Source organism: Bombina bombina, chromosome 4 (genome assembly GCF_027579735.1).
Source record: "Bombina bombina isolate aBomBom1 chromosome 4, aBomBom1.pri, whole genome shotgun sequence".
NCBI lineage: Eukaryota > Metazoa > Chordata > Amphibia > Anura > Bombinatoridae > Bombina > Bombina bombina.
This window is the reverse complement of record NC_069502.1, coordinates 17355463-17609050: the sequence shown is the minus strand read 5'-3', so window position 1 is coordinate 17609050 and position 253588 is coordinate 17355463. Positions and strand designations below refer to the sequence as shown.

The window sequence follows — 253588 nt, the reverse complement described above, 5'->3', positions numbered from 1 at the left end:
AGGTGAGTTACCTGTATGACCAATCATTGGCCAGCACAGGTAGAACTACAAGTTAACTATTAGTTAACCTGAATCACAGCAAAAATGTTAACTGCCACAATGTAACTCTGTTAAAACATTACTACATAAAGACACATTTTAAAATAATGAATGATATTAAACAAATCTAGAACTGGCATTAATGTGATGTATCAATACTCGTAATGGATAATTTGGTCAAAAAAAGTATAAAGATAAGCACAGCATGTATTACAGTGAACGGAGTACAATAAAGCGCACAACAGTATACATAAGATAAATGCAAGTAATATTACACTTTATGACACTGTAAAAACAATACCATGCTAAAGCCTCTCCTTAAAGAAGGAAACATAAAAGTGGGGACATTGTTGTTTGCTATTTGCAACTTTAATCTTGTGATATCCGCTATTTGTGGGACCCTAGTTTAGGGTAGTATCACAAGTAATATACACCTTACATATTCAGAAATTGGAAGCCACCAAGCAGCTTGTCATTTAGTTCTTTTACTGCCCAAAGTCCCCAAGCTAAAATTAAAACCCACCCAATAAACCCTTAAAAAAACCTAACACTAACCCCCGAAGATCCACTTACAGTTTTCGAAGACCAGACATCCATCCTCATCCAAGCGGCAGAAGTCCCCATCGAAGATGGCAGAAGCCTTCATCCAAGCGGGGAGAAGTTTTCATCCAAGTGGGCAAAAGTCTTCATCCATACGGCATCTTCTATCTTCATCCATTCAGCGAGGAGCGGCTCCATCTTCAAGACATCTGGCGGGGAGCATCCTCTTCTTACGACAAATCTTGAAAAAGGAAGTTTCCCTTTAAATGACGTCATCCAAGATGGTGTCCCTTACATTCCAATTGGCTGATAGAATTCTATCAGCCAATAGGAATTAAGGGGGGAAAATCCTATTGGCTTTTGCAATCGGCCAATAGGATTGATCTTGCATTCTATTGGCTATTCCAAGTGAAACATACCTGGGGTGCTAAGTCTCAGTGGGGGTGGTCACAGCCAGCTTGGTGTTTACAGCACACCATTAGGTGTGCGGTTTCTCCTCATCCTGGTCTGTGTGGGTAAGCATGAATAGGGTCTTACTTGAGGGGACCTGGTTCATTCCTCTACCCCCACCCCTGCTAGAGTATGATTCACTCAAATAGCCAGTGCCCCCTTGTAGCCTGTTCTGGTGAAAGAATGGATAGTATGACTCTGTCATGAAAAGGTCTCAACTCATGTCCATCTGATTATAATCTCTGTAATAGAGATGGACAGCAAATGTTGTATTATTTACAGTACATATACTCGTATTTGTTTTTAATGTAAAAGAAAACGATTGCATTTAATTTAACTGGAATTGGATTTAGTGTGGTATGACAATACCTAGACCCCTATATGGTATGAAATAGAAGAACATGTTCCAATACCCACTCCTCTAGCCAGATGATATATTTTAGGGGTAGTCAATAGAATTTTGACTCTGTAGGTTTTATTATTTTTCTAGTGATAAGATATAGTTAGGTGTGTTTCCTTTTAGTTTCTTTCTAGTTCTCCTTATTCTCACAGCACTCATTATTTATTTTTTGGTTTTGCTTATATACAAAAAAAATCCTCTTTTTTGAGTATAGGATATGGCAAAAGTTGATCTCAAGTTTCTTTTAATTTTGTCAGAACAACTCATACATAGTAAACTTACTGTTATCATGTGAGATGTTTAATAACATTTAATTAACCGTGTATATTTATGTGATTGGAGAATAACAATCTGACACATTAGGGGCTACCAGTTAATGAGTGTTATACAACAAGGCATGTCTTCACACATGAAGAAAGATAGCTGTGATGACATAGATAGCTATTTGGGATCATATAACTACTTGTCAAACCATTTGATATCTAAAGCTATGTACAGACTGGGCAGAATGTGAAACCACTTTGCAGTATCAAAATATATGTCTGGCTGGTGTTACAGTGCATCACCCTTCACTTAGTATTTGGAGTTAGACGAGCTGGTGACATTATTTACACGAACAACCGTAAATGATGTCACTTCCAGTTTTACAAACCGAACACATGATATAGCTGACATTATGTGACATGCAATAAGAGCACAGAACACAGGATCACATCTAGAGGTCAACTAATAGAGCTGCAAAGCACAACCTTTGATTATTTAAAGGTCTTTCCACTATTGAAGGAGTTTCGTAAGACCAGAAATTGGGAGACGTCCGGTTTGTTGGAACACATATATGCATTCCAACCACGATTGTACACAATATGAAAGTATATAATTCAACATGAAGGAGAGTTTTCCACTGTACTGTATAAACTTGATATGAAGCACTTGAACTTATTATATATGTAGTGACTACAAAAAAAAAAATAATTGAAAATGATATTATCATATAGCAATTCACTCAGTAACCAGAAGTAGCAGTACTTCCGGTAGCAGTGGAACACATGGCGTGCGTTCCACTGAATTACACAGGAACTCTATTGTTTGACACAGATGGTTTGTATTTGTTTGTAATTTTGATTGTTTAACACTATATAAGATTGTGATGTGACACTTTTGCTTTATTCTGTTGAAGGGTCTGTGTGAACCCCGAAACATCAATAAACAACGGTTTATGACCCACCATTAACAAGACACACACATATACATACATATACACATATACATACATACACACACATATACATACATAAACACACACAAATATATATATACACACACACACACACACATATACATACATAAACACACACAAATATATATATACACACACAGACACATATACATACACACACATATACATACATAAACACACACAAATATATATATACACACACACACATATACATACATAAACACACACACACACATATACACACACACACACACATATACACACACACACACACACACATATACACACACACACACACAAATATATATATACACACACACACATATATATATACACACACACATATACATACACACACACTGTAACTGCAGCTTATGTCAGTGTGACTGTGTGATATAAACTTTAGGACAGCAAGTAAGAATGAAATGTTTTTTTAAAAAAATGGTCTGAAAACGTCTCAGTAACTTAAGACGGTTGCTGGTTTAACAGTCGCTACTAGAATTAGAAGGGTAAATTAGCAGAAGTGGTTCTCTGCTTACTTTTAGAGAGAGGCTGCCCAGATTTAATTGTGGCGGTGACTGGCAGCTCAATACACACAATAAATCAGAGATTCAGTACAACACATGGAAGGTCACAGTCCTTACCTTTATAATCCGGCAGGGCAGCCCAGCAATAAAGCACACATTTCTGATAGAGAGGCGCTGCAGCAATCTCTGTGCACACTTTGATCAACAGCCTGTTTAGCTTTATTTGCCGAGGTGACAAATACAATAGCCTCGCTAACGGCTCCCACCATGCAGCAATCCCTTTATCTGTACATACACACAATTTGGAAGGAAGTCCCTGACTGCGCCTTAGATAGTATAGGAATGAGGAATTACTCTGTCAGCATTGTTTTGCCGCGCTTAGCAAATGCACCATGAAGTGGAAGGCTACAGTTCTTTTAGAGAGGTGCTGCAGCAGCTGCGCTGTTCAATGTCTTGATTTATTTCCTGGGGTGACTATCCATGTTTAGTGTGTGGCGAATTTGCTGAGCTGACAGAGTAATTCCTAGTAGTCAGCAGTGACTGTGGGCCCCCTAAGACGATGGACCTGGTCGCAATGGTGACCTTTGCACCCTCTATTGTTACGCCCCTGATGTCACACACCACAGTTATAAATAATGTGTTAGGGTTCTTCTTGAGTGCTTAATAAGTAACACTTCTTTCAGTCTCTCCGATTTTGTGAATGTTGTTACATTGATACTTAGCACCATTTTACCACAATGTATCTTATATAAGGCCAGATGAAATAAAAGTTGTATGGTAATAGACCCTAAAAGATACTATTAGTGGTGCCATCAATATCCCTCTATTTCTTAAGCATATGAAAAGACAAATAACATAAACAGGAGCCAGCAGGAGTCTGTAAACGTGTGTATACATCTGAAACTGTAGGGCTTGGTTAGCAGTCTGAAAATCTGCACAATGTACTTAAAAAATAAGCAAAACTATACATTTTTACAAAAACACTACCAGATGGGCTATATAAATGGGTCATCTACAAAACATTTCTGCAAGAAAAATCTAGGGTACAATGTTACTTTAACACTGTCAGGCTCAGTTCATTATCTACAAAATATAGTTGTGAATAATGTAAGGTTATGGTCCACAATTGCTGAGATTAATTTAAATTTAGATGTGTAGCAAAAAGATACTGGGTAGCGACATAAATATACTTCAGGAGTAAATGCTGCACCCTTGTATCACCAGGCTGTAATTGTTATAAGGAATAGTATGGGAGTAATCCCTATTGCTGCCTCGTGCATTAAAGGCACTGGAGGAAATTGCAGCAGGGAAGCTGATATACAATCCTGCAAATATACTCAGCAAACAATAGTACGAATATAAGTATGTTGTAAATACATACTAGTGAGGCAATAAATGGTCAGAGTACTAGAGTAAGATGTATAAGAGAATATGCCTTTAAACGTCAGAGCAAGCCTTCAACAGGTATATATATTGAATAGGATTCTGTAAACTCAGCTACATTGTTTGTATATAATACAATTGAGTAATAGTTAGAAAGTAGTACCCATAAACTGTCAGGATGACACTAAAGACAGAGTAAACAGTTCCAGTAGATGTGGGAGTTAGCGGAGCATTGAGATAAACACACTCTAAAGCAGGTAGTTGTGAAAAGAGCACTGTGCACAAGCTTACCGGTACCGGGTTGCAAGGGTGAGCGGTTTCAGAGAGGCAGCTGAGGACGGAGCCAGGAAGGAGATGGAGAACCGGAGAAGCTGGCGTGTGACGCCACCGCAGTCAAGCAAGTGGAGGAGGAGCAGAGCAACAACCGTGAAAGCCGCGGTAAACTCAAAACAAAAGTGGCAGACAAGTTAGGTTTTTTTTCCACCAAAAATTGGATAGGAGATTGGAGTAGAAAATCCCTGAAGCAGTAAAAGGAAGTCCTTTAGGAGGTGAACAGCGTTGACTTAGAGAGGAACTTCTGTATAGAATCCGGGTAGGAGAATACAGTGAACAGTGTTCACTTAGAGAGGAACTTCTGTATAGAATCCGGGTAGGAGAATATAGTGAACAACGTTCACATAGAGAGGTTCAGAGGTATGAAGTAAGTAGAACAACAGTACTAAGCAAAGATACAGGTGTCAGGTGGGAGTTCTATAGGGAGGAGAGCTTGATGAACTAGCAAACGTTAAAGAGACAGTAGTATAATGTTACTTGACATAAGGAAGAGCTGAGTATCCCTGACAAACACCAGTGGAGATGGTGAATACCACAAAAACAATCTCCATTCAGAAATAGACTCATGTCAATATATTACAGTTCCATTGTTAATAACATCTAATATAAAACAGGTAAGAAGACTAATAATACAATATATATTGTTGTTCTATATGACTTCACAAATACTTGGTATATGCTATACATGTTAAAGAGCATACATATAAATACACTTTAAAACTAGGGAAAGGGTAATAAAGGGATTAACTTTAATTTTAGGGATTTATTTTAAACAATAATAAGATTTTGAGTAGACTGTCACTTTATGGTAAACAAGAGAACATTTACTAACACTACACTGTACATACAATTAACGCTATGACATTTGTTTTTATATTACTAATTTATATCATATTATTTTCCTTAATGTTAACAGAGGCCTAGATTTGGAGTTTGGCGGCAGCCGTGAAAACCAGCGTTAGAGGCTCCTAACGCTGGTTTTAGGCTACCGCCGGTATTTGGAGTCACTCAAAATAGGGTCTAACGCTCACTTTCCAGCCGCGACTTTTCCATACCGCAGATCCCCTTACGTAAATTGCGTATCCTATCTTTTTAATGGGATTTTTATAACTCCGGTATTTAGAGTCGTTTCTGAAGTGAGCGTTAGACATCTAACGACAAAACTCCAGCCGCAGGAAAAAAGTCAGTAGTTAAGAGCTTTCTGGGCTAACGCCGGTTTATAAAGCTCTTAACTACTGTGCTCTAAAGTACACTAACACCCATAAACTACCTATGTACCCCTAAACCGAGGTCCCCCCACATCGCCGACACTCGAAAAAAATTTTTTAACCCCTAATCTGCCGACCGCCACCTACGTTATACTTATGTACCCCTAATCTGCTGCCCCTAACACCGCCGACCCCTGTATTATATTTATTAACCCCTAACCTGCCCCCCTCAACGTCGCCTCCACCTGCCTACACTTATTAACCCCTAATCTGCCGACCGGACCTGAGCGCTACTATAATAAAGTTATTAACCCCTAATCCGCCTCACTAACTCTATCATAAATAGTATTAACCCCTAATCTGCCCTCCCTAACATCGCCGACACCTAACTTCAATTATTAACCCCTAATCTGCTGACCGAATCTCGCCGCTATTCTAATAAATGTATTAACCCCTAAAGCTAAGTCTAACCCTAATACTAACACCCCCCTAAATTAAATATAATTTAAATCTAACGAAATTAATTAACTCTTATTAAATAAATTATTCCTATTTAAAGCTAAATACTTACCTGTAAAATAAATCCTAATATAGCTACAATATAAATTATAATTATATTACAGCTATTTTAGGATTTATATTTATTTTACAGGTAACTTTGTATTTATTTTAACCAGGTACAATAGCTATTAAATAGTTAAGAACTATTTAATAGCTAAAATAGTTAAAATAATTACAAATTTACCTGTAAAATAAATCCTAACCTAAGTTACAAACATAAGAAAAATATTACAACAATTTTAAACTAATTACACCTACTCTAAGCCCCCTAATAAAATAACAAAGCCCCCCAAAATAAAAAAATGCCCTACCCTATTCTAAATTACTAAAGTTCAAAGCTCTTTTACCTTACCAGCCCTGAACAGGGCCCTTTGCGGGGCATGCCCCAAGAAATACAGCTCTTTTGCCTGTAAAAAAAAAACATACAATACCCAAGCCCCCCAACATTACAACCCACCACCCACATACCCCTAATCTAACCCAAACCCCCCTTAAATAAACCTAACACTAAGCCCCTGAAGATCATCCTACCTTGTCTTCACCATACCAGGTTCACCGATCTGTCCAGAAGAGCTCCTCCGATGTCCTGATCCAAGCCCAAGCGGGGGGCTGAAGAGGTCCATGATCCGGCTGAAGTCTTCATCCAAGCGGGGCAGAAGAGGTCTTCCATCCGAATGACGGTTCCTTTAAATGACGTCATCCAAGATGGCGTCCCTCGAATTCCGATTGGCTGATAGGATTCTATCAGCCAATCGGAATTAAGGTAGGAATATTCTGATTGGCTGATGGAATCAGCCAATCAGAATCAAGTTCAATCCGATTGGCTGATCCGATCAGCCAATCAGATTGAGCTCGCATTCTATTGGCTGTTCCGATCAGCCAATAGAATGCAAGCTCAATCTGATTGGCTGATCGGATCAGCCAATCGGATTGAACTTGATTCTGATTGGCTGATTCCATCAGCCAATCAGAATATTCCTACCTTAATTCCGATTGGCTGATAGAATCCTATCAGCCAATCGGAATTCGAGGGACGCCATCTTGGATGACGTCATTTAAAGGAACCGTCATTCGTCGTTCAGTCGTCGGCCAGGATGGATGTTCCGCGGTGGAGGTCTTCAGGATGCTGCCGCTTCGCTCCGGATGGATGCCTCTTGGATGAAGACTTCAATCGGATGGAAGACCTCTTCTGCCCCGCTTGGATGAAGACTTCAGCCGGATCATGGACCTCTTCAGCCCCCCGCTTGGGCTTGGATCAGGACATCGGAGGAGCTCTTCTGGACCGATCGGTGAACCTGGTATGGTGAAGACAAGGTAGGATGATCTTCAGGGGCTTAGTGTTAGGTTTATTTAAGGGGGGTTTGGGTTAGATTAGGGATATGTGGGTGGTGGGTTGTAATGTTGGGGGGCTTGGGTATTGTATGTTTTTTTTTACAGGCAAAAGAGCTGTATTTCTTGGGGCATGCTCCGCAAAGGGCACTGTTCAGGGCTGGTAAGGTAAAAGAGCTTTGAACTTTAGTAATTTAGAATAGGGTAGGGCATTTTTTTTATTTTGGGGGGCTTTGTTATTTTATTAGGGGGCTTAGAGTAGGTGTAATTAGTTTAAAATTGTTGTAATATTTTTCTTATGTTTGTAAATATTTTTTTATTGTTTGTAACTTAGTTCTTTTCTATTTTTTGTACTTTAGCTAGTTTATTTAATTGTATTTATTTGTAGCAATTGTATTTAATTAATTTATTGATAGTGTAGTGTTAGGTTAATTGTAGGTAATTGTAGGTAGTTTATTTAATTAATTTATTGATAGTCTAGTGTTAGGTTTATTTGTAACTTAGGTTAGGATTTCTTTTACAGGTAAATTTGTAATTATTTTAACTATTTTAGCTATTAAATAGTTCTTAACTATTTAATAGCTATTGTACCTTGTTAAAATAAATACAAAGTTACCTGTAAAATAAATATAAATCCTAAAATAGCTATAATATAATTATAATTTATATTGTAGCTATATTAGGATTTATTTTACAGGTAAGTATTTAGCTTTAAATAGGAATAATTTATTTAATAAGAGTTAATTAATTTCGTTAGATTTAAATTATATTTAACTTAGGGGGGTGTTAGTGTTAGGGTTAGACTTAGCTTTAGGGGTTAATACATTTATTAGAATAGCGGTGAGCTCCAGTCGGCAGATTAGGGGTTAATGTTTGAAGTTAGGTGTCGGCGATGTTAGGGAGGGCAGATTAGGGGTTAATACTGTTTAAGATAGGGTTAGTGAGGCGGATTAGGGGTTAATAACTTTATTATAGTAGCGCTCAGGTCCGCTCGGCAGATTAGGGGTTAATAAGTGTAGGCAGGTGGAGGCGACGTTGTGGGGGGCAGATTAGGGGTTAATAAATATAATATAGGGGTCGGCGATGTTAGGGCAGCAGATTAGGGGTACATAGGGATAATGTAAGTAGCGGCGGTTTACGGAGCGGCAGATTAGGGGTTAATAATAATATGCAGGGGTCAGCGATAGCGGGGGCGGCAGATTAGGGGTTAATAAGTGTAAGGTTAGGGGTGTTTAGACTCGGGGTACATGTTAGAGTGTTAAGTGCAGACGTAGGAAGGGTTACCGCATAGCAAACAATGGGGCTGCGTTAGGAGCTGAACGCGGCTTTTTTGCAGGTGTTTGGTTTTTTTTCAGCTCAAACAGCCCCATTGTTTCCTATGGGGGAATCGTGCACGAGCACGTTTTTGAGGCTGGCCGCGTCCGTAAGCAACTCTGGTATCGAGAGTTGAAGCTGCGTTAAAAATGCTCTACGCTCCTTTTTTGGAGCCTAACGCAGCCTTTATGTGGACTCTCAATACCAGAGTTATTTTTATGGTGCGGCCAGAAAAAAGCCGGCGTTAGTTTTTCGGGTCGTTACCGACAAAACTCCAAATCTAGGCCTTAATTTCCCCACTTCTGCTGTGGCTGAACAGGGATATACCATGGGTGTAGCTGAAATTTCTCCTCCAAATCTTGTGGGTTCTGAAAACATTTCCATACTGCAAATTTCGCTGTTTTTAATAAAAGACTTAAAAGGTGGTGAGATTGTGTCCAAATTTTCAAAACACTTATTACCTTAATAGAAAAACACATGTGTATGAAAATAATGGTGATTATAATATGCTATAAACTAAAAGCAGAGTAATCTGATTTGTATTGACTGCAATTTTTAATTTTCAGTGTGCACCCTGTTCCCTGCTAACTTCACTCTACCCAGTGAAGTTTCCCTTTTTAGAGAGCTCTATTAATCTGTATGGGAGACATCTTGCAACTCGCATGGACACAGCCTTTTTATAGAACTCCATTAGAACAGCCCCGATGAGTGGGGTCTTGACAAAACATGTTTGACCCAGCAATGTTTTTAGAATCTGGACGGGCAGACATCACTGAATGCCAACAGCATGCGCTATTGGCATTTGACATTGCAAAAGCAGTTCTGGTGAACTGCTTGTGCAATGCCACCCCTTGCAGATTCACAGCCAATTGGCCACTAGCAGGGGGTTTCAATAAACCTGATTGTATAAGATCGGCCGGATTGATGTCCGCAGCCTCAGAGGCAGTGGACGAGTTAAGGAGCAGTGGTCTTAAGACTTCAAAACTTCTGTTTCGGGTGAGCCTGAAGGCTTGCCTGGAAACAAGTGCATCAGAGGTCATTCGGCCCTTGATAAATCCGCCCCCTGGATATGTAAACACATGTACACATAACAGCAGGAGGTACCAGCATCAGGATGTTTGGGCTGATTGCAATCTCCCACTCTGAGTCTAGGGGGGTTTGAAAAAGGCAATGCTGGTTTAAGCTGACACCTTATAACAGAACAAAACACAGAAACGCAAACTCTGTATCAGGACAGTCCAGTTCTCAGAGTCTCTGGGAATTAGGGAAAAAGGGGTAACCCTGAATCCGGGGTTAAAGTACTCCAAATGTCCTCCGGCACCCGCCTCCCAAAACACAGAATCCCGTTAAAGTCCAGGGTCCATAGTCAGTGGGCAGGAGTTTGGCCTGCAGTCCTCTCCAAATACAAAAGTAATGGAGGCTTCCATTACAGTAATATCCAATCAAATCACCTACCATATCCTTTAACGTGTATCCCTATTATCAGCTGCCCTATTGATCACATTAGTATCGCTGGACAATGTATTTAGCTCTCTCTTTTCTAAAACAGGTTATTATAAAATCAACTCCTTCTGGCAGCTTATTATTTGGCAATGACAATGTTACAAAGCTGAGTTTATAACTTTCTATCCTTGGTGTCACTAGATCCCTCCCTCTGTCTGGCAGCTTATTATTTGGCAATGACAATGCTACAAAGCTGAGTTTATAACTTTCTATCCTTGGTGTCACTAGATCCCTCCCTCTGTCTGCTCTGCGAGCTGCTTCCCAGGATACAGAAAGGTCCCACAAGAAGGACGACCCAAGTGCTGCTATGATTGTGTCCCATGTCCAGAAGGAGAGATCACTAACGTAACTGGTAAATAATCTTCTGAGTATGATCATTAGTTATTATACACAAATAGCACTTTGAAACTGCTGAGCCCATTCAATTGCACTAAACCAGGGGTTTTCAAAGTTTTAGGCAGTGGGCCTCCCCTCTGATTAACTTTGAAAGATAGCGCCCCAACTCCCATAACAGATGTTACTTCATTTTTATTATTAAAGTAAATTGCAAACTGTATTTTTAGTTTTAATGTAAATGATTTCCATCTGAACCAGGGTTCACACACAGCTTTAAAGAGTGAATTCATTTGCAATTGATTTTCTCCTGTGTTAAATGCAAGTTACATATCAGGACAAAAATCACAATGACCTAGGCATGTGCATTCCTCTCATTTGTGAGGAAACTAATGCCATATATGGTGGCTGCCAGCATCATTGGGTTCTTTACTGGCCAGATGTCGTCTTGTGAAAGTGAAATACACTTAGATCTGGATTTGCACAGAACTTAGTGAGTTTCACAAGAAGAAATCCTGCTCTGGAAAGAGCAGATTGATGCTGGTGGTCACCATATACGGCATTAGTTAGATAACAAATAGTCCAAATGCACAAGCCTACAATGCAGTGACTGAGCGATTAAGACTTTGGTACCTTTCTTCCACCTACATCCCATCCTTTGTCTTATCCCATCATGACATGGCAAGTGCCATTAATGGGCTAGAACACAATTAAGAGATTTCACTATAGTACTAATTGCACTAGAAGTAAACTTTTGGGGTGTGTCGGGATGCGCTGGTATTATGAGCTTAAATTAAAAGAGTTATTGTACTCGCAATAACGTATTCCCCATTAGAAGTCAATGTAGAGAAAAAAGTAGAAAAAAAAATAAAGTTATGACGGAATGCACACTGTAGTTATACAGGAAAACAGACTAAAGTTATGCAGTGATGCAAAATGAAGTTATACAGAAAAACTGACTAAAGTTATACAGGAATGTACACTGTAGTTATATAGGTAAACAGACTAAAGTTATACAGGAATGTACACTGTAGTTATACAGGGAAACAGACTAAAGTTATACAGGAATGCACACTGTAGTTATACAGGAAAACAGACTAAAGTTATACAAGGAAACAGACTAAAGTAATACAGGAATGTACACTGTAGTTATACAGGTAAACAGACTAAAGTTATACAGGAATGCTCACTGTAGTTATACAGGAAAACAGAATAAAGTTATGCAGTGATGCAAAATGTAGTTATACAGAAAAACTGACTAAAGTTATACAGGAATTTACACTGTAGTTATATAGGTAAACAGACTAAAGTTATACAGGAATGTACACTGTAGTTATACAGGGAAACAGACTAAAGTTATACAGGAATGCACACTGTAGTTATACAGGAAAACTGACTAAAGCTATACAAGGAAATAGACTAAAGTAATACAGGAATGTACACTGTAGTTATACAGGTAAACAGACTAAAGTTATACAGGAATGCACACTGTAGTTATACAGGAAAACAGACTAAAGTTATGCAGTGATGCAAAATGTAGTTATACAGAAAAACTGACTAAAGTTATACAGGAATGTACATTGTAGTTATATAGGTAAACAGACTAAAGTTATACAGGAATGTACACTGTAGTTATACAGGGAAACAGACTAAAGTTATACAGGAATGTACACTGTAGTTATACAGGAAAACAGACTAAAGTTATACAAGAAAACAGACTAAAGTTATGCAGTAATGCACACTATAGTTATACAGAAAAATTGACTAAAGTTGTGCAGGAATGTACACTGTAGTTATATAGGTAAACAGACTAAAGTTATACAGTAATGTACACTGTAGGTATACAGGAAAACAGACTAAAAGTATATAGAAATGTACACTGTAGTTATACAGAAAAACAGACTAAAGTTATACAAGAATGTACACTGTAGTTATACAGGGAAAAAGACTAAAGTTATACAGGAATGCACACTGTAGTTATACAGGGAAACAGACTAAAGTTATACAAGAATGCACACTGTAGTTATACAGGAAAACAGACTAAAGTTATACTGAAATGTACACTGTAGTTATACAGGAAAACAAACTAAAGCTATACAGGAATGTACACTGTAGTTATACAGAAAAACAGACTAAAGTTATACAGGAATGCACACTGTAGTTAAACAGGAAAACAGACTAAATTTATACTGGAATGTACACTGTAGTTATACAGGAAAACAGACTAAAGTTATACAGGAATGCACACTGTAGTTATACAGGAAAACAGACTAAAGTTAGACAGGAATGCACACTGTAGTTATGCAGGAAAACATACTATAAGTTATACAGGAAAGCACACTATAGTTATATAGGAAAACAGACTAAAGTCATACAGGAAAGCACACTGTAGTTATATAAAAACAGACAAAAGTTACAAAGAAATGCACACTGTAGTTACACAGAGAAACAGACTAAAGTGATACAGGAAAAAAGACTAAAGTTATACAGGAATGCACACTGTAGTTATATAGGATAACAGACTAAAGTTATACAGGAATGCACACTGTAGTTATATAGGATAACAGACTAAAGTTATACAGGAATGCACACTGTACTTATACAGGAAAACAGACTAAAGTTATACAGGAATGCACACTGTAGTTTTACAGGAAAACAGACTAAAAGTATACAGGAATGCACACTGTAGTTATACAGGAAAACAGACTAAAGGTATACAGGAATGCACACTGTAGTTATACAGGAAAATAGACTAATGTTATACAGGAATGGACACTGTAGTTATACAGGAAAACAGACTAAAGGTATTCAGGAATGCACACTGTAGTTACACAGGAAAACAGACAAAAGTTATACAGGAATGCACACTGTAGTTATACAGGGAAACAGACTAAAGTTATGCAGTAATGCACACTATAGTTATACAGAAAAATTGACTAAAGTTGTGCAGGAATGTACACTGTAGTTATATAGGTAAACAGACTAAAGTTATACAGGAATGTACACTGTAGTTATACAGGAAAACAGACTAAAAGTATATAGACATGTACATTGTAGTTATACAGAAAAACAGACTAAAGTTATACAGGAATGTACACTGTAGTTATACAGGGAAACAGACTAAAGTTATACAGGAATGCACACTGTAGTTATATAGGATAACAGACTAAAGTTATACTGAAATGTACACTGTAGTTATACAGGAAAACAAACTAAAGTTATACAGGAATGCACACTGTAGTTATACAGGAAAACAGACTAAAGTTATACTGAAATGTACACTGTAGTTATACAGGAAAACAAACTAAAGTTATACAGGAATGCACACTGTAGTTATACATGTGAACAGACCAAAGTTATACAAGGATGTACACTGTAGTTATACAGGGAAACAGACTAAAGTTATACAGGAATGCACACTGTAGTTATATAGGATAACAGACTAAAGTTATACTGAAATGTACACTGTAGTTATACAGGAAAACAAACTAAAGTTATACAGGAATGCACACTGTAGTTATACAGGAAAACAGACTAAAGTTATACTGAAATGTACACTGTAGTTATACAGGAAAACAGACTAAAGTTATACAGGAATGCACACTGTAGTTATACAGGGAAACAGACTAAAGTTATACAGGAATGCACACTGTAGTTATACAGGAAAACAGACTAAAGTTATACAGGAATGCACACTGTAGTTATATAGGATAACAGACTAAAGTTATACTGAAATGTACACTGTAGTTATACAGGAAAACAAACTAAAGTTATACAGGAATGCACACTGTAGTTATACAGGAAAACAGACTAAAGTTATACTGAAATGTACACTGTAGTTATACAGGAAAACAGACTAAAGTTATACAGGAATGCACACTGTAGTTATACAGGGAAACAGACTAAAGTTATACAGGAATGCACACTGTAGTTATACAGGAAAACAGACAAAAGTTATTCAGGAATGTACATTGTAGTTATACAGGAAAACAGACTAAAGTTATACTGAAATGTACACTGTAGTTATACAGGAAAACAAACTAAAGCTATACAGGAATGTACACTGTAGTTATACAGAAAAACAGACTAAAGTTATACAGGAATGCACACTGTAGTTATACAGGAAAACAGACTAAATTTATACAGGAATGTACACTGTAGTTATACAGGAAAACAGACTAAAGTTATACAGGAATGCACACTGTAGTTATACAGGAAAACAGACTAAAGTTTTACAAGAATGCACACTGTAGTTATACAGGAAAACAAACTAAAGCTATACAGGAATGCACACTGTAGTTATATAGGATAACCGACTAAAGTTATACAGGAATGCACACTGTAGTTATATAGGATAACAGACTAAAGTTATACAGGAATGCACAATGTAGTTATACAGGAAAACAGACTAAAGTTATAAAGGAATGCACACTGTAATTATACAGGAAAACAGACTAAAGTTATTCAGGAATGTACATTGTAGTTATACAGGAAAACAGACTAAAGTTATACAGGAATGCACACTATAGTTATATAGGATAACAGACTAAAGTTATTCAGGAATGCACACTGTAGTTATACAGGAAAACAGAATAAAGTTATACTGGAATGCACACGGTAGTTATACAGGAAAACAGACAAAAGTTATACAGGAAAACAGACTAAAGTTATACAGGAAAGCACACTATAGTTATATAGGAAAACAGACTAAAGTTATACAGGAAAGCACACTGTAGTTATAGAAAAACAGACAAAAGTTACACAGAAATGCACACTGTAGTTACACAGGGAAACAGACTAAAGTGATACAGTAAAAAAGACTAAAGTTATACAAGAATGCACACTGTAGTTATACAGGACAACAGACTAAAGTTATACAGGAATGAACACTGTAGTTATATAGGATAACAGACTAAAGTTATACAGGAATGCACACTGTAGTTATATAGGATAACAGACTAAAGTTATACAGGTATGCACACTGTAGTTATACATGAAAACAGACTAATGTTATACAGGAATGCACACTGTAGTTATACAGGAAAACAGACTAAAGTTATTCAGGAATGCACACTGTAGTTAAACAGGATAACAGACTAAAGTTATACAGTAATGCACACTGTAGTTATACAAAAAACAGACTAAAGTTATACAGGAATGCACTCTGTAGTTATACAAAAAAACAGACTAAAGTTATACAGGAATGCACACTGTAGTTATATAGGATAACAGACTAAAGTTATACAGGAATGCACACTGTAGTTATATAGGATAACAGACTAAAGTTATACAGGAATGCACACTGTAGTTATACAGGAAAACAGACTAAAGTTATACAGGAATGCACACTGTAGTTATATAGGATAACAGACTAAAGTTATACAGGAATGCACAGTGTAGTTATACAGGAAAACAGACTAATGTTATACAGGAATGCACACTGTAGTTATACAGGAAAACAGACTAAAGTTATTCAGGAATGCACACTGTAGTTATACAGGAAAACAGACTAAAGTTATACAGGAATGCAAACTGTAGTTATACAAAAAACAGACTAAAGTTATACAGGAATGCACACTGTAGTTATATAGGATAACAGACTAAAGTTATACAGGAATGCACACTGTAGTTATACAGGAAAACAGACTAAAGTTATACAGGAATGCACACTGTAGTTATAAAGGAAAACAGACTAAAGTTATACAGGAATGCCCACTGTAGTTATAAAGAAAACAGACTAAAGTTATACATGAATGCACACTGTAGTTATACAGGAAAACAGACTAAAGTTATACAGGAATGCACACTGTAGTTATTCAGGAAACAGACTAAAGTTATTTATTTATAAAATATTTTACCAGGAAGGATACATTGAGATTTATCTCGTTTTCAACTATATACAGGAATGCACACTGTAGTTATACAGGAAAACAGACTAAAGTTTTACAGTAATGCACACTGTAGTTATATAGGATTTGGAGACACTTAAGAATTCAACGAACTCAGTTGTGGCCACAACTTTTTTACTATACGCTTTTGCAACAACAGTATACAATATCCAAAGGTTCAATTTATGCACATACAAGAGAGTATGCACCGGAGTTTTTGATAAAACATCAAATAGCAAAAAACTCAAGTAGCCTTTTTTTGAGAATTAACATGTTTTTATAGATTTAAGCAATTGGTGGTTATTGAAACCATTTTTATTTGTGCAATTTGTTTGTGTAATAGGTGAATTGTTATATGTGAATTTTTATATATAAAACATATACTTTTTTAATATATATAAGTTTTGGTGTCATCACTATAGAATACATAAGAGTGTTTAAATATCTAAAGGTACACCTCATCACAAGGTTCATAAAGGCATACACACAGAACATAATATAGTTCACTATCACAGAGATATCTAGTCACAACTATCACAGAGATATCTAGTCACAACATATTGATAGGTAGCATTGAATTGCCATTAATAAATCATTTATAAAATATAGATAATATATATAATTATCACTAATATTTAGTCCTACTCACAGCTATAACCATTAGCGCTCCCCACCCCCCACATACACACCTTGAATATCTCTGATATTGGGAGAATATCAGAATTGGGGCAGCATTGTGAGCTTAAAAGGTCTGACAATAGCACACACCACACACACTTTCAGCACAGTAGTTATATAGGATAACAGACTAAAGTTATACAGGAAAGCACACTATAGTTATACAGTAAAACAGACTAAAGTTATACAGGAATGCACACTGTAGTTATATAGGATAACAGACTAAAGTTATTCAGGAATGCACACTGTAGTTATACAGGAAACCAGACTAAATTTATACAGGAATGCACAATGTAGTTATACAGGATAACAGAAAAAAGCTATTCAGGAATGCACACTGTAGTTATACAGGAAACCAGACTAAAGTTACACAGTAATTCACACTGTAGTTATACAGGAAAACAGACTAAAGTTATACAGGAGTGCACACTGTAGTTATATAGAATAACAGACTAAAGTTACACAGTAATGCACACTGTAGTTATACAGGAAAACAGACTAAAGTTATACAGGAATGCACACTGTAGTTATACTGGAAAACAGACTAAAGTTACACAGTAATTCACACTGTAGTTATACAGGAAAACAGACTAAAGTTATACAGGAGTGCACACTGTAGTTATATAGAATAACAGACTAAAGTTACACAGTAATGCACACTGTAGTTATACAGGAAAACAGACTAAAGTTATACAGGAATGCACACTGTAGTTATACAAAAAACAGACTAAAGTTATACAGGAATGCACACTGTAGTTATATAGGATAACAGACTAAAGTTATACAGGAATGCACACTGTAGTTATTTAGGATAAAAGACTAAAGTTATAGAGGAATGGACACTGCAGTTATACAGGATAACAGACTAAAGCTATTCAGGAATGCACACTGTAGTTATACAGGAAAACAGACTAAAGTTATACAGGAATGCACACTGTAGTTATATAGGATAACAGACTAAAGTTATACAGGTATGCACACTGTAGTTATACAGGAAAACAGACTAAAGTTATACAGGAATGTACACTGTAGTTATACAGGTAAAAAGACTAAAGTTATACAGGAATGCACACTTTAGTTATACAGGAAACAGACTAATGTTATACAGGAATGCACACTGTAGTTATATAGGATAACAGACTAAAGTTATACAGGAATGCACACTGTAGTTATTTAGGATAAAAGACTAAAGTTACATACACAACATACACACCTTGAATATCTCTGATATTGGGAGAATATCAGAATTGGGGCAGCATTGTGAGCTTAAAAGGTCTGACAATAGCACACGCCACACACACTTTCAGCACAGTAGTTATATTAGATAACAGACTAAAGTTATACAGGAAAGCACACTATAGTTATACAGGAATACAGACTAAAGATATACAGGAATGCACACTGTAGTTATATAGAATAACAGACTAAAGTTATACAGGAATGCACACTGTAGTTATATAGGATAACAGACTAAAGTTATACAGGAATGCACACTGTAGTTATTTAGGATAAAAAACTAAAGTTATAGAGGAATGCACACTGTAGTTATACAGGATAACAGACTAAAGCTATTCAGGAATGCACACTGTAGTTATACAGGATAACAGACTAAAGTTATACAGGTATGCACACTGTAGTTATACAGGAAAACAGACTAAAGTTATATAGGAATGCACACTATAGTTATACAGGTAAAAAGACTAAAGTTATACAGGAATGCAAACTTTAGTTATATAGGATAACAGACTAAAGCTATACAGGTATGCACACTGTAGTTATATAAGATAACAGACTAAAGCTATACAGGTATGCACACTTTAGTTATATAAGATAACAGACTAAAGCTATAGAGGAATGCACACTGTAGTTATACAGGGAAACATACTAAAGCTATACAGGAATGCATACTGTAGTTATACAGGGAAACAGACTAAAGTGATTCAGAAATGTACACTGTAGTTATAAAGGAAAACAGACTAAAGGTATACAAGAATGCACACTGTAGTTATACAGGAAAACAGACTAAAGTTATACAGGAATGCACACTGTAGTTATACAGGAAAACAGACTAAAGTTATACAGGAATGCACACTGTAGTTATACAGGGAAACAGACTAATGTTATACTGAAATGTACACTGTAGTTATACAGGATAACAGACTAAAGCTATACAGGAATGCACACTGTAGTTATATAAGATAACAGACTAAAGCTATAGAGGAATGCACACTGTAGTTATACAGGAAAACAGACTAAAGGTATACAAGAATGCACACTGTAGTTATACAGGAAAACAGACTAAAGGTATACAAGAATGCACACTGTAGTTATATAGGATAACAGACTAAAGCTATACAGGAATGCACACTGTAGTTATATAGGATAACAGACTAAAGCTATACAGGAATGCACACTGTAGTTATACAGGAAAATAGACTAAAGGTATACAGGAATGCACACTGTAGTTATATAGGATAACAGACTAAAGTTATACAGGTATGCACACTGTAGTTATACAGGAAAACAGACTAAAGTTATACAGGAATGCACACTGTAGTTATATAGGAAAACAGACTAAAGTTATAGAGGAATGCACACTGTAGTTATATAGGATAACAGACTAAAGCTATACAGGAATGCACACTGTAGTTATACAGGAAAACAGACTAAAGTTATACAGGAATGCACACTGTAGTTATACAGGATTACAGACTAAAGCTATTCAGGAATGCACACTGTAGTTATACAGGAAAACAGACTAAAGGTATACAGGAATGCACACTGTAGTTATATAGGATAACAGACTAAAGTTATACAGGTATGCACACTGTAGTTATACAGGAAAACAGACTAAAGTTATACAGGAATGCACACTGTAGTTATATAGGATAACAGACTAAAGTTATACAGGAATGCACACTGTAGTTATTTAGGATAAAAGACTAAAGTTACATACACAACATACACACCTTGAATATCTCTGATATTGGGAGAATATCAGAATTGGGGCAGCATTGTGAGCTTAAAAGGTCTGACAATAGCACACGCCACACACACTTTCAGCACAGTAGTTATATTAGATAACAGACTAAAGTTATACAGGAAAGCACACTATAGTTATATAGGAAAACAGACTAAAGTTACACAGTAATGCACACTGTAGTTATACAGGAAAACAGACTAAAGTTATACAGGAATGCACACTGTAGTTATACAGGAAAACAGACTAAAGTTATACAGGAATGCACACTGTAGTTATATAGAATAACAGACTAAAGTTACACAGTAATGCACACTGTAGTTATAAAGGAAAACAGACTAAAGTTATACAGGAATGCACACTGTAGTTATACAGGAAAACAGACTAAAGTTATACAGGAATGCACACTGTAGTTATACAGGAAAACAGACTAAAGTTTTACAGGAATGCACACTGTAGTTATATAGGATAACAGACTAAAGTTATACAGGAATGCACACTGTAGTTATTTAGGATAAAAGACTAAAGTTATAGAGGAATGCACACTGTAGTTATACAGGATAACAGACTAAAGCTATTCAGGAATGCACACTGTAGTTATACAGGAAAACAGATTAAAGTTATACAGGAATGCACACTGTAGTTATATAGGATAGCAGACTAAAGTTATACAGGTATGCACACTGTAGTTATACAGGAAAACAGACTAAAGTTATACAGGAATGCACACTGTAGTTATACAGGAAAACAGACTAAAGTTATACAGGAATGCACACTGTAGTTATACAGGGAAACAGACTAATGTTATACTGAAATGTACACTGTAGTTATACAGGAAAACAGACTAAAGTTATACAAGAATGCACACTGTAGTTATACAGGAAAACAGACTAAAGGTATACAAGAATGCACACTGTAGTTATACAGGAAAACAGACTAAAGGTATACAAGAATGCACACTGTAGTTATACAGGAAAACAGACTAAAGTTATACAGGAACGCACTCTGTAGTTATATAGGATTACAGACTAAAGTTATAGAGGAATGCACACTGTAGTTATATAGGATAACAGACTAAAGCTATACAGGAATGCACACTGTAGTTATATAGGATAACAGACTAAAGTTATACAGGAATGCACACTGTAGTTATATAGGATAACAGACTAAAGTTCTACAGGTATGCACACTGTAGTTATACAGGAAAACAGACTAAAGTTATACAGGAATGCACACTGTAGTTATACAGGAAAACAGACTAAAGTTATACAGGAATGCACACTGTAGTTATACAGGGAAACAGACTAATGTTATACTGAAATGTACACTGTAGTTATACAGGAAAACAGACTAAAGTTATACAAGAATGCACACTGTAGTTATACAGGAAAACAGACTAAAGGTATACAAGAATGCACACTGTAGTTATACAGGAAAACAGACTAAAGGTATACAAGAATGCACACTGTAGTTATACAGGAAAACAGACTAAAGTTATACAGGAATGCACACTGTAGTTATATAGGATTACAGACTAAAGTTATAGAGGAATGCACACTGTAGATATATAGGATAACAGACTAAAGCTATACAGGAATGCACACTGTAGTTATATAGGATAACAGACTAAAGTTATACAGGAATGCACACTGTAGTTATACAGGGAAACATATTAAAGCTATACAGGAATGCACACTGTAGTTATACAGGAAAACAAACTAAAGCTATACAGGAATGTACACAATAGTTATACAGGAAAACAGACTAAAGTTATACAGGAATGCACACTGTAGTTATATAGGATAACAGACTAAAGTTATACAGGTATGCACACTGTAGTTATACAGGAAAACAGACTAATGTTATACAGGAATGCACACTGTAGTTATACAGGAAAACAGACTAAAGTTATTCAGGAATGCACACTGTAGTTATACAGGATAACAGACTAAAGTTATACAGTAATGCACACTGTAGTTATACAAAAAACAGACTAAAGTTATGCAGGAATGCACACTGTAATTATACAAAAAAACAGACTAAAGTTATACAGGAATGCACACTGTAGTTATATAGGATAACAGACTAAAGTTATACAGGAATGCACACTGTAGTTATATAGGATAACAGACTAAAGTTATACAGGAATGCACACTGTAGTTATACAGGAAAACAGACTAAAGTTATACAGGAATGCACACTGTAGTTATATAGGATAACAGACTAAAGTTATACAGGAATGCACAGTGTAGTTATACAGGAAAACAGACTAATGTTATACAGGAATGCACACTGTAGTTATACAGGAAAACAGACTAAAGTTATTCAGGAATGCACACTGTAGTTATAAAGAAAACAGACTAAAGTTATACATGAATGCACACTGTAGTTATACAGGAAAACAGACTAAAGTTATACAGGAATGCACACTGTAGTTATACAGGAAACAGACTAAAGTTATTTATTTATTTATTTATTTATAAAATATTTTACCAGGAAGAATACATTGAGATTTATCTCGTTTTCAAGTATATACAGGAATGCACACTGTAGTTATACAGGAAAACAGACTAAAGTTTTACAGTAATGCACACTGTAGTTATATAAGATTTGGAGACACTTAAGAATTCAACGAACTCAGTTGTGGCCACAACTTTTTTACTATACGCTTTTGCAACAACAGTATACAATATCCAAAGGTTCAATTTATGCACATACAAGAGAGTATGCACAGGAGTTTTTGATAAAACATCAAATAGCAAAAAACTCAAGTAGCCTTTTTTTGAGAATTAACATGTTTTTATAGATTTAAGCAATTGGTGGTTATTGAAACCATTTTTATTTGTGCAATTTGTTTGTGTAATAGGTGAATTGTTATATGTGAATTTTTATATATAAAACATATACTTTTTTAATATATATAAGTTTTGGTGTCATCACTATAGAATACATAAGAGTGTTTAAATATCTAAAGGTACACCTCATCACAAGGTTCATAAAGGCATACACACAGAACATAATATAGTTCACTATCACAGAGATATCTAGTCACAACTATCACAGAGATATCTAGTCACAACATATTGATAGGTAGCATTGAATTGCCATTAATAAATCATTTATAAAATATAGATAATATATATAATTATCACTAATATTTAGTCCTACTCACAGCTATAACCATTAGCGCTCCCCACCCCCCACATACACACCTTGAATATCTCTGATATTGGGAGAATATCAGAATTGGGGCAGCATTGTGAGCTTAAAAGGTCTGACAATAGCACACACCACACACACTTTCAGCACAGTAGTTATATAGGATAACAGACTAAAGTTATAAAGGAAAGCACACTATAGTTATATAGGAAAACAGACTAAAGTTACACAGTAATGCACACTGTAGTTATACAGGAAAACAGACTAAAGTTATACAGGAATGCACACTGTAGTTATATAGAATAACAGACTAAAGTTACACAGTAACGCACACTGTAGTTATAAAGGAAAACAGACTAAAGTTATACAGGAATGCACACTGTAGTTATACAGTAAAACAGACTAAAGTTATACAGGAATGCACACTGTAGTTATTTAGGATAAAAGACTAAAGTTATAGAGGAATGCACAATGTAGTTATACAGGAAAACAGACTAATGTTATACAGGAATGCACACTGTAGTTATATAGGATAACACACTAAAGCTATTCAGGAATGCACACTGTAGTTATACAGGAAATCAGACTAAATTTATACAGGAATGCACAATGTAGTTATACAGGATAACAGACTAAAGCTATTCAGGAATGCACACTGTAGTTATACAGGAAACCAGACTAAAGTTATACAGGAATGCACACTGTAGTTATATAGGATAACAGACTAAAGTTATACAGGTATGCACACTGTAGTTATACAGGAAAACAGACTAAAGTTACACAGTAATTCACACTGTAGTTATACAGGAAAACAGACTAAAGTTATACAGGAGTGCACACTGTAGTTATATAGAATAACACACTAAAGTTACACAGTAATGCACACTGTAGTTATACAGGAAAACAGACTAAAGTTATACAGGAATGCACACTGTAGTTATACAAAAAACAGACTAAAGTTATACAGGAATGCACACTGTAGTTATATAGGATAACAGACTAAAGTTATACAGGAATGCACACTGTAGTTATTTAGGATAAAAGACTAAAGTTATAGAGGAATGGACACTGCAGTTATACAGGATAACAGACTAAAGCTATTCAGGAATGCACACTGTAGTTATACAGGAAAACAGACTAAAGTTATACAGGAATGCACACTGTAGTTATATAGGATAACAGACTAAAGTTATACAGGTATGCACACTGTAGTTATACAGGAAAACAGACTAAAGTTATACAGGAATGTACACTGTAGTTATACAGGTAAAAAGACTAAAGTTATACAGGAATGCACACTTTAGTTATATAGGATAACAGACTAAAGCTATACAGGTATGCACACTGTATTGGGGCAGCATTGTGAGCTTAAAAGTTCTGACAATAGCACACACCACACACACTTTCAGCACAGTAGTTATATAGGTTAACAGACTAAAGTTATACAGGAAAGCACACTATAGTTATATAGGAAAACAGACTAAAGTTACACAGTAATGCACACTGTAGTTATACAGGAAAACAGACTAAAGTTATACAGGAATGCACACTGTAGTTATATAGAATAACAGACTAAAGTTACACAGTAATGCACACTGTAGTTATAAAGGAAAACAGACTAAAGTTATACAGGAATGCACACTGTAGTTATACAGTAAAACAGACTAAAGTTATACAGGAATGCACACTGTAGTTATTTAGGATAAAAGACTAAAGTTATAGAGGAATGCACAATGTAGTTATACAGGAAAACAGACTAATGTTATACAGGAATGCACACTGTAGTTATATAGGATAACAGACTAAAGCTATTCAGGAATGCACACTGTAGTTATACAGGAAACCAGACTAAATTTATACAGGAATGCACAATGTAGTTATACAGGATAACAGACTAAAGCTATTCAGGAATGCACACTGTAGTTATACAGGAAACCAGACTAAAGTTATACAGGAATGCACACTGTAGTTATACAGGATTACAGACTAAAGCTATTCAGGAATGCACATTGTAGTTATACAGGAAAACAGACTAAAGGTATACAGGAATGCACACTGTAGTTATATAGGATAACAGACTAAAGTTATACAGGTATGCACACTGTAGTTATACAGGAAAACAGACTAAAGTTATACAGGAATGCACACTGTAGTTATATAGGATAACAGACTAAAGTTATACAGGAATGCACACTGTAGTTATTTAGGATAAAAGACTAAAGTTACATACACAACATACACACCTTGAATATCTCTGATATTGGGAGAATATCAGAATTGGGGCAGCATTGTGAGCTTAAAAGGTCTGACAATAGCACACGCCACACACACTTTCAGCACACTAGTTATATAGGATAACAGACTAAAGTTATACAGGAAAGCACACTATAGTTATATAGGAAAACAGACTAAAGTTACGCAGTAATGCACACTGTAGTTATACAGGAAAACAGACTAAAGTTATACAGGAATGCACACTGTAGTTATATAGAATAACAGACTAAAGTTACACAGTAATGCACACTGTAGTTATAAAGGAAAACAGTCTAAAGTTATACAGGAATGCACACTGTAGTTATACAGTAAAACAGACTAAAGTTATACAGGAATGCACACTGTAGTTATTTAGGATAAAAGACTAAAGTTATAGAGGAATGCACAATGTAGTTATACAGGAAAACAGACTAATGTTATACAGGAATGCACACTGTAGTTATATAGGATAACAGACTAAAGCTATTCAGGAATGCACACTGTAGTTATACAGGAAACCAGACTAAATTTATACAGGAATGCACAATGTAGTTATACAGGATAACAGACTAAAGCTATTCAGGAATGCACACTGTAGTTATACAGGAAACCAGACTAAAGTTATACAGGAATGCACACTGTAGTTATACAGGATTACAGACTAAAGCTATTCAGGAATGCACACTGTAGTTATACAGGAAAACAGACTAAAGGTATACAGGAATGCACACTGTAGTTATATAGGATAACAGACTAAAGTTATACAGGTATGCACACTGTAGTTATACAGGATAACAGACTAAAGTTATACAGGAATGCACACTGTAGTTATTTAGGATAAAAGACTAAAGTTACATACACAACATACACACCTTGAATATCTCTGATATTGGGAGAATATCAGAATTGGGGCAGCATTGTGAGCTTAAAAGGTCTGACAATAGCACACGCCACACACACTTTCAGCACACTAGTTATATAGGATAACAGACTAAAGTTATACAGGAAAGCACACTATAGTTATATAGGAAAACAGACTAAAGTTACACAGTAATGCACACTGTAGTTATACAGGAAAACAGACTAAAGTTATACAGGAATGCACACTGTAGTTATACAGGAAAACAGACTAAAGTTATACAGGAATGCACACTGTAGTTATATAGAATAACAGACTAAAGTTACACAGTAATGCACACTGTAGTTATAAAGGAAAACAGACTAAAGTTATACAGGAATGCACACTGTAGTTATAAAGGAAAACAGACTAAAGTTATACAGGAATGCTCACTGTAGTTATACAGGAAAACAGACTAAAGTTATACAGGAATGCACACTGTAGTTATACAGGAAAACAGACTAAAGTTATACAGGAATGCACACTGTAGTTATACAGGAAAACAGACTAAAGTTTTACAGGAATGCACACTGTAGTTATATAGGATAACAGACTAAAGTTATACAGGAATGCACACTGTAGTTATTTAGGATAAAAGACTTAAGTTATAGAGGAATGCACACTGTAGTTATACAGGATAACAGACTAAAGCTATTCAGGAATGCACACTGTAGTTATACAGGAAAACAGATTAAAGTTATACAGGAATACACACTGTAGTTATATAGGATAACAGACTAAAGTTATACAGGTATGCACACTGTAGTTATACAGGAAAACAGACTAAAGTTATACAGGAATGTACACTGTAGTTATACAGGTAAAAAGACTAAAGTTATACAGGAATGCACACTTTAGTTATACAGGAAACAGACTAATGTTATACAGGAATGCACACTGTAGTTATATAGGATAACAGACTAAAGTTATACAGGAATGCACACTGTAGTTATTTAGGATAAAAGACTAAAGTTACATACACAACATACACACCTTGAATATCTCTGATATTGGGAGAATATCAGAATTGGGGCAGCATTGTGAGCTTAAAAGGTCTGACAATAGCACACGCCACACACACTTTCAGCACAGTAGTTATATTAGATAACAGACTAAAGTTATACAGGAAAGCACACTATAGTTATACAGGAAAACAGACTAAAGTTATACAGGAATGCACACTGTAGTTATATAGAATAACAGACTAAAGTTATACAGGAATGCACACTGTAGTTATATAGGATAACAGACTAAAGTTATACAGGAATGCACACTGTAGTTATTTAGGATAAAAAACTAAAGTTATAGAGGAATGCACACTGTAGTTATACAGGATAACAGACTAAAGCTATTCAGGAATGCACACTGTAGTTATACAGGATAACAGACTAAAGTTATACAGGTATGCACACTGTAGTTATACAGGAAAACAGACTAAAGTTATATAGGAATGCACACTATAGTTATATAGGATAACAGACTAAAGTTATACAGGAATGCACAGTGTAGTTATACAGGAAAACAGACTAATGTTATACAGGAATGCACACTGTAGTTATACAGGAAAACAGACTAAAGTTATTCAGGAATGCACACTGTAGTTATACAGGAAAACAGACTAAAGTTATACAGGAATGCAAACTGTAGTTATACAAAAAACAGACTAAAGTTATACAGGAATGCACACTGTAGTTATATAGGATAACAGACTAAAGTTATACAGGAATGCACACTCTAGTTATACAGGAAAACAGACTAAAGTTATACAGGAATGCACACTGTAGTTATAAAGGAAAACAGACTAAAGTTATACAGGAATGCACACTGTAGTTATAAAGAAAACAGACTAAAGTTATACATGAATGCACACTGTAGTTATACAGGAAAACAGACTAAAGTTATACAGGAATGCACACTGTAGTTATACAGGAAACAGACTAAAGTTATTTATTTATTTATTTATTTATAAAATATTTTACCAGGAAGGATACATTGAGATTTATCTCGTTTTCAACTATATACAGGAATACACACTGTAGTTATACAGGAAAACAGACTAAAGTTTTACAGTAATGCACACTGTAGTTATATAGGATTTGGAGACACTTAAGAATTCAACGAACTCAGTTGTGGCCACAACTTTTTTACTATACGCTTTTGCAACAACAGTATACAATATCCAAAGGTTCAATTTATGCACATACAAGAGAGTATGCACCGGAGTTTTTGATAAAACATCAAATAGCAAAAAACTCAAGTAGCCTTTTTTTGAGAATTAACATGTTTTTATAGATTTAAGCAATTGGTGGTTATTGAAACCATTTTTATTTGTGCAATTTGTTTGTGTAATAGGTGAATTGTTATATGTGAATTTTTATATATAAAACATATACTTTTTTAATATATATAAGTTTTTGTGTCATCACTATAGAATACATAAGAGTGTTTAAATATCTAAAGGTACACCTCATCACAAGGTTCATAAAGGCATACACACAGAACATAATATAGTTCACTATCACAGAGATATCTAGTCACAACTATCACAGAGATATCTAGTCACAACATATTGATAGGTAGCATTGAATTGCCATTAATAAATCATTTATAAAATATAGATAATATATATAATTATCACTAATATTTAGTCCTACTCACAGCTATAACCATTAGCGCTCCCCACCCCCCACATACACACCTTGAATATCTCTGATATTGGGAGAATATCAGAATTGGGGCAGCATTGTGAGCTTAAAAGGTCTGACAATAGCACACACCACACACAATTTCAGCACAGTAGTTATATAGGATAACAGACTAAAGTTATACAGGAAAGCACACTATAGTTATACAGTAAAACAGACTAAAGTTATACAGGAATGCACACTGTAGTTATATAGGATAACAGACTAAAGTTATTCAGGAATGCACACTGTAGTTATACAGGAAACCAGACTAAATTTATACAGGAATGCACAATGTAGTTATACAGGATAACAGAAAAAAGCTATTCAGGAATGCACACTGTAGTTATACAGGAAACCAGACTAAAGTTATACAGGAATGCACACTGTAGTTATATAGGATAACAGACTAAAGTTATACAGGTATGCACACTGTAGTTATACTGGAAAACAGACTAAAGTTACACAGTTATTCACACTGTAGTTATACAGGAAAACAGACTAAAGTTATACAGGAGTGCACACTGTAGTTATATAGAATAACAGACTAAAGTTACACAGTAATGCACACTGTAGTTATACAGGAAAACAGACTAAAGTTATACAGGAATGCACACTGTAGTTATACAAAAAACAGACTAAAGTTATACAGGAATGCACACTGTAGTTATATAGGATAACAGACTAAAGTTATACAGGAATGCACACTGTAGTTATTTAGGATAAAAGACTAAAGTTATAGAGGAATGGACACTGCAGTTATACAGGATAACAGACTAAAGCTATTCAGGAATGCACACTGTAGTTATACAGGAAAACAGACTAAAGTTATACAGGAATGCACACTGTAGTTATATAGGATAACAGACTAAAGTTATACAGGTATGCACACTGTAGTTATACAGGAAAACAGACTAAAGTTATACAGGAATGTACACTGTAGTTATACAGGTAAAAAGACTAAAGTTATACAGGAATGCACACTTTAGTTATACAGGAAACAGACTAATGTTATACAGGAATGCACACTGTAGTTATATAGGATAACAGACTAAAGTTATACAGGAATGCACACTGTAGTTATTTAGGATAAAAGACTAAAGTTACATACACAACATACACACCTTGAATATCTCTGATATTGGGAGAATATCAGAATTGGGGCAGCATTGTGAGCTTAAAAGGTCTGACAATAGCACACGCCACACACACTTTCAGCACAGTAGTTATATTAGATAACAGACTAAAGTTATACAGGAAAGCACACTATAGTTATACAGGAAAACAGACTAAAGTTATACAGGAATGCACACTGTAGTTATATAGAATAACAGACTAAAGTTATACAGGAATGCACACTGTAGTTATATAGGATAACAGACTAAAGTTATACAGGAATGCACACTGTAGTTATTTAGGATAAAAAACTAAAGTTATAGAGGAATGCACACTGTAGTTATACAGGATAACAGACTAAAGCTATTCAGGAATGCACACTGTAGTTATACAGGATAACAGACTAAAGTTATACAGGTATGCACACTGTAGTTATACAGGAAAACAGACTAAAGTTATATAGGAATGCACACTATAGTTATACAGGTAAAAAGACTAAAGTTATACAGGAATGCAAACTTTAGTTATATAGGATAACAGACTAAAGCTATACAGGTATGCACACTGTAGTTATATAAGATAACAGACTAAAGCTATACAGGTATGCACACTTTAGTTATATAAGATAACAGACTAAAGCTATAGAGGAATGCACACTGTAGTTATACAGGGAAACATACTAAAGCTATACAGGAATGCATACTGTAGTTATACAGGGAAACAGACTAAAGTGATTCAGAAATGTACACTGTAGTTATACAGGAAAACAGACTAAAGGTATACAAGAATGCACACTGTAGTTATACAGGAAAACAGACTAAAGTTATACAGGAATGCACACTGTAGTTATACAGGAAAACAGACTAAAGTTATACAGGAATGCACACTGTAGTTATACAGGGAAACAGACTAATGTTATACTGAAATGTACACTGTAGTTATACAGGATAACAGACTAAAGCTATACAGGAATGCACACTGTAGTTATATAAGATAACAGACTAAAGCTATAGAGGAATGCACACTGTAGTTATACAGGAAAACAGACTAAAGGTATACAAGAATGCACACTGTAGTTATACAGGAAAACAGACTAAAGGTATACAAGAATGCACACTGTAGTTATATAGGATAACAGACTAAAGCAATACAGGAATGCACACTGTAGTTATATAGGATAACAGACTAAAGCTATACAGGAATGCACACTGTAGTTATACAGGAAAATAGACTAAAGGTATACAGGAATGCACACTGTAGTTATATAGGATAACAGACTAAAGTTATACAGGTATGCACACTGTAGTTATACAGGAAAACAGACTAAAGTTATACAGGAATGCACACTGTAGTTATATAGGAAAACAGACTAAAGTTATAGAGGAATGCACACTGTAGTTATATAGGATAACAGACTAAAGCTATAGAGGAATGCACACTGTAGTTATACAGGGAAACATACTAAAGCTATACAGGAATGCATACTGTAGTTATACAGGGAAACAGACTAAAGTGATTCAGAAATGTACACTGTAGTTATACAGGAAAACAGACTAAAGGTATACAAGAATGCACACTGTAGTTATACAGGAAAACAGACTAAAGTTATACAGGAATGCACACTGTAGTTATACAGGAAAACAGACTAAAGTTATACAGGAATGCACACTGTAGTTATACAGGGAAACAGACTAATGTTATACTGAAATGTACACTGTAGTTATACAGGATAACAGACTAAAGCTATACAGGAATGCACACTGTAGTTATATAAGATAACAGACTAAAGCTATAGAGGAATGCACACTGTAGTTATACAGGAAAACAGACTAAAGGTATACAAGAATGCACACTGTAGTTATACAGGAAAACAGACTAAAGGTATACAAGAATGCACACTGTAGTTATATAGGATAACAGACTAAAGCAATACAGGAATGCACACTGTAGTTATATAGGATAACAGACTAAAGCTATACAGGAATGCACACTGTAGTTATACAGGAAAATAGACTAAAGGTATACAGGAATGCACACTGTAGTTATATAGGATAACAGACTAAAGTTATACAGGTATGCACACTGTAGTTATACAGGAAAACAGACTAAAGTTATACAGGAATGCACACTGTAGTTATATAGGAAAACAGACTAAAGTTATAGAGGAATGCACACTGTAGTTATATAGGATAACAGACTAAAGCTATACAGGAATGCACACTGTAGTTATACAGGAAAATAGACTAAAGTTATACAGGAATGCACACTGTAGTTATACAGGATTACAGACTAAAGCTATTCAGGAATGCACACTGTAGTTATACAGGAAAACAGACTAAAGGTATACAGGAATGCACACTGTAGTTATATAGGATAACAGACTAAAGTTATACAGGTATGCACACTGTAGTTATACAGGAAAACAGACTAAAGTTATACAGGAATGCACACTGTAGTTATATAGGATAACTGACTAAAGTTATACAGGAATGCACACTGTAGTTATTTAGGATAAAAGACTAAAGTTACATACACAACATACACACCTTGAATATCTCTGATATTGGGAGAATATCAGAATTGGGGCAGCATTGTGAGCTTAAAAGGTCTGACAATAGCACACGCCACACACACTTTCAGCACAGTAGTTATATTAGATAACAGACTAAAGTTATACAGGAAAGCACACTATAGTTATATAGGAAAACAGACTAAAGTTACACAGTAATGCACACTGTAGTTATACAGGAAAACAGACTAAAGTTATACAGGAATGCACACTGTAGTTATACAGGAAAACAGACTAAAGTTATACAGGAATGCACACTGTAGTTATATAGAATAACAGACTAAAGTTACACAGTAATGCACACTGTAGTTATAAAGGAAAACAGACTAAAGTTATACAGGAATGCACACTGTAGTTATACAGGAAAACAGACTAAAGTTATACAGGAATGCACACTGTAGTTATACAGGAAAACAGACTAAAGTTTTACAGGAATGCACACTGTAGTTATATAGGATAACAGACTAAAGTTATACAGGAATGCACACTGTAGTTATTTAGGATAAAAGACTAAAGTTATAGAGGAATGCACACTGTAGTTATACAGGATAACAGACTAAAGCTATTCAGGAATGCACACTGTAGTTATACAGGAAAACAGATTAAAGTTATACAGGAATGCACACTGTAGTTATATAGGATAGCAGACTAAAGTTATACAGGTATGCACACTGTAGTTATACAGGAAAACAGACTAAAGTTATACAGGAATGCACACTGTAGTTATACAGGAAAACAGGCTAAAGTTATACAGGAATGCACACTGTAGTTATACAGGGAAACAGACTAATGTTATACTGAAATGTACACTGTAGTTATACAGGAAAACAGACTAAAGTTATACAAGAATGCACACTGTAGTTATACAGGAAAACAGACTAAAGGTATACAAGAATGCACACTGTAGTTATACAGGAAAACAGACTAAAGGTATACAAGCATGCACACTGTAGTTATACAGGAAAACAGACTAAAGTTATACAGGAACGCACTCTGTAGTTATATAGGATTACAGACTAAAGTTATAGAGGAATGCACACTGTAGTTATATAGGATAACAGACTAAAGCTATACAGGAATGCACACTGTAGTTATATAGGATAACAGACTAAAGTTATACAGGAATGCACACTGTAGTTATATAGGATAACAGACTAAAGTTATACAGGTATGCACACTGTAGTTATACAGGAAAACAGACTAAAGTTATACAGGAATGCACACTGTAGTTATACAGGAAAACAGACTAAAGTTATACAGGAATGCACACTGTAGTTATACAGGGAAACAGACTAATGTTATACTGAAATGTACACTGTAGTTATACAGGAAAACAGACTAAAGTTATACAAGAATGCACACTGTAGTTATACAGGAAAACAGACTAAAGGTATACAAGAATGCACACTGTAGTTATACAGGAAAACAGACTAAAGGTATACAAGAATGCACACTGTAGTTATACAGGAAAACAGACTAAAGTTATACAGGAACGCACACTGTAGTTATATAGGATTACAGACTAAAGTTATAGAGGAATGCACACTGTAGATATATAGGATAACAGACTAAAGCTATACAGGAATGCACACTGTAGTTATATAGGATAACAGACTAAAGTTATACAGGAATGCACACTGTAGTTATACAGGGAAACATATTAAAGCTATACAGGAATGCACACTGTAGTTATACAGGAAAACAAACTAAAGCTATACAGGAATGTACACAATAGTTATACAGGAAAACAGACTAAAGTTATACAGGAATGCACACTGTAGTTATATAGGATAACAGACTAAAGTTATACAGGTATGCACACTGTAGTTATACAGGAAAACAGACTAATTTATACAGGAATGCACACTGTAGTTATACAGGAAAACAGACTAAAGTTATTCAGGAATGCACACTGTAGTTATACAGGATAACAGACTAAAGTTATACAGTAATGCACACTGTAGTTATACAAAAAACAGACTAAAGTTATGCAGGAATGCACACTGTAGTTATACAAAAAAACAGACTAAAGTTATACAGGAATGCACACTGTAGTTATATAGGATAACAGACTAAAGTTATACAGGAATGCACACTGTAGTTATATAGGATAACAGACTAAAGTTATACAGGAATGCACACTGTAGTTATACAGGAAAACAGACTAAAGTTATACAGGAATGCACACTGTAGTTATATAGGATAACAGACTAAAGTTATACAGGAATGCACAGTGTAGTTATACAGGAAAACAGACTAATGTTATACAGGAATGCACACTGTAGTTATACAGGAAAACAGACTAAAGTTATTCAGGAATGCACACTGTAGTTATAAAGAAAACAGACTAAAGTTATACATGAATGCACACTGTAGTTATACAGGAAAACAGATTAAAGTTATACAGGAATGCACACTGTAGTTATACAGGAAACAGACTAAAGTTATTTATTTATTTATTTATTTATAAAATATTTTACCAGGAAGGATACATTGAGATTTATCTCGTTTTCAAGTATATACAGGAATGCACACTGTAGTTATACAGGAAAACAGACTAAAGTTTTACAGTAATGCACACTGTAGTTATATAGGATTTGGAGACACTTAAGAATTCAACGAACTCAGTTGTGGCCACAACTTTTTTACTATACGCTTTTGCAACAACAGTATACAATATCCAAAGGTTCAATTTATGCACATACAAGAGAGTATGCACCGGAGTTTTTGATAAAACATCAAATAGCAAAAAACTCAAGTAGCCTTTTTTTGAGAATTAACATGTTTTTATAGATTTAAGCAATTGGTGGTTATTGAAACCATTTTTATTTGTGCAATTTGTTTGTGTAATAGGTGAATTGTTATATGTGAATTTTTATATATAAAACATATACTTTTTTAATATATATAAGTTTTGGTGTCATCACTATAGAATACATAAGAGTGTTTAAATATCTAAAGGTACACCTCATCACAAGGTTCATAAAGGCATACACACAGAACATAATATAGTTCACTATCACAGAGATATCTAGTCACAACTATCACAGAGATATCTAGTCACAACATATTGATAGGTAGCATTGAATTGCCATTAATAAATCATTTATAAAATATAGATAATATATATAATTATCACTAATATTTAGTCCTACTCACAGCTATAACCATTAGCGCTCCCCACCCCCCACATACACACCTTGAATATCTCTGATATTGGGAGAATATCAGAATTGGGGCAGCATTGTGAGCTTAAAAGGTCTGACAATAGCACACACCACACACACTTTCAGCACAGTAGTTATATAGGATAACAGACTAAAGTTATACAGGAAAGCACACTATAGTTATATAGGAAAACAGACTAAAGTTACACAGTAATGCACACTGTAGTTATACAGGAAAACAGACTAAAGTTATACAGGAATGCACACTGTAGTTATATAGAATAACAGACTAAAGTTACACAGTAACGCACACTGTAGTTATAAAGGAAAACAGACTAAAGTTATACAGGAATGCACACTGTAGTTATACAGTAAAACAGACTAAAGTTATACAGGAATGCACACTGTAGTTATTTAGGATAAAAGACTAAAGTTATAGAGGAATGCACAATGTAGTTATACAGGAAAACAGACTAATGTTATACAGGAATGCACACTGTAGTTATATAGGATAACAGACTAAAGCTATTCAGGAATGCACACTGTAGTTATACAGGAAACCAGACTAAATTTATACAGGAATGCACAATGTATTTATACAGGATAACAGACTAAAGCTATTCAGGAATGCACACTGTAGTTATACAGGAAACCAGACTAAAGTTATACAGGAATGCACACTGTAGTTATATAGGATAACAGACTAAAGTTATACAGGTATGCACACTGTAGTTATACAGGAAAACAGACTAAAGTTACACAGTAATTCACACTGTAGTTATACAGGAAAACAGACTAAAGTTATACAGGAATGCACACTGTAGTTATACAGGAAAACAGACTAAAGTTATACAGGAGTGCACACTGTAGTTATATAGAATAACACACTAAAGTTACACAGTAATGCACACTGTAGTTATACAGGAAAACAGACTAAAGTTATACAGGTATGCACACTGTAGTTATACAGGAAAACAGACTAATGTTATACAGGAGTGCACACTGTAGTTATACAGGAAAACAGACTAAAGTTATTCAGGAATGCACACTGTAGTTATACAGGATAACAGACTAAAGTTATACAGTAATGCACACTGTAGTTATACAAAAAACAGACTAAAGTTATGCAGGAATGCACACTGTAGTTATACAAAAAAACAGACTAAAGTTATACAGGAATGCACACTGTAGTTATATAGGATAACAGACTAAAGTTATACAGGAATGCACACTGTAGTTATATAGGATAACAGACTAAAGTTATACAGGAATGCACACTGTAGTTATACAGGAAAACAGACTAAAGTTATACAGGAATGCACACTGTAGTTATATAGGATAACAGACTAAAGTTATACAGGAATGCACAGTGTAGTTATACAGGAAAACAGACTAATGTTATACAGGAATGCACACTGTAGTTATACAGGAAAACAGACTAAAGTTATTCAGGAATGCACACTGTAGTTATAAAGAAAACAGACTAAAGTTATACATGAATGCACACTGTAGTTATACAGGAAAACAGATTAAAGTTATACAGGAATGCACACTGTAGTTATACAGGAAACAGACTAAAGTTATTTATTTATTTATTTATTTATAAAATATTTTACCAGGAAGGATACATTGAGATTTATCTCGTTTTCAAGTATATACAGGAATGCACACTGTAGTTATACAGGAAAACAGACTAAAGTTTTACAGTAATGCACACTGTAGTTATATAGGATTTGGAGACACTTAAGAATTCAACGAACTCAGTTGTGGCCACAACTTTTTTACTATACGCTTTTGCAACAACAGTATACAATATCCAAAGGTTCAATTTATGCACATACAAGAGAGTATGCACCGGAGTTTTTGATAAAACATCAAATAGCAAAAAACTCAAGTAGCCTTTTTTTGAGAATTAACATGTTTTTATAGATTTAAGCAATTGGTGGTTATTGAAACCATTTTTATTTGTGCAATTTGTTTGTGTAATAGGTGAATTGTTATATGTGAATTTTTATATATAAAACATATACTTTTTTAATATATATAAGTTTTGGTGTCATCACTATAGAATACATAAGAGTGTTTAAATATCTAAAGGTACACCTCATCACAAGGTTCATAAAGGCATACACACAGAACATAATATAGTTCACTATCACAGAGATATCTAGTCACAACTATCACAGAGATATCTAGTCACAACATATTGATAGGTAGCATTGAATTGCCATTAATAAATCATTTATAAAATATAGATAATATATATAATTATCACTAATATTTAGTCCTACTCACAGCTATAACCATTAGCGCTCCCCACCCCCCACATACACACCTTGAATATCTCTGATATTGGGAGAATATCAGAATTGGGGCAGCATTGTGAGCTTAAAAGGTCTGACAATAGCACACACCACACACACTTTCAGCACAGTAGTTATATAGGATAACAGACTAAAGTTATACAGGAAAGCACACTATAGTTATATAGGAAAACAGACTAAAGTTACACAGTAATGCACACTGTAGTTATACAGGAAAACAGACTAAAGTTATACAGGAATGCACACTGTAGTTATATAGAATAACAGACTAAAGTTACACAGTAACGCACACTGTAGTTATAAAGGAAAACAGACTAAAGTTATACAGGAATGCACACTGTAGTTATACAGTAAAACAGACTAAAGTTATACAGGAATGCACACTGTAGTTATTTAGGATAAAAGACTAAAGTTATAGAGGAATGCACAATGTAGTTATACAGGAAAACAGACTAATGTTATACAGGAATGCACACTGTAGTTATATAGGATAACAGACTAAAGCTATTCAGGAATGCACACTGTAGTTATACAGGAAACCAGACTAAATTTATACAGGAATGCACAATGTATTTATACAGGATAACAGACTAAAGCTATTCAGGAATGCACACTGTAGTTATACAGGAAACCAGACTAAAGTTATACAGGAATGCACACTGTAGTTATATAGGATAACAGACTAAAGTTATACAGGTATGCACACTGTAGTTATACAGGAAAACAGACTAAAGTTACACAGTAATTCACACTGTAGTTATACAGGAAAACAGACTAAAGTTATACAGGAATGCACACTGTAGTTATACAGGAAAACAGACTAAAGTTATACAGGAGTGCACACTGTAGTTATATAGAATAACACACTAAAGTTACACAGTAATGCACACTGTAGTTATACAGGAAAACAGACTAAAGTTATACAGGTATGCACACTGTAGTTATACAGGAAAACAGACTAATGTTATACAGGAGTGCACACTGTAGTTATACAGGAAAACAGACTAAAGTTATTCAGGAATGCACACTGTAGTTATACAGGATAACAGACTAAAGTTATACAGTAATGCACACTGTAGTTATACAAAAAACAGACTAAAGTTATGCAGGAATGCACACTGTAGTTATACAAAAAAACAGACTAAAGTTATACAGGAATGCACACTGTAGTTATATAGGATAACAGACTAAAGTTATACAGGAATGCACACTGTAGTTATATAGGATAACAGACTAAAGTTATACAGGAATGCACACTGTAGTTATACAGGAAAACAGACTAAAGTTATACAGGAATGCACACTGTAGTTATATAGGATAACAGACTAAAGTTATACAGGAATGCACAGTGTAGTTATACAGGAAAACAGACTAATGTTATACAGGAATGCACACTGTAGTTATACAGGAAAACAGACTAAAGTTATTCAGGAATGCACACTGTAGTTATAAAGAAAACAGACTAAAGTTATACATGAATGCACACTGTAGTTATACAGGAAAACAGACTAAAGTTATACAGGAATGCACACTGTAGTTATACAGGAAACAGACTAAAGTTATTTATTTATTTATTTATAAAATATTTTACCAGGAAGGATACATTGAGATTTATCTCGTTTTCAAGTATATACAGGAATGCACACTGTAGTTATACAGGAAAACAGACTAAAGTTTTACAGTAATGCACACTGTAGTTATATAGGATTTGGAGACACTTAAGAATTCAACGAACTCAGTTGTGGCCACAACTTTTTTACTATACGCTTTTGCAACAACAGTATACAATATCCAAAGGTTCAATTTATGCACATACAAGAGAGTATGCACCGGAGTTTTTGATAAAACATCAAATAGCAAAAAACTCAAGTAGCCTTTTTTTGAGAATTAACATGTTTTTATAGATTTAAGCAATTGGTGGTTATTGAAACCATTTTTATTTGTGCAATTTGTTTGTGTAATAGGTGAATTGTTATATGTGAATTTTTATATATAAAACATATACTTTTTTAATATATATAAGTTTTGGTGTCATCACTATAGAATACATAAGAGTGTTTAAATATCTAAAGGTACACCTCATCACAAGGTTCATAAAGGCATACACACAGAACATAATATAGTTCACTATCACAGAGATATCTAGTCACAACTATCACAGAGATATCTAGTCACAACATATTGATAGGTAGCATTGAATTGCCATTAATAAATCATTTATAAAATATAGATAATATATATAATTATCACTAATATTTAGTCCTACTCACAGCTATAACCATTAGCGCTCCCCACCCCCCACATACACACCTTGAATATCTCTGATATTGGGAGAATATCAGAATTGGGGCAGCATTGTGAGCTTAAAAGGTCTGACAATAGCACACACCACACACACTTTCAGCACAGTAGTTATATAGGATAACAGACTAAAGTTATACAGGAAAGCACACTATAGTTATATAGGAAAACAGACTAAAGTTACACAGTAATGCACACTGTAGTTATACAGGAAAACAGACTAAAGTTATACAGGAATGCACACTGTAGTTATATAGAATAACAGACTAAAGTTACACAGTAACGCACACTGTAGTTATAAAGGAAAACAGACTAAAGTTATACAGGAATGCACACTGTAGTTATACAGTAAAACAGACTAAAGTTATACAGGAATGCACACTGTAGTTATTTAGGATAAAAGACTAAAGTTATAGAGGAATGCACAATGTAGTTATACAGGAAAACAGACTAATGTTATACAGGAATGCACACTGTAGTTATATAGGATAACAGACTAAAGCTATTCAGGAATGCACACTGTAGTTATACAGGAAACCAGACTAAATTTATACAGGAATGCACAATGTAGTTATACAGGATAACAGACTAAAGCTATTCAGGAATGCACACTGTAGTTATACAGGAAACCAGACTAAAGTTATACAGGAATGCACACTGTAGTTATATAGGATAACAGACTAAAGTTATACAGGTATGCACACTGTAGTTATACAGGAAAACAGACTAAAGTTACACAGTAATTCACACTGTAGTTATACAGGAAAACAGACTAAAGTTATACAGGAATGCACACTGTAGTTATACAGGAAAACAGACTAAAGTTATACAGGAGTGCACACTGTAGTTTTATAGAATAACACACTAAAGTTACACAGTAATGCACACTGTAGTTATACAGGAAAACAGACTAAAGTTATACAGGAATGCACACTGTAGTTATACAAAAAACAGACTAAAGTTATACAGGAATGCACACTGTAGTTATATAGGATAACAGACTAAAGTTATACAGGAATGCACACTGTAGTTATTTAGGATAAAAGACTAAAGTTATAGAGGAATGGACACTGCAGTTATACAGGATAACAGACTAAAGCTATTCAGGAATGCACACTGTAGTTATACAGGAAAACAGACTAAAGTTATACAGGAATGCACACTGTAGTTATATAGGATAACAGACTAAAGTTATACAGGTATGCACACTGTAGTTATACAGGAAAACAGACTAAAGTTATACAGGAATGTACACTGTAGTTATACAGGTAAAAAGACTAAAGTTATACAGGAATGCACACTTTAGTTATATAGGATAACAGACTAAAGCTATACAGGTATGCACACTGTATTGGGGCAGCATTGTGAGCTTAAAAGTTCTGACAATAGCACACACCACACACACTTTCAGCACAGTAGTTATATAGGATAACAGACTAAAGTTATACAGGAAAGCACACTATAGTTATATAGGAAAACAGACTAAAGTTACACAGTAATGCACACTGTAGTTATACAGGAAAACAGACTAAAGTTATACAGGAATGCACACTGTAGTTATATAGAATAACAGACTAAAGTTACACAGTAATGCACACTGTAGTTATAAAGGAAAACAGACTAAAGTTATACAGGAATGCACACTGTAGTTATACAGTAAAACAGACTAAAGTTATACAGGAATGCACACTGTAGTTATTTAGGATAAAAGACTAAAGTTATAGAGGAATGCACAATGTAGTTATACAGGAAAACAGACTAATGTTATACAGGAATGCACACTGTAGTTATATAGGATAACAGACTAAAGCTATTCAGGAATGCACACTGTAGTTATACAGGAAACCAGACTAAATTTATACAGGAATGCACAATGTAGTTATACAGGATAACAGACTAAAGCTATTCAGGAATGCACACTGTAGTTATACAGGAAACCAGACTAAAGTTATACAGGAATGCACACTGTAGTTATACAGGATTACAGACTAAAGCTATTCAGGAATGCACACTGTAGTTATACAGTAAAACAGACTAAAGGTATACAGGAATGCACACTGTAGTTATATAGGATAACAGACTAAAGTTATACAGGTATGCACACTGTAGTTATACAGGAAAACAGACTAAAGTTATACAGGAATGCACACTGTAGTTATATAGGATAACAGACTAAAGTTATACAGGAATGCACACTGTAGTTATTTAGGATAAAAGACTAAAGTTACATACACAACATACACACCTTGAATATCTCTGATATTGGGAGAATATCAGAATTGGGGCAGCATTGTGAGCTTAAAAGGTCTGACAATAGCACACGCCACACACACTTTCAGCACACTAGTTATATAGGATAACAGACTAAAGTTATACAGGAAAGCACACTATAGTTATATAGGAAAACAGACTAAAGTTACACAGTAATGCACACTGTAGTTATACAGGAAAACAGACTAAAGTTATACAGGAATGCACACTGTAGTTATACAGGAAAACAGACTAAAGTTATACAGGAATGCACACTGTAGTTATATAGAATAACAGACTAAAGTTACACAGTAATGCACACTGTAGTTATAAAGGAAAACAGTCTAAAGTTATACAGGAATGCACACTGTAGTTATACAGTAAAACAGACTAAAGTTATACAGGAATGCACACTGTAGTTATTTAGGATAAAAGACTAAAGTTATAGAGGAATGCACAATGTAGTTATACAGGAAAACAGACTAATGTTATACAGGAATGCACACTGTAGTTATATAGGATAACAGACTAAAGCTATTCAGGAATGCACACTGTAGTTATACAGGAAACCAGACTAAATTTATACAGGAATGCACAATGTAGTTATACAGGATAACAGACTAAAGCTATTCAGGAATGCACACTGTAGTTATACAGGAAACCAGACTAAAGTTATACAGGAATGCACACTGTAGTTATACAGGATTACAGACTAAAGCTATTCAGGAATGCACACTGTAGTTATACAGGAAAACAGACTAAAGGTATACAGGAATGCACACTGTAGTTATATAGGAAAACAGACTAAAGTTATACAGGAATGCACACTAGTTATATAGGATAACAGACTAAAGTTATACAGGAATGCACACTGTAGTTATTTAGGATAAAAGACTAAAGTTACATACACAACATACACACCTTGAATATCTCTGATATTGGGAGAATATCAGAATTGGGGCAGCATTGTGAGCTTAAAAGGTCTGACAATAGCACACGCCACACACACTTTCAGCACACTAGTTATATAGGATAACAGACTAAAGTTATACAGGAATGCACACTGTAGTTATACAGGAAACCAGACTAAAGCTATTCAGGAATGCACACTGTAGTTATACAGGAAACCAGACTAAATTTATACAGGAATGCACAATGTAGTTATACAGGATAACAGACTAAAGCTATTCAGGAATGCACACTGTAGTTATACAGGAAACCAGACTAAAGTTATACAGGAATGCACACTGTAGTTATACAGGATTACAGACTAAAGCTATTCAGGAATGCACACTGTAGTTATACAGGAAAACAGACTAAAGGTATACAGGAATGCACACTGTAGTTATATAGGAAAACAGACTAAAGTTATACAGGAATGCACACTAGTTATATAGGATAACAGACTAAAGTTATACAGGAATGCACACTGTAGTTATTTAGGATAAAAGACTAAAGTTACATACACAACATACACACCTTGAATATCTCTGATATTGGGAGAATATCAGAATTGGGGCAGCATTGTGAGCTTAAAAGGTCTGACAATAGCACACGCCACACACACTTTCAGCACACTAGTTATATAGGATAACAGACTAAAGTTATACAGGAAAGCACACTATAGTTATATAGGAAAACAGACTAAAGTTACACAGTAATGCACACTGTAGTTATACAGGAAAACAGACTAAAGTTATACAGGAATGCACACTGTAGTTATACAGGAAAACAGACTAAAGTTATACAGGAATGCACACTGTAGTTATATAGAATAACAGACTAAAGTTACACAGTAATGCACACTGTAGTTATAAAGGAAAACAGACTAAAGTTATACAGGAATGCACACTGTAGTTATAAAGGAAAACAGACTAAAGTTATACAGGAATGCACACTGTAGTTATACAGGAAAACAGACTAAAGTTATACAGGAATGCACACTGTAGTTATTCAGGAAAACAGACTAAAGTTATACAGGAATGCACACTGTAGTTATACAGGAAAACAGACTAAAGTTTTACAGGAATGCACACTGTAGTTATATAGGATAACAGACTAAAGTTATACAGGAATGCACACTGTAGTTATTTAGGATAAAAGACTTAAGTTATAGAGGAATGCACACTGTAGTTATACAGGATAACAGACTAAAGCTATTCAGGAATGCACACTGTAGTTATACAGGAAAACAGATTAAAGTTATACAGGAATACACACTGTAGTTATATAGGATAACAGACTAAAGTTATACAGGTATGCACACTGTAGTTATACAGGAAAACAGACTAAAGTTATACAGGAATTTACACTGTAGTTATACAGGTAAAAAGACTAAAGTTATACAGGAATGCACACTTTAGTTATACAGGAAACAGACTAATGTTATACAGGAATGCACACTGTAGTTATATAGGATAACAGACTAAAGTTATACAGGAATGCACACTGTAGTTATTTAGGATAAAAGACTAAAGTTACATACACAACATACACACCTTGAATATCTCTGATATTGGGAGAATATCAGAATTGGGGCAGCATTGTGAGCTTAAAAGGTCTGACAATAGCACACGCCACACACACTTTCAGCACAGTAGTTATATTAGATAACAGACTAAAGTTATACAGGAAAGCACACTATAGTTATACAGGAAAACAGACTAAAGTTATACAGGAATGCACACTGTAGTTATATAGAATAACAGACTAAAGTTATACAGGAATGCACACTGTAGTTATATAGGATAACAGACTAAAGTTATACAGGAATGCACACTGTAGTTATTTAGGATAAAAAACTAAAGTTATAGAGGAATGCACACTGTAGTTATACAGGATAACAGACTAAAGCTATTCAGGAATGCACACTGTAGTTATACAGGATAACAGACTAAAGTTATACAGGTATGCACACTGTAGTTATACAGGAAAACAGACTAAAGTTATATAGGAATGCACACTATAGTTATACAGGTAAAAAGACTAAAGTTATACAGGAATGCAAACTTTAGTTATATAGGATAACAGACTAAAGCTATACAGGTATGCACACTGTAGTTATATAAGATAACAGACTAAAGCTATACAGGTATGCACACTTTAGTTATATAAGATAACAGACTAAAGCTATAGAGGAATGCACACTGTAGTTATACAGGGAAACATACTAAAGCTATACAGGAATGCATACTGTAGTTATACAGGGAAACAGACTAAAGTGATTCAGAAATGTACACTGTAGTTATACAGGAAAACAGACTAAAGGTATACAAGAATGCACACTGTAGTTATACAGGAAAACAGACTAAAGTTATACAGGAATGCACACTGTAGTTATACAGGAAAACAGACTAAAGTTATACAGGAATGCACACTGTAGTTATACAGGGAAACAGACTAATGTTATACTGAAATGTACACTGTAGTTATACAGGATAACAGACTAAAGCTATACAGGAATGCACACTGTAGTTATATAAGATAACAGACTAAAGCTATAGAGGAATGCACACTGTAGTTATACAGGAAAACAGACTAAAGGTATACAAGAATGCACACTGTAGTTATACAGGAAAACAGACTAAAGGTATACAAGAATGCACACTGTAGTTATATAGGATAACAGACTAAAGCAATACAGGAATGCACACTGTAGTTATATAGGATAACAGACTAAAGCTATACAGGAATGCACACTGTAGTTATACAGGAAAATAGACTAAAGTTATACAGGAATGCACACTGTAGTTATATAGGATAACAGACTAAAGTTATACAGGTATGCACACTGTAGTTATACAGGAAAACAGACTAAAGTTATACAGGAATGCACACTGTAGTTATATAGGAAAACAGACTAAAGTTATAGAGGAATGCACACTGTAGTTATATAGGATAACAGACTAAAGCTATACAGGAATGCACACTGTAGTTATACAGGAAAATAGACTAAAGTTATACAGGAATGCACACTGTAGTTATACAGGATTACAGACTAAAGCTATTCAGGAATGCACACTGTAGTTATACAGGAAAACAGACTAAAGGTATACAGGAATGCACACTGTAGTTATATAGGATAACAGACTAAAGTTATACAGGTATGCACACTGTAGTTATACAGGAAAACAGACTAAAGTTATACAGGAATGCACACTGTAGTTATATAGGATAACAGACTAAAGTTATACAGGAATGCACACTGTAGTTATTTAGGATAAAAGACTAAAGTTACATACACAACATACACACCTTGAATATCTCTGATATTGGGAGAATATCAGAATTTGGGCAGCATTGTGAGCTTAAAAGGTCTGACAATAGCACACGCCACACACACTTTCAGCACAGTAGTTATATTAGATAACAGACTAAAGTTATACAGGAAAGCACACTATAGTTATATAGGAAAACAGACTAAAGTTACACAGTAATGCACACTGTAGTTATACAGGAAAACAGACTAAAGTTATACAGGAATGCACACTGTAGTTATACAGGAAAACAGACTAAAGTTATACAGGAATGCACACTGTAGTTATATAGAATAACAGACTAAAGTTACACAGTAATGCACACTGTAGTTATAAAGGAAAACAGACTAAAGTTATACAGGAATGCACACTGTAGTTATACAGGAAAACAGACTAAAGTTATACAGGAATGCACACTGTAGTTATACAGGAAAACAGACTAAAGTTTTACAGGAATGCACACTGTAGTTATATAGGATAACAGACTAAAGTTATACAGGAATGCACACTGTAGTTATTTAGGATAAAATACTAAAGTTATAGAGGAATGCACACTGTAGTTATACAGGATAACAGACTAAAGCTATTCAGGAATGCACACTGTAGTTATACAGGAAAACAGATTAAAGTTATACAGGAATGCACACTGTAGTTATATAGGATAGCAGACTAAAGTTATACAGGTATGCACACTGTAGTTATACAGGAAAACAGGCTAAAGTTATACAGGAATGCACACTGTAGTTATACAGGAAAACAGGCTAAAGTTATACAGGAATGCACACTGTAGTTATACAGGGAAACAGACTAATGTTATACTGAAATGTACACTGTAGTTATACAGGAAAACAGACTAAAGTTATACAAGAATGCACACTGTAGTTATACAGGAAAACAGACTAAAGGTATACAAGAATGCACACTGTAGTTATACAGGAAAACAGACTAAAGGTATACAAGAATGCACACTGTAGTTATACAGGAAAACAGACTAAAGTTATACAGGAACGCACTCTGTAGTTATATAGGATTACAGACTAAAGTTATAGAGGAATGCACACTGTAGTTATATAGGATAACAGACTAAAGCTATACAGGAATGCACACTGTAGTTATATAGGATAACAGACTAAAGTTATACAGGAATGCACACTGTAGTTATATAGGATAACAGACTAAAGTTATACAGGTATGCACACTGTAGTTATACAGGAAAACAGACTAAAGTTATACAGGAATGCACACTGTAGTTATACAGGAAAACAGACTAAAGTTATACAGGAATGCACACTGTAGTTATACAGGGAAACAGACTAATGTTATACTGAAATGTACACTGTAGTTATACAGGAAAACAGACTAAAGTTATACAAGAATGCACACTGTAGTTATACAGGAAAACAGACTAAAGGTATACAAGAATGCACACTGTAGTTATACAGGAAAACAGACTAAAGGTATACAAGAATGCACACTGTAGTTATACAGGAAAACAGACTAAAGTTATACAGGAATGCACACTGTAGTTATATAGGATTACAGACTAAAGTTATAGAGGAATGCACACTGTAGATATATAGGATAACAGACTAAAGCTATACAGGAATGCACACTGTAGTTATATAGGATAACAGACTAAAGTTATACAGGAATGCACACTGTAGTTATACAGGGAAACATATTAAAGCTATACAGGAATGCACACTGTAGTTATACAGGAAAACAAACTAAAGCTATACAGGAATGTACACAATAGTTATACAGGAAAACAGACTAAAGTTATACAGGAATGCACACTGTAGTTATATAGGATAACAGACTAAAGTTATACAGGTATGCACACTGTAGTTATACAGGAAAACAGACTAATGTTATACAGGAATGCACACTGTAGTTATACAGGAAAACAGACTAAAGTTATTCAGGAATGCACACTGTAGTTATACAGGATAACAGACTAAAGTTATACAGTAATGCACACTGTAGTTATACAAAAAACAGACTAAAGTTATGCAGGAATGCACACTGTAGTTATACAAAAAAACAGACTAAAGTTATACAGGAATGCACACTGTAGTTATATAGGATAACAGACTAAAGTTATACAGGAATGCACACTGTAGTTATATAGGATAACAGACTAAAGTTATACAGGAATGCACACTGTAGTTATACAGGAAAACAGACTAAAGTTATACAGGAATGCACACTGTAGTTATATAGGAAAACAGACTAAAGTTATACAGGAATGCACACTGTAGTTATACAGGAAAACAGACTAATGTTATACAGGAATGCACACTGTAGTTATACAGGAAAACAGACTAAAGTTATTCAGGAATGCACACTGTAGTTATAAAGAAAACAGACTAAAGTTATACATGAATGCACACTGTAGTTATACAGGAAAACAGACTAAAGTTATACAGGAATGCACACTGTAGTTATACAGGAAACAGACTAAAGTTATTTATTTATTTATTTATTTATAAAATATTTTACCAGGAAGGATACATTGAGATTTATCTCGTTTTCAAGTATATACAGGAATGCACACTGTAGTTATACAGGAAAACAGACTAAAGTTTTACAGTAATGCACACTGTAGTTATATAGGATTTGGAGACACTTAAGAATTCAACGAACTCAGTTGTGGCCACAACTTTTTTACTATACGCTTTTGCAACAACAGTATACAATATCCAAAGGTTCAATTTATGCACATACAAGAGAGTATGCACCGGAGTTTTTGATAAAACATCAAATAGCAAAAAACTCAAGTAGCCTTTTTTTGAGAATTAACATGTTTTTATAGATTTAAGCAATTGGTGGTTATTGAAACCATTTTTATTTGTGCAATTTGTTTGTGTAATAGGTGAATTGTTATATGTGAATTTTTATATATAAAACATATACTTTTTTAATATATATAAGTTTTGGTGTCATCACTATAGAATACATAAGAGTGTTTAAATATCTAAAGGTACACCTCATCACAAGGTTCATAAAGGCATACACACAGAACATAATATAGTTCACTATCACAGAGATATCTAGTCACAACTATCACAGAGATATCTAGTCACAACATATTGATAGGTAGCATTGAATTGCCATTAATAAATCATTTATAAAATATAGATAATATATATAATTATCACTAATATTTAGTCCTACTCACAGCTATAACCATTAGCGCTCCCCACCCCCCACATACACACCTTGAATATCTCTGATATTGGGAGAATATCAGAATTGGGGCAGCATTGTGAGCTTAAAAGGTCTGACAATAGCACACACCACACACACTTTCAGCACAGTAGTTATATAGGATAACAGACTAAAGCTATACAGGAATGCACACTGTAGTTATATAGGATAACAGACTAAAGTTATACAGGAATGCACACTGTAGTTATATAGGATAACAGACTAAAGTTATACAGGTATGCACACTGTAGTTATACAGGAAAACAGACTAATGTTATACAGGAATGCACACTGTAGTTATATAGGATAACAGACTAAAGCTATTCAGGAATGCACACTGTAGTTATACAGGAAACCAGACTAATGTTATACAGGAATGCACAATGTAGTTATACAGGATAACAGACTAAAGCTATTCAGGAATGCACACTGTAGTTATACAGGAAAACAGACTAAAGTTATACAGGAATGCACACTGTAGTTATATAGGATAACAGACTAAAGTTATACAGGTATGCACACTGTAGTTATACAGGAAAACAGACTAAAGTTACACAGTAATTCACACTGTAGTTATACAGGAAAACAGACTAAAGTTATACAGGAATGCACACTGTAGTTATACAGGAAAACAGACTAAAGTATACAGGAGTGCACACTGTAGTTATATAGAATAACACACTAAAGTTACACAGTAATGCACACTGTAGTTATACAGGAAAACAGGACTAAAGTTATACAGGAAAGGCACACTGTAGTTATACAAAAAACAGACTAAAGTTATACAGGAATGCAACACTGTAGTTATATAGGATAACAGACTAAAGTTATACAGGAATGCACACTGTAGTTATTTAGGATAAAAGACTAAAGTTATAGAGGAATGGACACTGCAGTTATACAGGATAACAGACTAAAGCTATTCAGGAATACACACTGTAGTTATACAGGAAAACAGACTAAAGTTATACAGGAATGCACACTGTAGTTATATAGGATAACAGACTAAAGTTATACAGGTATGCACACTGTAGTTATACAGGAAAACAGACTAAAGTTATACAGGAATGTACACTGTAGTTATACAGGTAAAAAGACTAAAGTTATACAGGAATGCACACTTTAGTTATATAGGATAACAGACTAAAGCTATACAGGTATGCACACTGTATTGGGGCAGCATTGTGAGCTTAAAAGTTCTGACAATAGCACACACCACACACACTTTCAGCACAGTAGTTATATAGGATAACAGACTAAAGTTATACAGGAAAGCACACTATAGTTATATAGGAAAACAGACTAAAGTTATACAGGAATGCACACTGTAGTTATATAGGATAACAGACTAAAGTTATACAGGAATGCACACTGTAGTTATATAGGATAACAGACTAAAGTTATACAGGAATGCACACTGTAGTTATACAGGAAAACAGACTAAAGTTATACAGGAATGCACACTGTAGTTATATAGGATAACAGACTAAAGTTATACAGGAATGCACAGTGTAGTTATACAGGAAAACAGACTAATGTTATACAGGAATGCACACTGTAGTTATACAGGAAAACAGACTAAAGTTATTCAGGAATGCACACTGTAGTTATAAAGAAAACAGACTAAAGTTATACATGAATGCACACTGTAGTTATACAGGAAAACAGACTAAAGTTATACAGGAATGCACACTGTAGTTATACAGGAAACAGACTAAAGTTATTTATTTATTTATTTATTTATAAAATATTTTACCAGGAAGGATACATTGAGATTTATCTCGTTTTCAAGTATATACAGGAATGCACACTGTAGTTATACAGGAAAACAGACTAAAGTTTTACAGTAATGCACACTGTAGTTATATAGGATTTGGAGACACTTAAGAATTCAACGAACTCAGTTGTGGCCACAACTTTTTTACTATACGCTTTTGCAACAACAGTATACAATATCCAAAGGTTCAATTTATGCACATACAAGAGAGTATGCACCGGAGTTTTTGATAAAACATCAAATAGCAAAAAACTCAAGTAGCCTTTTTTTGAGAATTAACATGTTTTTATAGATTTAAGCAATTGGTGGTTATTGAAACCATTTTTATTTGTGCAATTTGTTTGTGTAATAGGTGAATTGTTATATGTGAATTTTTATATATAAAACATATACTTTTTTAATATATATAAGTTTTGGTGTCATCACTATAGAATACATAAGAGTGTTTAAATATCTAAAGGTACACCTCATCACAAGGTTCATAAAGGCATACACACAGAACATAATATAGTTCACTATCACAGAGATATCTAGTCACAACTATCACAGAGATATCTAGTCACAACATATTGATAGGTAGCATTGAATTGCCATTAATAAATCATTTATAAAATATAGATAATATATATAATTATCACTAATATTTAGTCCTACTCACAGCTATAACCATTAGCGCTCCCCACCCCCCACATACACACCTTGAATATCTCTGATATTGGGAGAATATCAGAATTGGGGCAGCATTGTGAGCTTAAAAGGTCTGACAATAGCACACACCACACACACTTTCAGCACAGTAGTTATATAGGATAACAGACTAAAGTTATACAGGAAAGCACACTATAGTTATATAGGAAAACAGACTAAAGTTACACAGTAATGCACACTGTAGTTATACAGGAAAACAGACTAAAGTTATACAGGAATGCACACTGTAGTTATATAGAATAACAGACTAAAGTTACACAGTAACGCACACTGTAGTTATAAAGGAAAACAGACTAAAGTTATACAGGAATGCACACTGTAGTTATACAGTAAAACAGACTAAAGTTATACAGGAATGCACACTGTAGTTATTTAGGATAAAAGACTAAAGTTATAGAGGAATGCACAATGTAGTTATACAGGAAAACAGACTAATGTTATACAGGAATGCACACTGTAGTTATATAGGATAACAGACTAAAGCTATTCAGGAATGCACACTGTAGTTATACAGGAAACCAGACTAAATTTATACAGGAATGCACAATGTAGTTATACAGGATAACAGACTAAAGCTATTCAGGAATGCACACTGTAGTTATACAGGAAACCAGACTAAAGTTATACAGGAATGCACACTGTAGTTATATAGGATAACAGACTAAAGTTATACAGGTATGCACACTGTAGTTATACAGGAAAACAGACTAAAGTTACACAGTAATTCACACTGTAGTTATACAGGAAAACAGACTAAAGTTATACAGGAATGCACACTGTAGTTATACAGGAAAACAGACTAAAGTTATACAGGAGTGCACACTGTAGTTATATAGAATAACACACTAAAGTTACACAGTAATGCACACTGTAGTTATACAGGAAAACAGACTAAAGTTATACAGGAATGCACACTGTAGTTATACAAAAAACAGACTAAAGTTATACAGGAATGCACACTGTAGTTATATAGGATAACAGACTAAAGTTATACAGGAATGCACACTGTAGTTATTTAGGATAAAAGACTAAAGTTATAGAGGAATGGACACTGCAGTTATACAGGATAACAGACTAAAGCTATTCAGGAATACACACTGTAGTTATACAGGAAAACAGACTAAAGTTATACAGGAATGCACACTGTAGTTATATAGGATAACAGACTAAAGTTATACAGGTATGCACACTGTAGTTATACAGGAAAACAGACTAAAGTTATACAGGAATGTACACTGTAGTTATACAGGTAAAAAGACTAAAGTTATACAGGAATGCACACTTTAGTTATATAGGATAACAGACTAAAGCTATACAGGTATGCACACTGTATTGGGGCAGCATTGTGAGCTTAAAAGTTCTGACAATAGCACACACCACACACACTTTCAGCACAGTAGTTATATAGGATAACAGACTAAAGTTATACAGGAAAGCACACTATAGTTATATAGGAAAACAGACTAAAGTTACACAGTAATGCACACTGTAGTTATACAGGAAAACAGACTAAAGTTATACAGGAATGCACACTGTAGTTATATAGAATAACAGACTAAAGTTACACAGTAATGCACACTGTAGTTATAAAGGAAAACAGACTAAAGTTATACAGGAATGCACACTGTAGTTATACAGTAAAACAGACTAAAGTTATACAGGAATGCACACTGTAGTTATTTAGGATAAAAGACTAAAGTTATAGAGGAATGCACAATGTAGTTATACAGGAAAACAGACTAATGTTATACAGGAATGCACACTGTAGTTATATAGGATAACAGACTAAAGCTATTCAGGAATGCACACTGTAGTTATACAGGAAACCAGACTAAATTTATACAGGAATGCACAATGTAGTTATACAGGATAACAGACTAAAGCTATACAGGAATGCACACTGTAGTTATACAGGAAACCAGACTAAAGTTATACAGGAATGCACACTGTAGTTATACAGGATTACAGACTAAAGCTATTCAGGAATGCACACTGTAGTTATACAGGAAAACAGACTAAAGGTATACAGGAATGCACACTGTAGTTATATAGGATAACAGACTAAAGTTATACAGGTATGCACACTGTAGTTATACAGGAAAACAGACTAAAGTTATACAGGAATGCACACTGTAGTTATATAGGAAAACAGACTAAAGTTATACAGTAATGCACACTGTAGTTATTTAGGATAAAAGACTAAAGTTACATACACAACATACACACCTTGAATATCTCTGATATTGGGAGAATATCAGAATTGGGGCAGCATTGTGAGCTTAAAAGGTCTGACAATAGCACACGCCACACACACTTTCAGCACACTAGTTATATAGGATAACAGACTAAAGTTATACAGGAAAGCACACTATAGTTATATAGGAAAACAGACTAAAGTTACACAGTAATGCACACTGTAGTTATACAGGAAAACAGACTAAAGTTATACAGGAATGCACACTGTAGTTATACAGGAAAACAGACTAAAGTTATACAGGAATGCACACTGTAGTTATATAGAATAACAGACTAAAGTTACACAGTAATGCACACTGTAGTTATAAAGGAAAACAGACTAAAGTTATACAGGAATGCACACTGTAGTTATAAAGGAAAACAGACTAAAGTTATACAGGAATGCACACTGTAGTTATACAGGAAAACAGACTAAAGTTATACAGGAATGCACACTGTAGTTATACAGGAAAACAGACTAAAGTTATACAGGAATGCACACTGTAGTTATACAGGAAAACAGACTAAAGTTTTACAGGAATGCACACTGTAGTTATATAGGATAACAGACTAAAGTTATACAGGAATGCACACTGTAGTTATTTAGGATAAAAGACTTAAGTTATAGAGGAATGCACACTGTAGTTATACAGGATAACAGACTAAAGCTATTCAGGAATGCACACTGTAGTTATACAGGAAAACAGATTAAAGTTATACAGGAATACACACTGTAGTTATATAGGATAACAGACTAAAGTTATACAGGTATGCACACTGTAGTTATACAGGAAAACAGACTAAAGTTATACAGGAATGCACACTGTAGTTATATAGGATAACAGACTAAAGTTATACAGGAATGCACACTGTAGTTATTTAGGATAAAAGACTAAAGTTACATACACAACATACACACCTTGAATATCTCTGATATTGGGAGAATATCAGAATTGGGGCAGCATTGTGAGCTTAAAAGGTCTGACAATAGCACACGCCACACACACTTTCAGCACAGTAGTTATATTAGATAACAGACTAAAGTTATACAGGAAAGCACACTATAGTTATACAGGAAAACAGACTAAAGTTATACAGGAATGCACACTGTAGTTATATAGAATAACAGACTAAAGTTATACAGGAATGCACACTGTAGTTATATAGGATAACAGACTAAAGTTATACAGGAATGCACACTGTAGTTATTTAGGATAAAAAACTAAAGTTATAGAGGAATGCACACTGTAGTTATACAGGATAACAGACTAAAGCTATTCAGGAATGCACACTGTAGTTATACAGGAAAACAGACTAAAGTTATACAGGAATGCACACTGTAGTTATATAGGATAACAGACTAAAGTTATACAGGTATGCACACTGTAGTTATACAGGAAAACAGACTAAAGTTATATAGGAATGCACACTATAGTTATACAGGTAAAAAGACTAAAGTTATAAAGGAATGCACACTTTAGTTATATAGGATAACAGACTAAAGCTTTACAGGTATGCACACTGTAGTTATATAAGATAACAGACTAAAGCTATACAGGTATGCACACTTTAGTTATATAAGATAACAGACTAAAGCTATAGAGGAATGCACACTGTAGTTATACAGGGAAACATACTAAAGCTATACAGGAATGCACACTGTAGTTATACAGGGAAACAGACTAAAGTGATTCAGAAATGTACACTATAGTTATACAGGAAAACAGACTAAAGGTATACAAGAATGCACACTGTAGTTATACAGGAAAACAGACTAAAGTTATACAGGAATGCACACTGTAGTTATACAGGAAAACAGACTAAAGTTATACAGGAATGCACACTGTAGTTATACAGGGAAACAGACTAATGTTATACTGAAATGTACACTGTAGTTATACAGGAAAACAGACTAAAGTTATACAAGAATGCACACTGTAGTTATACAGGAAAACAGACTAAAGGTATACAAGAATGCACACTGTAGTTATACAGGAAAACAGACTAAAGGTATACAAGAATGCACACTGTAGTTATACAGGAAAACAGACTAAAGTTATACAGGAACGCACACTGTAGTTATATAGGATTACAGACTAAAGTTATAGAGGAATGCACACTGTAGTTATATAGGATAACAGACTAAAGCTATACAGGAATGCACACTGTAGTTATACAGGAAAATAGACTAAAGTTATACAGGAATGCACACTGTAGTTATATAGGATAACAGACTAAAGTTATAGAGGAATGCACACTGTAGTTATATAGGATAACAGACTAAAGCTATATAGGAATGCACACTGTAGTTATATAAGATAACAGACTAAAGCTATAGAGGAATGCACACTGTAGTTATACAGGGAAACATACTAAAGCTATACAGGAATGCACACTGTAGTTATACAGGGAAACAGACTAAAGTGATTCAGAAATGTACACTGTAGTTATACAGGAAAACAGACTAAAGGTATACAAGAATGCACACTGTAGTTATATAGGATAACAGACTAAATTTATAAAGGAATGCACACTGTAGTTATATAGGATAACAGACTAAAGCTATACAGGAATGCACACTGTAGTTATATAGGATAACAGACTAAAGCTATTCAGGAATGCACACTGTAGTTAAACAGGAAAACAGACTAAAGGTATACAGGAATGCACACTGTAGTTATATAGGATAACAGACTAAAGTTATACAGGAATGCACACTGTAGTTATATAGGATAACAGACTAAAGTTATACAGGAATGCACACTGTAGTTATATAGGATAACAGACTAAAGTTATAGAGGAATGCACACTGTAGTTATATAGGATAACAGACTAAAGCTATATAGGAATGCACACTGTAGTTATGTAAGATAACAGACTAAAGCTATAGAGGAATGCACACTGTAGTTATACAGGGAAACATACTAAAGCTATACAGGAATGCACACTGTAGTTATACAGGGAAACAGACTAAAGTGATTCAGAAATGTACACTGTAGTTATACAGGAAAACAGACTAAAGGTATACAAGAATGCACACTGTAGTTATATAGGATAACAGACTAAATTTATAAAGGAATGCACACTGTAGTTATATAGGATAACAGACTAAAGCTATATAGGAATGCACACTGTAGTTATATAGGATAACAGACTAAAGCTATTCAGGAATGCACACTGTAGTTAAACAGGAAAACAGACTAAAGGTATACAGGAATGCACACTGTAGTTATATAGGATAACAGACTAAAGTTATACAGGTATGCACACTGTAGTTATATAGGATAACAGACTAAAGCTATTCAGGAATGCACACTGTAGTTAAACAGGAAAACAGACTAAAGGTATACAGGAATGCACACTGTAGTTATATAGGATAACAGACTAAAGTTATACAGGAATGCACACTGTAGTTATATAGAATAACAGACTAAAGTTACACAGTAATGCACACTGTAGTTATAAAGGAAAACAGACTAAAGTTATACAGGAATGCACACTGTAGTTATACAGTAAAACAGACTAAAGTTATACAGGAATGCACACTGTAGTTATTTAGGATAAAAGACTAAAGTTATAGAGGAATGCACAATGTAGTTATACAGGAAAACAGACTAATGTTATACAGGAATGCACACTGTAGTTATATAGGATAACAGACTAAAGCTATTCAGGAATGCACACTGTAGTTATACAGGAAACCAGACTAAATTTATACAGGAATGCACAATGTAGTTATACAGGATAACAGACTAAAGCTATTCAGGAATGCACACTGTAGTTATACAGGAAAACAGACTAAAGTTATACAGGAATGCACACTGTAGTTATACAGGATTACAGACTAAAGCTATTCAGGAATGCACACTGTAGTTATACAGGAAAACAGACTAAAGTTATACAGGAATGCACACTGTAGTTATATAGGATAACAGACTAAAGTTATACAGGTATGCACACTGTAGTTATACAGGAAAACAGACTAAAGTTATACAGGAATGCACACTGTAGTTATATAGGATAACAGACTAAAGTTATACAGGAATGCACACTGTAGTTATTTAGGATAAAAGACTAAAGTTACATACACAACATACACACCTTGAATATCTCTGATATTGGGAGAATATCAGAATTGGGGCAGCATTGTGAGCTTAAAAGGTCTGACAATAGCACACGCCACACACACTTTCAGCACACTAGTTATATAGGATAACAGACTAAAGTTATACAGGAAAGCACACTATAGTTATATAGGATAACAGACTAAAGTTACACAGTAATGCACACTGTAGTTATACAGGAAAACAGACTAAAGTTATACAGGAATGCACACTGTAGTTATACAGGAAAACAGACTAAAGTTATACAGGAATGCACACTGTAGTTATATAGGATAACAGACTAAAGTTACACAGTAATGCACACTGTAGTTATAAAGGAAAACAGACTAAAGTTATACAGGAATGCACACTGTAGTTATACAGGAAAACAGACTAAAGTTATACAGGAATGCACACTGTAGTTATACAGGAAAACAGACTAAAGTTATACAGGAATGCACACTGTAGTTATACAGGAAAACAGACTAAAGTTATACAGGAATGCACACTGTAGTTATATAGGATAACAGACTAAAGTTATACAGGAATGCACACTGTAGTTATTTAGGATAAAAGACTTAAGTTATAGAGGAATGCACACTGTAGTTATACAGGATAACAGACTAAAGCTATTCAGGAATGCACACTGTAGTTATACAGGAAAACAGATTAAAGTTATACAGGAATACACACTGTAGTTATATAGGATAACAGACTAAAGTTATACAGGTATGCACACTGTAGTTATACAGGAAAACAGACTAAAGTTATACAGGAATGCACACTGTAGTTATATAGGATAACAGACTAAAGTTATACAGGAATGCACACTGTAGTTATTTAGGATACAAGACTAAAGTTACATACACAACATACACACCTTGAATATCTCTGATATTGGGAGAATATCAGAATTGGGGCAGCATTGTGAGCTTAAAAGGTCTGACAATAGCACACGCCACACACACTTTCAGCACAGTAGTTATATTAGATAACAGACTAAAGTTATACAGGAAAGCACACTATAGTTATACAGGAAAACAGACTAAAGTTATACAGGAATGCACACTGTAGTTATATAGAATAACAGACTAAAGTTATACAGGAATGCACACTGTAGTTATATAGGATAACAGACTAAAGTTATACAGGAATGCACACTGTAGTTATTTAGGATAAAAAACTAAAGTTATAGAGGAATGCACACTGTAGTTATACAGGATAACAGACTAAAGCTATTCAGGAATGCACACTGTAGTTATACAGGAAAACAGACTAAAGTTATACAGGAATGCACACTGTAGTTATATAGGATAACAGACTAAAGTTATACAGGTATGCACACTGTAGTTATACAGGAAAACAGACTAAAGTTATATAGGAATGCACACTATAGTTATACAGGTAAAAAGACTAAAGTTATAAAGGAATGCACACTTTAGTTATATAGGATAACAGACTAAAGCTTTACAGGTATGCACACTGTAGTTATATAAGATAACAGACTAAAGCTATACAGGTATGCACACTGTAGTTATATAAGATAACAGACTAAAGCTATAGAGGAATGCACACTGTAGTTATACAGGGAAACATACTAAAGCTATACAGGAATGCACACTGTAGTTATACAGGGAAACAGACTAAAGTGATTCAGAAATGTACACTGTAGTTATACAGGAAAACAGACTAAAGGTATACATGAATGCACACTGTAGTTATACAGGAAAACAGACTAAAGTTATACAGGAATGCACACTGTAGTTATACAGGAAAACAGACTAAAGTTATACAGGAATGCACACTGTAGTTATACAGGGAAACAGACTAATGTTATACTGAAATGTACACTGTAGTTATACAGGAAAACAGACTAAAGTTATACAAGAATGCACACTGTAGTTATACAGGAAAACAGACTAAAGGTATACAAGAATGCACACTGTAGTTATACAGGAAAACAGACTAAAGGTATACAAGAATGCACACTGTAGTTATACAGGAAAATAGACTAAAGTTATACAGGAATGCACACTGTAGTTATATAGGATAACAGACTAAAGTTATAGAGGAATGCACACTGTAGTTATATAGGATAACAGAATAAAGCTATATAGGAATGCACACTGTAGTTATATAAGATAACAGACTAAAGCTATAGAGGAATGCACACTGTAGTTATACAGGGAAACATACTAAAGCTATACAGGAATGCACACTGTAGTTATACAGGGAAACAGACTAAAGTGATTCAGAAATGTACACTGTAGTTATACAGGAAAATAGACTAAAGGTATACAAGAAAGCACACTGTAGTTATATAGGATAACAGACTAAATTTATAAAGGAATGCACACTGTAGTTATATAGGATAACAGACTAAAGCTATACAGGAATGCACACTGTAGTTATACAGGATAACAGACTAAAGCTATTCAGGAATGCACACTGTAGTTAAACAGGAAAACAGACTAAAGGTATACAGGAATGCACACTGTAGTTATATAGGATAACAGACTAAAGTTATACAGGTATGCACACTGTAGTTATACAGGAAAACAGACTAAAGTTATACAGGAATGCACACTGTAGTTATATAGGATAACAGACTAAAGTTATAGAGGAATGCACACTGTAGTTATATAGGATAACAGACTAAAGCTATACAGGAATGCACACTGTAGTTATACAGGATTACAGACTAAAGCTATTCAGGAATGCACACTGTAGTTATACAGGAAAACAGACTAAAGGTATACAGGAATGCACACTGAAGTTATATAGGATAACAGACTAAAGTTATAAAGGTATGCACACTGTAGTTATACAGGAAAACAGACTAAAGTTATACAGGAATGCACACTGTAGTTATATAGGATAACAGACTAAAGTTATACAAGAATGCACACTGTAGTTATACAGGAAAACAGACTAAAGGTATACAAGAATGCACACTGTAGTTATACAGGAAAACAGACTAAAGGTATACAAGAATGCACACTGTAGTTATACAGGAAAACAGACTAAAGTTATACAGGAACGCACACTGTAGTTATATAGGATTACAGACTAAAGTTATAGAGGAATGCACACTGTAGTTATATAGGATAACAGACTAAAGCTATACAGGAATGCACACTGTAGTTATACAGGAAAATAGACTAAAGTTATACAGGAATGCACACTGTAGTTATATAGGATAACAGACTAAAGTTATAGAGGAATGCACACTGTAGTTATATAGGATAACAGACTAAAGCTATATAGGAATGCACACTGTAGTTATATAAGATAACAGACTAAAGCTATAGAGGAATGCACACTGTAGTTATACAGGGAAACATACTAAAGCTATACAGGAATGCACACTGTAGTTATACAGGGAAACAGACTAAAGTGATTCAGAAATGTACACTGTAGTTATACAGGAAAACAGACTAAAGGTATACAAGAATGCACACTGTAGTTATATAGGATAACAGACTAAATTTATAAAGGAATGCACACTGTAGTTATATAGGATAACAGACTAAAGCTATACAGGAATGCACACTGTAGTTATATAGGATAACAGACTAAAGCTATTCAGGAATGCACACTGTAGTTAAACAGGAAAACAGACTAAAGGTATACAGGAATGCACACTGTAGTTATATAGGATAACAGACTAAAGTTATACAGGAATGCACACTGTAGTTATATAGGATAACAGACTAAAGTTATACAGGAATGCACACTGTAGTTATATAGGATAACAGACTAAAGTTATAGAGGAATGCACACTGTAGTTATATAGGATAACAGACTAAAGCTATATAGGAATGCACACTGTAGTTATGTAAGATAACAGACTAAAGCTATAGAGGAATGCACACTGTAGTTATACAGGGAAACATACTAAAGCTATACAGGAATGCACACTGTAGTTATACAGGGAAACAGACTAAAGTGATTCAGAAATGTACACTGTAGTTATACAGGAAAACAGACTAAAGGTATACAAGAATGCACACTGTAGTTATATAGGATAACAGACTAAATTTATAAAGGAATGCACACTGTAGTTATATAGGATAACAGACTAAAGCTATATAGGAATGCACACTGTAGTTATATAGGATAACAGACTAAAGCTATTCAGGAATGCACACTGTAGTTAAACAGGAAAACAGACTAAAGGTATACAGGAATGCACACTGTAGTTATATAGGATAACAGACTAAAGTTATACAGGTATGCACACTGTAGTTATATAGGATAACAGACTAAAGCTATTCAGGAATGCACACTGTAGTTAAACAGGAAAACAGACTAAAGGTATACAGGAATGCACACTGTAGTTATATAGGATAACAGACTAAAGTTATACAGGAATGCACACTGTAGTTATATAGAATAACAGACTAAAGTTACACAGTAATGCACACTGTAGTTATAAAGGAAAACAGACTAAAGTTATACAGGAATGCACACTGTAGTTATACAGTAAAACAGACTAAAGTTATACAGGAATGCACACTGTAGTTATTTAGGATAAAAGACTAAAGTTATAGAGGAATGCACAATGTAGTTATACAGGAAAACAGACTAATGTTATACAGGAATGCACACTGTAGTTATATAGGATAACAGACTAAAGCTATTCAGGAATGCACACTGTAGTTATACAGGAAACCAGACTAAATTTATACAGGAATGCACAATGTAGTTATACAGGATAACAGACTAAAGCTATTCAGGAATGCACACTGTAGTTATACAGGAAACCAGACTAAAGTTATACAGGAATGCACACTGTAGTTATACAGGATTACAGACTAAAGCTATTCAGGAATGCACACTGTAGTTATACAGGAAAACAGACTAAAGGTATACAGGAATGCACACTGTAGTTATATAGGATAACAGACTAAAGTTATACAGGTATGCACACTGTAGTTATACAGGAAAACAGACTAAAGTTATACAGGAATGCACACTGTAGTTATATAGGATAACAGACTAAAGTTATACAGGAATGCACACTGTAGTTATTTAGGATAAAAGACTAAAGTTACATACACAACATACACACCTTGAATATCTCTGATATTGGGAGAATATCAGAATTGGGGCAGCATTGTGAGCTTAAAAGGTCTGACAATAGCACACGCCACACACACTTTCAGCACACTAGTTATATAGGATAACAGACTAAAGTTATACAGGAAAGCACACTATAGTTATATAGGAAAACAGACTAAAGTTACACAGTAATGCACACTGTAGTTATACAGGAAAACAGACTAAAGTTATACAGGAATGCACACTGTAGTTATACAGGAAAACAGACTAAAGTTATACAGGAATGCACACTGTAGTTATATAGAATAACAGACTAAAGTTACACAGTAATGCACACTGTAGTTATAAAGGAAAACAGACTAAAGTTATACAGGAATGCACACTGTAGTTATACAGGAAAACAGACTAAAGTTATACAGGAATGCACACTGTAGTTATACAGGAAAACAGACTAAAGTTATACAGGAATGCACACTGTAGTTATACAGGAAAACAGACTAAAGTTATACAGGAATGCACACTGTAGTTATATAGGATAACAGACTAAAGTTATACAGGAATGCACACTGTAGTTATTTAGGATAAAAGACTTAAGTTATAGAGGAATGCACACTGTAGTTATACAGGATAACAGACTAAAGCTATTCAGGAATGCACACTGTAGTTATACAGGAAAACAGATTAAAGTTATACAGGAATACACACTGTAGTTATATAGGATAACAGACTAAAGTTATACAGGAATGCACACTGTAGTTATACAGGAAAACAGACTAAAGTTATACAGGAATGCACACTGTAGTTATATAGGATAACAGACTAAAGTTATACAGGAATGCACACTGTAGTTATTTAGGATACAAGACTAAAGTTACATACACAACATACACACCTTGAATATCTCTGATATTGGGAGAATATCAGAATTGGGGCAGCATTGTGAGCTTAAAAGGTCTGACAATAGCACACGCCACACACACTTTCAGCACAGTAGTTATATTAGATAACAGACTAAAGTTATACAGGAAAGCACACTATAGTTATATAGGAAAACAGACTAAAGTTATACAGGAATGCACACTGTAGTTATATAGAATAACAGACTAAAGTTATACAGGAATGCACACTGTAGTTATATAGGATAACAGACTAAAGTTATACAGGAATGCACACTGTAGTTATTTAGGATAAAAAACTAAAGTTATAGAGGAATGCACACTGTAGTTATACAGGATAACAGACTAAAGCTATTCAGGAATGCACACTGTAGTTATACAGGAAAACAGACTAAAGTTATACAGGAATGCACACTGTAGTTATATAGGATAACAGACTAAAGTTATACAGGTATGCACACTGTAGTTATACAGGAAAACAGACTAAAGTTATATAGGAATGCACACTATAGTTATACAGGTAAAAAGACTAAAGTTATAAAGGAATGCACACTTTAGTTATATAGGATAACAGACTAAAGCTTTACAGGTATGCACACTGTAGTTATATAAGATAACAGACTAAAGCTATACAGGTATGCACACTGTAGTTATATAAGATAACAGACTAAAGCTATAGAGGAATGCACACTGTAGTTATACAGGGAAACATACTAAAGCTATACAGGAATGCACACTGTAGTTATACAGGGAAACAGACTAAAGTGATTCAGAAATGTACACTGTAGTTATACAGGAAAACAGACTAAAGGTATACATGAATGCACACTGTAGTTATACAGGAAAACAGACTAAAGTTATACAGGAATGCACACTGTAGTTATACAGGAAAACAGACTAAAGTTATACAGGAATGCACACTGTAGTTATACAGGGAAACAGACTAATGTTATACTGAAATGTACACTGTAGTTATACAGGAAAACAGACTAAAGTTATACAAGAATGCACACTGTAGTTATACAGGAAAACAGACTAAAGGTATACAAGAATGCACACTGTAGTTATACAGGAAAACAGACTAAAGGTATACAAGAATGCACACTGTAGTTATACAGGAAAATAGACTAAAGTTATACAGGAATGCACACTGTAGTTATATAGGATAACAGACTAAAGTTATAGAGGAATGCACACTGTAGTTATATAGGATAACAGAATAAAGCTATATAGGAATGCACACTGTAGTTATATAAGATAACAGACTAAAGCTATAGAGGAATGCACACTGTAGTTATACAGGGAAACATACTAAAGCTATACAGGAATGCACACTGTAGTTATACAGGGAAACAGACTAAAGTGATTCAGAAATGTACACTGTAGTTATACAGGAAAATAGACTAAAGGTATACAAGAAAGCACACTGTAGTTATATAGGATAACAGACTAAATTTATAAAGGAATGCACACTGTAGTTATATAGGATAACAGACTAAAGCTATACAGGAATGCACACTGTAGTTATACAGGATAACAGACTAAAGCTATTCAGGAATGCACACTGTAGTTAAACAGGAAAACAGACTAAAGGTATACAGGAATGCACACTGTAGTTATATAGGATAACAGACTAAAGTTATACAGGTATGCACACTGTAGTTATACAGGAAAACAGACTAAAGTTATACAGGAATGCACACTGTAGTTATATAGGATAACAGACTAAAGTTATAGAGGAATGCACACTGTAGTTATATAGGATAACAGACTAAAGCTATACAGGAATGCACACTGTAGTTATACAGGATTACAGACTAAAGCTATTCAGGAATGCACACTGTAGTTATACAGGAAAACAGACTAAAGGTATACAGGAATGCACACTGAAGTTATATAGGATAACAGACTAAAGTTATAAAGGTATGCACACTGTAGTTATACAGGAAAACAGACTAAAGTTATACAGGAATGCACACTGTAGTTATATAGGATAACAGACTAAAGTTATACAGGAATGCACACTGTAGTTATTTAGGATAAAAGACTAAAGTTACATACACAACATACACACCTTGAATATCTCTGATATTGGGAGAATATTAGAATTGGGGCAGCATTGTGAGCTTAAAAGGTCTGACAATAGCACACGCCACACACACTTTCAGCACACTATAGTTATATAGGATAACAGACTAAAGTTATACAGGAAAGCACACTATAGTTATATAGGAAAACAGACTAAAGTTACACAGTAATGCACACTGTAGTTATACAGGAAAACAGACTAAAGTTATACAGGAATGCACACTGTAGTTATACAGGAAAACAGACTAAAGTTATACAGGAATGCACACTGTAGTTATATAGGATAACAGACTAAAGTTATACAGGAATGCACACTGTAGTTATACAGGAAAACAGACTAAAGTTTTACAGGAATGCACACTGTAGTTATTTAGGATAAAAGACTAAAGTTATAGAGGAATGCACACTGTAGTTATACAGGATAACAGACTAAAGCTATTCAGGAATGCACACTGTAGTTATACAGGAAAACAGATTAAAGTTATACATAAATGCACACTGTAGTTATATAGGATAACAGACTAAAGTTATACAGGTATGCACACTGTAGTTATACAGGAAAACAGACTAAAGTTATACAGGAATGCACACTGTAATTATATAGGATAACAGACTAAAGTTATACAGGAATGCACACTGTAGTTATTTAGGATAAAAGACTAAAGTTACATACACAACATACACACCTTTAATATCTCTGATATTGGGAGAATATCAGAATTGGGGCAGCATTGTGAGCTTAAAAGGTCTGACAATAGCACACGCCACACACACTTTCAGCACAGTAGTTATATTAGATAACAGACTAAAGTTATACAGGAAAGCACACTATAGTTATACAGGAAAACAGACTAAAGATGCAGGAATGCACACTGTAGTTATATAGAATAACAGACTAAAGTTATACAGGAATGCACACTGTAGTTATATAGGATAACAGACTAAAGTTATACAGGAATGCACACTGTAGTTATTTAGGATAAAAACTAAAGTTATAGAGGAATGCACACTGTAGTTATACAGGATAACAGACTAAAGCTATTCAGGAATACACAGTGTAGTTATACAGGAAAACAGACTAAAGTTATACAGGTATGCACACTGTAGTTATACAGGAAAACAGACTAAAGTTATATAGGAATGCACACTATAGTTATACAGGTAAAAAGACTAAAGTTATACAGGAATGCACACTTTAGTTATATAGTATAATAGACTAAAGCTATATAGGTATGCACACTTTAGTTATATAAGATAACAGACTAAAGCTATACAGGTATGCACACTGTAGTTATATAAGATAACAGACTAAAGCTATAGAGGAATGCACACTGTAGTTATACAGGGAAACATACTAAAGCTATACAGGAATGCACACTGTAGTTATATAGGATTACAGACTAAAGTTATACAGGAATGCACACTGTAGTTATATAGGATAACAGACTAAAGCTATAGAGGAATGCACACTGTAGTTATACAGGGAAACAGACTAAAGTTATACAGGAACGCACACTGTAGTTATATAGGATTACAGACTAAAGTTATAGAGGAATGCACACTGTAGTTATATAGGATAACAGACTAAAGCTATACAGGAATGCACCTATAATACATTTATTAACCCCTATCCTGCCCCCCACTACACCGCCGCCACTGTAATAAAATTATTAACCCCTAAACCTAAGTCTAACACTAACACTAACACCCCCCTAACTTAAATATTAATTCAATAAATCTAAATAAAATTTCTATTATGAACTAAATTAATCCTATTTAAAACGAAATACTTACCTTTAAAATAAACCCTAATATAGCTACAATATAAATAATAATTACATTGTAGCTATCTTAGGATTTATTTTTATTTTACAGGCATCTTTCAATTTATGTTAACTAGATACAATAGCTATTAAATAGTTATTAACTATTTAATAGCTTACCTAGCTAAAATAAAGAGAAATGTACCTGTAAACTAAAAACTAACCTAAGTTACAATTACACCTAACACTACACTATACTTAAATAAATTATTCCTATTTAAAACTAAATACTTACCTGTAAAATAAACCCTAAGATAGCTACAATATAATTAATAATTACATTGTAGCTATCTTACGATTTATATTTATTTTACAGGTAACTTTGTATTTATTTTAGCTAGTTAGAATAGTTATTAAATAGTTATTAACTATTTAATAACTACCTAGCTAAAAGAAATACAAAATTACCTGTAAAATAAATCCTAACCTAAGTTACAATTAAACCTAACACTACACTATCATTAAATAAATTAAATAAATTAACTACAAATAACTACAATTAAATTCAATTAAATAAACTAACTAAGTTACAAAAAATAAAAAAAATAAGTAACAAACATTTTAAAAATATTACAAAAATTTTAAGCTACTTACACCTAATCTAAGCCCCCTAATAAAATAACAAACCCCCCCAAAATAAAAAAATGCCCTACCCTATTCTACATTAAAAAAGTTCAAAGCTCTTTTACCTTACCAGCCCTTAAAAGGGCCCTTTGTGGGGGCATGCCCCAAAGAATTCAGCTCTTTTGCCTGTAAAAGAAAAATACAACCCCCCCAACATTAAAACCCACCACCCACATACCCCTAATCTAACCCAAACCCCCCTTAAAATAACCTAACACTAATCCCCTGAAGATCATCCTACCTTGAGTCGTCTTCACTCAACCAAGCAGCGATGGAACCGAAGAGGACATCCGGAGCGGCAGAAGTGATCATCCAAGGGGCGCTGAAGAAATCTTCCATCCGATGTAGTGATCCTCCAAGCGGCGCTGAAGAAATCTTCCATCCGGGCGATGTCATCTTCCAAGAGGCGCTGAAGAAGTCTTCTATCCGGGCGATTTCATCTTCCAAGCCGGGTCTTGAATCTTCATCCCGCCGACGCGGAACATCCTTCTTTCCCGACGGACTACTGACGAATGAAGGCTCCTTTAAGGGACGTCATCCAAGATGACGTCCCTTCAATTCCGATTGGCTGATAGGATTCTATCAGCCAATCGGAATTAAGGTAGGAAAAATCTGATTGGCTGATTGAATCAGCCAATCAGATTCAAGTTCAATCCGATTGGCTGATCCAATCAGCCAATCAGATTGAGCTTGCATTCTATTGGCTGATTTGAAGGATGTTCCGCGTCGGCGGGATGAAGATTGAAGACCCCGCTTGGAAGATGACATCGCCCGGATGGAAGATTTCTTCAGCGCCGCTTGGAGGATCACTTCATCGGATCGAAGATTTCTTCAGCGCCCCTTGGATGATCACTTCTGCCGCTCCGGATGTCCTCTTCGGTTCCATCGCTGCTCGGTTGAGTGAAGACGACTCAAGGTAGGATGATCTTCAGGGGATTAGTGTTAGGTTATTTTAAGGGGGGTTTGGGTTAGATTAGGGGTATGTGGGTGGTGGGTTTTAATGTTGGGGGGGTTGTATTTTTCTTTTACAGGCAAAAGAGCTGAATTCTTTGGGGCATGCCCCCACAAAAGGCCCTTTTAAGGGCTGGTAAGGTAAAAGAGCTTTGAACTTTTTTTATCTAGAATAGGGTAGGGCATTTTTTTATTTTGGGGGGGTTTGTTATTTTATTAGAAGGCTTAGATTAGGTGTAAGTAGCTTAAAATTGTTGTAATATTTTTTTAAATGTTTGTAACTTATTTTTTTTATTTTTTGTAACTTAGCTTTTTTTATTTTTTGTACTTTAGTTAGTTTATGTAATTGTATTTAATTGTAGTTATTTGTAGTTAATTTATTTAATTAATGTAATGATAGTGTAGTGTTAGGTTTAATTGTAACTTAGGTTAGGATTTATTTTACAGGTAATTTTGTATTTCTTTTAGCTAGGTAGTTATTAAATAGTTAATAACTATTTAATAACTATTCTAACTAGCTAAAATATATACAAAGTTACCTGTAAAATATATATAAATCCTAAGATAGCTACAATGTAATTATTAATTATATTGTAGCTATCTTAGGGTTTATTTTACAGGTAAGTATTTAGTTTTAAATAGGAATAATTTATTAAAGTATAGTGTAGTGTTAGGTGTAATTGTAACTTAGGTTAGTTTTTAGTTTACAGGTACATTTCTCTTTATTTTAGCTAGGTAAGCTATTAAATAGTTAATAACTATTTAATAGCTATTGTACCTAGTTAAAATAAATTGAAAGGTACCTGTAAAATAAAAATAAATCCTAAAATAGCTACAATATAATTATTATTTATATTGTAGCTATATTAGGGTTTATTTTACAGGTAAGTATTTAGCTTTAAATAGGAATCATTTATTTAATAAGAGTTAATTAATTTCGTTAGATGTAAATTATATTTAACTTAGGGGGGTGTTAGTGTTAGGGTTAGACTTAGCTTTAGGGGTTAATACATTTATTAGAATAGCGGTGAGCTCCAGTCGGCAGATTAGGGGTTAATGTTTGAAGTTAGGTGTCGGCGATGTTAGGGAGGGCAGATTAGGGGTTAATACTATTTATTATAGGGTTAGTATAGGATTAGGGGTTAATAACTTTATTATAATAGCGGTGTGGTCCGGTCGGCAGATTAGGGGTTAATAAGTGTAGGCAGGTGGAGGCGACGTTGTGGGGGGCAGATTTGGGGTTAATAAATATAGAATAGGGGTCGGCGGTGTTAGGGGCAGCAGATTAGGGGTACATAAGGATAACGTAAGTAGCGGCGCTTTGCGGTCGGCAGATTAGGGGTTAATTATTGTAGGTAGCTGGCGGCGACGTTGTGGGAGGCAGGTTAGGGGTTAATAAATATAATATAGGGGTCGGCGTTGTTAGGGGCAGCAGATTAGGGGTACATAAGTATAACGTAGCTGGCGGTCGGAAGATTAGGGGTTAAAAAAATTTAATCGAGTGGCGGCGATGTGGGGGGACCTCGGTTTAGGGGTACATAGGTAGTTTATGGGTGTTAGTGTACTTTAGAGCACAGTAGTTAAGAGCTTTATGAACCGGCGTTAGCCCAGAAAGCTCTTAACTACTGACTTTTTTCTGCGGCTGGAGTTTTGTCGTTAGATTTCTAACGCTCACTTCAGACACGACTCTAAATACCGTAGTTAGAAAGATCCCATTAAAAAGATAGGATACGCAAATGACGTAAGGGGATCTGCGGTATGGAAAAGTCGCGGCTGAAAAGTGAGAGTTAGACCCTTTTTTGACTGACTCCAAATACCAGCGGTAGCCTAAAACCAGCATTAGGAGCTTCTAACGCTGGTTTTCAAGGCTACCACCAAACTCCAAATCTAGGCCTTAGTTAATAATAGAAATATTATTTAAGGTTAGTGTTAGACTTAGGTTTAGGGGTTAATAATTTTAATACAGTGGCGGCGGTGTAGTGGGGGGCAGGATAGGGGTTAATTACTTTATTATAGAGGGCGACGGTATAGGGGGGGCAGGATAGGGGTTACTAGGTATATTGTAGGTGGCAGCGGTGTCCGGGAGCGGCGGTTTAGGGTTTAATACATTTATAAGACTTGCAGCGGGGTCTAGGAGCGGCGGTTTAGGGGTTAGTAACTTTATTTAGTTGCGGGGGGCTCCGGGGGCGCCGGTATAGGGGGTAGAACAGTGTAGTTTAGTGTGAGTGCTTAGTGACAGGCTAGCAAGAAAGCTGTCAAACAGCCAAAGAGCAGCGAGATCGGATGAGTGATAACTCTCACAGTCCGCTGCTCATCGCCCCGTACTTGGTGCGCGGCTTTTTGACAGCTTTACTTGATAACTTAGGCAAATTTTTTCAGGTCCGCGGTGGCGATGTGAGGCGAGCTTAGGCGGGCGTATTGGGCCGGCGAAGGCAGGAAAGTTGACACGTTGATAACTACCCCCCTTTGTATCCAAATGGTCTTAACAAAGATATTGATATTGTAGCGTTTCTCTAAGCATAAAATTAAACTTCATATTCCAGTTACAGACATTTCCTATTAAATATGAACTGGTTGTTAATTATAGTTCGTATAAAACTTCATATCATTCACATTCACTTTCTACAGGACAATAGAGATTTTACTTAAGATCTTTTAACTATCCTAAGCTTTGTTCTTCTAGAATAATCTTTCCAACAATAATCTTTGAAATAATTTTCAATAATCAAATTTCTGGTTGCAAAGTATATGAATAATAAACCTCTAAGGCCCCTTTGTTAAAAGGTATTATACAAAATAAGCAAATAAAAAAGCATATAATTAAATGTGGTGTACAGAAATAAATAATCCAGCAATTCTAAAATCGGAAATCAACTAAAAATTCTCTTAAGCAGAAATCCACCTATCGATATACATGTCAAAACACCAGCAATAAGATCAATAGTATATTAAACTATACTGTTTCCTCTCACTCTTACACTTATTATAAACTATTGCACGGAAAATTAAAATCGACTAAAACAAACAGGATATATAGGTTTATGCACTTTTTTAGAGTTATTAACTAAATCATGTTTCTTGAGTTCACACCTCCCTTTTATAAATTAAAATGTTGTAGTAAAATCAATAACTAGAGGAACTCTTTTTCTCCTTGAACTGGGGTATTATTTAAACATCCAGTACACAAATTATGATGGTACAATAATGACAAGGGGATGTGGAGGTTTATGCACTACAAGCAAATAGAAAACTTCATCATTTTAGCCATTTTTTATCAGTAAGTTAATTATGTGTCTAAGATAATATAATATTTTTATTCTGCCACTTACTTTTGTTTTCAAATGTTTAAGTTAGACATGTCAATAATGTTACATTATAACGAATACGGGTCCACTTGTAAAAGTATTCAATCTGATTGGTTGCCAAAATCCATTGTGACAACCAATCAGGGAGCAGCCAGCCTCACACACCCACTCCAAGCAAAGAGGGAGAATATAAATATTTTAAGCAAAGCCCGATTCAACACCGCCTCTGATGAAGAAGTCACTCTAGACTTTGAAATGCGTCAGGCTACCGGGTGTTGAATCTGGCTGCTCCATATACGTTTGTGCACTTCTCGGTACTGCTGGGGTGTCCCGCGAGCACTTAGTTTCCGGCTGTGCGATTACTGACAATTGTTTTACACGTTGCTTTGATACCTCATATATGATTGAGAGCAGACTTGTGAGTACCACATTTTACTCTAATAAATATACCTCTGCTTTTACGGTATTATACTATGTCCGGTCTCCTCTTTTATCTCTAACTTTGTACACCGGAGCCTCAAGTGAAAGGTGAACGTACCGTGTTAGTAAGAGGAAGCAGGATAACGCTGAACTACGCTGAGGACAGGAGAAAGGACTTTGCTGAATCCAAGGAAACTCCAAGGAAACTACTCCTATACCTGGCCTTCTACACGCCTACCACTTACCTCATACGATTGGGGGCACAGAAGTAAGTGAACTGTGAGACCTTTTAAGGATACAGCACTAGAAGAACCTCTGAAATAATCTTGTCTGAATATTGTCATAACACTATATAGACTGTGCGAATATCACTCTGTATATGTGGGTTTTTTTTTATCAGTATTTTCATTTCATTCGATTTGTGAATATACTTGCTCATATATATATATATATATATAAATAAGGCTAGAGATCACCAGTACGTGTATACAGAAAATCTGCCATACTTTCTCTGTACGCTATAGCCACCTGTATCCTTTCTGTGGTGCACTTTACATAGAATTTATTTTATACCCTACCATATCAGGGATTAGCTCTGTGGATTTAACTTAATCTTTTCTCTATATATGTATATTTAGATACATTCCGGTTCAGAATTTTTGCTTCTAATACTGCTGAATACCGCATAGATTGTATACACTTTTAATTGAAATTCGATATATGAATTTCCCATGTGTATAGGCTATATTTTAAACACATCCATGGTTATCACTATTTTCACTATTCTTATTCAATAGGTCTTATATATTCCTATATTCCTCAATAGAACAGGGATTAGCGCTGTAGAATATACTTAATCTTCTCCACATATATATATATATATATATATATATATACAGTATATATACACAAGTGAGGATAAAGTGGCACACACCAATGTAACAGCTACCCGGTGCACTGCAACACAAGTATTGCATAGAAGTAATGTTCCCAAATACACACACGGCCTGGTGTGTCAGGTATCCGGAAAAAGCAGGCAACACAGGGAGATCAAACAACCAGCCTTTTATTCCAATTCAAAAGGATAACAGCAGGGCCTTAACCCATAACGTTTCGGTCTACACTTAGACCTTTATCAAATGGAGCCCATGTGAGAGATACAGAACCTAATAATTTACCCAACATATATGCACAAAGAAATGACAAATATTTACATAAACCGCGGCAAACTATGTACTAGCGATCCGCCCGGTGCAGTGAAAGTCCCAAGAGTGTCAACTTCAACATGATGACGTCACACGTAACGGAAACCAGAACGAGGCCATATCAGGGAGTCATGGCAACGGTAAACATGAGACCGTATGCCATGTAACAGAGCAAGGCAGAGTGCTAGAGGATGTGTACACAGAAGAGTGTGCACATCGGTAAGGCAGGGGACCAATGAGTGAATATAAACAGATGAAATAGACAACAAAAAAGGAAAGAAACAGCGCAATTGACAATATCACAAAAGTAAATAAGCAGCATACAGAATAAACATCATATACAAATGCCACAATGAACAAGTAGTCAATTACATTTGTAGCTACACAACCAATCTATACTATATAAGTATCAATGGAAGACTACTAGTATAAATTCAAAATATAAAGTGCCATACACTTTAAACAGTAAATACTCCTAATTGTGATCATAGGAACAATGATCAAACAGAATAAGGGACATAAAAGGAAATTTGCACACAGAGTCCCTATGCAAAGATTTTACATAGGTAGAAGATGTATATGGACAGTCATTTGTAGCAACATCCAAAATCAATCGTGGAATTTAAACCCTTAGGAGCCATGGTGTTGAGATTAAATATCCACCTTGCTTCGAGGTGTAATAGGGTCAATGCTCTGTCTCCACCACGCCGTAGTCATGGTACATGGTCAATAAGAATCACCCTCAGTGAGGACAATGAATGTCCTGCTTGTGCAAAATGTCTTGCAACTGGTTGCTTGGATTCACCCGATTTGATGGCCTGACGTATGGCTGTTTTATGATTGGCTAGTCTTTCCTTAAAAGTAGTGACTGTTTTGCCAATATAGTACAGAGAGCACGGACAAATTATGGCATAAATCACAAACTCTGATGTACACGTCAATCTGTGATTGATCTTGTATTTTCTGTTCGTGTGAGGATGATGGAAGCTGTTCACAGTCACCATATGATTACAAGTGACGCAATTGCCACATCTGTAGCATCCCAATTTGGCCTTTGGTAGCCATGTCCGTTGTTCGTAGCAGTGCACCGGGTCGTTCAAGACCAGGAGGTCTTGCAGATTCTTGGACCTCTTATAAACCATACGTGGGGATGGGAGGTCATAGAATGGTAGGCTAGTATCTTTAGCCACAATTTTCCAGTTATCTCTGATGGCGTTAGATATCACTTCCTAAAGCGGAGTGTATGTAGTAACAAAGTTCAGTCTTGGATCTTCTTCCTTTTCCTTGTTCCGCTGCATAAGACCATCACGGGTTTGGCGCTTGGCAACCAGAAGCTGTTTTTCAATCAATTGTGAGGGGTAACCACATTGGAGAAACTTCTGAGCCATTTCAGACAGTTGTACCTTTTTGTGATGTTCATCAGTGTTGTTCCGAACTACTCTCAGGAGCTGTGAGGAGCTGACACCATTTTTCTGAGTATGGGGATGAAAGCTGTTGTAGTGTAATATGGAGTTTTTGTCAGTGTCTTTATGAAATAAGGTGGTATGTAGAATATCACTAGCCATTGAGTCAGTTTTGTAGATCTCTAGATTGAGAAAATGATTTTTTTCAAGATTCCATTAAATTTTAAATTTAATTGTCGAGTCTAACTCGTTATGGGCTTTAAACCATTCAATCAGTGATGCAGAGGTGCCCCTCCAAACAAGGAACACGTCGTCTATGTAGCGATGGTATAATCTGATGGAGCTGTGCTTGGATTGAATACATGATATTTTTCAAATTGAGCCATGTATAGATTGGCATACGCAGGCGCCATGCTTGACCCCATGGCCGTACCTAGTATTTGCAAAAATTTTTTATTTTCAAAGCAAAATTTTTTTTTCAAAGCACAGCCCCAACAGATTCATAAAAAATTCAATAGGTGGGCCTGAATAATGCTCACTATTAATCAGACACTCTTGGATCATTTGTTTGCCATGGTTGTGTGGAATCACGGTGTAAAGGCTAACCACGTCCATAGTCACCAATAAATCAAGTTGTTTATCCACTTCCAAAGATTTAAGGAGGTTGATAAGCTCAAAGGAGTCTCTTAGATAGGAATCCGTAGCCTGGACAACAGGCTGGAGAAAAAAGTCTATATATTCAGTTAAAGGCTATAGCAAAGAACCCCTGGCAGAAACAATTGGTCTGCCTGGGGGGTTATTAAGGGACTTATGGATTTTAGGGAACAGATACAAAATCGGACAAATAGGTTTGTCTACAGTCAAAAATAACCAAGTGTCTTCATCAATTATGTTGGCAGTCTGTGCTAAGCATAGTAAGTCATCTATGGAAAGTTTTGATGGAAGTATGGGTGTTAGGTAGTTCAAATGTGCTATGTCCTCGAAATTGTTTCCTGGTGAAATCACCTTTGTCCTTAAAGAAATCCTTAAGCTTTAATTGTCGTTGGAATCTACCAAAATTGACATGAACATCAAACAAAGTGCTATGAGAACGTGGCAAAAATGAAAGACCTTAATTGAGGACACTATTTTCCTCAGGGCTCAAAGGGCGTGTACTCAAATTGAATACTATTGTTTCAGTTTTTTGTTGGTGACTTTCTTTCTTGTGCCGGTGTCGGTGTCTGGGGCCTGTGATAAAGGGGGTTTCTGGGAAGATCTAGTGCTAACGCCTGCTTGTTGACTGGTGGAAGGAGTGGCGTGTCCCCTTCAGAGGAATCACCACCACTGCTGTCCACAGTGGTAAAGTTAACCCTTCTGTTTTTATTTAAATTTCTTCTGCGGCCAAAAGGAGCACTATTGTCTTTGCCGTATAGCCACCTATAGACACGTTTATCTCTGTAAACGTTTTCTACAGTGGAGAATTTTTAGTTTTTAAATGTCAGGAGGTCTTATTTGTATTTGCTAACTTGAGTTTGTAAATTAGATAACCAATCCATTTCTTTGTCTGCTGTAAGTATATTAATCAGTGTGTCTTTTACAGTGGCAATTTCCTGTTTAACTGTAAGTTTTAATCTAGAGACCTCTTCAATGACCAAGAGCATCAGGTTGTTAAGGATCCCACACCACCGTCTGCAAAACTCAATGTTGGTGCGCCCTAGAGTAGGGATGTTTTTTACCCTGAACCCCCTGGGTATGTATTTTAATTTGTGGTATTTTGACAAATAAACTGCGTGAAGATAGAAATCTATTTCTTTCTTTTCTAAATGCAACAGCTTATCGAAAATATTGGTAGGTGTCTCACCTCTGGTTTCCCGCAGCTCCTGGATATCAGCGTCACAGCGGATGCGAGCAGCATCTTCTTCTGTAAATGCAAAATCTTCTATGTCTCCAAATGGATCATCCCTGATGCTGTCCTGAGATGATAAGGAGGATTCCATGAATTAACTGAATAAATGCAGGCAAAAAAATGAGTGTGAAAGTCACAAGTGAAATATATACAAGCAGGGTATATGTAGAAACAGTCACAGATGAGGTAACCACAGAAAATAGCAAAGCCCCTACTCAAGGGGATAATATCAATTTTGTATGCAAATGGGTGCTCACTTTCAGAGGAGAAGATATTCACAAGTGAGGATAAAGTGGCACACACCAAAGTAACAGCTACCCGGTGCACTGCAACACAAGTATTGCATAGAAGTAATGTTCCCAAATACACACACGGCCTGGTGTGTCAGGTATCTGGAAAAAGCAGGCAACACAGGGAGTTCAAACAACCAGCCTTTTATTCCAATTCAAAAGGATAACAGCAGGGCCTTAACCCATAACGTTTCGGTCTACACTTAGACCTTTATCAAATGGAGCCCATGTGAGAGATACAGAACCTAATATACATATATATATATATATACAAAACAAGGAAGGGGGCTGCACTCTAAGGGGCCCATTTAAAAAGCTCCGTACGGAGCTTGTGGGCCCGTGTTTATGGCGAGTCTTCAGACTCAACAGAAACAGCAGTTATGAAGCAGCGGTCTAAAGACCGCTGCTCCATAACCCTGTCCACCTGCTCTGAGCAGGCGGATAGGAATCGCCAGAAATCAACCTGATCAAGTACAATTGGTTTGATTGACACGATTGGCCGCGAGTCTGCAGGGGGCGGCGTTCACATTCAGGGAGGTCTTGCGGATCTGATCCGCAAGACCTTTCTTAAATAGGGGCCTCAGACTGGACTGGGTACAAATCCCATGTTAGTTAGTTAGTTGCCACATCTGGCCAAATGGGACAAGGCCAGGTACCATGTCAAGATCTCTTCCAAAACCTGAGTCCCTAAACAGCCACACAATGCAAGTTCTCAGTCCAACAAACTGGGAACAAGTGAAGGGTGTACAGGCTTATGTAATCACCCTAGACATATACAAAACACGGAAGGGGACTGCACTCTCAGACTGGACAGGGTACACATTCCATGACCCTGCAACATGCACAGCCCTGGGTGCGCAATAGCACTCTCAGGAAGCTGCATTGCCCCAGAGTCACAGGCAGTTAACCCCAGACAGGTCTGGGTGCAAGGCCCATAGGGAAAATTAAAAAACAAATAAATACAGCACACAGAGAAAGTCCGGCACTCACTTACAAGCTCTCAGCTAAGATAAAAAGCAAAAATGGAAGAGATAGTTATCACATCTGGCCAAATGGGACAAGCCCAGGTACCACGTCAAGGTCTCTTCCAAAACCTGAGTCCCTAAACAGCCACACAATGCAAGCTCTCAATCCAACAAACTGGGAACGAGTTAAGGGTGCACAGGCTGATGTAATCACCCTAGACATATACAAAACACGGAAGGGGACTGCACTCTCAGACCGGACAGGGTACACATCCCATGACCCTGAAACATGCACAGCCCTGGGTGCACAATATCACTCTCAGGAAGCTGCACTGTCCCCAGAGTCACAGGCAGGTAACCCCAGACAGGTCTGGGTGCAAGGCCCGTAGGGAAAAGTACAAAACAAATAAATACAGCACACAGATAAGTCCAGCACTCACTTAAAAGCTCTCAGCTACGATTAAAAGCAAACATCTTAGTTAGTTACTGCATCTGGCCAAATGGGACAAGCCCAGGTACCACGTCAAGGTATCTTCCAAAACCTGAGTCCCTAAACAGCCACACAATACAAGCTCTAAATCCAACAAACTGGGAACAATTGCAATATCCCTAAGTTTCTCTTATGGGGATTTATATATGCATAGATATTCCTATTTATGCAGTTCTCAATTGGTGATGATACTGATACCTCATAGGAATAGCAGGTATATATTTGATAAAAATGAAGTGAGATTGGTGTCACAAGTAAATAGATATTACCTACTTGGATACCGTTATTCACAGGAGAAATGTAAGGTGAATTCTCTGCTTGTTAGGAATGTATTTGTTAACCTCTACAACTTCACAATAAGTAATATCACTCTATTGTTTTAGCAGATTATGAGTCTTTGTTAAGTCAGAGGCAGGTTAATCAGTATGGACGTCAATTAGGAAGCCTTATAACAAACAGTTCATGCAGCCTTATTATTAACAGTTCTTGTTATACAACTTTCTTTGGTAAAGTATACTTGCGGTTTCTCAGGGGAAATGTAAGATGGTATGTCCGGATCCGTTACTGAGTTGTTGTAGAGAATCAGGAGCGGCGTCTTTAGACCATACACGCTGTTAGCTGATGCCTTGCAGGGAGCGTGTTGCGTCCAGTGTGTTTGCACGCTGTCTGAGTGGGGATGACGTCAGCGTGCTGGGAGTGTAACTGTTTGCAGAGACGGATAGATCCCAGGCAGCATTAAACGTTCTGTTAAACTAATATAAGGTTAGTTTCGAGTGAGTGATAGAAGGAGATGAATATTATATACAGTAGGCAGTATACACTGAGAGATTGATAGTTAAACCCAAGTTAGAGGTATTCTTGATAAATCCAAACTTAGGTGATAGGTATCTGAGGAAAAAGAACAAGCAACATTCAAATACCACACACTTGCAATAATCAAGCAATTGGATTATGCTTGAGTCCCTCCTTAAATAGAGGTTCCGGTTAGTAACAGAGCTTTCTCTTAAAGGGGCAGATAATATGACAACAAGTGAAGGGTGCACAGGCTTATGTAATCACCATAGACATATACAAAACACGGAAGGGGACAAAACTCTCAGACTGGACTGGCTACATATCCCATGACCCTGCAACATGTACAGCCCTGGGTGCACAATAGCACTCTCAGGAAGCTGCACTGTCCCCTGAGTCACAGGCAGTTAACCCTTAGACAGATCTGGGTGTAAGTCCTATAGGTAAAATTACAACACAAATAAATACAGCACACAGAGAAATTTCTTCACTCGCAAGTTCTCAGCTAAGATTAAAAGCAAAAATGGAAGAGTTAGTTACCACATCTGGCCAAATGGGACAAGCCTATGCACCACGTCAAGGTCTCTTCCAAAATCTGAGTCACTAAACAGCCACACAATGCAAGCTCTCAATCCAACAAACTGGGAACAAGTGAAGGGTACACAAGCTGTTTAGGGACTCAGGTTTTGGAAGAGACCTTGACGTGGTACCTGGGCTTGTCCCATTTGGCCAGATGCAGTAACTAACTCTTCCATTTTTGCTTTTAATCTTAGCTGAGAGCTTGTAAGTGAGTGCTGGACTTTCTCTGTTTGCTGTATTTATTTGTTTTTTAATTTTCCCTATGGGCCTTGCACCCAGACATGTCTGGGGTTAAGTGCCTGTGACTCTGGGAACAGTGCAGCTTCCTGAGAGTAATATTGTGCACCCAGGACTGTGCATGTTGCAGGGTCATGGGATGTGTACCTAGCCCGGTCTGAGAGTGTAGTCCTCTTCCATGTTTTGTATATGTCTAGGGTGATTACATAAGCCTGTGCACCCTTTACTTGTTCCCAGTTTGTTGGATTGAGAGCTTGCATTGTGTGGCTGTTTAGGGACTCAGGTTTTGGAAAAGTCCTTGACGTGGTACTTGGGCTTGTCCCATTTGGCCAGATTAGGCAACTAACTCTTCCATTTTTGCGTTTAAGCTTAGCTGAGAGCTTGTAAGTAAGTGCTGGACTTTCTCTGTGTGCTATATATATATATATATATATATATATATGAAGCAGGAGACAGCACTCTCTGGTCTTAATAATCAAGTAAATTTATTTAGTGACGTTTGAGGGAATGCTCCCCATCATCAGACCTGATGAAGGGGAGCATTCCATGAAACGTCACTAAATACATTTTCTTGATTATTAAGACCAGAGAGTGCTGTCTCCTGCTTGCCATATCTTACTTTTATTCTAGTACCCTGGCATGAAACGCGTTACACATATGTTAAATTCCAATGTTCTTCACAAAGATTTTTTTATTTCTTATTATTAAATATCTGTTTCTATATATATCTGATAATGTTAATGTAAAATAGATATCTATACGTAGATAATAGATATACAGGTATCGATGTGTATATATATATATATATATATATATATATATAATATTTAAAATAAAATGTTCCTGTATTTAAATAGCATCGGAATGTTAAATATGTATAGTATAACGTTTTTGGACTTGGAATTGTGTGTGTATATGTATAAGTAAGAAGAAAGAAGAAACTGGGTCCTCAATGCCAATGCAATCCAAAGTTTTAATCAGGTAGGAGACATACAATGGAAAGGAAAGCTCCCTGCTATCTGACGCATTTTGTGAATGTGTACATGCGCTTCATCAGGGATGTCTATTTAAATAAATATATATACAACTCCAATTCCAAAAAAGTTGGGATGATATGCAAAATGCAAAAAACTAACAAAAAGAGTCATTGGAAAATCCAATTCACCCTGTACTATATTGAATACACAATATTAACACATTATTTAATGTGTTACTTTGTTAATTTAATGTATTTTTTTTTTTTTTAAATAGACACTCATTTAAAACCTAATGACTGCTACATACTCCTAAAAAGTTGGGACAGTTGATTGTTTACCACTGTGCAACATCACCTTTTCTTTTAATAACACTTATTAAGCTTTTGGACACTGAAGACACCAGTTGGTAAAGTTTAGCAAGCGGAATTTTCCCCTATTCATCCATTATGCATGTCTTCAGCTGCGCAAGTGTACTGGGCCTTTGTTGCCTTATTTTGCACTTCATAATGCGCCAAACGTTCTTAATCGGCGATAGGTCAGGAATACAGGCTGGCCATACTAGCACCCGCACTCTCTGCTTATGCAACCATGCACTTGTAATCAAGGCAGAGAGGCATTTTTATTACTGTGCGAGTGGACGTGATCCGATATTGCGGATTATGTCCGCTGCACATCGATAATTGCCGACAGCATACACTGCCTGCATTTATCATTGCACCAGAAGTTCTGGTGAACTGCTGGTGCAATACCGCCCCCTGCAGATTCACGGCCAATCAGCTGCTAGCAGGGGGTGTCAATCAACCCAATCGTATTGGATCGGGTTGATTTTCAGCGATGCCTATCCACGGCCTCAGAGCAGGCGGACAGGTTATGGAGCAACGGTCTTTAGACCGCTGCTTCATAACTTGTGTTTCTGGCAAGCTTGAAGGCTCGCCAGAAACACGGGGCATCAAGCTCCATACGGACCTTGATAAATATGCCCCAGACTGTGGTTTGGAATTGTTCTGCAGGAAAATTCAGGGATGTCCCTGGAAAAGACAATGTCTGAATTGCAGCATATGTTGTTTCAAAATGCATACATATTTTTCTGAATTTATGGTGCCCTCACAGATGTGCAAGTTACCCATGCCATGACAGACACTGGTTTTTGGAGCTGACGCTGATAACAGCTTGGATAGTCCTTTATCTCTTTGGAACACGACGGCTGTTTTTTAAAAAACTATTTGAAATTTTGACTCCTCGGACCACAAAACACTTTTCCACTGTGCTATTGTCCATCTCGGATGAGGCCGAGCCCAGATAAGTCATTGGCACTTCTGGACAGTGTTGATGTTATGGCTTCTGCTTTGCATAGTAAAGCATTAACTTGCATCTGTAGATGCAGCCATGAAAATGTTGTTGACGAATAAAGGTTTATGAAAGTATTCCAAGCCCATGTCAGAATATCCATTATAGACTCATGACAGTTTTTGAGACAGTGACGTTTGAGGGATCGGAGATCACACGCATTCAGAAGTGGTTTTCAGTCCTACCCTTTACGCAGCGAGATTTGACCTGATTCCTTGAATCTTTTAATTATATTGTACACTGTAGAAGGTGAAATGCCCAAAATCCTACCTATTGTCTTTGGGCAAGGTTGTTCTCAAAGTATTGGATTATTCACTGACTCATCTGTTGGCAGATTGGTGAGCCTCGACCCAGCCTTGCTCTTGAAGGACTAGGCCTTTTTTGGAGGTTCCTTATTTACTATGATTACATGATTACCTCACCTTTTTAAAATCCTCTTCTTATTTCAACTTGTAACATCGCTATTATTCCTAAATTTCCCCTGCCCCCCACTTTTTTAATCAGTCATCAGATTTGAAATGAGGGTATATTTTCATAAAATAAATCAAATTCACAAAGTAAAGCATCAAATAATGTGTTCATAATATGTTTCCAATATAGTACAGGGTGAATTAAATTTTAAACTTACTCTTTGGTATCTATTTATCAACCCGTCAGCTTACTTGCATTCAACGACACCAATACTCTCGCCTAAGATCGCCTAACATTGATGCCACTGATCTGAATACGTTCTCCAAAATTACCAAAAAAGCTGTCAAAAAGCTGCGCACCAAGTACGGGGCGATGAGCAGCGGACTGTTGTTAACTAACAGTCATTGATCTTGCTGCTCTTCGGCTTTTTCCCAGCTTTATTGGTACCCTGTCACTAAACACCCACACTATACTACACTGTTTTACCCCTATCCCGCTGCTCCCGGAGCCCACCGCAACTCTAATAAATGTATTAACCCCTAAACCGCTGCTCATGGACCCCGCCGCAACTAAATAAAGTGTTTAATCCCTAAACTGCTGCCCCCGGAGCCCACCGCCACCTACATTATACTTATTAACCCCTAATCGTCCGCCCCCTACACCACCGCCACCTACATTATGGTTGTGTGGGTGGTGGGTTTTAATGTTGGGGGGGTTGTAATTTTTTTTTATAGGTAAAAGAGCTGATTACTTTGGGGCAATGCCCAGCAAAAGGCCCTTATAAGGGCTATTTGTAATTTAGTGTAGGGTATGGCTTTTTTATTTTGGGGGGCTTTTTTATTTTGTTAGGGGGATTAGATTAGGTGTAATTAGTTTAAAAATCATGTAATTTGTTTATTATTTTCTGTAATTAATGTTTGTTTTTTTCTGTACTTTAGATAATTTTATTTAATTGTATTTAATTGTATTTAGTTTAGGGAATTAATTTAATTATAGTGTAGTGTTAGGTGTTATTGTAACTTAGATTAGGTTTTATTTTACAGGCCAATTTGTATTTATTTTAGCTAGGTAGTTAGTAAATAGTTAATAACTATTTAATAACTATTATACCTAGTTAAAATAAATACAAACTTTCCTGTAAAATAAAAATAAACCCTAAGCTAGCTACAATGTAACTATTAGTTACATTGTAGCTATCTTAGGGTTTATTTTACAGGTAAGTATTTAGTTTTAAATAGGAATATTTTTTTTAATGATAGGAATATTTATTTAGATTTATTTAAATTATATTTAAGTTAGGGGGCGTTAGGGTTATGGATAGACTTAGGTTTAGGGGTTAATAAATTTAATATAGTGGCGGCGACGTTGGTGGCGGCAGATTAGGGGTTAATTAGTATAATGTAGGTGGTTGTGTAGGAGGGGGCAGATTATGGGTTAATAAGTATAATGTAGGTGGCGGCGGTGTAGGGGGGCAGATTAGGGGTTAATAAGTATAATGAAGGTGGCGGCGGCGTAGGGGGTCAGCAGATTAGGGGTGTTTAGACTCGGGGTACATGTTAGAGTGGAAGGTGTAAACATTATCGTAGGAATCAATGGGATATCGGGCAGCAGCGAACATGAGCTTCCGCTGCTTTCAGACTCCCATTGATTCCTATGGTATCCGCCGCCTCCAGGGCCGTTATAGTGGTGAGCGTACCTGGTAGAAATTTGATAACTAGCAAAAGTAATCAGATTGTGCCAAATTTGCATTCGGAACATCTGTAATGAGGTAAGCATCAATCTGTGTCAGACTGAGTCCGACGGATCGTATGTTACATCACAAAATTCTACTTTTGCCTGTTTGTAGGGTTTGATAACTAAGGGGAATCAGGCTCACCACAAATACGCTGCGGAATTCCAGCGTATTTGCGGTTGACGGCTTGATAAATAGATGCCTTTATGTTTTTTTTTTTTTGCATTTTCCATACCGTCACAACTTTTCTGGAATTGGGGTTGTATATATAAATAAATAAAACCCCAATTCCAAAAAAAGTTATACTATACATATGTAACATTCCGATGTTCTTTACATACAGGAAACTGTTATTTTTATTTGTAATACATATTCCTGTATATATATATATATATATACAGGGAGTGCAGAATTATTAGGCAAGTTGTATTTTTGAGGATTAATTTTATTATTGAACAACAACCATGTTCTCAATGAACCCAAAAAACTCATTAATATCAAAGCTGAATAGTTTTGGAAGTAGTTTTTAGTTTGTTTTTAGTTATAGCTATTTTAGGGGGATATCTGTGTGTGCAGGTGACTATTACTGTGCATAATTATTAGGCAACTTAACAAAAAACAAATATATACCCATTTCAATTATTTATTTTTACCAGTGAAACCAATATAACATCTCAACATTCACAAATATACATTTCTGACATTCAAAAACAAAACAAAAACAAATCAGTGACCAATATAGCCACCTTTCTTTGCAAGGACACTCAAAAGCCTGCCATCCATGGATTCTGTCAGTGTTTTGATCTGTTCACCATCAACATTGCGTGCAGCAGCAACCACAGCCTCCCAGACACTGTTCAGAGAGGTGTACTGTTTTCCCTCCTTGTAAATCTCACATTTGATGATGGACCACAGGTTCTCAATGGGGTTCAGATCAGGTGAACAAGGAGGCCATGTCATTAGATTTTCTTCTTTTATACCCTTTCTTGCAAGCCACGCTGTGGAGTACTTGGACACGTGTGATGGAGCATTGTCCTGCATGAAAATCATGTTTTTCTTGAAGGATGCAGACTTCTTCCTGTACCACTGCTTGAAGAAGGTGTCTTCCAGAAACTGGCAGTAGGACTGGGAGTTGAGCTTGACTCCATCCTCAAACCGAAAGGCCCCACAAGCTCATCTTTGATGATACCAGCCCAAACCAGTACTCCACCTCCACCTTGCTGGCGTCTGAGTCGGACTGGAGCTCTCTGCCCTTTACCAATCCAGCCATGGGCCCATCCATCTGGCCCATCAAGACTCACTCTCATTTCATCAGTCCATAAAACCTTAGTCTTGAGATATTTCTTGGCCCAGTCTTGACGTTTCAGATTGTGTGTCTTGTTCAGTGGTGGTCGTCTTTCAGCCTTTCTTACCTTGGCCATGTCTCTGAGTATTGCACACTTTGTGCTTTTGGGCACTCCAGTGATGTTGCAGCTCTGAAATATGGCCAAACTGGTGGCAAGTGGCATCTTGACAGCTGCACGCTTGACTTTTCTCAGTTCATGGACAGTTATTTTGCGCCTTGGTTTTTCCACACGCTTCTTGCGACCCTGTTGACTATTTTGAATGAAACGCTTGATTGTTCGATGATCACGCTTCAGAAGCTTTGCAATTTTAAGAGTGCTGCATCCCTCTGCAAGATATCTCACTATTTTTGACTTTTCTGAGCCTGTCAAGTCCTTCTTTTGACCCATTTTGCCAAAGGAAAGGAAGTTGCCTAATAATTATGCACACCTGATATAGGGTGTTGATGTCATTAGACCACACCCCTTCTCATTACAGAGATGCACATCACCTAATATGCTTAATTGGTAGTAGGCTTTCGAGCCTATACAGCTTGGAGTGAGACAACATGCATAAAGAGGATGATGTGGTCAAAATACTCATTCGCCACATTTCCGGCCTAGCGTACCTGGTTTTCAATCCACTGCCCTGGAGGTGGCGGATGCCTTAGGAATCAATCAGAGTCTGAAAGCAGCGAAAGCTCATGTTTGCTGCTGCCCAATATCCCATTGATTTCTATGGTAGTGTCTACACCTAACACCCTAACATGTACCCCGAGTATAAACACCCCTAATCTGCCCCCCACACCTCCGCCACCTACATTAAATTTATTAACCCCTAAACCGCCGCTCCCGGAGCCCGCCACAACTAAATAAAGTGTTTAACCCCTAAACCGCCCACCGCCACCTAAATTATACATATTAACCTCTAATCTGCTACCCCCTATACCGCCGTTACCTACATAAAGTTATTAACCCCTTATTAACCCCTAATCTGCCCCCCCTACACCGCCGCCACTATAATAAACATATTAACCCCAAAACCTAAGTCTAACCCTAAACCTAACACCCACTAACTTAAATATAATTTAAATAAATCTAAATAAAATTACTATCATTAACTAAATTATTCCTATTTAAAACTAAATACTTACCTTAGAAAATGAACCCTAAACTAGCGACAATATAACTAATAATTACATTGTATCTAGTTTAGGGTTTATTTTTATTTTACAGGCAACTTTTGTTATTAACTATTTAATAGCTACCTAGTTAAAATAAATACAAAAATACATGTAATATAAAACCTAACCTAAGTTACAATTACACCTAACACTACACTATAATTAAATAAATTCCCTAAATTAACTAGAAATAAATACAATTAAATACAATTAAATAAAATTAACTAAAGTACAAAAAGAAAACTAAATTACAGAAAATAATAAAATAATTACAAGAATTTTAAAATAATTACACCTAATCTAAACCCCCTAATAAAATAAAAAAGCCCCCCAAAATAATAAAAAGCCCTACCTTATACTAAATTACAAATAGCCCTTAAAAGGGCTTTTTGCAGGGCATTGCCCCAAAGTAATCAGCTCTTTTACCTGTAAAAAAATTACAATACCCCCGCAACATTAAAACCCACCACCCACACACCCAACCTTACTATAAAACCCACCCAATCCCCCCTTAAAAAAACCTAACACTAACCCCCTGAAGATCACCCTACCTTGAGACGTCTTCACCAAACTGGGCCAAAGTCCTCAATGAAGCCGGGCAGAAGTGGTCCTCCAGACGGGCAGAAGTCTGCATCCAGACGGCATCTTCTATCTTCATTCATCCGGAACGGAGCGGGTCCATCTTCAAGACATCCGACACAGAGCATCCTTCCCGGCCGATGACTACCCGACGAATGAATATTCCTTTAAATTACGTCATCCAAGATGGCGTCCCTTGAATTCTATCAGCCAATCGGAATTAAGGTAGGAAAAATCCTATTGGCTGATGCAATCAGCCAATAGGATTGAGCTCACATTCTATTGGCTGTTCCAATCAGCCAATAGAATGGGAGCTCAATCCTATTGGCAGATTGGATCAGCCAATAGGATTGACCTACAATCCTATTGGCTGATTGCATCAGCCAATAGGATTTTTCCTACCTTAATTCCGATTGGCTGATAGAATTCTATCAGCCAATCGGAATTCAAGGGACGCCATCTTGGATGACGTCATTTAAAGGAATATTCATTTGTCGGGTAGTCGTCGGCCTGGAAGGATGCTCCGCGTCGGATGTCTTGAAGATGGACCCGCTCCATTCCAGATGAATGAAGATAGAAGATGCCGTCTGGATGAAGACTTCTGCCCGTCTGGAGGACCACTTCTGCCCGGCTTCGTTGAGGACGGTTTGGTGAAGACGTCTCAAGGTAGGGTGATCTTCAGGGGGTTAGTGTTAGGTTTTTTTAAGGGGGGATTGGGTGGGTTTTAGAGTAGGGTTGGGTGTGTGGGTGGTGGGTTTTAATGTTGGGGGGTATTGTAATTTTTTTACAGCTAAAAGAGCTGATTACTTTGGGGCAATGCCCTGCAAAAGGCCCTTTTATAGGGTAGGGCTTTTTATTATTTTGGGGGGATTAGATTAGGTGTAATTAGTTTAAAATTCTTGTAATTATTTTATTATTTTCTGTAATTTAGTGTTTGGTTTTTTTTTGTACTTTAGTTAAAGGGACAGTAAACCTGAAAAATAATGTTATATAATTCTGCAGGAAGGGGAGTGTGTCCCCGAAACGTCACGATTATTAAAGTTATTTTGAAGAAAAAAGACCAGTGAGTGCCTTCCTTTACCGTGTATATTTATCTGCTGGCACCCTGGCATCAAGTTTGGAAAGTGAGAGTGCTCTCTATCTACATATATATATATATATATATATATATATATATATATATATATATATAAACACAGTTCGATATGAATCCACCCTCCTGAAATCAGCCACCTGGTAGGTCCATGAAGAATAATAGCCTAGCAAAACAGCAACACACCAGGATTTTCAGCAAGCAAAAGGTAAAATTAATTGAGGTTTCGGAGATATGTCTCCCCTTCTTCAGAACATAAAGAGCACACAAGTGCAGTGCTTAAATAGACAAACAAATAAATCACAGTACCTCCCACATCTTGTTGCAAAAAAAAAAAAAAAGCCAAACATTACATCATATCTGGCATTGACATAAAGTTATCTACCTTTGAACCGGAAGCGTTAATCCTCCACTTCCGGTTTTATCTCATTTAATAAATGTGACTCAATCGTATACATAGGTGTAAGTTATAAGGGATGTGACCTATAATATGTAGAACACTCATAGTACATATAATCAAGTGCACAAAAACAAATTGCAAAATATAGTCATGGAGACATAAAAAAATAAAGTGTTATTAAGATATTGCTTCATATCCAGTTTTCAAACAGTGGAACCAAAGTTAAAAACGCCATCTTGGTAAAGGCTCCAATTACAAGTGTATTTAAACCTCATTTGCGGGAATCAACTAGTGTATTTCAACGTCACTACTTGTTTAAACATATCTCCTAACTGTGACCGCTTTTCAAACTAAGTGATACAAATAAATTTTGACCGGTTTCGCCACCCACTCTGATACATCTGAGGAGATATCCGCCGGACATTGCGTCACTTCCGGTATTCAACCAGAACCAGATGTGATCTTAGTCCCACTGTGTACAGCAGAGAGCCCAAGCGATTACAAAAACTGAGAAGTTGACAATATATTCAAACGTTCACAATGTTGTAGGTATATCACATCCGGTTCCAGTTGAATACTGGAAGTGACGCGATGTGGTGGTGCTGCTATCCTCTTTTTTGAACTGAATTCTATATATTATAAGTCACATACCTTATAACTTACACCTATGTATACGATTGAGCCACATTAATTATAGGTGATGAAACCCGAAGTGGAGGATTAACGCTTCCGGTTCAAAGGTAGATAACTGTATGTCAATGCTGGACATGATGTAATGTTTGGCGGTTTTCTTGCAACAGGAAGTGGGAGGTACTGTGATTTATTTGTTTAACTATTTAAGCACTGCACTTGTGTGTTGTTTATGTTCTGAAGAAGGGGAGATATATCCCCGAAACGTCAATAAATTTGACCTTTTTGCTTCATGAAAATCCTGGTGTGTTGTTGTTTTGATAATGCTATATATATAAACATATTTAATAAAAAAAGTAAAAAAAGAAATGTGAAGAACATTGGAATTTAACATAAGCGTAAAGTGTTTTGTGTATGGATACAAATATATATACAGTGGGGCAAAAATGTATTTAGTCAGCCACCAATTGTGCAAGTTCTCCCACTTAAGAAGATGAGAGAGGCCTGTAATTTTCATCATAGGTATACCTCAACTATGAGAGACACAATGTGGAAAAAAATCCAGACAATAACATTGTCTGATTTGGAAAGAATTTATTTGCAAATTATGGTGGAAAATAAGTATTTGGTCAATATCAAAAGTTCATCTCAATACTTTGCAATATATCCTTTGTTAGCAATGACAGAGGTCAAACATTTTCTGTAAGTCTTCACAAGGTTGTCACACACTGTTGCTGGTATGTTGGCCCATTCCTGCATGCAGATCTCCTCTAGAGCAGTGATGTTTTGGGGCTGTCGCTGGGCAACATGGACTTTCAATTCCCTCCAAAGGTTTTCTATGGGGTTGAGATCTAGAGACTGGCTAGGCCACTCCAGGACCTTAAAATTCTTCTTACGAAGCCACTCCTTCGTTGCCCGGGCGGTGTGTTTGGGATCATTGTCATGCTGAAAGACCCACCCACGTTTCATCTTCAATGCCCTTGCTGATGGAAGGAGGTTTGCACTCAAAATCACGATACATGGCCCCATTCATTCTTTCATGTACACGGATCAGTCGTCTTGTTCCCTTTGCAGAGAAACAACCCCAAAGCATGATGTTGCCACCCCCATGCTTCACAGTAGGTATGGTGTTCTTTGGTTGCAACTCAGCATTCTCTCTCCTCCAAACACGACGAGTTGTGTTTCTACCAAACAGTTCTACTTAGGTTTCATCTGACCATATGACATTCTCCCAATCTGCTTCTGGATCATCCAAATGCTCTCTAGCATACTTCAGATGGGCCCGGACATGTACTGGCTTAAGCAGGGGGACACATCTGGCACTGCAGGATCTGAGTCCCTGGCGGCGTAGTGTTTAACTGATGGTAGCCTTTGTTACGTTGGTCCCAGCTCTCTGCAGGTCATTCACTAGGTCCCCCCGTGTGGTTCTGGGATGTTTGTTCACCGTTCTAGTGATCATTTTGACCCCACGGAGTGAGATCTTGCGTGGAGCCCCAGATCGAGGGAGATTATCAGTGGTCTTGTATGGCTTCCAGTTTCTAATTATTGCTCCCACAGCTGATTTCTTCACAGCAAGCTGCTTGCCTATTGCAGATTCAGTCTTCCCAGCCTGGTGCAGGTCTAAAATTTTGTTTCTGGTGTCCTTCGACAGCTCTTTGGTCTTCACCATAGTGGAGTTTGGAGTGTGACTGTTTGAGGTTGTGGACAGGTGTCTTTTATACTGATAACAAGTTCAAACAGGTGCCATTAATACAGGTAATGAGTGGAGGACAGAGGAGCATCTTAAAGAAGAAAATACAGGTCTGTCAGAGCCAGAAATCTTGCTTGTTTGTAGGTGACCAAATACTTATTTTTCACCATAATTTGCAAATAAATTCTTTCCAAATCAGACAATGTGATTGTCTGTATTTGTTTCCACATTTTGTCTCTCATAGTTGAGGTAAACCTATTTTGCACCACTGTATGTGTGTATATTTATTTTATGTGAAGAACATTGTAATGCAAAGAAATCATTATATTAGATCTCACTGCTCATGTGCTTGTCTACATCCGTTTAACTGTAAGATTTCGGTATGCATTTCTTCTGCACCCTGTACTATTTTTGTTACTTGTCCATATCCAGTGTATAATATATATGTGTATCTATCTATCTATCTATCTATCTATCTATCTATCTATCTATCTATCTATCTATCCATCTATATATTTATATACAAACCCAATTCAGAAAACGTTGTGACAGTATGTAAGATGCATAAAAAAAAAAAAAAAAGTCATTTGAAAATTTTAAGAGTCACATTTTACTTTGTGAATTTAATGTGTTTTTAAAAATATACACTCATTTCTAATCTGATGACTGCAACACACTCCAAAATAGTTGAAAAACTGATAATAAAGTACACCTTAACAGCGCTCGCATTCCTGGAAACTTGTGTAAAAGGGCAAAATAGTTCAAGACTATCACTGGTAGGAACAAAGAGCTTGACTGAAGTAAAAATTAACCTTTAATAGAAATGTTAATAACAACCACATATGGACAAACATTTAAAATTACATCTGAATTATTTATGTAGAATATAACGGCTAGATTTAGAGTTGGGCGGTAGCCGTGAAAACCAGCGTTAGAGGCTCCTAACGCTGGTTTTTACCGCCCTCTGGTATTTGGAGTCAGTCAGGAAAGGGTCTAACGCTCACTTTACAGCCGCAACTTTTCCATACCGCAGATCCCCTTACGTCAATTGCGTATCCTATCTTTTCAATGGGATCTTTCTAACGACAGTATTTAGAGTCGTGGCTGAAGTGAGCCTTAGAAATCTAACGACCAAACTCCAGCCGCAAAAAAAAGTCAGTAGTTAAGAGCTTTCTGGGCTAACGCCAGTTCATAAAGCTCTTAACTAATGTGCTCTAAAGTACACTAACACCCATAAACTACCTATGTACCCCTAAACCGAGGTCCCCCCACATCGCCGCCACTCTATTAAAATTTTTTAACCCCTAATCTGCCGACCGCACACCGCTGCCACCTACGTTATCCCTATGAACCCCTAATCTGCTGCCCCTAACACCGCCGACCCCTATATTATATTTATTAACCCCTAATCTGCCCCCCTCAACGTCGCCTCCACCTGCCTACACTTATTAACTGCTAATCTGCCGAGCGGACCGCACCGCTACTATAATAAAGTTATTAACCCCTAATCCGCCTCACTCCCGCCTCAATAACCCTATAATAAATAGTATTAACCCCAAATCTGCCCTCCCTAACATCGCCGACACCTAACTTCAAGTATTAACCCCTAATCTGCCGATCGGAGCTCACCGCTACTCTAATAAATGTTTTAACCCCTAAAGCTAATTCTAACCCTAACACTAACACCCCCCTAAGTTAAATATAATTTTATTCTAACGAAATAAATGAACTCTTATTAAATAAATTATTCCTATTTAAAGCTAAATACTTACCTGTAAAATAAACCCTAATATAGCTACAATATAAATTATAATTATATTGTAGCTATTTTAGGATTAATATTTATTTTACAGGCAACTTTGTATTTATTTTAACCAGGTACAATAGCTATTAAATAGTTAATAACTATTTAATAGTTACCTAGTTAAAATAATTACAAAATTACCTGTAAAATAAATCCTAACCTAAGTTACAATTAAACCTAACACTACACTATCAATAAATTAATTAAATAAAATACCTACAATTATCTACAATTAAACCTAACACTACACTATCAATAAATTAATTAAATAAAATACCTACAAATAAATACAATTAAATAAACTAACTAAAGTACAAAAAATAAAAAAGAACTAAGTTACAAAAAATAAAAAAATATTTACAAACATTAGAAAAATATTACAACAATTTTAAGCTAATTACACCTACTCTAAGCCCCCTAATAAAATAACAAAGACCCCCAAAATAAAAAAATTGCCCTACCCTATTCTAAATTTAAAAAGTTCAAAGCTCTTTTACCTTAACAGCCCTTAAAAGGGCCCTTTGCGGGGCATGCCCCAAAGAATTCAGCTCTTTTGCCTGTAAAAAAAAACATACAATACCCCCCCCAACATTACAACCCACCACCCACATACCCCTAATCTAACCCAAACCCCCCTTAAATAAACCTAACACTAAGCCCCTGAAGATCTCCCTACCTTGTCTTCACCTCACCGGCTCCCGATCTGTCCAGAAGAGCCTCCGATGTCTTGATCCAAGCCCAAGCGGGGGGCTGAAGAGTGACGTCCATCCTCGGGCTGAAGTCTGGATCCAAGCGGCGGCTGAAGAAATCCATCATCGGGCTGAAGTCGGAAGTCCATCATCGTGATGAAGTCTTCTATCAAGCAGCATCTTCAATCTTCTTTCTTCCGGAGCGGAGCGGAGCCATATTCTTCCCAGCCGACGTGGATCCATCCTCTACTAACGACGCCTACTAGCCGAATGACGGTTCCTTTAAATGAAGTCATCCAAGATGGCATCCGTCGAATCCTATCAGCCAATCGGAATTCGACGGATGCCATCTTGGATGACTTCATTTAAAGGAACCGTCATTCGGCTAGTAGGCGTCGTTAGTAGAGGATGGATCCACGTCGGCTGGGAAGAATATGGCTCCGCTCCGCTCCGGAAGAAAGAAGATTGAAGATTCTGCTTGATAAAAGACTTCATCACGATGATGGACTTCCGACTTCAGCCCGATGATGGATTTCTTCAGCCGCCGCTTGGATCCAGACTTCAGCCCGATGATGGACGTCACTCTTCAGCCCCCCGCTTGGGCTTGGATCAAGACATCGGAGGCTCTTCTGGACAGATCGGGACCCGGTGAGGTGAAGACAAGGTAGGAAGATCTTCAGGGGCTTAGTGTTAGGTTTATTTAAGGGGTTTTGGGTTAGATTAGGGGTATGTGGGTGGTGGGTTGTAATGTTGGGGGGGTATTGTATGTTTTTTTTTACAGGCAAAAGAGCTGAATTCTTTGGGGCATGCCCCACAAAAGGTCCTTTTAAGGGCTGGTAAGGTAAAAGAGCTTTTCTATTTTAATTTTAGAATAGGGTAGGGCATTTTTTATTTGGGGGTCTTTGTTATTTTATTAGGGGGCTTAGAGTAGGTGTAATTAGTTTAAAATTGTTGTAATATTTTTCTAATGTTTGTAAATATTTTTTTATTTTTTGTAACTTAGTTCTTTTTTATTTTTTGTACTTTAGTTAGTTTATTTAATTGTATTTATTTGTAGGTATTTTATTTAATTAATTTATTGATAGTGTAGTGTTAGGTTTAATTGTAGATAATTGTAGGTATTTTATTTAATTAATTTATTGATAGTGTAGTGTTAGGTTTAATTGTAACTTAGGTTAGGATTTATTTTACAGGTAATTTTGTAATTATTTTAACTAGGTAACTATTAAATAGTTATTAACTATTTAATAGCTATTGTACCTGTTTAAAATAAATACAAATTTGCCTGTAAAATAAATATTAATCCTAAAATAGCTACAATATGATTATAATTTATATTGTAGCTATATTAGGATTTAGTTTACAGGTAAGTATTTAGCTTTAAATAGGAATAATTTATTTAATAAGAGTTAATTTATTTTGTTAGATAAAAATTATATTTAACTTAGGGGGGTGTTAGGGTTAGGGTTAGACTTAGCTTTAGAGGTTAATACATTTATTAGAATAGCGGTGAGCTCTGATCGGCAGATTAGGGGTTAATACTTAAAGTTAGGTGTCGACGATGTTAGGGAGGGCAGATTAGAGGTTAATACTATTTATTATAGGGTTATTGAGGCGGGAGTGAGGCGGATTAGGGGTTAATAACTTTATTATAGTAGCAGTGCGGTCCGCTCGGCAGATTAGGGGTTAATAAGTGTAGGCAGGTGGAGGCGACGTTGTGGGGGGCAGATTAGGGGTTAATAAATATAATATAGGGGTCGGCGGTGTTAGGGGCAGCAGATTAGGGGTACATAGCTATAAAGTATCTTGCGGTGGTGTACGGAGCAGCAGATTAGGGGTTAATAATAATATGCAGGGGTCAGCGATAGCGGGGGCGGCAGATTAGGGGTTAATAAGTGTAAGGTTAGGGGTGTTTAGACTCAGGGTTCATGTTAGGGTGTTAGGTGCAGACTTAGGAAGTGTTTCCGCATAGCAAACAATGGGGCTGCATTAGGAGCTGAACGCTGCTTTTTTGCAGGTGTTAGTTTTTTTTTCAGCTCAAACAGCCCCATTGTTTTCTATGGGGGAATGGTGCACAAGCACGTTTTTGAAGCTGGCCGCGTCCGTAAGCAACGCTGGTATCTAGATTTGCAGTGGCGGTAAATATGCTATACGCTCCCTTTTTGGAGCCTAACGCAGCCATTCTGTGAACTCTAAATACCAGCGGTATTTAAAAGGTGCGGGAGAAAAAAAGCATGCGTAGCTAACGCACCCCTTTTGCCGCAGAACTCTAAATCTACACAAGTTTGCAGGAATGCGAGTGCTGTTAAGGTGTACTTCAGTGTTTCACTGATTTTAGTTGGTTCATATCTGTGTACACAGCACCACTATTGAAATACAAATATTTTTTCAGCAAAAATATAAAGCTGTTTTATCAATAAAAATAATTCCTGGTCTTATAACTTAGTAGTGCCTTAGTACCCCATTCCTTTTTTTCAGATATACTCCAAAATAGTAAGGACAGTCGACTGTTTACTACTGTGTAACATCACCTTTTCTTTTAATAACACTTAAAGGGACATTCTAGGCCAAAAAAAACATTCATGATTCAGATAGGGCATGTGATTTTAAACAATTTTCCAATTTACTTTTATCACCAATTTTGCTTTGTTCTCTTTGTATTCTTAGTTGAAAGCTTAACCTAGGAGGTTCATATGCTAATTACTTAGACCTTGAAGGCCACCTCTTTTCAGAATGCATTTTAACAGTTTTTCACCACTAGAGGGTGTTAGTTCATGTATTTCATATAGATAACACTGTGCTTGTGCACGTGAAGTAATCTGGGAGCAGGCACTGATTGGCTAGACTGCAAGTCTGTCAAAAGAACTGAAATAAAGGGGCAGTTTGCAGAGGCTTAGATACAAGATAATCACAGAGGTTAAAACTATATTAATATAACTGTGTTGGTTATGCAAAACTGAGGAATGGGTAATAAAGGGACAGACTACACCAGAATTGTTATTGTTTTAAAAGATAGATAATCACTTTATTACCAATTCCCCAGTTTTGCATAACCAACACAATCTATACTATCTAAGCCTCTGCAGACTGCCCATTATCTCAGTTATATTAATATACTTTTTACCTCTGTGATTACCTTGTATCTAAGCTTCTGCAGACTGCCCCTTATCTCAGTTATATTAAAATACTTTTTACCTCTGTGATTATCCTGTATCTAAGCTTCTGCAGACTGCCCCTTATCTCAGTTATATTAATATACTTTTTACCTCTGTGATTAACTTGTATCTATACTATCTAAGCCTCTGCAGACTGCCCCTTATCTCAGATATATTAATATACTTTTTACCTCTGTGATTACCTTGTATCTAACCCTCTGCAGACTGCCCCTTATCTCAGTTATATTAATATACTTTTTACCTCTGTGATTAACTTGTATCTATACTATCTAAGCCTCTGCAGACTGCTCCTTATCTCAGTTACATTAATATACCTTTTACCTCTGTGATTACCTTGTATCTAAGCCTCTGCAGACTGCTCCTTATCTCAATTATATTAATACACTTTTTACCTCTGTGATTACCCTGTATCTAAGCCTCTGCAGACTGCTCCTTATCTCAGTTATATTAATACACTTTTTACCTCTGTGATTACCCTGTATCTAAGCCTCTGCAGACTGCTCCTTATCTCAGTTATATTAATACACTTTTTACCTCTGTGAATACCTTGGGGCCTATCTATCAAGCTCCGAAAGGAAGACTCGCCACAAACAGCAGTTATGAAGCAGCGGTCACAGGAATCGCAACAATTCAACCCGATTGAGTACGATTGGGTTGATTGACACCCCCTGCTGGAGGCCCATTGGCTGCAAGTCTGCAGGGGGCGGCGTTGCACCAGCAGCTTTTGTGAGCTGCTGGTGCAATCTTAAATGCGGAGAGCGTATTGCTCTCCGCATGCAGCGATGTCTTGCGGACCTGATCCGCACTCTCGGATCAGGTCCGCAAGACATTTCTTAAATATGCCTCCTTGTATCTAAGCCTCTGCAGACTGCTCCTTATCTCAGTTATATTAATATACTTTTCACCTCTGTGATTACCCTGTATCTAAGCCTCTGCAGACTGCTCCTTATCTCAGTTATATTAATATACTGTTTACCTCTGTGGTTACCTTGTATCTAAACCTCTGCAGACTGCTCCTTATCTCAGTTATATTAAAATACTTTTTACCTCTGTGATTACCCTGTACCTAAGCCTTTGCAGACTGCTCCTTATCTCAGTTATATTAATATACTTTTTACCTCTGTGATTATCTTGTATCTAAGCCCCTGCAGACTGCTCCTTATCTCAGTTATATTAATACACTTTTTACCTCTGTGATTATCCTGTATCTAAGCCTCTGTAGACTGCCCCTTATCTCAGTTATATTAATATACTTTTTACCTCTGTGGTTACCTTGTATCTAAACCTCTGCAGACTGCTCCTTATCTCAGTTATTTTAAAATACTTTTTACCTCTGTGATTACCCTGTACCTAAGCCTTTGCAGACTGCTCCTTATCTCAGTTATATTAATACACTTTTTAACTCTGTGATTACCTTGTATCTAAGCCTCTGCAGACTGCCCCTTATCTCAGTTATATTAATACACTTTTTACCTCTGTGATTACCTTGTATCTAAACCTCTGCAGACTGCCCCTTATCTCAGTTATATTAATATACGTTTTACCTCTGTGATTGCCTTGTATCTAAGCCTTTGCACACTGCCTCTTATCTCAGTTATATTAATATACTTTGTACCTCTGTGATTACCTTGTATCTAAGCCTTTGCACACTGCCCCTTATCTCAGTTATATTAATATACTTTTTACCTCTGTGATTACCTTGTATCTAAGCCTCTGCAGACTGCCCACTTATCTCAGTTATATTAATATACTTTTTACCTCTGTGATTACCTTGTATCTAAGCCTCTGCAGACTGCCCCTTATCTCAGTTATATTAATATTCTTTTTACCTCTGTGATTATCTTGTATCTAAGTCTCTGCAGACTGCCCCTTATCTCAGTTATATTAATATACTTTTTACCTCTGTGATTACCTTGTATCTAAGCCTCTGCAGACTGCTCCTTATCTCCGTTATATTAATATACTTTTTACCTCTGTGATTACCTTGTATCTAAGCCTCTGCAGACTGCTCCTAATCTCAGTTATATTAATATACTTTTTACCTCTGTGATTACCCTGTATTTAAGCCTCTGCAGACTGCCCCTTTTCTCATTTATATTAATATACTTTTTACCTCTGTGATTACCTTGTATCTAAGCCTCTGCAGACTGCCCCTTATCTCAGTTATATTAATATACTGTTTACCTCTGTGATTACCCTGTATCTAAACCTCTGCAGGTTGCCCACTTATCTCAGTTATATTAATATACTTTTTACCTCTGTGATTACCCTGTATCTAAGCCTTTGCACACTGCTCCTTATCTCGGTTATATTAATATACTTTTTACCTCTGTGATTATCTTGTATCTAAGCCTCTGCAGACTGCTCCTTATCTCAGTTATATTAAAATACTTTTTACCTCTGTGATTACCCTGTATATAAGCCTCTGCAGACTGCTCCTTATCTCAGTTATATTAAAATACTTTTTACCTCTGTGATTACCCTGTATCTAAGCCTCTGCAGACTGCTCCTTATCTGAGTTATATTAATATATAGTTTAACTCTGTGATTTCCTTGTATCAAACCCTCTGCAGACTGCCCCCTTATTTCAGTTCTTTTGACAGACTTGCATTTTAGCCAATCAGTGCTTTCTCCTAGATAACTCCATGTGCATGAGCACAGTGTTATCTATATGAAATACATGAACTAATACCCTATAGTGGTGAAAAACTGTCACAATGCCTTCAGATAAGAGGCGGCATTCAAGGTCTAAGAAATTTGCATATAAACCTCCTAGCTTTACCTTTCAACTAAGCATACTAAGAGAACAAAGCAAAACTGATGATAAAAGTTGGAAAGTTGTTTAAAATGACATGCCCTATCTGAATCATGAAAGTTATTTTGGACTGTCCCTTTAAGCGTTTGGGCACTGAAGACACCAGTTGGTTATGTTTAGCAAGCTGAATTTTCCCCCATTCATCCATCATGCATATCTTCACCTGTGCAACTGTACGGGACCTTTGTTGCCTTATTTTGAGCTTTAGAATGTGTTACGCATTCTCAATCAGAGACAGGTCAGGATAGCAGGAAGACCATAATTGTGCCCTTACGCTTATGCAATTATGCGCTTATAATCCGGGCAGAATGTGGTTTGGTTTTGTCCTGTTAGAAAATGAAGGGAAGTCCCTGGAAAAGACAACATCTGGATGGCATAATATGTTGTTTCAAAATGTATACTCATCTTTGTGCCCTCAAAGATGTGCAAGTTACCCATGCCATGTGCACTGACATACTCATCTTTGTGCCCTCACAGATGTGCAAGTTACCCATGCCATGTGCACTGACATACTCATCTTTGTGCCCTCACAGATGTGCAAGTTACCCATGCCATGTGCACTGACATACTCATCTTTGTGCCCTCACAGATGTGCAAGTTACCCATGCCATGTGCACTGACATACTTATCTTTGTGCCCTCACAGATGTGCAAGTTACCCATGCCATGTGCAGTGACATACTCATCTTTGTGCCCTCACAGATGTGCAAGTTACCCATGCCATGTTCACTGACATACTCATCTTTTTGCCCTCACAGATGTGCAAGTTACCAATGCCATGTTCAGTGACATACTCATCTTTTTGCCCTCACAGATGTGCAAGTTACCCATGCCATGTGCACTGACATACTCATCTTTGTGCCCTCACAGATGTGCAAGTTACTCATGCCATGTGCAGTGACATACTCATCTTTGTGCCCTCACAGATGTGCAAGATACCCATGCCATGTGCACTGACATACTCATCGTTGTGCCCTCACAGATGTGCAAGTTACCCATGCCATGTGCACTGACATACTCATCTTTGTGCCCTCACAGATGTGCAAGTTACCCATGCCATGTGCACTAACATACTCATCTTTGTGCCCTCACAGATGTGTAAGTTACCCATGCCATGTGCACTGACATACTCATCTTTGTGCCCTCACAGATGTGTAAGTTACCCATGCCATGTGCACTGACATACTCATCTTTGTGCCCTCACAGATGTGCAAGTTACTCATGCCATGTGCAGTGACATACTCATCTTTGTGCCCTCACAGATGTGCAAGTTACCCATGCCATGTGCACTGACATACTTCCATACCATGATAGACGCTGGCTTTTGGACCTGACGCTGATAGCAGCTTGGATGGTCATTTTCCTTTTTGGCCTGGAGAACACAACGGCTGTTTTTTCCAAAAACAATTTGAAATGTTGACTCATTGGACCAGAAAACAGGATTCCACTGTGCTACTGTCCATCTCAGATGGGACTGAGCGGCTCTTCTGGAAAGTGTTTATGTATGGCTTCTGCTTTGCATAGTAAAGCATTAACTTGCATCTGTTTATGCAGCGGTGAATAGTCTTGACTGACAAAGGTCTACCAATGTATTCCCGAGCCCATGTCAGGATATTCATTATAGACTCATGATGGTTTTTGAAATAGTGACGTCTGAGGGATCGGAGATCACGCACATTCAGAAGTGGTTTTCTGCCTTGCCCTTTGCGCCCTGAGATTTGACCTGATTCCTTGAATCTTTTAATTATATTGTGCACTGTAGAAGGTGAAATGCCCAAAATCCTACCTATTGTCTTTGGATAATGTTGTTCTCAAAGTGTTGGATTATTCGCTGATGCCTCTGTTGGCAGATTGGTGAGTCTCGACCCATCCTTGCTCTTGAAGGCCCTTCATGATTACACGATTGCCTCACCTGTTTCACATCACCTTTTTATTTCAGCTGTCATTTCGCTATTAGTCCGAAACTGCCCCTGTCCCCACTTTTTTGCAACTTGTTGCAGTCATCAGATTTGAAATGAGTGTATTTTTAAAAAAATACATTACATTTACAAAGTAAAACATCACATTGAATAATGTGTTTTCAATATAGTGTAGGGCGAATTGAATTTTCTAATGACTTTTTCTGTTAGTTTTTTTGCATTTTTCATAGTGCCCCAAATTTTTCTGATTCAGGGCTGTATGTAAATTTATTAGAGCGCTTTGCATTCAGATACATGGCCATATACTCTTATAAATATTTTTTTTACTATTTCTATGACTACATTTAATCAGATAGTGGTTATATTAGTGCAGCAGTTTCATTTTGTGTATTTATGATGTGTTTGGTGCAACTCTTTTGTTTAACTCACTACCCCTTATATAAGGTTATTAGTCATATTTACCTGAGGAGAGTAAATCACGACTGTGCTTTGGCATTCACGTTTACTTTCAACTTGTAAGATCCCTGGGAGATAATTCAGAGCTATATGACACCAATAGCTTAAACTAGTGGCTGCTGGAAGTGTTGAATGATAGTGACATGTTGAGGTGTCGTTTAATGTGTACATAGATCCATATATGATTAACTCATGAACCACACATTAATATAGTCAGTTTATGTACCTAACAATAAAATGTCCGCTGCTAAAGAAAAGTTATGCTGTATTGTTAAGTACTTGCAATTGAGAAGGCGACACATAGTAGCTTATACAAAATATAAATGAACTGATGCACACCACAATGTCCAAAAAGTAAAGAAAAATGTTCTCACCCCACTCATAGCCTGTAAGCAAAATGTATTCCTACACCTCTTGTATCTTGTGTGCACTGTGCAAACCAAGCACAATTCAGACTATTACACCACCACAAATATTCTTTTTAAATGATCTTGACATTTTGAAGAAAGCATAAAGGCTACAGAGGTAGAGAAACCAATAGAAAATCAAGCACATGTGTTACACCTCAGACTACATAAGAAAAAAGTCATTTAGACGTGGTTAACTTTCAGCCAAAACCCCAAGATACAACACTAATTACAAAGAACAAACATTCTCATCCCTGAATTCTGAATAAAGACTGCATTCTGTGAAGCAAGATCTACAAGAAATTAATCTATGACCTTATTAAATCAGCTGACCTAGGGTGCATTGCAGAAACCTGGCTTGATGGAAATGCAGGCACAATTCTTGAAGATCAGTAGCACCAAATTATTCAACAATCCATTGCCCAAGGCAGATCAGAAAAGGGGGAAGTGGGGTCAGGTCCTTGTCAGTCTGATAACCTACATCTTATTAATGTGTGGCTGCCAGGAATGCAACAGGCATGGGGCTTAATCTAAAGTTCTCATGATCTATCACTCACTTGGAGATAGAAAGCATTTTTTGTATGAATTCATTTCTTAAAGCTGGCTTCTTCATTAGTTTTAGAACAGCACAGATGGCTCATACTGGGAAATTTGAATGCATGGGTGGATAATAAGTCCTTGTAGTTTAGACAAGACCTAATACTTTTCATAATGCATTCACTTGGTTTTAGCCAAGCTGTCCCTTCGACTTTTCACAAGAGTGGTCATGCAGTAGACTAGACCAATCACTCAAAAACCCCTGCTCCTGTAGAGGCAACAATATGAATTTGAAGAATACCCAGGACTCCCATACCCCAATACACACAAAGTGTAGAATAAAGTTAAACTGTTAGAACACACAAATGCTTACCAAATAGTAATCACACTGAAAAAAGTCAGATTTCCTCACTCAATAAATCACAAAAGCAAAAACTATACCAGCCCAGCTTTTTCACACAGTTGAAAAATTGTCCAATCCAACTTGCCTAAATACTGCCTTAGAGGCCTATTTACCAAAGGTCTTGCGGACCTGATCTGACAGTGCGTATCAGTTCCGCAAGACCTCGCTGAATGCGGAGAGCAATACGCTCTCCGTATTCAGCATTTGACCAGCAGCTCACAAGAGCTGCTGGTGCAACGCCGCCCCCTGCAGATTCATGGCCAATCAGCCGCCAGCAGGGGGGTGTCAATCAACCTGATTGTACTCGATCTGGTTGAATTGTGGCGATTCCAGTCCGCCTGCTCAGAGCAAGCGGACAGGGTTATGGAGCAGCGGTCTTTAGACCACTGCTTCATAACTGCTGTTTCTGGCAAGTCTGAAGACTCATCAGAAACACGGGCCCACAAGCTCCATATGGAGCTTGATAAATGGGCCTCTTAATCTTTACTCATTCAAAATATGAGGAGTTTGCAGTCTTCTTTGCCAACAAGCTAGCAGTTATCATTTCTAACATCTTCAACTAACACTCTCACAGGACTTAGAAGACCCCAAAACAATTCCTCAACACACTGGACAAGCTATGATTACATTGATGAAAACATCATATAAAAAGCTGTGTTCCACAACCTGCAATCTGGATACTAGCCCAACACACCTTTTGATAGGATGCATGGACCTAATTGCACCAGTCTTCACCAAAATTACTCAGTGCTTTCTGCAGATAGGGACCTTTCTAACATCATTAAAACAAACAGTTCTCTGTCCACTCTTAAAAAAACCCTCTCTGGATCCCAACTGCATTGAGAATTATAGGCCTATCTGAAACATTCCGTTCCAAGGGAAAGTCATTGAGAAAGTTGTTGCAACTCAACTAGAAGAATACAATATTTGTGACTCATTCCAATCAGGTTCCAAGAGAAGGCAAAGTATTGAAACTGCACTGGTACAGGTACTAAAATATTTTTTGATTATAAAAGACATGGGACAGGGTTCCATCAGGTTTCCATCTTATCTCCCATATTGTTTGCACTGTATGTGCTTTCAGCGGGATATAGCATAAGGCAACAGGGCCTCAACTACCACTGTTATGTATATGACAGAGAAATATACATCTCCTTCAAGCAAAACTCAAATTGTCCTTTAGAAACAATCACAAAATGTATTGCTAATCTCTCGGAATCGATGAATGCCAGACAAAACACAAGTACTTGTGAGGGGTTGAGATAGTATGATAACTAAGCTGCACAGAGATCAACAAATTGGTCTAGCATGTGGAGTATCAAAACTATACAACTCAAATCTAACTAGAAATCTTGTGTTATGCTTGACAGTGATCTTTCCCTGAAACATCATATATATCAGCCACAGCACAAGCCTCAATCTTTTGTTTAAAGAATGTAGACAGTATCAATCACCTGATTCCTACAGAAGATCTTTCCACAATCATCCATGCTTTGGTATTATTATTATTATTATTGGATATTTGTAGAGTGCCAACAGATTCCGCAGCGCTATAAACAAAACAATTATAGGGATCAAATGGGTAGAGAGCCCTGCCAAGAGTTGCACTTTTGTAGTCAGCTCTTAAGAAGGTGATCTACAACCAGTTGGACTCTTAGACTTACATGCTAAGGGGGTTCAGGGGATAGCAATGGAGGAGAGGAACTGGTATAAAGATAGGTTAGCATAGGTTGTATGCATCCCTGAACAGTAGAGTCTTTAGGGAGCACTTGAAGCTTTTAAGACTAGAAGAGAGTCTTGTGGAGTGAGGCAGAATGGGAGCCAGTCTGGAGAAGTCCTGTAAACAGGAGTGTGATGAGGTGACAAGAGAGGAGGAGAGTAGGAGGTCATCATGAGCAGAGCAAAGGGGACGGGAGGGAGAGTATCTGGAGATAAGGTCTGAGATATAGGGGGGAGCAGTGCAGTTGAGGGCTTTGTATGTCAGAATGAGAATTTTGTGTTTGATCCTAGAGGCAAGAGGAAGCCAGTGAAGGGATTGGCAGAGAGGTGCAGCAGATGAAGAGCGACGTGTAAGGAAGATGAGTCTGGCAGAGGCATTCATTATGGATTGTAAAGGAGCTAGGCGGCAGCTGTTCTCAGAGAGAACAGAGTTGCAGTAATCGAGGTGGGAAAGAATGAGAGAGTGGATTAAAATCTTAGTTGTGTCTTGTGTAAGGAACTGTTTAATTTTAGAGATGTTTTTAAGGTGGAAGCAGCAGGCTTTAGTCAATGACTGAATGTGAGGAGATATCACATTTTGACTATTGCAATGCACTTTATAATGGTCTTCCATAAAAACTACTCCATCGAATTCAGTTGGTACAAAACACTTCAGCAAGGCTGCAAACTGGCTAGCTAAAATTTTGCCATGATACACCCATCTCCCACTCTCTGCACTGGCTGCCAATAAAATGGTGCATACTATTCAAGATATTCCTGCTATGCTACAAAGCTATGATCAAGGACCAAGCTATTTAAAGAATTTCTTGTGCCCTATGTCCCATCTTGCATTTTTATAACAGCACATGCCCAGAAGCTAAATATGCCAAGAGTTTAAAAAAAATGTGGTTTGTGAGGTTTTAAAATGTGAAAAATTGGTGCTAAATTCACAAACCCTCTGGAACCCCTTCCTAGTATGTTGGGATTCCCCCTTGGTAATCCCTAAGAAACTCGAAATAGAAATAGAAGGAAGGATACTGGTGCTAGTAACTAACTGGGGGACGTGTAATAATATAAGGAGTGATATGCAATAAAAGTAAAATGTATTCACAAATAAAGAATTTGAATAAAAACCCAAATGTGCAAAATAACTACTATAAATACGTTTACTAAGTAATAAGAATATACAAAATAAAATGATGTCGACACAAGCTAAAAAACAATACAAAATAGGATGTCCAGTATATCTATACACCATTTATGTGGGATAAAAAAGTCAGATATATAGTAAGAGCACTAATCATGCTATCATCTGTTATAAATGTAGAATACAGTCAAGTCTCATAGTAAGTGGGAGGCTCGATAGCCTATGGCTGGCTAATTATGCCAAAGAGTTTTAGAAGTATCTCTCAAACAACGGCTCTTGAGATGCCGGAGCTTACCTTTATTTTACAGTGATAAGTTTGTTTGTTTCTTCGTCTGCTCCTGCAGCGCTTGTTCCCAGTATTACGATACCACTCAAGACTCAGATTAGACACCATGTTCTCCTAACAACTGCATCTGACATCTGTAGAGGCAGGTTTAGGGTATCACATGATCTTCCACTTGATCCATGATATCGGTGCTTCTTATTCCCAGGCTTATTCAGCCTCTGGATAAATAGTTGATTTTTTCCTTAGGTCCTCTTACTAGATTGACGGCTCCAACACAGTTAACGCGTTTCACCCTTGATAACGAGCTTTTTCAAGATGTGTTGGGGCTTCCAATAGTCTTCATTTATATCCTTTCCTTTGTTTTGATTGGTTAATTCTTTCAGGTGATTTTGTCTTAAAGTGGTATACTCCATTATCTAAGGTAAACACCTATGGTATTTTTCTCTCAATACAAACACCTTGTTTTATACCTTACACATTGGAGATCAGATAAAAATGTGACAATATATATATGCATATTTTATATAGCTGGCAGGGTACAGGGGGGTACAAAGAAAAGGATATAAAAGAAGCATATGAAGGGATTAAAGAGGTTGATAGAGAAGACTTCTAACAAGAACAAGGAAAGCAAGGAAGATAAAATAAATGATAATAACCAGAATATAAGGGTACTTTTATCACCAATTATAGTGTACAACACAAAAATGGAAAGAATTATACAAAAACATTGTCACATCATTAGGGAGGACCCAATTATAGGCGATAAAATAACTATCAACCAACAGTTCATATATAAGAGACCCAATAATCTAAAAAGCATTCTAGCACCAAGTGAATTTAAGATGAAAGAAAGAGCAAGTAAACAACTTGATCTACAGGATAAATCATTAAAAGTTTTTTTCCCCATGCTTCTGCTGCAGATCCAGTCATTATAGTAAGGAGGTAAAGAATTTCTCCTCAAGTCAGACAGGTGAAACCTTTGACATTATAGATACCATCAAATGTACAGACAGGGGTGTAATCTATCTTAAAGAATGCAGCTGTAAAAAACAGAATTTAGGAGAAACCTAAAGAACTTTAAGAGAAAGGATCAGAGAACACCTTTGCCTCATTGAAAAGGGCAATAAAGATACACATTTATATAAACACTTCACTTGGGTGCATAATATAAAACTCAAAGATTTTTCTTGCAATTGAATAGTACAGGTTAAACCAGACTGGAGAGGGGGCAATTTAGAAACATAATTGCTAAGAGCAGAGGCTGAATTTATTTATAAAATGAAAACCTTGTATCCCCAGGGATTAAACTCAGAACTTGTTGTTACCCCATATCAGGGGCACTTTCACTGTGGGCATAGTCCTTCCTTTTTATTTGCTTCCCAGGATGTCATTATTCTTAGGAAAGCTGACAGTCAGATTAAAAGTAATTAATAGCTCCTGCTATAGATTGAGTTTTTATGTTTGAGCATACTCTGATAGAGTAACCTTCTGATATCTTGGTACCTTAGAACACAAGCAATTTCTACTTACTACACTGGTCCTACTGTTTGTATCTGTGGAGATTACCTCCCCACTAACCTATCCTGGGTTATATCTAATTTTAACTGTGTGTGCGTTTGTACATAGTCTGCCTGGATTTGATATATTATTTAATAAAGTTATCTAGTATGTATGAATGACACGCAAATGTGATATATTGAATTTGTTCCTTATCATTTATTAACAAGGGTGAGGATCTGTTTCTTGTTGCATTTATGTAAAAATGGTTACATTTGAGTCTTTTTCTCTTGTGTTCAGCAGCTAAGCCAATTATTTATCTACTAAATAGCTGACTGAATAATATTCCTTGATAAAAATTCACTAATCCATTGACCCTTGTTGTGCCAAGTTACTCCGTTTATGTTTTATTAAACACTGAATGTATAAAAACATTGGATAAAATCATTAGAATACCTGGCAGGTATATAAAATATGCATGTATATATTGTCACATTTTTATCTGATTTCCAATGTGTAAGGTATAAAACAAGGTGTTTGCTATGAGAAAAAAAACATAATTTATGTAAGAACTTACCTGATAAATTCATTTCTTTCATATTAGCAAGAGTCCATGAGCTAGTGACGTATGGGATATACATTCCTACCAGGAGGGGCAAAGTTTCCCAAACCTTAAAATGTGTATAAATACACCCTCACCGCACCCACAATTCAGTTTAACGAATAGCCAAGAAGTGGGGTGATAAGAAAAAAGTGTGAAAGCATATAAAATAAGGAATTGGAATAATTGTGCTTTATACAAAAAAATCATAACCACCACAAAAAAGGGCGGGCCTCATGGACTCTTGCTAATATGAAAGAAATGAATTTATCAGGTAAGTTCTTACATAAATTATGTTTTCTTTCATGTAATTAGCAAGAGTCCATGAGCTAGTGACGTATGGGATAATGACTACCCAAGATGTGGATCTTTCCACACAAGAGTCACTAGAGAGGGAGGGATAAAATAAAGACAGCCAATTACTGCTGAAAATAATCCACACCCAAAATAAAGTTTAATGAAAAACATAAGCAGAAGATTCAAACTGAAACCGCTGCCTGAAGTACTTTTCTACCAAAAACTGCTTCAGAAGAAGAAAATACATCAAAATGGTAGAAATTGGTAAAAGTATGCAAAGAGGACCAAATTGCCGCTTTGCAAATCTGATCAACCGAAGCTTCATTCCTAAACGCCCAGGAAGTAGAAACTGACCTAGTAGAATGAGCTGTAATCCTCTGAGGCGGAGTTTTACCCGACTCAACATAGGCAAGATGAATTAAAGATTTCAACCAGGATGCCAAAGAAATGGCAGAAGTTTTCTGGCCTTTCTAGAACCGGAAAAGATAGCAAATAAACTAGAAGTCTTTCGGAAAGACTTAGTAGCTTCAACATAATATTTCAAAGCTCTAACAATATCCAAAGAATGCAACGATTTCTCCTTAGAATTCTTAGGATTAGGACATAATGAAGGAACCACAATGTCTCTACTAATGTTGTTGGAATTCACAACTTAGGTAAAAATTCAAAAGAAGTTCGCAACACCGCCTTATCCTGATGAAAATTCAGAAAAGGAGACTCACAAGAAAGAGCAGATCATTCAGAAACTCTTCTGGCAGAAGAGATGGCCAAAAGGAACAAAACTTTCCAAGAAAGTAATTTAATGTCCAATGAATGCATAGGTTCAAATGGAGGAGCTTGAAGAGCCCCCAGAACCAAATTCAAACTCCAAGGAGGAGAAATTGACTTAATGACAGGCTTTATACGAACCAAAGCTTGTACAAAACAATGAATATCAGGAAGAATAGCAATCTTTCTGTGAAAAAGAACAGAAAGAGCAGAGATTTGTCCTTTCAAGGAACTTGCGGACAAACCCTTATCTAAACCATCCTGAAGAAACTGTAATATTCTCGGTATTCTAAAAGAATGCCAAGAAAAATGATGAGAAAGACACCAAGAAATATAAGTCTTCCACACTCTATAATATATCTCTCTGGATACAGATTTACGAGCCTGAAACATAGTATTACTCACAGAGTCAGAGAAACCTCTTTGACCAAGAATCAAGCGTTCAATCTCCATACCTTTAAATTTAAGGATTTCAGATCCTGATGGAAAAAAGGACCTTGAGACAGAAGGTCTGGTCTTAACGGAAGAGTCCACGGTTGGCAAGAGGCCATCCGGACAAGATCCGCATACCAAAACCTGTGAGGCCATGCCGGAGCTACCAGCAGAACAAACGAGCATTCCTTCAGAATCTTGGAGATTACTCTTGGAAGAAGAACTAGAGGCGGAAAGATATAGGCAGGATGATACTTCCAAGGAAGTGATAATGCATCCACTGCCTCCGCCTGAGGATCCCGGGATCTGGACAGATACCTGGGAAGTTTCTTGTTTAGATGAGAAGCCATCAGATCTATTTCTGGAAGTTCCCACATTTGAATAATCTGAAGAAATACCTCTGGGTGAAGAGACCATTCGCCCGGATGCAACGTTTGGCGACTGAGATAATCCGCTTTCCAATTGTCCATACCTGGGATATGAACCGCAGAGATTAGACAGGAGCTGGATTCCGCCCAAACCAAAATTTGAGATACTTCTTTCATAGCCAGAGGACTGTGAGTCCCTCCTTGATGATTGATGTATGCCACAGTTGTGACATTGTCTATCTGAAAACAAATGAACAACTCTCTCTTCAGAAGAGGCCAAGACTGAAGAGCTCTGAAAATTGCACGGAGTTCCAAAATATTGATCGGAAATCTCACCTCCTGAGATTCCCAAACCCCTTGTGCCGTCAGATACCCCCACACAGCTCCCCAACCTGTAAGACTTGCATCTGTTGAGATTATAGTCCAGGTCGGAAGAACAAGAAGCCCCCTGAACTAAACGATGGTGATCTGTCCACCATGTCAGAGAGTGTCGTAAAATCGATTTAAAGATATTAATTGAGATATCTTTGAGTAATCCCTGCACCATTGGTTCAGCATACAGAGGTCGCATGTGAAAACGAGCAAAGGAGATCGCATCTGATGCGGCAGTCCTAAGACCCAACATTTCCATGCATAAGGCTACCAAAGGGAATGATTGTGACTGAAGGTTTTGACAAGCTGATATCAATGTTAAACTTCTCTTGTCTGACAAGGACAGAGTCATAGACACTGAATCTATCTAGAAACCTAAAAAGGTTACCCTTGTCTGAGGAATCAATGAATTGATTGGTAAATTGATCCTCCAACCATGAACTTGAAGAAACAACACAAGTCGATTCGTATGAGATTCTTCGAAAATGAGAAGACTGAGCAAGTACCAAGATATCATCCAAATAAGGAAATACCAAAACCCTGTTCTCTGATTACAGAAAGAAGGGCACCGAGAACCTTTGAAAAAAATTCTTGGAACTGAGGCTAGGCCAAACGGTAGAGCCAAAAAACTGGTAATGCTTGTCTAAAAAGAGAATCTCAGACACTAAAAGTGATCTGGATGAATCGGAATATGCAGATACACATCCTGTAAATCTATTGTAGACATATAATGCCCTTGCTAAACAAAAGGCAGGATAGTCCTACAGTAACCATCTTGAATGTTGGTATCCTAACATAACGATTCAATAATGATAGATCCGGAACTGGTCTGAAGGAATTGACCTTCTTTGGTACAATGAAGAGATAAAATAAAACCCCAGCCCCTGTTCCAGAACTGGAACTGGCATAAATACTCCAGCCAACTCTAGATCTGAAACACATTTCAGAAATGCTGAGCCTTTGCTGTGTTAACTGGGACACGGGAAAGAAAAAAATCTCTTAGCAGGAGGCCTTAACTTGAAGCCAATTCTGTACCTTTCTGAAACAATGTTCTGAAACCAGAGATTGAGAACGGAATTGATCCAAATTTCTTTGAAGAAAACGTAATCTGCCCCATACCAGCTGAGCTGGAATAAGGGCCGCACCTTCATAGGTACTTAGGAGCTGGCTATAGGTTTCTATAAGGCTTGGATATATTCCAAACTGGAAATAGTTTCCAAACTGATACCGCTCCTGAGGATGAAGGATCAGGCTTTTGTTCCTTGTTGTGAGGAAAGGAATGAAAATGATTATTTACCCTGGAAAGAAAGGGAAAGCAAAGTTGACTTAGAAGACATATCAGCATTCCAAGTTTAATCCATAAAGCTTTTCTAGCTAAAATAGCTAGAGACATATACCTGACATCAACTCTAATGATATCAAAAGATGGTATCACCAATAAAATTATTAGCATGTTATAGAATAATAAAAATGCTATAAAATTATGATCTGTTACTTGTTGCGCTAAATCTTCTAACCAAAAAGTTGAAGCTGCAGCAACATCCGCTAAAAATATAGCAGGTCTAAGAAGATTACCTGAACACAAGTAAGCTTTTCTTAGAAAGGATTCAATTTTCCTATCTAACGGATCCTTAAATGAAGTACTATCTGCCGTAGGAATAGTAGTACATTAGCAGGAGTAGAAACAGCCCCATAACCTTAGGGATTTTTGTCCCAAAAAACTCTAATTTGTCAGATGGCACAGGATATAATTGCTTAAACGTCTAGAAGGAGTAAAAAAATTACCCAAATTATTCCATTCCCTGGAAATTACTTCAGAAATAGCATCAGGGAGATTAAACACTTCTGGAATAACTATAGGAGATGTAAAAACCTTATTTAAACGTTTAGATTTAGAATCAAGAGGACCAGAATCCTCTATTTCTAATGCAATTAATACTTCTTTAAATAAAGAACGAATAAATTCCATCTTGAACAAATACAAAGATTTATCAGCATCAACCTCTGAGACAGAAACCTCTGAACCAGAACTATTATCAGTATCAGAATGATGATGTTCATTTAAAAATTCATCTGAAAAAAGAGAAGTTTTAAAAGACTTTTATGTAAACTAGAAGGAGAAATAACAGACATAGCCTTCTTAATGGATTTTAAAAAATAAAATCTCTTATGTTTATCAGGAACACTCTGAAAATTAAATGTTGACGGAACAGCAACAGGTAATGTAACAGTACTAAAGGAAATTTTATCTGCATTAATAAGTTTGTCATGACATGCAATACAAACAACAGCTGGAGAAACAGATACCAAAAATTATAGCAGATACACTTAGCTTGGTAGCTCCAGCACTAGACAGCGATTTTCCTGTAGTATCTTCTGACTCAGATGCAACGTGAGACATCTTGCAATATGTAAGAGAAAAAACAACATATAAAGCAAAATTGATCAAATTCCTTAAATGACAGTTTCAGGAATGGGAAAAAATGCCAAAGAACAAGCTTCTAGCAACCAGAAGCAATGAAAAAATAAGACTAAAATAATGTGGAGACAAAAGCGACGCCCTTATTTTTTAGCGCCAAATAAGACGCCCACATTATTTGGCGCCTAAATGCTTTTGGCGCCAAAAATGACGCCACATCCGGAACGCCGACATTTTTGGCGCAAAATAACGTCAAAAAATGACGCAACTTCCGGCGACACGTATGACGCCGGAAACGGAAAAGAATTTTTGCGCCAAAAAAGTCTGCGCCAAGAATGACGCAATAAAATGAAGCATTGTCAGCCCCCGCGAGCCTAACAGCCCACAGGGAAAAAAGAGTCAAATTTTTGAAGGTAAGAAAAAAAGATTAATTCAAATGCATTATCCCAAATATGAAACTGACTGTCTGAAAAATAAGGAATGTTGAACATTCTGAGTCAAGGCAAATAAATGTTTGAATACATATATTTAGAACTTTATAAACAAAGTGCCCAACCATAGCTTAGAGTGTCACAGAAAATAAGATTTACTTACCCCAGGACACTCATCTACATGTTTGTAGAAAGCCAAACCAGTACTGAAACGAGAATCAGCAGAGGTAATGGTATATATAAGAGTATATCGTCGATCTGAAAAGGGAGGTAAGAGATGAATCTCTACGACCGATAACAGAGAACCTATGAAATAGACCCCGTAGAAGGAGATCACTGCATTCAAATAGGCAATACTCTCCTCACATCCCTCTGACATTCACTGCACGCTGAGAGGAAAACCGGGCTCCAACTTGCTGCAGAGCGCATATCAACGTAGAATCTAGCACAAACTTACTTCACCACCTCCATCGGAGGCAAAGTTTGTAAAACTGAATTGTGGGTGTGGTGAGGGGTGTATTTATAGGCATTTTAAGGTTTGGGAAACTTTGCCCCTCCTGGTAGGAATGTATATCCCATACGTCACTAGCTCATGGACTCTTGCTAATTACATGAAAGAAATACCATAGGTGTTCACCTTAGTTAATGGAGTATAACCATTTAAGACAAAATCAACTATAAGAATTAACCAATCAAAACAGAGGAAAGGATATAAATAAAGTCTATTGGAAGCCCCAACAGATCTTGAAAAAGCCTGTTATCAAATGTGAAATGCATTAACTGTGTTGGAGCCATCTATCTAGTAAGAGGACCGAAGGAAAAAATCAAACATTTGTCCAGAGGCTGAATATGTCTGGGAATAAGAAGCACCACTATCATGGATCAAGTGGAAGATCTCCTAAACCCGCCTCTACAGACCTCAGATGCCGTTTTTAGGAGAACACACAGTCTTGAGCTGTATCATAATACTAGGTACAAGCGCCGCGAGTGGACGAAAAAACAAACAAACTTATCACTGTAAAAAACAGCAGGGGGGAGTGTCTAACCAGCACCAATATGGCCGCAAAATCAGCTCGGTGAAGATGATAGAGAAAACTGCTGTCTATCTAAGAATCCTGGCAGCATCCACAACTGAACTATATAGAACTGGAATCTCTGATTCTAAACTTATTTGATCTGTAAATATTAGCTCCATCCAAGCCTTGAGAGCTTTGATTCGGCCCGCTGAATGCACAGAAGGTGGCCTAATGTGAGGATCTATATCCCCCCCCAGTGACCCGGGTTAAGCTAAGATACATTACTTACCATAACGCACTACATGTTGCAAATATACGGTACCTGTCTTCTACTATGATGGAGTTGGCTGTGTCTCTCCTGCAAGATCTGTGCTCCCATCTATACCAACATCACGCAAGCTGCGTCGACATACTGAAATCTACATTAAACATCCCGCTGATATGACTCACACTAGTGGTGGCATAGAAGGTCTACTTATATGGGATGACGCTGTAGGACCCCAGCGTATGCTCCAGTTTGAAACAAGAACTTTGCAGTTATGCAATATGCAGACCAGAGAGCAGTAGAAATAGAAACCCTCCAACCTGACTATCCCACTGACCCTGTAATACAATGTACGAGGTCTCAGAATGTCTTAGGCATGCAATCAACTGGAAATTCAAAATTCAAGCATCAGTGATTTCTACCAATACTCTCTCAATGCCCTAATGTTCAGCTACATAATGGTATCTAGGTGGCATGGGATCTATGATCACCCTAGTAGCTCACGATGGAACCTTTACACTGAATTAACCCAAGCCGCTTTACCCTATTTCTTAACCCTAAGATCCGGAGTGGCGTGATTGCCTAATGGATCTAGATCGATGACTGGATTGACTTTACAGAGACTATGATGATATACCACCCTAACCTCAACATCAAGGGGGGTAGTTATCAAGCCGTCAACCTCAAATACGCTGGAATTCCGCAGCGTATTTGTGGCGAGGCTGATTCGCCTTAGTTATCAAAGGCTCGAGACCGGCAAAAGTAGAATTTTGTGACGTAAGCTTCGATCCGCCAGACTCAGTCCGACACAGATCGATTCTTGCGTCACTCCAGATGTTCCGCACACAAGTGCAGCACAATCTCACTACTTTTGCTAGTTATCAAATGACTAGCAGGTACGCTTGGCACTTTTACGGCCCAGCGTACCTAGTTTTCAAACCGCCACCCCTGGAGGCGGCGGATCCCATAGGAATCAATGGGAGTCTGACCATAGCGAAAGTACAAGTTCGCTGCTGACAGACATCCCATTGATTTCTATGGGAGCTGTCTACACCTAACATCCTAACATGTACCCCGAGTCTAAACACCACTAATCTGCCCCCCTACACCGCCGCAACTAAATAAAATTATTACCCCCTAAACCGCCGCTCCCGGAGCCCACCGCAAGCTACTCTATACATATTAACCCCTAAACCGCCGCTCCCGGAGCCCACCGCAACTATAATAAATGTATTAACCCCTAAACCGCTCCCTGAACCCGCCGCAACCTATATTAAATGTATTAACCCCTATCCTGCCCCCCCTACACCGTCGCCACCTATAATAAATTTATTACCCCTAATCTGCCCCCCTACACCGTCACCACCTATAATAAATTTATTAACCCCTAATCTGCCCCCCCTACACCGTCGCCACCTATAATAAATTTATTAACCCCTAATCTGCCCCCCACTACGCCGCCGCCACTGTAATAAAATTATTAACCCCTAAACCTAAGTCTAACACTAACCCTAACGCCCCCCTAACTTAAATATTAATTAAATAAATCTAAATAATATTTTTATTATTAACTAAATTAATCCTATTTAAAACTAAATACTTACCTTTAAAATAAACCCTAATATAGCTACAATATAAATAATAATTATATTCTAGCTATTTTAGGATTTATTTTTATTTTACAGGCAACTTTCAATTTATTTTAACTAGGTACAATAGCTATTAAATAGTTATTAACTATTTCATAGTTACCTAGCTAAAATAAACTGAAATTTACCTGTAAAATAAATCCTAACCTAAGTTACAATTACACCTAACACTACACTATACTTTAATAAATTATTCCTATTTAAAACTAAATACTTACCTGTAAAATAAACCCTAATATAGCTACAATATAAAAAATAATTATATTGTAGCTATCTTAGGATTTATATTTATTTTACAGGTAACTTTGTATTTATTTTAGCTAGGTAGAATAGTTATTGAATAGTTATTAACTATTTAATAACTACCTAGATAAAATAAATACAAAATTACCTGTAAAATAAATCCTAACCTAAGTTACAATTAAACCTAATACTACACTATCATTAAATTAATTAAATAAACTGCCTACAAATAACTACAATTAAATACAATTACATAAACTAACTAAAGTACAAAAAATAAAAAAAGCTAAGTTACAAAAAATAAAAAAATAAGTTACAAACATTTTAAAAATATTACAACAATTTTAAGCTACTTACACCTAATCTAAGCCCCCTAATAAAATAACAAACCCCCCAAAATAAAAAAATGCCCTACCCTATTCTAAATTAAATAAAGTTCAAAGCTCTTTTACCTTACCAGCCCTTAAAAGGGCCATTTGTGGGGGCATGCCCCAAAGAAAACAGCTCTTTTGCCTGTAAAAGAAAAATACAACCCCCCCAACATTAAAACCCACCACCCACATACCCCTAATCTAACCCAAACCCCCCTTACAAAAACCTAACACTAATCCCCTGAAGATCATCCTACCTTGAGTCGTCTTCACTCAGCCGAGCAGCGATGGAACCGAAGTGGACATCCGGAGCGGAAGAAGTTAATCCTCCAAGCGGCGCTGAAGAAATCTTCCATCCAATGAAGTCATCATCCAGGCGGTGCTGAAGAAGTCTTCGATCCGGGCGATGTCATCTTCCAAGAGGCGCTGAAGAGGTCTTCTATCCGGGCGATGTCATCTTCGAAGCCGGGTCTTGAATCTTCCTTCTGCCGACGCGGAACCTCCTTCTTCACCGACGGACTAAGACGAATGAAGGCTCCTTTAAGGGACGTCATCCAAGATGGTGTCCCCTCAATTCCGATTGGCTGATAGGATTCTATCAGCCAATCGGAATTAAGGTAGGAAAAATCTGATTGGCTGATGGAATCAGCCAATCAGATTGAGCTCGCATTCTATTGGCTGATCGGAACAGCCAATAGAATGCGAGCTCAATCTGATTGGCTGATTCCATCAGCCAATCAGATTTTTCCTATCTTATTTCTGATTGGCTGATAGAATCCTATCAGCCAATCGGAATTGAGGGGATGCCATCTTGGATGACGTCCCTTAAAGGAGCCTTCATTCGTCGTAGTCCGTCGGTGAAGAAGGAGGTTCCGCGTCAGCGGAAGGAAGATTCAAGACCCGGCTTGGAAGATGACATCGCCCGGATAGAAGACCTCTTCAGCGCCTCTTGGAAGATGACATCTCCCGGATCGAAGACTTCTTCAGCGCCGCCTGGATGATGACTTCATCGGATGGAAGATTTCTTCAGCGCCGCTTGGAGGATTAACTTCTTCCGCTCCGGATGTCCACTTCGGTTCCATCGCTGCTCAGCTGAATGAAGACGACTCAAGGTAGGATGATCTTCAGGGGATTAGTGTTAGGTTTTTGAAAGGGGGGTTTGGGTTAGATTAGGGGTATGTGGGTGGTGGGTTTTAATGTTGGGGGGGGGTTGTATTTTTCTTTTACAGGCAAAAGAGCTGAACTTTTTGGGGCATGCCCCCACAAATGGCCCTTTTAAGGGCTGGTAAGGTAAAAGAGCTTTGAACTTTATTTAATTTAGAATAGGGTAGGGCATTTTTTTTTTATTTTGGGGGGTTTGTTATTTTATTAGGGGACTTAGATTAGGTGTAAGTAGCTTAAAATTGTTGTAATATTTTTAAAATGTTTGTAACTTATTTTTTTATTTTTTGTAACTTAGCTTTTTTTATTTTTTGTACTTTAGTTAGTTTATTTAATTGTATTTAACTGTAGTTATTTGTAGGTATTTATTTAATTAATTTAATGATAGTGTAGTGTTAGGTTTAATTGTAACTTAGGTTAGGATTTATTTTACAGGTAATTTTGTATTTCTTTTAGCTAGGTAGTTATTAAATAGTTAATAACTATTTAATAACTATTCTAACTATCTAAAAGAAATACAAAGTTACCTGTAAAATAAATATAAATCCTAAGATAGCTACAATATAATTATTATTTATATTGTAGCTATCTTAGGGTTTATTTTACAGGTAAGCATTTAGTTTTAAATAGGAATAATTTATTAAAGTATAGTGTAGTGTTAGGTGTAATTATAACTTAGGTTAGGATTTATTTTACAGGTAAATTTCAGTTTATTTTAGCTAGGTAAGCTATTAAATAGTTAATAACTATTTAATAGCTATTGTACCTAGTTAAAATAAATTGAAAGTTGCCTGTAAAATACAAATAAATCCTAAGATAGCTAGAATATAATTATTATTTATATTGTAGCTATATTAGGGTTTATTTTAAAGGTAAGTATTTAGTTTTAAATAGGATTAATTTAGTTAATAATATAAATATTATTTAGATTTATTTAATTAATATTTAAGTTAGGGGGGTGTTAGGGTTAGACTTAGGTTTAGGGGTTAATAATTTTATTACAGTGGCGGCGGCGTAGTGGGGGGCAGGATAAGGGTTAATAAATTTAATATAGGTGGAAACGGTGTAGGGGGGGAAGATTAGGGGTTAATAAATTTAATATAGGTTACGGCGAGTTCAGGGAGTGGCGGTTTAGGGGTTAAACTATTTATTTAGTTGCGGCGAGGTGCGGGATCAGCAGGATAGGGGTTAATAACTTTATTATAGAGGGCGACGGTGTAGGAGGGGCAGGATAGGGGTTACTAGGTATAATGTAGGTGGCAGCGGTGTCCGGGAGCGGCGGTTTAGGGGTTAATACATTTATCAGAGTTGCGGCAGGGTCTAGGAGTGGCGGTTTAGGGGTTAATACATTTATAAGACTTGCGGCAGGGTCTAGGAGCGGCGGTTTAGGGGTTAATACATTTATAAGAGTTGTGGCAGGGTCTAGGAGCGGCGGTTTAGGGGTTAGCAACTTTATTGAGTGGCGGGAGGCTCCGGGGGCGCCGGTATAGGGATAGAACAGTGTAATTTAGTGTGAGTGCTTAGTGACAGGCTAGCAATAAAGCTGGGAAAAAGCCGAAGAGCAGCGAGATCGGATGAGTGATAACTCTCACAGTCCGCTGCTCATCGCCCCGCAGCTTTTTGACAGCTTTATTTGATAACTTAGGCGAACGTATTCAAGGTCCGCGGCGGCGAAGGTAGGCGAGCTTAGGCAGGCGTATTGGGCCGGCGAAGGCAGAAAAGTAGACGGCTTGATAACTACCCCCCTAAGACTTTTCTAGCTTGAAAACTTAAAGATTGCATGCTGAGTTACTTAGCCTTTAGCTTCTAGATTTTTTTGATGCCCAAGATGTTGACTCTACAGCCAGAAGAGTGTGGACTCATGGATCTAGACATTCTAATACTAGTTTTAATCTCAATCATGCTTCGGTTAAGCAGAATTAGCTCATAGAGTTTACATATATGTGCCATGTTAACCCTATCTAGTTTAGCAGATAGTTTTGTTCAGCTCATGTTTCCCATGTTTGTATAAATGTACTCTAAAAATCATTTATAGTCATAGGGGGATTTCTATCAAGCCGTCAACCGCAAATATGCCGGAATTCCGCAGCGTAATTGTTGCGAGTTTGATCCGACCTAGTTATCAAAGCTTACAGACCAGCAAATGTTGAAATTTGTGACATAACATACGATCTGCCAGTCTCAATCTGACAGAGATCGATGCTTACGTCATTACAGATGTTCCAAATACATATTTGGCTTTATTTGACACTTTTTCCCATTTATCAAATAGAGGTACGCTTGCGACTTTTCTGAGCCAGCGTACCTGGTTTTCAATCCGTCACTCCGGGGGGCCGCAGATGCCATAGAAATCAATGGGAGTCTGAAAGCACTGAAAGCTTATGTTCAATGCTGTCAGCTATCCCATTGATTTATATGGTAGAAAACAAGTGACGTTTACACCTAACACCCTAACATAAACCCTGAGTCTAAACACCCCTAATCTGCCACCCCCGACATCTCCGGAACCTAAATAAAATGTATTAACCCTTATTCCGCCACTCCCCGACACCACTGCATCTAAATAAACTTATTAACCCCTGCATCCCACATCACTAACACTAACTAAGCCTATGAGCCTCCGTGTTTTGCATGTATATGTGTGTGTGTGTGTGTGTGTGTGTATGTCAGAAATCTTTTGCTAACATATTTACTTGTCCCTAAGTTCCTTTTTTTGTTCTAAACAATGTTGTCTGTCATATATCTATGTCTATTTATACCTCTATATGTATATAGTGTAAATGTATTATTATTCTGTTGTCTGTCACATCTCTATGTTTGTTTATACCTCTATATGTATATAGTGTAAATGTATTATTAGTCTGTTGTCTGTCATATCTCTGTGTTTATTTATACCTCTATATGTATATAGTGTAAATGTATTATTATTCTGTTGTCTGTCATATCTCTGTGTTTATTTATACCTCTATATGTATATAGTGTAAATGTATTATTAGTCTGTTGTCTGTCATATCTCTGTGTTTATTTATACCTCTATATGTATATAGTGTAACTGTATTATTAGTCTGTTGTCTGTCATATCTGTGTTTATTTATACCTCTATAAGTATATAGTGTAAATGTATTATTATTCTGTTGTCTGTCATATCTCTGTGTTTATTTATACCTCTATAAGTATATAGTGTAAATGTATTATTATTCTGTTGTCTGTCATATCTCTGTGTTTATTTATACCTCTATATGTATATAGTGTAAATGTATTATTATTCTGTTGTCTGTCATATCTCTGTGTTTATTTATACCTCTATATGTATATAGTGTAACTGTATTATTATTCTGTTGTCTGTCATATCTCTGTGTTTATTTATACCACTATATGTATATAGTGTAAATGTATTAGTCTGTTGTCTGTCATATCTCTGTGTTTATTTATACCTCTATATGTATATAGTGTAACTGTATTATTAGTCTTGTCTGTCATATCTCTGTGTTTATTTATACCTCTATATGTATATAGTGTAAATGTATTATTATTCTGTTGTCTGTCATATCTCTGTGTTTATTTATACCTCTATATGTATATAGTGTAAATGTATTATTAGTCTGTTGTCTGTCATATCTCTGTGTTTATTTATACCTCTATATGTATATAGTGTAAATGTATTATTAGTCTTGTCTGTCATATCTCTGTGTTTATTTATACCTCTATATGTATATAGTGTAAATGTATTATTATTCTGTTGTCTGTCATATCTCTGTGTTTATTTATACCTCTATATGTAAATAGTGTAAATGTATTATTATTCTGTTGTCTGTCATATCTCTGTTTTTATTTATACCTCTATATGTATATAGTGTAAATGTATTATTATTCTGTTGTCTGTCATATCTCTGTGTTTATTTATACCTCTATATGTATATAGTGTAAATGTATTATTATTCTGTTGTCTGTCATATCTCTGTGTTTATTTATACCTCTATATGTATATAGTGTAACAGTATTATTATTCTGTTGTCTGTCATATCTCTGTGTTTATTTATACCTCTATATGTATATAGTGTAACAGTATTATTATTCTGTTGTCTGTCATATCTCTGTGTTTATTTATACCTCTATATGTATATAGTGTAAATGTATTATTATTCTGTTGTCTGTCATATCTCTGTGTTTATTTATACCTCTATATGTATATAGTATAAATGTATTATTATTCTGTTGTCTGTCATATCTCTGTGTTTATTTATACCTCTATATGTATATAGTGTAAATGTATTATTAGTCTGTTGTCTGTCATATCTCTGTGTTTATTTATACGTCTATATGTATATAGTGTAAATGTATTATTAGTCTGTTGTCTTTCATATCTCTGTGTTTATTTATACCTCTATATGTATATAGTGTAACTGTATTATTAGTCTGTTGTCTGTCATATCTCTGTGTTTATTTATACCTCTATATGTATATAGTGGAACTGTATTATTAGTCTGTTGTCTGTCATATCTCTGTGTTTATTTATACCTCTATATGTATATAGTGTAAATGTATTATTAGTCTATTGTCTGTCATATCTCTGTGTTTATTTATAACTCTATATGTAAATAGTGTAAATGTATTATTATTCTGTTGTCTGTCACATCTCTGTGTTTATTTATACCTCTATATGTATATAATGTAACTGTATTATTAGTCTGTTGTCTGTCATATCTCTGTGTTTATTTATACCTCTATATGTATATAGTGTAAATGTATTATTATTCTGTCTGTCATATCATTGTGTTTATTTATACCTCTATATGTATATAGTGTAAATGTATTATTAGTCTGTTGTCTGTCATATCTCTGTGTTTATTTATACTACTATATGTATATAGTGTAACTGTATTATTAGTCTGTTGTCTGTCATATCTCTGTGTTTATTTATACCTCTATATGTATATAGTGTAAATGTATTATTATTCTGTTGTCTGTCATATCTCTGTGTTTATTTATACCTCTATATGTATATAGTGTAAATGTATTATTATTCTGTTGTCTGTCATATCTCTGTGTTTATTTATACCTCTATATGTATATAGTGTAACTGTATTATTATTCTGTTGTCTGTCATATCTCTGTGTATATTTATACCTCTATATGTATATAGTGTAACTGTATTATTATTCTGTTGTCTGTCATATCTCTGTGTTTATTTATACCTCTATATGTATATAGTGTAAATGTATTATTAGTCTGTTGTCTGTCATATCGCTGTGTTTATTTATACCTCTATATGTATATAGTGTAACTGTATTATTAGTCTGTTGTCTGTCATATCTCTGTGTTTATTTATACCTCTATATGTATATAATGTAACTGTATTATTAGTCTATTGTCTGTCATATCTCTGTGTTTAATTATACCTCTATATGTATATAGTGTAACTGTATTATTATTCTGTTGTCTGTCATATCTCTGTGTATATTTATACCTCTATATGTATATAGTGTAACTGTATTATTATTCTGTTGTCTGTCATATCTCTGTGTTTATTTATACCTCTATATGTATATAGTGTAAATGTATTATTAGTCTGTTGTCTGTCATATCGCTGTGTTTATTTATACCTCTATATGTATATAGTGTAACTGTATTATTAGTCTGTTGTCTGTCATATCTCTGTGTTTATTTATACCTCTATATGTATATAATGTAACTGTATTATTAGTCTATTGTCTGTCATATCTCTGTGTTTAATTATACCTCTATATGTATATAGTGTAAATGTATTATTATTCTGTTGTCTGTCTTATCTCTGTGTTTATTTATACCACTATATGTATATAGTGTAAATGTATTATTATTATTATGTTGTCTGTCATATCTCTGTGTTTATTTATACCTCTATATGTATATAGTGTAACTGTATTATTAGTCTGTTGTCTGTCATATCTCTGTGTTTATTTATACCTCTATATGTATATAATGTAACTGTATTATTAGTCTATTGTCTGTCATATCTCTGTGTTTAATTATACCTCTATATGTATATAGTGTAAATGTATTATTATTCTGTTGTCTGTCATATCTCTGTGTTTATTTATACCTCTATATGTATATAGTGTAAATGTATTATTATTATTCTGTTGTCTGTCATATCTCTGTGTTTATTTATACCTCTATATGTATATAGTGTAAATGTATTATTAGTCTGTTGTCTGTCATATCTCTGTGTTTATTTATACCTCTATATGTATATAGTGTAAATGTATTATTAGTCTGTTGTCTGTCATATCTCTGTGTTTTTTTATACCTCTATATGTATATAGTGCAACTGTATTATTATTCTGTTGTCTGTCATATCTCTGTGTTTATTTATACCTCTATATGTATATAGTGTAACTGTATTATTATTCTGTTGTCTGCCCTATCTCTGTGTTTATTTATACCTCTATATGTATATAGTGTAAATGTATTATTATTCTGTTGTCTGTCATATCTCTGTTTATTTATACCTCTATATGTATATAGTGTAACTGTATTATTAGTCTGTTGTCTGTCATATCTCTGTGTTTATTTATACCTCTATATGTATATAGTGTAAATGTATTATTAGTCTGTTGTCTGTCATATCTCTGTGTTTATTTATACCTCTATATGTATATAGTGTAAATGTATTATTATTCTGTTGTCTGTCATATCTCTGTGTTTATTTATACCTCTATATGTATATAGTGTAAATGTATTATTAGTCTGTTGTCTGTCATATCTCTGTGTTTATTTATACCTCTATATGTATATAGTGTAACTGTATTATTAGTCTGTTGTCTGTCATATCTCTGTGTTTATTTATACCTCTATATGTATATAGTGTAACTGTATTATTATTCTGTTGTCTGTCATATCTCTGTGTGTATTTATACCTCTATATGTATATAGTGTAACTGTATTATTAGTCTGTTGTCTGTCATATCTCTGTGTTTATTTATACCTCTATATGTATATAGTGTAAATGTATTATTAGTCTGTTGTCTGTCATATCTCTGTGTTTATTTATACCTCTATGTGTATATAGTGTAACTGTATTATTATTCTGTTGTCTGTCATATCTCTGTGTTTATTTATACATCTATATGTATATAGTGTAACTGTATTATTAGTCTGTTGTCTGTCATATCTCTGTGTTTATTTATACCTCTATATGTATATAGTGTAAATGTATTATTAGTCTGTTGTCTGTCATATCTCAGTGTTTATTTATACTACTATATGTATATAGTGTAAATGTATTATTAGTCTGTTGTCTGTCATATCTCAGTGTTTATTTATACTACTATATGTATATAGTGTAAATGTATTATTAGTCTGTTGTCTGTCATATCTCTGTGTTTATTTATACCTCTATATGTATATAGTGTAACTGTATTATTAATCTGTTGTCTGTCATATCTCTGTGTTTATTTATACCTCTATATGTATATAGTGTAAATGTATTATTATTCTGTTGTCTTTCATATCTCTGTGTTTATTTATACCTCTATATGTATATAGTGTAAATGTATTATTAGTCTGTTGTCTGTCATATCTCTGTGTTTATTTATACCTCTATATGTATATAGTGTAACTGTATTATTAGTCTGTTGTCTGTCATATCTCTGTGTTTATTTATACCTCTATATGTATATAATGTAACTGTATTATTAGTCTATTGTCTGTCATATCTCTGTGTTTAATTATACCTCTATATGTATATAGTGTAAATGTATTATTATTCTGTTGTCTGTCTTATCTCTGTGTTTATTTATACCACTATATGTATATAGTGTAAATGTATTATTATTATTCTGTTGTCTGTCATATCTCTGTGTTTATTTATACCTCTATATGTATATAGTGTAAATGTATTATTATTATTCTGTTGTCTGTCATATCTCTGTGTTTATTTATACCTCTATATGTATATAGTGTAAATGTATTATTATTATTCTGTTGTCTGTCATATCTCTGTGTTTATTTATACCTCTATATGTATATAGTGTAAATGTATTATTAGTCTGTTGTCTGTCATATCTCTGTGTTTATTTATACCTCTATATGTATATAGTGTAAATGTATTATTAGTCTGTTGTCTGTCATATCTCTGTGTTTATTTATACCTCTATATGTATATAGTGCAACTGTATTATTATTCTGTTGTCTGTCATATCTCTGTGTTTATTTATACCTCTATATGTATATAGTGTAAATGTATTATTAGTCTGTTGTCTGTCATATCTCTGTGTTTATTTATACCTCTATATGTATATAGTGTAAATGTATTATTATTCTGTTTTCTGTCATATCTCTGTGTTTATTTATACCTCTATATGTATATAGTGTAACTGTATTATTATTCTGTTGTCTGTCATATCCCTGTGTTTATTTATACCTCTATATGTATATAGTGTAACTGTATTATTATTCTGTTGTCTGTCATATCTCTGTTTATTTATACCTCTATATGTATATAGTGTAACTGTATTATTATTCTGTTGTCTGTCATATCTCTGTGTTTATTTATACCTCTATATGTATATAGTGTAACTGTATTATTATTCTGTTGTCTGTCATATCTCTGTGTTTATTTATACCTCTATATGTATAAAGTGTAAATGTATTATTAGTCTGTTGTCTGTCATATCTCTGTGTTTATTTATACCTCTATATGTATATAGTGTAACTGTATTATTAGTCTGTTGTCTGTCATATCTCTGTGTTTATTTATACCTCTATATGTATATAGTGTAACTGTATTATTATTCTGTTGTCTGTCATATCTCTGTGTTTATTTATACCTCTATATGTATATAGTGTAAATGTATTATTAGTCTGTTGTCTGTCATATCTCTGTGTTTATTTATACCTCTATATGTAAATATTGTAAATGTATTATTATTCTGAGCAGGAATACGTGCAAATATAACGTAATCAGAGTATCATTTGTATTTATTTGCAATCAATGGATATTTTAAAGGGATAGGAAGTAAAAATGTAAGTTGCATTATTCAGATAGAGCATGTAATTTTAAACTTTAAAATTCACTTCTATTTTCAAATGTGTTTTGTTCTTTGGTATCTTTTGTTGGAAAATAATATGCATATATCCTACATCCTATAGCTGCTAATTGGTGCCTGCACACATTTGTCTCTTGTGATTGGCTAAATTGATGTGTTCAGCTAGCTGCCAGTAGTGCAATGTTGTTCCTTCAACAAAGGATAACAAGAGAATGATGAACATTTGATAAATTTGATAATAGAAGAAAATTTGAAAGTTGTTTAAAATTGTATGTTCTATCCAAATCATATAATAATATTTTGGGGTTTCCTGTGTCCTGTCCCTTTAAGAGCTGGGCCAGGCTTCTCTCTGCACCTGTGTAGCCACTCCTAATTGCAATCTATTTTTAAAAGCCACCCCTACACAGGTGTTATAAAATGGGCTGGCATATAAGATGGCATTTCTTACTGAAAAAGAAATTCAAGAGAAGGAAGAAATACACTGAAAATAGCATGACAGTAAAGAGGTGATTTTAATTTCTGCTGTATCTGAATCATGACAGATGAAAGTCAGGTGGGCTATCCCTTTGAGCTATCAGTTTAAGATTATATTGAATCAAACATCAATTTGAAATTTAAAATCCTTGTCTAAAATATTAATCTGTGTGTCCTAATATCAGCATAAATGTTTATCTTTAATACTAATTTCACATATACATACTTTCAAAGTATAATGCACAATGTAACAAAGGGCACTTGATCTGGATTAAAAAATATATATTATTCCCAGAGAAAATATATATCTAAGTCTCCCATTAGATGGTGCTATTGTATAAGACAAAAAACACTCCAAAAAAACCCCAGTGAAACCTTAACACTGTATATAAATAACTAACTTAAAAAAACCGGTATTTTGAGTGCGCCTAAAGTAATTCTCAAATAGATATTACTTAGTCTTAATTTGTATGGTTTATACGGTATATCTTTATCTGGATATATCCAACGTATGGATTATAAATCTGATATTAATTGTTCTAAGGGATATCTATTTATTGGGGATTTTTTATATCTTAACCCCTTAATGACCACAGCACTTTTCCATTTTCTGTCCGTTTGGGACCAAGGCTATTTTTACATTTCTGCGGTGTTTGTGTTTAGCTGTAATTTTCCTCTTACTCATTTACTGTACCCACACATATTATATACCGTTTTTCTCGCCATTAAATGGACTTTCTAAAGATACCATTATTTTCATCATATCTTATCATTTACTATAAAAAAAAATATAAAATATGAGGAAAAAATTGAAAAAAACACACTTTTTCTAACTATGACCCCCAAAATCTGTTACACATCTACAACTACCAAAAAACACCCATGCTAAATAGTTTCTAAATTTTGTCCTGAGTTTAGAAATACCCAATGTTTACATGTTCTTTGCTTTTTTTGTAAGTTATAGGGCCATAAATACAATTAGCACTTTGCTATTTCCAAACCATTATTTTTCAAAATTAGCGCTAGTTACATTAGAACACTAATATCTTTCAGGAATCTCTGAATATCCATTGACATGTATATATTTTTTTTTAGTAGACATCCCAAAGTATTCATCTAGGCCCATTTTGGTATATTTCATGCCACCATTTCACCGCCAAATGCGATTAAATACAAAAAATCGTTCACTTTTTTACTAATTTTTTCACAAACTTTTGGTTTCTCACTGAAATTATTTACAAACAGCTTGTGTAATTATGGCTTAAATGGTTGTAAATTCTTCTCTGGGATCCCCTTTGTTCAGAAATAGCAGACATATATGGCTTTGGCGTTGCTTTTTAGTAATTAGAAGGCTGCTAAATGCCACTGCGCACTACACGTGTATTATGCCCAGCAGTGAAGGGGTTAATTATGGAGCATGTAGGGAGCCTTTAGGGATAATTTTAGCTTTAGTGTAGTGTAGTAGACAACCCCTAGTATTGATCTAGGCCAATTTTGGTATATTTCATGCCACCATTTCACCGCCAAATGCGATCAAATTAAAAAAAACGTTAAATTTTTCACAATTTTAGGTTTCTCACTGAAATCATTTACAAACAGCTTGTGCAATTATGGCACAAATGGTTGTAAATGCTTCTCTGGGATCCCCTTTGTTCAGAAATAGCAGACATATATGGCTTTGGCGTTGCTTTTTGGTAATTAGAAGGCCGCCAAATGCCGCTGCATTTCACACGTGTATTATGGCTAGCAGTGAAGGGGTTAATTATGTAGCTTGTAGGGAGCTTGCAGGGTTAATTTTAGCTTTAGTGTAGAGCTCAGCCTCCCACCTGAAACATGAGACCCCCTGATCCCTCCCAAACAGCTCTCTTCCCTCCCCCACCCCACAATTGTCCCCGCCATCTTAAGTACTGGCAGAAAGTCTGCCAGTACTAAAATAAAAGCTATATTTGGGCTTTTTTGTGTTTTTTTAGCATATTTACATATGCTGCTGTGTAGGATCCCCCCTTAGCTCCCAGCCTCACTGATCCCCCACCAAACAGCTCTCTAACCCTCCCCCTCTGCCTTAATGGGCGCCATCTTGGGTACTGGCAGCTGTCTGCCAGTACCCAGTGTAGTAAAAAAAATGTGCCTTTTTATTTTTTTAAATGATCTTTTCTGTAGTGTAGCTTCCCCCCCCCCAAGATCAACCCCCCACCCCTTCCAGGTCCCTTAGCTGTTTATTTACAGCTTTAAAAACTTTATTTGGTTTTACTTTTCCCAGTTTATTTTCTGTAGTGCAGCGGTTCCCTCCCGCTCCGTGCACGCGCCCGCCCACCGCCCCCCGTGCACGCGCGCGCTCCCGTGCGCGCTCCCGCCCCTCCCGCCCCCGATCCCGCCCCCCTCCACTCCATTCGGCACATCGATGGCCGACCACCCGCCTCCCAGACTTGCTCCCACCCACCAACGATACCGGCCACCGATGTCCGGTGCAGAGAGGGCCACAGAGTGGCTCTCTCTGCATCGGATGGCCAAGGGGGGTTATTGCAGGATGCCTCGATGTCGAGGCATCACTGCAATAACCGGAAAGCAGCTGGAAGCGTGCAGGATCGCTTCCAGCTGCTTTCCAGACCAAGGACGTACGCCACACGTCCTCGGTCATTAACTGTCTTTTTTTTGAGGACGTGTGGCGTACGTCCTTGGTCATTAAGGGGTTAAAGGGACACTGAACCCAAAAATTCTCTTTCGTGATTCAGATAGAGCATGCAATTTTAAGCAACTTTCTAATTTACTCCTATTTTCAATGCTTCTTTGTTCTCTTGCTATCTTTATATAAAAAAAGAAGGCATCTAAGCTTTTTTCTTGGTTCAGAATTTTGGACAGCAGTTTTTGATTGGTGGATGAATTTATCCACCAATTAGCAAGGACAATCTAGGTTGTTCACCAAAAATGGGCCGGCATCTAAACTTACATTCTTGCATTTCAAATAAAGATTCCAAGAGAATGAAGAAAAATTGATAATAGGAGTAAATTAGAAAGTTGCTTAAAATTTCATGCTCTATCTGAATCACAAAAGAAAAAATTTGGGTTCAGTGTCCCTTTAAGTGACATTTGCTAGCGTATTGAAAAAGAAGAAATCACAGAAGTCCAAAAATATAAAATAACAATTTTACTGATTAGTTAAAATGACATACAATTGAATGAGTAAATATAGTTGATAGCGTTGTTTATAATTAGTTTAATTTCCTTAAAAAGACTTTATAAATGTTCAATTTCTGGTAGTTTAAATTGATTAATTATTATATTCAGACTAAAGAATAGGGTTAAACGGATCTGTTTAATTTACTGCAAATTTCTTTAAAAAATAAAATGGATTAATTCTTTCTTAAAAGGCTATTGTTAAAGCTGCCTAAATATATGATACCTATATATATTCCTGTTTGTAGTATCTCTCTGTTGCAATGTAGGAGACAGAAGGATATTTTTGGTATACAAATAGAGATAGAAGGATATTTTTGGTATACAAATAGATACAAACTTGATACAATTATATTCTAGTTCTATAACAGAAATAAAGATACGTTATTTAACTGCTAGGAACAAATGATATTAGAGCCAATGCACTGAAACACACTATGTAGACTGCTAATAAATAAACCATTCAGTTTAGTGTGATAATAGTATTGTGTATTACAGATGCATAAGGATTTTCGCTGATTTAATGTGTTTCAAAGATCTTTCAAGTTATCCACTTAATTGGCAGTATGATGCAGGAATGAATATTTAAAAGTATGATGCAGGAATGATGATTTAAAAGTATGATGCAGGAATGATGATTTAAAAGTATGATGCAGGAATGATGATTTAAAAGTATGATGCAGGAATGATGATTTAAAAGTATGATGCAGGAATGAATATATAAAAGTATGATGCAGGAATGAATATATAAAAGTATGATGCAGGAATGAATATTTAAAAGTATGATGCAGGAATGAATATATAAAAGTATGTTGCAGGAATGAATATTTAAAAGTATGATGCAGGAATGAATATTTAAAAGTATGATGCAGGAATGAATATTTAAAAGTATGATGCAGGAATGAATATTTAAAAGTATGATGCAGGAATGATGATTTAAAAGTATGATGCAGGAATGAAGATTTAAAAGTATGATGCAGGAATGAATATTTAAAAGTATGATGCAGGAATGATGATTTAAAAGTATGATGCAGGAATGATGATTTAAAAGTATGATGCAGGAATAAATATTTAAAAGTATGATGCAGGAATGAATATATAAAAGTATGATGCAGGAATGAATATATAAAAGTATGATGCAGGAATGAATATATAAAAGTATGATGCAGGAATGAATATATAAAAGTATGATGCAGGAATAAATATTTAAAAGTATGATGCAGGAATGATGATTTAAAAGTATGATGCAGGAATAAATATATAAAAGTATGATGCAGGAATAAATATATAAAAGTATGATGCAGGAATGAATATATAAAAGTATGATGCAGGAATGAATATATAAAAGTATGATGCAGGAATGAATATATAAAAGTATGATGCAGGAATGAATATATAAAAGTATGATGCAGGAATGAATATATAAAAGTATGATGCAGGAATGAATATATAAAAGTATGATGCAGGAATGAATATATAAAAGTATGATGCAGGAATGAATATATAAAAGTATGATGCAGGAATGAATATATAAAAGTATGATGCAGGAATGAATATTTAAAAGTATGATGCAGGAAGGATGATTTAAACATTTAAAACAAAAAGTCAAAGTTATTTGTCCGGGGCTTAATAATTTGTTGTTATCTTCAGGTAAAGTAGATGGATTGAAGCAGAAGAATTGTTTTCTATACCGGTATAGATTTTGTGTGGCTTTAGTTCTATGATCCAAAGGTGTTATTGATGTGCTTTACCTTTGGCTGTTCTCGTTGAATTGTCTTTGTAGCCTTTTCAATAAGGCAATCTGTGATGCAGTGGTGTGCAAACCTAGGTAGTCCTGGGAGCCAAACGCATATTCCTCCTTCTATTTTTCTTTCTGCGGTATCCAAGCCAAGTTCCCCTCGCAATCCAAATGATTAGAGAGCACTACTATTGCGTGCAGTTTTGTTAAGCTTTATATTGTTAGCATGAAGGGAACTTCTGTTGAGCAGAGGAAAGGTGTAAGATTTAATTGGAGTACTCGGTGCTTAACAAAACTGCACACAATAGTAGTGCTCTCTAATAATTTGCATTTACAAGGAATCGGTGCCCTAACCACAACTTCAAGTACAACATTGCAGAAACCACTAAAGGTAATGTAGCCTGATGAGAACCAAACCATACAAGAAGCCAAAGGTAAAGCACATCAATAACACCTTTGGATCATAGAACTAAAGCCACACAAAATCTATACCGGTATAGAAAACAATTCTTCTGCTTCAATCCATCTACTTTACCTGAAGATAACAACAAACCATTATTTAGCCCCGGACAAATAACTTTGACTTTTTGTTTTAAATATTTAAATCATCCTTCCTGCATCATACTTTTAAATCATCATTCCTGCATCATACTTTTAAATATTCATTCCTGCATCATACTTTTATATATTCATTCCTGCATCATACTTTTAAATCATCATTCCTGCATCATACTTTTAAATATTCATTCCTGCATCATACTTTTATATATTCATTCCTGCATCATACTTTTATATATTCATTCCTGCATCATACTTTTAAATATTCATTCCTGCATCATACTTTTAAATATTCATTCCTGCATCATACTTTTAAATCATCATTCCTGCATCATACTTTTAAATATTCATTCCTGCATCATACTTTTATATATTCATTCCTGCATCATACTTTTAAATCATCATTCCTGCATCATACTTTTAAATATTCATTCCTGCATCATACTTTTAAATCATCATTCCTGCATCATACTTTTAAATATTCATTCCTGCATCATACTTTTATATATTCATTCCTGCATCATACTTTTAAATCATCATTCCTGCATCTTACTTTTAAATCATCCTTCCTGCATCATACTTTTAAATATTCATTCCTGCATCATACTTTTAAATATTCATTCCTGCATCATACTTTTAAATATTCATTCCTGCATCATACTTTTATATATTCATTCCTGCATCATACTTTTAAATCATCATTCCTGCATCTTACTTTTAAATATTCATTCCTGCATCATACTTTTATATATTCATTCCTGCATCATACTTTTAAATATTCATTCCTGCATCATACTTTTAAATCATCATTCCTGCATCATACTTTTAAATCATCATTCCTGCATCATACTTTTAAATATTCATTCCTGCATCATACTTTTATATATTCATTCCTGCATCATACTTTTAAATCATCATTCCTGCATCATACTTTTAAATCATCATTCCTGCATCATACTTTTAAATCATCATTCCTGCATCATACTTTTAAATCATCATTCCTGCATCATACTTTTAAATCATCATTCCTGCATCATACTTTTAAATCATCATTCCTGCATCATACTTTTAAATATTCATTCCTGCATCATACTTTTAAATATTCATTCCTGCATCATACTTTTATATATTCATTCCTGCATCATACTTTTAAATATTCATTCCTGCATCATACTTTTAAATATTCATTCCTGCATCATACTTTTATATATTCATTCCTGCATCATACTTTTATATATTCATTCCTGCATCATACTTTTATATATTCATTCCTGCATCATACTTTTATATATTCATTCCTGCATCATACTTTTAAATATTCATTCCTGCATCATACTTTTAAATATTTATTCCTGCATCATACTTTTAAATATTCATTCCTGCATCATACTTTTAAATATTCATTCCTGCATCATACTTTTAAATATTCATTCCTGCATCATACTTTTATATATTCATTCCTGCATCATACTTTTATATATTCATTCCTGCATCATACTGCCAATTAAGCAGATAGCTTGAAATATCTTTGAAACACATTAAATCAGCGAAACTCCTTATGCATCTGTCATACACAATACTATTATCAAACTAAACTGAATGGTTTAATTATTAGCAGTCTACATAGTGTGTTTCAGTGCTTAAATGTCACTTAAGATATACAAAATCCCCAACAAATAGATATCCCTTAGAACAATTAATATCAGATTTACAATCCATACCTTGGATATATCCAGATAAAGCTAATATAAACCGTTCAAATTAAGACTAAGTAAAATCTATTTGAGAATTACTTTAGGTGCACTCAAAATTTCTTTTTTTTTCAACAAAGGGCACTTACAAGTTCTGATAAGTGATCACTGACACAGGTATCGAGCAATTTGATTCGTTAGTGATAGTTTATAATGTGTATTTGAATTAGATTAGTTGATGTCATAAATCATGTGATTATGCATATTCCAATCTAATGTGGTTAAATAATTCACTAGCATGTGGGTTGTTTAGGAGTTTGCGTCATAATTGGTGCGAAAAGTGTTGAGTCAAATATACAAACACGGTGCACATAGATTTTTCCAACAAATAAAAAGGAAGTTAGCTATATTATGTTGTGTATTTATTTCATTTTTATCTCTATATCTATTAGTGCAACAAGTTTGGGGCAACACTTTGCACCAAATTTGTAGAAATAATATTGTCCCCTTGCTTTGTAATGAGAGACAAAGTTGAAGTATAATCCATAAGTAGTAATGTATTCATTTGTATCCCTATATCTACTAGTGCACCAAATGTGGAGCAATAATATTGTTTGATTTATAAAGGGTATACAATTTTAATAAAGTTTCTATTTTACTTTTATTATGTAATATACTTCATTCTCTTGCAGCATTGAACATAAGCTTTCTGTGTTTTCCAACTCCCATTGAGTTCTATGGCATCCGTGACCTCAAGGGTGGCAGATTAAAAACTAGGTACGCTGCATCGGAATAGACGCGAGCGTAAATATCAAATTTTTTATAACTTAGTGAGAGCATCAAATAGTGTCGATTAGGAGGGTGAATTAACTAAATTCTGCTTGAACACCACGGATTTCAACTCGCATTCGTCTGCGTCGGATTGAGATTGTGGTATCGTATTTTACATCAGAAATTTCAACATTTGCCGATCTTGACGCTTTGATAACTATGGCGGATCAATCTCACGAAAAATATGACGCGGAATTCAAGTGTATTTTCAGTTGAAAATAAGCCCCATAGACCTGAGAGAAGCTTTAATTTTGCAAAAAGATATTTATATGTCTTAATAATTGCAAATCCCTGACAATGTTGCAGTATTAGCCACACATGCCATATTCTGTGAAATCCCCCACAGAGCCAACTATTAGACTGGGCTTGAAACCATATAGCTTATTTTTAGCTTTTTTCTAACAAAAGGCTCTCTACTTATGTTTAATTTTATCATACTTACAAAGATAGGATATTTTTGAACTCCAGAGCTCGCAGTTTAAGGCTAATTAAGTGTATGGAAACATGGTGTTATATTTTATCATCTTGCACATTGCCTGATAGTGCCTTACATAAATTTAAGACTATTTAAATACCTATATTCCTACTGAAACATATTTAGCTTATTTATATAACAATAAATTGAGCGGTGCTTACCCGCTGAAACTATATCTTGAATTTATCAGTGTATATTTCAATATTATAATTAAGATCTTATTTTCATATCTATAACGTGTCATTATACCCAAAAGGGTCTTTATAATGACTAACATGACCTAATTGTAGTACCTGCATCAAATGGATCACATGTGACCAGCTAATTAGTCACTCATGTAAACTTTTAAAATTATAAAATGGAGGTTTGAAAAGCTCATATTTCATCATTTATTTTGTTCCTGAGTTATACTACTATATTGTGTTCTATGTATAGTTTGTCACTTATGTCATGAGACATTTATTGTATGTGTACACTCATGCAAAACCTAAATAAAAAAGATTATTTAAATGAAAAAATAAATAAATACAGGTAAGCTCCGGCATGTCAAGAGCCATTGTTTGAGAGATACTTCTAAAACTCTGTGGCATAATTAGCCAGCCATAGGCTATTGAGCCACCCACTTACTACAAGACTTGACTGTATTCTACATGTATAACAGATGATAGCACTATATAAGATGTTATTATTAATATTATTATTATTAATAATAATTGTGACAGACCCTTCTGTCAGTACTGAAAGAGTTAACTTTGTTCAGCTTTAAGAAGCTATTTTCTAAATACAAGGTTGCTGGCATCAGCTATTGTGTGTTGTAATTAAGTTTAAGTGATAAACAATCACATTGTTTAATCCCATCCAGAGAGCAGACGCTCAAGTGTGTCTTGTGTTTAAATTGTTTATCTGCTTAAGTAATGTAATTCTATTGTATCATGTCAAAGGGCGTTTCCCCTCTATCTAATGTACAATATTCTTTCAACCCCCCATCAGGGGTCAGACCTGCATAAATACTGGGCATACAGCCTTCAATAAATTGCATTCTGTTTTTACCTTCAATGTGGAGCCTGGTCTCATGTTTGAGGGGGGAATTAGATGGGTTGTGAGTTGCTGATCTCACATTCAGGGCATCTTCCATCTGGTATTGACCCTTGGTATCCTGTTGGTACCGTAATAATAATAATAATAATAATAATAATAATAATAATAATAATAATAATAATAATAATAAATGTAACACAAATTAAATCAAGATTTTTAAAATACATAACCACTGGTTGTTTTAATTTATATAAGGCATTACTTTACATGTTTTTTATTTTTTTTAATTCTGCAGATATGGATAGTTGCATCAGATGCCCTGATGACCAGTGGTCTAACCCTAGAAGAGATAAATGTGTCTCAAGGATCATAGAGTTCCTCTCGCATCATGATCCCCTTGGTATAGTTTTTGCTGTATCTGCTATTTCACTCACCGCTGTGACTGTAACCGTATTTGTGATATTTATTAGACACAAGGAAACTCCAGTCGTAAGAGCCAACAACCAGAACCTCAGCTATGTGCTACTCATCTCCCTCATGATGTCATTTCTCTGCTCCTTCCTATTCATTGGACGTCCCACAAAGATTTCCTGTCTTCTTCGACAAGCAGCTTTTGGAAATATTTTCACTGTTGCTGTGTCTTGTGTGTTGGCAAAAACTGCCATTGTTATCTTTGCCTTTAGGGCAACAAAACCCGATAGTAGAATGAGGAGGGGGTTTGGTAAGAATATCTCAAGCTCCCTGATACTTATCTGCTCCTTTGGGGAGGTTTTCATATGTGTTGTATGGGTCATATACTCTGCTCCATTTCCTGAATTTAATACCCAGGTAGAGATTGCCAAGACAATACTACAATGTAATGAAGGGTCTATAACGGCATTCTACTTTAGTATTGGTTACATGGGGCTGTTGGCTTTATTTAGTTTTAGTGTAGCATTTTTAGCCAGAAAACTGCCGGACACTTACAATGAAGCTCAGTACATTACCTTCAGCATGCTGGTGTTCTGCTGTGTTTGGGTCACATTTATCCCAGCCTACCTCAGCACCAAAGGCAAATACATGGTGGCTGTAGAGATATTTGCTATCCTGGCATCTGGTGCTGGACTCCTGTGTTGTATCTTTATGCCCAAATGTTATATTATACTAATGAGACCTGATCTAAATGTGAGGGTCAGTATAAAGGTGGAAAGAAAAGGCAAAAGATTAATATCAAGTTAATATTTCCAGAAAATTTAACCAGCTAGAATGTTTATATACATTTTTATATACAGATGTATGTCTATATACAGACAGATAGCTCAGCATGCTAGGGCACTGTGGCTGAGCACTGTAGCAACCTAAGGGTTGCAGGTTCGATCCTCGGCGAGGTCCACTCAGCCTTTCATCCTTCCAAGGTTGATAAAATGAGCAGCGCCTTGAGACCCTTACGGGTGATTAGCCACGCTTTACAAGTACCAAATACATATACATATAGCTAGTATATATACAAAAAGTTAGTAAATAGAATTTGTTGTTACCAGGTTTTTTTTTTATTTATTAACATAAGCTCATTTTTTCAATGTTGAAAATCTCTTAGCACTCAAGCACCTGTTTAAATTCTAGAAAGTGGTTATTCCACCACTTATGAAAATTCCTTCTTTTATTCAAATTCTGCCTGTATTTTTCTCATTCATTCTTTCTATGACCTTAGCAATCAACGTACTCCTCTAAATGTAACTACAGGTAAATCTGTACTCAATCTGGGATGGGATCACCTGCTTACCAATAGAACTGAAGTTAAAGGGACACTAAACACTGGGATGGGATCACCTGCTTACTAATAGAACTGAAGTTAAAGGGACACTGAACACTGGGATGGGATCATCTGCTTACTAATAGAACTGAAGTTAAAGGGACACTGAACACTGGGATGGGATCACCTGCTTACTAATAGAACTGAAGTTAAAGGGACATTGAACACAATTTGTTTCTTTCATTATTCAGATAGAGCAGCAATTATAAGCAACTTTCTAATTTACTCCTGTTATGAATTTTTCTTCTTTCGCTTTGTATCTTCATTCGAAAATGTAAGCTTACGAGCTGGCACATCTTTGGTTCAGCACCTGGGTACAGCTTGCTGATTGGTGGCTAAATGTACCTGTGATGTAAGTCACCAAGATCTGAGGACCTGCTACAGAACATTCTTTGGGCAGGGGGTACATGGGCTTAAGGATACCCAGAGACTGCATGGAAATGTGTACTTTTATATGCTGGACACCATAACTCTGTCTAATGTCCATGCCACCCTGGGTACAGGGTGTGAGTGCCCCTTGTGGGAGCAATTGTGACTTTATAAACCAAGGACTTAAAAGTTAATAAGAGCTGTTATTATATTCTGTAATAAGATGTATTTTATTTACGTTTCTAATCTGATTGTGCCTCAGGAGTCTGTCTGGGTAAACTGATTGTGCCTCAGGAGTCTGTCTGGGTAAACTGATTGTGCCTCAGGAGTCTGTCTGGGTAAACTGATTGTGCCTCAGGAGTCTGTCTGGGTAAACTGATTGTGCCTCAGGAGTCTGTCTGGGTAAACTGATTGTGCCTCAGGAGTCTGTCTGGGTAAACTGATTGTGTCTCAGGAGTCTGTCTGGGTAAACTGATTGTGTCTCAGGAGTCTGTCTGGGTAAACTGATTGTGTCTCAGGAGTCTGTCTGGGTAAACTGATTGTGTCTCAGGAGTCTGTCTGGGTAAACTGATTGTGCCTCAGGAGTCTGTCTGGGTAAACTGATTGTGCCTCAGGAGTCTGTCTGGGTAAACTGATTGTGCCTCAGGAGTCTGTCTGGGTAAACTGATTGTGCCTCAGGAGTCTGTCTGGGTAAACTGATTGTGCCTCAGGAGTCTGTCTGGGTAAACTGATTGTGCCTCAGGAGTCTGTCTGGGTAAACTGATTGTGCCTCAGGAGTCTGTCTGGGTAAACTGATTGTGCCTCAGGAGTCTGTCTGGGTAAACTGATTGTGTGTGATTATATTAACTAGACTGCCAACATCAGATTGTCTGAGTAAACTTTCCTCCCAAGTTAATTAACTTGATATGTTAATCTGTTTTACCTGTGAGTAAACAATTGTTAGAGGTTTGGTGTATTGTTTATATGTTTGCTTTACTGTTTACCTGTGAATAGACCATTGTTAGAGGTTTGATGTACTGTTCATATGTTTGCTTTACTGTTTTACCTGTGAATAGACAATTGTTAGAGGTTTGCTGTATTGTTCATATGTTTGCTTTACTGTTTTACCTGTGAATAGACAATTGTTAGAGGTTTGGTGTATTGTTCATATGTTTGCTTTACTGTTTTACCTGTGAATAGACAATTGTTAGAGGTTTGGTGTATTGTTCATATGTTTGCTTTACTGTTTACCTGTGAATAGACAATTGTTAGAGGTGTGATGTATTGTTCATATGTTTGCTTTACTGTTTTACCTGTGAACAGACAATTGTTAGAGGTTTGATGTATTGTTCATATGTTTGCTTTACTGTTTTACCTGTGAATAGACAATTGTTAGAGGTTTGCTGTATTGTTCATATGTTTGCTTTACTGTTTACCTGTGAATAGACAATTGTTAGAGGTTTGATGTATTGTTCATATGTTTGCTTTACTGTTTTACCTGTGAATAGACAATTGTTAGAGGTTTGATGTACTGTTCATATGTTTGCTTTACTGTTTTACCTGTGAACAGACAATTGTTAGAGGTTTGATGTATTGTTCATATGTTTGCTTTACTGTTTTACCTATGGATAGACAATTGTTAGAGGTTTGATGTATTGTTCATATGTTTGCTTTACTGTTTAACCTGTGAATAGACCATTGTTAGAGGTTTGATGTATTGTTCATATGTTTGCTTTACTGTTTTACCTATGGATAGACAATTGTTAGAGGTTTGACGTATTGTTCATATGTTTGCTTTACTGTTTACCTGTGAATAGACAATTGTTAGAGGTTTGATGTATTGTTCATATGTTTGCGTTACTGTTTTACCTGTGAACAGACAATTGTTAGAGGTTTGATGTACTGTTCATATGTTTGCTTTACTGTTTTACCTGTGAACAGACAATTGTTAGAGGTTTGATGTATTGTTCATATGTTTGCTTTACTGTTTTACCTGTGAATAGACAATTGTTAGAGGTTTGATGTATTGTTCATATGTTTGCTTTACTGTTTTACTTGTGAATAGACAATTGTTAGAGGTTTGATGTATTGTTCATATGTTTGCGTTACTGTTTTACCTGTGAACAGACAATTGTTAGAGGTTTGATGTACTGTTCATATGTTTGCGTTACTGTTTTACCTGTGAACAGACAATTGTTAGAGGTTTGATGTACTGTTCATATGTTTGCTTTACTGTTTTACCTGTGAACAGACAATTGTTAGAGGTTTGATGTATTGTTCATATGTTTGCTTTACTGTTTTACCTGTGAATAGACAATTGTTAGAGGTTTGATGTATTGTTCATATGTTTGCTTTACTGTTTTACCTGTGAATAGACAATTGTTAGAGGTTTGATGTATTGTTCATATGTTTGCGTTACTGTTTTACCTGTGAACAGACAATTGTTAGAGGTTTGATCTATTGTTCATATGTTTGCTTTACTGTTTTACCTGTGAATAGACAATTGTTAGAGGTTTGCTGTATTGTTCATATGTTTGCTTTACTGTTTTACCTATGAATAGACAATTGTTAGAGGTTTGCTGTATTGTTCATATGTTTGCTGTACTGTTTTACCTGTGAATAGACAATTGTTAGAGGTTTGATGAATTGTTCATATGTTTGCTTTACTGTTTACCTGTGAATAGACAATTGTTAGAGGTTTGCTGTATTGTTCATATGTTTGCTTTACTGTTTTACCTGTGAATAGACAATTGTTAGAGGTTTGCTGTATTGTTCATATGTTTGCTTTACTGTTTACCTGTGAATAGACAATTGTTAGAGGTTTGATGTACTGTTCATATGTTTGCTTTACTGTTTTACCTGTGAACAGACAATTGTTAGAGGTTTGCTGTATTGTTCATATGTTTGCTTTACTGTTTACCTGTGAATAGACAATTGTTAGAGGTTTGCTGTATTGTTCATATGTTTGCTTTACTGTTTTACCTGTGAATAGACAATTGTTAGAGGTTTGATGTACTGTTCATATGTTTGCTTTACTGTTTTACCTGTGAATAGACAATTGTTAGAGGTTCGCTGTATTGTTCATATGTTTGCTTTACTGTTTTACCTGTGAATAGACAATTGTTAGAGGTTTGACGTATTGTTCATATGTTTGCTTTACTGTTTTACCTGTGAATAGACAATTGTTAGAGGTTTGATGTACTGTTCATATGTTTGCTTTACTGTTTTACCTGTGAATAGACAATTGTTAGAGGTTTGCTGTATTGTTCCTATGTTTGCTGCACTGTTTTACCTGTGAATAGACCATTGTTAGAGGTTTGATATATTGTTTATATGTTTGCTTTACTGTTTACCTGTGAACAGACAATTGTTAGAGGTTTGATGTATTGTTCATATGTTTGCTTTACTGTTTTACCTGTGAATAGACAATTGTTAGAGGTTTGCTGTATTGTTCATATGTTTGCTTTACTGTTTTACCTGTGAACAGACCATTGTTAGAGGGTTGATGTATTGTTCATATGTTTGCTTTACTGTTTACCTGTGAATAGACAATTGTTAGAGGGTTGATGTATTGTTCATATGTTTGCTTTACTGTTTACCTGTGAATAGACAATTGTTAGAGGTTTGATGTATTGTTCATATGTTTGCTTTACTGTTTTACCTGTGAACAGACAATTGTTAGAGGTTTGATGTATTGTTCATATGTTTGCTTTACTGTTTTACCTGTGAATAGACCATTGTTAGAGGTTTGATGTACTGTTCATATGTTTGCTTTACTGTTTACCTGTGAATAGACAATAGTTAGAGGTTTGATGTACTGTTCATATGTTTGCTTTACTGTTTACCTGTGAGTAGACAATTGTTAGAGGTGTGATGTATTGTTCATATGTTTGCTTTACTGTTTACCTGTGAATAGACAATTGTTAGAGGTTTGATGAATTGTTCATATGTTTGCTTTACTGTTTTACCTGTGAATAGACAATTGTTAGAGGTTTGATGTATTGTTCATATGTTTGCTTTACTGTTTTACCTGTGAATAGACAATTGTTAGAGGTTTGCTGTATTGTTCCTAAGTTTGCTGTACTGTTTTACCTGTGAATAGACAATTGTTAGAGGTTTGATGTATAGTTCATATGTTTGCTTTACTGTTTACCTGTGAATAGACCATTGTTAGAGGTTTGATGTATTGTTCATATGTTTGCTTTATTGTTTTACCTGTGAATAGACAATTGTTAGAGGTTTGCTGTATTGTTCATATGTTTGCTGTACTGTTTTACCTGTGAGTAGACAATTGTTAGAGGTTTGATGTATTGTTCATATGTTTGCTTTACTGTTTTACCTGTGAGTAGACAATTGTTAGAGGTTTGATGTATTGTTTATATGTTTGCTTTACTGTTTACCTGTGAATAGACAATTGCTAGAGGTTTGGTGTATTGTTCATATGTTTGCTTTACTGTTTTACCTGTGAATAGACAATTGTTAGAGGTTTGATGTATTGTTCATATGTTTGCTTTACTGTTTTACCTGTGAATAGACAATTGATAGAGGTTTGATGTATTGTTCATATGTTTGCTGTACTGTTTTACCTGTGAGTAGACAATTGTTAGAGGTTTGATGTATTGTTCATATGTTTGCTTTACTGTTTTACCTGTAAATAGACAATTATTAGAGGTTTGATGTATTGTTTATATGTTTGCTTTACTGTTTACCTGTGAATAGACAATTGTTAGAGGTTTGCTGTATTGTTCATATGTTTGCTTTACTGTTTTACCTGTGAATAGACAATTGTTAGAGGTTTGATGTATTGTTCATATGTTTGCTTTACTGTTTTACCTGTGAATAGACAATTGATAGAGGTTTGATGTATTGTTCATATGTTTGCTTTACTGTTTTACCTGTGAATAGACAATTGTTAGAGGTTTGATGTATTGTTCATATGTTTGCTTTACTGTTTTACCTGTGAACAGACAATTGTTAGAGGTTTGATGTATTGTTCATATGTTTGCTTTACTGTTTTACCTGTGAATAGACCATTGTTAGAGGTTTGATGTACTGTTCATATGTTTGCTTTACTGTTTACCTGTGAATAGACAATAGTTAGAGGTTTGATGTACTGTTCATATGTTTGCTTTACTGTTTACCTGTGAGTAGACAATTGTTAGAGGTGTGATGTATTGTTCATATGTTTGCTTTACTGTTTTACCTGTGAGTAGACAATTGTTAGAGGTTTGATGTACTGTTCATATGTTTGCTTTACTGTTTACCTGTGAATAGACAATTGTTAGAGGTTTGATGAATTGTTCATATGTTTGCTTTACTGTTTTACCTGTGAATAGACAATTGTTAGAGGTTTGATGTATTGTTCATATGTTTGCTTTACTGTTTTACCTGTGAATAGACAATTGTTAGAGGTTTGCTGTATTGTTCCTACGTTTGCTGTACTGTTTTACCTGTGAATAGACAATTGTTAGAGGTTTGATGTATAGTTCATATGTTTGCTTTACTGTTTACCTGTGAATAGACCATTGTTAGAGGTTTGATGTATTGTTCATATGTTTGCTTTACTGTTTTACCTGTGAATAGACAATTGTTAGAGGTTTGCTGTATTGTTCATATGTTTGCTGTACTGTTTTACCTGTGAGTAGACAATTGTTAGAGGTTTGATGTATTGTTCATATGTTTGCTTTACTGTTTTACCTGTAAATAGACAATTATTAGAGGTTTGATGTATTGTTTATATGTTTGCTTTACTGTTTACCTGTGAATAGACAATTGCTAGAGGTTTGGTGTATTGTTCATATGTTTGCTTTACTGTTTTACCTGTGAATAGACAATTGTTAGAGGTTTGATGTATTGTTCATATGTTTGCTTTACCGTTTTACCTGTGAATAGACAATTGATAGAGGTTTGATGTATTGTTCATATGTTTGCTGTACTGTTTTACCTGTGAGTAGACAATTGTTCGAGGTTTGATGTATTGTTCATATGTTTGCTTTACTGTTTTACCTGTAAATAGACAATTATTAGAGGTTTGATGTATTGTTTATATGTTTGCTTTACTGTTTACCTGTGAATAGACAATTGTTAGAGGTTTGATGAATTGTTCATATGTTTGCTTTACTGTTTTACCTGTGAATAGACAATTGTTAGAGGTTTGATGTATTGTTCATATGTTTGCTTTACTGTTTTACCTGTGAATAGACAATTGTTAGAGGTTTGCTGTATTGTTCCTACGTTTGCTGTACTGTTTTACCTGTGAATAGACAATTGTTAGAGGTTTGATGTATAGTTCATATGTTTGCTTTACTGTTTACCTGTGAATAGACAATTGTTAGAGGTTTGATGTATTGTTCATATGTTTGCTTTACTGTTTACCTGTGAATAGACACTTGTTAGAGGTTTGACGTATTGTTTATATGTTTGCTTTACTGTTTTTACCTGTGAGTAGACCATTGTTAGAGGTTTGATGTATTGTTCATATGTTTGCTTTACTGTTTTACCTGTGAATAGACAATTGTTAGAGGTTTGCTGTATTGTTCATATGTTTGCTGTACTGTTTTACCTGTGAGTAGACAATTGTTAGAGGTTTGATGTATTGTTCATATGTTTGCTTTACTGTTTTACCTGTGAATAGACAATTGTTAGAGGTTTGACGTATTGTTCATATGTTTGATTTACTGTTTTACCTGTGAATAGACAATTGTTAGAGGTTTGCTGTATTGTTCCTATGTTTGCTGTACTGTTTTACCTGTGAATAGACCATTGTTAGAGGTTTGATATATTGTTTATATGTTTGCTTTACTGTTTACCTGTGAATAGACAATTGTTAGAGGTTTGATGTATTGTTCATATGTTTGCTTTACTGTTTACCTGTGAATAGACAATTGTTAGAGGTTTGATGTATTGTTCATATGTTTGCTTTACTGTTTACCTGTGAATAGACACTTGTTAGAGGTTTGACGTATTGTTTATATGTTTGCTTTACTGTTTTTACCTGTGAGTAGACCATTGTTAGAGGTTTGATGTATTGTTCATATGTTTGCTTTACTGTTTTACCTGTGAATAGACAATTGTTAGAGGTTTGCTGTATTGTTCATATGTTTGCTGTACTGTTTTACCTGTGAGTAGACAATTGTTAGAGGTTTGATGTATTGTTCATATGTTTGCTTTACTGTTTTACCTGTGAATAGACAATTGTTAGAGGTTTGACGTATTGTTCATATGTTTGATTTACTGTTTTACCTGTGAATAGACAATTGTTAGAGGTTTGCTGTATTGTTCCTATGTTTGCTGTACTGTTTTACCTGTGAATAGACCATTGTTAGAGGTTTGATATATTGTTTATATGTTTGCTTTACTGTTTTACCTGTGAACAGACAATTGTTAGAGGTTTGATGTATTGTTCATATGTTTGCTTTACTGTTTTACCTGTGAATAGACAATTGTTAGAGGTTTGATGTACTGTTCATATGTTTGCTTTACTGTTTACCTGTGAATAGACAATTGTTAGAGGTTTGATGAATTGTTCATATGTTTGCTTTACTGTTTTACCTGTGAATAGACAATTGTTAGAGGTTTGATGTATTGTTCATATGTTTGCTTTACTGTTTTACCTGTGAATAGACAATTGTTAGAGGTTTGCTGTATTGTTCCTACGTTTGCTGTACTGTTTTACCTGTGAATAGACAATTGTTAGAGGTTTGATGTATAGTTCATATGTTTGCTTTACTGTTTACCTGTGAATAGACAATTGTTAGAGGTTTGATGTATTGTTCATATGTTTGCTTTACTGTTTACCTGTGAATAGACACTTGTTAGAGGTTTGACGTATTGTTTATATGTTTGCTTTACTGTTTTTACCTGTGAGTAGACCATTGTTAGAGGTTTGATGTATTGTTCATATGTTTGCTTTACTGTTTTACCTGTGAATAGACAATTGTTAGAGGTTTGCTGTATTGTTCATATGTTTGCTTTACTGTTTTACCTGTGAATAGACAATTGATAGAGGTTTGATGTATTGTTCATATGTTTGCTGTACTGTTTTACCTGTGAGTAGACAATTGTTAGAGGTTTGATGTATTGTTCATATGTTTGCTTTACTGTTTTACCTGTAAATAGACAATTATTAGAGGTTTGATGTATTGTTTATATGTTTGCTTTACTGTTTTACCTGTGAATAGACAATTGTTAGAGGTTTGCTGTATTGTTCATATGTTTGCTTTACTGTTTTACCTGTGAATAGACAATTGATAGAGGTTTGATGTATTGTTCATATGTTTGCTTTACTGTTTTACCTGTGAATAGACAATTGTTAGAGGTTTGCTGTATTGTTTATATGTTTGCTTTACTGTTTTACCTGTGAATAGACCATTGTTAGAGGTTTGATATATTGTTTATATGTTTGCTTTACTGTTTAACCTGTGAATAGACAATTGTTAGAGGTTTGCTGTATTGTTCATATGTTTGCTTTACTGTTTTACCTGTGAATAGACAATTGATAGAGGTTTGATGTATTGTTCATATGTTTGCTTTACTGTTTTACCTGTGAATAGACAATTGTTAGAGGTTTGCTGTATTGTTCATATGTTTGCTGTACTGTTTTACCTGTGAATAGACAATTGTTAGAGGTTTGCTGTATTGTTCATATGTTTGCTGTACTGTTTTACCTGTGAATAGACAATTGTTAGAGGTTTGATGTATTGTTCATATGTTTGCTTTACTGTTTTACCTGTGAGTAGACAATTGTTAGAGGTTTGCTGTATTGTTCATATGTTTGCTTTACTGTTTTACCTGTGAATAGGCAATTGTTAGAGGTTTGATGTATTGTTCATATGTTTGCTTTACTGTTTTACCTATGAATAGACAATTGTTAGAGGTTTGATGTATTGTTCATATGTTTGCTTTACTGTTTACCTGTGAATAGACAATTGTTAGAGGTTTGATGTATTGTTCATATGTTTGCTTTACTGTTTACCTGTGAATAGACAATTGTTAGAGGTTTGCTGTATTGTTCATATGTTTGCTTTACTGTTTTACCTGTGAATAGACAATTGTTAGAGGTTTGATGTATTGTTCATATGTTTGCTGTACTGTTTTACCTGTGAATAGACAATTGTTAGAGGTTTGACGTATTGTTCATATGTTTGCTTTACTGTTTTACCTGTGAATAGACCATTGTTAGAGGTTTGCTGTATTGTTCATATGTTTGCTTTACTGTTTTACTTGTGAATAGACAATTGTTAGAGGTTTGATGTATTGTTCATATGTTTGCTTTACTGTTTACCTGTGAATAGACAATTGTTAGAGGTTTGATGTATTGTTCATATGTTTGCTGTACTGTTTTACCTGTGAATAGACAATTGTTAGAGGTTTGACGTATTGTTCATATGTTTGCTTTACTGTTTTACCTGTGAATAGACAATTGTTAGAGGTTTGATGTATTGTTCCTATGTTTGCTTTACTGTTTTACCTATGGATAGACAATTGTTAGAGGTTTGATGTATTGTTCATATGTTTGCTTTACTGTTTAACCTGTGAATAGACCATTGTTAGAGGTTTGATGTATTGTTTATATGTTTGCTTTACTGTTTTACCTGTGAATAGACAATTGTTAGAGGTTTGGTGTATTGTTCATATGTTTGCTGTACTGTTTACCTGTGAATAGACAATTGTTAGAGGTTTGATGTATTGTTCATATGTTTGCTTTACTGTTTTACCTGTGAATAGACAATTGTTAGAGGTTTGATGTATTGTTTATATGTTTGCTGTACTGTTTATCTGTGAATAGACAATTGTTAGAGGTTTGCTGTATTGTTCATATGTTTGCTGTACTGTTTTACCTGTGAATAGACAATTGTTAGAGGTTTGATGTACTGTTCATATGTTTGCTTTACTGTTTACCTTTGAATAGACAATTGTTAGAGGTTTGATGTATTGTTTATATGTTTGCTTTACTGTTTTACCTGTGAATAGACAATTGTTAGAGGTTTGCTGTATTGTTCATATGTTTGCTTTACTGTTTTACCTGTGAATAGACAATTGTTAGAGGTTTGCTGTATTGTTCATATGTTTGCTTTACTGTTTTACCTGTGAACAGACAATTGTTAGAGGTTTGCTGTATTGTTCATATGTTTGCTTTACTGTTTACCTGTGAATAGACCATTGTTAGAGGTTTGCTGTATTGTTCATATGTTTGCTTTACTGTTTTACCTATGAATAGACAATTGTTAGAGGTTTGATGTATTGTTCATATGTTTGCTGTACTGTTTTACCTGTGAATAGACAATTGTTAGAGGTTTGCTGTATTGTTCATATGTTTGCTGTACTGTTTTACCTGTGAATAGACAATTGTTAGAGGTTTGCTGTATTGTTCATATGTTTGCTGTACTGTTTTACCTGTGAATAGACAATTGTTAGAGGTTTGCTGTATTGTTCATATGTTTGCTGTACTGTTTTACCTGTGAATAGACAATTGTTAGAGGTTTGCTGTATTGTTCATATGTTTGCTGTACTGTTTTACCTGTGAATAGACAATTGTTAGAGGTTTGCTGTATTGTTCATATGTTTGCTGTACTGTTTTACCTGTGAATAGTAAATTGTTAGAGGTTTGCTGTATTGTTCATATGTTTGCTGTACTGTTTTACCTGTGAATAGACCATTGTTAGAGGTTTGCTGTATTGTTCATATGTTTGCTTTACTGTTTACCTGTGAATAGACCATTGTTAGAGGTTTGCTGTATTGTTCATATGTTTCCTGTACTGTTTTACCTGTGAATAGACAATTGTTAGAGGTTTGATGTATTGTTCATATGTTTGCTTTACTGTTTACCTGTGAATAGACAATTGTTAGAGGTTTGATGTATTGTTCATATGTTTGCTTTACTGTTTACCTGTGAATAGACAATTGTTAGAGGTTTGATGTATTGTTCATATGTTTGCTTTACTGTTTTACCTGTGAATAGACAATTGTTAGAGGTTTGATGTATTGTTTATATGTTTGCTTTACTGTTTTACCTGTGAATAGACCATTGTTAGAGGTTTGATATATTGTTTATATGTTTGCTTTACTGTTTATCTGTGAATAGACCATTGTTAGAGGTTTGATGTACTGTTCATATGTTTGCTTTACTGTTTTACCTGTGAGTAGCCAATTGTTAGAGGTTTGCTGTATTGTTCATATGTTTGCTGTACTGTTTTACCTGTGAATAGACAATTGTTAGAGGTTTGCTGTATTGTTCATATGTTTGCTTTACTGTTTACCTGAGAATAGACAATTGTTAGAGGTTTGCTGTATTGTTCATATGTTTGCTTTACTGTTTACCTGTGAATAGACCATTGTTAGAGGTTTGATGTATTGTTCATATGTTTGCGTTACTGTTTACCTGTGAATAGACAATTGTTAGAGGTTTGATGTATTGTTCATATGTTTGCTTTACTGTTTTACCTGTGAATAGACAATTGTTAGAGGTTTGATGTATTGTTCATATGTTTGCTTTACTGTTTTACCTGTGAATAGACCATTGTTAGAGGTTTGATATATTGTTTATATGTTTGCTTTACTGTTTATCTGTGAATAGACCATTGTTAGAGGTTTGATGTATTGTTCATATGTTTGCTTTACTGTTTTACCTGTGAATAGACAATTGTTAGAGGTTTGATGTATTGTTCATATGTTTGCTTTACTGTTTTACCTGTGAATAGACCATTGTTAGAGGTTTGATATATTGTTTATATGTTTGCTTTACTGTTTATCTGTGAATAGACCATTGTTAGAGGTTTGATGTATTGTTCATATGTTTGCTTTACTGTTTACCTGTGAATAGACAATTGTTAGAGGTTTGATGTATTGTTTATATGTTTGCTGTACTGTTTATCTGTGAATAGACAATTGTTAGAGGTTTGCTGTATTGTTCATATGTTTGCTGTACTGTTTTACCTGTGAATAGACAATTGTTAGAGGTTTGATGTACTGTTCATATGTTTGCTTTACTGTTTACCTGTGAATAGACAATTGTTAGAGGTTTGATGTATTGTTTATATGTTTGCTTTACTGTTTTACCTGTGAATAGACAATTGTTAGAGGTTTGCTGTATTGTTCATATGTTTGCTTTACTGTTTTACCTGTGAATAGACAATTGTTAGAGGTTTGCTGTATTGTTCATATGTTTGCTTTACTGTTTTACCTGTGAACAGACAATTGTTAGAGGTTTGCTGTATTGTTCATATGTTTGCTTTACTGTTTACCTGTGAATAGACCATTGTTAGAGGTTTGCTGTATTGTTCATATGTTTGCTTTACTGTTTTACCTATGAATAGACAATTGTTAGAGGTTTGATGTATTGTTCATATGTTTGCTGTACTGTTTTACCTGTGAATAGACAATTGTTAGAGGTTTGCTGTATTGTTCATATGTTTGCTGTACTGTTTTACCTGTGAATAGACAATTGTTAGAGGTTTGCTGTATTGTTCATATGTTTGCTGTACTGTTTTACCTGTGAATAGACAATTGTTAGAGGTTTGCTGTATTGTTCATATGTTTGCTGTACTGTTTTACCTGTGAATAGACAATTGTTAGAGGTTTGCTGTATTGTTCATATGTTTGCTGTACTGTTTTACCTGTGAATAGACAATTGTTAGAGGTTTGCTGTATTGTTCATATGTTTGCTGTACTGTTTTACCTGTGAATAGTAAATTGTTAGAGGTTTGCTGTATTGTTCATATGTTTGCTGTACTGTTTTACCTGTGAATAGACCATTGTTAGAGGTTTGCTGTATTGTTCATATGTTTGCTTTACTTTTTACCTGTGAATAGACCATTGTTAGAGGTTTGCTGTATTGTTCATATGTTTGCTGTACTGTTTTACCTGTGAATAGACAATTGTTAGAGGTTTGATGTATTGTTCATATGTTTGCTTTACTGTTTACCTGTGATTAGACAATTGTTAGAGGTTTGGTGTATTGTTCATATGTTTGCTGTACTGTTTTACCTGTGAATAGACAATTGTTAGAGGTTTGATGTATTGTTCATATGTTTGCTTTACTGTTTACCTGTGAATAGACAATTGTTAGAGGTTTGATGTATTGTTCATATGTTTGCTTTACTGTTTTACCTGTGAATAGACAATTGTTAGAGGTTTGATGTATTGTTTATATGTTTGCTTTACTGTTTTACCTGTGAATAGACCATTGTTAGAGGTTTGATATATTGTTTATATGTTTGCTTTACTGTTTATCTGTGAATAGACCATTGTTAGAGGTTTGATGTACTGTTCATATGTTTGCTTTACTGTTTTACATGTGAGTAGCCAATTGTTAGAGGTTTTCTGTATTGTTCATATGTTTGCTTTACTGTTTACCTGTGAATAGACAATTGTTAGAGGTTTGATGTATTGTTTATATGTTTGCCTTACTGTTTTACCTGTGAATAGACCATTGTTAGAGGTTTGATATATTGTTTATATGTTTGCTTTACTGTTTATCTGTGAATAGACCATTGTTAGAGGTTTGATGTGCTGTTCATATGTTTGCTTTACTGTTTACCTGTGAATAGACAATTGTTAGAGGTTTGATGTATTGTTCATATGTTTGCTTTACTGTTTTACCTGTGAGTAGCCAATTGTTAGAGGTTTGCTGTATTGTTCATATGTTTGCTGTACTGTTTTACCTGTGAATAGACAATTGTTAGAGGTTTGCTGTATTGTTCATATGTTTGCTTTACTGTTTACCTGAGAATAGACAATTGTTAGAGGTTTGCTGTATTGTTCATATGTTTGCTTTACTGTTTTACCTGTGAATAGACAATTGTTAGAGGTTTGCTGTATTGTTCATATGTTTGCTTTACTGTTTACCTGTGAATAGACCATTGTTAGAGGTTTGATGTATTGTTCATATGTTTGCGTTACTGTTTACCTGTGAATAGACAATTGTTAGAGGTTTGATGTATTGTTCATATGTTTGCTTTACTGTTTTACCTGTGAATAGACAATTGTTAGAGGTTTGATGTATTGTTCATATGTTTGCTTTACTGTTTTACCTGTGAATAGACCATTGTTAGAGGTTTGATATATTGTTTATATGTTTGCTTTACTGTTTATCTGTGAATAGACCATTGTTAGAGGTTTGATGTATTGTTCATATGTTTGCTTTACTGTTTTACCTGTGAATAGACCATTGTTAGAGGTTTGATATATTGTTTATATGTTTGCTTTACTGTTTATCTGTGAATAGACCATTGTTAGAGGTTTGATGTATTGTTCATATGTTTGCTGTACTGTTTTACCTGTGAACAGACAATTGTTAGAGGTTTGCTGTATTGTTCATATGTTTGCTTTACTGTTTTACCTGTGAATAGACAATTGTTAGAGGTTTGCTGTATTGTTCATATGTTTGCTTTACTGTTTTACCTGTGAATAGACCATTGTTAGAGGTTTGATGTATTGTTTATATGTTTGCTTTACTGTTTTACCTCTGAATAGACCATTGTTAGAGGTTTGCTGTATTGTTCATATGTTTGCTGTACTGTTTTACCTGTGAATAGACAATTGTTAGAGGTTTGCTGTACTGTTCCTACGTTTGCTGTACTGTTTTACCTGTGAATAGACCATTGTTAGAGGTTTGATGTACTGTTCATATGTTTGCTTTACTGTTTTACCTGTGAGTAGCCAATTGTTAGAGGTTTGCTGTATTGTTCATATGTTTGCTTTACTGTTTACCTGTGAATAGACAATTGTTAGAGGTTTGATGTATTGTTTATATGTTTGCTTTACTGTTTTACCTGTGAATAGACCATTGTTAGAGGTTTGCTGTATTGTTCATATGTTTGCTTTACTGTTTACCTGTGAATAGACAATTGTTAGAGGTTTGATGTATTGTTTATATGTTTGCTTTACTGTTTTACCTGTGAATAGACCATTGTTAGAGGTTTGATGTATTGTTCATATGTTTGCTTTACTGTTTTACCTGTGAATAGACAATTGTTAGAGGTTTGCTGTATTGTTCATATGTTTGCTTTACTGTTTTACCTGTGAGTAGACAATTGTTAGAGGTGTGATGTATTGTTTATATGTTTGCTTTACTGTTTTACCTGTGAATAGACAATTGTTAGAGGTTTGATGTATTGTTCATATGTTTGCTTTACTGTTTACCTGTGAATAGACAATTGTTAGAGGTTTGATGTATTGTTCATATGTTTGCTTTACTGTTTTACCTGTGAGTAGCCAATTGTTAGAGGTTTGCTGTATTGTTCATATGTTTGCTGTACTGTTTTACCTGTGAATAGACAATTGTTAGAGGTTTGCTGTATTGTTAATATGTTTGCTTTACTGTTTTACCTGTGAGTAGACAATTGTTAGAGGTTTGGTGTATTGTTCATGTTTGCTTTACTGTTTTACCTGTGAGTAGACAATTGTTAAAGGTTTGATGTATTGTTCATATGTTTGCTTTACTGTTTACCTGTGAGTAGACAATTGTTAGAGGTTTGATGTATTGTTCATATGTTTGCTGTACTGTTTTACCTGTGAATAGACAATTGTTAGAGGTTTGATGTATTGTTCATATGTTTGCTTTACTGTTTACCTGTGAATAGACAATTGTTAGAGGTTTGATGTATTGTTCATATGTTTGCTGTACTGTTTTACCTGTGAATAGACAATTGTTAGAGGTTTGATGTATTGTTCATATGTTTGCTTTACTGTTTTACCTGTGAATAGACAATTGTTAGAGGTTTGATGTATTGTTCATATGTTTGCTGTACTGTTTACCTGTGAATAGACAATAGTTAGAGGTTTGACGTATTGTTCATATGTTTGCTTTACTGTTTTACCTGTGAATAGGCAATTGTTAGAGGTTTGACGTATTGTTCATATGTTTGCTTTACTGTTTAACCTGTGAATAGACCATTGTTAGAGGTTTGACGTATTGTTCATATGTTTGCTTTACTGTTTTACCTGTGAATAGACCATTGTTAGAGGTTTGATGTATTGTTCTTATGTTTGCTTTACTGTTTACCTGTGAGTAGACAATTGTTAGAGGTTTGATGTATTGTTCATATGTTTGCTTTACTGTTTTACCTGTGAATAGACAATTGTTAGAGGTTTGCTGTATTGTTCATATGTTTGCTTTACTGTTTTACCTGTGAATAGGCAATTGTTAGAGGTATGATGTATTGTTGATATGTTTGCTTTACTGTTTTACCTGCGAATAGACAATTGTTAGAGGTTTGACGTATTGTTTATATGTTTGCTTTACTGTTTACCTGTGAGTAGACAATTGTTAGAGGTTTGATATATTGTTTATATGTTTGCTTTACTGTTTAACCTGTGAGTAGACAATTGTTAGAGGTTTGCTGTATTGTTCATATGTTTGCTGTACTGTTTTACCTGTGAATAGACAATTGTTAGAGGTTTGCTGTATTGTTCATATGTTTGCTTTACTGTTTTACCTGTGAATAGACAATTGTTAGAGGTTTGCTGTATTGTTCATATGTTTGCTTTACTGTTTTACCTGTGAATAGACAATTGTTAGAGGTTTGACGCATTGTTCATATGTTTGCTTTACTGTTTTACCTTTGAATAGACAATTGTTAGAGGTTTGACGTATTGTTCATATGTTTGCTTAACTGTTTACCTGTAAATAGACAATTGTTAGAGGTTTGATGTATTGTTCATATGTTTGCTTTACTGTTTCACCTGTGAATAGACAATTGTTAGAGGTTTGATGTATTGTTCATATGTTTGCTTTACTGTTTCACCTGTGAACAGACAATTGTTAGAGGTTTGATGTATTGTTCATATGTTTGCTGTACTGTTTTACCTGTGAACAGACCATTGTTAGAGGGTTGATGTACTGTTCATATGTTTGCTTTACTGTTTACCTGTGAATAGACAATTGTTAGAGGTTTGATGTATTGTTCATATGTTTGCTTTACTGTTTACCTGTGAATAGACAATTGTTAGAGGTTTGATGTATTGTTCATATGTTTGCTTTACTGTTTAACCAATGTCCTCTGTAACCTGAAGCTCTGTGACTCTGGAATGCCAGGGTGTATAAATATGTGTGCTGCTTCTAAATAAAGTGTTCATTTTGTATTCAGACCCCTGAGTGTTGCCTCAGTTCTGTTCACCTATATAACTTTAGACTGCGGTCAAAGGGAGATACCAGGAGCTATTGCTCTGGATAAAGGGATGTCCAGGACAAGTGTTCTGATGGAGGTACTCATTCAGGGTACCAGACAGTCCATCACAGTACCCACCAATCAACAAGCACTATCCAGGGAATTGAAGCAAATATGGTCCGGCTCCTAAGCTCACATTCCTGTTTTTAAAAATAAAGATACCAAGACAACAAAGAAAAAATGTATAATAAAAGTAAATTAGAAAGTTGATTAAAATTGCTGCTCTATCTGAATCATGAAAGAAAAATATGTGGGTTCAGTGTCCCTTTAAATTCTTACTACACCCCATTCTAGATATCTCTGTTACTTTTTTTGTATTTTAATATATCATCTTTTATTGAAATTCTTTAAAGATTACAGACTTGTATTTACTTTCCATACATTAGTGTTTAGATGTTAACTTTTGCCTGTTCCTATCATACATAACTGATGATAACTTTTAATGAACATAACAACAATAAATTAGTTTGTACTCCCTTGTCTTCAGTGTATTTTTTATGCCTCTAACAATTAAACATGTCTGATATCTTGTCCATATGTTAGAGAGTCCTTCACGCTGCCTTTCTGTGTGATAAATTGCCTCTGATTTCCATTCATGATGTCTTCCTAGTAACATAGTAACATAACATAGTAGATGAGGTTGAAAAAAGACCGAAGTCCATCGAGTTCAACCTATACAATTCTAAATATATACAAAAAGTTCCAGTTAAGTTTAAATAATACCACTAAATGGTGACCCATTTAATACTAGCAATCATATCCATGAATTTTGTTTATAGACAGAAATGTATCCAAATAATTTTGAAATGTATCTAGAGTGTTGGCATTCACTACCTCCTTTTGAGTTCCACAATTTTATTTCTCTTACAGTGAAAAAACGTTTTCGTTGCAGGAGATTAAATCTACTTTCCTCCAACCTTAAATTGTGACCTCTGGTCACAATTAATTTTCTTGGAATAAACAGAGCTTCTGCCATCTCTTTATATGGGCCTTGAATATATTTATATAAAGTAATCATGTCACCTCTTAAGCGCCTTTTTTCTAAAGAAAACAGACCCAGTTTGGCTAGCCTCTCCTCATAGGTTAAATTCTCCAATCCTTTTATTAGCTTTGTGGCCCTTCTCTGAAATTTTTCTAGTTCTGCAATATCTTTTTTTGCGATCAGTCCCCAGAACGGCACTCCATACTCAAGGTGAGGTCTTACCTAAAACCATGCTGATTAGAACTCATAATCTTGTTTACACGAATATGCTCATCAATATAATCCCTTCAAATACCTTCCCCAATATTGATGTCAGACTAACTGGTCTATAGCTTCCTGGATCCTCCCTACTTTCCTTTTTGAAGAGTGGTACCACATCAGCTTTATGCCAGTCCTTGGGTACCATGCCTGAGGATAATGAGTCTTGAAAAATTAAGAGTAGAGGTTTGTCTATAACAGTGCTAAGTTCCCTTAACACCCTTGGGTGTATTCCATCTGGGCCTGGAGTTTTATTTACCTTAATATTATCCAATTTGTTCCTGATATCCTCTAAACATAACCCAGTTAATGGTATGGGCTGGCATGTTCTATTTTGTTCCAAAGTATAATGGTTCCTCTCTTGTGCATACTGAAGAAAAAAACTGGTTTAGTACCTCAGCCTTCTCCCTGTCATTATTTATCATGCTACCCTCCCCGCATTTTAATGTACCTATATTGTCTTTCTTAGATTTTTTGCTATTTATGTACTTAAAGAATCTTTTAGGGGTTGATTTAGAATCCTTTGCAATTAATTTTTCAGTTCTAGTACTGTTATCATAACATATATAAAAAAGCTCTATACGCATATTTCCACCTGTTTTATGCAATTCTAAGGTTTCATTCCAGGATGGAAAATTGATATCAGAGATTTTTCAGTAACTGCGAGAAAGAGCAAATAGGCAGGAAGAGGGATAGATTTATAAATTGAGACCCTCGGGACCTTCCCTACTGTTCTGTCCGTCTTCCCCATTTCCTCTATTGCCACCCCTTGCTTGTGTTGCCTGAAGGGATTCCTTCCAGATACATTTTATGTCTAGTAGGGTGTTCAATTTCTGTCTCTTGAGGTAGCTTTATTCCTCTAAAGTCAGTAGACTTTTGTTTTCCACAATTGTGGGGTTGGGATGTCTGGGGTCTTTCATTTGTGAGCAATTAATGATTTAGCTCCATTTAGGCCTATTTGTAGTAGCATTAATCTTAGTTTGCAAGGAAATTTTGGCAGGTCATTAAGCAAGGCAATTTTGGGGGTTAGTGTACAATTGTTTTTCAGGATGGTTTTAAAGTGTGTTTCCCATAATTGTTTCAGTTTATTGCAGTCCTACCACATGTGTGTATAGTTGCTTCTGTTTTCACATCCTCTCCAGCATCTATCACTAGCCCCTGGATATATGGAATGTAAGGTACCATCTCATAATTACTTTAAAGTTAAGCTCCAACATGTGTAGTGATGTGGAAGATTTTTTGGTGTGTTTGAGAATTATTTTCCAGTCATCTAAATCTATAGGGGATCCTATGTCATCATGCCATCTAGCTGTATACTTGGGTAGTTGTGTGGCTTGTTTAATTTGTATCAGTTACCTAGATGTTGAAAGAGTATGTGGAACTATCTAATTTTTAGCACATAATTAGGGTTAGACTTCTTAAGTAATCTACTTTGTATGGGGATGTGAGGATTAAGTGGGACAATTAAAAATATATTTACCCAGTCAGTATAGTTGCTATTAGAAACTTCCCCAATTTAAATTCTGTCTTTAAGCCTTCCATTTAAAATAAAGTCTTTTAGTTGGGTTTTGCGAAACCCCACTCTGTCACTCGATGTTCCTTGTCTAAACTTCCTATTAGTTCTGCATTAGTGGGTATAGGGAAGAGTGGGGATCTAACACCTGTGATGTGTGGTCTTCATGAGACTTTTGTATCCCAGGAGTCAAAGACGGGCTTGTATATGTCTAAGTTTTGGCAATGTGGTGGCCTCAGATTTTTTGGTGCCCAGCGCAACGCTCCCACCCTAGGCACTTGCAAGATATGAGAGTCTAAGTCCACCCAAGCTTTAGTATTTTGTGCAGCGTGCCAATCTCAAACCCTCTGTAATGAAACCATTTCCAGGTAATCTTTTATACATGGTACTTTGAGTTCTCCAGTTGTGGATGATCTGTACATATTTTCTTTGTTTATCCTAGGTCTACTCTGTCCCCAGATTAATGCGTTAATGTGTTTTTGCACTCTATCCAGATACCATTTTGGTAGTGGCAGAGGGAGTGTTTATAAAATGTACAGGATTCTAGGAAGAGTGATCATTTTAATGCACTGGATTCTTCCCCACCAAGAGATTGGTTGGTTGAACATGTGTGTAAGTCCTGTTGTATAGAGTGTAAGAGCGTGATATAATTGTTTTTGAATAATGTAGTGTTATTCGGTGAAAAATTGTTACCCAAATATTTTAGTGTTTTCATTTGTAATTTGAGGGGACAAATATTAGATAATGTTTGAAACATTTGTTGTGGCAGCGTAATGTTAAGAATTTCTGATTTTTGTGTATTTACTAAGAAGTTTAAGAATTGGACAAATGTTGTGATTTCTGTCATTATTGCTGGGACTGATTGGAATGGGGAGGTAACTGTAAAGAGCACATCGTCCGCATATGGGGTGATTTTAAAGTTGTGCAGTCAGTAGTTTGTCAAGAAATGGTCACGCTCTGTTACTTTCATAGAAGTATGTTTTTCTAAGAGAGTGTGCTTTCCTTTGTGCTTCTTTAGTCAATATAGAGTGTAGTTCAGGCCTAACTTTCGGTAAGATGTGCGAGCGTACTCTGCTCCTTAGTTGAGTTTTTGTGTTGTAGCTCTAGGACTGTGCTTGATACATTCACCCCTGATAACTGCCATGTGGGCTTCCTATAGACAGCCAGGGGAGATATCTGTTAGGTAGTTATGTTATGTTCCATTCTCCATATAAATGGTGTATGTGGTTTGTCTGGCCAGTCTAATTGTAAGGACATTTCAGAATGGTCTGACCAAACTTTTGGCTGGATGTCTGTTTCTTTTAACTGAGAGAGGTGGTTCCGATCGATAAATAAGTAATCAATGTGAGTGTATACTGACCATGGGTGTGAATAGACAGTATAATTTTGCTGAGTTGGGTGTTGTATGCGCAATGTGTCTATTAGTCCCAATTGTTTTATACATTTGAGCCCTGCATTAGGGGGTCTTGTATGGGTTTGAGGGGATCCTGTAGATGTATCTAAGGTTTGGTCTATCGTAACATTCAGATATCCCACATAAGTAGAAGTCCTTTTTTGTGTTCCGTCACTAGTGTAAGAAGAAGTTTAAAAAATTGGCATTGTCTGCTATTTGGTGCATTTACATTTACTAGGGTAATCAGTCTGTTGAATAATAGGCCATTGATAAAAAGGATTCTCCCTTCTGTGTCTTTTATTTTGTTTAAGAGTTGAAATTGGAGATGTTTGTGTAGGAATATACCCACCCCATTCTTTTCAATGCTATGAGAGTTTAGGTAACCTAACAGGAAGTCTCTGGATTTTAACTTGGGCTCCTTCTCAGCTATAAAAAATGAGTCTCTTGTAGAAAAACTATTGAGTCTCTATGTTTTACCAGACTTCGGAGAACTATGGAATGTTTAATGGGTGAATTGAGTCCCTTTACATTTTGGGACAATTAACTCTGAATGGATGTTACCTATGAACTTAACCATATTTAAGGGTTAACACACCGCAATACTTTGCTAAACCTCTATAAGAGTATGTGATATATATGCTGCTGGATATTTCTCAGATTTCATATTGACTCATCTTTCATGGTTGCTATCCATTTTTAATTGTGTGTTTTTCACCCATTTTAATTGATTTACCAATAAAGATTATTGTTTTTATTTTGGATTTCTAATGCCTCACTTCTCCTATTTTTGAAGGGAATGAGTGCTTGTAGGTGTATCCTGTCCAGTTTTCTGCCGAAACTATCAATATTACATTTCTTAAGGTCTGCATATATCTGAAGTGAGTCTTCACCAAAGATCAGTGGAGATTGTTTCCTAGCCGCTTAAAGAATCTTTTATTTGTCTGTAAATTTATGACAGCGAAGGATTATGTCTTTGGGTGGCGTGGTGGTCGCTGGCGTGGGCCTTAGGGCCTTATGAGCCCAAGAGATATATAAATAGATTCTGAAGGAAAGATGGTAACTGTGTAGCGAGTATTCTTTCTGGCACACCACCGATTCTCAGATTTTGGTGACGGAACATGTTATCTAAGTCCTCCACTTGGGATTGTAATTGGACTATGGTTGTGTTTTGTTGCTGTAAGGCCTGAGTCATAGAGCTAGAATCATGAGCGTGATCTTCTACTTGCTCCTCTAGTTATAATACTCTATTTCTCAGCTCTGCGACGTCCCTTTTAACCTCCGCTAGGCCATCTTGGATGATTTTGCTGACATGTGACATAAAATATGTATGTGATAAACAATATGGTGAATGAGAGGGCGCTAAAAGCTTGGTATACTTAACACACCTAATTGTTTAAGATTTATATCAAAAGTAAGAATTCATCAAAGACAGTAAATTTTATCAATCATTTACTAGTGGGAATATTCCCTATTTGGTGCAATACATAAATTCATAAAAACAATGTATGAAAACAATTTCAGACACATAAAATATTTGACACGATATCTTTAACTTATACTTTTGGAATACCACCCTAATAAAAAATATATATATAATATGCGCTTAAAAAATAGATTGATTAAATGCTTAAAACCTTAAAATCAATTTATTCCAGAATATAATGGACAGTCTCTGTAGTCCTTAATAAATCTTCAACAGATGAAATCCCTTTTGGTTTTATGGTATATTACATACGAGACTCGTCTCCGTGATTATAATTAATATACTGGGTAAAAACGACAAATTGTTTCTTATTTTGGATACTTTGTATCTTTTCTTTGTTATATATGTAGCTTTAACTCATAGATAGTTGCAGCGGCTGTAACCAAATGCCGCTGTATTACGTCCAAGATACTGTGGTCCTTTATCACAACACGCTCCTTGCGTGTGGGCCGCTTTGTACGCTTTGTATGCTGCCGGTCACCTCCCCACGGAGGGAGTGGTGAATCCTGTGCCAGAGATTAGGAGCTGCAGCATACAAAGCGGCCCACACGCAAGGAGCGTGTTGTGATAAAGGACCACAGTATCTTGGACGTAATACAGCGGCATTTGGTTACAGCCGCTGCAACTATCTGTGAGTTAAAGCTACATATATAACAAAGAAAAGATACAAAGTATCCAAAATAAGAAACAATTTGTCGTTTTTACCCAGTATATTGATTATAATCACGGAGACGAGTCTCGTATGTAATATACCATAAAACCAAAAGGGATTTCATCTGTTGAAGATTTATTAAGGACTACAGAGACTGTCCATTATATTCTGGAATAAATTGATTTTAAGGTTTTAAGCATTTAATCAATCTATTTTTTAAGCGCATATTATATATATATTTTTTATTAGGGTGGTATTCCAAAAGTATAAGTTAAAGATATCGTGTCAAATATTTTATGTGTCTGAAATTTTCATACATTGTTTTTATGAATTTATGTATTGCACCAAATAGGGAATATTCCCACTAGTAAATGATTGATAAAATTTACCGTCTTTGATGAATTCTTACTTTTGATATAAATCTTAAACAATTAGGTGTGTTAAGTATACCAAGCTTTTAGCGCCCTCTCATTCACCATATTGTTTGTTCCATTTCTATCTTGGGGAGATAGTGGAGAGTGGCATAGGTATCCTTTTTAGATTTTAGCGCTGAAATTCCTGTGCTATTTTGTACATAAAATATGTGAACAAAGTTTAGGCGGCCATTCCAAACCCTCCGTCAGGTGCTTCTGTCGGGCTCACAATGGTGACGTCACATGGATTCAGCAAACATGCAAGTAATGGACAAAATGTCTAGACGTTTTGTCCATTACTTGCATGTTTGCTGAATAGAGAAATAAAAGTTTCCTGCTTTCAATTTTACTGCTGTGCTGCTGGATTTTTTACGTTTTGGATAAAATATGTGAAGTCTGCTTTTGTGGGTAAGGCTTCTAAATCTGCCTTAGTGATAGGTGTAAGGCCTTGCTGGTATTTAAATACATTTTTTATAAGTGGAGTGTATTCGTTCTTCCAATGTGTGTTATCAGTTTAGCCTGTAAATATTAGCCCTCTTCAGGAAAGAAGAAACTATTGTGAGCTGTGTCGTCTTATAGTGGGGCCTTTTTATGTTGTTAGTGCCACGTGGAGTGATCTATTTGTTCGGTCCTAGCTGTCTGTTTTTGGGTGCTATCCACTTTTGTACTGGAGGTCACTGTATAATTCTCCCTTGTTTGTATATAAGGGATGTGCTATATTCCCGGTGTGTATGTGGCTGGAGCTGTTTTATCTCCTCTTACCAGAGCCGGAGTGTTGCAGTTGTCTTTGTGTCTCCTCCCGTGATCATAATCGGTTGTTATTGTGCTTATCTTTATTAAATATAAGGCCTGGTAGTCGACCGGGTATTTCTGTCCTCTCTGCCAATGTTCCGGTAGCCACCTGGGGAGCGCTGCACCACACGGCTCTTGAAGGTGATCCGTGCAGGCTGCGTAGGCCTGATTTTGCTATATTTGCTTTGCGGGTGAGTATAGGCTCCTGTTAGGGAATTGGAGCTCTTGCAAATGTTCTCCTGAATTTTTAGCCGATCTGAGCTTCTTGCGACAGAGCTCTAAACTTTTGCGGCCATACTCATCTGTGGCCAGCTCTGCCCCCCATTTCTGTTACTTTTTTTTTTTTTTTATTGAAGTCATATGCAAATACAACAAGGGAAATGTGTCCCAAAACAATGACAGATTAAAGGGAATACATTACCATCACAGTGATATTGCCAACTCGATTAATACAAGTTGTGTCTGCCTGCACTACAATTCTAAGATTAATAAGAAGGACACAAAGGTAATTGTTAGTAAAAGTGGTAAGGCCTAAGTTGAATAAAGCGATGGAGTTGCCAAAAGGCCAACTGAGGCTGAGTAAGTATGGAAGAGGGATATTAGAAACCCTTTTGTCTATGGCATTAGTAGGGGATTTGGACTCTTAATAATGAGACTTCAGTTTTGCAGTATAATATCATAATAGAACATAAATGGACCCCACCCTGTCACATATAATATAGCTTAGAATATCCATTTAGATAAAATTAAAACAAGGGGGGGGGGAATAGTTATATGGGTATTTTTTGGGGGGGAGGGAAATGCAGCGGGCAAGAGCCGCTCGAAGTAAGGCAAAGGGGAAGATGGGAGGGATGGGAGGGCGGAGCCAGTCAGGGTATCAACTTAGTATGCAATTTCTGGAATCTGGGCATTCAAGTATAATATAAGGAGGATTGTCTCTAGGGAACACTATAATTAATGATGCGAGAACTGCAAAATGTCTTAAGATCTGTCATCATAGAGGTAATAAAGGGAAAAATAGCATATATACATTTAATAACAAGTAGTTATCAATATTTATATATAAACATAAAGCCTCATGGCAACTGATAAAATGGGCATCTGCATATCAAACATGTCAAATAATTCGTAAAACTATATAGTGGTGAAATAAGTATAAGACCAGTTAACAAGTATTCACAGCTACTACCAAAGAATCTTGCAGGGACAGTACTGTAGTTACTAGTAGTGTAGACCACCTTATAATGGAGATAGCGCTTCACTTACTCATTTATATTACTCTTGGGCATAGTGGTAAAGACCTGGGGTAACTAGAGCGTATACAATGTATTATATAAACTTGTTTCAGAATAGCTCCTTATAGGCCATGTATCGAATCAAGCTTGCTGTACAGTTGAACAAGACAGTAGGGTCTCTGGAGGTTAATGGAGCTATAAATAACGTGGAATACTCTGGTGCCCAACTAACAAATATATAGTAACGATGCGTGTCCCCAAACCAAATGTAAATAGTGAATACACTGCACCTAAAAGTTGAAAGAATCTGATAAGTTAGGGCGTAAAATACTGATTCACAAATAAGAGAGTCAGGCTATGGGCCAAAGTGATGTAACAATAGTCAGGCTTATAACCCTAAAGTTTAGTTAATATCATACTTATAAGATTAAAAAAAAAAAACACAAAAAAAACATCTTCATATGCAGCTACACTTCTGAGAACATTATACAGCATACTGAGGTAGGAGTAATGATAAGAGAGCAGCATATGAATGACACATTTGTACTGGTGGGTTTGTTAAAGTACAGGGATTATGTCTAATGACTCTAGTGTAGGGATCTACTTGCATATGTCTGAACATGTTCCCCCCAATAGCAAAAATTAAAGGAAGATATAAGCACAGTAAGGGGTTAAGACATATCACTAAGCAACAGTAAAATTAGAGCACAGACAGAAAACCTGTTGTCGAATGAGCACAGTCTCATGTATGTTAGTGCCTGGTTTCTCAACAGCTGGGCCGTGGCCCAGTACCGGGCCGTGATGGCCCTGCTGGTGGGCCCCGACCTGTCATGCCCCCACTGCACACTCTTACCCCACTGCACACCAGGGGCAGACTGATACGAATCGAGGCCACAGGAACACTGTCTCACACTGACCAAAATGTATTCAATTTTATGCAAATGAACATGGTAGCCTCCCTTCCCTGCCCTGCCCCCAACAGGCGCCTTAACCTCCAGAGCCAGGACCTCCAACATTAAGGTCCAGAGAAAGGGCACCCAACCTCCAGGGCCAGACCCCACACTCCATGGCCCTCACAGCAACAGACCCCCCGCCAGGGTCCCTACTAAACCCACACTTTATTGCATAGTTACTGATAGGGCAACTGAAAACTCCAGCTTAAGGAATGCACCAGGATCCGTGGAGATGCCATTTGTGGGCCCCCCAACTTGCCTGTCCCTCGGCCCAGGTCCTATTTGCCTGGCTGATCAGCCTGCCCCTACTGCTCAATATATATACATGTCTAGCTAAAATTTACCGGGCCTTGAGGTCACTTTGGTTGAGAACCAGTTAGTGTACTCTAGGGATGTGCTTCTAATGTAAATGATACTCTAAATGGGGCTTAGGAGGGTCTTCCGCTGCTTAGGTGTTTCCTTCTTAAATAGAAATATTATAGTCTAAGAGAAATTTACACAGCGTAGGTTTAATAAAATAAAAATAAGAAAATAGTAACATCCAATAACACAGGTTGAAAGTTAAGTAGGAAACCAGTCACAGTACGAAATTATCAGTATATGAATGACTGACTGTTGATAAGGGACTATGACCGGTATAATATGTTAGGCATCAGTGTCAAGCTATACGGCTCTCATTAAGATGACCTAACATAAAGGACCTGAAGTTTTCGCCCCATGCCGGGTTTTGTAGTAGTCACAGGGATGTCTCTTAGCCCTAAAGCTTGCAGATGAGTATCCAAGTGTCCTCTGGCTGATCTCGTTATTATCATTTGGAGATCTTGCAGTCGCCACTGGATAGCTGTGTTACTAACCAACCCCAGAACGGTACCATAGTTTCTGCCTCAAATCTAACACACATGGGAATAAAATAGCACCTTTATGCAGGATACACAGTAATAGGCTGAGTCCCTTGACAAAGCAGACGAGCGCATTGTGCAAATTATGGGCTTTCTCACGGCCTTCCATACGGTAATCGGTCGTTCTGAACTCCACTGGAGAGAGCAGATGTCTCTGCTTAAGCCCGAGTGTCTCTGTGTCAAGTTGTAGGTGGCGTATGGCCTCTGTATATGTGTGAGGCTTGTGAAGCTGTGTGGAGGTCCCTACTGCATCCGGCAATGTCTTCCCTGCTAGCTCCGTCTCCATTAAGTCAGATGAACTGACCTGCATGCCAGGGCACCTCGAGGGCTCCTGCCTGAAGTGCTGTGATGCTAGAGGACAAGCTGTCGGGAGCTCCAGGCTTTCTTTCAGTTCCGGCATAGAGGCTAGTGAAGTGGATTCCCCTTTAAGTATGCCCCTCAGGTCTTCGAATCTGCTGCTCATTAAACTGCCAAAAGCTTCCAACTGAACCAGTATGATTGCGTGGAGCTCTTCCATATTTCGTAGGTAGGCGCTTCCCCCTAACCAAAGTCCGGTATACTGCAAGATATAGACTAGAGCGCCATGAGGGTAATAAAATGGCCGTTCCCTGCTAGCTGCTGCAAGGGCACTCACTATCCATCCGAAGAGAGTTCTCTATATTCACATTGCAGGGTGTCTGTGGAACACTCCTAAAACATATTCCCTGACTTAGAAACAAATTGAGCAGCTCTGAGTGGTCAAAGATTAATAGATTATCGGATCAGGTCCGGAGCTGTTGTAAAATGCGACCACTCAGATGCAGAGCTTGCTCCGCCCCCCCCCCATTTCTGTTACTTTTGACTGAGCATTTAGTAGTTTAACTGTTTTACCTGTTTACAATGACATTTCTCATTTTATCTTACACTCACTCATCAAGGCATGTCAGTTCTAACCTGTGCATCAATGATAAAATGGGTTCTTTCCTTATACACAAGAAAACAAACATTTTCAATTATTTATAATATTAAAGAATCAATACTGAAAATTATTTCTAAATGGCCTTACTTTCGGCTAGATCACGAGTTTAGCGTTAGAGTAAAAAAGCAGCGTTAAGTTGTCCTAACGCTGCTTTTTACCGCCCGCTGGTATTACAAGTCTGGCAGGTACAGGTGTACTGCTCACTTTTCTTTACTTTAAATAACCTATGTTCATTACTACAGCCTATCACTGACTCTCACATGTTTGTTTTTTTTGTAATTTAGTTTAGTTGATTTAATTGTAGATAATTGTAGGTATTTATTTAATTAATTTATTGATAGTGTAGTGTTAGGTTTAATTGTAACTTAGGTTAGGATTTATTTTACAGGTAATTTTGTAATTATTTTAACTAGGTAACTATTAAATAGTTAATAACTATTTAATAGCTTTTGTACCTGGTTAAAATAAATACAAAGTTGCCTGTAAAATAAATATAAATCCTAAAATAGCTACAATGTAATTATTATTTATATTGTAGCTATATTAGGGTTTATTTTACAGGTAAGTATTTAGTTTTATATAGGATTCATTTATTTAATAAGAGTTAATTTATTTCGTTAGATTTAAATTATATTTAACTTAGGGGGGTGTTAGGGTTAGACTTAGCTTTAGGGGTTAATACATTTATTATAGTAGCGGTGAGGTCCGGTCGGCAGATTAGGGGTTAATACTTGAAGTTAGGTGTCAGCGATGTTAGGGAGGGCAGAATAGGGGTTAATACTATTTATTATAGGGTTCTTGAGGCGGGAGTGAGGTGGTTTAGGGTTAATACATTTATTATAGTGGCGGCGAGGTCCGGTCGGCAGATTAGGGGTTAATAAGTGTAGGTAGGTAGCGGCGACGTTGTGGGGGGCAGATTAGGGGTTAATAAATATAATATAGGTGTCGGCGGTGTTAGGGGCAGCAGATTAGGGGTACATAGGGATAATGTAGGTTGCGGCGGTGTCCGGAGCAGCAGATTAGGGGTTAAAAGTGTAATGCAGGGGTCAGCGATAGCGGGGGCGGCAGATTAGAGGTTAAAAAGTGTAAGATTAGGGGTGTTTCGACTCGGGGTTCATGTTAGGGTGTAAGGTGCAGACTTAGGAAGTGTTTCCCCATAGGAAACAATGGGGCTGCGTTAGGAGCTGAACGCTGCTTTTTTGCAATATACATTTGATAGATACGAATTTTATCGATCAAAAGATGCAATATACATTTGATAGATACGAATTACATCGATCAAAAGATGCAATATACATTTTATAGATACGAATTACATCGATCAATAGATTCAATATACATTTGATAGATACGATTGATAGTTAGATAGATTTGATAGATAAATAGATAGATTTGAAAGATATATAATTTCCCTGACAGAGTACAACAATAAGACAACCATGCGGTTTGGGACCCATGGTGTGTTAAGTAGTACTATTCTTAGCAGTTTACTACTACCTGTTACTCTATCGGGGGAGGTCTATATGGCCTGCATTTTTGGAACAGGGAGATGGAAGAAGATGATTGGTCTGTCCTCCTACTTCAAATTTGTCAAAAACACAAGTGGCTGTCTGAAAACAGTCCGGACATGAGATAGATAGATAGGATAGATATACATAGATTGATAGTTAGATAGAATCGATAGAAGATAAATAGATAGATTTGATAGATATATAATTACCCTGAAAAAGTATAATCATAAAACATGCGGTCTGGGATCCATTTTTCTACCTTAATGCCGATTGGCTGATAGAATCCTATCAGCCAATCGGAATTCGAGGGACGCCATCTTGGATGACGTCCCTTAAAGGAACCGTCATTCGTCGGGAAGTCGTCGGTGAAGATGGATGTTCCGCGTGGGCATTTTTTTATTTTGGGGGTCTTTGTTATTTTATTAGGGGGCTTAGAGTAGGTGTAATTAGTTTAAAATTGTTGTAATATTTTTCTGATGTTTGTAAATATTTTTTTATTTTTTGTAACTTAGTTCTTTTTTATTTTTTGTACTTTAGTTAGTTTATTTCATTGTATTTATTTGTAGATATTGTATTTAATTATTTTATTGATAGTGTAGTGTTAGGTTTAATTGTAGGTAATTGTAGGTATTTTATTTAATTAATTTATTGATAGTGTAGTGTTAGGTTTAATTGTAACTTAGGTTAGGATTTATTTTACAGGTAATTTTGTAATTATTTTAACTATTTTAGCTATTAAATAGTTCTTAACTATTTAATAGCTATTGTACCTGGTTAAAATAAATACAAAGTTACCTGTAAAATAAATATAAATCCTAAAATAGCTCTAATATAATTATAATTTATATTGTAGCTATATTAGGGTTTATTTTACAGGTAAGTATTTAGCTTTAAATAGGAATAATTTATTTAATAAGAGTTAATTTATTTCGTTAGATTTAAATTATATTTAACTTAGGGGGGTGTTAGGGTTAGGGTTAGACTTAGCTTTAGGGGTTAATCCATTTATTACAGTAGCGGCGAGATTCGGTCGGCAGATTAGGGGTTAATAATTGAAGTTAGGTGTCGGCGATGTTAGGGAGGGCAGATTAGGGGTTAATACTATTTATTATAGGGTTATTGAGGCGGGAGTGAGGCGGATTAGGGGTTAATAACTTTATTATAGTAGCGGTGAGATTTGCTCGGCAGATTAAGGGTTAATAGGTGTAGGCAGGTGGAGGCGACGTTGAGGGGGGCAGATTAGGGGCTAATAAATATAATATAGGGGTCGGCGGTGTTAGGGGCAGCAGATTAGGGGTACATAAGGATAACGTAGGTGGCGGTTGGCAGATTAGGGGTTAATTATTGTAGGTAGCTGGCGGCGACGTTGTGGGGGGCAGGTTAGGGGTTAATAAATATAATATAGGGGTCGGCGGTGTTAGGGGCAGCAGATTAGGGGTACATTAGTATAACGTAGGTGGCGATCAGCAGATTAGGGGTTAAAAAAATGTAATCGAGTGGTGGCGATGTGGGGGGACCTCGGTTTAGGGGTACATAGGTAGTTTATGGATGTTAGTGTACTGTAGAGCACAGTAGTTAAGAGCTTTATAAACTGGCGTTAGCCCAGAAAGCTCTTAACTACTGACTTTTTCTGCGGCTGGAGTTTTGTCGTTAGATTTCTAACGCTCACTTCAGCCACGACTCTAAATACCAGAGTTACCCCGACAAAGTATAACAACCAAACTTGCGGTCTAGTACTATTCTTAGCACTTTCATCCCTGTAACTCCCCCTATCGGGGGAGGTCTATATGGCCTGCATGATTACCCTACCAAAATATAAACAATAAGACATGCAGTCTGGGACCCATGGTAACTAGGTTGTGTTAAGTAGTACTATTCTTAGCACTTTAATCCCTGTTACTCCCCCTGTCGGGGGAGGTCTATATGGCCTGCATGATTACCCTGACAAAGTATAACAACCAAACATGCGGTCTGGGACCCATGGTGGTACTGGTATAACCAGGTTTTCTTAAGTAGTACTATTCTTAGCAGTTTAATCCCTGTGATTGGTCTGTCCTCCTACTTCAAATTTGTCAAAACACAAGTGGCTGTCTCAAAACAGTCCGGACACGAGATAGATAGATTTGATAGATAGATATACATAGATTGATAGTTAGATAGAATCAATAGAAGATAAATAGATAGATTTGTTAGATATATAAATACCCTGACAAAGTATAATAATTAAACATGCGGTCTGGGACCCATGGTAACTAGGTTGTGTTAAGTAGTACTATTCTTTGCACTTTAATCCCTGTTACTCCCCCTATCGGGGGAGGTCTATATGGCCTGCCTGATTATCCTGACAAAATATAACAACAAGGCATGCGGTCTGGGACCCATGTTAACTAGGTTGTGTTAAGTAGTACTATTCTTAGCACTTTAATCCCTGTAACTCCCCCTATTGGGGGAGGTCTATACGGCCTGCCTGATTACCCTCACCAAATATAACCACAAGACATGTTGTCTGGGACCCATGGTAACTAGGTTGTGTTAAGTAGTACTGTTCTTATTAGTTTAATACCTGTTACAACCCCTAATGGTGGAAGGTCTATATGGCCTGCATGATTAGCTGGACCAAATAAAACAACAAGACATGCGGTCTTGACTGGGACCCATGGCTAACTCGGTTGTGTAAAGTAGTACTATTCTTAGCACTTTCATCCCTGTTACTCCCACCTTTCGGGGGAGGTCTACATGGCCATCATGATTAGCCTAACAAAGTACAACAATAAAACCTGTGCTCTTGGAACCATGTTAAGTAGGTTTATTTCGGTAGTACTGTTCTTATTAGTTTAATACCTGTTACAACCCCTAATGGTGGGAGGTCTATATGTCCTGAATGATTAGCCGCACCAAATAAAACAACAAGACATGCGGTCTTGGACTGGGACCCATGGCTAACTAGGTTGTGTAAAGTAGTACTATTCTTAGCACTTTCATCCCTGTTACTCTCACCATCGGGGGAGGTCTATATGGCCTGCATGATTACCCTCACCAAAATATAACAACAAGACGTGCAGTCAGGGAACCATGGTAAGGTTACTTCCTTTTGTACAATCAAGTATACCAGTTGCAGACAGAGGTTCTGACCCTGCATAATGGCTGCACCTCTCCCTAATCTGTTACAGAGTATGTGGGCATGTATGCAAAGAGCTGGCCTGCCTAAAAGGAGCAGCAAGGCAGTACAGGTCGTTCTCCTTCAGCCATTTTATACGATGGCCCACGACCCTCAACAGCCACAACAGCATGAAACACCACATTTGCCATCCTTTTGCACAATAGAGTACAGGTATGGCATTGATTTGAGGAACCCAGAGATAATTTAGAGGAACCGGGAATATTGAACAAAAAACGTGCTTGGACACCCAGTACAGGTCGTTCTCCTTCCGCCTTTGTAGACGAGGGTCCAGGACCCTCCACAGACACAACAGCAGGAAACACCACCTATGCCATCCTTTTGAACAATAGAGTGCAGGTATGGCATCGATTTTAGGAACCCGTAGATAATTTTTAGGAACCGGGAAATTGGACATCCAGTACACTTCGTTCTCCTTCAGCCTTTTTATACGAGGGTCCCGAACCCTCAACAGAAACAACAGCAGGAAACACCACATATGCCATCATTTTGAACAATCCAGTACAGGTATGGCATCCATTTTAGGAACCCGGAAATAATTTTTAGGAACCGGGAAATTTAAAAAGAAACATGATTGGACACCCAGTACACTTCGTTCTCCTTCAGCCTTTTTATACGAGGTTCCCGGACCCTCAACAGAAACAACAGCAGGAAACACCACATATGCCATCCTTTTGAACAATCCAGTACAGGTATGGCATCCATTTTAGGAACCCGGAAATAATTTTTAGGAACCGGGAGATGGAAAAAGAAGCTTGGACAACCAGTACACTTCGTTCTCCTTCAGCCTTTTTAGAAAAGGGTCCAGGAAACTCAACAGAAACAACAGCAGGAAACACCACCTATGCCATCCTTTTGAACAATAGAGTACAGGTATGGCATCGATTTTAGGAACCCGGAGATAATTTTTAGGAACCGGGAAATTTAAAAAGAAACATGATTGGACACCCAGTACACTTCGTTCTCCTTCAGCCTTTTTATACGAGGGTCCCGGACTCTCAACAGAAACAACAGCAGGAAAGAGCACATATGCCATCCTTTTGAACAATAGAGTACAGGTATGGCATTGATTTTAGAAACCCGGAGATAATTTTTAGGAACCGGGAAATTGAACAAAAAAATGATTGGACACCCAGTACACGTCGTTCTCCTTCAGCCTTTTTATAAGAGGGTCCAGGACCCTCAACAGAAACAACAGCAGGAAAGAGGACATATGCCATCCTTTTAAACAATAGAGTACAGGTATGGCATTGATTTTAGAAACCCGGAGATAATTTTTAGGAACCGGGAAATTGAACAAAAAAAATGATTGGACACCCAGTACACGTCATTCTCCTTCAGCCTTTTTATAAGAGGGTCCAGGACCCTCAACAGAAACAACAGCAGGAAAGAGGACATATGCCATCCTTTTGAACAATAGAGTACAGGTATGGCATTGATTTTAGAAACCCGGAGATAATTTTTAGGAACCGGGAAATTGAACAAAAAAAATGATTGGACACACCCAGTACACGTCATTCTCCTTTAGCCTTTTTATAAGAGGGTCCAGGACACTCAACAGAAACAACAGCAGGAAAGAGCACATATGCCATCCTTTTGAACAATAGAGTACAGGTATGGCATTGATTTTAGAAACCCGGAGATAATTTTTAAGAACCGGGAAATTGAACAAAATAAATGATTGGACACCCAGTACGCGTCATTCTCCTTCAGCCTTTTTATAAGAGGGTCCAGGACCCTCAACAGAAACAACAGCAGAAAAGAGGACATATGCCATCCTTTTGAACAATAGAGTACAGGTACGGCATTGATTTTAGAAACCCAGAGATAATTTTTAGGAACCGGGAAATTGAACAAAAAAAATGATTGGACACCCAGTACACTTCGTTCTCCCTCAGCATTTTTATAAGAGGGTCCAGGACCCTCAACAAAAACAACAGCACGAAACACCACATATGCCATCCTTTTGAACAATAGAGTACAGGTATGGCATTGATTTGAGGAACCCGGAGATAATTTTTAGGAACTGGTAAATTGAACAAAAAAAATGATTGGACACCCAGTACACTTCGTTGTCCTTCAGCCTTTTTATAAGAGGGTCCAGGACCCTCAACAGAAACAACAGCAGGAAACACCACATATGCCATCCTTTTGAACAATAGAGTACAGGTATGGCATCCATTTTAGAAACCCGGAGATAATTTTTAGCAACCGGGAGATGGAAATAAATGCTTGGACAACCAGTACACTTTGTTCTCCTTCAGCCTTTTTAGACGAGGGTCCCGGACCCTCAACAGAAACAACCACATATGCCATCCTTTTTCACAATAGATTACAGATATGGCATTGATTTGAGGAACCCGGAGATAATTTAGAGGAACCGGGAATATTGAACAAAAAATGCGCTTGGACACCCAGTACAGGTCATTCTCCTTTACCCTTTTTATACGATGGCCCACGACCCTCAACAAGCACAACAGCATGAAACACCACATATGCCATCCTTTTGCACAATCGAGTACAGGTATGGCATTGATTTGAGGAACCCGGAGATAATTTAGAGGAACCGGGAATATTGAACAAAAAATGTGCTTGGACACCCAGTACAGGTCGTTCTCCTTCAGCCTTTTTATACGATGGCCCACGACCCTCAACAGACACAACAGCATGAAACACCACATATGCCATCCTTTTGCACAATCAAGTACAGGTATGGCATTGATTTGAGGAACCCGGAGATAATTTAGAGGAACCGGGAATATTGAACAAAAAATGTGCTTGGACACCCAGTACAGGGCTGTAGCAGCGGCCAGAAAAATTGATGTTTGTAAAACAGTTAGAAAGTGCCCTAAAACCTTGTGGCTTGAACACTAGTTGTTGGCGGATAAGTCACGCAAGTCATCCTGCATTATAAGAAAAAAAAAGCCAGCGTGTGTACCATTTGTAGCCCAAGGCAGCTCATCTCATCATCAGGCCTTTTTTACTCAAATGTATCGCCCAATGTCAGTCCCTTCGGGATCCATCCCTCATTCATTTTAATAAAGGTGCGATAATCAAGACTTTTTTGACCTAGGCGATTTCTCTTCTCAGTGACAAAACCTCCTGCTGCACTGAAGGTCCTTTCTGACAGGACACTTTAAGCAGGGCAGGCAAGAAGTTAAATTGCAAATTGGGATAGCTCAGGCCACAGGTCAAGCCTGCACACCCAGTAGTCAAGGGGTCCATCGCTCCTCAGAGTGTCGAGATCCGCAGTTAATGCTAGGTAGTCTGCTACCTGTCGGTTGAGTCTTTCTCTGAGGCTGGATCCCGAAAGGCTCTGGCGATGCATAGGAGTTAAAAAAGTCTGCATATCCTCCATCAACAAATGTCAGGAAAGCATCCTGTCCTTGCCACCGTGGTCGTGGGAGGAGGAGGATTACTTTCATCTCTTCCCCTGTTAGATTTCTGTTGTGCTGTGACATCACCCTTATACGCTGTGTAAAGCATAGTTTTTAATTTATTTTTTAAATGCTCCATCCTTTCTGACTTGCGGGAATTTGGTAACATTTCAGGCACTTTATGCTTATACCGGGGGTCTAGTAGCGTGGACACCCAGTACAGGTCGTTCTCCTTCAGCTTTTTTATACGAGGGTCCATCAATAGGCACGACAGCATGAAAGACCCCATTTGCACAAGGTTGGATGCCGAGCTAATCATGTCCCGTTCCTCGTCCTCACTGATGTCACTGAGGTATCTTATTCCCCCCAGCCACGTACAACACCATGGGTACCAGAGAGGTGACAACAACGAGCATCCTGGGATGCCTGTTGTGCTTGGTCTTCCTCCTCCTCCTCCTCCTCAAAGCCACATTCCTCCTCTGACTCCTCTTCCTCACAATCCTCTTCCTGCGTTGCCGCAGATCCAGCAAGCGATGCTGATAAGGCTGTTTCTGGTGGTGATGGACACCACAACTCTTCCTCTTACTCTTCACGCTCATCTACGGCCTGATCCAGCTCTCTTCGCAGGGCACGCTCCAGAAAGAAAACAAATGGTATGATGTCGCTGATGGTGCCTTCGGTGCGAATGACAAGGTTTGTCACCTCCTCAAAAGGACGCATGAGCCTACAGGCATTGCGCATGAGCGTCCAGTAATTTGGCAAAAAAATCCCCAGCTCCCCAGAGGCTGTCCTAGCACTTCGGTCATACAAATACTCATTAACAGCTTTTTCTTGTTGGAGCAGGCGGTCGAACATTAGGAGTGTTGAATTCCACCGTGTCGGGCTGTCGCAAATCAAGCGCCTCACTGGCAGGTTGTTTCGACGCTGGATATCGGACAAGTGCACCATGGCCGTATAGGAATGCCTGAAATGGCCACACACCTTCCTGGCCTGCTTCAGGATGTCCTGTAAGCCTGGGTACTTATGCACAAAGCGTTGTACAATCAGATTACACACATGTGCCATGCATGGCACATGTGTCAACTTGCCCAATTTCAATGCCGCCACCAAATTACTTCCATTGTCAGAAACAACCTTGCCGATCTCCAGTTGGTGCGGAGTCAGCCACTGATCCACCTGTGCGTTCAGGGTGGACAGCAGTGCTGGTGCGGTGTGACTCTCCGCTTTCAGGCAAGTCAACCCCAAGACGGCGTGACACTGCCGTATCCAGGATGTTGAATAGTACCTGGGGAGCTGGGGGGGTGCCGTTGATGTGGAGCAAGACGTAGAAGCAGAAGAGGACTCAGCCGAGGAAGAGGTTATGGAAGAGGATGGAGTAGGAGGAGTAGAGGAGGTAGCAGCAGGCCTGTCTGCAAGTCGTGGCGATGTCACCAACTCCTCTGCAGAGCCACACATTCCATGCTTGTCACACGTCAGCAGGTTTACCCAATGCGCAGTGTAGGTGATATACCTGCTGTGACAGACCCTTCTGTCAGGACTGAATGAGTTAACTGTGTTTAGCTTTAAGAAGCTAATTTCTAAAGACAGGTTTGCTGGCATCAGCTATAATTAAGTTAGTGATAAACATTCCATTGTTTAATCACCTCCAGAGTCAGACTGTTGGTGATAAGGACTCCATTGTGTCTTATGTTTAACTTGTTATCTGCCTAAGTAAAGTAATGTATTCTATTGTATCATGTCAAAGGGCGTGTTCCCTCCATGTAATGTACAACAGCTTTTCAACCCCCATCTGGGGGGTCAGACCTGCATAAATACTAGGCATAGCTTTTAATAAATGACATTCTGTTTTAAACCTGAAAACTGGTTGGGTTGTGAATTGCTGATTCCCTATGCAGGACATTGTTCATCTTGTGTTAACCCTTGGTATCCTGTTGGTACCGTAACACCTGCCCTGACCATGCTTTGCAGACCAGCTATCAGTGGTCATATGGACCCTTGCCCCAACGCTGTTTGCCAGACATGCCATTACTTCCTTTCACACAATAGAGTACAGGTTTGGGATTGCCTTTTGTGAAAATAAATTTCTGCCAGGTACCTTCCACTACGGTGTCCCAATAGATACAAATTTTTTGAAAGCATCAGACTCCACCAGCTTGTATGGTAAAAGCTGGCGGGCTAAGAGTTCAGACAAGCCAGCTGTCAGATGCCGGGCAAGGGGGTGACTTTGAGAAATTGGCTTCTTACGCTCAAACATGTCCTTGACAGACACCTGACTGTGGGCAGATGACCAGGAACTGCTACGTAAGAGAGACTGAGTGGAGGATGGTTGAGAGGGGGCAAGGAGGACAGCAGTGGTTGATGTGGCTGAAGATGCTGGAGCAGGAGGAGGAGGGCGGCTTTGAGTTTGTGTGCTGCTTCTACTCATGTGTTCTTCCCATCAGCGTTTGTGATGTGAGATCATGTGCCTTCACAAAGCAGTTGTACCTAGGTGGGTGTTGGACTTCCCACAACTCAGTTTCTTTTAGCACAGGTTGCAAATGGCATCACTGTTGTCAGAGGCAGACACACAAAAAAATGCCACACTGCTGAGCTCTGCGATGACGGCATTCTGGTGGTGGCAACAGCATGCGTTGATTGGCGTCTGCGTGCTGTCTGGCTGACCCCGGGTGCCAATGCATGCTGTCTGACTGTGCCACTAGCTCCTTGAGACGACCTCCCCCTGCTTCCAACTCGTCTCCTCCTCCTCCTCTCAGTCTCCCCATCTGAACTTTCCCCCTCTTCTTCTTCTCTTCTCGCAGGCACCCACGTGACATCCACCGACACATCATCATCAACCGCTTCACTTGTATCTGGCACATCAAGAAAGGAAGCAGCAGCGGGTACAACATCATCATCATCATCATCATCATCATCATCACACCGTACCTCCATGTCTGTAATGCTGCCTGACTGAGACATATCACTGCTGGAGGTGGATGGTGCGTCAAGGTTAGGAGGACTAGGAGCAGAAGCTGTAGAAGATTGGGTGTCCTGTGTTAGCCATTCAACTAGGTCCTCCTCAGAACTTTTCGCATCCCCCTTGGCACCTGGCATCTGAACAATGTGCATATTTGTAGGGAATCACAGCACCACGACCACGACGGCACCTGTGGGGTGGCCTGCCTCTGCCTGTCATTTTTTTTAAAATGTACACTTACAATACTATTAAACAAATTATGAGTGGTGGCACTGGGCAAGTGGGCACAGGATACGCTGTGAGCCTGACAAAAACAAAAAAGACTGATGTTTCAAAGTCAAAAATGTTTATTTTTTAAGTATTAAAAGTACTGTGACAACAAATATCATTGGAGGCACTAGTTAGCAAGTAGGCCTGGCTGGCACACACACTGGGAGGAAGGCAACTGCAATTAGATTACACTAGCTGAGTGATGCTTCACAGTCCAAAAATTTTTTTTTTTAAAAATGGACAATACTGTTAGAACAAATATGATTGGTGGCACTAGTGGGAAACGGCAAGTGGGCCTGGCACACACGCTGGCAGGCAGGCAACTGCAATTCAATTGCACTAGCAGACTGATGATTCACAGTAAAAAAAGTTTTTAGTTTAAATATTTTCAAACCTGTTAGAACAAATATGATTGGTGGCACTAGTTGGCTTGGCAAGTGGGCCTGGCACACACGCTGGGAGGAAGGCAACTGCAATTAGATTACACTAGATGACTGATGTTTCACAGTCAAGACATTTTTTATTTTAAAAATTTACAATACTGTTAGAACAAATATGATTGGTGGCACTAGTTGGCTATTGGCCTGGCACACACGCTGGCAGGCAGGCAGGCAACTGCAATTCAATGGCACTAGCAGACTGATGATTCACAGTCAAAAAAGTTTTGATTTAAAATATTTTCAATACTGTTACAACAAATATGATTGGTGGCACTAGTTGGCTAGTGGGCCTGGCACACACGCTGGCAGGCAGGAAACTGCAATTCAATTGAACTAGCAGACAGATGATTCACTGTGTAAGAATTTTTTTATTTTAAATATTTACAATACTGTTATAACAAATATGATTGGTGTAACTAGTTGGCAAGTGGGCCTGGCACACACACTGGCAGGCAGGGAACTGCAATTCAATGGCACTAGCAGACTGATGATTCACTGTCAAAAAGTTTTGATTTAAAATATTTTCAATACTGTTACAACAAATATTATTGGTGGCACTAGTTGTCTAGTGGGCCTGGCACACACGCTGGCAGGCAGGAAACTGTCATTCAATTGCACTAGCAGACAGATTATTCACAGTCTAAGAATTTTTTATTTTAAATATTTACAATACTGTTAGAACAAATATGATTGGTGTAACTAGTTGGCAAGTGGGCCTGGCACACACGCTGGCAGGCAGGCAACTGCAATTCAATGGCACTAGCAGACAGATGATTCTCACTCAAAAAAGTTTTGATTTAAAATATTTTCAAAACTGTTATAACAAATATGATTGGTGGCAATAGTTGGCAGCAAGTGGGCCTGGCACACACGCTGGCAGGCAGGCAACTGCAATTAGATTACACTAGCAGACTGATCTTTCACAGTCAAAAAATATTTTTTTAAAATATTTACACTACTGTTATAACAAATATGATTGGTGGCACTAGTTGGCAAGTGGGCCTGGCACACGCTGGGAGGCAGGCAACTGCAATTCAATGGCACTAGCAGACTGATGATTCACTGTCAAAAAGTTTTGATTTAAAATATTTTCAATACTGTTACAACAAATATTATTGGTGGCACTAGTTGTCTAGTGGGCCTGGCACACACGCTGGCAGGCAGGAAACTGTCATTCAATTGCACTAGCAGACAAATGATTCACAGTCTAAGAATGTTTTATTTTAAATATTTACAATACTGTTAGAACAAATATGATTGGTAACTGCAATTGGCAACTTGGCAACTGCAATTAAATAACAATAGCAGACTGATGTAACAGTTTGTTTTTAAAAAGTTACACTAATGTTACAACAGATAGGAGTTATGGCACTCAGGATAGAAGTAGGCACAGTATGTGCTGGCAGCCTGAAACACAGGCTGGCACTAGTGGCAGGCTGGCCTGTAAACTAAAATTAAATAACACTAGAAGACTGATGTAAAAGTTTTTTTTTTACAAAATTTAAACTAATGTTACACCAGATAGGAGTGGTGAACTGGCACTGAGGATGGAAGTAGGCACAGTATATGCTGGCAGCCTGATGCACAGGCTGGCACTAATGGCTGCCAGGCTGGCCTGGCAACTAAAATTAAATAACAATAGCAGATGTAAAAAATTTTTTTTTAAAACATTTACACTAATGTTACACCAGATATAAGTGGTGGAAAAAAGAGCTATTAATCACACTATATGATGTGGGCCAGAAACACACAGGCCTGATGGAAAATGAAATTAGATTACATTAGCAAAATGATTTAAAAGTTTTTTTTTTTAATTTTAAATAATGTTAAGCAGATATGAGTCGTGGCTGCTAGGGCAGCAATTAACCACAGTATGCTGTGTAAGCCAGAAACACACAGGCCTGATAGAAAATGAAATTAGATTACACTAGCAAAATGATTTTTTTTTTTTTTTAAATTTAAAATAATGTTAAGTAGATATGAGTGGTGGCTGGCTGCTGCTAGGACAGCAATTAACCACAGTATGCTGTGTAAGCCAGAAACACACAGGCCTGATAGAAAATGAAATTAGATTATACTAGCAAAATGATTTTAAAGGTTTTTTTTTAAAATTTACAATAATGTTAAGCAGATATGAGTGGTGGCTGGCTGCTGCTAGGACAGCAATTAACCACAGTATGCTGTGTAAGCCAGAAACACACGGGCCCGATAGAAAATGAAATTAGATTACACTAGCAAAATGATTTAAAAGGTTTTTTTTTAATTTAAAATAATGTTAAGCAGATATGAGTGTTGGCTGGCTGCTGCTAGGACAGCAATTAACCACAGTATGCTGTGTAAGCCAGAAACACACAGGCCTGATAGAAAATGAAATTAGATTACACTAGCAAAATGATTTAAAAGTTTTTTTTTTAATTTAAAATAATGTTAAGCAGATATGAGTCGTGGCTGCTAGGGCAGCAATTAACCACAGTATGCTGTGTAAGCCAGAAACACACAGGCCTGATAGAAAATGAAATTAGATTACACTAGCAAAATGATTTAAAAGTTTTTTTTTTTAATTTAAAATAATGTTAAGCAGATATGAGTGTTGGCTGGCTGCTGCTAGGACAGCAATTAACCACAGTATGCTGTGTAAGCCAGAAACACACAGGCCTGATAGAAAATGAAATTAGATTACACTAGCAAAATGATTTAAAAGTTTTTTTTTAAATTTAAAATAATGTTAAGCAGATATGAGTCGTGGCTGCTAGGGCAGCAATTAACCACAGTATACTGTGTAAGCCAGAAACACACAGGCCTGATAGAAAATGAAATTAGATTACACTAGCAAAATGATTTTTTTTTTTTTTAAATTTAAAATAATGTTAAGTAGATATGAGTGGTGGCTGGCTGCTGCTAGGACAGCAATTAACCACAGTATGCTGTGTAAGCCAGAAACACACAGGCCTGATAGAAAATGAAATTAGATTATACTAGCAAAATGATTTAAAAGTTTTTAAAAAAAAATTAAAATAATGTTAAGCAGATATGAGTCGTGGCTGGCTGCTGCTAGGACAGCAATTAACCACAGTATGCTGTGTAAGTCAGAAACACACAGGCCTGATAGAAAATGAAATTAGATTACACTATCAAAATGATTTAAAAGTTTTGTTGGTTACATTTACACTAATGTTAAGCAGATATCAGTGGTGGCACTAATCACAGTATATGCTGTGAGCCTCACACACAGGCTGAAAGCCAGGCAAATGCAAATAAAATTACAAATTAAAAAAAAAAAAAAAACGACTGAAGTTATAGCCCTAAAAAGGGCTTTTTGAGGTGCTGTCCTTACAGCAGAGATTAGATGAGTCCTTCAGGACTGTAGTGGACACTAAATACACTAGCCTAGCTATCTATTTCCCTATAGTGTCAGCAGCAGCAACACTAAAGCTCCTCTCACTAAGAAAGCAAGATCGTAATGATTCTAAAATGGCTGCTGCCAAGGAGCTGGGAGGGTCTGTGAGGGAGTGTCTGCTGCTGATTGGCTGAAATGTGTCAGAAGGCTGTGAGATACAGGGTCAAAGTTTCCTCAATGATGCCACATAGGGGGCGGATCGAACATCGCATATGTTTGCCCGCAGTGGCGAACGCTAACAAGCTATGTTCGAAGGGAACTGTTCTCCGGTGAACAGTTCACGATATCACTATTTAATAGTTGCCATTTTGATCAATGGAAGCTAAATGTCCCGAAAGGTCAATTTTTAAGACTATGGAAAATTGCTCTACTATTGATGACTATACAAGTCAAGCTAACATATTAAAAGAAAGATTCATAGAAAAAGGTTATAATGAGGAACATATAATAGGAGCTATACAAAGTGTAGAAAAAATACAAAGAGATACGCTTACCAGTAAAAAAGTAAAAAGCAATCTAACCCTAAAGACTTGAAACTACATTCATCACACAATATAGTGCAGATTTCAAACTCATTAAAAAAATTATTCATAAACATTGGCACATAGTCCAGAAAGACCCAATTTTGAATGAAATCACCGAAAATAAACCAAAGATTGTCTACAGAAAAGCTAAAACACTAAAATCTATCCTAGCCCCTAGTGAGTTTAGAAAAGGTAAAAGTCATAATTTAGATGTACATGGAAATAAACTTGAAGGGTTCTACCCGTGTCACCAGTGCAAAGCCTGTAGTTTTAGTACAAAATGTAAATTGATAGAGCCAGTAACTCTGACTCCAAAGTTAAGATTAGAGAAACTATTAGATAAGAATGCTCTGATAAGAATGTAGTATATATGATACAATGTCCTTGCAAAAAACAATATTTCGGACAGACGAGCAGACCAGTAAGGGATAGAATAAGACAACACCTCCTTAATATAGAATGGGGATATTAGGATAATTTACTTTCTAAACATTTTAAAGATTTCCATGGGCAGAAAACTGAAGGTCTATTGTATTGGGGTGTAAAAAAGGTTCAACTTCAAAGACGAGGAAATACCATGAAACAACTTTTATTTGCAGAAGCAGAACTAATTTTAAACTTTGCTACTCTGACCCCAGGGGGACTAAATGCTGAACTTGATCTTAATCATTTTAATCAATTTAATTTAATTATATATAATATTTATTAATTACATGATATTAAAATTCCAAGATAGACCATTTTTAATATATCCTTTAATATATCTTTTAATACATATAAATCCCACTTATTGATTGTTATTAAACTATTAATCCTTATAATTAATATTCCCTTTTAATTAATTTATTGCCAACTATAATATATTAAACTGTAGATTTACAATCTATCCTCTATTGCTAAATAAGAATGATTAGTATTAAATGTAAAAGCATGAAAATTATAATTATATTTATATACCGAAACTTGTTTTTTACTTATGTAAAACTGACCTCTAAAATACAAGGTTTCTGAGGATACAAATAACGGACTAGATCTCATCCTCTTTTTTTACCATTGGATAAACTAGAATTACAAGGGATCATTTAATGTGATTTGTTATAGTTAGCTTCTAACATTAGAGATTTATGTATAGTATTATTTATTTTTTATTACTCTTTCATTCAATGTGAGGTTTCTTAAACTTGAGATATTTTCTCCTATAGCAGTTGTAGAAAATTGTCGAATGAATTTTGGTTATAAGACATAAAGCTATACTGTATATGCTGCATATTATATGTACAAGACAAATTGTAGCACTAATTTGACATGTTGAAAATATTTGTCTATCTGATCTCCACTTAAATTGTGGACTATAAGTTTTGAAAAGAGCAGTAATTAGCAAGACAAGTAATTTATTTATGGATCGGCTAAGGAAATGACAGTGTTTGACGAATGAAGTTTATTGAAAATGTTCTCAAACAGTTAAAAAGGGCGACACAACAAAAGCCTTTAAAAAGAGGATTAAGACCATATGTAAGTCATCTTGATAAAGGCACAACGTGCCGAAACGCGTAGACGAGTGACTTACAATTTTTGAACTACTAAGTGCGATCAATACAGCACATACTTTGGCTTTTGAGACACGATAGAGTGTTTTAAAATTGAAACGTTTCTCCGCTACCCTGATTGGATGATCAAGTCAGGTGACTGAGAGACGTTCACGCTGACAGTGAAGATGCTGGAGACATGCTTGGGAGTAAAGTGAAACTCAGCGTGGAGAGCTCACAGCTGATTGCCCTGAGTATTGGACCAGCATCGGAGCCGCTCGCAGCTAATAAGTCTGTCAGGTACGTAAATATTACACCAACTAATTCATCATTCGACTTTGACCCATAAGGAATACTGACCGGTCAGCAACATACGTGACTATCCTTATCTTACTGGAACATAGGTGACTATCCTTATCTTACTGGAACATACGTGACTATCCTTATCTTCCTGGAACATACGTGACTATCCTTATCTTACTGAAACATACGTGACTATCCTTATCTTACTGGAACTTATGTGAAGATTCCAATTATATTACAATACGGATGCATTATAAGAGACTACCTTGTATGTTTGTTTAACTGACATTCTTCCACCCTCACTAAAAAGTGGCGGATATTGAACTATAATGTTTTATGAAATCGATAGCAAAACGTAATTTGACACCTAAGTTGGTGGAAGCAGATTGTTATTTCTTATTTGTTTTTTTGATACTAGTGGCCGTAATTTAGCCGCAAGCCAAGTGCTATCTTTTTGCTTCTATGTGATGAACTTTTGAGAATTTTTATGTTTTGTCATATAGTTCAATTACTTTTTAATCATTTTAATCATATTTATCAAATTCACGTTATTATTGTTCATTTAGTTATTTATTGATGTGGCCACATCTTATTTGTTAGATAGATTAAGTTGTCCATTTTTAGAGTCTTATACTACCTCATGAATTCTTATGTTATAGATTTTTTATATATCTGTAATTAAATTTACTTTGCCTTTGGTGATATTAATCAATTGTCATTTTATATACTTCTAGCTTGATATTCTTTTAATTACTTTAGATAGTTCTATATATATTTGTTTATTATTATTAGTTCTTTTTGTCCTATTTATTGTTTTTTCTTATGTCCTATATATATTTATTTATATTTTGATGAGCTCTGCCTAGTGCGCCACTCTTTTCCTATTGCTTCAATTTTAACTGTGCAAGAGAGATCACAGTTTATTTTAGAGTTGGCTTAAAGCTCCTAGGTAGCAGTCAAGACCTATCACTAACTTTCTAAAGCTAAAATTAACCCTACAAGCTCCCTAATTAACCCCTGCACTGCTGAGCATAATACACGTGTGGTGCGCAAGGGGCATTTAGCGGCCTTCTAATTACCAAAAAGCAATGCCAAAGCGATATATGTCTGCTATTTCTGTACAAAGGGGATCCCAGAGAAACATTTACAACCATTTGTGCCATAATTGCACAAGCTGTTTGTAAATAATTTCAGTGAGAAACCTAAAATTTGGAAAAATGTAAAGTTTTTTTTTATTTGATCGCATTTGGAGGTGAAATGGTGGCATGAAATATACCAAAATGGGCCTAGATCAATACTTTGGGTTGTCTACTACACTACACTAAAGCTAAAACTACCCCAAAAAGCTCCCTACATGCTCCCTAATTAACCCCTTCACTGCTGGGCATAATTCACGTGTGGTGCGCAGTGGCATTTAGCGGCCTTCTAATTACCAAAAAGCAATGCCAAAGCCATATAAGTCTGCTATTTCTGAACAAAGGGGATCCCAGAGAAAAATTTACAACCAATTAGGCCATAATAGCACAAGCTGCTTGTAAATAATTTCAGTGAGAAACCTAAAGTTTGTGAAAAAATTTGTGAAAAAGTGAACAATTTTTTTTATTTGATCGCATTTGGTGGTGAAATGGTGGCATGAAATATTCCAAAATGGGCCTAAATCAATACTTTGGGATGTCGTCTAAAAAATATATACATGTCAATGGATATTCAGGGATTCCTGACAGATATCAGTGTTCCAATGTAACTAGCGCTAGTTTTGAAAAAAAGTGGTTTGGAAATAGCAAAGTGCTATTTGTATTTATGGCCCTATAACTTGCAAAAAAAAAGCAAAGATGTAAACATTGGGTATTTCTAAACTCAGGACAAAATTTTGAAACTATTTAGCATGGGTGTTTTTTGGTGGTTGTAGATATGTAACAGATTTTTGGGGGTCAAAATAATGGTATCTTTAAAAAGTCCATTTAATGGCGAGAAAAACGGTATATAATATGTGTGGGTACAGTAAATGAGTAAGAGGAAAATTATAGCTAAATACAAACACCGCAGAAATGTAAAAATAGCCTTGGTCCCAAACGGACAGAAAATGGAAAAGTGCTGTGGTCATTAAGGGGTTAAAAAAAACAACACTTTTTTGACTGTGAAATAATAGCAGTCAGTTTCCTTCACACGTGTGCGTTTCAGGGCCTGCCAGGGCACAGTGTCACACCAGTGTAACTCATATCTGGTGTAACAGTAGTGTACATTAAAAAAAAAACTAGAAATTTGAATGTGAAATAATAGCAGTCAGTTTCCTTCACACGTGTGCATTTCAGGGCCTGCCACGGCACAGTGGGGGGTAGTTATCAACGCGTCTACTTTTCCTGCCTTCGCCGGCCCAATACGCCCGCCTAAGCTCGCCTCACATCGCCGCTGTGGACCTGCAAAAATTTGCCTAAGCTATCAAAAAAGCTGTCAAAAAGCCGCGCACCAAGTATGGGGCGATGAGCAGCGGACTGTGAGAGTTATCACTCATCCGATCTCGCTGCTCTTTGGCTTTTTTACAGCTTTCTTGCTAGCCTGTCACTAAGCACCCACACTAAACTACACTGTTCTACCCCCTATACCGGCGCCCCCGGAGCCCCCCGCAACTAAATAAAGTTAGTAACCCCTAAACCGCCGCTCCTAGACCCCGCCGCAACTCTTATAAAAGTATTAACCCCTAAACTGCCGCCTCCGGACACCGCCGCAACCTACATTATACCTAGTAACCCCTATCCTGCCCCCCCTATACCATCGCCCTCTATAATAAAGTTATTAACCCCTATCCTGCTGATCCCGCACCTTGCCGCAGCTAAATAAATAGTTTAACCCCTAAACCGCTGCTCACTGACACCGCCGCAACTATAATATATGTATTAACCCCTAAACCGCCGCTCCCGGACCCCGCCGCAACCTATATTAAATTTATTAACCCCTATCCTGCCCCCCCTACACCGTCGCCACCTATAATACATTTATTAACCCCTATCCTGCCCCCCACTACACCGCCGCCACTGTAATAAAATTATTAACCCCTAAACCTAAGTCGAACACTAACCCTAACACCCCCTAACTTAAATATTAATTTAATAAATCTAAATAATATTTTTATTATGAACTAAATTAATCCTATTTAAAACTTAATACTTACCTTTAAAATAAACCCTAATATAGCTACAATATAAATAATAATTATATTGTAGCTATCTTAGGATTTATTTTTATTTTACAGGCAAATTTCAATTTATTTTAACTAGGTACAATAGCTATAAAATTGTTATTAACTATTTAATAGCTTACCTAGCTAAAATAAAGAGAAATTAACCTGTAAAATAAAAACTAACCTAAGTTACAATTACAGCTAACACTACACTATACTTTAATAAATTATTCCTATTTAAAACTAAATACTTACCTGTAAAATAAACCCTAAGATAGCTACAATGTAATTAATAATTACATTGTAGCTATTTTAGGATTTATATTTATTTTACAGGTAACTTTGTATTTATCTTAGCTAGTTAGAATAGTTATTAAATAGTTATTAACTATTTAATAACTACCTAGCTAAAAGAAATACAAAATTACCTGTAAAATAAATCCTAACCTAAGTTACAATTAAACCTAACACTACACTATCATTAAATTAATTAAATAAATTAACTACAAATAACTACAATTAAATACAATTACATAAACTAACTAAGTTACAAAAAATAAAAAAAGCTAAGTTACAAAAATTTAAAAAAATAAGTTACAAACATTTTAAAAATATTACAACAATTTTAAGCTACTTACACCTAATCTAAGCCCCCTAATAAAATAACAAAGCCCCCCAAAATAAAAAAATGCCCTACCCTATTCTAAATCAAAAAAGTTCAAAGCTCTTTTACCTTACCAGCCCTTAAAAGGGCCTTTCGTGGGACATGCCCCAAAGAATTCCGCTCTTTTGCCTGTAAAAGAAAAATACAACCCCCCAACATTAAAATCCACCACCCACATATACCTAATCTAACCCAAACCCCCCTTAACCTAACACTAATCCCCTGAAGATCATCCTACCTTGAGTCGTCTTCACTCAGCCGAGCAGCGATGGAACCGAAGAGGAGATCTGGAGCGGCAGAAGTGATCCTCCAAGGGGCGATGAAGAAATCTTCCATCCGATGAAGTGATCCTCCAGTCGGCGCTGAAGAAGTCTTCCATCCGGGCGATGTCATCTTCCAAGCGGTGCTGAAGAAGTCTTCTATCCGGGCGATGTCATCTTCCAAGCGGGGTCTTTAATCTTCAATCTTCATCCCGCCGACGCGAAACATCCTTCTTTCCCGACGGACTACCGACGAATGAAGGCTCCTTTAAGGGATGTCATCCAAGATGGCGTCCCTTCAATTCCGATTGGCTGATATGATTCTATCAGCCAATCGGAATTAAGGTAGGAAAAATCTGATTGGCTGATTGAATCAGCCAATCAGATTGAAGTTCAATCCGATTGGCTGATCCAATCAGCCAATCAGATTGAGCTTTCATTCTATTGGCTGATCTGATCAGCCAATAGAATGTGAGCTCAATCTGATTGGCTGATTCAATCAGCCAATCAGATTTTTCCTACCTTAATTCCGATTGGCTGATAGAATCCTATCAGCCAATCGGAATTGAAGGGACGCCATTTTGGATAACGTCCCTTAAAGGAGCCTTCATTCGTCGGTAGTCCGTCGGGAAAGAAGGATGTTCCGCGTCGGCGGGATGAAGATTGAAGATTGAAGACCCCGCTTGGAAGATGACATCGCCCGGACAGAAGACTTCTTCAGCGCTGCTTCGAAGATGACATCGCCCGGATGGAAGACTTCTTCAGCGTCAACTGGAGGATCACTTCATCGGATGGAAGATTTCTTCAGCACCCCTTGGAGGATCACTTCTGCCGCTCCGGATCTCCTCTTCGGTTCCATCGCTGCTCGGCTGAGTGAAGACGACTCAAGGTAGGATGATCTTCAGGGGATTAGTGTTAGGTTATTTTAAGGGGGGTTTGGGTTAGATTAGGGGTATGTGGGTGGTGCGTTTTAATGTTGGGGGGGTTGCATTTTTCTTTTACAGGCAAAAGAGCAGTTTTCTTTGGGGCATGCCCCACAAAAGGCCCTTTTAAGGGCTGGTAAGGTAAAAGAGCTTTGAACTTTTTTAATGTAGAATAGGGTAGGGAATTTTTTTTATTTTGGGGGGCTTTGTTATTTTATTAGGGGGCTTAGATTAGGTGTAATTAGCTTAAAATTGTTGTAATGTTTTTTAAATGTTTGTAACCTATTTTTGTTTTTTTTTGTAACTTAGCTTTTTTTATGTTTTGTACTTTAGTTAGTTTATGTAATTGTATTTAATTGTAGTTATTTGTAGTTAATTTATTTAATTAATTTAATGATAGTTAAGTGTTAGGTTTAATTGTAACTTAGGTTAGGATTTATTTTACAGGTAATTTTGTATTTCTTTTAGCTAGGTAGTTATTAAATAGTTAATAACTATTTAATAACTATTCTAACTAGCTAAAATAAATACACAGTTACCTGTAAAATAAATATAATTCCTAAAATAGCTAAAATGTAATTATTAATTACATTGTAGCTATCTTAGGGTTTATTTTACAGGTAAGTATTTAGTTTTAAATAGAAATAATTTATTTAAGTATAGTGTAGTGTTAGGTGTAATTGTAACTTAGGTTAGTTTTTATTTTACAGGTAAATTTCTCTTTATTTTAGCTAGGTAGCTATTAAATAGTTCATTACTATTTAATAGCTATTGTACCTATTTAAAATAAATTGAAAGTTACCTGTAAAATTAAAATAAATCCTAAGATAGCTACAATATAATTATTATTTATATTGTAGCTATATTAGGGTTTATTTTAAAGGTAAGTATTTAGTTTTAAATAGGATTAATTTAGTTAATAATATAAATATTATTTAGATTTATTTAATTAATATTTTAGTTAGGGGGTGTTAGGGTTAGTGTTAGACTTAGGTTTAGGGGTTAATAAATTTATTACAGTGGCGGCGGTGTAGTGGGGGGCAGGATAGGGGTTAATAAATGTATTATAGGTGGCGACGGTGTAGGGGGGGCAGATTAGGGGTTAATAAATTTAATATAGGTTGCGGCAGGGTCCGGGAGCGGCGGTTTAGGGGTTAAACTATTTATTTAGTTGCGGCGAGGTGCGGGATCAGCAGGATAGGGGTTAATAACTTTATTATAGAGGGCAGCGGTATTGGGGGGGCAGTATAGGGTTACTAGGTATAATGTAGGTTGCGGCGGTGTCCTGGAGCGGCGGTTTAGGGGTTAATACATTTATTATAGTTGCGGTGGGGTCAGGGAGCGGCGTTTTAGGGGTTAATCTGTATAGAGTAGCTTGCAGTGGGCTCCGGGAGCGGCAGTTTAGGGGGTAATAACTTTATTTAGTTGCTGCGGTGTAGGGGGGGACAGCTTAGGGGTGTTTAGACTCGGGGTACATGTTAGGGTGTTAGGTGTAGACAGCTCCCATAGAAATCAATGGGATGTCTGGCAGCAGCGAACTTGTACTTTCGCTATGGTCAGACTCCCATTGATTCCTATGGGATCCGCCACTTCCAGGGCGGCGGATTGAAAACCAGGTACGCTGGGCCGGAAAAGTGCCGAGCGTACCTGCTAGTTTTTTGATAACTAGCATAAGAAGTCAGATTGTGCCGCACTTGTGTGCGGAACATCTGTAGTGACGTAAGAATCGATCTGTGTCGGACTGAGTCCGGCGGATCGAAGCTTACGTCACAAAATTCTACTTTTGCCGGTCTCTAGCCTTTGATAACTAAGGCGAATCAGCCTCGAAACAAATACGCTGCGGAATTCCAGCGTATTTGAGGTTGACGGCTTGATAACTAGGCCCCAGTGTCACACCAGTGCAACTCATATCTGGTGTAACAGTAGTGTACATTAAAAAAAAACTAGAAATTTGACTGTGAAATAATAGCAGTCAGTTTCCTTCACACGTGTGCGTTTCAGGGCCTGCCAGGGCACAGAGTCACACCAGTGCAACTCATATCTGTTGTAACAGTAGTGTACATTAAAAAAAAAAACTAGAAATTTGTTTCAGGGCCTGCCAGGTTCAGATGGGGAGACAGAGAGGAGGAGGAGATGAGTTGGAAGCAGGGGGAGGTCGTCGCAAGGAGCTAGTGGCACAGTCAGACAGCATGCATCGGCTCCCGGGTCAGCCAGACAGCACGCAAATCAACGCATGCTGTTGCCACCACCAAAATGCCGTCATTGCCGAGCTCAGCAGTGTGGCATTTTTTTGTGTGTCTGCCTCTGACAACAGCGATGCCATTTGCAACCTGTGCCAAAAGAAACTGAGCCGTGGGAAATCCAACACCCACCTAGGTACAACTGATTTGCGAAGGCACATGATCGCACATCACAAACGCCTATGGGATCAACACATGAGTACAAGCAGCACACAAACTCAAAGCCGCCATCCTCGTCCTGGTCCAGCATCTTCAGCCACATCAACCACTGCTGTCCTCCTTGCCCCCTCTCAACCATCCGCCACTCCATCTCTCGCCTTGAGCCGTTCCTGCTCATCTGCCCACAGTCAGGTGTCCGTCAAGGACATGTTTGAGCGTAAGAAGCCAATGTCACAAAGTCACCCCCTTGCCCAGCATCTAACAGCTGGCTTGTCTGAACTCTTAGCCCACCAGCTTTTACCATACAAGCTGGTGGAGTCTGAAGCGTACCAAAAATTTGTAGCTATTGGGACACCGCAGTGGAAGGTACCCGGACGAAATTTCTTTGCACAAAAGGCAATCCCCAACATGTACTCGATTGTGCAAAAGGAAGTAATGGCATGTCTGGCACACAGTGTTGGGGCAAGGGTCCATCTGACCACTGATACCTGGTCTGCAAAGCATGGTCAGGGCAGGTATATCACCTACACTGCGCATTGGGTAAACCTGCTGACGGCTGCCAAGCATGGAATGTGTGGCTCTGCAGAGGAGTTGGTGACACCGCCACGACTTGCAGGCAGGCCTGCTGCCACCTCCTCTACTCCTCCTACTCCATCCTCTTCCATAACCTCCTCGGCTGAGTCCTCTTCTGCTGCTGTGTCTTGCTCCACATCAACGGCACCCCCCTAGCTCCCCAGGTACTATTCCACATCCCGGATACGGCAGTGTCATGCCGTCTTGGGGTTGACTTGCCTGAAAGCAGAGAGTCACACCGGACCAGCACTCCTGTCCGCCCTGAATGCACAGGTGGATCAGTGGATGACTCTGCACCAACTGGAGATCGGCAAAGTGGTTTGTGACAATGGAAGAAATTTGTTGGCGGCATTGAATTTGGGCAAGTTGACACATGTGCCGTGCATGGCACATGTGTGTAATCTGATCGTACAATGCTTTGTGCATAAGTACCCAGGCTTACAGGACATTCTGAAGCAGGCTAGGAAGGTGTGTGGCCATTTCAGGTGTTCCTACATGGCCATGGCGCACTTTTCAGATATCCTTCGGCAAAACAACATTCCAGTGAGGCGCTTGATTTACGACAGCCCGACACGTTGGAATTCAACACTCCAAATGTTCGACCGCCTGCTCCAACAAGAAAAAGCCGTTAGCAACTATTTGTATGACCAGGGTGCTAGGACAGCCTCTGCGGAGCTGAGAATTTTTTTGGCATGTTAATGGACGCTCATGCATCCATTTGAGGAGGTGACAAACCTAGTCAGTCGCACCGAAGGCACCATCAGCTACATCATACCATTTGTTTTCTTCCTGGAGCGTGCCCTGCGAAGAGTGCTGGATCAGGCCGTAGATGAGCGTGAAAAGGAAGATGAAGATTTGTGGTCACCATCCCCACAGAAACAGCCTAATCAGCATAGCTTGCTGGACCTGTGGCAATGCTGGAAGAGGATTGTGAGGAAGAGGAGTCAGAGGAGGAATGTGGCTTATAGGAGGAAGACCAACCAAAACAGGCATCCCAGGGTGCTCATTGTCACCTATCTGGTGTTGTTGGTGGCTGGGGGGAAGAACATACCTTCAGTGAGATCACTGAGGACGAGGAACAGGACATGAGTAGCTCGGCATCCAACCTTGTGCAAATGGGGTCTTTCATGCTGTGGTGCCTGTTGAGGGCCCTTGTATAAAAAGGCTGAAGTAGAACGACCTGTACTGGGTGTCCACGCTACTAGACCACCGGTAAAAGCATAAAGTGCCTGAAATGTTACAGAATTACCGCAAGTCGGAAAGGATGCAGCAGTTCCAAAATAAATTAAAAAGTATGCTTTACACAGCGTATAAGGGTGATGTCACAGCACAACGGGAATCTAACAGGGGAAGAGGTGAAAGTAATCCTCCTCCTCCCACGACCACGCCGGCAAGGACAGGACGCTGTACAGATGTGTTGTTGATGGAGGACATGCAGAGCTTTTTAAGTCCTACTAATCGCCCCAGCCCTTCGGGGTCCACCCTCAGAGAACGACTCGACCGACAGGTAGCAGACTACCTCGCCTTAACTGCAGATATCGACACTCTGAGGAGTGATGAACCCCTTGACTATTGGGTGTGCAGGCTTGACCTGTGGCCTGAGCTATCCCAATTTGCGATAGAACTTCTGGCCTGCCCCGCTTCAAGTGTCCTGTCAGAAAGGACCTTCAGTGCAGCAGGAGGTATTGTCACTGAGAAGAGAAGTCGCCTATGTCAAAAAAGTCTAGATTACCTCACCTTTATTAAGATGACTGAGGGATGGATACTGAAGGGACTGACATTGGGTGATACATTCGACTAAAAAAGGCCTGATGAGATGAGCTGCCTTGGGCTAAAAATGGTCCACACGCTGCTGTATTTTATCTCTGAATGCCGGACGACTTGCGTGACTTATCCGCCACCAACTAGGGTTCAAGCCGCAATGTTTTAGGGCACTTTCTGCCTGGGAAACAAACATCAATTTTTCTGGCTGCTGCTACAGCAGCGGCTACAACAATACCTAATTTTTCAGGCATGTTTACATGCCTAATTTTTCTGGCCTCTGGTGCTGCACTGTGGCTTCAAAAACCAAACCAAAAAAAAGGCACATAACAGGGATTAAACTGATAGGAATAGTACTACTTAACACACCACTCCTATCTGGTAGCACATTAGATTGCACGCGCAGTGCCCCAAATTTGAAGTAGGAGGTCCGACCAAGTATCTTTTTCCATCTTCCGGATCCTAAAATCGATGCCATATACATGTTCCCTGATAGGGGACGTAACAGGGATTAAACTGATAAGAATAGAACTACTTAACACTCCACTCCTATCTGGTAGCACATTAGATTGCACGCGCAGTACCCCAAATTTGAAGTAGGAGGACCAACCAAGCATCTTTTTCCAGGGCACAGTGTCACACCAGTTCAACTCATATCTGGTGTAACATTAGTGTACATTTAAAAAAAACAACACTTTTTTGACTGTAAAATAATAGCAGTCAGTTTCCTTCACACGTGTGCGTTTCAGGGCCTGCCTGGGCACAGTGTCACACCAGTGCAACTCATATCTGGTGTAACAGTAGTGTACATTAAAAAAAAACTAGAAATTGACTGTGAAATAATAGCAGTCAGTTTCCTTCATGCGTGTGCGTTTCAGGGCCTGCCAGGGCACAGTGTCACACCAGTGCAACTCATATCTGGTGTAACAGAAGTGTACGTTTAAAAAAAACAACACTTTTTTGACTGTGAAATAATAGCAGTCAGTTTCCTTCACACGTGTGCGTTTCAGGGCCTGCCAGGGCACAGTGTCACACCAGTGCAACTCATATCTGGTGTAACAGTAGTGTACATTAAAAAAAAAATAGAAATTTGACTGTGAAATAATAGCAGTCAGTTTCCTTCATGCGTGTGCATTTCAGGGCCTGCCAGGGCACAGTGTCACACCAGTGCAACTCATAACTGATGTAACAGTAGTGTACATTAAAAAAAAAAATAGACATTTGACTGTGAAATAATAGCAGTCAGTTTCCTTCACGCGTGTGTTTCAGGGCCTGCCAGGGCACAGTGTCACACCAGTGCAACTCATATCTGGTGTAACAGTAGTGTACATTAAAAAAAACTAGAAATTTGACTGTGAAATAATAGCAGTCAGTTTCCTTCACACGTGTGCATTTCAGGGCCTGCCAGGGCACAGTGTCACACCAGTGCAACTCATATCTGGTGTAACAGTAGTGTACATTTAAAAAAAACACTGTAATAGATTGAATAGCAGTTAGTTGTCTGCAAGCGTGTGTGTCAGGCCTACAGCGTCTACTCTGCCAACTTCTGCCAGTGTACAGTGCCACTCATATCTGTTGTCACAGTAGCTTGCACGCATAGTACCACTAATCGAAAAAAAAAAAGACAGGCAGAGGCAGGCTGGCTTGTCTGAACTCTTAGCCTGCCAGCTTTTACCATACAAGCTGGTGGAGTCTGAAGCGTACCAAAAATTTGTAGCTATTGGGACACCGCAGTGGAAGGTACCCGGACGAAATTACTTTGCACAAAAGGCAATCCCCAACCTGTACTCGATTGTGCAAAAGGAAGTAATGGCATGTCTGGCACACAGTGTTGGGGCAAGGGTCCATCTGACCACTGATACCTGGTCTGCAAAGCATGGTCAGGGCAGGTATATCACCTACACTGCGCATTGGGTAAACCTGCTGACGGCTGCCAAGCAAGGAATGCGTGGCTCTGCAGAGGAGTTGGTGACACCGCCACGACTTGCAGGCAGGCCTGCTGCCACCTCCTCTACTCCTCCTACTCCATCCTCTTCCATAACCTCCTCGGCTGAGTCCTCTTCTGCTGCTGTGTCTTGCTCCACATCAACGGCACCCCCCTAGCTCCCCAGGTACTATTCCACATCCCGGATATGGCAGTGTCACGCCGTCTTGGGGTTGACTTGCCTGAAAGCAGAGAGTCACACTGGACCAGCACTCCTGTCCACCCTGAATGCAGAGGTGGATCAGTGGCTGACTCCACACCAACTGGAGATCGGCAAAGTGGTTTGTGACAATGGAAGAAATCTGTTGGCGGCATTGAATTTGGGCAAGTTGACACATGTGCCGTGCATGGCACATGTGTGTAATCTGATCGTACAACGCTTTGTGCATAAGTACCCAGGCTTACAGGACATCCTGAAGCAGGCCAGGAAGGTGTGTGGCCATTTCAGGTGTTCCTACACGGCCATGGCGCACTTTTCAGATATCCTTCGGCAAAACAACATGCCAGTGAGGCGCTTGATTTGCGACAGCCCGACACGTTGGAATTCAACACTCCAAATGTTCGACCGCCTGCTCCAACAAGAAAAAGCCGTTAACAACTATTTGTATGACCAGGGTGCTAGGACAGACTCTGCTGAGCTGGGAATTTTTTTGGCATGTTACTGGACGCTCATGCGCAATGCCTGTAGGCTCATGCATCCATTTGAGGAGGTGACAAACCTAGTCAGTCGCACCGAAGACACCATCAGCGACATCATACCATTTGTTTTCTTCCTGGAGTGTGCCCTGTGAAGAGTGCTGAATCAGGCCGTAGATGAGCATGAAGAGGAAGAAGAAGAGTTGTGGTCACCATCACCACCAGAAACAGCCTTATCAGCATCGCTTGCTGGACCTGCGGCAACGCTGGAAGAGGATTGTGAGGAAGAGGAGTCAGAGGAGGAATGTGGCTTTGAGGAGGAAGACCAACCACAACAGGCATCCCAGGGTGCTCGTTGTCACCTATCTGGTACCCGTGGTGTTGTACGTGGCTGGGGGGAAGAACATACCTTCAGTGAGATCACTGAGGACGAGGAACGGGACATGAGTAGCTCGGCATCCAACCTTATGCAAAATGAGGTCTTTCATGCTGTCATGCCTGTTGAGGGCCCTTGTATAAAAAGGCTGAAGTAGAACGACCTGTACTGGGTGTCCACACAACTAGACCACCGGTATAAGCATAAAGTGCCTGAAATGTTACTGAATTACCGCAAGTCGAAAAGGATGCAGCAGTTCCAAAATAAATTAAAAAGTATGCTTTACACAGTGTATAAGGGTGATGTCAGAGCACAACGGGAATCTAACAGGGGAAGAGGTGAAAGTAATCCTCCTCCTCCCATGACCACGCCGGCAAGGACAGGACGCTGTACAGATGTTTTGTTGATGGAGGACATGCAGAGCTTTTTAAGTCCTACTAATTGCCCCAGCCCTTCGGGGTCCACCCTCAGAGAATGACTCGACTGACAGGTAGCAGACTACCTCGCCTTAACTGCAGATATCGACACTCTGAGGAGCAATGAACCCCTTGACTATTGGGTGTGCAGGCTTGACCTGTGGCCTGAGCTATCCCAATTTGCGATAGAACTTCTGGCCTGCCCCGCTTCAAGTGTCCTGTCAGAAAGGACCTTCAGTGCAGCAGGAGGTATTGTCACTGAGAAGAGAAGTCGCCTATGTCAAAAAAGTCTAGATTACCTCACCTTTATTAAGATGACTGAGGGATGGATACTGAAGGGACTGACTGTGGGCGATACATTCGACTAAAAAAGGCCTGATGAGATGAGCTGCCTTGGGCTAAAAATGGTCCACACGCTGCTGTATTTTATCTCTGAATGCCGGACGACTTGCGTGACTTATCCGCCACCAACTAGGGTTCAAGCCGCAATGTTTTAGGGCACTTTCTGCATGGGAAACAAACTTCAATTTTTCTGGCTGCTGCTACAGCAGCGGCTGCAACAATACCTAATTTTTCAGGCATGTGTGCATGCCTAATTTTTCTGGCCTCTGGTGCTGCACTGTGGCTTCAAAAACCAAACCAAAACAAAGGCACATAACAGGGATTAAACTGATAGGAATAGTATTACTTAACACACCACTCCTATCTGGTGGCAAATTAGATTGCACACGCAGTGCCCCAAATTTGAAGTAGGAGGTCCGACCAAGCATCTTTTTCCATCTCCCGGATCCTAAAATCGATGCCATATACACGTCTCCTGATAGGGGACGTAACAGGGATTAAACTGATAAGAATAGAACTACTTAACACTCCACTCCTATCTGGTGGCACATTAGATTGCACACGCAGTGCCCCAAATTTGAAGTAGGAGGACCAACCAAGCATCTTTTTCCATCTCCCGGTTCCTAAAATCGATGCCATATACACGTCCCCTGATAGGGGACGTAACATAGATTAAACTGATAAGAATTGTACTACTTAACACACCACTCCTATCTGGTGGCACATTAGATTGCACGCGCAGTGCCCCAAATTTGAAATAGGAGGACCGACCAAGCATCTTTTTCCATCTCCCGGTTCCTAAAATCGATGCCATATACACATCCCTTGATAGGGGACGTAACAGGGATTAAACTGATAAGAATAGAACTACTTAACACACCACTCCTATCTGGTGGCACATTAGATTGCATGCACAGTGCCCCAAATTTGAAGTAGGAGGACCGACCAAGCATCTTTTTCCATCTCCCGGTTCCTAAAATCGATGCCATATACATGTCCCCTGATAGGGGACGTAACAGTTATTAAACTGATAAGAATAGTACTACTTAACACACCACTCCTATCTGGTGGCACATTAGATTGCACGTGCAGTGCCCCAAATTTGAAGTAGGAGGACCGACCAAGCATCTTTTTCCATCTCCCGGTTCCTAAAATCCATGCCATATACACGTCCCCTGATAGGGGACGTAACAGGGATTAAACTGATAGGAATAGTACTACTTAACACACCTTATAACGCAGAGAGAGGCAACGCAGAGAGAGGAGTCTGTAGAAGAGAGTCAGAGGAGGAAGGTGGCTTTGAGGAGGTGGAAGACCAAACACAGCAGGCGTCCCAGGGGGCTTGTTGTCACCTTTTGGGGACCTTTGGTGTTGTACGTGGCTGGGTGGAGGAAGAGACCTTCAATGACATCAGTGAGGACAAGGAACGGGACATGGCTAGCTTGGTATCCAACCTTGTGCAAATGGGGAGTTTGCGGTTGTGCAAATGGACTGTTTGCGGTGCGTTAAACGGGGAGTTTGGTCTGTCACTGTGAAGCGGGCGTAACCCTTACACTAGCTGATCGATACAACATCATACCTGATGTTTTAAAGCACGTTATTCCAAACAATTTAGGAATTTTAGGTGATTTATGCCCTTTATGGATTAAATAAAACCAGACTCTGCATCAACTATGTAATTTTCCATGGGAGTTTTGCCATGGATCCCCCTCTGGCATGCCACAGTCCAGGTGTTAGTCCCCTTGAAACAACTATTCCTTCACTATTGTGGCCATAAAGAGTCCCTGTGGGTTTTAAAATTTGCCTGCCTATTGAAGTCTATGGCGTTTGCCCGTTTCTCCTGTTCGCGAACATTTGCGGAAATTCGCGTTCGCCGTTCGCGAACGGAAATTTTTTTATTTGCGACATCACTAATGGCAACCGGTAAGGAGCTACCATGAGCTGCTAGACCACGATCAGCATCCTGGCCCTGAGCTTGCCACATCAGTAGAAGCGCTGGCAACAGGGCAGGGCACAAATGGCCTCTGTCCAGCACCTGTGATATCTCTGGAGTCCCAAGGAGAGGAGGTAGTCAATTTCTCTACTCAGCCACAGGCTCCAGAGATTGATCATTTAATAGACTTTTCCTCTGAGGAGGGACAGACCAGTGAGCCCCCAGCAGAAGAGATGGCCACAGGGCAGAGCACCCCTGGCCTCTGCCCAGCATCTGCAGTAGCTCCAGAAAGCCAGAGAGAGTAAGTAGCTGACCTCTCTCCCCAGCAGCAGAGTTAGTTCCAGGGAGAGGAGGTAGCTGACCTCTCTCCCCAGCGGCAGAGCGGTTTCCAAGGAGATGATGTAGCCAACCTCTCCCCACAGCAGGAGTCAGTTCCAGGGAGAGGAGGTAGTCAACCTCTCTCCACAGCGGCAAAGCCAGTTCTAGGGAGAGGAAGTAGCCGACCTCTCTCCCCAATGGCAGAACCAGTTCCAGGGAGAAGAGGTAGACTTCCTCTCTCCACAGCGGCAGAGCCATTTCCAGGGAGAGGAGGTAGCCAAACTTTCTCCCCAACTGCAGAGCCAGTTCCAGGAAGAGGAGGTAGCTGACCTATCTCGCCAGGAGGTAGCCAAACTTTCTCCCCAACTGCAGAGCCAGTTCCAGGAAGAGGAGGTAGCTGACCTATCTCGCCAGCAACAGAGCGGTTTCCAGGGATAGGAGGTAGCTGACCTCTCTCCACAGCAGCAGAGCCAGTTCCATAGAGAGGAAGTAGTCAACCTCTCTCCCCAGTGGCAGAACCAGTTCTAGGGAGAGGAGGTAGTTGACCTCTCTCCACAGCGGCAGAGCCAGTTCCAGGGAGAGGAGGTAGAGGACTTCTCTACCCAGTGGCAGAACCAGTTCCAGGTAGAGGAGGTAGCAAGCCTCTCTCCCCAGCAACAAAGCAGGGCCCAGGGAGAGGAGATTAGCATTCTCAATCCCCAGTGGCAGTGGCCAAAAACTAAAATGAAGAAAGTTTTGGGCTGGGCCATCCAACTAACACAGGTCCAAACCAGTGGGTGGTTTGGTACCTGGTTAGTCTACCCCAGGGGGGGAAGAAATGTAATGAAAGCTTCCGTTACTTTTGTTCTTGGAGAGGAATGCAGGCCAGCCTCCTCCCCACTGACTACGGACCCTGTAACTTGAGGGGATTCTATGATTTGGGAGGCAGGTGTCCAGGGTACATTCGGAGTACTTTTACCCTGGATTTAGGTTTACACAATTTCTATGAATTCCCAGAGACTTTGAGGACTGGAGGGAACTGATACAGAGTTGGGATTCCTGTGTTTTATTGGAGTATAAGGTGACAGTCCAATCCAGCATTGTCTGCTGCAACCCCCACCCTCAGACTCAGAGACTCATAATGTTTGATTTGATTGCCATCTCCTGCTCTAATGCTGGGACCTCCTGCTGTTATGTGTATGCATATCTAGTCTAGGTGTGAAGTGTCTTCTGTTATTGTGTGAGTCATCCATTGTCCTTTTGTAAGTCAGGATGTGATTATAATCTTGTTTAGCCAAACATTGTCTGATGTTTGTCTCATTGTATAATATTTGTTTCTATTGATTATGTGTTAACTACCCCCCTTTGTTGGAAATGTATAAAAGCTGTGTTTTCTGTGCAATAAAGCAGTTCCTATTTTGACCCTCAAGCATTCAGTCTCGGCTAATGTTCTTGGTGGTAACTTTCAGCGGCCGTTATTCTAATAGTGGCAGGTATCCAGTGGAGGTTCATGGATTGGCGTTTGGTGGGAGGAAGCTGACTTTAGCGGGTATGCCCAGTCTGGGGTACTGAGACCTGCAACAGTAAGGTCAGGTAATACATAATAAGGTCAGATAATACATTTTAGGGTCAGGTAATACATAGTAAGGTCAGATAATACTTTTTTAGGGTCAGGTAATACATAATAAGGTCAGATAATACATTTTAGGGTCAGGTAATACATAGTAAGGTCAGATAATACTTTTTTAGGGTCAGGTAATACATAGTAAGGTCAAGTAATACATTGTAAGGTCAGGTAATACATTTTTAGGGTCAGGTAATACACAGTAAGGTCAGGTAATACATTGTAAGGTCAGGTAATACACTTTTAGGGTCAGGTAATACATTGTATTGTCAGGTAATACATTGTACGGTCAGGTAATACATTGTACGGTCAGGTAATATATAGTAAGGTCAGATAATACATTTTTAGGGTAAGGTAAGCCATAGTAAGGTCAGGTAATACATTGGAACCAGTGTTATGTTGACTGAGCACAGAAACTCACAGTATTCCATAAGATATCACTATTATGTAGTTCCCCTCAAATATTGTGATGTCACTAAATGATATCGGTGAGAGTAAGATCCAGACCCAGTCAAAAATGTCTGATGTTTATAGATATTTTCTCAGCAGCTTTATTGTAGCAACTTCAATATGATCTGTCCTCGGTCTCTGGTTATAGGTTGTAAATTAAGGGAAATGGAAAATGCTTCCTTATTGCAATGAAATGGTAGAAACATTAAATCTGGTTTTACTGGTAACATTTTTATGACATCATATTACTTATTAGTTCATAAACTGATAATCTATATTGTTTGTTGAACAATAAAATTTGTCATAATTAATTTTATTGGGGGGCATTTTAAATGTTTATTGTCTGATATTAACTTTTTCTTATTTCTTTGATAGAAACTTAATTTCATAATACAAGAAAAAACAAGACAAAGACATATCTAGACATGTTTTTGATAAACTAAAGCTATTTTTCTCTGATCATAATGAAAGGCTGAGAAAATGATAAGTTTCCTCAGCAGCTGATCTCTGTGCACTAACAACCCAGCAATTAAAGCTTCTCCCATAATATCACAACTGACCTTTTTCATACCTTTAAGTGACACAATTCCTCTGGGACTGTCCCTAACAAAATAATATATAACTAAAGTATATATCTAAAGCCAGTAACCAGTATCTGCACCACTGTCTGTCATTTCTCTAAGTGACAACAGGAGCAGAACAAACTAATATATAAATAAAGCCAGTAACCTGTAGCTGCACCACTGTCTGTCATTTCTCTAAGTGACAACAGGAGCAGAACAAACTAATATATAAATAAAGCCAGTAACCTGTATCTGCACCACTGTCTGTCATTTCTCTAAGTGACAACAGGAGGAGAACAAACTAATATATAAATAAAGCCAGTAACCAGTATCTGCACCACTGTCTGTCATTTCTCTAAGTGACAATAGGAGCAGAACAAACTAATATATAACTAAAGCCAGTAACCTGTATCTGCACCACTGTCTGTCATTTCTCTAAGTGACAACAGGAAGAGAACAAACTAATATATAACTAAAGCCAGTAACCTGTATCTGCACCACTGTCTGTCATTTCTCTAAGTGACAACAGGAGGAGAACAAACTAATATATAACTAAAGCCAGTAACCTGTATCTGCACCACTGTCTGTCATTTCTCTAAGTGACAACAGGAGGAGAACAAACTAATATATAACTAAAGCCAGTAACCTGTATCTGCACCACTGTCTGTCATTTCTGTAAGTGACAACAGGAAGAGAACAAACTAATATATAACTAAAGCCAGTAACCTGTATCTGCACCACTGTCTGTCATTTCTCTAAGTGACAACAGGAAGGGAACAAACTAATATATAACTAAAGCCTGTAACCTGTAGCTGCACCAGTGTCTGTAATTTCTCTAAGTGACAACAGGAGGAAAACAAACTAATATATAACTAAAGCCAGTAACCTGTAGCTGCACCAGTGTCTGTCATTTCTCTAAGTGACAACAGGAGGAGAACAAACTAATATATAACTAAAGCCTGTAACCTGTATCTGCTCCACTGTCTGTCATTTCTCTAAGTGACAACAGGAAGAGAACAAACTAATATATAACTAAAGTCTGTAACCTGTATCTGCACCACTGTCTGTCATTTCTCTAAGTGACAACAGGAAGAGAACAAACTAATATATAACTAAAGCCAGTAATCTGTATCTGCACCACTGTCTGTCATTTCTCTAAGTGACAACAGGAGGAGAACAAACTAATATATAACTAAAGCCTGTAACCTGTATCTGCACCACTGTCTGTCATTTATGTAAGTGACAACAGGAGGAGAACAAACTAATATATAACTAAAGCCAGTAACCTGTATCTGCACCACTGTCTGTCATTTCTCTAAGTGACAACAGGAGGAGAACAAACTAATATATAAAGCCAGTAACCTGTATCTGCACCACTGTCTGTCATTTCTCTAAGTGACAACAGGAGGAGAACAAACTAATATATAACTAAAGCCAGTAACCTGTATCTGCACCACTGTCTGTCATTTCTCTAAGTGACAACAGGAGGAGAACAAACTAATATATAACTAAAGCCTGTAACCTGTATCTGCACCACTGTCTGTCATTTCTCTAAGTGACAACAAGAGGAGAACAAACTAATATATAACTAAAGCCTGTAACCTGTATCTGCACCACTGTCTGTCATTTCTCTAAGTGACAACAGGAGGAAAACAAACTAATATATAACTAAAGCCAGTAACCTGTAGCTGCACCACTGTCTGTCATTTCTCTAAGTGACAACAGAAGAAGAACAAACTAATATATAACTAAAGCCAGTAACCTGTATCTGCACCACTGTCTGTCATTTCTCTAAGTGACAACAGGAGGAGAACAAACTAATATATAACTAAAGCCTGTAACCTGTAGCTGCACCACTGTCTGTCATTTCTCTAAGTGACAACAGGAGGAGAACAAACTAATATATAACTAAAGCCTGTAACCAGTATCTGCACCACTGTCTGTCATTTCTCTAAGTGACAACAGGAGGATAACAAACTAATATATAACTAAAGCCAGTAACCTGTACCTGCACCAGTGTCTGTCATTTCTCTAAGTGACAACAGGAAGAGAACAAACTAATATATAACTAAAGCCTGAAACCTGTATCTGCACCACTGTCTGTCATTTCTCTAAGTGACAACAGGAGGAAAACAAACTAATATATAACTAAAGCCAGTAACCAGTAGCTGCACCACTGTCTGTCATTTGTCTAAGTGACAACAGGAAGAGAACAAACTAATATATAACTAAAGCCTGTAACCTGTATCTGCACCACTGTCTGTCATGTCTCTAAGTGACAACAGGAGCAGAACAAACTAATTTATAACTAAAGCCTGTAACCTGTAGCTGCACCACTGTCTGTCATTTCGCTAAGTGACAACAGGAGGAGAACAAACTAATATATAACTAAAGCCAGTAACCTGTATCTGCACCACTGTCTGTCATTTCTCTAAGTGACAACAGGAGGAGAACAAACTAATATATAACTAAAGCCAGTAACCTGTATCTGCACCACTGTCTGTCATTTCTCTAAGTGACAACAGGAGGAGAACAAACTAATATATAACTAAAGCCTGTAACCTGTATCTGCACCACTGTCTGTCATTTCTCTAAGTGACAACAAGAGGAGAACAAACTAATATATAACTAAAGCCTGTAACCTGTATCTGCACCACTGTCTGTCATTTCTCTAAGTGACAACAGGAGGAAAACAAACTAATATATAACTAAAGCCAGTAACCTGTAGCTGCACCACTGTCTGTCATTTCTCTAAGTGACAACAGAAGAAGAACAAACTAATATATAACTAAAGCCAGTAACCTGTATCTGCACCACTGTCTGTCATTTCTCTAAGTGACAACAGGAGGAGAACAAACTAATATATAACTAAAGCCAGTAACCTGTATCTGCACCACTGTCTGTCATTTCTCTAAGTGACAACAGGAAGAGAACAAACTAATATATAACTAAAGCCAGTAACCTGTAGCTGCACCACTGTCTGTCATTTCTCTAAGTGACAACAGGAAGGGAACAGAGGACACAGGAGCTGGGCATCAGTAAGGGACAACTGAGAGAGACAGTAAACCAAGGAACTCACTGCAGGATCTGCTCTACAACAGGTAAGTGGGCAGACAGCACTGACAGGGGTATATTATAATCTAGTTGAAAAGCTTATGAACACTTTGTTCTAAATAACATTTGAAAGTTAAAGAGATTATTTCATAAGTAAAAAAAATACACCGCTTAACCTGGGACTGATTTTCAAAGCCATCTACTAAGGTGAAATAATCTAAGTCATCTCATCAGCATGGAGAGGTCCCTAAAAAATGTTATAAGCACAAATTTGAAAGATATTTATTTTTTTGTGCAGGTGTTGTATGTGAAAGAGAGACGCCTACATTGCAACATAAGGTCTAAAAAACAATACCAAAGAGTTTGCTTTATTTCTCTCTATGCCGGCAAACGTTTAAATATCTGGCTCTGTGAGAGATGAAGGCAGCATATTAATGTACAAGTAAATGTTTCTACACTCCTGCACAGTCCCCATAATAAGTCAGACAGTATGGGGGCCATTTATCAAGCTGAGGCGGACAGTGGTGCACATACGAGCCCCTGTCTGCCGCAACTCGCCTCTGGCACGCGGAATTCCTCTGGCGGGAATTCAGCATTGCACGCAAGCGCTGTTTTGTGCTAGCGTGCAATTCTGCCCCCTGCCCGTGTATAGCCAATCAAGCATGGGCAGGAGCTTTGAATCTCCCCGGTTGAACTATACCAGGGAGATTGAAATTTGCCACCTTATTCGCCACCTGAAGAGGATGTTCTGCTCCAGATGTCTTCATGATGGACCCGCTTTACGCTGGCTGGATGAAGATCGAAGAGGTCGTCTGGATGAAGACTCCTTGCCGCATGGATGAGGACTTTGCCGGCTAGATGGATCCTTCAAGTGCTAGGTTTTGTTAAGGGTTTTTTGTTTTTTTTAGTTTAGGGTCTGGGCAGTAAAATAGCTAAATGCCATTTTAAGGGCAATGCCGATACAAATGCCCTTTTTAGGGCAATGCGTAGCTTAGGTTATTTTAGATAGTTTTTTTATTTGGGGGGGGTTGGTTGGGTGGTGGGTTTTACTGTTGGGGGGTGTTTGTATTTTTTTTTACAGGTAAAAGAGCTGATATCTTTGGGGCTATGCCCCACAAAAGGCCCTTTTATGGGCCATTGGTAGTTTATAGTAGGCTAGTTTTTTATTTTTTATTTTGAGTGGGCTTTTTTATTTTGATAGGGCTATTAGATTAGGTGTAATTCTTTTTTATTTTTGATAATTTGTTTGTTATTTTTCATAATTTAGTGTATTTTTGTTGTAATTAGATACTTTTTGTAATTTTTAGAGCAGTGTTAGGAATTTTTATTGGTAGTTTAGTTTTATTTAATTGGTAGTTAGTTTAATTTTAGTTTAATAATTATAATAGTTTATCTGTTAGTTTAAATTTTTTTTTTAATTTGACAGGTAAGTTTTAATTTAATTTAAGATAGGGAAATTGTAATTTTAATATAAAGTTAGGGGGTCGTTAGGTTTAGGGGTTACTAGTTTAAATTAGTTTATTTCGTTGTGGGGGGCTTTCAGTTTATGGGTTAATAGTTTATATTAGTATATTTCATTGCGCGGGGCTTGCGGTTTAGGGGTTAATAGGTTTATTATAGCGGCAGTGTGGGCGGACGGCAGATTAGGGGTTAATAATATTTAAATAGTGTTTTTGATGCAGGAGGGCAGCAGTTTAGGGGTTAATAACTTTAGTATAGTGGTGACGATGTCAGGGAGCGGCGGAATAGGGGTTAATACATTTATTTCATGGAGGCGATGTCGGGATAGGCAGATTAGGGGTTAATACATTTATTATAGTGTTTGCAATGCGGGAGGGCTGCGGTTTAGGTGTTAAGAGGTAGTTTATGGGTGTTAGTGTACTTTGTAGCAATTTAGTTATGAGTTTTATGCTACAGCTTTGTAGTGTAAAACTCATAACTACTGACTATAGATGGCAGTACAGATCTTATCGTTTTAGGCTGTAACACTCACTTTTTAGCCATACCGCAAAACTTGTAATACCGGCGCTATGGGAATCCCATGAAAAATGTAATTTTTACGTGTGCGGGACTGATGTTGCGGTACAGGCGAAAAGGTGTGCGGTACACCTATACCGACAACACTTGTAATAGCTGCAGTGCTGTTTTAACACTGAAAATGCCATATTTTCAGTGTTACAAGTGGCAACGCAAAACTTGTAATCTAGCTGAATATGTGATATCCGATTTTTCAGTTCTATACTCATATACTTAATACATTTACCCCAAGTTTTAATAAGCCCTTTAACATCTATCTTCCTGTTTATTTTAAAGTCATAGGCCTCTATTATGAACTGATTACTAAAATGTTTTTAATTTGCCTGATAGAGGGAATTTTATGATTAATCCAGTTACCAAAGATTCATTTTCTAATATTTAATATTGTTGTTAATATAAACTCTTTCTCAGTTTCCCATAGTTTATCCGTGACCAAAAGAAGGATTGTTTTCTTAGACAGCTCAATGTTTAATTTTGTTACTTTAGATAGAAAATATTGGGTTTTATGCCAAAGTTGTTCCAATCTAGGACACTCGACAATCAGGTGTACCAGATCTGGATTACTAAATGAGCATTTCAAACAGATATTTTTTGCCTCTTTCTTCCATTTAGCTACTTTTTTGGGGTTAGATAAGCTTGATGAATTAGTCTGAACTGGGATTATCTCATATAGGAGGAAATAAACATATAATGCGTCATAGTTAAACTCTTAAGAATTTTGAATGGTAGATCCGGGACTTCTAGGAATTTTCCCCATTTATTACATAGATAGCTATTTAATTTAGCTGCTTCTTCTGCTTGGATTATTTTATATATTAATGACATAAACCATTTCTTAAGATAGAGAGTATCTAATAGAGGGTGAGTTTGCCATAGTGAAGGATAGGTCCTACCTTAATGATAGGCATAATCTTTTAATTGAAGAAAATAATTTTTTTTTTTGTTTTTAACCAACGGAATTTTGTTTTGGAACTTTTCAAATGTAAATAATTTTTTGGTTACCGGATCAAATAAGTCTTTTATCAATAATATATGGTTATTAATCCATGATGAAAATACATTTGTGGAGGAACCAAGTGGAAAACCCAAATTGCCCTTTACCGGAAGCCACTTTAAAATATTTACATTAGGAGGCGGGGCTAGCTTCAAGATGGAGTAGACGTGAAACAGGTTATCTCTGTCAGTATTTTGGATATAACTCCTTAAAATTATATACCCAATTTGAAAGGAAGCTCTGGTTTACGATCGGGGAGAGGATAGAGCGACAAAAGAGACAAAGTGTATTTTTTTTTAAACGCCTGAGCAGATACGAAGATTTGACACGGACTACCGCCACACAAGATATTGGCAATAACCGGAGGGTCGAGATCTGCTCCAAGTTAAGAGACGGGTTTACAGCTGCGGTAAGGCAAATTTCAGAGGCTAACCTAAGAGCTGCACAGAGGACTTTGCGCCAAATGTGAAAACACCATCCAACAGAACCACAGATAGACTACGGCGCAATTATACAACGCGCTTAAAGGAAATCATAGTTGGTAAAGTAACTGAAATATCTCTGTAATTATTTGTTACAAACAATAAGCCAGATAGGGCTATACTTTGGATTAGTCCCAACAGGAGACTTGGTAAATCCCTGCTAAGCATATCTGCCCTGAATATGTGTAATGCAAATCGTTTTGATACATTTATGATAGCGACTCAAAGTTGTGTGTGATCAAATAGCTTTCATATGAGTTTTTGTAAACTCCTCTAAATGATGTCTTTTTTCTAATAAGCGTAATGCAAATCAAGTTGATAAACTTATTAATAATGCCCGAGATTTCACATGATTGCTTATAGAGATTGCCATGGAAATACACACAATAACAAACAAATGGATTGGCTTTTAAATCTGGAAGAGAAACAGTGTGGCGGTTCCCATGGCAATCTCAGACTCATTTCCTCAGATTGGCCACACCCACCGTTTTACTTTAAAATAATGAGCCGGTCACTCTGTACACCACACGCCTCTGACGAAGAAGTAAGGTATACACTTCGAAACGCGTAAGGTTTTGAGTGGGTGTACAGCTTGTTCTTATCACAGCACCGGCAGCCGTTATTACTTCTGTTTTTTATTCATTGGTTTGAACTTGGCCACGTTAACAATACCTAAAGTGATTATCTGCTACAATACACTGTTGTATAAGTGCAAGGGACACAATATAATATCAACAGATGTACTGGGATTGTAACGGATTGTAACGGATGGTTTGTGCGTTGTATATGGATACATACTAACAAATTTTACAGTTCTGAAAAAATCTTTTTATTAACTATTTAACTATTTATATGTATATATGCTTGAAATTTATATGACCCACAGCCCTGGGCATGCATTTATATTAAGCTAACAGACCTGCCTTTGTAAGCTGCAAGCCTATTAGGGAAGCATTTGCTAAAGGACAAATAACTCAGACAAGGTATTGGGCAGCTTGATATTAACTACTGAACTGAGAGATTTATTGTCAGTACTAAGACAAGTACCACATAAGGAGAAGGGAGTTGATATCAACGGACACACCTATGCAGCATTGACTCCCCTTATATGTGTGGTTTTTATTTTTACCTGAATGCTTACCTCATTATGGATTGAGGGCTGAAAGTGTAAGTGTAAACTTTTTAAGTGTGCTATGAAATAAACCCTTTGTATCACAGAGTTACACTATTTGTTTCATTTTTTCTTCCTACTATACTCTGCCGAGACGCTCTACTACCCAACCATACTCCGGGGAGATACAAAGATACAAGTCTGCAGAGAAAATAGGAAGTTTCTACCAGATCAAGCGTACCTAGTGGCCACAAGTGTCCTAACAAGCAAAGACATCACAAGAGTGGAACCAGTACAGATTAGAGGACCTCTATATCTGTGGTCCATCCGTGCACTCACATTACCTCATATGATTGGGGGTACTTCTGGTAAGAAGGCAATCACTTACTTACTATTGTCCATTTGTGGTTATCCAAAAAACAAACACTTCTTGACATTTTGGAACTTTGAAAATCTAAAGATATACTTTGAAAAGAACTATCATCTCTGTGCGCTGATTCATTTTGATTATTTTCTCTTGGTTGGTAAAATCTTACCTGAACTTTAATTAAACACAGAGGGCCAGGAATCTGTAGTGGAGGATACTGTGGATGTGATAGGTGCCACTGAAGTGGAGGAATCCCATGAGGCCTGCCTGAGCCGTGCATCATCACCAGGTGGCCAGACATATTTTGGGTATAGAACACTATACAAACGGACTGAAAATTAATTGATGGAGGCTGACCACCAGGATTACAAACTCACAACAGGAGGTTAAAAACACTTCTAAAGACCGCAAATGCTGGCAAGAATCCAAGCATCACATGCACCCTGATGTGGCCTGGTGGAAACTGATCAACAGCTGAAGGTGGAGAAACTGCATCATAAGTACAAGAGTGAAAGACCTAAGGAACAAAGAGGTAAAACACTAAAAGCTAAGAAAAATCAAACCCAGCATACTAATGTTACAGTAATCTAAGAAGTGTTGCTATAGTTGTTAGCTGGTAAATAAAATTGTGGGATCATTTTATAAGAAGTTCTCTGTGATAGGTTTGAGACTGATCTATTGCACTAATAAGAATATTTGCAGAGTATAATTTATATATTGTGGCATACACATCTTTACTTAATTAACACAGATAAGCAATGTGTGCCTTCCATCCAATCCATGAAGGTCATTAGAGCCGCATAATGTTACCTTCACACTGGGGATATCACAACTAAAAGTTATTACTGGAATAATAGGCCTGACTTGAACTGGGTCAGCTTCACTACTATAAATATACTACAATTTGCAGCATTTATGTAGAGTGTTTGTAGCTGCACGAACAAGAAGCTTTCACTAAATCCTGAACCACATTATATGTGAGCTTTGTTCTTCGAGCACAGTATTCTCTCACTTCAACAATAAAAATTACAATCTATAAACTTTTATACATACACCATGAAAGGCAGAAATCAGTCAGTGAAAGACTGCCTTCACATAGCACAAAATAAAAAGAAGAATTGTCAAGAAATTTCGCATTTAGAGCAAGACATGGTAGAAACTAAGGAGATTACAAGCCCTATAATGGAGTCAACTCAAATTGCAACACAATGAGAATTGATTAAACAGATCAAAGTGGTTTTTCAAGAGGAATTAAAAACAGCATTAGGAGACCTTAGAAAAGATATCCTAGAAATAGGAAACAGAACAGCAGAAATTGAAGACAAACTAGAGGAAGTAGTGGGAGAAATTCCAAATCTGCAACAGGAACTAATTCACCAACAAGATCACAAAAAGCATAATGCACAAATAGTGATGCTCCAAGAAACCCACGTTACTTCCCAACAGACACCCAAATATTGGGATGCCATATTTTCCTCTCAATATCATGCAGTAGGCAAAAAGAAAAAGTGTGGTGTCTCTATCCTTCTACACTCATCCCTAAATTTTATAGAAGAAGAGATAATCAGAGACAAACAGGGAAGGTTTTTGATTCTCAAGAACATTCAAGAAATGCCAGTCATCATAGTTAATGCTTATATGTCTAATGAGCATCAAGAAACATTTTTTTCTAAACTAAGTAAGCTATTAACACTATGGACTAGATACCGAATACTTATGGAAGGGGATCTTAATCTTTTGATAGATAATAAAATAGACAGATAGAACAGAGTCGGCTTCGAGACCCCTATCTAAAAACATACTCAAAGATTTTTTACTCGATCACAATTTGGTGGATGCATGGTGGGCACTACATAGAGGGGAAAAAGACTACACTTTTTTTTCTCTAGTCCAAAATTCTTATTCATGGCTGGACTATGTTCTCTTCAGCCAGACATTAATTCCACTAACTTTAACAGCAGATATTATACCATGTACATGGTCAGATCATTCTATAGTAGAGATTAAATTATTGGGTATTTTTGATCCAGCAAGAACTAGATCCTGGACTTTACAGCTATCCATACTGCGAAATGACATATTTCTTCAAACCCTAAGAGAACATACTAGAGTATTTATTTCAGAAAATAGAGACTCAACCTCTAATCCAATGTATGTTTGGGAAACGCTAAAAGCATACTTACAGGGGTGATTATTAGGGAATCAGCTTTAGCAAAAAAAAATAGGAAACAACTTATTTGTCATCTTTGTGAAGAAATTCAAATATTACAGACACAACATCACTTAAGTAGACAGAAGAAACTACTAGAATCATTAAATACTAAAAAAAAGAGCTAGATAAACTATTAGATGAAGAAGCGAAAAAATCTCTTAGAATACTTGATACTCATTATTACACATATGCCAATCTACCTGATACATTTCTGGCAAGGAAATTAAAAGATATTAATCGACAATCCTCTATTCCGCAACTACGCACATCACAGGGTAATATTATTACTAATCCCAAAGATATTTGCAAATTTCTATCAAAAGTTATATCAGATACCCATGATTGGTAATAAAGAGCAGAGGTTAGCCAAAATAGCCTCGTTCCTCTCAGAATGCAACTTACCTAAAATAGATTCTGAATCTTTAGATACATTTAATTCCCCAATAACTGCTACAGAAGTTGGTTTAGCGATAAAAAACTTAAAACCCTTTAAAGCCCCTGGACCAGATGGTTTCCCAGGGAGTTTTTATTAGAAATTAGCACCTGAACTTATCCCTCAATTAGTTATTTAATCACATTATGCAAGGAGGAGTAGTTCAAACAGATCTTTCGGCAGCTAGGATATCAGTAATTTCTAAACCAGGTAACCATTGATTATCATGTGGAAATTACAGACCTATTTCATCAATAAATCAGGATTTGAAGCTGTTCACAAAAATTCGAGCCATAAGACTAAACACAATTATGCCCCAATTAATTGTGAATGATCAGGTGGGATTTATTAATGGTAGAGAGGATCCTGATAATATACGAAGAGTTTTAGACTTAATAGAGTATACCACCCACAAAAGAATGCCTTCTCTGTTCCTTTCTTTGGATGCAGAGAAGGCATTCAATAGAATAGCTTGGGACTATTTGTGGCAGGTCCTACATGGATTTGGTATTAATGGTGACTTTCTTAAAGCAATATGTATATTATATACAGTACCATCAGCTTTTGTGCGAGTAGCGGGCTATCAGTCACATAATATAACAATCCAAAATTGAACAAGAAAGGGGTGCCCTCTGTCACCCCTACTATTTGCACTTAGCATAGAACCATTAGCAGCACTTATACAAATGTGCCCACATATTGCTGGTATTCAGGTAGGTCAAACAGAGCACATATTGGCATTATTCAAGGATGATGATTTTAATGATTACCAATCCGATGCTGTCCCTTCCCATTGTATATAATCTAATTGATAGATTTGGTGAGATATCAGAATATAAACTAAATAATAATAATAATAATAAATGTGAGGCTATAGAGACTAACCTGCAAGATCATACCAAAAAACTGTTATCAATTAATTTTGACTTCAAATGGGCTGAAAATACTATTAAATATTTAGGGGTACCCAACATTTCAGCATTAAAACAGCACCGCAGCTATTACAAGTCTTGTTGGTATAGCAGTACCACAAGCCTTTTAGCCTTTAACACCTGGATGAAGATGTCGCCTGGATGAAGATGGAGCTGCCGGGATGATGATCGTTCAAGCGGGACTTCAACAACTGTAAGTGGATCTTCAGGGGTTAGTGTTAGGATTTTGTTAACTTTTTTGGGTGGTTTTTTTTTTATTTTATGGTTTGGGTTTTTCGTAAAATAGATAAATGCCCTTTTAAGGGCAATGCAAAATAGCTAAATACCCTTTTAGGGCAATGCCCACACAAATGCCCTTTTCATGGCAATGGGTAGCTTAGGTTTTTTAGATTTTTTTTATTTTGTGGGTTTGGGGGGTGAGGGTTTGTAATGTTAGTGTGTCTGTATTTTTTTCAGGTAAAAGAGCTTTTTAACTTAGGGCGATTCCATACAAAAGGTAATTTTAAGGGCTATTGGTAGTTTATTCTAGATTAGGTTTTTTATTTTGGGGTGTTTTTTTTAAATGGGTATTAGAATAGGAATAATTTTTATTATTTTTGATAATTTGTTTGTTATTTTGTGCAATGTATTTTTTTTTCGTTTTGGGGTGGATTTTTATTTTTAGATTAGGGCTTGGGCATTTCACAAAAGAGCTGAATGCCATTTTAAGGGCAGGAAAAAGAGCTAAATGCCATTTTAAGGGCAATGCTCATACAAATGCCCTTTTCATGGCAATGGGTAGATTAGGTTTTACTTTATTTTTATTTTGTGGGTTTGGGGGTGTTTGTTTTGTAGCAAAAAAGATGTTAACTTTAGGGCAATTCCCTACAAAAGGCAATTTTAAGGGCCCACAAAAGGCCCCTTTAAGGGCCCTTGGTTGTTTATTCTAGATCAGGCTTCTTTTTTTTTTTTTTTAAGGGTATTAGAATAGGAATAATTTTTATTGTTTTAGATAATTTTCGGCTAGATTGCGAGTTGTGTGTTAGGGTAAAAAAGCAGCGTTAAGAGGTCCTAACACTGCTTTTTTACGCCCGCTGGTATTACGAGTCTTGAAGGTTTAGGTGTACCGCACACTTCTTTGCCTTACTGCAAAATAACTTTTGTAAACTTTGTAAAGTCTTTTTGCAATGGGACTTCCATAGCACCGGTATTATGAGTCTGTACTGGGAGGCCAAAAAGTGAGCGGTACACCCTACCCTTTCAAGATCCCTAATGCATTTAAAAGTCAGTAGTTATGAGTTTTACACTACAACGCTGTAGCATAAAACTAAAGTGCAATCAGCCAATAGGCTTAAAGTTCAATCCTATTGGCTGATTGAGCTTGCATTCTATTGGCTGATTGGAACAGTGTTAGTGTTAGGTTTTTTAAGGGTTTTATTTTTAGGTTAGGGACTTTGGGCTTGCAAAAGAGCTAACTGCCCTTTTAAGGGCAATGCCCATCCAAATGCCCTTTTCAGGGCAATGGGGAGCTTAGGTTTTTTTTAGATAGTATTTTATTTGGGGGATTGGTTGTGTGAGTGGTGGGTTTTACTGTTGGGGGGGTTGTTTGTATTTTTTTTTACAGGTAAAAGAGCTGATTACTTTGGGGCAATGCCCCGCAAAAGGCCCTTTTAAGGGCTATTGGTAGTTTAGTTTAGGCTAGGGTTTTTTTTTATTTGGGGGGGGGGGCTTTTTTATTTTAATAGGGCTATTAGATTAAGTGTAATTCGTTTAAATATCTGTAATTTGTTTATTATTTTTTGTAATTTAGTGGGGTTTTTTTTGTACTTTAAATTAATTTAGTTAATTTTATTTAATTTAGTTAATTTATTTAATTATAGTGTAGTGTTAGGTGTTATTGTAACTTAGGTTAGGTTTTCTTTTACAGGTACTTTTGTATTTATTTTAGCTAGGTAGATATTAAATAGTTAATAACTATTTAATAATTATTCTACCTACAGGGAGTGCAGAATTATTAGGCAAATGAGTATTTTGACCACATCATCCTCTTTATGCATGTTGTCTTACTCCAAGCTGTATAGGCTCGAAAGCCTACTACCAATTAAGCATATTAGGTGATGTGCATCTCTGTAATGAGAAGGGGTGTGGTCTAATGACATCAACACCCTATATCAGGTGTGCATAATTATTAGGCAACTTCCTTTCCTTTGGCAAAATGGGTCAAAAGAAGGACTTGACAGGCTCAGAAAAGTCAAAAATAGTGAGATATCTTGCAGAGGGATGCAGCACTCTTAAAATTGCAAAGCTTCTGAAGCGTGATCATCGAACAATCAAGCGTTTCATTCAAAATAGTCAACAGGGTCGCAAGAAGCGTGTGGAAAAACCAAGGCGCAAAATAACTGCCCATGAACTGAGAAAAGTCAAGCGTGCAGCTGCCAAGATGCCACTTGCCACCAGTTTGGCCATATTTCAGAGCTGCAACATCACTGGAGTGCCCAAAAGCACAAGGTGTGCAATACTCAGAGACATGGCCAAGGTAAGAAAGGCTGAAAGACGACCACCACTGAACAAGACACACAAGCTGAAACCTCAAGACTGTGCCAAGAAATATCTCAAGACTGATTTTATGGACTGATGAAATGAGAGTGAGTCTTGATGGGCCAGATGGATGGGCCCGTGGCTGGATTGGTAAAGGGCAGAGAGCTCCAGTCCGACTCAGACGCCAGCAAGGTGGAGGTGGAGTACTGGTTTGGGCTGGTATCATCAAAGATGAGCTTGTGGGGCCTTTTCGGGTTGAGGATGGAGTCAAGCTCAACTCCCAGTCCTACTGCCAGTTTCTGGAAGACACCTTCTTCAAGCAGTGGTACAGGAAGAAGTCTGCATCCTTCAAGAAAAACATGATTTTCATGCAGGACAATGCTCCATCACACGCGTCCAAGTACTCCACAGCGTGGCTGGCAAGAAAGGGTATAAAAGAAGAAAATCTAATGACATGGCCTCCTTGTTCACCTGATCTGAACCCCATTGAGAACCTGTGGTCCATCATCAAATGTGAGATTTACAAGGAGGGAAAACAGTACACCTCTCTGAACAGTGTCTGGGAGGCTGTGGTTGCTGCTGCACGCAATGTTGATGGTGAACAGATCAAAACACTGACAGAATCCATGGATGGCAGGCTTTTGAGTGTCCTTGCAAAGAAAGGTGGCTATATTGGTCACTGATTTGTTTTTGTTTTGTTTTTGAATGTCAGAAATGTATATTTGTGAATGTTGAGATGTTATATTGGTTTCACTGGTAAAAATAAATAATTGAAATGGGTATATATTTGTTTTTTGTTAAGTTGCCTAATAATTATGCACAGTAATAGTCACCTGCACACACAGATATCCCCCTAAAATAGCTAAAACTAAAAACAAACTAAAAACTACTTCCAAAAATATTCAGCTTTGATATTAATGAGTTTTTTGGGTTCATTGAGAACATGGTTGTTGTTCAATAATAAAATTAATCCTCAAAAATACAACTTGCCTAATAATTCTGCACTCCCTGCAGTTAAAAAAAATACAAACTTGCCTATAAAATAAAAATAAACCTAAGCTAGATACAATGTAACTATTAGTTATATTGTAGCTAGCTTAGGGTTTATTTTACAGGTAAGTATTTAGTTTTAAATAGGAATAATTTATTTAATGATAGGAATATTTATTTAGATTTATTGTAATTATATTTAATTAAGGAGGTGTTAGGCTTAGGGTTAGACTTAGGTTTAGGGGTTAATAACTTTAATATAGTGGCGGCGACGTTGGGGACGATAGATTAGGGGTTAATAAATGTAGGTAGTTTGTGGCGACATTGGGGGTGGCAGATTAGGGGTTAATAATATAATGCAGGTGTTGGCGATGTCGGGGGTGGCAGATTAGGGGTTAATAAGTGTAAGGTTAGATGTGTTTAGACTCGGGGGTTCATGTTAGGGTGTTAGGTGTAGACATCCTATATAATAAATGGCCAAGTATGTTTGTCAGATGCAGTCATGCGCAGTAGAGACTGCACGTGACAAACATACCTGGCCATTTGAATCCTAGCACTCAGCACAGAGTAAGGCTGAAGCAGAGTGTCAGGGGGCGTGGCCGGGTGCGGCGAGGGGCATGGCCGGCGGGTGTCACTGCGATGGGCGTGGCTGGGCGGAGTGTCGCGATGGGCATGGCCAGGCAGGTATCACAGCGATGGGCGTGGCCGGCGGGTGTCGCTGCGAGGGGGCGTGGCCGGGCGGGTGTCACCGTGAGGGGGCTTGGTCGGGCGGGATGCCGTGATGTGGGCGTGGCAAGAGAGGGAGCAAGAGAGGGGGGAGAAGGCCCAAAAAAGGTGGGAGAGAGCCAAATAGAGGGGGGAGAGCCAAAGAGGGGGGAGAGAACAATAGAGGGGGGAGAGAGAGCCAAACAGGGGGCAGAGAGAGCCAATGAGGGGGCAGAGAGAGACAAAGAGGGGGGAGAGAGAGCCAAAGAGGGGGGAGAGAGAGCCAAAGAGGGGGGAGAGAGAGCCAAAGAGGGGGGAGAGAACAAAAGAGGGGGCAGTATGTTTGTCAGATGCAGTCATGCGCAGTAGAGACTGCACGTGACAAACATACCTGGCCATTTGAATCCTGACACTCAGCACTCAGCACAGAGTAAGGCTGAAGCAGAGTGTCAGGGGGCGTGGCCGGGTGCGGCGAGGGGCATGGCCGGCGGGTGTCACCGCGATGGGCGTGGCCGGACGGAGTGTCGTGATGGGCATGGCCGGGTATCACTGCGATGGGCGTGACCGGGCGGGTGTCGCCGTGAGGGGGCGTGGTCGGGCGGGTGTCACCGTGAGGGGGCGTGGTCGGGCAGGGTGCAGCGATGTGGGCGTGGCAAGAGAGGGAGCAAGAGAGGGGGGAGAAGGCCCAAAGAAGGTAGGAGAGAGCCAAATAGAGGGGGGAGAGCCAAAGAGGGGGGAGAGAACAATAGAGGGGGGAGAGAGAGCCAAACAGGGGGCAAAGAGAGGCAAAGAGGGGGGAGAGAGAGCCAAAGAGGGGGGAGAGAACAAAAGAGGGGGCAGAGAGAGCAAAAGAAAGGGGGGAGAGAGCCAAAGAGGGGGCAGAGAGAGCCAAAGAGGGGGGAGAGAGAGCCAAAGATGGGGGAGAGAACAAAAGAGGGGGCAGAGAGAGCCAAAGGGGGAGAGAGAGAGCAAAAGAGGGTAGAGTGCAAAGGAGAGGGCGGGAGAGAAAGCAAAAGAGAGGGGGAGAGAGAGCAATAGAGAGGGGGTGAGAGCAAGGGGTGGGACCGCTGTACTGCACAAATTGGCCCGTGTACACGGGCTTTAGTACTAGTAAATTATATTTCCCCATAGGAATCAATGGGGCTGTGTCAAGGAGTTTTACACTGCTTTTTTGCAGGTTTTAGACTTTTTTTTCAGCCGGGGAAATCGTGCACGAGCACGTATGACCAGCTCACCGCTTACTTAAGCAGCGCTGGTATTGAAGTGCGGTAAGGAGCAAAATTTTGCTCAACGCTCACTTCTTGTCTTTCAACGACGGGTTTCTGAAAACTCGTAATACCAGCGCTGCAGGTAAGTGAGCGGTGAGGGAAAACTGCTCGTTAGCACCGCACAGCCTCTAAAGCAAAACTCGTAATCTAGGCCTTTGTTTGTTATTTATTGTAATGGTAGTTTTTTTTATTTTTTGTAATGTTAGCTTTTAATTCACAGGTAAGTTTGTATTTGTTTTAACTAGGTAGTTAGTAAATAGTTAACAACTATTTACCAACTATTGTACCTAGTTAAAATGAATACAAACTTGTGAAATAAAAATAAAACCTAAGCTAGCTACAATATAACTATTAGTTATATTGTAGCTAGCTTAGGTTTTATTTTACAGGTAAGTTTGTATTTAGTTTAAATAGGAATTATTTAGTTATTAATAGTAAGTTTAATTTAGCTCTATTTTAATTATGTTAAAGTTAGGGGGTGTTACGTTTAGGGTTAGGTTTAAGGTTGCGGTTAGGGTTAAGATTAGGATTAGGTTTAGGGATTAGGTTTAGGAGTTAATATAGTTTAATTTAGATATTTGCGATGTGGGGGACTGGTGGTTTAGGGGATAATAGGTTTATTTAGTGGTAGTGATGTGGGAGGCCAGAGGTTTAGGGGTTCCTAACTTTATTTAGTGGCGGCAATGTCAGGGAGCAGCAGAATAGGGGTTAATAGATTTATTGAAAAAAGGTTAATGTGTGTAGCGCTAGACTCTTGTCCAAAAAAGCCTATCTATTTATACTGCCTCCTTCCTAGACAGTAGTTACGGACAGGAAAATCTTTATATAGTGAGATGGCGCTAATAGCTATGGGCAGAACATGGGCAGGAATAACGTTAAGTGTCTATTTGGACAATTCAATACTTGTTCTATAATAATGGGGAGATCAAAAACTTAATATTTAACTATTCTTTATGGGTACTAGGACTCCATAGAAATTCACCCTTGTTTCTATATAAGAAAGAAAGGAGAGAGGCTAATAGCCTAAATTCTAAAATAAATTTATTGATAAACAGATGTATATCCACTAAAAAACTGTGCACAAATTTAAAAAGCTTAAATAAAACAGGCTGGAATCTATATCGAAATACAAAACAATCATCCCATTCATACACACATATAGGGCTCCATGTACTAAGCCGTCAATTCATCCGTCATTGTAGACGCGGATAAACTCGCCGTTACACGCCGTGGGCAAAATGGTGTCCGCTGTCGCTATGTACTAATATTCCCCCAATAAATAGACAAGTCTAGCCCGCCGCGAGCAGTTGCGGATTGTTGATAAATTTGACGCCTCGCTCGCCGCGACTAAGCTGATGTACTTAACTTTCAGTTGAATTGTCTGGCCAATTATTAACACGTGACATGCAAGGTGTCACGAACATCATAGTAGTCACGGGAATAGAATTTTGCTCCTATAAAAGTTCAACTTATCTAAACAACTTTATTATTGTTCAAAATTTTTTGAAGAGTGATAACAGAGCGTTATTTTTGTAATATTTATTTACAATTTGGATATGGCTTCATCTGGATCTGATAATATATAAATATTAATATAAAAATAATTATAAAGATTGACAACTATACAATACAAATTTAAAATATAGATTACTCTTTAATTACAGTCGACAAATTGGGCGCAATTTATGTACATGGAAATGAGAGACAAATTAGACGCCAGTTATGCTGTAAGTACAATGCTGATATTACTGCCTTTTATATATGTCTAGACTGGCGTCTAGATTGACTTTCCTATTGTTTTGTACCTTGCCCGCCACCTAAAAGGTGGCGAGGCAAAAATAACGAGGTGGGAGCGGAAATTGTAGCGAGCGGACAAATAGATTTTTTAGTACATTCGTTTTTGGCGAGTTGGTGGTCAAATGTGTCTAATTACAGTGAAAAATGGAGCGGTAGCGAGGTTTGGCGGATAAGTACGCTCGCAATTTTAAAGATGCGAGTTTTAACATAATTGACGGCTTTGTACATATCAGTTTGCGAATTTTGACGCGAGATTTGTTGCGGGTAGCTCGCTGACTGCTTAGTACATGGAGCCCATAGCCTATATATTGATGTCCCTAAAAATAACAGGTCATAATTGTTGCTTTTTCGTTCCTGTATATACAATTTTCTAACAGCGCTGGTAACAAAATAGCAAATTAATAAGCCACTAGGTTCTAGTAACCGGTTCCCTCAGCACACTCTTGTGTGCCCTTCAATGTGATTTAGTAAGCAATAGTCGTCTCTTAAGTCTCTTTATAGAGGTAAGTCTTTAATGTGCATACCAGTCTCTTTCTATGGACACTTTCGTGGCAGGTACTTCAATTAATACGGATCCAAAGTCACTTGAAACATGAAAACTCCTGTCTTACCTCACACAGGCTGTCAGTCCAGGTAAACTCAGTAAGACTCTTGAACTTTTCGGCAGGTCGGCTAGCCCTTGTCTAGCTCTTACCTTCTCCTTCCCCGACGATGATGGTGTCTCTGTTAGACTGGGAGTCCTCGCGCCCTTCAGCTTCCAATGCGCGTCTGACTTTATTTTTAGGGACATCAATATATAGGCTATATGTGTGTATGAATGGGATGATTGTTTTGTATTTCGATATAGATTCCAGCCTGTTTTATTTAAACTTTTTAAATTTGTGCACAGTTTTTTAGTGGATATACATCTGTTTATCAATAAATTTATTTTAGAATTTAGGCTATTAGCCTCTCTCCTTTCTTTCTGATATAGAAACAAGGGTGAATTTCTATGGAGTCCTAGTACACATAAAGAATAGTTAAATATTAAGTTTTTAATAGATTTATTATAGTGTGGGCGATGTTGGGGTGGAGGGGAATAGGAGTTAATAACTTAAGTGTAGTGGCGGCGATATTGGGAGCGCAAGATTAGGGGTTAATAGATTTATTTTGGTGGCGACGATATCGGGAACGACAGATTTGGGTTTAATAACATTATGTAGGTGTCGGCGATGTCGGGGGCAGCAGATTAGGGGTGTTTTGATGTGGGGTTTATGTTAGGGTGTAAGGTTTAAAAGTTGTTTTTTTTTTCATAGACATCGATGGGGCTGCGTTACGGAGCTTTTCTTTCCACGATCGCAGGTGTTAGGCTTTTTTCTGACCCGCTCTCCCCATTGATGTCTATGGGTAAAGCGTGCACGAGTACGTCAAAACAGCGCTTGGATTGTGTGCGGTATGGAACTCAATGCAGCCATATCGCACGCACACAAGCCGGCTGTTTCAAAACTTGTAATGGCAGCGCTATGGAGGGTTAAATAACGCATTTTTTGTTGCGTTTGTTAATTTCCCTATAGCGTGCATAACTCGTAATCTAGGTGATTGTGAACTAGTTTCAGAAAAGAGGAGAGTAAAATTATCTTCTGACTTCTTAAGCCACAAGATTTTAGATTTAAAAAAGTTTGTCTTGTAGCCTGAAATCTCACTATACTCCTCCAAAAGATTAATAATTTGTGGTGTATAAAGTGTCAGCTCTGTAACAAAAATGAATAAATCATCTGCAAATAAAAGACTTCTGTTTGACGTTAACCCCATGTTTATGCCAGGAAGTAGTTTTCTTACAGCTTAGATTACAAGTTTGTGCGTTCGTCTTTTAAAGCTGAAAATATGGTATTTTCAGCGTTAAAACAGCACCGCAGCCATTACAAGTCTTGTCGGTATTGGTGTACTTAAAGCCTTTTAGCCTGTAACCCAACGTCAGTACCACACTCGTAAAAATGACGTTTTTTCATGGGATTCCTATAGCGCTGGTATTACGAGTTTTGTGTTCTGGCTAAAAAAATGCTGTTACAGCCTAAAACAACAAGATCCGTACAGCCATCTAAAGTCAGTAGTTACGAGTTTTACGCTACAAATTTGTAACATAAAACTCATAACTAAATTGTCACAAAGTACACTAAACACCCATAAACTACCTATTAACCCCTAAACCGAGGCCCTCCCACATCCCAAATACTATAATAAATGTATTAACCCCTAATCTGCCGCTCCCAATATCGCTAATACTAATAAAATGTATTAACCCCTATTCCGCCACTCCCTGACATTGTCAACACTATACTAAAGTTATTAACCCCTAATCTGCCATCCGCCCACATCACAAACACTATACTAAAGTTATTAACCCCTAATCTGCCATCCGCCCACATCACAAACACTATACTAAAGTTATTAACCCCTAGTCTGCCATCCGCCCACATCACAAACACTATACTAAAGTTATTAACCCCTAGTCTGCCATCCGCCCACATCACAAACACTATACTAAAGTTATTAACCCCTAATCTGCCATCCGCCCACATCACAAACACTATACTAAAGTTATTAACCCCTAATCTGCCATCCGCCCACATCACAAACACTATACTAAAGTTATTAAGCCCTACACCGCCGCCAATATAATAAACCTATTAACCCCTAAACTGCAAGCCCCACCACAACAAACTATACTAAATTAAACTATTACCCCTAAACTGAAAGATCCCACATCGCAATAAACTAAATTAAACTATTCACCCCTAAACCTAGCAACCCCCTAATTTTATATTATATTTACAGTTTCTCTAGCTAAAATTAGCTTAACAATTAAACTAATATAACTATTAAACTAAAATTAAACTATCAATTAACTAAAACTATATTACACATTAAAAAAATCCTAACACTACTCTAAATTACAAAAATAACACACTAAATTACGGAAAATAACACACTAAATTACAAAAAATAACACACTAAATTACGGAAAATAACACACTAAATTACAAAAATAACACACTAAATTACGGAAAATAACACACTAAATTACAAAAAATAACACACTAAATTACGGAAAATAACACACTAAATTACAAAAATAACACACTAAATTACAAAAATAACACACTAAATTACAAAAAATAACACACTAAATTACAAAAAATAACACACTAAATTACAAAAAATAACACACTAAATTACGGAAAATAACACACTAAATTACGGAAAATAACACACTAAATTACAAAAAATAACACACTAAATTACAAAAAATAACACACTAAATTACAAAAAATAACAAACTAAATTACAAAAAATAACACACTAAATTACAAAAAATAACAAACTAAATTACAAAAAATAACACACTAAATTACGGAAAATAACACACTAAATTACGGAAAATAACACACTAAATTACAAAAAATAACACACTAAATTACGGAAAATAACAAACGCAATTATCAAAAATAGAAAAGAGTTACACCTAATCTAATAGCCCTATCAAAATAAAAAAGCCCACCCAAAATAAAAAACAAAACCTAAACTACAATAAACTACCAATGTCCCACAAAATGGGCCTTTTGTGGGACATTGCCCTAAAGATATCAGCTCTTTTACCTGTAAAAAAGAACACAAAGACCCCCCCCAACAGTAAGCGGCAAGAAGTCTTCATCCAGGCAGCCTCTTCAATCTTCATCCCGGCGTTGAAGTCCTCATCCAAGCGGCAAGAAATCTTGATCCAGGCGGCCTCTGCAATCTTCATTCAGGCGGAATCTTCTATCTTGATCCATCCTAAAGACATCCAGCGCGGAGCATCCTCTTCATATGGTCGCCGCTGTAGACTGAATCTTCAAAGCAAGGGACCCGATTCAAGATGGCGTCCCTTGCATTCCTATTGGCTGAAAAATTTGAATCAGCCAATAGGAATTATTGGCTTTTCAAATCAGCCAATATTATTTAAGCAGCTCTCATTCCATTGGCTAATTCGAATTAAGGGTTTTATGGGTGGGTTTTATTTTTAGATTAGGGTTTGGGCAGTAAAATAGCTAAATGCCCTTTTAAAGGCAATGCCCATCCAAATGCCCTTTTCAGGGCAATGGGTAGCTTAGTTTTTTTAGAATTAGGTTTTTAATTTTGGGGGGTTGGTTGGGTGGTGGGTTTACTGTTGGGGGGTCTTTGTGTTTTTTTTTTACAGGTAAAAGAGCTGGGGTAATGCCTCACAAAAGGCCATTTTAAGGGCCATTGTTAGTTTATTGTAGGCTAGGGTTTTTTTATTTTGGGGGGGCTTTTTTATTTTGATAGGGCTATTAGATAAGGTGTAATTCTTTTTGATTTTTTATAATTAGTTTGTTATTTTGTACAATATATTTTTTAAGGGGTGTCTGTTTTTCTTTTGTAGAAAAGGAGCTATTATCTTTAGGGCAATGCCCTATAAAAGGCCCTTTTAAGGGCCCCCCAAAAGGCTCTTTTAAGGGCCCTTGGTAGTTTGGTGGATGGGGTTTTGTATACTGTTAGGGGGTGTTTGTTATTTTTTTTGTTACCAAAGAGCTGTTTAGCTAAGGCAATGCCCTACAAAGGGCCCTTGGTAGTTTATTTTAGATTAGACTTTTTTATTTTGGGGCGTTTTTTTAAAAAAAGGGTATTAGAATAGGAATAATTTTTTTGTAATGGTAGTTTTTAGTGTAATGCAGGTTAGGTTTTATTTCACAGGTAAGTTTGTATTTATTTTAACTATGTATTTAGTAAATAGTTAATAACTATTTACTAACTAGTCTACCTAGTTAAAATAAATACAAACTTAGCTGTGAAATAAAAATAAAACCTAAGATAGCTACAATATAACTATTAGTTATATTGTAGCTATCTTAGGTTTTATTTCACAGGTAAGTATTTAGTTTTAAATAGGTATTATTTAGTTAATAATTGTAACTTTAGTTTAGCTCTATTTTAATTATGTTAAAGTTAGGGAGTGTTAGGGTTACGTTTAGGGGTAGTGTTAGGTTTAGGGGTAGGTGTAGGGGTTAATAGTTTAATTTAGGTTGTTGCGATGTAGGGGGCTGGTGGTTTAGGGGTTAATAGGTTTTTTAGTTAATAATTGTAAGTTTAATTTAGCTATATTATAATTATGTTAAAGTTAGGGGGTGTTAGGGTTAGAGTTACGTGAGGGTTAGGGTTAGGGTTACGTTAGGGTTAGGTTTAGGGGTTAATATAGTTTAATTTAGGTTGTTGGGATGTGGGGGGCTGGTGGTTTAGGGGTTTATAGGTTTATTTAGTTAATAATTGTAAGTTTAATTTAGCTATATTTTAATTATGTTAAAGTTAGGGGGTGTTACGGTTAGGGTTAGATTAGGGTTACGGTTACTTTAGGGTTAAGTTTAGGGGTTAATATAGTTTAATTTAGGTTGTTGCGATGTGGGGGGCTGGTAGTTTAGGGGTTAATAGGTTTATTTAGCTAAAAATTGTAAGTTTAATTTGGCTATATTTTAATTATGTTAAAGTTAGGGGGTGTTAGGGTTAGGGTTAATTTAGGGTTAGTGTTACGGTTATGTTAGGGTTAGGTTTAGGGGTTAATATAGTTTAGTTTAGGTTGTTGCGATGTGGGGGGCTGGCGGTTTAGGGGTTAATAGGTTTATTTAGTGGTAGTGATGTGGGAGGCCAGAGGTTTAGGGGTTAATAGCTTTATTTAGTTGTGGCGATATCGGGAGCAGCAGATTAGGGGTTAATAACTGTAGGCAGGTTTTGGCGATGTCGGATTAGGGGTGTTTAGACATGGGGTTTATGTTAGAGTGTTAGGTTTAAATGGTATTTTCTTTTTCATAGACATCAATGGGGCTGTGTTACGGAGCTTTTCTTTCCGCGATCGCTGGTGTTAGATTTTGTTCTGACCCGCTCTCCCCATTGATGTTTATGGGGAAAGCATGCATGAGCACATCAAACACATCGCTTGTTTTTGATCAACACAACCATATCGCCTGCACAAGCCTGGATTTTTAAAAGTTGTAATGGCAGCACTATAGGGGATTAAATAATGTCTCACTGCCAAGGGTTCTAAAATTAAGTCAAACAATAAAGGTGATAAAGGGCATCCTTGATGGGTGCCCCTTGTAAGAGAAAAATAATTAGATAGGTTGTTGTTAATCAACAATGTTGCATTCATTTTTGAGTAAATAGATTTCACGGTTTTCAAGAAGATCCCTTCTAATCCAAACCTGCTCAAAGTCTCAAACATAAACTTCCACTCTACCCTGTCGAAGGCCTCCAGCAGGGCAGAGTGGTTCCTGTCATAAAAACAAATAGTATGCAAAATATTTCTGATGTTAAATTCTGAGGACCTGCCAGAAACAAATCCCACTTTATCAGGATGAATTACCCTGGGTAAAATAGGTTTCAATCTTTCAGCTAATATTTTCATGAATATTTTGTAGTTTAGCTTTAAAAGAGAAATTGGCCTGGGCTGTACAAGGCAATTTCCACTAAATCTTTTCCTTGCTTAGGGAGTAATATAATATTGTCTCTGTTAAATTTATCCGTAACCTTCAGATTTAATTCAAAATAGTCTTTATAGAGATTCCCCAAGGTATGAGCAATTTTCTTAGAAAGAATCAAGTAGAACTCTAACGGAAAGTTATCTGGTCCCGGAGTTTTCCCTCGAGCCATTGAATTTACTATTTTAAGACTCTCTTCTTTTTCAATTGGTTTATTGAGCTTTTCAAGATTTATATCTGAGATTTAAGGAAGCTTTATCTTTTTTTAAAAAGTCAGAATTTTTTTCTCCTACAAGGTTTTGTGTCATGTATAAATTACTAAATTATTTTTGAAATGCCAAGATTATTTGGTCTTGACTACTCACTATACTTTCTCCATATCTAACAGAAGCAATAGGTTTCTTTTTACAATGTTTTTTTTAAAAATAGGCCCAAACATTTTTCCTGCTCTATTACCATGTCTAGGAAACTTTGCAGCATTTGTATAGATTCCTGCGCTTCCTCTAACTATAATAGGTCTTTATCCCTTTTACATCAAAAGTAATTGTCCCTTGTTTGACTATTAGGATATTGTTGGAATAGAGCATAAGAGTCTCTTAAAGCATTAGAGACCTTTTTATAGTGAGCGGAACGTAATTTATTTGATCTGGCTACATAGGAAATAATTTCGGCTTTTAAATAGGCCTTGGCTGTTTCACAAAAGTTTATTTTTTTTCCCTTATGTCCAAAGTTAGATTCTGAAAATTCATCCCATTTATCCTCCAAAAAAAGTTTTACATTTTGATGATTTGTATAAATAGGAAGGGGAAAAAAATGCATTGTAAGAGAATCTCTTAAAGGGACATTAAACCTAAATTTTTTCTTTCATGATTCAGATAGAGAATACCATTTTAAACAACTTTCTAATTTACTTCTATTATCTAATTTGCTTCATTCATTTGATATTCTTTCCTGAAAAGCATATCTAGATAGGCTCAGTAGCTTCTGATTGGTGGCTGCGCTGCACATAGATGCCTCATGTGATTGGCTCACCAATGTGCATTGCTATTTCTTTAACAAAAGATATCTAAAGATTGCCCCAAATTAGATAATAGAAGTAAATGGGAATGTTGTTTAAAATTGTATTCTCTATCTGAATCGTGAAAGACATTTTTTGGGTTTAATGGCCCTTTAACTACATCCATTTCAAGTAAAACTGGCGCATTATGTGATAGATTGTGGTCCAAAATATTACAGTTTTTTATTTTCAGAATTATTTGCTCCTCAACAAAAAAAATATCCAACCTAGATAGCGTATTATATGATTTGGAAAGACAAGTATACTTTAAGCTGTTAAGATTCAAAAACCTCCAAACATTCATTACACCTGGGGCCCGATCCGATATGCAGCGTCGCCCGCAGAAGCCGGCGACGCCAAATTTTGCTCTGGTTTGGTATCACATATACAGCGTAACATAGAAGTTACGCGCGTATATTTCTGCCTTCGCCCGTATTTTTTTAACCATAGACTGACATACAAAACACGCGCAGTTTGGTATCCAATATACAGCCTAAGGACTTACGCACGCAGATTTCAGAAAATCTACTCCATTCTCATCTCGCCACAAATTGCAGGCGCAGGAGCCCTTGCACTGACTAAAAAAACAACGTAACTCCCTGGAAGCCTTAACAAACACATACATTTCAGCAGCATCTCAAGGTTAAAGGGACAGTATACTATGATATTGCTTTTTTAAGGTTTATTTATGTATTTGAAATAGTTTGAGGCCACAACATAATCAAATGGATTGAGCTTGTAGGTACTTTATCACATTGTGGACATATACTTGCTTATTTACTTTCAATTGGATTACCTTCATCTCTTTAGAACGCACTGGAGTGTAATTTATTCTAATGCTAACACAGCTTGGCACTGATGCCAAAATATATAAAGGGACAGTCAAGTCCAAAGAAAACCTTCTTCTTTTAAATAGGGCATGTTATTTCAAACTACTTTCAGATTTAATTAGAACACTTGCTTTGTTCTCTTGGTATTCTTAGTTGAAAGCAAAACCTAGGATGGCTCATATGATAATTTCTAAGACCTTCTTGAAGGCTGCCTCTTTGCAATTGTGTCAAACCAATCACAGACACCACAACCTCTCACCTGCAGACTTAAAACACCTGATAATGCCCACCCTATCAGTAACATCACTACTATATATACCAATGGGTCAATTTATATTGGATGTGAGATACATTGATTTACATCTTACAAGTGAATATTACTATATGTACCCTTCAGAAACAACTATTGTGGATGTGAGTTATAGTACAAGAATATGTCAGAAACAGGATAATATTACCTTTTTTGGGCCATTTCCACACAGGCCTTATTATATGTTTAAACAATATTAGTGTACTAAAACACCCCTCACATGGATGTGGATGACAATTATATGGTAAATAACAGAGGACAAGATTTATGGTGAACTATAAGAATATATATATATTTTTTTTTTAGGCTTCTTGGATGAGGGGGGTGAGGTGACTGGAGTGGATTTCCTGGTTCTCCTGGTTTGGGAAGATTCAGATGATTCTGCTGGAGTGCTAGCCACAGATGATAGGCTGATGATAGGCTGGAGGCAGTGTCCTGCTGGTGTGTGAAGTGCTCAACCAACACACCCAAGAGTTGGGACCTGCGTATCATCTCCTGCAAGATGTTGTATTCGGTTTCCAGGGGTGGACCACCGCCTGTTCCCCTCTAGTGCATGGCTTCCTGCCCCATCTTCTCTTTCACCTGCCTCTTGCAATCATTCCACCTTTTTTTAAGTCCCTCGACAGTCCTCCTCTGCGGGGCCACACTGTTTACAGCATCCTCTACTGCCAACCATGCTGTCTTACGCCTTCGGGCAACGCCTTTGTCCTTCTCCTGGCCAAAGAGGGCACTGTGGTTGTCCATGATGGCCTGGACTAGCGCAACATTCTCATTGAAGGAGAAGTTTGGACATCTCATGCGCTCCTCCTCTGTGGCCACCTGGCTTCGTCCCTGGGATGTCCCTGGTGTGAGTTCCTCCCTATCCTCTCCCTCCTCCCCCCTTCTGTCCCCATGTGCACCCTCTGTCCCTCTTCTAAGTGTGCCTGGTCTCTGGGCATCTCCCCTCCCATCATCCCTTCTAACTCTCCCTCTCCCCACTCCACTAACTCCCTGACGGGGACTCCGCTGCTCCTCCTGTCCGTTACAATACTCCTCTCCCTGCAACTCCACTCCCCTCCTCCCCTCCGCCCTACCTCTCCCTGCCATCCTCACACTACACACACTCACACTCACTCCCAGTTCAATCACACACAATCACAACCAAACACTCAGCCTATCACACTGTAAAATTGAAATAAAATGTGTGAGGTGTTAGAAAAAAAAAGTGTTGTGTATTTTGTATATGTATGTATGCAATATGTGTGCAATATGTAAAAATAAGTGTAAGTAAATGTACAAGCTTACCCAAACAAAAATCCGACTTAACTAACTATTATGCTGCGCCTCTCTCACTACTCTTACTAATCCTAAACTCACTGTAGCGTGCTGTAGCTCAACGAACAATCCAAACACACTGAAGAAAATGGCGGCTGCACATGGGTTTATACATGACTTTTGAATAGCGTAATTACGTTGCACATTTTTAGATGAAGTCGCGGGTAATTTTTACGAATCTTAGCCAAATTTGCATAAAACTACACTTTATTGAGACTTTACATGAACAAACTACTGGCGTAAGTACTTACGACGAAAATATTTAAGTCAGTATTTGCGCTGTCAGTATTAGCGCACTTTTCGGAACAACGCCAGTTTGTCCTACTTACGCCACTTTTGCATCTGACAGCGTCGTATATTGGATACCACGATGTGCAAGGTGAAATTACGGGTGGCGCGGGTTCCCTCGCTTGCGCCGAAAACTACGCCGTATATCGGATTGCGCGATGTCAAAATCCTAACCATTGATTATTCTTCTAATGTAATTATATAATTGATGTATCATGGAAGAGTAAAGGGGAAGAGGAAAGGAGAGGGAAAAAAATTCCCATATAGATTTGTGGCCAACGAAATTCATAGAAAAAAAACTCTATTAAAGAAACAAATGGCTAGATTACGAGTTGTGCGTTAAGGTAAAAAAGCAGCGTTAACAGGTCCTAACACTGTTAATAAGTATAATGTAGGTGTCGGCGATGTCGGGGGCGGCAGATTAGGGGTTAATAAGTGTAAGATTAGGTGTTAGACTTTTTCTCAGCTGGCTCTCCCCATTGATGTCTATGGGGAAATCGTGCACAAGCACGTACGACCAGCTCACCTCTGATTTAAGCAGCGCTGGCATTGAAGTGCAGTGTGGAGCTCAATTTTGCTCTACGCTCACTTCTTTCCTTTTAACGCCGGGTTTGTAAAAACCTGTAATACCAGCGCTGTAGTTAAGTGAGCAGTGAAAAAAACTGCTCGTTAGCACCACACAGCTCATAACGCAAAACTCGTAATCTAGGCGAAAGTATATTGTTGCAACAATAAATTGTGTGAATATCAGATTGCCAATAAACTTTAAGCAAACGTTTAGTATAAACATTTAGTGGTTTACCATTTCGACTAGATAAAAACAAATATTTGAAATAATTATAGATATATACAAGTGCCTAAGCAGGTAATATTAAACCATTTTCAATATAAATTCAAATTTTAAATACACCACAATAAACTTAATTCAGTGTAGATTCATAACCTGTAGGTTTATATAAAAATACACCATTAAGAAAATACCTTCTTTCAACAATAACTTGTGTAATATCAAATTACCAACACGTTTTAAACAAGCTTTTGGTATAGAAACATTCACCTAGATTACAAGTTAAACAGCTCCTCAGCCATTACAAGTCTTGTCGGTATAGCTGTTCCGCAAGCATTTTAGCCTGTAACGCAACGTCAGTCCCGCACACGTAAAAATTAAGTTTTTTCATGGGACTTCCATAGTGCTGCCATTTTGAGTTTTAAGGTGGGGCTAAAAAGCTTGCGTTCCAGCCTATACCGACAAGATCTGTTTCACAATCTAAAGTCAGTAGTTATGAATTTTACACTAAAAAACTGTTACATAAAACTCATAACTAAAGTGTTACAGAGTACACTAACACCTATGAACTACCTATTAACCCCTAAACCGAGGCCCTCCCGCATAGCAAATACTATTTTTAAGTTATTAACCCCTAATCTGCCGCTCCCGACATCACCGCCACTAATACATTTTTTTAACCCCTATTCCTTCACTCCCCGACATCGTCACCACTTTAATAAAGTTATTAACCCCTAAACCACCATCCTCTCCCATCACAAACACTAAACTGTTGTCCGCCCACATCACCCCCACTATACTAAAGTAATTAAGCCCTACACCGCCGCTACTATAATAAACCTATTAACCCTTAAACTACAAGCCCCCCAAAACAAAATATACTTAATTAAACTATTAATCCCTAAACTGAAAGCCCCACATCACAAAAAACTAATTTAAACTAGTAACCCCTAAACCTAATGCCCCCCTAACTTTATATTAAAATTACAATTTCTCTATCTTAAATTAAATTAAATCTTACCTGTCAAATTAAAAAAACTAAGTTTAAACTATTTAACTAATAATAAAATAACTACCAATTAAATAAACGATATTACACATTAAAAAAATTCTAACACTACTATAAAAATTACAAACTATCTAATTACAAAAAATACTAAATTGTAAAAAAATAACAAACACTAAATTACAAAAGATAACAAACAAAATTATCAAAAATAAAAAGAATTACACCTAATTTACTAGCCCTATCAAAATTATAAAGCCCACCCAAAATAAAAAAAAAACCTTAGCTTACAATAAACTACCAATAGCCCTTAAAAGGGCCTTTTTGTAGGGCATTGCCCTAAGTTAAACAGCTCTTTTACCTGTAAAAAAAATACAAATACCCCCCCAACAGTAAAACCCACCACCCAACTAACCCCCAAAATAAAAAAAAACTAACTCTAACAAAAACCTAAGCTACCCATTGCCCCAAACCCACAAAATAAAAAAAAACTATCTAAAAAACCAAACCTACCCATTGCCCTGCAAAAGGCATTTGTATGGGCATTGCCCTTAAAAGGGCATTTAGCTATTTTGCCTTGCCCTGAAAAGGGCATTTAGCTCTTTTAAGAAAAGCCCAAACCCTAACCTAAAAAAAAAAACCAACCCAAAAAAAACCTTAAAAAAAAAATCACTAACCCCCGAAGATCCACTTACAGTTTTTGAAGTGCTGCTTTAACGATTTTCATCCAGGCAGCGAAGTCCTCATCCAGGCGGTGAGAAGTCTTCCTCTAGGCAACCTCTTCTATCTTCATCCAGGTGGCGAAGTCCTCATCCAGGCAGTGAAAAGTCTTCATCCAGGCAGCCTCTTCTATCTTCATCCAGGTGGCAAAGTCCTCATTCAGGTGGCGAGAAGTCTTCATCAAGACGGCCTCTTCTATCTTCATCCTAGCGGCGCAGAGCGGGTCCATCCTGAAGACATCCAGTGTGGACCATCCTCTTCATACAGTTGCTGCTGTATACTGAATCTTCAATGCAAGGTACGCGATTCAAAATGGCGTCCCTTGCATTCCTATTGGCTGATTTGATTTTGGAAATTCAAATCAGCCAATAGGATGAGAGCTGCTGAAATCCTATTGGCTGATTTGAACAGCCAATAGAATTTCAGAAGCTCTCATCCTAGTGACTGTTTTGAACAGCCAATAGGATTTCAGTAGCTCTCATCCTATTGGCTGATTTGAATTTCCAAAATCAAATCAGCCAATAGGAATTCAAGGGAAACCACATTGAATTGTTTACCTTGCATTGAAGATTCAGCATACCGTGGTGACCATATGAAGAGGATGCTCTGCGCCGGATGTCTTCAGGATGGACCTGCTCCATGCCGCCGGGATGAAGATAGAAGATGCCACCTGGATGAAGATAGAAGAGGCTGCCTGGATGAAAACTTCTCGCCACCTGGATGAGGACTTCGCTGCCTGGATGAAGATTGTTGAAGCGTTACTTCAAAAACTGTAAGTGGATAGTCGGGGGTTAGTGTTAGGTTTTGTAAGGGTTTTCTTGGGTGGGTTTTATTTTTAGTTTAGGGTTTGGGCTTTTCTTAAAAGAGCTAAATGCCCTTTTCAGGGCAATGCAAAAGAGCTAAATGTCCTTACAAATGCCCTCTTCAGGGCAATGGGTAGATTAGGTTTTTTTAGATTGTTTTTTATTTTGTGGGTTTGGGGGGTGGGGGTTTGTAATGTTAGTGGGTCTTTGTATATTTTTTTCAGGTAAAAAAGCTGTTTAACTTAGGGCAATGCCCTACAAAAGGCCCTTTTAAGGGATATTGGTAATTTATTCTAGATAAGGGTTTTTTTTTTTTTTGTTTGTTTTTTTAAATGGGTATTGAAATAGTAATAATTTTTATTATTATTATTTTATTATTTTTGATAATTTGTTTGTTATTTTGTTTAAACATTACACATGTTTTGTGTAATGTATTTTCTTCGTTTTGGGGTGGATTTTTATTTTTAGATTAGGGCTTGGGCATTTTATAAAAGAGCTGAATGCCATTTTAAGGGCAGGAAAAAGAGCTAAATGCCCTTTTAAGGGCAATGCCCATACAAATGCCCTTTTCAGGGCAATGGGTAGATTAGGTTTTACTTTATTTATTTTTTGTGGGTTGGGGGGGTGTTTTTTTTTATACGGTTAGGGGGTGTTTGTTTTGTTTTGTAGCAAGAGAGATGTTAACGTTAGGGCAATGCCCTACAAAAGAGCCTTTTAAGGGCCCTTGGTAGTTGTTAGGTTAGGTTTAGGGTGACGATTAGGGTTAGGGTTACGTTAGGGTTAATATAGTTTAATTTAGGTTTTTGCAATGTGTGGGGCTGGTGGTTTAGGGGTTAATAGGTTTATTTAGTGGTAGTGAGGTGGGAGGCCAGAGGTTTAGTGGTTAATAACTTTATTTAGTGGCAGCAATGTTGGGGAGCGTCGGAATAGGGGTTAATAGATTTATTATAGTGTGGGTGATGTTGGGGTGCAGGGGAATAGGGGTTAAAACCTTTAGTATAGTGGCGGCGATATTGGGAGTGGCAGATTAGGGGTTAATAACATTATGTAGGTGGCGGCAATATCAGGGGTGGCATATTAGGGTTTAATAACATTATGTAGGTGGCGGCAATGTCGGGGGCAGCAGATCAGGGGTGTTTAGACTCGGGGTTTATGTTAGGGTGTTAGGTTTAAACATAATTTTTTTTCCCTATATATATCAACGGGGCTGCTTTTCCATGCGGTCTCCATTGAAAAGTCCTGAAAAAGTAAAATTTTATCATCTTTATAATATAGCTGTTGTTTCTTTCTATAGGCTCTCAAGAGTTAATTTTTCCCATAAAAGTTCAAAAGTTTGGCTATAACAGGACGAGTCTTCCTGGGGATTGTTGAAGGGGCATCCAATTCTCTGCCCAATCTTTGCAGCCCCTCCGTTACAAATTTTTTTTTTTTCATTTTGGAGCCCTAGGACACCAGGAAGGATTCTGTCTATGAATGACTTGAGATCTTGAGATTTGAGGGATTCTGGCAGTCCAATCAATCTTAAATTATTGCGCCTGTTCCCAACGTCCTCCATGTTATTGGATAGTATATTATTCTGCATTATTAACAGGTCTAGCTTAGTTTCCCAGATCCTCTGCAGATCATCACTGTTAGAAACCCTTTGTTCCAGTTCAGAGATTTTTTCTGAGTGAAGTTTTAACTCCTCAATCACAGTGTTAAGTCTTTTATAAATCTCCTCAATTTTGCGAATAACCAAAGCAGAAACTTGCATAGTAATAGAATTAGCATCCTTGCGGCTAGATTTAGAGTTTGGTGGCCAAAGGGGGTGGCCAAAGGGGTGCGTTAGCTATGCGTGCTTTTTTTCCCCCGCACCTTTTAAATACAGCTGGTATTTAGAGTTCACAGAATGGCTGGGTTTTCAGTGCGTTAGGCTCCAAAAAGGGAGCGTAGAGCATAATTTAACGCCACTGCAACTCTAGATACCAGCGGTGCTTACAGACGCGGCCAGCTTCAAAAACGTGCTCGTGAACGATTCCCCCATAGAAAACAATGGGGCTGTTTGAGCTGAAAAAAACCCTAACACCTGCAAAAAAGCAGCGTTCAGCTCCTAACGCAGCCCCATTGTTTTCTATGGGGAAACACTTCCTAAGTCTGCACCTAACACCCTAACATGAACCCCGAGTCTAAACACCCCTAACCTTACACTTATTAACCCCTAATCTGCCGCCCCCGCTATCGCTGACACCTGCATATTTTTTTAACCCCTAATCTGCCGCTCCGTATACCACCGCTACCTACATTATCCCTGTGTACCCCTAATCTGCTGCCCCTAACACCGCCGACCCCTATATTATATTTATTAACCCCTAATCTGCCCCCCACAACGTCGCCTCCACCTGCCTACACTTATTAACCCCTAATCTGCCGAGCGGACCGCACCGCTACTATAATAAAGTTATTAACCCCTAATCCACCTCACTCCCGCCTCAATAACCCTATAATAAATAGTATTAACCCCTAACCTTCCCTCCCTAACATCGCCGACACCTAACTTCAATTATTAACCTCTAATCTGCCGACCGAATTTCGCCGCTACTGTAATAAATGGATTAACCCCTAAAGCTAAGTCTAACCCTAACACTAACACCCCCCTAAATTAAATATAATTTTTATCTAACAAAATAAATTAACTCTTATTAAATAAATTATTCCTATTTAAAGCTAAATACTTACCTGTAAAATAAACCCTAATATAGCTACAATATAAATTATAATTATATTATAGCTATTTTAGGATTAATATTTATTTTACAGGCAACTTTGTATTTATTTTAACCAGGTACAATAGCTATTAAATAGTTAATAACTATTTAAGGGGGTTTGTGTTAGATTAGGGGTATGTGGGTGGTGGGTTGTAATGTGGGGGGGGGTATTGTATGTGTTTTTTTTACAGGCAAAAGAGCTGAATTCTTTGAGGCATGCCCCGCAAAGGGCCCTTTTCAGGGCTGGTAAGGTAAAAGAGCTTTGAACTTTTTTAATTTAGAATAGGGTAGGGCATTTTTTTATTTTGGGGGGCTTTGTTATTTTATTAGGGGGCTTTGAGTAGGTGTAATTAGTTTAAAATTGTTGTAATATTTTTCTATTGTTTGTAAATATTTTTTTATTTTTTGTAGCTTAGTTCTTTTTTATTTTTTGCACTTTAGTTAGTTTATTTAATTGTAAATAAACCCTAATATAGCTACAATATAAATTATAATTATATTATAGCTATTTTAGGATTAATATTTATTTTACAGGCAACTTTGTATTTATTTTAACCAGGTACAATAGCTATTAAATAGTTAATAACTATTTAATAGCTAAAATAGTTAAAATAATTACAAAATTACCTGTAAAATAAATCCTAACCTAAGTTACAATTAAACCTAACACTACACTATCAATAAATTAATTAAATACAATACCTACATTTATCTACAATTAAACCTAACACTTCACTATCAATAAATTAATTAAATACAATACCTACAAATAAATACAATTAAATAAACTAACTAAAGTACAAAAAATAAAAAAGAACTAAGTTACAAAAAATAAAAAAATATTTACAAACATTAGAAAAATATTACAACAATTTTAAACTAATTACACCTACTCTAAGCCCCCTAATAAAATAACAAAGCCCCCCAAAATAAAAAAATGCCCTACCCTATTCTAAAATAAAAAAGTTCAAAGCTCTTTTACCTTACCAGCCCTGAAAAGGGCCCTTTGCGGGGCATGCCCCAAAGAATTCAGCTCTTTTGCCTGGAAAAAAACCACATACAATACCCCCCCCCAACATTACAACCCACCACCCACATACCCCTAATCTAACCCAAACCCCCCTAAAATAAACCTTACACTAAGCCCCTGAAGATCTCCCTACCTTGTCTTCACCTCACCGAGTCCCGATCTGTCCAGAAGAGGGTCCGAAGTCTTGATCCAAGCCCAAGCGGGGGGCTGAAGAGTGACGTCCATCCTCGGGCTGAAGTCTTGATCCAAGCGGCGGCTGAAGAACTCCATCATCGGGCTGAAGTCGGAAGTCCATCATCGGGATGAAGTCTTCTATCAAGCCGCATCTTCAATCTTCTTTCTTCCGGAGCGGAGCGGAGCCATCTTCTTCCAAGCCGTCGCGGAACATCCTCTTCAACCGACGCCTACTCGCCGAATGACGGTTCCTTTAAATGATGTCATTCAAGATGGCGTCCCTCGAATTCCGATTGGCTGATAGGATTCTATCAGCCAATCGGAATTAAGGTAGGAATATTCTGATTGGCTGATGGAATCAGCCAATCAGATTCAAGTTCAATCCGATTGGCTGATCCAATCAGCCAATCAGATTGAGCTTGCATTCTATTGGCTGATCGGAACAGCCAATAGAATGCGAGCTCAATCTGATTGGCTGATCCAATCAGCCAATCGGATTGAACTTGAATCTGATTGGCTGATTCCATCAGCCAATCAGAATATTCCTACCTTAATTCCGAATGGCTGATAGAATCCTATCAGCCAATCGGAATTCGAGTGACTCCATCTTGGATGACGTCATTTAAAGGAACCGTCATTCGGCGAGTAGGCGTCGGTTGAAGAGGATGTTCCGCGTCAGCTTGGAAGAAGATGGCTCCGCTCCACTCCGGAAAAAAGAAGATTGAAGATGCGGCTTGATAGAAGACTTCATCCCGATGATGGACTTCCGACTTCAGCCCGATGATGGAGTTCTTCAGCCGCCGCTTGGATCAAGACTTCGGACCCTCTTCTGGACCGATCGCTGAACCCGTTGAGGTGAAGACAAGGCAGGGAGATCTTCAGGGGCTTAGTGTTTGGTTTATTTAAGGGGGTTTGTGTTAGATTAGGGGTATGTGGGTGGTGGGTTGTAATGTGGGGGGGGGTATTGTATGTGTTTTTTTTACAGGCAAAAGAGCTGAATTCTTTGAGGCATGCCCCGCAAAGGGCCCTTTTCAGGGCTGGTAAGGTAAAAGAGCTTTGAACTTTTTTAATTTAGAATAGGGTAGGGCATTTTTTTATTTTGGGGGGCTTTGTTATTTTATTAGGGGGCTTTGAGTAGGTGTAATTAGTTTAAAATTGTTGTAATATTTTTCTATTGTTTGTAAATATTTTTTTATTTTTTGTAGCTTAGTTCTTTTTTATTTTTTGCACTTTAGTTAGTTTATTTAATTGTATTTATTTGTAGGTATTTTATTTAATTAATTTATTGATAGTGTAGTGTTAGGTTTAATTGTAACTTAGGTTAGGATTTATTTTACAGGTAATTTTGTAATTATTTTAACTAGGTAACTATTAAATAGTTATTAGCTATTTAATAGCTATTGTACCTGGTTAAAATAAATACAAAGTTGCCTGTAAAATAAATATTAATCCTAAAATAGCTACAATATAATTATAATTTATATTGTAGCTATATTAGGGTTTATTTTACAGGTACGTATTTAGCTTTAAATAGGAATAATTTATTTAATAAGAGTTAATTTATTTCGTTAGAATAAAATTATATTTAACTTAGGGGGGTGTTAGGGTTAGGGTTAGAATTAGCTTTAGGGGTTAAAAAATTTATTAGAGTAGCGGTGAGCTCCGATCGGCAGATTAGGGGTTAATACTTGAAGTTAGGTGTCGGCGATGTTAGGGAGGGCAGATTAGGGGTTAATACTATTTATTATAGGGTTATTGAGGCGGGAGTGAGGCGGATTAGGGGTTAATAACTTTATTATAGTAGCGGTGCGGTCCGCTCGGCAGATTAGGGGTTAATAAGTGTAGGCAGGTGGAGGCGACGGTGAGGGGGGCAGATTAGGGGTTAATAAATATAATACAGGGGTCGGCTGTGTTAGGGGCAGCAGATTAGGGGTTCATAGGGATAACGTAGGTGGCAGCGGCGTGCGGTCGACAGATTAGGGGTTAAAAAATTTTAATAGAGTGGCAGCGATGTGGGGGACCTCGGTTTAGGGGTACATAGGTAGTTTATGGGTGTTAGTGTACTTTAGAGCACAGTAGTTAAGAGCTTTATGTCCCAGCGTTAGCCCAGAAAGCTCTTAACTACTGACTTTTTTCTGCGGCTGGAGTTTTGTCGTTAGATTTCTAACGCTCACTTCAGCCACGACTCTAAATACCGGCGTTAGAAAGATCCCATTGAAAAGATAGGATACGCAATTGACGTAAGGGGATCTGCGGTATGGAAAAGTCGCGGCTGCAAAGTGAGTGTTAGACCCTTTAATGACTGGCTCCAAATACCAGAGGGCGGTAAAAACCAGTGTTAGGAGCCTCTAACGCTGGTTTTGACGGCTACCGCCCAACTCTAAATCTAGACCTTGGATTCTATACTTTTTTCTTCTATGCGTGACTTATTGGGAGAATTTCAACTTCTAGTTGGTTTCTTATCAAGTGGTTTTATTGCCAAAGTCCTGCACAAAGTACTGCACATTTTAGTGTTGCTCAGTGGTCAATAATTTTCTGTCAACAGAAGGGTAAAGGCTCCATTCTTCCCAAAAACTGAACAGCACAAAGACAAACTCTGCTTACCTATATGGCAACTTCTTTCAGAAACAACCACATATTTTAATGTTGCTTGATTACTACACAACCCTTTTCTGGGCTTTGATGGTAAGTTAGGGAGTTAAGACCTCACTATGTAAAAGAGCAGTGTAGAGCCTCCACTCCCAGCTCCCCGGTCCCTGCAAATGCTGCTGTGCTGGCCTTGAAATTCTACAGGGCCTAGGCATCTTCTTGTGGCATGTAAAGTAGGTCAGACAGGACCTTGGAACTCTCCTCCTCCCTGTGCAGAGTCAGTCCCCAAATACTGCCTCGCGGCTGTAGTCCGACTATAGACTCCCTGGTAGTCCTGCACCTGGAGTCCCACGACAGTGCTACCCAATAACCCAAGCATGAGGATCACAGCTCTGCTCCGCCACTCTCTTCACTTTTGCAACTGTTGGTTCGTGCTCTTGTGATACGTGCTGACGTCACGCTCACCATTCCTCAGGAAATCATCCTCCATTCCCAATCTAAATGGTCCTTTCGAAAATCAAACGAACACCCGATTTGAAGATACTGCTAATAATTAACTTCCTACATTAGATCCATACAAAATATTTATAAACAAAATATTTATAATTATCAATTCAAAAAGTAGATTCATTGGGTTATTAAAAATAATAACAATGCTGTGGACATTTAGAGTCCTGCCTCCAGTGTACATTGTCACCTCCAGTGATCTGTTATAGAGAGCCCTGCCTGCAGTGTACATTGTCATCTCTAGTGATCTGTTATAGAGAGTCCTGGCTGCAGTGCACATTGTCCTTTCTAGTGATCAGTTATAGAGAGTGCTGCCTGCAGTGTACATAGTCACCTCCAGTGATCAGTTATAGAGAGTCCAGCCTGCAGTGTACACTGTCACCTCCTGATCAGTTATAGAGAGTCCAGCCTGCAGTGTATATTGTTACCTCCAGTGATCAGTTATAGAGAGTCCAGCCTGCAGTGTACACTGTCACCTCCTGATCAGTTATAGAGAGTCCAGCCTGCAGTGTATATTGTTACCTCCAGTGATCAGTTATAGAGAGTCCAGCCTGCAGTGTACACTGTCACCTCCTGATCAGTTATAGAGAGTCCAGCCTGCAGTGTACATTGTCACCTCCAGTGATAAATTATAGAGAATCCTGCCTGCAGTGTACATTTTCACCTCTAGTGATACGTTATAAAGTGTCCTGCCTGCAGTGTACATTGTCACCTCCAGAGATCAGTTATAGAGAGTCCTGTCTGCAGTGTACACTGTCACCTACAGTGATCAGTTATAGAGAGTTCTACATGCAGTGTACATTGTTACCTCCAGTAAACTGTTATATAGAGTGCTGCCTGCAGTGTACATGATCAACTCCAGTAATCAGTTATAGAGAGTCCTGCCTGCAGTGTACATTGTCACCTCCAGTGACCTTCAGTGATCATTTAAAGAGAGCCCTGCCCACGGTGTACATTGTCACCTATAGTGATCTATTATAGAGAGCCCTGCCCGCAGTGTACATTGTCACCTATAGTGATCTATTATAGAGAACCCTGCCTGCAGTGTACATTGTCGCCTCCAGTGATAAGTTATAAAGAGTCCTGCCTGCAGTGTACATTTTCACCTCTAGTGATCTATTATAGAGAGTGCTGCCTGCAGTGTACATTGTCACCTCTAGTGATTAGTTATAGAGAGCCCTACCTGCAGTGTACATTGTCAACTCTAGTGAACTGTTATAGAGGTATTGTATGTGTTTTTTTTACAGGCAAAAGAGCTGAATTCTTTGAGGCATGCCCCGCAAAGCTCAATTAAATAAACTAACTAAAGTACAAAAAATAAAAAAGAACTAAGTTACAAAAAATAAAAAAATATTTACAAACATTAGAAAAATATTACAACAATTTTAAACTAATTACACCTACTCTAAGCCCCCTAATAAAATAACAAAGCCCCCCAAAATAAAAAAATGCCCTACCCTATTCTAAAATAAAAAAGTTCAAAGCTCTTTTACCTTACCAGCCCTGAAAAGGGCCCTTTGCGGGGCATGCCCCAAAGAATTCAGCTCTTTTGCCTGGAAAAAAACCACATACAATACCCCCCCCCCAACATTACAACCCACCACCCACATACCCCTAATCTAACCCAAACCCCCCTAAAATAAACCTTACACTAAGCCCCTGAAGATCTCCCTACCTTGTCTTCACCTCACCGAGTCCCGATCTGTCCAGAAGAGGGTCCGAAGTCTTGATCCAAGCCCAAGCGGGGGGCTGAAGAGTGACGTCCATCCTCGGGCTGAAGTCTTGATCCAAGCGGCGGCTGAAGAACTCCATCATCGGGCTGAAGTCGGAAGTCCATCATCGGGATGAAGTCTTCTATCAAGCCGCATCTTCAATCTTCTTTCTTCCGGAGCGGAGCGGAGCCATCTTCTTCCAAGCCGTCGCGGAACATCCTCTTCAACCGACGCCTACTCGCCGAATGACGGTTCCTTTAAATGACGTCATTCAAGATGGCGTCCCTCGAATTCCGATTGGCTGATAGGATTCTATCAGCCAATCGGAATTAAGGTAGGAATATTCTGATTGGCTGATGGAATCAGCCAATCAGATTCAAGTTCAATCCGATTGGCTGATCCAATCAGCCAATCAGATTGAGCTTGCATTCTATTGGCTGATCGGAACAGCCAATAGAATGCGAGCTCAATCTGATTGGCTGATCCAATCAGCCAATCGGATTGAACTTGAATCTGATTGGCTGATTCCATCAGCCAATCAGAATATTCCTACCTTAATTCCGAATGGCTGATAGAATCCTATCAGCCAATCGGAATTCGAGTGACTCCATCTTGGATGACGTCATTTAAAGGAACCGTCATTCGGCGAGTAGGCGTCGGTTGAAGAGGATGTTCCGCGTCAGCTTGGAAGCTTGGAAGAAGATGGCTCCGCTCCACTCCGGAAAAAAGAAGATTGAAGATGCGGCTTGATAGAAGACTTCATCCCGATGATGGACTTCCGACTTCAGCCCGATGATGGAGTTCTTCAGCCGCCGCTTGGATCAAGACTTCGGACCCTCTTCTGGACCGATCGCTGAACCCGTTGAGGTGAAGACAAGGCAGGGAGATCTTCAGGGGCTTAGTGTTTGGTTTATTTAAGGGGGTTTGTGTTAGATTAGGGGTATGTGGGTGGTGGGTTGTAATGTGGGGGGGGGGTATTGTATGTGTTTTTTTTACAGGCAAAAGAGCTGAATTCTTTGAGGCATGCCCCGCAAAGGGCTGGTAAGGTAAAAAAACTTTGAACTTTTTTAATTTAGAATAGGGTAGGGCATTTTTTTATTTTGGGGGGCTTTGTTATTTTATTAGGGGGCTTTGAGTAGGTGTAATTAGTTTAAAATTGTTGTAATATTTTTCTATTGTTTGTAAATATTTTTTTATTTTTTGTAGCTTAGTTCTTTTTTATTTTTTGCACTTTAGTTAGTTTATTTAATTGTATTTATTTGTAGGTATTTTATTTAATTAATTTATTGATAGTGTAGTGTTAGGTTTAATTGTAACTTAGGTTAGGATTTATTTTACAGGTAATTTTGTAATTATTTTAACTAGGTAACTATTAAATAGTTATTAGCTATTTAATAGCTATTGTACCTGGTTAAAATAAATACAAAGTTGCCTGTAAAATAAATATTAATCCTAAAATAGCTACAATATAATTATAATTTATATTGTAGCTATATTAGGGTTTATTTTACAGGTACGTATTTAGCTTTAAATAGGAATAATTTATTTAATAAGAGTTAATTTATTTCGTTAGAATAAAATTATATTTAACTTAGGGGGGTGTTAGGGTTAGGGTTAGAATTAGCTTTAGGGGTTAAAAAATTTATTAGAGTAGCGGTGAGCTCCGATCGGCAGATTAGGGGTTAATACTTGAAGTTAGGTGTCGGCGATGTTAGGGAGGGCAGATTAGGGGTTAATACTATTTATTATAGGGTTATTGAGGCGGGAGTGAGGCGGATTAGGGGTTAATAACTTTATTATAGTAGCGGTGCGGTCCGCTCGGCAGATTAGGGGTTAATAAGTGTAGGCAGGTGGAGGCGACGGTGAGGGGGGCAGATTAGGGGTTAATAAATATAATACAGGGGTCGGCTGTGTTAGGGGCAGCAGATTAGGGGTTCATAGGGATAACGTAGGTGGCAGCGGCGTGCGGTCGACAGATTAGGGGTTAAAAAATTTTAATAGAGTGGCAGCGATGTGGGGGGACCTCGGTTTAGGGGTACATAGGTAGTTTATGGGTGTTAGTGTACTTTAGAGCACAGTAGTTAAGAGCTTTATGTCCCAGCGTTAGCCCAGAAAGCTCTTAACTACTGACTTTTTTCTGCGGCTGGAGTTTTGTCGTTAGATTTCTAACGCTCACTTCAGCCACGACTCTAAATACCGGCGTTAGAAAGATCCCATTGAAAAGATAGGATACGCAATTGACGTAAGGGGATCTGCGGTATGGAAAAGTCGCGGCTGCAAAGTGAGTGTTAGACCCTTTAATGACTGGCTCCAAATACCAGAGGGCGGTAAAAACCAGTGTTAGGAGCCTCTAACGCTGGTTTTGACGGCTACCGCCCAACTCTAAATCTAGACCTTGGATTCTATACTTTTTTCTTCTATGCGTGACTTATTGGGAGAATTTCAACTTCTAGTTGGTTTCTTATCAAGTGGTTTTATTGCCAAAGTCCTGCACAAAGTACTGCACATTTTAGTGTTGCTCAGTGGTCAATAATTTTCTGTCAACAGAAGGGTAAAGGCTCCATTCTTCCCAAAAACTGAACAGCACAAAGACAAACTCTGCTTACCTATATGGCAACTTCTTTCAGAAACAACCACATATTTTAATGTTGCTTGATTACTACACAACCCTTTTCTGGGCTTTGATGGTAAGTTAGGGAGTTAAGACCTCACTATGTAAAAGAGCAGTGTAGAGCCTCCACTCCCAGCTCCCCGGTCCCTGCAAATGCTGCTGTGCTGGCCTTGAAATTCTACAGGGCCTAGGCATCTTCTTGTGGCATGTAAAGTAGGTCAGACAGGACCTTGGAACTCTCCTCCTCCCTGTGCAGAGTCAGTCCCCAAATACTGCCTCGCGGCTGTAGTCCGACTATAGACTCCCTGGTAGTCCTGCACCTGGAGTCCCACGACAGTGCTACCCAATAACCCAAGCATGAGGATCACAGCTCTGCTCCGCCACTCTCTTCACTTTTGCAACTGTTGGTTCGTGCTCTTGTGATACGTGCTGACGTCACGCTCACCATTCCTCAGGAAATCATCCTCCATTCCCAATCTAAATGGTCCTTTCGAAAATCAAACGAACACCCGATTTGAAGATACTGCTAATAATTAACTTCCTACATTAGATCCATACAAAATATTTATAAACAAAATATTTATAATTATCAATTCAAAAAGTAGATTCATTGGGTTATTAAAAATAATAACAATGCTGTGGACATTTAGAGTCCTGCCTCCAGTGTACATTGTCACCTCCAGTGATCTGTTATAGAGAGCCCTGCCTGCAGTGTACATTGTCATCTCTAGTGATCTGTTATAGAGAGTCCTGGCTGCAGTGCACATTGTCCTTTCTAGTGATCAGTTATAGAGAGTGCTGCCTGCAGTGTACATAGTCACCTCCAGTGATCAGTTATAGAGAGTCCAGCCTGCAGTGTACACTGTCACCTCCTGATCAGTTATAGAGAGTCCAGCCTGCAGTGTATATTGTTACCTCCAGTGATCAGTTATAGAGAGTCCAGCCTGCAGTGTACACTGTCACCTCCTGATCAGTTATAGAGAGTCCAGCCTGCAGTGTATATTGTTACCTCCAGTGATCAGTTATAGAGAGTCCAGCCTGCAGTGTACACTGTCACCTCCTGATCAGTTATAGAGAGTCCAGCCTGCAGTGTACATTGTCACCTCCAGTGATAAATTATAGAGAATCCTGCCTGCAGTGTACATTTTCACCTCTAGTGATACGTTATAAAGTGTCCTGCCTGCAGTGTACATTGTCACCTCCAGAGATCAGTTATAGAGAGTCCTGTCTGCAGTGTACACTGTCACCTACAGTGATCAGTTATAGAGAGTTCTACATGCAGTGTACATTGTTACCTCCAGTAAACTGTTATATAGAGTGCTGCCTGCAGTGTACATGATCAACTCCAGTAATCAGTTATAGAGAGTCCTGCCTGCAGTGTACATTGTCACCTCCAGTGACCTTCAGTGATCATTTAAAGAGAGCCCTGCCCACGGTGTACATTGTCACCTATAGTGATCTATTATAGAGAGCCCTGCCCGCAGTGTACATTGTCACCTATAGTGATCTATTATAGAGAACCCTGCCTGCAGTGTACATTGTCGCCTCCAGTGATAAGTTATAAAGAGTCCTGCCTGCAGTGTACATTTTCACCTCTAGTGATCTATTATAGAGAGTGCTGCCTGCAGTGTACATTGTCACCTCTAGTGATTAGTTATAGAGAGCCCTACCTGCAGTGTACATTGTCAACTCTAGTGATCTGTTATAGAGAGCCCTGCCTGCAGTGTACATTGTCACCTCTAGTGATCTATTATAGAGAGTGCTGCCTGCAGTGTACATTTTCAACTCCAGTGATCTGTTATAGAGTTCTGCCTGCAGTTTACATTGTCACCTCCAGTGATTAGTTATAGAGTGTCCTGCCTGCAGTGTACAGTGTCACCTCAAGTGATCTGTTATAAAAAATTCTGCCTGCAGTGTACATTGTCACCTCCAGTGATCAATTATATATAGTGCTGCCTGCAGTGTACATTTCACCTCTAGTGATTACTTATTGAGAGCCCTTCCTACAGTGTACATTGTTTCCTCCAGTGATCTGTTATATAGAGTCCTGCCTGCAGTGATCTTTGTCACCTCCAGTGATCAGTTATAGATAGTCCTGCCTGCAGTGTACATTGTCACCTCCAGTGATCAGTTATAGAAAGTCCTGCCTGCAGTGTACATTGTCACCTCCAGTGATCAGTTATAGAAAGTCCTGCCTGCAGTGTACATTGTCACCTCCAGTGATCAGTTATAGAGTCCTGCTTGCTGTGTACATTGTTACCTCCAGTGATCTGTTATAAAGAGTCCTGCCTGCAGTGTACATTGTTACCTCCAGTGATCAGATATACATAGTCCCGCCTGCAGTGTACATTGTCACCTCCAGTCATCTGTTATAAAGAGTCTTGCCTGTAGTGTACATTGTCACCTCTAGTGATCAGTTACAGAGAGCCCTGCCTGCAGTGTACATTTCCATCTCCAGTGATCAGTTATAGAGAGCCCTCCCTGCAGTGTACATTGTTACCTCCAGTGATCAGTTATAGAGAGTCCTGTCTGCAGTGTACATTGTCACCTCCATTGATTAGTTATAGAGAGTCCTGCCTGCAGTGTACATTGCTACCTGCAGTGTTTAGTTATAGAGAGTCCTGCCTGCAGTGTACATTGTCACCTCCAGTGATCAGTTATAGAGAGTCCTGCCT

At 37.2% G+C, this 253588-nt stretch overlaps 1 protein-coding gene across 1 annotated transcript; it reads left to right on the top strand.

Annotated features, from left to right (window-relative positions):
• Nucleotides 1-10047: 10047 nt before the first annotated feature.
• On the top strand, nucleotides 10048-141547 carry LOC128656797 (vomeronasal type-2 receptor 26-like). The gene is made up of 4 exons (XM_053710950.1): nucleotides 10048-10146; nucleotides 11053-11176; nucleotides 81334-81336; nucleotides 140625-141547. The coding sequence occupies exons 1-4, from the start codon at nucleotides 10048-10050 to the stop codon at nucleotides 141545-141547; spliced, it is 1149 nt and encodes a 382-aa protein (XP_053566925.1).
• The last annotated feature ends 112041 nt before the right edge of the window (nucleotides 141548-253588 follow it).

Coding starts and splice junctions, on each gene's coding strand:
- LOC128656797 (XM_053710950.1), top strand. CDS start 10,048: ATGTTTGACCCAGCAATGTTTTTAGAATCTGGACGGGCAGACATCACT. Junction 10,147..11,052: donor ACATTGCAAAAGCAGTTCTG/GTGAACTGCTTG, acceptor TGGTGTCACTAG/ATCCCTCCCTCTGTCTGCTC.